A 212,872-nucleotide genomic window follows, 5' to 3' on the forward strand; every position below is an offset into this window, starting at 1 on the left:
ATCCAAACTCAAACAGTGTGGGAGTCACTAATGCTTCATGTAGGCATTGATTATTCTGTGTAATACCCTCCTAGTATATGAGGACAGCCTCCAAGGCTATGGCACTGAGCTGTTCCATCCCTTTAAGACAGGTATAGAGGTTTTTCAGCTCAGTTGCAAGAATAAAATGTTGACATTTTATGCTACTGTAAACAACAGATATGTTCACATTTTTATGTTTCATGCATATCATATAAACATTACAATACACAATATATCAAGGTCAGAGTACATGTATATGAGCTGACTTTTGTTGACATTGTAGCTGGGTGAGACGGCTTCCAAAATGTTCATGTTGGTATTTCAGTAAGTAAGTGAGTAAGTGCTAAACCACTGGATATTTTAAACAGGACATCAGGACATTTTTTATGTTTCAACATATCTATGGTTTTCATAAAACATTCATTTTGGAGATTTCGTTTTTTTTTTACAAACCCCTTCAAATGTTTCACATGGGGACTGATATAACTCAATTTATGACTGTAAATGTTACATGTTTGTCTTGAATTCATCTTGTGGATAGAAGACAAGCTCTATTTACCGAATCGCTATAACTCAACATGTAGATATACCATATTTGTCCATGTTTTTTTAGGTTTGTAGACTGACGCTTTAACTGTTACCCAACCGTGAAGCAGTGTCCAGAGGTGAGTCAACCCTCCTCTCTTTCATGCACACACTCACTAAAGTGCCCCTGTCAGTAGTGCTCCGACGACTTCCCGTGCGCACGCACCTGACAGCTTCTCCCAACCACGTCTGCAATGGAGACGCAACGCACACTCACACCCGAGATGCTGAAACGGAGACCCGAAGAAGGAAGCGGTCTCCTGCGACTCAGAGCGGATCTTGAGCTGATGTCGCTTGACACGGTCAAAACAAAGCTCGGTGTTTCTCCGCCGCTACGTTAAGCATCGAGGCCCGAGTGTCAGGCCTTACCTGCTTCCTGTTTGAAGGCTCGGCGGAAAGCTATTGTGACGATGCCACCTGGTCGGTGTCAGCAGAAGTCAGCATGAGCGCATACATAGGAGAAAGGGAGAATGGGAGAGGGAGACCTGGAAGAAAGACACACTGTATCCTCCTTCTACTGGACGCCGTTGCTTCAGGAAACTGTTGTCCATTCTCACAAATATTGATTATTTTGTTATACAGGAGCAACATGCCGACTGACCTTTGCACTTAATTCAGACAATAATCTTATTGAACTTGCATTTACTGTACATTCATTCTGCATTAGAGCAAATATTTACTTATATAGTGTGACTTTTTTCTGCTGTATAGCAGGAATATGATAATGTGCACCTGGGACACACATTAGAGGTAAAGCCCTGAAAAGACTCATTCAGCCTCTGAGCCGGCTGCCTATTTTTTTGACTGTACTGTTTGTCAGATGGTTGTACATTGAGGCTACATGGAGCCATGTAATGCCTTCAGGGGATTTATTTTTATTTTTTATTTATTGAGCTATACTGGTGCATTTTAAGAAGTTGCAAACATAAAATTTATTCACTTTGTCAGCCCACTATTTATTGATCACCAAAGTTGTGCCACATTTTGTGTAGCATAATAATAGGATTGCAGGCCTTGGGTAGCAGAGGGATGCATCGTAAGCGGCTTAATTTTTGCAACATCTGCCGTAAATCTACATCCATTTTAGCGAAATGAAAATCATGAACAATTTTAGTGTGATAAAAGTAGGCCATAGCAACAGAAGTGCAAAAGAAGAGGAGGAGCAGAATGCTTGTGTGTGTTTTCAGCCTTCCTCCAAATTGAGGCCACACTTTTAAGGTCAGCAGAGTGCGAGGAAGTGCAGCGGGTTGCAGAATGTTGCTGGCACTTAGCTTGGCGCACTTCTGAACCTCGTAGACGTCTGTGGCAAGGTCACCGCAGGAAGCATAAATGGGAGTTGATGGCTCCGTTGTTCCGTGTCATCCGCCGTGCTCTCCACCATACACTATTCGGGGACGGCACTACTGAGCGCAGCTGACATCATGCACATATTTACACAAAGGAGGCAGGCTGTATTAAAAAAGCGTGGCAAAAATAGAGCCCCAGCTCGACATTATTAAGACACAAGCTTCAGTTAGCCCACACAATGTGATGATGGGACGTAATTGATGCATTTCCTGTCTTCAGCCCGAGAGAGCCTTTCATGCTGGCCCACACAAACACACATCCTTGTGTCTGCCTGCATGTTAGTTTTTTGTAAGTAGTTGTTCGCTATTTTCCCTTTTTTTTTTTTTTTAAACAGAAAGGGATAATGGAAATTCAAGATGAGAGGCCAGAGTGGTCCTGATGCTCCGCTCACCCTTTTTCCACTCGAGACTTTTTTTCTGCACCGCGAATGCATTGTTTTACTGCAAATTATAACCATAAAAAAGCCTCTGATCCCCCATTCTGTTAAATTAATAGAATTACGCAAAAAATGTAATGATAGCAATTAAGTCTTGAAAATGCAAATTTTATAGTCAAGGACGATTACCTCATTTATAGCATGTGCTGGAATGATGCCAGACGAAGGTAATTTAGATCCGGGTTGCTCACGGTTACATCATGATGAATATGAGACGAGCGGGGCCTCATCACGCACCTCCAGTCGCATGACGCTCAATCAAACGGAGAGGTGGAGGGGCGGAGTTTAGGGGGAATGAGGAACACGAGTGCTATCAGGGACGACTCCTCCGCAGACATACATCAGGAGCAAATGGGACTGAAGGAGGGTGAGGATAAAAACTGCAGGTGTGCTCTGTAAAAGGACTGTCCTCCTCTGCACTGACCATAAGCTTTAAAGGGTCTGTTCTTGACTTCTGTGACTTTACAAATGTTATGCATTTCCAACATCTTCTGCACAGAGAGAAGTTGTAATGTATTTTACAACGAATGCTGACATTTTAGAGCGAAATGGACCCTAACGCAGGTTTGATGGAAGCCTCTCAGGACGACGCCGCGCCGCTCTCCTCAGCCGTGCCCCGTTAACCTCATAATGTTTATTGCCCGAGATTAAGGATTCACATGAAAACTCCACGCCCAAATGACATTTAAATGCAAGGATTTTCAAAGCGTAACTGCGTTTGGCTGAGTAAAATACTCACATTAGTTAATTATTCGAGAAAGGCAGCTGTAATGGCATGAATCTTTTATGGGGGTCTGCCTGGTGCCATGATCTCTAATAGCTTAACATTTCACTTTAGCACTCCCTCCATGCTAATACACTCTTCTAATCAACAACTGTTTTACATGCTGGAGGATGGTGCAGGGCAGCGTGGCACTGAGGTTCAAATCCAGTACACCTTTTGGTCTAAGGTCCCTGCTTCACGGTCTGTCTGTCATAGAAAAATATCACCACGCTGCAAGAAGTCCTGTGCTTGCCAAGAGTCGAAGATTTGAAAAAAAAAAATGGAATTAATTATCTCGTTTTTAAGTTCTTTACTAGTTTCTACCTTTGAATTGATTGTATTTTTAAATTCAACATAAAAAAATGTCTCTTTTGCCTCAATAAGTCATGAAATCTTAAAATGGAGTAATTTACTGGTAAAACAAGCTACGTTGGAGAAAGAAGCCACAAACGATTCTCTTTCAAGTAGCAGCATAATCATTCTCCACTAGCATTAAATTATTTTTCACTTAAATTAGTGGTTTTAAATCAGTGCGTCTTCACTGTGGCATCCTAGATTGGGCTGCTGCACTTGGTGAGCGGACTGCCATCTTGTTGCGGCTGGTTGCACTCACCAAGCTGCAGATTTTTAAAATGCACTACAGTCTTATCTTTTGTGTCGCATTATTGAACTACAGACTTTCATTTCGTTGATAAATCATGATAAATAAATGAACGTATTTCTTCCTCTTCTTACTTGGCCTTTATTTTTTCAGTGTTAATGCAAATACTCACTCGTATTTCACTCATTGCTGTGCTGTAGGGAGTCTGATCTCGAGTAATTTGCTCTAAAAATCAGCATTTTTCACTTATTTCTAACCTTTGGACACTTCCCAAAGCCTACTCCTTACTAGACTGAACAACTTATTTCAATATTTCCTGTCAGGTAAAATGATCTTGCTACCCAGATCTATAACTTAACTCGTATTAAATCATTTTTTCCACAAATTCAGTGTTTGTTTCTTGTATTTAAGCTCTCCTTTTCCGCAGTGCAGGAAGGGAGACACTTAACTGAAAGCGAGAAAGGATAATTTTGTCATGACAATTCATAGAAACATTTCCAGTGGGGTAACATCCTCACGAGGGCTGGATATTCCCCACCTATCGGTCATATTATGTTTTCAAATATTATTTGATTTAGTTTGATTTCACCTCCAGGGAGATTTAATAGTGGAAAAGGCAGCGAGATAAAATAAAAGAAATAGCACAAGTATCCCTCTTGTTTCTTTAAAAACTGGAAAGCCATTAAACTAACATTTCACCCAGGTCTGGCTATTACACAGTCTATTGACACACATTGCACCCGGGCTGGACTCTTTCTCAACCCCATCCATCGGTCACACAGATTGTCCCCTGGTAGGCAGAGGCCTGCCACGTTAATGGAAATGGGGCGATGCTGGGAGCATAGAGCCTGGAGAAGCCTGGATGATCCCTCAGGCCATGGCTGCCACGGGATGAAATAGAGAGACTATTACAGCGGAGTTGTAAAGCCCCACACGCTCCACGCACTATCATAATAGAATATTGATTCTATCAGATGCCAGGCCCCGGCCTGTCCCCGCAATGAAGAAAAGAGCACTAAAGGTCATTGTGTAAAAGAACAGAGTGGGGGAGAGTGAGACAGAAGAGCAGAGAGGTAGAGAGGAATAGAATAGAGTGGACAGGAAAGAAGGAGTGTGCCGCTGCTGTTGTGATGCTGTGTTTCTGTAATAATGGAATGGATCATGCTGTTGGAGCGCTCCGCAAAACTATTCCAAAAAGTAAAAGGACAAGTAGAAATGAGTTCTGTATGAATAAAGTCCAACCAATCTTAACACATTTCTGCTGCTCAATTACACTATCTTTCTTTTTTTTCATTTTCCTTTTCTTTTTTTTCTTTTTCTTTTTTTTTTTTTTTTGCATTGCCGCATCTGTCTCCACAGCCATAAGTAACAAGGAAGCAATTTCAACCATTAATTGTTGATCAAGGCGGTTGGGAAAAGCGCCAAAGGAAAAGGATGACAAATAAGCGCCCACCACGCGAACAGCAGTACAAATTACACCACAAGCAGGAGACGTTTATGCTTGATTGGAGCAATTTAATGTTTTCTTACAAAAAAAAAGCTCGCAAATCCTGGGAGGACAGTTAAGGAAATGACTTTTTAATCATCCAAGGAGCCGCTGCGCCTTGTCTCTCCTGATGGCCCCATATTGAAGACTTGGAGCCATTAGGAGAAGGAGTTCATTGGTGAAGGCCGTTCTTAGCAACAGTTGGACTGATGTTACTTAAGGAGATGGCTTTTTAGGGTGCAACTTGTCCAAACTGAACAGTAAAAACTTTTTTATTTTTTTTAATTTCATTATTTAGTTTAGACGACTTACAGGTCCTGTATTATGCTCATTTTCAGGTTCATACTTTTATTTTGGGTGTCTCCTTGTAAATGTTTACATGCTTTTGCATGCATTTTAGTGCCTGTCTCTTTAAGCCGCCCCCCCTGAAAAGCCCAGTCTGCTCTGATTGACCAACTCGCACAGGCCTGAGCAGGTAACAGCCACTGCATTTCCGCATCAGCTATGTTAACGTTTCTGCAACCACAGCCATGCTGGGCTATGGGTGTTGACTGTATAAATGTGACATCACAATGTAACGAAAGTCCTGACAGCTTGTTTGAAGGCTCAGTTTCTGAATACTGGCTTCATTTATTGAGCGATTTGATACTTTTACAGTATTAATATATATATTTAGACCTGCTTTATGATAAAAAAAAGATGTAAATCTAACTCATTATGATATGGGACATTTAAAAGACATATATGGATATAACTTTACAAACATCAAGACTGGAAAGAAATTGTACAAAAATTTAGTAAGTGCACCACTGCAAGTGTAAACGTATCGTCATTAACTTTTACAGTGTGCAGTATAGTTTTAATCGTGGCTCTGAATGCTTTTAAAAGAGCCCCAAACTGTACTTTCTTGAAACAACACAAGCCACCTCAGTCTGTCTCAGTCCCAACCATCACTCTGCAAGCAAGTCAGGGGGAGCATATGCTTAACAATGCCAGAGTTACATGCACAATACATTAGGAAATTGACTAATCTTCGCTGTGACATTATGGCCTGTACAAACTTCATGATGAATTCTGTTTTTCCAGGGCTCTCGGAAAATATATTCATGAAATTTCAATGTCCGATGAAACAAGTCATCTTTTAACCAGAGCTTGACTGTGACATACCATTCCTCATTTCTATTCCAAGCAGGGCTTTTTTTTAGTCAAATAAATATCCATTTGTCTTGTTGTATTTCTCCTCTTTTTTTTTTCTTTTTTTTTCAATTCACACACAGCCCCGGTAATTGAACAGTAGTTGTTGTCGAGGGCCCCGGCAAATGAAACTGCCATTGTAGCATCAAAAATAATCAATTTGATGAGTCTTGTATATACTCCCATACTCAAAGTAATGTGATATTGATTTGGCGCTCTGATATAGTACTCCTCTTCTGCACCAGAATGATTATTGGCTTTTGACAAATTCCAGCACAATCTTTTATCCCCCCCCGCCCCACCCCACCCTCGCGCTCTGCCCAGCCACCTCTTTTGTCTCAGAGTAGCGGTGCCAAAGCCCTCAGCTCCAATTCCACTCTGCGGCTCGACTTTGTGCGTGTTAAAAAACACACTCGGACGATAAAAGACTCTTTCTTTTATTGCTAAACAACAGCGGGAATACGATTTGACCCGATCAGTCTGCATCAAACCATTTTACACGCGACTCAATTTGCATCTAAAAGACATGCAATTTCATATAGTATGCTCTCTCTCTCTCTCTCTCTCTCTCTCTCTCTCAATCTTTCACTTCACACACACACACGTGCGTACCTTTAAGTTATTATGTTTCATAGTGTTGTGAGGCATTGTGGATGGTAGCTCTGAAAATCTAATACATTATTTAAATCCAAATCACCCTCCCCTGTCCGGCCATGTTATAGATGACAATAATGCCGCCTCTCTCTCTCTCTCACACACACACACACACACACACACACATACACACACACTCTTTTATCCACTTTCTCTCTCTTTAGCTCTCTCTGAATAAAATAGATGCCTACGACCGAAACAATAACATGAATTAAGTGATGGTTGGAGAGTAAGGTGAAGGGTTTTGGGGTGATGGATGCATGGACAGAAGAGGCAGAAGGGTGGATGGATGAAAGGAAGAGAGGAATGGGATGGATGAATGATGGAAGGAGGGATGAGGAGGGAGAGAAGGAGGCCGCAGAGGAACGATGGAAGGATGGAAGGATGGCAGGCCTCAACAACAGGCCAGTCTGTATTGATTAGTGTGTGTAATAAAGAAAGCGAGACACTTGGCCCCAGAGAGGACATGGTTCAGTTGGTGTCTGCTTTAACAAGGAGTGAATGTGTGTGTGAGTGTGTGTGTGTGAGATCTAAAGCCACTAAATATGCCGATGTGTGCATTTTACACACAGAAATGCCTATGGGTGTCTACGGAAATGAATAAATGAAAATGCATATGTGTGTGTGTTTGTGAGCCTGTGCACCTGCATGTGTGTGTCTGTTTGTTCGTGTCAGCCCATGTACAGTTGCATGCAAGCGTGTATGTTTGTGCACGCTGCAGGCTGCAGCCCCTGTGTGCCGTGCATGAAAACACCTCACACATACAACAGGGGCCTGCTCATGGAAAAATCAATATGCTGGTGATAGAAATATGCTAGAATGTTCTGTAGGTGAGAGATTGATCTGAGCTCCGCAGAGGGTTCGACCCGTCCGAAACCAAATAATGGTCAGGGGCCGGCGACCTCCACATCTCCACAGAAAACAATAATTATAACCACACCGTGTACGCCTTGACTAAGCATAAAGGCCACGGTCAATGAAGGCTAAATGCTAACACTGCAAAGGTGGTGGCTCAGCATAAAGAGGAACTGGAGCTTTAAACAACAATTAGGTCCATAATAAAACTGTAAGGATTGGTGTTTTAAAGCAGGGGTTCCAAATCTTTTTGACAACACAGACCAGACAAGAGCAATCATTTTCCTGATGGACTCAGGGGATGGAATTTTTTCTTCCTTCACTTGCATGACCCACACGTGATGTAACCAGTTAAATGTTTTCATCGTCATATGTTGTGAATAAAATTAGTTTCTTGAACATTTTAATTCAAATAATCTGCCTTTTGATATGTTATAATATGTAATAGAAAAGATGCAGTACATACAGTATATGGCATATACTGTACAACAGCCTCCTTACTTCCTACCTGGTCTGCTCCACAGCCTGGTGGGTGGGAACCTCTGTCTAAAAAGAGTTTTTTTCACCCAAATGACAAAACGAAAAGCAGAATTCCCACACATACTGTATGTCTAATGGCACATACTGTATAAAGTCATGTAGATAGTTTTGGTTTCATTAGCAGGGTTTTGAGATAGTTGAATGGAATTTAAGTTGTAGCGCTCGCAGCATGGAAAAATGAAATCAACAGCAACTTCACGACAATTTCTCCCAGCAAGTCTCACTTGTAGGATTCATTTGTAGGAAGTAAACTGTGCAACAAATTAAACAAAAACTAAGGAAAATGAAAAAAAAAATTCTGTTTCATAATTTAGGCGAATTGACCCTTTAAAACGACCATGAACATAGACAACATTTAGGGCTGTGATGTGAATAATAGGTAGCATACTTTCTGTCTATGTAAAATAGTCACAAATTTAATCTACACAATTCGTGTACATGGGTGAACATTTCCCAGCATGAATTTACTATTCACAAACTGTTTTTTTTATAATCACTTAACCAAATTCATAACCAAATAACCTAACTTAAATCTAAGTAAATCCTTTGTGAAAGTAAAGTTGCTGCTTTAAATGTGATTCATAACCACCATTTAAATGTAAATCCATTCAAAAAAGATATAATCAGTACAAAGACTGCCTCTTTTTTCACTCAGTGTATTCACAGATTAAGAAGAGTTTGTTGATTACTATAATAAACAACCTGCATCATGATAATTGCACACTGCACACTGTGTCTGATAATATAATGAATATTCAGTATGGTTGGATGCATACAGTATAAGCATGGCTGTAGTAGCTTGGCTCTCCAGCACCCTGCACAATGCATGAGCAACAGAGCTGCACACAGTGTTCCCATTCCAAACCAAATAAAGAGCATTCATTCAGATTAGCAGCAGTGTGTGTTCTCTGCCATCCATAAACCAGATTGAAACCCACACAATCTCCAGTGCATGATGCACACCTTAGCTCACAGATCCATAGACTACCTTGGCATCACTGTCGGTGATGCTTGTGTCCAGCTTGGACCTGGCAGGTGCATTAACTCAAGCTGTCTGTGTGGAAGGCAACCAGGCACACAGACTATTAGAGAGAGACAGCCGGGCCGAAGCACCGTGTTGGCGTGAGGAGGTTTAATTGCTCTGTGTGGCACCGAACTAACCCTCATCATCAGGCATAGCCTAATCTAAATAAAGTCTCTCAACTATATTTTGTCATTTTATTCAATTATACTACATGAGGCAAAAAGGGGTTCCATGTCAAAAAATGTTCCCAGGCTGAAGCTATTACAAGTGTTTGGTTGAAAATATGATATGAAAATGCCGTAGTCGAAATTTTAAGTAGTTCTTGATAATCCCAAAGGAAAATATGCTAACGTATAAATTGGTCTTTTTATCCCACAGGCTTGACTGGCCAACAGAACATCCTGATATTACCTAGCCAGCCTATCATCAGCACAGCCACTTTTTGAGTGATGAGTCTCCTACAGGAACCAACAGCTGTATGTGCAAATCATGCATATAAATCAATTACCGGGGCCCTATGTACTTTAAATGCACCCATTAATTAAGCAATGTCAGACACAATGAACCGTGAAGTTCATTACATTTTTAGCATTCAAACCCGGGATTATTTGAAGAGTGCGTGAGAGAGAGGGAGACGGGTTTACCTAATGATTAGCCCCATAGCTCAATGTCGGGCAGACGCCAGCGGAAATTTCAGGAAAAGCTGTGGCGAGGGGAGACAGAACAGCAAGCGAGCTGTCTCAGCAATCCACCAAACACGAAAGGGCTGATCAAAAGGAAGGCGAGGAACGACAACAGCTAGAACGCGATCGGTGCCTGATGCGCCTACTTTTGAACTTTCAACTCAAACAAGCTCTCACACATCCGTCCATGCAAGTTCTACCTGGTGGACTGATGTGAGTCAAATTTGTTTCATAATCACTCTTTGCATCTTCACAGAAGCAGCGTGCACGGCAAGATTTATATGTATGCAAAGTTCTCCTGAAGAGCACATGCAACACAAACTGAAAACATGAGTGTTCTGGTACCAGTGATGTCACATTTTTTATGTATCCAGAAAGTGTCTTAAAAAATCTTTTAATCCTCGAAGTGAGGCGACAAAAATAAAACTCAAGCTCCTTCAACAGCAGCAATAAGCAGGTGTTTTTGTGTATGGATACATGTGTGTCCGTGACCTCTGTTTTGCTTCGTGCCAGGCCGCAGTTTGGTTCAAGTTTCTGTGAGATGACAGGAGAGGTTTGGGTGGGTGGGTGGGGGGGGGGCGCTCGGAGAGAAGAAGCTGGGCCCAGCTGCCTGGCATTAAGCAATGACCTCTGCATAATGAAAGATGGCGACAACATTTCCCACTCATTACAAGGTTCCACACTGTGACAAGATTTGCATATTCATATATTTTTCCCTCCACCTCCCCTCCCCGTTTTTTTTTTCACCGCAAATGATTTTTTTTCCTGTGAGCAGGACATCTGCCTCCCTGACACTGCTCTGGAAGAGGAGAAATAAATAAATATGTGTGCAGAGAGGCACATGATCTATCCAGATGCCACAGAAATATGGCACGATGTTGACATCTCCCGTACACCCCGACCGTGTGTGTTTTCCGCGGTTTAAGCACCAGGAAATCATGTTAGGGGTCAGCGGAGAAGAATACAGCTCGGGCACAAAAACCTGACAGAGGTGTGGAATTTATATCTGTTTTACATATTATTTTTCTGCAACGGTGACATGAATGCCATTGTCACACTGGTGTTGCAGGGTACACATAGTTGGGGACAACTTAAATTCATGGAGGAGAGGATCAGTAGATGTGGCGCTGAGCTGATTCTTTCTAGTCTTTAAGCTGAGGTGAGTTTTCTTTGTATAAATTATTCAAATAAATAATGCAATGAGGAAGAGAGGCTTGGAACATACATTTATTTACAGTCTGAAGTTAGAAAAATATAATAAAGTTTACATTTTCAAATATTATATGCAAAGACAGAGATTGAAAGACAAATGCTACACTTTCATTTAATATTTAAGATGACGCATTTCATAAAAATAAATATTATTCATGTACGAGAAGTCTAGTAAACACACATTCCAGCTTAATGTACCATCAGACTTCCCTGATGGATATTGTACTGTCGGTTTCCTCTGATCACAACACTGAGCTCTCCTCCTTACATTTCAACATCAAACAAGAAGCTGCCATAAATGAAGTTGGGTTAAATAGAAAAATACACACATGTATGCAAAGACAGTAAATGTACAAAGTTCTTCATCAAAAGAAATGCTTTCAAAATGCCTTAAAAAAACAATCAGTAAAGGTTTGAAAAGAGAAAAAAAAACCCACAAAGCAGCAAAAGTGGGAATTTGAATCCCTTTTATTTAGTTGGGTAACTTTAATTCAAATGAATCAGGCTGAGCTGCACCCGCCAACCGTGCCCGAAGAGTCGCCGATCTCTACGTGCAGCATAACGATCACCGCAGCACTTCTGAATACAAACTGTTTTATGTGAATACCTCAAGCTGAGGGCTACATAAATATAGAATTAGACAAAGTGTTATTTTTTTCTTTTTATGTTTTATTTTTCCCCCTCTTTTCTCGCTCTCCAGCAACATCCCCAGGTTGGGTTGGCTCTGAGCAGACGCAGGCACTTACTTCAAAAAGTTGCGGCTCCCTTATGATAGCTCTGCAAAAAGGTTTTCTTTTAACTTAAATCAGCAAATGTGTGGAGCGCAGACCTAGCGGCGTGTTTCTCTCCCCCAGAAATAATTGCTCCCAGGGATCAATTTGAAATTTAAATCGTGGTGAAATGGTGTTTGTCATTAACAATCAAATATTTGAACCATTGAAATACCTTTGCCCCCTCTGCCCCCAGTTGGAAAATATTGCACGGGGTGTTGTTTTGATGATGATGAAGTGAAAGAGCTGGTGGTGCTCTCAGAGAACATCACAAGAGAGAAAGCAGGACGAGAAACAAAAGCCATTCATCAAGAATTATGGATTCATATCAAAGCATTAACATATCAAAACAGGTACATAGACCAGAGGAGTATTTGTGCTTTCTTAGCTGCGTTGATTTTGCCTCTCGTGCTGGCGTCATGTTGTACAGAGACACGTGGAGAAAGAGAAGAGAACTGTAGATTTGAGGAAAAAGGGGAGAGAGGTAGTAAGGTAGGACAAACGGCGAGAGAGAAGAGCTTCCTGTCATCTCTGAGAGGCAGCGTCTCTGCTTAATGTTCATTAGGGGGCTGATTGAATTGGGGGGTGTAGCTCTGTCACTGTTAATGGAGTGATCTCTAATTGGAGCGCATTAGCTCTATAGGTTCTGGCTAGTGTCAAAGGCAGAGAAGGACAGGATGCATCACAAGCGTCTAGCACATCCGGTTAACACTGACGATACACCAAAAATAAACATCGTCATCTGTCGAGCATTGGAGAAAACAATCAATGACCTCCCTGTAGAATTATTCAAAGATGGACTGTTAAATCTGAAAATGCCATCAAATTTCTCTTACATTTTCCGCTTCCTTTTATAGGGACTTTTAGGCTGGAAAAGGCCTGTGGCTCTATCAGAAACAGAGCTGTTAGGTGTGTGTGTGTGAGGGAGCAAATGTGTGTCCATATGCATTGTGCCCCGAGGCTGCGACAGCGATGGTTTAAACATGGAGGTGAGGAGCAACTTCAAGGCCAAAGTAAGGTGTGCTCCTCATAATGACGAGCACGAATGGCCGCTATCGCCCTTCCGACAGGACCCAGAACTTGATCCGTAATGGCTGCCCATAAAGGAGAATCATCATCAATGAAAATGACAGGTTATTAAGATCCGATTTTAGGAGGAAGGAGGGGTAGGGCGGGGGGTATAGGCTTTAGTGTGATAGGTTAGCTATCTATAAAACCTTTAAAGCCCGGCCCTCAACGACATCAGTCCCGATTCCCATCTCCCCGCGCCCTGTGCCAGAGACACATGCTAATAAGCTCACAACCTTTAATTAAGCAATATGTGTAAGTAGGCAGCCATTACGGCCTGATTTGTGAGCCACTTCATTACACTGAGCACCGGCTAGCAGACACATATTCAATACAAATCAAGCTGGCCTGAATATTATCCTGCTTAATGTGAGGCCAATATTGATATTTTATCACTCGTGTTCTGATTAGTGACTTTTAGAATCTTCATTTCTCACTGTGTTGAGGCAGCGCTGAACACCTAACGACCTGCATTCATTAGAAGTGTTGCTGAACATTGTTTATTAGGTTACAAATAGTCACTCAGTTCACATATACTATTTATGTTTACTTGCAGAGGGATGCAAGAGCAATATCATTTACTTTATCCTTCATTGTAATGAGTCAACCTTCCATCTTTTTACCTTTAAGACTATTTTAAAGTCCCCCTTCACTCATAAATGCATTTCTCCTCGTCTCTACAGAGCTTCACTGTGTAGAAGGATGTTTTCACACTCATCTCTTAAAAGTGTAATTTTTTTCTTGCTCATTGAAAATGCGATTTTAAAGGGGCACTATGTAGTTTTGGAGAAGAAATTCAAACTCAGAATTTTAATATTTACAATATTAATGAGGTAATGATACAAACTCAGAAATATTTATTTTTCCATAACTGAATAAACAAGCTGTTCTCAGAGGAAAGTAAGGTCCCCAGAACACTGTTTGAAGCTAGAAAGGTGGCAGGGTCCGCCAAATACAAACAAAGTAAAACCAAAATCACCAATAAAACCAAAAATCAATCAATAAACATCTTCTGATTAAAATTTCTTCCACAAAACTACAAAGTACACCTTCAGGAGGCGGGCCTACGAGCATGATCACAACTTCTTTGGAAGCAGATCCTGGCTCAATATTCAGCAGGTGTGGAGGAATGAAGCCTTCAGTGCACATACTTGAGAACTGACTTTACAGTATGTCAATATAATAATATATCACTGATAAAAATTATGTGCATTTTCCTACATTCTGGAATTTTCATATAGACCTTAATACTGCACGTGTGGAGGGAATCTTTAAGCATTTTTTTTTTCTGACATCTAAAAGTTTAGTTTAGTACCCATGAAAAACTACACAACTACACAGCACACATACTCGTATTTTATACTCCTGAGAAAAAGCTTTTAAAAAGAAGTATTAAGATATTATATTTGGATTATTCAAGAAATGTCCCAACTGACATGGAGACTTAAACGAACAATGTGTAGGAATTTTAGTGGAAAACATTCAAAGATTAACAAAAATTATCAGCAGAATGTGGAGAAATAACAGTCTTGATATTAAGATGTCAATGTATTGTGTTGTGAAGTTAGCATGCTTACCAGCTAGCCACAGCCCGTTTCGGTTTCAACATTCCTGGGCTAGTGGTGTAAACACCAACACAGGCTGGACCACTAGATGCATGGTTAAACAAGCTAACAAGCTAACTAGCTAGCTACAGCTACAGTTAGCGGCAGTTAGCTATTACTCTGGTGATATGCTGCCCCCAGTTTGTTTTGAGTATGAATTCGGCAGTTGGCCAATTCTTACGTATTGCAGCTTTAAGTAAACCAAACGAGTGATCAGGTCCAACGATCTCTTCCTTTGCTTTGATATCATTGGTGGAGGTCTTGCAGTGCAAAACTGGAGCCACACCCACTCCCTCCTACCGGCTCAACACGGTGGGACCCTGAGGGAACGAAACATCGGGATGAAACTGTGTAAATTCTGCTAAACAAACAGCAGGTATGAAGGGTGTGCACAGGTGAGAGGGTCACATGTATGATGAGGTTTACTTTTCTTTGTGTGTTCTGTGAGTAAGCTGATAGAAAAACAAGTTTTTAAGATAGTAATAAAGGTGATGGTAATGTAGAAGCATCACTCACGTCCGAATAGTTTCTTCCGTTTCCGTAGCGGATGTGAAACACTTGCACCACCCTTGTCCTCTCTCTGATTGGCGGAGCCCTGACCCTTGAGGGGCACCATCCTGGCTGCTTCGTCCACCACATCCACGTCACCAATCACCTTCAGAAACACAACCACTGAGTACGAGACTCGGAAAGGAAACTTAACAACAAATGAACAATGTTAAACTTAGCTGTTCCAGGAGGCCCTGAAGCCAAATGTATCAAGCATCTCAAAGTACAGGTTGAACTTGGATGACAGTGACTGAGATTGGCAGGAGAACTGCTATTTTCCTCGAGGCCTGCAAGTAGTGTTGTCATGCATAGTCTCTGCCTCTGTCCCGGTGCTTAGAGTGAACTTGGAGGAGAAGCAGAAATGGAGACTTTATATGACACACTACCTCTGGTCCCAGAGGGGGAAACAGCTCTCACAACTCCGCGTTGGCCTACTTATGTACAGTGATATGAAATACAACTTAAATCTCACTGGTATGAGCCATGATAGAATGACACCATGTCAGCTTCTCTAAAAACAAAAATATATATTTTTTTGCGTAAATAAATGAGGATAACACATTCTGTGAAACTGTGATGCATAAAAAAAAAATAACTGGAAATGTAATAAAATGATAGGTTGAGTCAAAATTGCTCCTGCATTCTTTCCACACGTCTATATTTCATAGCAGCGGCATCAAGTAGTCATGTCAGAAAGGTAGGCTGGCACTTTTCTATGGTTGCAAATTACACAGATAGAGCAGCAATTGAGCAAACTTGAAAAAAATGTGCCACAGAGTGCTTCTTTATCTAAAACTAGTATAAACTTGCCAGATAATTACATGCGGTGTACTTTGGAGAAGTCCTCCTGCTAAGCAGATATGGCTGCCAGGGAGGCATTAATCTCCTCATGCAACATACAGTACGTAGCCAAGGACACCCCCCCCCCTCTCTCTCGCTCTCCCTCTCTCTCTCCTTGTCTGTGTCTCTGGTAGCCACACACACACACACACACCGCATACCGAAAAGATGGCACACACACAGCATACAGAGCACACTCACTTCCTGTATAAATCATATTCATATTTCTGAGGGCTGCCGATGACCTCACGGCAAATGAAGCGTGGGTCCTCAGCTCCGCAGCGGCAATCAAACGTGCGGCAGAGTAATTACAAAAGAGGGGTAGGAGGGAGAATTGATGCGGTTTGTCAATTAATGTTGCTGCAAGGTGTTTTTCTTTTTTTTTTTCTTCGAAAGGTTAACTTCTTCATATTCTCCGCATGCTAAATTAGGTCAATATTTGGTCCGGCGAAGAGTCGTCGTCGTCGTCACACGCAGACGGACGGCGGGCTGAGTCACGGAAAGACGAGACAAAGGCTCCTTGTTAATGAGAGATTTGATGGCATATCATGATGATGAGGTGTCCCTTATGAAAGTTCAATCCTTTGTTGCTCTGCCTTCCATTTCTCATCCTCGGTTCATCATCGTCCCTGTCATTACGACCACTCATCATCACATTTATCAACTTTGTCATCCTTATTATAAAAATCTACGAACTATAAGGGCATACCCTCAAACCATGCATGTAAGATAATTAAATGAATACAGTTAAACCCTCACCATGTGAATAAACTGCATACCTTTTGTTTCTACAAATGGTTAAGCACATCCACCCTCGAAAAAAAAGGGGGGGGGGAGCCGAGCCGAAATTGCAGAGAAAAGTGTTTTTATTTATACAAGTCGCTGGAGATGCTCATCATCAGCGTTTTTTCCGAGCCATAAATAATTTGCGCAGAGAGGTAATATTCAAGCTGGCAGAGCCTTAGTTGTGCATCTTTAATGGAAGTTTTACAGAAGCTGAGCCAGTTCTTGCATATGCTGCTGCCTCCCATATGGAGGAAAGGAGACAAAAGGAGCACAGTTGGCTTGTCCTATCTTTTTATAAGTCCGTCGACACTTAAATGCTAGCCCCGGAGAAAAAAACGGCACAGGGGGACATAAACCCACTGTGGTTTTAGGAGGGAAGATAATGACTTTGCCTGCATTAATTTCTTCATCAGCCATCTTGTTTCTTCAGACAGAGTGGTTATGAGGCCTTCTCTGAAGGTCCTAGGTTATATAGACGCGTTTCCCTGCATAATTTTGGCCCTAACAGTTGTTGTCAGCAGTGCGTTTTGCGAGTCGGCAGCTGGGGAACATCTGTTTATAGGTAATGAGTGTTTGAAAAGCAACACCTCACTTTACCTTTAATGTCTTTTATTGGAGCACACTGATGGGAACGCAGCTTTAACTTTTTGTATTGTTGTGATTCAGCTGGAAGATTCTTTCAACATGGTCAATAGTACAGACATCTGCCTTGGGCAAACAGGCGGAATGAGAGCATATGATGGATCATTAATATTAACTTTCTTTAAACAGAATTCAATATGCAACTCAATAAAGACTTCATTATCGTTATATATTTTACTTCACACCCACAACTCAGAATTTACTCCCTCCATTTCTACTTCTTGCTAACGATGCAGCACGGAAAGCAAGAAAAAAAAGAAAAAAACCTTTCTGGTTCAATAATGGCTGAATAAACAGCAGAAATATTCAGTTTCTCATGACTCTCACTCTCCAGCAAATCAAACAGGACACACCTCGCTGTTCTGTTCCTTCCAAACAGTGTCTATAGCTCAGGGCACTTCTTCCAGGACTTGCTTTTTAAGGTGTTCGTTTAGACAAATTTTGGGTGTAAATTTGAGGGTATTATGCAAAGCTGCCGACCCCCGGAGCTGTGGTCATGTTAGTCTAAGGGAGGAGCAAGACCTCCGGGGCATTGGTGTCCAGGACACTGCCTGAGAAAACAGAGCTCTTTAAAGGAAATGAGCCATCCGTCAATATTTCCTCAGTAAATGGAAACAGACTCCTTAAGTAGCAGGATTAGTCTTTTAACTAACTGGGACAGAGGATAGAGTCACGTTATTGTCACTCTCCTCCTCCTATTTCAAGTGTCATCTACGCTAATTTCAAAACAGAATAAAAATAATTAATGTATGGTAGATACTACGACTACAGCAACTAATAATAATAATAATAATAATGAGAACAAAATGTTTCCTTTGTGCACAGTACATGTCCTGTATTGAAACGTTAAGCCAAAAGTAACCATATGTTGATAAAACGCAAGAAAGCCTGTGTGAAAATAGTGAATACACTTCAGCATATTTGGCTTAAAGTAAAACAAATTAGATTAGTTTTTATTGCTCAAACAGGATTCATGCTACATAATACCGCGTCTGCTAACGTAACAGTGTAACCACATCACCATAAAACATGCTATTATTCGGATAAGTGAATAAAGTAATAAGCCTATACGGGAAAACCCATAAAATTGCTTTAGAATGTCATAAATCTAAGAACTTCTCTGCATTACTGTGGTCACTGCAACTCACAGCACAGCTTTCTATATTTTTCATCTATTTAATTTTTGTAGAAGTGCCGGCACGGCTTTTATTCCTCTCTGAGGAGCTGTCACCTTACATCTGAAGGCCAGTTTGTACACAGCACCCTGTCGCAGTGTGTGCATCGCTGCCAGAATTATATAAAGCACTAATAAAATCAGCTCAAGTGTTCTTGCGAGTGCAGGGGATGCCCTTTGGTGATTCCTGGATCTTGCTCTATACATAAAACCAGTCTATATATTCAGGGGAGGATTAGTTTTGAATATGTAGAGCGGGGGTCCGCGCTGCGAGGCGAAGGGGGGGAATGGCATCGTGCTCTCTCGGCGGTGCTGAGCGTCGGTGTTATCGCTCCCCACTACCAGCGGGTGAAAGAGGACGCCATCGGCATCTCTTGCTACTGGAGGTCCCTGCCTGTTAAGTTGCGAGGAGCAGACAGCAACACCCAAGGGACGCAGTGTGTGTGAGAAAAAAGAGAGCAACAGAGAGATAGAGAGTGTGTGTGTGTTTGTGTGTGTGTGAATGTGTTTCCCAAGGACAGTAACACCTATCTTTCACTTAACGTGGCCTCTATGAAACTCCCCTCACAGTTTGAAGAATGAAGAATCAGCACAGTAGATATGATTTTGCACATTGCAGGAATTCATTCTCTCGTGAGCGTGTCCGGGTTATGAGTGTTGTAAATTTGTGTCGTGAGTGTTTTTCACACTAAGAGAAGATCTGCACGTGTTTGTCCGTGTCAACCAGTGTGTGCTGTTTGCCTCTGAACAATCCCCCCAGATGTCTCATCTGCTATGCACAGGTCTAGAGGCTACACACACACACACACACACAGACGCACACACAGACACCGCGACACCAGTAATAAATATACCACGCTGTGTGTTTACTCACATAAGCTCACCATCACTCAAATTATGACGGAGAACCATTAGAACGCAAAAGAGCCTCAGAGCTAATTGTTAGCGCATACCACCCCCCTCCTCACTCACTCCTCTGACATTCAAACTTCAAAATATTAATTTTGTTGGGACGATCCAGGTTGCTCTTGGGCGACTGACAGAATGATTGAGGAAAGGAATGACTTCTTGCTGCTGCAGCAGTTGTCACAAAGCACTACTTTTAATTAGGCAACAATCTGTGAGCCAGTCTGTTTCTGACCTGCCTGTCTTGCAGGGACTTGGAGGACGAGGAGCTAAATATAAGTTGCGATAATTACAATGCGCCTGCAAAGTTAGGCAGCATTGTGTGCTTCTTCTTTTTTTTTCCCTCGAATCAAATTACATTTCATCATAAGTCATAACACAGTGTTAAACAGGATGGGGGCGCTGGAATTTTTATTATACCACACAGCTTTAAATGGTTGTTACAGGCAGGGGAGGCCAAGAAAAAGGTGAGTTTTGTTGACTTGTAGTCGACATCCACATGATGAACTAAGTCTTGATTCGTTTCTCAGGGCTAGTCCTGTCATTACCTGTTTGAAAAGAAGCAATCATTTGAATGTGGTTTCACCCGAGGAAAAAATAAAAATCTGTCACAGTTATTCACCCTTTCAGACCACAGAGCTGTACTGTTGTCTTCTGATTGTTATGGAAGCACAATAATGAACTAGTTACTGCTTCTGTTTGTGTCCTCTGTTCAGAGAGGGAGGAGAGACAGAGGAGGGGAGAGGAGGGAGTGTTTTGTGAACCTCCAACCGATCTCTCCACCCTTTTCCCTTCTATTTGTCCTCTCCTTCTTATTTCCCTGCCTTGGCGTACATATGTGCTCTCTCTGTATTTTCGGTCAGGCATTTAACTCCATCACCAATATGATAAGGTAGAGTTGACCCTGAATATTGCCAAATACAACCTTGTATTTATTGCAAATTCAAAAATATAATGAAAACACTTTTTTGGAATCTTGTAATACAATAATACACAATTTGTATCCCACCTCACTGATAGCCCCATCTGGTTGGCGGAGGAAGTGCCTGTATCTTTGTTTCATCCCGCTCAGGTACAGGGTGTAGATTGCAACATGGGTGCTGGTCTCTCCCTCTGGTAGCGGTGCACCCTCCGTCTGGGGTTCACAAGGGGCTGCAGAGCCTGCAGAAGGGTTGTCCACTGGGCAGATATAGTCATAGACAGCCACCTAATCAAGCACACACAAAGGGAGATGATGGTATATTTGTAACAGTATGTTCAAGAGCTTGTGGAAAGCTCTGATATCCAAGGCCTCAAAGTGGGATGCTAAATACTATTGTATTAACATAAGAAGACATAAAAAATGCATGCAAAAATGAAGGGAATCATTTAGAAAAGAAAGTTTGTTCAAAAAAAGATTAAAGGTTTCCATCAAACCTGGGATATATTCGATGTAAAACACCCCTCAACCATCGCTATAGCAGTAACTCCTCAAATTACTCAAAAATAAGTGTCAGTATCTTTTAAATCCCATGTGCAACATATTAAAATCAGACAGAACTGTACCTTGTAAACAGCTTAGATGTTTTTTTTAATTAACTGCAGCCACCAGATAAGCACCACTGGCGTACAGTATACCGGCACACTAATTCCTAGCAGTGCATGAGTCCTATGGGGCCTGATCCATGGCAGGTAAAGAGACAGGTTGTGTTTGTGATCATGCATACATATGTATAATCCTGATGGCAGGCTTGTTTATGACTCTTTGTGTTTGTGTGTGTGTGTGTGTGTGTGTGTGTGTGTGTGTGTGTGTTGGGGGCTCACACACACCTGTAATGCGCTGCCCCTCTGTGTTAGGGTGAGAGCAAGCGGAGCGTGTAACACGTTATATAGGTCATGTAACTCGAAGTCATCCATGTGTGAAGATCATGGAAGCTCTGTGCCGTACTGGAGAAGGCTCGAATGTCTGATCACATGCATTATGATAGATCTTACACATCATATTAACTGAAAGACAAAATAGTATATTCACATGCACAGACAGTAAATATAACCCCAACCCTGACCCTAACCCCAAATTGTACCCTAACACTAACCCTAACCCCGATCCCCATCCCTAACCCAATACTGCCAGGTATAGGTAGCCCTTTTGGGAGACTTTTGAAGGGTATTTGCGTGTCTCTGTATGTGTATGGGTGCCATATGGACCACAATCCAAACATTAACTCTCACACCATAGACTTATACCAGGGTGAACCTCATGCACACACACACACCAAGTCACACACACACAAACTTCACAAACACCCACTCAGAGTCACAAAGAGGAGGAAGTTTTTCAAGCAGTTTGTAAAACTCAAGGTGACCCCCTAATTGGCTGCGTAATTATGATTCGTCTAAAATTACGGGAAAAAAAGGAAAAAAAGGCAAACTCATTCAGCGGGCCATGAGTGGCAGGGTCAAGCTGAAGGAGAGGTTTAATTTGGTGGTGTATCGATGTCACCCCACACTTATAAACGGTTAGCCAAACACAACTCTAGGCACTTCACCGAGAAAACAGTGGGAGCCATTACCCCAGCTTGCAATTAGAGACACTGCATCAACTGCAAACCAGACGGCCCCATGAGTAGAAAGGACCTCATTGTCATAATGTCAAAGAGTCACAAGGGCAGAGAGAAAGAAGACTAGTTAGGAACATTTAAAGAAAATGTGTGTGTGCGTGTGAGTCTAAAGAGGAGGTGGGGACGCGGGGATGCATCTCTTCAACGCTAATTAAGACGCTCATTAGTGGAATCGTCTCAACTGCGCCTTGCCTCTAGCTTGGCCTCGGCCCACACTGGGGGAAACTGATTACCTGAATTCCTTAAGTAATCAGCACCTCTGCTAGGCAGCAATCAGTCTGTTTGGATAGTGTGTGTATGTTGATTTGCTGCTTTTTTCCCCTCTTTATGAGGAAAACACAAGTGAGGAGTGTGTAGAAAAACTCCTAGATTTCTTCCTAAGTCGTGGTTTCATTATACAGTAAGAGCTCGCAAACATTTGAAGTCATGAGGGGAAAAACTAAGTGAGAAAACATCCCACTTTCCCACCGTACTGGTCACAGGAAGTGTGCCTATGACCCCGTCGAGGATTTCTTAAACCCAGCTGTACAGCGGTGATAGAAGCACCGTGGATTGAGCCTCTGTACTCTAAGTCACTTTGGTTAAACACACCTGCTTAAATTCCCCTGTGTGGTGTGCATGTGCATGTATTTTGGCTTGCATGAAAATAGATTTTTTTGATGTTAGCCATGCCACCATCCTACGCTAATTAGCACGTGAAATCCAGTTGACAAGACTAGACAAAAGCCTGAAAAGGTGTTTGTGTGTTCGGTTTGGGTGATGCCATTACATGCAATGCACCATGGCTCTCAGGATGTATCACTGCTGAGACACAAAAAGGAAAGAGCATTAGAGGGGCCTGTCTGCTCTACACTACTCTGTTCTGGTCTGTTGTGTTGCGTTATGGTGCTAGCCTGGCTTCTAGCCCTAGCTTGAGTGCTCTCTCCACTCCACCATTGTTCCATTTGATAGCACTAAGTGACTGATTTAGGTTCAATGCCTGCATGGAGCAGACAGGCCAGCTGTGGGTTAAGCAGATAGCATTCAAGTGAGCTAACCCAATTCAAACCCAATCAAGCCGGGATTTATTGTTGGGGTCTGTATTTAGAAATCTGATAGAGTCTGCATCAGTCCCTTGACTTGCATCAGGAGAGACGGGCCTTATTTCTTTTAGCGGAGGACTATAAACGGCAAACCATGTTTTCCAGCAAGGACATAAATTTCAGAATTTGTAGACATTACCGCAAATGCACGCGGAGAATGGGAGGGAGGGACAGGGGCACAGGAAGTGGGGATGGCACAGCTGCAGACGAGGCTCCATGGTTCACAAATATAGTCTGTCTGTCTTTCTGGGAGAAGATGCGATTTCACACCTACCGAATCACACCATACCACATATGAATGCAGAATAAAAGCAATCAGTACTTAAATGCAGGCGCCTGTGGAAGGCTTTTCTTTTTAAGAATCCACTGTGACTTGTAATAAAATTTGACTGACCTGTCAATCATTTTTATTCAAGTGCGTGCAAATATAAAGTCTGTCAGGAGATGGATTTGGAATTCTTTAGCTGTTTTGTTAGTTTGAGGCCAAAAAATAGGCATCACTGCCTCGGAGATAAAAGGATACATACGTCTAAAAGGGATATTCTTTTGTGTTATATTTAAAAAGTGACCCATATTCATACCTAAATTAGGATTTGAACTTGCAACTAACAGCTAAAAAAGAGGGCAGATGGTTTCTGGGAATTAAATAGTAATTTTCCACTGGGTGACAGGCTGGTCTAGTAATAGCTATACAGTGTATTTTATATATTTATCTCACATGTCCTTGACTGTCACAAATATCAGTGTCTGACATTTCCATCCATTTTGTGACATGTCGGATATAAACACAGTGTCTAGAGTTGACCATTATTAGAAAAGGACATTTCTGCTCTGACCCCATCCAGCATGTCCCTGCCGACAACCACAACAGTTCCCAAAACTCGACCCCATGACCTCGCAGAAAACTTTGCTATGTTCGGATGATAATCAAAACACAGTGTCAAAATGGGACCTAATCACAGGCCTAGAGAGTCACTCACAGATAACTAACATGTGCCTTAATCCACCATTTTGAAATGCTTCCATGAGGGGCAGAGGTGGAAGAAGTACTCAGATCTTTTGCAGCAGGAGGCTGCAAGCCAGAGTTCAAATCTGCGTTTAACATTTGTAAATGTTAAACCACTGGATGTTTTTTATGGGGGACCGCAGTGTTCCAACACTTTGAAATGTGACAACACAGGATATTTTTAAGGAGACCTCGGCACTATTTTCAGCCATGTTTATGGCAACAAAACCGGCTGTTTTTAATGAGGCCTGTTTGTGGTGTCCAAAACAGGTATTTTAAGCCAAAACAATATGTTTTCCTAACCCTAACCAGAGCATAGAGGCAGCATTGTGACACAAGAAAAATTGAAAATGTTTAACTTATCTGTGGTTTTGCAGAAATGTACTTACTACCACTACTACTTACTGTACTTACTATGTTTTTTGTTGATCATATATTATATTATTAACTGGTTCTGCAAAATAACTAGTAACTTATTAAACATGTGTAGTGGAGTAAAGAGCACAGTATTTCACATTGAATTGTAGTGTAATACAAGTACAAAGGAGCAGAAAATGGAAATAATCAAGTAAAGTACACTTCAATTCAGAACTTGAGTAAATTTACTTAGATACTTTCCACCACTGATGAGCGGGGACGCATCACTGAATAATAATCAAAAGAATAATAACAAGGCCCTTTTCTTAGGTATTAAATATCAAACTTTTATTGTGAAAAGTTTGAGTATACATGTGGCCACCTAAGTAAATGTTTTGTGAGTGATAGAAATACCTGTGTGTGCTTCTGTGTGCGACCGAACTGAAACGACGAGAGAGGGAAACGTCTCAATGGGCAGGCAGACTGAGCCGGGCTGGCGACTGTCCAGCACAGGAGCCTAAGGCGTGGGCACGAACAGGCCTGTCAGTCCCCCTGATCCTTTAATGATTGATCCAAACTAGATAGCCATCATTACCATTCGTGCACTCTCTCTTCCCCAGGTCTCCCTCCCTCTGTCTAATTTTACCTTCCATTTGCATGTTCCCATGAACTAATTAAATCTTTCCCCTGTCTCTCTCCACCTCTCCCTCTCTCCGTCTCTCGTTCTCTCTCTGTGTCCATTGGTATGAAAAATAATGCGGCACATTTTTGGCACATTATTATGTATGAAATGTGAGGGAATAATGTATTCCAGTTGGTTGAAGTTCTCCAGACCCTGCTTGTAATGAGCGCCACAGAAGTAGACACAGTGAATGTTATACCTCCATTTTCTCCCCCTCTCTTCTCTCTCGCTTTCTTCCCTCTTAAAGACGAAAGTTGCTGACCTTCCCACTGTCTGCCACCCACGCGCTTTCTCCATCCGCTTCCCACCCTTTGCGCAGTCACACATCGGAGGACTGGGCGTTTTCCTCCTGCCACCGCCATGATCATTTTGGTTTGTAGTTCTGTCCCACTTGGCTTTAATTTACAGTGGGAAAATAATTAGAATCTCACTTTTGCGAAGAGTGGAGTGAAAATGTAAACAATGCTTCCCTGCGGGCGGGTGCTTCATCACTTTGACAGGTGCATTTGAATTTGCCTGGGTGGCGGACAGGCTTGGTTATTTATGTGTCAGTCGCACATGGAAGCCCCGGCTGTGGCTGGGACTACGGTTGGGACTGAGACTAGGGTAGAGATTGGAGATCTGTGGTGTGGGGGATATAGGTTTTGATTTGGGAGAAAACTGAGGATGGTTTTGGACCTGGTACTTGGAATTGGGCTGTGGCTGGTTCTGGCACTTAGAAGGGGTGATGTCAGGATTGGGAAGGGAGCTGGATGTGGAGCTTGTGCTATGGCTGAAGACAGATTTATAGCTGTAACGAACTGGAAAGAGTACTAGTCCTAATACCTGGAAGAAGTTGGAATTAGGAAGTGAAGTATAGCTCGGTCTGGCCAAGGGAATTTGGATGTGGATGGTGCTTGAGTAAGTTTGGAAATAAACAGGAAAAACCATATATGGGCTTGGCTGGTAGCGGCATCTTGTAATAAGTCTGGAGTATTTTCAGCACTCACATCCTTTGAAATGTTTATAAGGTGCCAAGTCATCTAGTTATTAGCCAGTTTTCTCTAAATACATTTTGATGTTGTACCAAAGATGAACCAAATCTGAGTCACAGAAGTGTTGGCATCATAACTTACGTAGGAAGCATTTAGAACTACATATTTGAGCAGTTCTGGTTGTTGTTGGTGGGATACTTCATTTGGACCACTGCAGCTGGTTAAGATAGGTCAGTTTGGTAGCACTCAGGGATGTACAGGGTTGTAAAGTTGAGAGCTTGGACTGTCCTGAAGTCTGGTGCTGAAGCAACCGCACAATAATTTCAAATATGCCTGAACATTCAAAGAGAGCTTGTAAACCATCCACTCCATGTTCACATATTCATTCAATATTTATTTGTTTGCTCTGTTTGTATTGTTTACAACTTGTATATAGACTTTATATAGAGTTTTACTTATTTACATTTATTTACTTATTTTCACATAGTAGTGTACAACACAGTCCTGACTATCTTAATTCTCGACCATTCTTCACCTTTATTTGTTCAGTTTTTATTATCCTGTTGTCTATTCCTGTGTAAGCACATGAGAGCAATGAAAAACTGGTGTTAAATTCCTTGTATGTGTACACATTGGCCAAGGTAGCTGATTCTGATGTTCTCTATCACAGTGAATTGATATAAAACAAACTTTTGTCTCTGATTTTATTTAGATAAAACAGAGACATCAGTCAACATTGTATCAAAACCTTTCATTGCCAGTTATCATCCTACAATGTCTGCAATAGACTGAATCACTGTGACATGGTAATAACAACAACTACCTCCAGCTAGAAAACTGGCCGTTTGTTTGCATTGTGGAGATATGTAAACTTATTTGTGTTGCCATTTTAACGGTAACATTAAAGATAAGTAAAACATGGTGGTCGAACCATCTGAAGTTTCGACTGTGTGTATTTTATGTATCATGTTGCTTTGCTAGCGTCTTTAATATCTACCCAACAGCACATCTCGCCGAGCTAATTGCTAGTTTGGGGTAAACTTAAGCTGTCATTTTTTTTTTGCCTGTGGCCCAACAGATTAATTAGGTCTCCAACTCAACGTTTGTGAAAGTTTTGTTATTAATAAGCTACGACAGCATCAAACATCATTTCATATGAATCAGATAAATACACTTTGAAATAGCATCTTTCAAAAAGATGGTTAAATTGTGATGCAGGGGTTTTCTACCAGGAAGTTATCATAAACAAATATTGTGGTTCGGTCTATTGAACCTATGTCATACAACTCCAGGCTGTCTACACTGCTTGCCTTGCACAGACCTAGTCGTGGGAATGGACCAGGCCTACTAGTGCCAATGATGCTTGTCATTAATAATGAATGAAAGATTTAAGGATCATTCTTTTGTATCAAGCAAATATAATATCAGAGCAATAGGAACTGCTTAGGAGGGGAGGTTCAGTACCACTTGGCTGACAATGATAATCTGTCAGCATTCTCCAATGTATGTCTAATAGAAATGGCTAATCTGCTAAACCTGACCCTAACTACTGTATGAAAGCTACTGTTTCTAAAACCGGATGACTATATTGATTTTAATAGCCTTTTTCTTTCAGTCTCTTATTTATATTGTGGCTGTAATGTTGTTAGGTGTTACCATTTGACACAGATTTGTCGCCACATTTCAAAACAAAAGGCAGTGATAACATGAAAAGCACAGAGAGAGCAGAAAGGAGCATCAATGATTATTGCCAAGTGAGAGAAGAGGTAGACATGGTTGCTTCTTTTGTCCACAGATCCTCATCCACACGCACACACACACACACACACACACACACACACACATAGGAACACTCATCTACATGCTAACACATACACACACACGCACACACACAGACACACACACATCCATGCTCACAAACAGACAAAGCCTCACACAGTGAGGCAACGCATGCGTGCATCTCCAGGGCCTGCGGGCGCTTGGGGCTAGGCAGCAGGGAGTGGGGGGTGGGAGGGAGGGAAGGGAGGGTTGTGGGGAGATGGAGAGGAAGGGGGGAGGAGGGGGGAGAGGAGTGTGCACTGTGCAGAGGCTCTCTAAGCTATAGAGGGTCAATCCCTCCACTCCACCACCACCGCCGCCGCTGCTGTCTGTCAGAGCTGGCCCGGGCTCAAGGCCTGTTTGCTGAGCACTGGGTTCACTACCACAGACTGTATGTAGGCACACACACACACACACACACACACACACACACACACACACACACACACACACACACACACACACACACACACACACACACGCCAACACAGGCTCATGGACACTTGCACACATACGGTTCACATGCTCACAATTTGAAATAATAGGCATGGATACAGTAGTACAGATGCAAAAGGTTTATACTTCGGGAGTCACACTGCACAAATGCTCATTCACAGGGATATTAATGCATGCACTGGCTTCATGCAACACACACACACACACACACACACACACACACACAAGGCCAAGACATGCTACAGCACATTGCACATGGCTGGGAACAGACCAAACCACAAAGCATAAAAGACCACCGACATACATGCATGGATAAGCCAAGCAATGTCAGCCATTAGGATGGAAATAGATATGCTATTATTGTAAATTTGGCCAATATGTGGACGGTCGGCAGATATAATTGGAGCAGCTTGAAAATGGCATGGATGCACACTGTCTGCGTTGGGCCTGATTTGGCTGAAGCAAAGGTCTGCGTCTGGTTAAATGCACCACTGGACAAGACAGGCTACCCATTCATATTTGCATGCAGGGACACACACAGAAGCACACACACAGAGTGACAAAATGGCTAGTACGCTACAGTGGCTTTCATCCACCCTCCTCTCATTATATAAAGCAAAGATCACTATATTTCAACCTGAGTAATCATAGTTAAAGTGCAAAAGTAGCACAGACCAAATTGGACTTCGAGAAAAAAAAAAAGATAAACAAGCAACGATGACTATATTTACAGTCAGAATAAACCGAACAACTTTAAAAGAGATTATCCAGTGAGATAGTATCTCTGAGTGCCTGAGATAATCCAGAAAATAAGATATGCATAATTCACTGTTACTAATCTTCTTAGCAGAAAATAAAGCCTACTCCCATGCAGCCTACAGTAAACAACTCGGATAGTAGCCCATCTTTTACTTCCACGCCACGTCTGACTCAGCCAGGGCCCCAAGGAGATCACTTTTCCAGGTTTGTTCTGGAGCACATTAGAGTTTACCTGCAACTTTATTTAACAAAGGAAAATGTGCGCGCTCCGCTCTGTTCACCATGACTGAGAGTTACGTTTAGATCACATTTCTTCAAGTCAAGGGTCACTTACAAAGAGGATGAAAACACTGAGCGCATTAAAGGTGCAGTGTGTAGGATTTGGCAGGATTTTGGAGGATCTATTAGCAGAAATGGAATGTAATATTCATACGAATCATCTGATTGATATTCTGAGTCCACCATGTTTCACCACCGTGTTTTTACAGAAGCCCAAAATGGACAAACCAAACAAAACCAAACACTCTGTTTTTTATGTTTTTAGCTGCCACTGTAGGGGAGGGTGAGGTGAGGGCTATTTTATTGGTCGCAAATTTCAACCACACCGCTAGATGCCACTAAATCCTTCACGCTGGACCTTAAATTATTGACTCCAACTGCAAATACGTATCCCCAAACCTGCAACACCACAAAACATAAGCCAGATGGAAATGTTGCAATAGTACAATGCATTTGTGTAAGTGAAAATATTAGCAAGAAGATGAAATAAAGGAATAATATGAAGAATAACTGTAAATTCACATCTTCAACCAGAGGCCAATCAGCACAACTATTTAGATTTTCATGAAATCTTACACCAAATTAATTCATAGGTGTAGCCTCCTCCTGCTAATCCTTGCAAATGTATTTTACTCACTTAAGATGTACGGAACACGTATTTTAAGACGTTGTGCTCGATTCTCAAAACGTCAGGAGCCCAGGTTTCGTATTAAGATGCTGCAGACAGATGCCAAAGTTGAGTGTTGCCTTTGATATCCAAAATTTGACTTTGGAGTAGCTTCAACCTAATCAGGCCTCGGAGGCTGGAGGTGATAAGTATCCAAGCCAATAACCGAAATGAGAGCTGGGAATCGGTAAGAAGCGCAGACACATGCACGCACATGCACGCACGTGCACACACATGCACACTGTCTCTTTAAGGTTATGAGTGAAACCCTTATGAAAAAAAAAAAAAACCCTCCAAATGTCTATCTCTCCTCGGGATGTCATGTGGGGCTGTTAAGACGCGACACCTGTCACAATCACCAGACCTTCCTCATCCCCTCCGGGCCGCAGGAGGCGGCCAAGGTCAAACTCTTTAAAGGAAAGGAAGGGAGAAAGGGGAAAAGAAGTGACTAACGACGGACAGTCACAAAGAATCAGATCTGTCAAGTGAAAGCTGTAAAAACCTCGGCGGAGTCAGAGGCTGCATATGCATCTCTGTATGTGTGTCTGAGTGAGCATTACATTCTGCATTGTCTCTGTGTGTTCGCAAATTACTGCGTATGTGGTACATTTCTTCTTCTAACATAATTAACTTTCCACTGTGATCACATCCTACACAAGTCACATTAATCAGTGAAGCGTTTTGCTTAAACTATACTCTATATCCACACGACAGATATGAGCCAGGTGCTTTGGTTGCAAAACCTCCAGCGTAAGATGAGCCCTCTTTATTTTTGGCTCCGTGACTGCAGTGCTCACTCTTCAATAGTCCAATTTGTTGCCTTCTGTTGTACATTATGGGATGGCAAGGGAACAGGCTCCGTAGGTCTTGCCCTGATGGAGGAGGAAGGAGGGGAGGTAGGAGGGTGAGGAGAAGAAGGGACGGACGGAGGAGCGTTTCAAAGCAGTGAAAACCTGGCGTCAGTAACTTCTTCCAGCTGGACATGTTTTGACAGCTGACGGGCGAAGCTTCATATTATGAAGAAATTAAAGGAGAAAATCTCTTTCTCATTGATGGAGTCACAAGAGACAAGTGTCCGAAACAATCTGAAGAACACAGTGTTTGGAGATAATCTCAGAGAATCTCAGCCTGATCCTTTTTTGTGACACCGAGGTCGACCATACTGCCGGCTGCTGACTTAAGGCACTTCCTTCTTTTGACTCTCTTTCGCTCCCTCGCTCCCTCCCTCTTCTCCCTCTGACAGAAAAGCCTGCCCAGGCCCGGGCTTTGGTAGATAATGACATCCTCTCCCTGGATTAATTGTGAGGGACACATTAAGCAATGGGGCTGACACTCCCTGTAATTAAACTGTTCACACCGACGAGTTCATACTGGAACACTTTCTCCTTTCTCTCTCAGTCTGCCGCGCTGGAACTGTGGGCCTGTTTAGAATTGGGATGAGACATTAAAGTGGCTGTTTGTGAGGTTAGCCGGATCATCACCTGGTGGAATTTATGCAAAAACAGGAGTAGCCCTTTTCCATACACATGTGCTGGCTTGGCATGACTCGGTTTGGTCGGTGTGTCAAATGGTAGTGGTCTGCATCTCCATTATAACAGCGTTACCTGCATGAGGGTGTGTCTATTACTGATGGCATACGTGTCTTGAGCAATGTTTAAAAGCAGCAGACTCTTAAGCACTATTTATTATTACACTCTGCAGAGGTTGTTGGTTGTTAGCAGTTAACGTTTCTGCAAACCACAGATATGTCCAAGGTTGACATTTGTTGCAAATGTGGCGTATCATGTTCGCATTAGGTGCTTATTAGCTGACTTTCACATCAGGAGGTGGAGGGGATGGTTGTGGCGTTATTAAAGCCAACAAGGCTACCAAACAGCCAACACCTGAGCACCTGGGGACATTTCCAGCTGTTCTTATGGCGAAAAAAACGGGTGTTTCTTCACGAGACCTGAGGGTATTTCGAGCCATTTTAGTGGCGTGAAAAGCAGGTGGTTGTTGAAGGAGACCATCTCCATTTGTGATTGTGGTGACCAAAACAGGTGTTTAGCCAAACCATGATGTTTTCCTAACCCTAACTAGGTGGTTATTGGGCCTAAACCTGAGCAGAGCACATGCACAGTGCTGTGACCTGAGAGAAATAAGAACTTCAACTTGAACAAATGTAAAGTTACAACATAAAGAAATGTTCAGTTTGAATGTATCTGTTATGGATGAGGAAATGGATCTAGAAGAGGAAGAAAAAGCTACAATTCATCCCTAAATGATGACAAAGCCCGCAGAATGTCACGGCAACCTGCTTCGAGCACATTTACGTAAACTGGTAATGGAAACGCAAATCAACATAACATGGTTTGACTTGGACCAGCCAAAAATGCCAATGGAATAGCCCCAGAGGAACCTTAAGGGTATAATTTGTGAAATGGCCATTATTCAAAGGTAGCTCCAAAAACAAAGGGGCACCCTATCACCAGAGTTCCTGACAGCTGCTGCTCCTTTGCAGGTATCCCCGGCTGCTTTTATGATGAGTTGACTAGGCAATTAAGCTCATCTTAGTTCGGTAACTTGAATTCAGATGGTGTACAGTTGTAATTTTATTTTTTGTAAGGACAATAGAATAGAAAGAATATTTCATTTCATGATCTTTTTTTGAGTTTTTTTTTTCATTCTCACACTAATAGCTGCCATTTATCTGTCAGCCAAAACTACGGGGGGCTATCGGTAAAGGTGGTATTACAGACAGGATGGACTGGGGTTGCTGGTTAGCATGCTAACTTCAATAGACATCTCTGCAACACAGTACATAGACGTCTTTGACATAATGTCAACACTGTTGTTTCTTCACATTCTGTCAATTGGCCTGACATGTATCAATACATATATCTGGATATAACAATTATGGAAGATGTAATGTATGTAGCACTGTACAAAGCATACTGCATCTGCTAAAAATGACTTTCATCCGATTTATTTACTGCTAAACAAATACAGTTACCATGACATTACCTCTCCTGGTTGAAAACGAGAGCTAGAAATTGCAACCATTTAAAAGACAGTAAAGGTGTCAGGAGTCGCTCTCCACTCGTGAAGAATATAGTTCCTCTGTGGCTGCAAAACAAGAAACAGTAGCCAGAACCTCCTGGATGCATAAATGTCAAATCCTCAAACATAAGATGACTCCTACTTTTTCAAATGTAATGTCTAGAGAAAGACGTTACATATCTTACATAATCCATAGACACTGTGATCTTTGAGAGAGGCTTTACCCTCTGACTGGGCTCTGTGGGCTTTAGAGATGCAGCCCCTTCTGTGATTAGAATAAACCATAACAGACAGTGTTGCCACTAATACAAAAAAATAGCGTGCAGTCCTAGTGATCGCCTTTTTCACATATTTCCCACCCTTTGTCTGTTTAACAACCAAAATTACCTGTGTCTGCAGACCAACTGAGTAATAGCTCACCTTGTGTCCATGCCCTCACATGCCCAGGTCTCTTGAGAAAGCTATTGTGTATGGTGCTAAACAGAGGTCAGAGAAGAGGCATGTGTGTCACAGAGAACAATGCTGACTGAAAAAGGAGTGCAAGGGACGGAGTAATGGAGAACAGCTCAGCTCCCATAGCTCATTTAAGCTATAGAGGTAAGCTCAGGGAACATGTGCACAAAAGGCCCTGCAAACAGCAAGTATTTGTTCTATTTTAATCTCGCACTACTTCAAATCGGTCAGTCCGCGTGGTTGTGTTTCGCGTCCATAAAATCTTCTATGTGTGAATTGAGAAGGAGGTGAGAGTGTACGCGAGTGTTTGATCTTTATCTGTTTTTACTCGTCTCCTTTTTTAACCACTGTGCCCCGCTTTCACACATTACTGCCCAGCGAAGTCCATGACCTTTTCAGGAACACAGGCACGTAGCTTTTGCAGTCATATCTCATATTGAGCTCCCTAATGCTCCGACTGTGGAAGCTGTGCTTGCTGCTACGTCGCCCCTGTCTCCTTGCCTGCCTGCCTGCCTGCCATCGCCCGGGGCCATTGGGGGCCCACAGCGCTGTCCGCAAAAAAAAAAGAAAGAAGAAAAGCGTTGGCTGTAATTGAAGAAGCCACTCTAATGTGACACGCACATGCAAGCGCGCAAGAGGTTTGCTTATATGTACTCACACGTACATATGTGCACGATAGTCACACAGTGTAACCTTTGGAAGAGGTTATGGGGGGTTGGGAGGACTCCGGTGACCTCACGCTTACACAAATGCACAAACACACCCACACACACACACACCATAGACCAATAGTTGCCCTCTGACTCTACACGACCTCCTGCGCAGCTGAAGCACTCAGCTCCTCCTCTCCTCTCCTGGTGTTCCTGTGTTGCTGTTATGGGTTCCTGTGGAGGAGCTGAGGGTTCTATTGTTGTGTGACAGCGGTTCCTGTGTATCCTGTCACGGCCCGCTGCTCCCTCTGTCCGCCTTCCTCTCCAAAGCTTTTTCTTCCTTTTCTCGAGTTTAGATTTGCATCTCAGGTGGCCTCAAACTTTACTGTACCATTTGCACAGCAAGAGAGAGGGATACACCAGGTGAAGCGCTGCTTGATGAGTACTGCGTGCATTGTTGTCAGTGTTTCACAAGTTTATGATCCGCAATGAACTGAACCAATTATCATATTATTTTGTCTGAAAGGCAAAACAAAATATTTCTCAATTAACTTCTGCAATGAAATTAAAGGTGCAATTTGTCTTTTTTGTCATGTTAATTTACTGGGCAGGCCCTGATGTCTCTTTGGTCAGGTGGTACCGTCATGTCACTGCTGTGGGTTAAGATGGAGAACACATCTTATATGATTAACAGCCAGCCTTCCAGACTCAGGTTATCATTAGCATCCCAATCTGTGTTGTTTGACTCTCAACAGGTTTACTCCCCACCAACCACGCGGCTGTTGCAAAGCACCTTGGGTGTTCCCAAACTCGCCCGCTGGTAACCCATTACCTAGACATACGGAGACAAACGGCACGAAGGTACGCAAATGTTGATGCAATCAGGTTGCGAAAACATCTCCAGGGCCACCTCACGAACCGCCTCCCTCCAACCTCCCCCACTTCTTTTAATCTCTCCCTCTCTCCTTCAATTATCACAATGTCACCACCACCACTGGGAAAGTTTCCTTTTGGTGAATTAACAGGAAAAGAGCTTTGCAGCGGGTAAGCTGGCTCTCTACTCTGTCATTGTCATAGCGGTGGCTCTGACAAAACAGTTTGCGTACCTGCTTAAGTATTACAGAAATTAACACCTCCCTTCCAGGTACAGTAATCAAGGGGGTGACGGGAGACAATTAATTAGGTCCATCTGCATCACTGCCTTTACATAATTAATGGGGCTCATTACCGAGGCACTAGTATGATGTGGAGCATACTAGCACTCTCACTAGCTCAGAGCATGATAGTAGTAAAAGCACCAGGAAAGTAAAGAGTTTTGTTTGTTTGTTTCATTTTGTACAACTTGCCTCTAACTGACTAATCTGCAGTGTCGACTGCAGTTTCCTGTCAAAATCTGTCGAGTTCTGATTGGCTTATCCCGCAGGTTTCTGTTAGCCTCCGTGCTGAGCCATCTTGAAAACAGTGGCCTAATCACAGTTCTCTTTGAGATATTATACGGGACATTTCTGCATTGAAATGTCTAAAACCGACCGACCTTTGTTAAATATTTTTGGTGAATTGTTTACTTCCATTATCCCAAATGTTTCCAACAATGTTCAAACCCAGAGAAATCCTATTTTTATTCAATGTAACGACTCATTTCATTTGGTCACCTGTTGCTGTAACCTGAGAGTGCCGGAGAGAGTCAGAGGGTGAAGAAGGAAGACTAAACATAATGTGAATCAAACTTTAAAGGTGCAACATATAAGAATGTTAGTCCAAAACATTAAAACAACAACTAAAACTATCAATGGTAAAGAAAGAAGTTATGATGTCTATGTATTGTATTACAGAGGTATCTACCTAAGTTAGCATGCTAACCAGATAGCCCTGACCTGCCCGGTCAAAAGCTCTCGTGCTAGCAGAGTAAATACCAATACCCAGTGGCCCGACCTCCCACTTCGAACCACCAGCTGCACGGCTAACTGAGCTAACTCGCTCTAGGCAGCCACCGTTAGCAACAGTTAGTAGTTACTCCAGGTGATACGCTGCTCCATGTTTGTTTTAAACCATGTTTCACTTGCAGTTTGTGGATTGACTTTGGCTGTGATCTGTGGTTTTCTGCATGTTTTTGATTTAAGACAGCAGCAATGATCTGTTGTGCTCATCACTATGTCCGTTTTTTAGCAAACAGAAACACATACTACATACTAAGTATTGTGAATGCAAAAAGACATCTACGTTACTGTGCTCAGTGAAAACCACACTTCACTAGAGGGCTATAAGAAGATTACATTAATTAAAATAAATACCACATCCATAATCTCTAAACAATTTACTCTTGCACACTAAGTGTAAAAGGTGTGACGTCCTTCGCAGATGTAAAAAGCAGCGTAGTACAAAAAGTGAGGTAAGTCTTAAAGAATTTCAATTATGAAAAATGCCATAATTGGTGTGTGAGCTAATGCCCCCTCTCTCAGCTGTTATCCACAACACTTGGGGCTAATGATCTTTAACGGAAACCCATTCTTTCCCTTCCTTCCTGTGATCAAATTAAAGGGCACACAGGTAGATAGGTCCTTGACTCATTCAACCCTCTTTGCTTAGCCAGCGAGCTCTACTGCTGACATCTTAACCCGAGAGTAATATTTAAACCTTGAAGCAACTCAGATGATCATATGGCATGGAGGAATCTATAATATAAAGTTAATTGGTGAGAAAGTAAAAATTAGATTATGTTTTATGACTGCCTTGTGAAAATTACAAGTTTGATAATAATAGGCCATTTGCAGGTTGGTTATTGAATGTGGATTCTTTTTTTATTGTTTCAGCGCTGGAGGGAGATACAGCGTCAGAGAGGTTTTGCTGAGGTCTAAGTTACAGCACAGCACATCCAGAAAAGTAGTTTTCACCTAATTGATTATAATCAGCTCGCATTTTGTTTTGCTGGCATTAACTTTTTCCTTGTCTTGTGTCCCTGCCTAGAATAAACTGTAGTTAAGTCATGATAATACATGTGATATTGGGGAACCTCTGAAGCTCTGCACAATGCAAATATATTTTTACACATTGATACATACACACAATACAAATTTTATGTCTGTTCTCTTATGTATATCTAAAATTAATGTTCAATACTAACCCTAACCCTAATAGAGAATAGTCTGCTTGTCCCGCAAGTGTGTTTTCCCATTACAGTTGATACTGGAGGTGATCTGGCCAGCAGTTCAAGGAGCAAATTTCTAAAAATAAAAAGTCTATGCACTGTGTTGGGGAGATGTCTACTGTAATTAGCATGCTAACCAGTTAGCCTGACCCATCCTTTCTCCTAATACCACTTTGTACAGGCAAGAGTCAATAGTCTGATAGCCTCTGTCATTCCAGCTGGGAGATTACAGATTTACATCTATTATCCAACCCTAAACCTTCTGAATTCAAGTTTCTCACATTAACTAAGACGACGCTTCCAACACAGTCTTGGTTTGTCTTTCCACAATTACCTCTGGTATGGTCAAAATAAATCCTCAATTCACCAAGTAAGATGTGAAAATATTCCGGTTCTACGTGTCGTTTTGGCACACTGTCGATGTCCAACTCTCTAATGCACCGCTCCGCTGCACACCTCTCGTGTCCCCCGCCTGCCGTGTCTTGTCGCTCCTGAAGTCATAGTCCTGGTAAATCACCTCTGTACTGTATCACCTGTTGTCAAACTGACTTAGTCGTTTTTTGAGGTTGTGTTCAGTCCCAGTTCGGTGTCCAGCCATGTTCAGGTTGCCAAATCCAGTTGAGCTGGTGACTATGATCCGAGATCCCGGTCCAGGCAAACCCTAGGGCCACCGGCTCAAATGCTAACTGAACCATGAGCTAATTAGCTAGCTACAGCCAAGGATAGCAAAGAGTAGCAGTTGTTGGTTATTCTGGTGATATGCTGCCCCCGTGTTTTTGGAACTCCCTGTGAATTTGGGCCTTATTTAACAAATTAGACCTTTAAAGTACAAGGGACCTGGAAATCAAAGGTATAATGTGGGTTGGCTGCTCAAGCAAACTGGCTGACAGATTTCTAACTTGTTTCTACTAAAGGTTTCCTGACTGATGCACAGTCAAGCAACAAATTGCTACCTGTGATCCAATGCAGCTTAAACACCTCTATAGGGTGCCACAGAGGAGGTCTTAAAATTGCTGCAGCATGTTAAAACCTAAATTAAGGTAGTAGATTAACCTCTAAAGACTCTCAGTAGTGATCCTCTAAACGATTTTCCATTTTCTGTTTTCCTGTCTGCCAGCTGACATACAGCTGGTACCAAATGAGGCTAAAACAAACAGGAGGTATTTGCAGTTCCTGTTTGCCCCAGATCTGATTTGTAGAAAATGTCATTCTTTATCCTTCTAAGAGTGTACTGTTCAATAACTTTCTAAAATTGGCTCAATATCAGACGGCTGCTGTTCCTGTGAGTGCCTTGTTTTCCTTCTCCTCATCCCTCCTTTCTCTCACTCAGCTAATGAAGGCCTCGTGGCCCACTGTTATTAAAATTACGCCCTTGCCTCTGATATTAATTGGGTCCGTAATAAGGAATGCGTCGGATTCATTATTTAATTGCAAGGGCACATTTGGAATACAGTTTCTGAAATGTATTTTTAATGAAAAACACTACATCCTGACCTAATCATATCAACCTTATTCTATCTAATTAAGGATGCAAAAAATCATTAGAGTTGCAAAATATTAGTTTCGGCTCTGTCGGGCTGCTCCTTTGCTCGCCTTCATGAATATATTTTTTTCCTGTCTGTGATAAATAGTTAATGAGGGAAAAATGACAAAAATTTGCATGTAGGCAAATTAGTCTAACAGGGATATGTCTTTGCTGAGTTAGGAAAGTGACCCTTTTCACAGGAGAAATTGTTCCAATAATTATGAAATAATGGCAAGGCCCATCTTATTTTGATGAAAAATGGCCAGCTTGAATAATGTAAAAATCATAAAATGCAATAACCCTAAATTCTCATCATGCTGTAGAACGTGTTAACGTGTTAGCATTTTATCAGTTTAATAACGGCAAATTAGGGACAATATGAAGTATGCTGTAATTGTTGCTGTGGAGGGAGATATGCAGTAATGCAAGGATGATTTAGCAGTGCCACCACAGCAAGAGGCCATCAGCGGCTAAATGAAGCATTTTCTTAATCACAAACTTTGGGGGTGTAATTTCGTTCAAAGTCTCCAAACATTGGGAGGTTCAATTTTCTCCCAATAAGCAGGTCCATCACCATCCCATTAGCAGTAGTGTAGTCACCTCTCGGAGCCAGGGTTGCAGTTCATTAAGGCTTACAAGACAGGTGTAAAAAAGTAGACTTTAGGCAGTTTCAGGGTCTAACGGTCGTATTTAGGAGGATCTACTGGCAGAAATGTATTTTAATATTCACAATTATGTTTTCATTTGGGTATAATCACCTTAAACTAGGAATTGTTATGTTTCCACTAAATTAGATTGAACCTTTTATATCTACAGAGAGTGCAGGTCCTCTTGCACCGCCATGTTTCCCACAAAGACGAAGCAAACACTGGCCCCAGAGAGAGGGTCTTTCACCTTTTATTGCATTTTTAGGGTTACGCATAACACAAATCATATCTTACGACTTCAATATAACATTGTGAGACCATTTCAAGTGTGTAAAATGTTCCCCTTTCAACTCAACAATATTCATCATCTTCTGCACAAGAAGTGAGGTCACCAGCTGATGCTTTGTCCGGTAAAAATGATAAGATTTCTATGAAGGCACATAGTGCTCAATAAAGCTCGTGGCACAGCAGATCAACACTGTTCAACGCAAACTTGTCAGACACCAACTGATGAACTGCAATCATTATTCCCATTTGTCTGACAAACTCCAGGGGATACAATCTTGTTTTTTTATTAATGGTAATCATGTATTCATCAGTTGAAACTCTGTCAATCACTACTTGAGTTGTTTCTGTGTAACGTCTGCCTTTAATTGTGTTTGTAAAGATGCAGATTGCCTCCGTTCACACTGTGGGGAGTAGACCTTCAAATGTGGAGTTTGACTGAGGAGAAGTTGTTTTTCTAGTGATTAGATTTTCCCAATCCTACAAATGTTAACAGCCTCGTCCCTGAACAAAACATGTTTTGAATTACTTTTTTCCTCCCCAGCAAGACAAAATTGTGCATCATTTCTCAACAACCAGTCCGTCTTACACTAGAAACAGAGTCTACTGGAGTTTCTGGTTCCATTTTACCCCTATGAACTTGTGCAAGCAAAGAGCAAGGGAGTTAATGAACAGCGAGCGATGTGTGCCACTAACAAATCCTAGAGAATAAATTAAAGGGGGCTGCAGTTTGATCGCTGTGTTCCATTTCCCTTATCTGAACAAGTCACATTTTCAATCACTATGCAAAGATTTCTACATCGGGTGTAGGCTCGCTGCTAATACACTGCCCTTCCCAGTGTCATCACCATCGACCTACGCTGGGGCTGTCAGACACGCGACAGCCTCTCCCCAGCAATAGTAATTTCATGGGGACATGCATTTATGCCAACTAGAACCCCGCAATCCCCATGACACCGGGTTGTCCATATGAAGAGAATGCACGGTGTGGCATGTGCATATGCATCCCGGTATGTGTGTTGATTGAGCAGTCTCTCTTTAATGAAATATCTTCGGAAATTGGTTTCCACAGACTAATCAGGCAGCCCGCTAGCCGAGTTTCTGTTTTGGTAATTATCTTGTACTAATTAGAATGAAGCTAAAGACCTCTGAGATGAATTCTCAGCTTTCTGAAATGTAACTAAAGAAAATGTAATGATATAAAATGAGCCTGTTCTATACATCCTCTCGGACCTAATATCTTCGTTTAAATGACCAGATTGAATGTGCTATTGATGAACAGTTTGATAGCAACATGGCTGCCATTAAATGTTCCCTTCAGAATCAAACTCTTTCCTTCAGCGCCGCATCACAGCAGATACCTCCCGGGGTTACAAGTAACCACACAGACCAATCGAGCAAGATTAGTATCAGTGACCTTTTGGCTCATTCTCTCGTTAAGAAAACATCCATTAGCCCAATTAATCTCCAAGGGTTTGAGGAGAGGAGCATTGTCTACTCCAGAGAGACAGGAGAGGCTGCGGTGTGCTGAGATGCTTACCTTGCGCCTCTCCCCGTTGAAGCCTCTCCACTGCTCCGCCTTCTTGACGATGTAGCTCAGCTCCTGGTTGGACAGCTCCAGGTCTTGAGGCAGGAAGTAGGTCCCCTCCTTGGCCGTGAGCCGCTGAAAGACGTCCAGCATGCGGCCATCGTTGTGGAATCTGGGAAGCGTGTTGAGAAGAGAAGAAGTGAGGAGGGGGAAGTGTAGCAGCAGTGACGCCATACTGAATCACTGTCTTTGCCCTGTAAAGGTCACACGGGGTCAAATGTCAAAGTCAGGGAAAAGCGGCATCTTTGCCTCGCGTCAGAGATGATAATTACGGATAACTAGCTCTGCGGTTTCCTCGATGCCGAACAGCACCACGTCTTATTTTTTTACTGTCATATTGGCTGGCTTTTATGGAACAGGTCAAATCACAGTGATCCCAACTTGCTGGAGGAACACATGAACCTTCTATTGATTACACAAAGCGTGTTTGCAGTGTAAGTATAATACATCAATTCCAACACAATGAAAGAGCAAAAGGAATCAAACAAATTGGCCTGTGAGTGGGAAGCACTTTGTTAACACAAGCCGACTGAAGCGATGTCTGCGTTTGTGTGTCTGCGTGGTTGTACATCTGTTAGCGTGTGTGGGAGTCAGATCCTGGGATATTCTTCAGTGTTAATGCTGAGCTTCAAAGATGGCAGATGCAACGGACGTGCTGGTTGCAGATGTGTCTGGAGAGACCGGCCTGAGTCACAAGAAAACGTTCGGCGCAGCAGAAGGCGTATTGATTCATACCTCCAGATGAGCGCGCATCACCAAAGTGTTATTTTTCTTTTGCCACACAAGGGTGCATGCAGCCAACCCCTAAAAAGAATCACCATGTCTGTAAACAAATGCCTTGGCTGACCATCAAAACCAAAAGACCTTGTGCCCTTCCATAGAGATTCTAGTCTGTCAGAGGGTAATCAACTCTCAAATAAAACCAACATCAAGGAGGCCGGGATTTATACAAGAAGCTGGTACGGCGCTTTGAACTCAGCATCATTCCCCAGCGCTCTTGGGAGCGGGATGTTTGTAGAATCTTGACCTCAGACACAGGAATAGCATGCATTCATTTTCATCCTACACTTGAATTGTGCTTCTCATTCATTTATGCGGCCTCTCTCTTGGAGGAATTCACCATCTTTTTTATCTTTGTGCTTCAAAAACTGGCTCATTTCCTTCGTGTTGGAAGTGCCCCAAATATAAGTATGTGTTGCTTATATCTGGACTATGACCTGGATGATGAGGCTCTCATCAGCTCTTCTTCAGCACAGGGGTCACCTTAAGGACGTGTGTTAACTTATGGAATACATTTCAACTGAGCATTCATGACAGCATGACCATGGTGGATAAAAGGGGGACGGTATTTTTGTATTGTAAACCTACTTACATTAAATATATATTCAGGCTTATTTCAACAATTGCGCTCTTATTCAATGCAAAAGTTTCCATGTGTACTGTATATGTACTCACCACCTACAGTTTAAACAGGTACATAGGGTTAATCAGCCAAATCAGTCACTGATCACTGCTTCTTCAAGGAAAAATGAATTGATGGTTGTTTCTCTGCCATTTCTGCCTTCAGTTGTGTCGACAGTGCCAAAAAGGTAATAGTTCTACTTCATGTTGAGGTCACAGTGGGTGCTGGTATTAAAGAGTGCATTAACACTAGAAGTACCAGAACTACTGGAACTGCTGTGAGTCATTTTGACAGCTAGATTTCAAACTCTATAATCCCTCATGATAAATACCCAATATAGAGAGTCATGAATTTGAGTGTGTTAGGATATCTTTTCAAAAGTCAATACAGGTGTGTAAACTAATATCCCCTGCGCAAACACACACACACATCAGCACTCCCCGGTCTCCCCTCCTTCATGCTCCTCAAAGAGCCTGTGCAGGGCAGCAGAGTGGAGCTCACCTGCATCAGCCGTGAATGGATCTGGCTGATCTGTCTCAGATAAAAGTGGTCGTTTTCTGACGACAGACAATGATAGTTGCCAAGCAACCAAGATGCGTCTACCACCGCGAAAAAGTATTATTTTAACCGTGGCAAAATCTGTGTGGGAAACATGAGAGCTTCCAGTTGAAATAGGTAAAATTCACATTCACATTTTCTTTGCCTTTGTGTCATTTATATAAAAAAATGTAAATTAAAATATGGACACTTTTAGGGAAAGTCAGTACCAGCATCACTGTAATGTTCATGTATGTGAATGGCCAAAATGTTACAAACACCCCTCAATATAATAGAGTCCAGTTCAACAACACTGCAAACTACAAGCTCCATAATACACATGTAGTTAAATTAATACCTCACACTGTCAATCAAAGAGTATAATTATCTTTTTAAAGGCAGAGTTTATGGCAGAGTTGCACAATTAAATGAAATCTCAATATCCAAACTGCAGAAGGTAGGTTTAATATGTGACAAAACAGAATTATAATTATAATGAAGCTGCAGAGATGCCCTGGCCTGTAAATCTTTTCAGATATACCATAATTATTGGATCATATTAGATTGTACAAGTGTACCTAATGAAGTGTCCGGCGAGTGTACATTAATTTTACAGTCAGTACATTTTTTTTCTTCAAGAAGCAGTAATTAGTGACTGATTTGGTGGATGTTGGATGTCAACATGCAAACTTGTGCACTGAGTACCCTTCTACACAGAAACCCACAAAAAAATAGTAATTGTGTAAGGGAACGCAGACTAAGTCATTTTTCAGTCTTGAACCTTGTAATCATTTGAATGTAACTGCGCCGCTATCAACCTAACGTCACTCTGTTGGGTGTTTATGAAGTTACAAAGAGGATAGAGGTGTAAAACACATCACTGATGTGTATTTTTTGCAGCCAGTGAATAAAGGCTGCCTAAAATGTAATTAAAAAAGGATAACAGTCCATTCTATCTATACATATAGCCCGAGGCATTTTTTTTAGAAATAGGTCACGCTCTGTGTCAGAGCCCCTTCCTTGCAGCCAATAGGAAACTGTAACCCATAAAATTATCAGCCTTGCTTCAGCCTCGTGGCCTACATTCAATACAAACCCGTGTGGCGGTTGAGTGGCAGAAGTCATTATTCCCGGCTGCTGTTTTAATATTGTCCATTTAGCTGGCGCCCGATAAGCGTCCCGCTTACTGAAATTAGATGGCACCCTCTCCTCGGCCGCCAATCTCAAACTGATTAATTCAATAAGGGTTTTCTTACATTTTGTGCCGTTAATGGAATTTGGTCCTATATGAGGGGTGGAAGAACACACCTTGGATGAATACTGAGTTACATTATTCAGTCATTTATCACCCGCCCTTCCACTGCAAAGATGATGTCCTTCTATTATTCAAAAAGTGCAATAGTCTGGGATTTTGGGACCCCTGTTACTGCAATGTATGTTTAAATCTGCCCTCACATTGCAGTGCAGTGTTAATCTCCTGTGATTTTCCAAAAACTGAGAAAAAGGGAGTGTGTGATTCAGCAGTTCAGGACCAGCCCTCTTAACCTCGCCTGTGAGAGATTCACACTTGCTATGTTTTTTTCCCTGTTTCATTCCCACCTATCAGGAAGCTTCTAACAGCTTTATAGAGGGATGAAGGCTTAGCAGAAAAAAAAAAAACGTGAAAACAGTCTGAGGTGCTAAAACATAATACAAGCCTAGCAAGTAAATGCTTCAGCATGGCTGACCTCAATCTGCAAGACATGAGTGGAACACACAGTGCATTATGATGGAGTATGTGTGTTCACTACCATGTATATGCAGGCCATTTCAGTATGTATGAAACCTGCAGTGATACCAACCATGCAAAACATTCAGCCTAATCGGATAATGTAAGGGGGTTATGTCTTCACGCTATATCAAAACACATCTAACTTTTGAATTAGAAACGCTTTCAATTTTCCAACCAATTGCAGAGTATGGTATGTTAAAAAAAAAGGCAACTGTGCCGTGTGTGTGTGTATTTCTGCTTTTGTGTCCGATAACTCAGTGTGTGTTTGTGTGCAGAAGTGTGAGGTTGATGCATAACTGCATAAGTAATTCCATGCGACTATAAAATCAAAATGGATTAAATCAACATTTGTTTTCATTTTCTGTTGTTTTTTTTGTGCTTTTCTGCGGACAGAGGAGGGGATGGTGGATCTGGTGGATGGGGTGAAACGTAGCACGGGGCTGCGGGGGTGGGAGGTTTGGAGTTATTTCTGAACAGGTGCCTGAGAATAGTAGGCTGGTGAGGGCCAGGGAGTTTCAGAAAGGGTTTTCCTCTTCATTGGCAGAATGTCCCTACAGGCTGCATCAATTCAAAAATACCCAAATGATAATTTAGAGCTTGAGCTGTGTTGTGATGCTCTTTGAGCCACTGGGAAGGTCGGACATGGAGCTCAAAGTCGGGGGGGGGATGAGCGTTGTGGAAATATAAAGGAACTGGATTCACGTCTTGACACTGACATGTTTCTCAGGTTGCACTCAATTGTAAACCCACTGTGACGTCACCCACTGGTCTGTGGTTTGGCGTCACGGCCGTTGAAATCTTGTTTTTCAAGACAAAAGTCACCATATTTGGACAAGAGGGTGGAGGATGGGGAGGATATCCCGACTGGATCTGACTGAGAACCAGAGCACAAGCCGTGTTAGTGACTTGTCAATCACTGGTAAGCCACGCCCAAGAGCATACCCTGCTTTTATTGTCTATTTTACTCAAAATGGTGCCATAATTTATTACATGAACACCGTGCTGTATTGATGAAGACTTGAAACTAGCCATTTAGACCATAAACTCATTATGAGAATGTTTCCTGAGGTAATAAATCATGTGAGAAGTAGGGTCATTTTCTCATAAGCTTACATACAATTAGACATCTTTTTGACACCAGTGAGTCACCTCCTGCTGGACATTAGAAATAATTCAGGTTTAAGCCACTTCTGCATTGGCTTTACTTTCATACCCTGAAGCAACATCCATGTTTCATAGAGTCAGTGGTTGCACTTGAGTGATGCCTGTGGCTCATATATGACATATAATCACAGTTAACGACATAAATGCAAATAGATAAAGCCATTACCTTCCTGCGTGTCTCACCTGAGCAGGTAAATGAAGAGGATGGTGATGGAGAGCAGGAAAAGGACCGCGTAGAGGAAGAAAGTGATGATCACTCCCGCTGCACCTGATTGGTCAGCTCGATAGAAGTGCCAGTAAAGCTTGGCTGCATCACCCACCGGTGTGTCCGGGCTGTAAGCGAGACGCTGAGGAGACAGAGATTGAAAGAAAAAGGAAAGAAAAAAGAAAGACAAATCTGTAAATGTTGGATGTATAAGACTGGACATTTGCAATATGGGGAAGCTCTCACCCAGGACAGAGATCAATCAAAGGAAGATCACATGATGGCTCAGGGACAAAGTTTCACATACTGGTCAGCTGGTGTTGCTCTCACTCAATTATGTTACATTGCTGACTTTTTAAAACCACAAATACAACAAAGACATGAAACCATTTCTTAGAAATTAGTAAAAATATATATATATATGTATATTGCCATTACAATGCCCTTTAACTAGGATTGAGACATCACTGTACTTCTTGTCAAATGATTCACAACTGTGAACAGTCAAAATCCAACCAGCTGCCAAAAAAGACACCCATCTAACCTTGCACATTTCCTTTCTCACCCCCCCCCCCTTTTTTTTGTAATCTAAAGTCACTTTGCCAAGATAAAGTGAACTCCTATTTAAAGTGCACAAGTGTCCAAGTTATTTTTAAGTGACTTACCCCGAGGACGGCGTCCACTGCAAAGACCGCCAGGGGGTCGAGGACTGTCCACACTCCCTGAGCCATGATAAACTTTGACGTGAAGGAAGGGAGTGAGCCAAATATCTGTTGACAGCCCCATCTGATCAGAACCAGCAGGAACGTTACTGCGTTCAAGGTCAGGGGACCCACCACCACCATCGCCAGCTCCTCCCGGGTGTGGAGCAAAGAGCTCTGGTATACGAGGTCCACCGTGTGTGCGTGGAACTGGAATCTGGCGGCAGAGGAAGCGGAGGCGGGTGACGTGCGTGTGGGTAGACTGGAGTGTTAAGTGTGTGCATGTGTCAATATGCATGTAGTAGTGGTTTATGATGCCTCGCAGCTCAAGGGCAACTGGTTCCAGCGGTTCACACACTATGTTATATTATTTGTGGTTGATTCTATCATATTTAATTAGTTCGATGACAACTAACACTATTATTGGCTGTTTTACTAATATGTGCTGCCTTAGTCTTGATATGTTTAAAGATATCTTTTATTGGATTGATAATCTATATGTTTATTTATATATTACATTTAATATTAAAAAGTAAAGTACATCATAAACTTGTGACAGACGGTGTCAACACCTGTGTTCATACCAATCAGATGGAAACTTGCCAGATCTTTTCTCATCCCCCCGTTGTAAGTTAGACTCCCCCATTTACCGCAAGCCTCATGAGTTCCTTAATCTTCCCATCAGTCAGGAGGAGGTAGAGCCAGTGGTGGGAGAGGAGAGGTCCAGTTTTTGCTCATTAATTTCCATCTGATTTGCTCCAAGAGTCAAGCGTCTCTCAGATTCCGTCCATTAATCTGACAGTGGAGGTCCATCGGCATTTTATCTGAGGCACATCTCCTAACACACAGATACAATCCTCCAAAAGTCCTTTCAGAGCACAGAGATTAGCTCGCCAAATGACCAGTACAGACAGAGGAGCTTCATGTTATTTCACTGTAGCCTTCTAGTTTACAGATAAATTGCACTGTTAAATCTCATTCCAGGAATGACAGGGGGATATTTCATTCATAGTGAATCTTGATATGATACGATGAAACTTTCCAATTTAATAAATTTTGACATTGGCAGCATTGTCCCATTTAAAATATTGAGGGTGGCAGCATCATTCCATATTAAATCACATTCGATGTCTCTTCAAATGTGATATTGTATTGAAATATCAAAACTGCAGGTGCTATTTCTAGGCAATGTGGATCTAGATCAATGGTGGAAAGTACCTAAGTACATTTACTCAAGGTATGTATGTAAGTACAATATAGAGGTACATGTTCTTTATGTGAGTATTTTCATGCATTGTATGCATTTTCAGCATACTATTCATTTGAGCGTTACTAGTTATAATCTCTGAACCCATCGGCTGTTGGTGTTGTCAGCAGATATCTGGATATCTGCACTAAGACTCCCTCTTTCATGCTCTTGTCATTGTTTGCAGTCTGATTAGCGACTTAGGGCGCAAGACTGGGGTTTAGAAACAACTCTTTAATTTGTCTGCATATGAATGCAGACAAATCAAATAAAGGTAAAACAAACCTGAATCATCACCTGCGGGCAACCAAAGCCGGCTCAAACAGGACTGGTTAATACTACTTGGACTACAAACAGACTACAAATGAAAAACCAGAACACTTTGGATACCAAAATCTAATCAAAATCTTCATTCATATGCAGATGTACTGTATGTTTATAGAGGTTACTAATCATTTAGCGGATTAGATTTTTTAAAACCTATAATTATAATTAGCATTTAATACATGTGTATTACACATTTTAACACATTTTAACAGACTGCAGCTAATGGAACAATAGTTAATGTTGACCCTAACTGACCCAGCTATAAAAATGCATCCTACACATTGATGCATCAGCAGTAAAAGTTAATACAACATAATATGTATCAGTGGCGGGGGCAATTGTGCATTATGAACTTCTATATTTAATTTTCATTAAGTATAAACTGTATGACTACTTTTACTTGTGTCATTGTATAAAAAAACAGAAAAACACAAGAAAGGAAGACCAGACAGCTCATAGGTGACTGAAGTGACACTGGGGCCGGAGCTTCTGTCGCTCCTGGGCACACTTTGCTGTCTGCTAATGTCCGAGGGTGCATTATGGGGTAGGAGGAGGCAAAAGAGAGAAAGAGTCAGAGAGGAGGAAAAATATAGAGCGAGATAAAAACAAGAAGGGAGGGAGGCCTGTCATCACACTAGCCACTCTGGCTGTCACTCGGCCTCTCTCTCTCTCTCTCTCTCACTGGGCAGCACCAGCTCTGGCCGTCGCATGGAGAGAGAAATGCTCGGAGGGAGAGCAGCAGATTCGGACATGTGGAAGTTGTCATCCGACGTTGACCCCCTCTGTTTTCGCATTTTTGTTTTTTTCACCTCCTATCCACCCCCTCAGTCCATCCTTCTTTTTCTTTTTTTTAATTCAAACACATTTTTTCCCTCCCCTCAGCCTTCTTCTATCACTTTCCATGATTTAACGCGCATGATGTTTGCACCCCCATGTTATTGTAATAAAACCTGCTTGTACGCATGTCTGCGGCCAGCTTGTTTTATTGTGATGAATTAAATCAGCACCATATGCCATTGAGATGTGATTTAACAGTTCTGTGCTATCTTATTGCTGTTTATTATCAATGCCGTGCACCAAAAAATAACAATAAATTCCTTCCAAATAATGTAGTCTTTTGGGACTTAAAGCCGTGTGGTGAAATCAACAAACTCCCCCAGCAATGGTTTGTTAATATTGAGAGAGTCTTGTTAAAATGTTAATGGGGGGATTCCAAACAGATGATTAGGGCGTATCCAGTGTGTGTGCGTGCATGTTTGCCAGCGCACACACTCAGAACTCACTGCACATCTTCTGCTCCTTAGCCTCTCCACATCCCATTCCACCAGAACCGTACTTTGCATGTGTGTGATTGAGCTTGCTTGTTGTGTGCATCTGCAATATGCCTATGCGCTCAGCAGTAATCTATGTATGTATCTGCCCTCCATGTAAAGGGATTTATGTCGGCAGCGATGTGTGTGTTCAGAAAAGTGTCTATGCGGTTCTGCTCTGTGTGTGTATGTGTATCCATACGCTTTCCCCCGCCCATATGTGTGTGTGCGTGTGTGTGTGTGTGTGCGTTCAGGGCGATATCAAAGGAAGCAAACTCACTTGTTGACAGGAACTGCTATGGCCTGGAGGTAGAGCCACTGGCTGCAGTAATGCAGGTAGAGCCTCACAAACCACATCAAAGCCAGCAGCGGCATAATGAGGCCGAGCTGCCTAACAGAGCCACGCCAGCTACTATGCGGCTGTTGTTGCCGTGGTAACGGTAGGCCCAGCTCGGACGGCAGCATGCGGAGGGCCAGGCGGGCTCGGTCGGACAGGCGTGTGGAGCGGGATCCAGATCCAGTCGGTGCTGATCTGCTTTTAGACAAAGGAGAATCAGACTTTTTCCTTTTTCGTCTAACAATAATCATATTTTTTATTTTAAACACAACGATGTATATGAGTGTCATACATAAAATGTTAATTAACCCACATGAAGCGGACCTCAGCAGAGAAATACAAAGGATAGTGACCCCAGATTGAATGACTGATTGGATTCAGTGCAGATACTTTTCTTTGCATCACATAGTATTATAGTATTCAAATGCATGCGTTTGCTCTCATCAGATGCATGCAGCATATCAAAGGTATTTGAATACTACATTTCCCTAATGTTGTATTCAAATCGACACACAATCGCACATGTACACAAATGTACTCACACACGCACACATGCACACACAAACAGATAGGAATCCCTTCCAGCGGTGCTCAGCCTCCCTCAGCACCTCTGCCTCCTCTGTGCCGCCCTTTGTCAGGCCTGCTCAACTATTCCCTTTCATATAGAAGGCACAGATGGAACAGTGGAGGCGAGAGGAGAGGAGAGGAGAGGAGAGGAGAGGAGAGGAGAGGAGAGGAGAGGAGAGGAGAGGAGAGGAGAGGAGAGGAGAGGAGAGAGAAAATATGTTGACTGACAAACTAGCGTCAAAAATATCCTACACATCATATACAACACTGTATAGCATGTCTGTGTGAATAGTAAATTAGTGTGCATAGACATCCATTTATTATAGTTTGAACATGTCAACACAAGCAGACACTGATAACCTCCATCGTCTGGCTGACAGTAATTAGCACAAGGCTAAAGTAGATGTATACAGTAGAGTTATGGTTAGCATCACAGAGTGTGACTTAAGGCCTTCGCCTGTGGACATCCCTGTGTCTCACCACTGTGTCCCAGAGAACAGTTGGAATTCACTTTGTAGTGGGTATCTGGGGAAAACGGTACACTGCCTAAAGAAGAAAACTAGAAAAAAAACAAAAAAAAAAACAGAATCAATTGTAGCGCCCCCCCGCCCCACCACCTCGCCAAATAATTAGGCTCCACTTGCATCAAAATGCAGCATTGTGTTTTCTTCTGCTTGCATTGCCGCAGAAATACGAGCCGACATGCAGTTGCGTTTAAAACAAGAAAAGAGATCATCTTCGCCGTTCCTGTGAGGTGGGCACACTCTCTGAAGTGTTAAATTATTTGAAGTTATCAAGTTCCTCGTGGATGCACACAAGAGCAGTGGTGTAGTGCGCGGTACACGTGGGAGAACTCGACGTTCATTCAGAAAATGCTCAGTCAACAGTTTGAGCTGATAAATATTCATAGCCTGTCTGAAATAAACCGGAGCAGAGAGGATAAACATCTGTCATAGGAGTCAGTTACCGGTCACTTCTGGGGTTGATATTTTAAAAAGCATGTATCCCAAGTGATCCAATGTGTATGTGCTATATATACTGTATATTTCCTGTGTGAGGTCAGTGAGATGCTGTACATAGAAGATAATATATGCATAAGAGAAGGAGGGAGAATTGCACTGCATCTATTGCTTTTTTATTACATGCAAATTAAATCATCAGAAGACACTGTTTACCATTGTTTTTCTACTATTAATGTTACATGAAAAATGCATTAATATGTCTCCATATTGATGAATGACACTCACAATAAAGATAAAAAAACTTTAAAATCACTGCCCTGAATTACGTGAAGCAAAGAATCCATACATGACACTTTAGATTTATGGGAGATATGTTGAAAAATGTGTAATCCCAGTGTCAAGTGTGTGTTTATACATGATTCTGAAGTGTTCCACGAACAGAAAGACGATCATGTACACGCAAATGTGTGTCTCTGCTTCTCTATTATGATTTTGACAAAGGCACGTCCATTCTGTTCCAAGCTTTATCACCACTTGCTCCTCTGTGTGGTATAAAACTGCTTTTCCGCATGTCTGCAAGAGTGGAATTACGGAGTAGACAGAAAAGCAGTGTGTCACAGACACAGGCAAGATGCTACCCTGTCAAGTGACATTAAACGAAAACGGCAAATACAACCTGACGCCCATCTTTCATATAATGAAGATATTGATGATGCATGAAAGAGGAATATTTTTAGACGTCTTCGTGTGGCGGCCTCTTCCAAAGGAAACTGGTAACATGATGTGAAATCTGTTATCACCACTGAATTGATTTCATTATGGCACCTCCAATTACAAAAGTACAATGCAGAAAAAGAGGAGAAGGCAGGGGGTGGAGGTGTGGGCTTTTTATCTTGCAGGAACGAAGGATGTTTCATTCCAATATCACAGCTTGTCCCCTGAACGCCTGATAGCATGTGGCGTAGCGGCCCAGAGATGAAACTAACCATTTCAACAGGCATGCATTGGCACATAATACTATATTTTAATTGTAGTTTATACGATTCTGTGAAATCTGGGCCAGGAGCTGTTCCCTCATTATCTTTTGATATGTTTGTTGTTCATTCCAATGTCATCAAAGCACGTTGCAAAAGGACTCATCATCCTCCTTAAACCTTGCCACAGAGTGCCAAGGCCTGTAAATCACATTTAACTAGCATATATCTGTCAACCACTGGAGCAAGAACCATCTCCTGGACTGGTTTTCCCAGGCTGCGTCCCTCAACATTGTACAGCGTGACAACAAATGGGAGCTGTGCTCTTAAAAATAGCACAAAGTGAATAGCAAGTATGGACAAGTATTAAACCTTTAAGACGTCATGGGTAATGAGAGATAGAGGAGCGGAGGGAGGGGGGGAGTACAGTGGGGTGTTACATTTTAAATAGCAGATTTATGGTGAGATGGCTCCAGGGCCGAGGAGAGTGAAGGTAGCCCTCAGAATCCCTCTGTATTTGCCCTGATGGCTTAAACCCTCCAGTCTAAGGCCACTTAAAGTATTGGACTTATCCCTTTATTTTGAGGATTAAGTTATTTTCTGTCACTTTCTTATTTGGGCCACGGGCATTGTTTATAAATGCACTAAAACCACACATCTCTTCCCACGGAGTCGAAGAACGGCTTGCTGTTGGGGATGTAGAGAAAGCAAAGATACAGTGTGGAAATAGACTTAAAAGATTGACAGATAAGGTGATTGTTTTCTTAGTGGCCCAGATGCACGAGTGTTGTGGTGATTATGGAAGTGTGATTATCTTAGGTGTCAAGAGATAGGACCGAAGATACCACGTCTTTGTTTACATTTCATTTTTGGAGAATGCTGATAATGCATTTGTTTTGGATTGTGACAGTATCTGTCATCTGTCCTCTGTAGGTTACACAATCAGTTCCTTTGTTAGGGGTTATTAAGGCTTTGAATGTAGTTGGGGAAAAAACCCTGTTGAACTCAGTTTGCAACTTGTAAACAGATGTACATACATGCTAATTAGTATTGCATGTGTTCAAAGTTCCAGTCTGACTTGTTTAAAGAAAAAAAAGGAGCAAGCTAAGAGTGACTACTAGTGACTACTAGAAAATGTTTGCATACTTTATTGTTCAGAAAACACATTATTTTGCATACTGTCCATTGGTGCAGCACCTCAATTCACCCTCCGTCTGAATGCTCCATTGTTGTGCCTGTCTCTTTAAGGCCCCTCTCCTGAAAAGCCCAGTCTGCTCTGATTGGTCAGCTCTCACAGGCCTGAGTGGGTACCTCCCACCAACCCGTCCCACCATCTGTCCACATCAGTTCTGCCGTGCCATGCTAAGGGCATGGTTGTGTAGTTGTGACATCACAACATTAAGGAAATTGTGACAGGTTGTTTGAGGGGCACAGTTTCTGTGTACATTTCTTTATGAATTGAGCGTTTTGACACTTTAACATTATTTATATAGCACCTAGACCGGCTTTATAATCATAAAAGATCTGGAAATCTCACTTTCTAGAATTTTATTGTATGAAAAAAATTTAAGCCATATTACTGCTAAAATGCCATATTAGTCAGCAGGGAGACACAGATATTACAAGGATAAATACTTATAGATCAGTCCAACACCAGTCATAAGTTAACCAGTGAAGCACTTTATCATGATGTCTTTGTTAAAGCCATGAGACTCACTGAAAGAATCCAATATACATACAAACATACAAACATACTGTGCACATACACAGACTGAATCACCTTTACAGTGCTGTTTACAATTGCAACATCATTTCTATTGTGTCAGGTCGTTCTCATTTTGATTATTTTTTGTTTGGATAAGAGTATCTATAATTCAAGCTCAGTGCACTGACTGTGTATGTGTATTTACATACATGTACAGATATCAGATGCAGTATACGAGTTCCTTTGTAAGAACAATGTGCATATTGCATGCATGCCAATCCAAGTCGACATCATATCCAGCTGCTACGGCCACTCTCACAGTAGAAACATAAAGCTTTAACTGCCTATTTACTGCATTCATGCAGAAACACATCAGTTTACGTAGTGACTGGCACAGAAGCAGGGCTTTGCGCAGGTGGGGCAAATTTAATGCAGGAAGCCATGAAACCCCACAAAGTGGAAATCACAAAGACAGCCGCTCCCGCAAGATGTATTAAATGATAATCATTGGTTACTAAGCTAGTATCATTTTTGCAAAGCACCTTGAATATGTGTGTGTGTGTGTGTGTGTGTGTGTGTGTGTGTGTGTGTGTGTGTGTGTGTGTGTGTGTGCATGCATAAAAACAAGTTGAACAGAGCAGCATATGCCCGCAAGGCTTTTAGATAATTGAGTCATTTTTATATCATCTTGAGAGAAGTTTTATTTATACTGAAAAAAAAGTACAAAAATTTGCTTCAGATTTAACTTTGTGCTCCCTCTTTCTCTCTCTCTCACTCCCCTCTTTTTTTTATACATTTTATTTGTTCCAAGAACAATTGCCTTACCATTTGGGGGCTTTATAAGCGCTGTTTTTTACAGAGACCCTGGCAAAGCGAGAATACACATAAATGAGTTTCATTGACAAAATGGGAGCACAGTGGCAGGTATTTGGGGTGTAGTTAAAAGAGAATTATGGAATAGTGACTCAGCTGCAGAACTGGAGTCCATCATCGTATAATTAAAATAGTGTAACGATGCACCAGCAAATTATCAGAATTATTTGCAGCTGACAGGGAGTGGAGGAGAGCATAATCAAAAGCAGTGAAAAAAAATATGTTCCACTTAATTAGGAATCCATGTTTGACTAATAGATGGCTGCTCATTTTTACAATGCGAGGGAGGTTCTCACATGCAGGCAAGCATATCAGGGCAACGGAAAAGGCCACAAGTGCTCCATGTTGTTCAGCTAGCAGAGGATGAGATGCAACGCTGGCACAGAATCACATGCTGATAGAAATGTTGTATCAGTGATTATGTCAGATTTAATTTGAAAGCAAGTGAAAAAAATGCACGTCAGCAACATAATGAAGAGCAGGGTGTGGGTTATTATCAGATCAAACTAAAAAATACAAATCTGTGATTATGATCAATGGTTGTGCATACAATTGTTTCACAATCTTTAAAGGAATTGCTGGTGATTTGCTTTTTTCCACGCTTTGAGCTTGGCAACCTCAGGTGAAGACGAGACAGAAGGTACTGTGTTTCACCTAAAAATATACATAAGCTAACCAGCTGCTGGCTGTAGCTTAATATAACTATAAAGCAAGCAATCTCTGTCTGTCTGTCTGTTATTCGCATATCTCGAGAACTGTTCATCTGATCTACATCATACTTGACTGACGTGTAGCCGAGGACCAAAGGAAGTGCAGTGTTGTATTTGGTGCAATTTGGACTAGTGACACTTTGGATGTTCATAATTTTGGATAGACAGCGAACCAAGCTCTGTGCAGCAGCGGGGGTTTGGCTCCAGAGCTCTGGCTTCATGGCTCTGCAGACTGATGTCATGGGGAAGTAGATGTAAACAAAATGGAGATTAGCGTGGTGCAACAACTTGCTCTAGTGACTCGTTGCAGTGAAGGTAAAACGAGTCTGGATGAGTTGGGGGAAGCGGCCAACACAGGTTTTCTATTCTTCAGACAGAACTAGAGGTGTGGTTTTTAAGTTTCTGTCAACAGTGGAATGCTAGCTAACGTTAGCCTCTAGGGTAAGAATGTTTACTGTTGTTTGTCGACTGCTCCTGGATGCCTCTCTCCTTGTTTGATGTGGTTCGGGTTAGGGTCAAACACGTTTGATATTATCGGGGCGGCTGAGTCTGTGAGGCTCGAGAATGGATCTGTAAACCCCTCACATTGCCAGATAATCTGTGTTGAACAGCATGTTATAAACAAGAGCTGCACTAGTATTTACTGATCACATTTTCATCTAACTCTCGGCCCAAGAAAGTGAATGGGTATTTCCCAAAATGTCGACCTATAAACACCTGAACCGGAGGTCAGAGATGATGATGAAACTCAAAGCCAGAATGCTTATTCCGTTTTTTATTATTATTATTATTATTATTATTATTATTATTATTATTATTATTATTATTATAGGCTACAACGGACATGGTTTTGAATGAAATGTCTTTAGTAAACAAATATTCTTAGTTCAATGGAGAACTTCTAAAGCTACTAGCCATTCAAGAAATCTTATTTGATGAGTTATAATCCAGCTTTCCGGTTGACTGGCCAAACAAATCCCTCCTGCAAAAAAGTGTTTTGGCCTCCATGCACACCTTGGAATAGTTTAGAAGTGTACATGAGGTAGCCGTTTCACTGCCATGCAACATGTGGCGTTTTTATGGAGCGCCTGACTTAGCACGAGAGGGGATTAAAACATGGAAATGGCAGGTCCCTCGGTGCGCTATAAACTAGGGTGGAAACATTTCAAATGCAGATGCACCTGGGATCAACAAACAGGGACTTCCCAGGCTCTCGTTACACACTCAGCTACTACAACTACCACCACAGTCCTCCACAATGAAGAACAGGTTGTTTTTCCTCTCTATAAAGTTTTTTCTTAGGGGGGGCAGTGAGAAAATAGTCCAAACACGCTGCCAGTAGATGTGTAATACATTGAGTGATTAATGCAGGACAAATACTAAGTGTTCTAAAGAGATCTATCCATTCATCAATTCGGGTGAGGCGTGCAGGGAGGAGTGCTGCGGAGGCTGAGTATGGGCCTCCGGAGAGTTGCATCAGTATTTAAATGGATTTCACTTCTCTGACCTTGCCTCATAACTGCAGGACATTGTCACCAGAGAGATAGAGACAGAGAGAGAGAACGAGGAAAGGGTGCAGAGAGAGAGATGGAGAAAATGAGAGGCAGAGAAAGCGAGATGAAGACAGAATTAACGGGAGGACGTGAGAAGGAGAGAGGAAATAATTACGAGCCAGGGAGACTAACTATGTGTAATGTGTGTGTACGTAGAGAGCAATTAAGTGGGTGATGGACAAAGAAAAAAGAAAGCAAGACAAAAATAAAGGTTTTCTGTGCCAAGACATGACCTGAAATGACACCCGGCTCCTGAATCACTCTCTTTTTCACTCTATTAGGATGATGTGGGCCTCTAAAAGCTGCTGTTTCTACGTGATATGTATCTCTATTACTTTCTTAAATCAGATTTTTTTTTTTTTTTTTGCATAATAGCATATTCTGAACGTTATTGTTCTGTGTTCTATCAATAAAATGCTGCTTTAACATTTCTTCCAAATGTTGATAAAAACAACAGTGCATTGCAGCTTCCATCACAAGATCAACCCTTGACGCAAAAAGTATCAACAAGAGTATTTCTGATGGGGAAGGTTTATGCACATTTTTATAAATGCCAGTCATATCCCTTATATGTGTGTGCCTTCGAACAAATACAGTGTAAGACAAACGCAAACTGTTAACTGTGGTGTCGGTGCAATTATCAATCAAGCGTGCTCTGGTTCTAAACTGGTGACGGCTACAATAGGTGCTGGTGACATCATGCTCCAAAATACACAAATGTTTCACGGTGAATCAAATGTTGATTACATCAACATCTACAACCTGTCAGTTGTATTATTAGAGCTGCCCGTCAGTGATGTTTTGCTAAAAGTTCATGTTTATTTGCACAGGGTGCTGTGCATTAGTGCATGTTTGTGCTGCGGTGCATTAGCTAACATGTATCTGCATGTTAAAATCCACTTTTGAAGTCTTGGGGAGTTGTTTGTTTACTTTTGCCATCTTTTTCAGATGTTTGTGTCAGACTGGGGAACGAGTGATTACAGATTAAAAAAGAAGAGCGTGAGGGAAGTGTCACCTCTGGCCTAGCTCTCTTTCGCTCTCTCACACACACACACACACACACACACTCTCATGCACAAATCACACGCAATCACTCATACGCTTTCACATATAGTTCCTGTCATTTTTCCTGTATCCGAGCCTCCCCTCCCCTTCCTCTCTCTTACATGTCTGTGGGAAACACGTTCATTTGACCCAGACCACCAATGGGACTGCAGTCAGCTCTGACTGACACCCACATCACTGCAGATTAGCCAATCATATTGCAACACTAGCCTGTCAGGGAGCTGACAGCTCCGATTTCCATAAAGGAAGCGGCACGTTGATTGTGTATGTGTGTGTCTGTGAGATCCGAAGTGACCCAGGGCGCGTCTGGCCACAGAAAACCCTAACATGTGCACTCGGGCTGAGGTAGCCAGGGGCCTCTCTTTCACACACGCATGCATGCACTTGCGCGTGCACGCACGCAGACACATTCCTGCCCCCTCAGCACAGGAAAGAGCCCTGGAAAGCACTAGAGACCCAGGGGTGAACAGCACTGCCATCTCCACCCACCTCTCCTACCAGCATTACATCAGAATTGATTGACCCTTGCACCGAGTTGTGATTCGGAGCTGCAGTATGCAGGGGATTGACAGCCTGGAACTAGCTGTTATTTCAGGTGGTTTTCTCTCTTTCTCCGTCTGTAACTGCAGGCCGATCTCTCTTTCTCTTCTCCTTTAGCGGAGGAATGACTCTGCAGGGTGCATGTTATGAATGTTTTACGCTGTGTAATTAGTCGCATAGACTGATGCAGATGGGCAGCCCTGAACAATATAACTGTACTCTTTAGTGCTAATCTTACACTTGAGCATGTATACACACTCAAACAGATGGAGGGCACAGGAAGATAGAGAGACAGAGACACACAGTGAGTGAGTGCTCTGATAGGCTCGGTTGGGGGAAACGGGCGGAGAGGATTGTTGGTCCCCAACGAGGCGAGCTAACTGGGGGAAATTAGGTCAGTGTGTTCCCTCTGACTCCACAACAAGAACAGGCTGTGCATGTGTGTGTGTGTGCGCGTGTGTTTTGCCGGTGCACCTACAGTGCCATGCTGCAGCACTATTATAACACACTGTGCAGGTCTGCGCGTGTTTGCGTGCACTGCCTGCCACACGTTAGCATTTTAATACAGCCGATAATTATTTCCAGCACAATTCCTTCTGCAGCTTTAATCCAGACACAACAACATCCTAAATGCTGAAACTGTATTTATTTTGACTCATCACTCGTCTAATTGAAACAGAAAACTGGGATGTAACTAATCATAACATCATAACCGGTGACAAAATAGTTCTGGATGTGAAAAAAAAGGAAAAAGGAATAAAGGTTAAGTGACATTTATCCCCAAATGGCGACACAGTCTTTTGGAATAAAAGCTTTGGGGACAGATGGAGTCGGTTCTGCAGTCATTCGGCCTCCGGAGGATGTGGATGCTCTTCTGTTCTACCTCCCACCCAGCTTTGTCTTCACTCTCTCTCTCTCGTTTTCTTCATGTCTCCTGATCAGGACAAGTCACACATACTATAATTGATATGAGATTTAGGGGGTATATTTCAGTGTAATTAGAATCTTGATAATTGGACTAATTAGATCTAATTGCTATGTGAGAATGACTTTGATTAAAACAGGTTTCTCTCCTCAAAACCAGAGTAAGAAAAAAAAAATAGTTGGGTGACATTGATGAGACACAATACTAAAGCTAATTGGCAATAATCACCTATGCATGAAAATCAAAATCTGAGTTTGCGTTACAACAGGTAGGTTTTCCTAAAAACAACAACTGATATTTCTTCACTATTGTTTGGAAGTGTTCTTTTCAGTATAAAATGTGCTGAGGTTTGTTTAGACGCAAGCTAGCAACAGTATCACTGCTTTGAACACACTTAGTGTAAAGTACTGCTAAAGTGCCCTCCGAGGTGTAAAATTAATTCAGTCTGAGTATGTTTACCTTTTCTCGAAGTTGTTGCCGCAACCATCCGAAAGCATTAAATTGGCCCTATCGAATTACAACAGCCGTATTGAATCAGGTGCTTTGATTTTGCTCAGTGCTATTCTGTGAGAAAAAAGGTGGTTGAGATTACACTTGTAGACATCAAATAAGCTGGAAGGTCGGCAGGAGTCTTTCATGCATGTTCAAACAGATAGCAGCAGCATAGGAACTTGGAAAAAAAAAAAAAAAGAAGAAGAAGGAGAAGAAGAATCATTCCTGGCTTGTTTTCATAGTCTTTTCATTTGCCCAGAATTGACTTGCAATTGTCAATACTTGCAGTAAGAGGTGCGCTGTGTTGTCTTTGAAATTGTAATTTATGGTTTACGGTTATTATGATTCCATATATGTAGGCTTTTTTATTTTTTCAAGGGGATAGATGGGCTTTTGAGATTATCAAACACAACTATAAATATTTAGAAAAAAAATGAAAATAATCGAATGACTGAACTCTGAAAAAGCAGAGAGAAGATCCTGAAACAGAAACTGTAAATATATTATTTATATTATAATATATTATAATTATAACTATTTATGCATAAAATCATATATAATGGAAACCTAAACAGCTCCCAGAAAATGTATTTTTGGTATTATTTTTTTTTTGTTAAGTGTTATTGAAACATTAAATACATTGTGCCAACTTTTATAGATGCATTCATATAAACAGTTTGCTGCCATACTGTACATGTAACATTATTACAGTGTCTTCAGACAGTTGAGTTCATAAAGTCAGACTTTGAAGTCACACCTGCAGCCACAGCCTGCAGTGTCCACACATGAGATTTACTCTTGTTATAACTATGTGTGCTGTACATACATGGAGACCTGTAAGACAATGACAATGCTTCATTCCGATACATTGCTTTACATTTATTTTCCTGGATGAATAAAACACCCCTGACTGTGACACTGTGGGAATGAATGCATCGTGTTAAAGATCTTTCTGTGATTCTCAGACCACCCTAACTGAATCTCCCTGTGTCTAAGTGTTTTGCTTAATATTGCATGAGCATCTGATTTGCACATTTGTGCCGGGACGCCCTATAAAAATCTCAATGAGCTCAGTCTCTTGTGGCTCAATAGATGGCAGTAATATCCCTCAATCACTGCAGTGTGAATCCTCACCCCACATAAGACATCCGTGTGCACACATACAGTACTGTACACAGAGAAGAAATGATGTGCATATAACACGTGCACAAATGCATATAAACACACACACACACACGCAACAGATGCCAGAAGAGATGGAGATGACATCATTACGGCAAATAAAATTAAAAAAATTAAAAAATCAGTAAACAATCCCTTTCATCTGTGTCAGTCCTCAGGTGATGTGGAGGAGCCCAGAATAAGTCAAACAGCACAGTGGGAGAGATGGGTGAGGGTACGACTCTGAGGCTGCAGTGTCTTTAACTTCATTGTGAAAGCCAACACTGGCACCGTATCTCTCTAATGCTCTGATTAGGCGAGGGCAAGAAAGCAGCCTTCAGCTCGGAGACACTGTAATGTGTGTGCTTGTAAAGATGAAATCAATAGCAGCAGCACCTTCACAGGGCATCAGGGAACCGCCGGGGCTCCGACTCAATACAATCCGTACCTATAACTGACAGAAACGTCTCATCTCACCGAACCCGGCGACTGCTCAGAGGTAAAAAGCGGCACTATGAATAATCGTGAAAACCATTTAATTGTGTCCCTTTGTGTGCATCCTGCCTGGGCTCTAGTGTTTCGTTTTGTGTTCGCTCTCCCTCAAGATAGTCCCTGTGTCGTCATTTGTTGGCAGGATACGCTGGTAATCATTTGAATTCCCCCAGTATGTTCAGAAGATGTCAGGGAGTAGTCTCTGATCTTGTTTAATATGTGACCAGCAGCTATAAATTACCAACTCCCAGAAATGAGGAAACATGGGTACTTTTAAATCTCCAGGGAGAGCTCTCTCTTTTTCTGCCTCGCTCACACACACACACACACTCACACACACACACACACACACACACACACACACATGGGCTCCCTCTCTCCGTCTCTCTCTCCCCCCTAGTGTAGTAGTATGTGTGGTAATCCCCTCCCCTTAATTTAGTTGACGTTCAAATAAAAACAAATACCTGTGACTTTTTTGTTGAAACAAGCAATTTTGCTTTTAGCCTATTTCGATGCTCCATGGGCACACAGGGCTGCTGCACCTTGTTGCTTTTTACCACATTTGGCCAAGGTGTTTGAAATTCTCTGCTTCCTGCTTTGTTTATATTTCATACATCCCTGTTTTCTCATTAAAATCAAATGCTGTGAGCCACGGTGAGGAGGAAAACATTTTTCCAAACCTTTTTTTGTTGTGCAGAGGAGGAGAAAACAAATAAACCACATAGTGACATAATGGGTAGAGGTTGAGCAATGTTTGGTTTGGCTACTTATGCGATGTTGTTACAAACCAAATTAGTTTGAATACGACTTGTAATTGTATCTTAAAACTGTGGACCAAAAAGTGAAATGTAACTTATAATTCACATTTTTTTGTATTATTTTGGACATTTGAGTCCATATTAAAGCTGCACTATGTAGTTTTGGACAAAAAATTCAGGAACTCAGAAAGGTAATAATTAAAATATTAATAGGGTAATAATATCAACTCAGAAATATTTATGATTTCTATAACTGAATAAGAAAAACAAAGTCCCCTGAACACTGAAGCTAAAACGTTGGCAGTTTCCAGCAAATATAAACTAAGTAAAACAGTATGAAACTGTGCTGTCCTTTAAGGTCAGTTTGTATTTTTAATTATTTAGTGTGTTTAAACATGAAAATCTTTTGCTTCTGATTAAGAAAAACTACATACTGCACCTTTAATAAAAACAAATGCGGAAAAGTTGTGTTTTAATCAAGGCTCGTAGGGGATGCTGGTGTTTCTAAGTATGAAATGGGGAGAAGAATTTTCCTTCTCTCTAACAAAGTTCTCACGCAGTACAACGTTCTCTTTTTCCAGGATAGATGAGGCCACAAGCCTCAGAAAATGACTTTCCTTGTGACTTGTTTATGTTGACAAATTATAATTACGCCACACAAGATTAAAGCTATAGCAGATGCAACTCCATTTAGTCAGGATTTCCCTGGAAATACATGTGACTACTGTATCTATATCTGTACAGGAGGTGTTCTAGGCACATTTTGTTGTCAGCGTCTGTCTGCTTGATGCCTTGCACATCACTGAAACCGGTTGTCACCCACGTTTTTCCTTTTTTTTCCCCACCCGCTTGAATTTCGCAAGACTCAGGCAGGATAATGAGTGGTGAGACTTACTGTAGGGAGAATGTATACTCCTCCATCTCCTCCGTGGAGAGGTTCTCCATTGAAGGCTGCATCTTCTGTTTGTCTGCCTGCCGAGGCGGTGCGCTGCTGCCGCTCATGCTGGGGCCGCAGCTATTTGTCTTCTTGATTGGCTTCTTCTGTGAGGAGCAGGAATCGGGGAGAACACATGCGGATGTCATTTGTAATCAAAGCAGGAAACAGGCCTCTGAATTTATCTTGGGGGATGCACACGGTGACAGTGACAGTGTGCGTGGCACTTTGGAGCCTCTCCTATATCTCAAACCGCGCCTCAATTGACACGAGACAAGAATGACGGCAAAATCGCATACGGCACGCCATCATTCAAGTTGAGTTCATTTGGGAAACATGCATACAGTGACGGTGGTGTTAAATATGTGATATTTGAGCAGCTGGCACTGTTTTTTTCCACACAAGTCGTTTACTGTCATCGTCATAAACACAGTCAAATGGAGTTAGGAAGTGGGGTTTTAAATATTTCACCAAGGTACTTGGGAGCAGATATTATTTGTTAAGCCGCCAACATGTTAACGGCTTGCTTTCCCTGGCCCTGTCAGCCCTGCCTGTGTTGCCCTTGGGTGGGCTTAGTGCCTTTCTGCTTGAAGTTGTGAAATACTCACTGATGTATGTTAATGAGATCCACAGTTTGGAATAAGCAACCTCTCTCTTTCTTCCGCCCCTGTCTCTCATTTCATTTTTTTCATCTTTTGCTCCCCTCCGTCTCCCTCTCTCTGTCTCTCCCTCTGAGATAAACTAGGCCCAGGAAGTAGTAAATGGGCAGGGCCCCATAAAAGCTCCATCCGTTTTCATAGGGCAATCTTTGCCAATGCAAGCTTGGATTCCAGAGTGATGATCACAATAAAAAGGTGGAAAGGAGCGGGAAAGAAAGCAGAGAGAAGAAAAAAAAAATGCAGGAGATATATAAACCGCAATGTTCTCCGGTGTCTCCCCACAATAAATTTAATGCAATACCTTAAGAGCGGATTCCGTATATAGCTGGATTCCTGCCCTGTGGGCAAAGTGGTCGCCTGGAGAAAATTCATTTTAATTAGGCCTGCACTGCAGGTTGAAGGGTTGAAATCTGATCCCTGGCGCTCCCAGGCTGGGGCAGGTTGGAGATCACTCCACTTAATCATTAGACAACTGGGTTCCACACCACGACATTTGACAGAGTTAGCAAGGTTTTAAAGATAGGGCCAAGAGGAGAAGAGGAAAAAAAAACATGGTCTATAGAGGCTGCAGAGAAATAAAACCTCATATCAACAAACTCATTTATTTAACAGGTCATCGCTGATTAATGGTGGTCTGAAGAGCCTCTTGTACATCAGGAGAAGGAGGTTAGTAAGAATAAAAGGGGGTAGACAAGAGAGGCGGGGAGGGGAGGATGTGTATATGTGTGTGACAGACGGAGGCTTGCTCATAGGCTTCTAACTACCTCAACAATAACACCACAACAACAAAAGGCCGCAGCGGAGGCACAATGGCAGGGGCGGACCGGGAGGCAGCAATGCCAGATCAGCACACAGAGTAATTTTGCAATTACCACTTCAAAGTATGGCAGGTAACATGCAGGCTTTGATTAATTTAGCTTAAGTCCTCTGTAGCACAGGAAGAGGCGTGTTTAGAGCGGCTTGAAGAAAAAAAAAAAGGGAGGCCTGGCTGGCTTTGCTGATTTCACAGAATTTGAGCTGCTTTGGCTTGTCAAGCAGATCAAAACTGGCTTTGAAGGCTGAAAAATACCTGTTAGTGTGAAATGTATTTTGACAAATCTCAGATAATAAGCCGAGGAGGTGTGTGTAGGGGCGCAGAGAGAGGGGCGGGAAGGGAAAAGGGGAAAAAGCGGAGAGGGTGCTCATTTCAAGGGTGGGAACACTTTCCCTTAAATCACAGTGTTACCTTGTAGTGAATCCCACCCTCTGCTTTCTCCCTGCATGGATCACTCTTGTCTCCCGTGTTTCCAGAAATGGCTCCCGAGGAGGAATTCTTCCCTGCATCCCCAAAAAAAAGAGGAAAGTAATTTGCAGCAAGTGTGAAAAAGAAAGAAAAAGGCTCGTGTTTGTTTTCTTTTTGCAAACCACATCTGGCAATCATAGTGAGGATCAGGGGTGGCTGAGGAATATTTATACTGCAAATCCAAATGATTGTGAGTTGTTAAAAGTCCTGATGAACTATCCAAAAAAAGAAATATATTATAAACCTTTTAATAAACCACATAAAAATTAAAAGGTTTACATTTAGTAGTGCAAAATTAATTTAAAATTTAGCAACAATGCTAAAAACTGGAGGTTTGTAATGACGTCGAGTAACTTTTGGAAAATCTGTTGTTTGCATTGTACAAGTGAAATACTCTATGCATTGCTACACACACTACAAGTGTTGCTTTTGTCTTGTTTTTCTACTCCTAGGCAGGTAGCGAATGTGTTTTTGGTCTACTATCTGGAGACCTGCAAAAAAGCAACAAAGGCTGATTTTCCTCTGCACAGAGAGAAGTAGGAGTGTTAACTTATGGAGCTCCCACTGCACAGTCATCTCTGTCTCCCACAATCTCAGAGCTGAACCTTCCCAGCCTCAACGCTCTAATGTATGCAATTAGAAGTGATGAAAAATCGAAAAAGAAATTAAGTTTGGTTGTAATACATTTCCCCCATTCTTCTCTTCTTTGGAAAATTACTTTTGAAGTATTTTTTCATCCTAACCCTCTTTTTTTCTTTTCTCTCTCTATCCGTCTCACTCTTCTTTTTTTTTCTTTTTTTTTGCTGTAATTTAAATGGTAAGCCGCCAGATGTGTGTCTCATGCTTGAAGAGTCGGAGATCTGCATTATTTAGCATATTAACATTCACAGAATTTAAAAAAGGGTTCCTGCATTGCCTGGAGGTTGTAATTAAGTAAACCTTAGCTTGATACATGTAAAAATCTCACTATGTGAAACTTTTTTCCCCCGTGGAACCAGTCACATCTATATAATACATATGGAAACCTCTGCGATGATATAATTTTTCTCTTGCTGCGGGATTAAATATATCAGTAATAATAACTTAAATACAGGCAACGCATCAGAAATCCTTCTGACAGCTTAAATGTACTTAAATGGCAGGAAGAGTCTGCTCATTGCTATTTTTGAGGTAGTCTGAAATCAGATTTCATCCTAACGCAGATGTAGTTTTTAATTACCACAGCTTTGCTGGTAAGCATTCGGAGCGCCTACAGTTACAAGGTAATAAGGTTATATTTGTTCTATTCTAGGGATAAAATAATTCATTATTTTTCTACATTTTCATGACATTACATAACTATATACTCAATTTTGTGTCAGCATTAAGATTCCAATAGTCTCACATCAGGCAAATCTCAACGCCTGAACTTTTAAACTCCAAAAATGCATTAAAAAAACGAAGAAATGTCTGCCAAAAATAAAATGTCAAAGATGGAAAAGTGCTTATAAAGTGAGGGGGGGATGGATTGTACCAAGAAGGGCAAAGTCAGAGACCTTTTTTTTGGCCAAATATACAAAATATGAGAACATTTTGTAGTTTTTCAGACTGTATTTACCCAGAAAGATAATAAACTCTGCATTTCTAACTTTTTTATATATCAACAATTTTTCAGTGAAATTGCAGTGCATTGTTTTAATAGTTTATTGCTCAAATTCCGGGTGAAAGTGCACTCGAGCAATTATTACATTTCAGAAAAGTGTGTTTGCTGTGCAGACAGAGCAAAGCAGCCCATGGCCAGCTGCTTTTACGCACACACAACGACACACACTTCAATCCAAACAGCAACCACAGACTTGGACCACCATGGATCAGGATGCTTTCTCAGACTACACACACACAAATGCACACACTCATTACGCCGGGCCCCGCTTGCTAATGCGCAGACGCTGTGGAACCAGAATGAGCGCGGAGGCAGCATCGACAGCTTCGACATCATCGACAGCTGAGGGCTACGTCTGTGAACTCGGAGCGCTGGAGCTGCCACAACTCCAGCCTCTCCGGGCACTCAAGGCCAACAACAAACTCCTTGTTATCCTGCTGCGCTCTGAGCTGTGTTAAGACCAGCGCATACACACACACATACTCATCCGGTGCATACGCTGCATTGACGCACCCACACACAGAAAGGCGTATAAACAAAGATATTAATATGTAGACACTTGCATACATGCTCAAACATTTTCAAGGGTAGCAATAGAAATGAGTGTACCTCACAAACACATAACTCATCACACTTCTTCTCGGTCTTGCTTACACACAAAAACCAAGGAAAAGAGAAAAGCCTGAAGGCCATAACACTGTCGAGACCCCATCAGTGTGCTACCGTCGAGATGCAACTAGGCCGAGATGGCGGCTCTTGCTCACCTAGGCCCCTAATTGCCTGATGACTGGTCCGAAGTTACAGAGGGATCGAAGGTCAGTGACTCACGGATTACCCCTGAGTCCATGTCGGGGTTTGTGTTAAAGTTGCTACGATATGGTGAGGATCTGGTGTCGTTTCCCACAAGAGTTTATCTTCTTGTAATCCATCGCATTTCAATGACAATAACAGACACTTATATGTGCATATTAGTGTGTCGTTTGAAGACTTTTTCACTCTTACTGGTGAAGTCTGTCGCTCTTGAAAGTCGAATCTGTCTGTTCACAAAGGCTGCAATTGTCTTATCACACAGAAACTGGGGGTTCTCAGTGCATTTTGGAGGCAAGGCGATGTCACCTTTGGGTGTGTTTGTCCCATAAACTCTGTATCCGTCCCCCATGTGCAGTCCTCTAGGCTTGTTTTTTGCACACCCACTGTGAGCACTTACATGAGTATCTCTGCAAACAGGCTTCAAAAGGTTGAACCCATTCATTTGGAATCCGGACATTGTTGAATTAATCGGCGAGATGCACAGTGCGACTGATTGAGAGGGTATGATGTAACATTGTGGTTTTTCAAACTCCGATGACTGGGACCGGCCTGGAGCGGAGCACATCCTGAAAGTGCGGGGCAGCGGTCCAAAGAAGGCATTAGATGAGAAATCCTCGAAATCACCATCGGTGCTCAAGGGGATGGATGTTACGATGCATTTGTAAAAGAAAAAAAAAACTGTTGAGAAATGAAGCAGTGATACAGTTGTGGCAGAATCATCTGTGTGCATAGTGATCCACTAAAGGCGATCATGAAACAAGACACTAATCTAATTAGTCATTTGGGTTCAAACAAACCCAACGTAACTGGATCATTCAGCTAATGTGAAAGGTCACTTAACCCAGTGTGCCTCCAGCTAATCTCTACGTTAAAAAGCCAAATACACTTCGTTATGCTTGGACGAGTCAGCTGAGGTAAATTAGAATTATCATCATCCAATAGCAAGTGAATCTGAAACACAAAAACCATCCATGCCCGCACAATGGCACTTACAGTAATCTTGTGATTTCTCGATCAAAACTTGTCAGAGTTATTATCTCGGATTGGGATGTCAGGTTTTGTTCTGTAATAGACACCTCACCGCACACTGTGATTTTTCTACGGGGATTAATTAACTTAAGGCCTCAGGAATACAAACTTCCAGTCTCACTGTCAAGCTCTGCTGTGTGTGTACGTTATCGCCGTGACAAGAGGTCTCCGTATACTTGTCCCGATTCTGAGACAAATGGGTAATGAGGAAAATCCAGGCGCCACATGCGCAGAGAAAGCGATCTGCACACATCAGAAACAGAGAGGCATGAAATGGGAAGGAAACGTCTGAAACCCCCAGACTTGACAGAGGACTGAGGAACAGGGGATAATTTGTTCTTCTTCCCTGCGCTGAATTGGATTTCCATTTTTGGTTAGGTTAAAGTTGTCCGTCCAATCGCTCCCCGCAACCTTGACGTAATCTCCCCCATCTGAACGGCATAATTCGCTCCAGAGGTAATGCAAAATGAACGGATCTGTATGCAAATGCGGCGCAAACGTCAGGTTGGCTTAGCTAACGGCGGATGAGGTGTTGTGCAGGACACCTTTTGATCCACTATTTCACTTACGGATCGGGTTCACTTCCCCAGCAACCTCCTCACCTGGCTGCGAGAGTGTGTGTGTGCCGGAGTATGCAGCCGTGTGTGTTGAAGGGACCGGGTACCTTTTGCCTTGCGTGGCAGAACATAAATCTCCCATAGTGAGTGCCTCCCTCCCTCCCTCCCTGCCTAGCTCTCTCTCCCCTCTCTGGAAAGGCAGTCAGTTCGTTGGGGACACTTCCCTTGTGGGCGTTAGGATCTCTGTGGGGGGTCACAGGTCAGTCGGCGGAGGAAGCGACAAGCTGTGAAATGTAAAAGACCAATTTCTTCCACATGTTTCAGTGCTGGGAGAACACTGCCAAGCTGTCAGCCGGCATCACGTTTAAAATGGGCCAGGGTGCTACCCAGCAGACCTGTCACAACTCATTTGTAATTAAAAAGCCTGTGTGATGTTTAAAGCAGAGCACCCCAGAAACTTTTGAGGACTGTTAAATAAAGATGAGCTGTGCGTGCAAAAAAAAAAAAAGAGAAGGAAAAAAAGGGGGATGTATTAATAACAAAGAAGCTAGCCAGTCGCCTTTGTAGTAGATCAATACCAAATGAGCCTGTATTTGATTCCTGGCAGTGGCTGGGATGTTGGATGACTTCGAACTAGGTGGGAAACGAGAATAGCATGTTTTTAAAATGAGGAAGTGGATTCTAATTACTATTAACAGAAGTCATTAGCCACCCCCAGATGTGGTCACAGTCGTGGCATGACTTGGCCTGGACCACCACATAAGCAGGGCAACCACGTCGGAACGGCTGATGGACACAATTCAGGATCATATCGGAGCGTATGCACTGAAAGAAAAGCAAAGGAGCTCCAGTCCATCACAGGACTAAAACATGGAAACATAATCATATTCACACCTGGGAATCTCAAGTCTCAAATCAACCTGACCTGCATGTCTTCAGACTGTAGGAGGAAACCAGATCACCTGAAGGAAAATTGCACAAATGCGGGGGGAACATATAACCTCCACACAGAAAGACCATTCTTTCTGTAAAGCAGCACTCACCCCTGAGTCACTATGCAGTTGCTACAATAGTTTGTTTGCTATCTCAAATCATTTCATTCTGTATCCCAGTGCCTCTTAAAAAAAATAATGAAAAATGAAGGAAATTCAGATTACATTTAAAATTTGAGTATTCAAGTACTATTTGAAATCTATATTTTTCCGGGACTATTGGGCCTTGATGGAGGTTTTCCTGTCTAATAGGGATCAGTGAGTACGCCATTATCTGTATCTGTTCAACCAACTAAATTTTCTGGATCCATATAACTACTTTGAATGGGCGGTGCTTAAACCAGAAATTGTTAAATTTAACCTGAAATTGATATGTGTTGATCAGAGTTGCTATATTAATTATTTATTAGAAAACTCTTTACACAACAGCATAAAAATTTAGCTTCAGCTCAATGTTTTTGATCAAAAGAGCAAGAGAGCTGTTTACGGAATATGTTTTTACAGCCCATTTTCACTACAGCGCGTCAAATACAGCAGCCTGGTCAGTGGCCCTGCTCTTCTAAGTTTAATGCTGTAGGTTGATCTTTTCCTAACCCTCACCAAGTACTTTTGGAACCAAAGCCTGACCAAGTAGTTTTTGGGCCTAAACCAAACCAAACCGCGGCCGTTTGACAATGTTTATGACATTTCAAAAGTCATAGTACGTGATACAATGTCAACTGTTTGTCAGCACACTTTATTTTGAAAGTATAACCGGACATTGAATATAACATATTGTTGCTAACTAGACCGCATAGCTTAAGGGTACTGACCACTAGAGGGTTGAGAATGAGTTGGTTTTGCAAATCCGAATTAATAAACTTCAGTCGGCCACCCAACGAGGATTTTTCATTCATCACAAGTAAGGATTTTGACACATTTTACACAGGTGATATTCATACTAATAAAAGGAACATTATCTATACCTCAACCATATCTTATAACACATGCAAGCATCTACAAAGTCTACAAAAAGATTTAAAAAGTGTAAGTACTTTAAATCCAGAGCATGATATGTTATATACAACAATAATACAACTGCCGAGTCAAAATGCTTTGTGTAGTTTAGGTTACTTTGGAATATGTAGATTAAACAACAGTCACTACAAGAATGTAAATGTGGCACAGTGCCTGCTGATAATTTCAATTACACTGTCTGAACATTTAAGTGGCAAAATTAAGTTAAGCCAAGTTTAAACATGGCAGCAGGATACACACAAAAGCTTGGTAGCAGTATTAAGTATCAAGCAGTGTGGCACGTGTGTGTGTCGGCTAATCTGTTGATCATGTAAATATGTTCAGTACAATAATGACTGAGTCTTAATTTAGTAACTAAATTCAAAATGCTGTCAAACTTTGTATTAGATTATATAAAGCTTCCCATGGCATCATACTGAAGAGGGTGTGTTTACTTATTTAAGTGGTGGTATTATCCAAAAGTTTTATCTGATTATGTTCAAGGTCTGTCGGTGTTGTACTTGCTACTCAAACATTTGCCTGAACTAACACTAATGCTACAGTGTTTCTGTTGGCTTTTTGCATATAATCTAACTAAGAAAACATCCTGTGTTTGATCTCACTTGTATCTGTCAAGCTTGGCCCGCTGTCTCCACCCAACCCTCCCCTCGAGCACATCCACGTCAGCCAAGAACTGCTGCTAGTGAGGCCTGCCATTCTTCTCATCCCAGCGCTTGTGACATTAGGGTGACATTTTCTCCCCACTGTGGCATAGTCGGGGGTTTTAACATTGAACCCCTACCTGGCAGAGATGAGGAAGAGCAAGCAGAGTCAGCTGACAGGTGGAGAGGGGACCCCCGGTGAGAGTGTACCACAGCGGGCTCTCCTGCTCCTCTGCTGGGGCCTGCGTGTGGCTGCTGGTGGGGATACAACTGGGAATGGGGATGAATGGGCTGAGGACGGAGCTGGGGCTGCGATGGGGGCTGGGGCTGGAGTGGCAGTTGGCCGTGTGTTTGCTCATGATGGACCCCAGGTTGGGGCATGACTGCGGGGTTAGGAGGGAGTATTGATCGGGTGATGCAGCGCTCCGGCCCCCCAGATGTTCCAGAAGGGAGCCTTTTTACCTGAAACACCACAAACAAGAGGGTGTGTTGGAGGTCTACATATGGGTTCAGTGAACATTAATATAACCTCTTCATGTTAATGTCATCAGCAGTTATGTTCATATCGTTCCATTGCATCATCACTGTTTTGGGAAAACAGCATGTGTGTGTAATTACACTACAGGTGTTGGTGATCAAACTGCAGACATAGCTAACTTTTAGTATTTGTCATAGTGTGCCATAATAGCATAATTCAATTAAGAGCGTAATTGTGACTAATATGAGTATTGTACATCATATTGCGCTGTACATCCGCAAACATGCACAAAAATGTGGCTATTTACATCCCTCAGAAATCAAAGCAGCAGTAATGATAATGGAGTAATACAAACAACATGTCACAGTCCAAGGGACAAATAAAGAGACAAACCCAAGACAGAGAGCTTTGTTCTGGCGTTTAATTCAATTAAGATGTTTACTAATCTAATCAATGCATCAGCTCAAATGCATCCGGAATGGCTGGGTAAAGATGTGGTTCTTGTTTGCTCTCTGGGGCCAATTTCCAATTGCTCTCCAAAAGCTTTTTATCATAGAAAAACCAAAAAAATTCAACCCCCATCTACCCAGAACCACCATCCTGCCTCCCAAATAATAGTGGGGGGAAAAATACAAGCACCCGATTTAATCTTAAACACCATAACTCATACCCGCACACAATTATTAATATAAAATAATAATAATAATAAGAGTCTTCATTAGAGAACGTGCATTCACATGTTTCCTAATCGCACACATAAACACACCTGAAAGTACAGGTTGCACAGCCAGTGGTCCAGATCAGAGGAGATGAGGGCTTCAATTGTTTTGAACTGGTCCACTTGCGTGTTTGGCTCCCCCCTGAGCAGAGGGGTTTTAAACCTGGGTCAATGACACATAACCGGTAATAGTCACTGTACAACCAGATGTACAATGAGCAAAGTAGACATGAGCACTCCGCTCAACAAGTTAGATTGCTTTTTTTTTCAAACTTAAAGGTTATGTGTAAATAGTGTATATTAGTGCCTACGAGCCTGCATGTGCGTCACAAACTTTCACACATTACAGCCAAACAGTACACTTACAGTACTATACAGCATTAACAAAAATCTTCAGCCATATTTGATCAGCACTGTATAGTTTGGGAGTTTGATCTGAGTTTTGTGAGCAGCATGCATTTTCTTTTTTTCCAACCTTATTAATAAAACGAAGTGTTTGAGGCATTTGTTTTGTGATGTCTAGTGGCAGTGAATGTCAAATAGACACATAAGTTGTTCGATCTGAACATCAAAACGGGATCATTTTGCTGGGATTCATGGTGGCTTATTGACCTAAAATACTTATATATACAAAAATACAAACTCCTTGAGGTCCGACAGCTATCTTCGATCTGCCTTTGACACACCTGCCCTGGACGTGACCGAGGCTCGGCCCACAAACAGGAAATGCCCCCCAAGCCATCGCAGAGCTGATGTGGCTGCTGTGTCCTGGTAGTGCGATCAGTTTGAACACCAGCACCATGGAGGGGATGACCTCACGGGCGGCAGGTAGGATCTGCAGACACACATAAAGGTGTAAGGTTAGCCACAGCTCCACTCAGGTGAACACACATGCTTGCAGGCCCACACAACGTATGCACACATATGCAGACACATCGACGCAAGCATATTGCTCGCAAACAGACACACAGAGGGTAGCAAACAGGACAGGAGCCCCCAGGGAGCCACTTAATCCACACCCTAGACTTGAATCCTCCTTGAACTTATTTCCATGTTCTTTTCAGAGCCGTTTTAACTGCCATTCTTACCCGTCCGGCTCTGCAAATTGCCTCAAAGGAGATGCTGGAATGATAAAGACTGTCTGCATCAATCGCAGGGTGGAGGAGAAGTTGGGATTTCCGTTGTAGTCTATGAGCTGACAGTTAGTGAATTTGCAACGCGGTGAGGCCACCATCAATCAAACTGATGACATTAAGGGTATCTCGCATGAAGCAAAAAGTGTTAGTGGTTAGCAGTCGATGGCAAACACATACATTCTTATTTACCCGGAGAGCGGTGGGTTTGCTTAAAAAATGAACTGACAGTGAGGTGTGTGCCACTTCATCCATCACTGGGTGGAAATATTTTATCCCTTTATTAGTTGTAATGGAAAACGCAGGGGACTTGTTTTAACACATAAATCATGTGTATCCCTCCCACCCCCCCGATAATCTGCTTTTGGTATGCACCTGCGAAATGATGGGTAGTAGTGTCTGACTCAGGACACAAATTTATGGCATAATATCACGGATTATGGATATTGAGGATATTTCATATTATTCATTTACTGTAAGAAATATGACCCGCATAAATAGTAATTTGTGTGCATGCGCGATTGCATATGTGCGACGTGCCTGCATGCTGACATGTGCGCTCTTTGCCGCATATGTGTACGTGGGAAGTGTTACTGCGAGACTGGATGATGTGCTTCAGAGGTTTTCTCACTTCCTGTGTTTGCAGGAGGAGCCGCTTAAGCCATTAGAAACATCTTCTTTAATTCAAAACAGACTGATGTTTTATAGTTGTTGTTTTTTTTTTTTAAAAAGAGCGCATGTGTGCACAAAAGAAGTGAAGAAAAATAGTGACTATCATTGTGCAGGATGACTCAGTTCTTCCTCAATGACCACCAAAAGATTAAAAAAAAAAAAGTAGAAGAGAAACAAGAACAAATTCATGGATCTCCGTATGCATTTCCTTGGACCTTTCATCTTTTTCCTCTTGTCTTCCTCACTCATTCTTTATCCCCCTTTAATATTAAAATGTGGAATCTTTATACTGCACATTCTCCCATTTGGTGTAAAAACTGCACAAAGACTGTGAGCCTGACTTCTCAGAAGTGTTCCCACTTGCCAGCATATCCAAGACATCTCCAACTGAACTGCACTGTTTCTGTCTAAATCCAAACCCAGACACACAAGACAAAGGGCGAATGAAAAAAAAGAGAAGGAGAGAGAGGGAGGAAAGGAAAGGAAAGGAAAATAAGCTCCTGGCTTCCCCTTACCATCACTAATTCCTCATTTCCTCTTAGAAGGCACTGCAAGCACTCCTGAAATCGCACGCTATAGTGTGGGCAAGGGGAGAGAGAGAAAAACATCCAAGCCAATCCTGATAGTCTCAGACAAATCTGATCAGCGTTTCCACCGCTATCAATGAGGACGACAACAACAGGTTTGTCTATAAAGCGCAGCCGAGGGTTTGGCGAGGAGGAGAGGAGGGAAGGAAGAGTGACATGAGGCATTTAGCATGCCATACTTAAACCTTTTTTACCTCTGAATCAGATCCCAGGTCTGCATTCAGTTTGTGCCAGCTTTTACCCCGTTCTTTATGTTTTGATGGGAGCCGGAGACAATATTATCAGGAGGCTCGAGCTCAATGAATACGCCCACCAGCACATTGACAGTGTCCACATGTGCTAAATGCTCCAGCTAAGGCCTTTAGAGTTGCCATCAGAACACTGTAGAAGCCCTTTCTGAGCCTGTAACAAAACTCTATGGGATCAGGAGGGACACTGGATTTAGTGGCTTCTGTTTTAAGGTTTCTCTTGTGAGTCTTTGGTACTGTGCGCACATCGTCAGTGAATAAACCTAAACAGAGATTTCTAATCCACTGGTCAATATCGGCCGTCTAAAACGACTATGTGGGTTTTTTGAGATTAGCGCAGCTTCTATAGAGGATGTTTTCCCTCATATCAAGAGGTTTAGGAAAGTGGTTGTGAAATGTGTATAGATCTCATCTAATGTAATCTGCTGTGTTGTTTCATCCAAAGGACCAAATGTGAAAACATGTTGAGTCTTTTACTATGCACTGGAAATGGAGGTTGAGATTCTTAATACTCTCCCAAAATATTACATTTTAGTCAATTCTGCCCAAGTTTTCTATGTCCTCTTTTATCCCCGCCGATCCAGCTCAACTCAAAGACATGTAGAACAGACACTAAATTTTTCAATGCATTTGTACTTCATTTTCATTCCAATAAAACATTACTTCCTTATATAAATGAATAATTGATCTTGGGTTTGATTTACATGCATGGATTAAATGTCATGTTTGAAAAAGTTGTTGTTTTATTCATATGGAGATCCCTGGAGCAAAACCTAGGGGCTGTGTGTGGCATATTTTCATATGCCGTCTTTTTACAGCAATATAACTTCTCATAACCCCTTCAATCTAGAAACTGCTCCGTCTTCACTGCAACTGATGAAACCAAAGACAACAGAAAGAGGATGATGAATTTGGAAGTGCTTTGGCAAAAATAAAAGACTCAACATGCAGTATGGTAGGTTCTGTTGTATTAGTACAGCATGTTTTTATTGTTTGCTTTAATCTGGGGGGACTGTTTGTTTTTAAGATCGCGGTTTACTAAAATTTTCCATTGAATTTCGCAACAAAGGGTTTGTCCATTTCATTGGAAGTGAGCGTGTTTTAATAAAGGGTAACTCAGTGTCAAAATTACTTTCAGATAAGACATGTTTTATATTTATTCCCGAAAAAATAAAAGAAATATTCAAAGCAGCATCCCCAAGCATCATATCAATAAAGGGGTTGTTATTAAATAAAATTTCACAGTAACAAATCACAACCTGATTTGGTCCTTTCCTTGTTGAATAAAAACATATTAGTGTCAACTGAGGAAAGGAACATGTTACCAGTATCAGTAAATGCAGATCTCTTTAGTGGCCAGAGTCACTTCTGTTCCCTTTCAAGTCTACAATCTCTATTGTGAATGTGACTGCAAACCAATTACTGGTTGGTTATATATCCATCCATACATACTAGGGGTGTCACGATTCTCCAAATCCTCGATTCGATTTGATTTTCGATTTTAGGGTCATGATTCGATTCGATTCTCGATTTTTTTCTTTTTCTTACAGCACAGACGCCTATGCTATTTTCAGACTAGTCTAGTCTACGATCATTGGTTTTATTCATCAAATTTTGTACAGTAAATCTTATTTCAAAAGTTGGGCTACATGTAAGTGATGCAATTTCCATAATGTATCACATTAGGCACTAATGGTCAAATTTAAATTATTTATTTGCAATATAAAGGTAACAATCTTGTTTTCAACAACAAAAACAAACAACAATGAGACGCTTCCTTTAGCACTTCTGCCAGATTATCACTTGTGTGTGCTTCATAGATGGGGCGAGTTTGAAGGACTGGACTTTCAATCTCCCAATCTTTATTGACGTAGTGCGCTGTGACGGTGATGTAACTCTCAGTTGCTCTTGAGGTCCAGCCATCTGTTGTTAAGGCAACTAACTCTGCATTGCTCAGACCCCTCACAACTTTTTCTTTAACGTCTTCATACATGGAGGGAACCACTTTTGTTGTAAGATGCGACCTGCTGGGCATACTGTAGCGTGGCTCAAGTACGCTAATTAAATGTTTAAATCCCGTGTTTTCCACCACCGAGTAAGGCTGCAGGTCTGCTGCTATAAATAGCCCTATAGCGCTAGTTATAGCTTTTGCGCGAGCTGAGGTCTGTGGAAGTTTTATTGCAAACGAGGATTGAATAGTTGGCTGGACCAGTGATGGTGCTTTCCCAGCTGTCAAATCTACATCTTTGTGATGCCGGCGAATGTGTCCTGCCATGTTCGTAGTGTTTCCCGTGGCCGGGTATGGTACACGCGCATAGCATATCTTACACACTGTGGTCTTCTTGTCAACAACGCGAACGTCGTCGACATAACTCACCGGGAACGCAAAATATTTCCATACATGTGATTTAAGAGAAGCAGGAGCTGCTTCAAGCTCCGGTGCCGCGTCTCCTCCTTTATCTGCACTCGCCATCGTGTCATAACCTGCAGGATAGGTAACTAGCGGCGTCGGCTACAATGTGCTGCGTCATTTGCGTAACTTTGCGTAGTGTGCGTAGCTTTGTACACGGGGAGGGGGGGGATCGTCGATCCTCTCTTTGACTTCGATGCTCGAGATCGTGACGTAATTTCGATCGATTTCGATAAAAAATCGAAATCGTGACACCCCTAATACATACATACATACATACATAATATATATATATAAGTGAGATTTGCATATATTTTTAATTGCAAAGCAGGTGTAGGTGCTATGTAAACACTGTCAATTATAAAAATGCTAAATCCACACAGAAATACACACAGCCCGTATTCTGAAACTTTGTCTTCAAACAAGCTGTCAGGACTTCTGTAAGATTGTGATGTCACAACTATTCAGTCTCCGCCCTTAGCCACGCCCCCAGCACAGCTGTGGTTGTAAAAACACCAGCAGAGCTGATCCGGAAAACCCGGTATGCGGTCCCTGCTCAGGCCTGTGAGAGCCGACGAATCAGAGCAGACTGAGCTTTTCAGGAGGGGGGGACCTTAAAGAGACAGGCACTAAAGATTAAGACAGAGGGTGAATAAAGAAAATAATGTTTTTAAACATTAAAGCTTGTTAACATTTTGTAGTAGACACCCAAAATAAAAGTATGGGCCTGAAAATTAGCATAAGATGGGACCTTTAAAATTAAAGAAATCTATTTGAACTGAAATTGATTGCTAGTTGTTTTTGATGTCTTCTGTATTATCTTCCCAGTATCATAACCATTCATATTTTAGCTTGTAAAATTTTCTGCTTTTGTCCAACATCTCTTTAAAAAACTGCTCACCATGAACAGGCTCTGGTTAATGTGCAGATCAGTGTCGTAGAAGCGGCCGCGATGCTTGATTGGCTGGGTGGACACCACCCATTGTCGCTGCTCTTTCTCGCTGCACCATGCCAGAGCTGGACCCCCGAGACGGCTGTGAAGGGACACACTGACAGTATAGAGGCCCCCGGGTAGTTTGTCTCTGGCGGCTCTTAGGCAACACACACAGACCTCCACAGGCTGGGGAGTGGTGCTGTAGTTCACCTGTAATACACAAATTGAGGAACACGAGATTTGATTGCAATATTCGTAACACTTTATAAAAAGTGTGTAACTCATATATTTAAGTAATGGTTAACTGAATGGCTTTATGTGATTAGTTCACACTTACAAGATCATCAGTTAGCAAATGTTAATCACAGTTTCTACATACATTTATTGATATGCAACAAAATCTATTAAGTGTGAACAAATCTCTTATAATCATGGTGACCTGATAATTTGTTCATGGTAAGCTACAAGAATTCATGATATATCCTGTATTAATTCATGCATTAAATCATCAGGAGTCGTGTATTAGTTAATCAGGACTTAAGTATATGATTCGTACCCTTTTTATAAAATGTATTTTTTACATTGTGTCACACCACATCTGAATTGAAACAGGACAACCTTCTACAAATATTAGTATCTTATCAGAGACACATATCCTGAAAATAATCACAGTAAGACCAAAGTGTCAGTATTTATTTGCGCTCGTCAGCTGTATCAAGCTAATGCTGTTAAGTCTGTTAGCCGGATGTTGCAAGTTACCACTTAAACATCAGCTACAGCAATCACACACCTACCTAAGTAAACAGCTAACCTGCTTCTAAGACAAACAGTTTGTTGACACTACGAGGCTACCATATTGACCACAGTTGTAAATGCTGCCAACAGTTATGTTATCTAATCTGCACTGCCCCTGCACCACTACTTCTGTCAAGCACTTTGTAACTACTGTTTGGAAAAGTGCTATGTAAATAAAGCTTGGTTACTTATCACTTCCCCCATTTTTCACAGTTCTTCTCATCAGCAATCCACTCTCCTTGCCTTGTAGGCACAGAAAAAACTTTCCCCTGTATTATTAGCTGTGATGCACATCTGGAGATAAAACAGCAGAGCCACTGTGTGAGACAAGCACTGATAACCTCTAAATAGTTATTTATTGTTTTCAATCCCCAAAACTACGTATTTGATGACGCAAGTCCACACTTTTGGGTGGAGTCATTTTTTTTGTTTACTTCAGGTGTTTACTGAACAAGGGAGGTGTCTTTGTCCACATGCAGTCAAACAGTCACACATGTAAGACATGCCCAGTACAGCTGCAGGCCTGCATCTACTGATCTCTGTTAAGTACCTTGCTCAAGGGCACATCAGCATTGCTTGTTATCGAAGTTGAGAGTGATATTTGTTTTCCCCCCGCCATATTGCCCATTCAGATAAAAGTTTCAAAACGCCAACCTCCTGGTAGCGAGCTCATCCCACTAACCTTCAGGCTACATCAGCCCACTTGTTGTTTATTTGCTTGTTTGTTTGGGTGACATGTGCCTCTTTTTTAGGGCTTAGGATGAGTAACAGGGTATGCTGGCTAGAACGTTTAGTGTTTTTCTGAAACATAATCAGAGAACAATATAAATGCATATTCAGTCTTTTGTCCCCTATGGCATCTGTTGAACAGCACTGAATGAAAAGTCAATCTGGCTTAAACAGAGTCACTTGGTCTTTATCACCATTTGTATGTTTTTTTAATCTTCAATTAGCAATGTTGGTTGATCCATTATTTGGCTGGTGGGACATTTTGTCCTGCCATTTGTTCATCTAGCAGAGGCCAAGATTACTGGGCAGATTGCCATTTTATATGGACATTAGGGGCCTCAGAATATGGGTCTTGATTATTTTCATGACCTCTTTAGCTGAATTTAACTGTGATCATCAGACCACTTTAGTACAACAAATATCATAATCAAGTTGGCAGATTGCTATCCTTGAGCCCAGCTGATAAATCAGCTGATATTGGCCTATCACAGATATGTTGGTATTGGTGTTAATGTTGACCAATTTCCAATATTTGCCAATATGAAGATTTTGTTTTTCAGAGAAAGATGCTTCAGATATTTATAATTGATACATTTCCGGCAAGTTTACTGTTTTAGTGCACTGGTATCATTTTAGACAATAAAGTCTTCTGTCTAACTGTAAAATATCTTGCCTCTGATACATATCTTTGTTACAAGTGTTAGATAACTACATTTGAATGATCATTGCAAAAGATGTGTGTATATCGGCCTAAATGTCATTATTGGAATTTTTTACTTCCTAATATTGATAACGGCATCGGCCCCAAAAATCAAGTATCGGTCTTGCTCTAATCCTAATTGATCAATTCCCATAATTTCCTTTTGTTTTCCTCTTCTGTTCCATCCTAACATACATATACAACCCATCAGTGTCAGTGGTGTAGTACATTCACTCAACCACTGTATTTATACATGATTTTGAGGTACTTTTTATATCCATTTTTTGCTACTTTATATTTCTACACCACTGATAATAATGTTGTACTTTTTACTCCACAAAAATGCTTGGACAATTTAAGTTACTAGTTACTTTACAATACTGCAGATTAAGATTATACTTTATGATGGGAAATTCATCTGCTAAACTATATAGAGTAGTTAAACCACCAGCTTCAACTTGAAAGTGCTGAATATATTAATACATCAAGAATTCCAAAAACACAATATTCACTATTCAGAATTTTGCATAAAGAGTACTTTTACTTTTGGAACTTTAAGTATATTGTGATGCTAATACATTTATACTTTTACTAGAATAAAAATAAAACTGAAATGCAGAGCTTTTACTTGTGTCTGAGTACTTCTACACTGTGGTCTTGCTACTTTTACTTAAGTACAAGATCTGGGTACTTTTTCCACCTCTGAATCCTATCCTATCCTAACCTATCCTATCCTAACCCACACTATTCCACCCCATCCCATCCCATCCCATCGTATTTCCTTCCAATCCATCATATCCTATCCTGTCCCTCCCTCTTTTAAGTGCACGTATTTATTTTTAGCTGATTATCTAAGCTGCATCTCTTAATGCCCATTTATTTTATGTACTCAAATTTACCCCGTATTGACCAACTCCCTAAGGCAAATTTTGAGTGTCTGGCAATTAAAGCCCTCAATACCAATCGATGGCATAGTAGCATTCAGGGGCTACATGTGCTCACACATACACACTCATACACTGTATCCACTGTTTGTTCTACTGTACAGTATACTGAGAGTGTCCCTATCCCTTTCACATACACCACACACACATTCACCTAGCAGCGGCTGGCGGTGCCCATCGCTCTGCCAGCCTGCAAGGGGGGAAGGTGTGTGCTGAGCCCCGCAGTAATGCCCCTCAATCTCCCCACTGTGAGCATCTTTGCATACCAAAACAACAAAAACAATTTAGGCAGAAGTGAAATTAGTATAATTGGTGGCAAAGCGGTTTAGCCCACACATCTCACATTTGGGAGGAGGTGATGGAGGCCTCCAAACCCCCACACTGGAATGAGATGCATGCACGCAGAATGGAAAGGAAGAGGAGGAGGAGGAGAAAGGAGTAAAAAAGAGGCAAAGAAACAACAAAACAATAAAATCACACTGGTGTCCAATTTGCACTATGTATGTCTTTAAGAGGTATTGTTATTATCTGGCCCACATGCTTGCACAGGCGTCGTAACAGACAGTCAAGACAGCAAGGCGAAGGTAAAAGGTGAAGTGAGCCAATTTTCCATATCAGAGGTGGTTTGTTTGCCCCAAGCCTGAGTTGTGCCTAAAGTGCCATAACATTACAGCACTCCTACAGATGAGATCAAAGGCTCCAGCGAGGGATCCTCCGTGGTTTTGCTGGCAAGCGGCCGTCCTTTCGCTGAAATATCTTTTCAGGGCTTTCCACACATTGACTGATCACAAAATGCACTCTTAATAGAGACAGGAAATGCCACATACAAAAACTTCCTTTCTTTCTAAGTATGGGCTAATATTCAGAGATTAAGCTTTCTCGTTAATTATTTTCATTTTAATTAGTAAATCTTAATTAACAATGAACATTTACCCTTAAAATTTTTTGGCTTCGGAATGAAGGAGGGGGGTGAAGAAAGGAGAGAATAAATATGACAATCTTTTTGGGACCTCCGGGCAGGATTACTGATGCAGGCTGCCTTAGTTATTAAACACGTTCTAAATTAAATGCCTCCATGAATTTTGCACAGAAATATATTTTCATAGTTTTGCATGCCAAATGTGACATTTTATATTTCAGATTCATCTCGCTGCAGTAATTTTAGGGAAATGTCATATAAACAAAGATTTTGTCATTTACCAAAGGAAATTACTATGCGTGGCAGGTTTGGCCATTGCTTTCTCTCTCTCTCTCTCTCTTTCTCTCTTTTCCCTCTCCCTCTTTTGCCCCCTATTCTGCCTGTGCCGGTTGTTTCAAGTCAGCAAGCCATAAAAAATCTTTATCTCAGTGAAACACAGCAATTTGGGAGATAATCGAATGGTGACTGGGGGGCACAAACGCCAGTCTGAGGAATTATACCACAATCTCCCCTGCATTTACAACCTTCCTCAAAGCCAGTTGTCACCCTGGAAGGAAAGCCCCCGACTGAAGATTCATTACATCTTTAAGCCAGCACGGTGGCATGGCAGCCTCATCCCCAGATGCAACACAACAGCACACTCCTCCCACAGCTGGTGATGCTACCGCTAAAGCTGCAGCTTCCTTCTCTCTTTTTCCCCACTTGGTTCTCTTTTCTCTCCTCTCCCTCTGTTCCCCTTTTTTCATCTCCAAAGACTCCTTCTCCCTCCTACTTAGATTCCTAAAACCACAAACACCATTCACACAAGGCGGGGGAAAAAAATCTTTATAGACTGTATAAAAAATATTGTGGCTGGATGGTTAGCATTCCCTATATGAAAGCCTTTAGCTTAGCGCTGTATAGTGCCTGTGCGTGCCTTTGTGTAGGCATGTGCACATACAGTTCCCGTCGGTGTAATGAAAGGAGTGAAGGAATTCGAAAAACTAGAAAAAAAAAGGGATATGATTTTCCAATTCTCTAACAGGTCCCATTCATCACAGGATTTCACATAATTACATCATTTCACTGTTTTTGAACACCCCTGCCTCCTTTTTTTTTTTTTTTTTGGAAGCACTTCTGGATCAATATCTCCTCCTGTGAAACAACCTTCTTTCGGATTAAGGGGTATGTCACTTCCTGTTTGTGTGCTTTCCCACGGATTCGTTTCTCAGTCAACAGCCGCAAACAGATCTCACCTGCCACAGCCGTGACGCCGAAGAGGAGGATTCTGGGAGCTCTGTCATCTGGCCGTATTTGGCCGTCGCTTCCTCTTGGCCTTCCCCCAGTGCTCTGAGTGACGGGCTTTCAATGGTGCCGCTGCTAGACACACAAACATATACAACACACACGAACATGAGGAGCTAACCCTGTTAACAGCCACCTGCATTTTGGACTCTCTGTTGTTCCACTCTGTAGCCAACAGCAGCGCAATCTAATAACACCACAACAAAACACTTTCCACTGGGTCCCTGTTTCTCTCTCTTTCTTCCTCTCTTTCTCCCTCTCTCACTCTCTCTCTGCCTTTCTCGGCCTTTCAATCTTATCAGTGGTAATGTAATAAGCGGTTGCTTCGCTCTGTCTCCTCGCCACCTCTCTTAATTCCTCAAAATAAAGCAATATCACAGGGGCCCTGGCCTGCCTGTGACTGGGGATAAGATGCTTGTAAAAGGAAGGATAATTCAGCAAATAAATGCTCGGCATCAAAGGCAGGCACTGGGTCTTTCTTTCCTTTCTCTCCCTCTCTCCCTCCTCTCTGTTCGCCTATCAAAAGTATTACATGTGCTTTCATCAGTTCACAACAAGGCACAATGCGCTTCCTAATGCAATTACTCGACCTCCATTAAATCAGAAACAGTGGAAACAAATGAATTACACATTTGTTACAAAAACCACAAGTCAGCTCCGCGTCTCTTCTCTTTATTTTTTTATTTTTTTCCCTCGTTCATAGGCGTGGGGAGAGAAAAAGTGAAATCATTTCTCATTAAATTTCAGGCAGATGTAGCCCTAGGTGATGCGTAGAAAGTCTCCCATGTCTAATAGCCACCCACCATTGATATCAGAAGGAATTTACAGGGTTCAAGGCTGTCGAGAGGAGGTCATCTCGCTAAACTCCGAACCACATTCATCTGACAGAGCTGGTGTCCGACTACCACCCACCCATGAAACAACCAAACACGAGAGAAGATACTGATGTGTACAGTAGTTTCTTGATTTTATCATGTCAGCCGGCATGGTAGTCCATAATTACTAAAAACTTAAACATGCTAAGCTGACTGCCCGCGGGGCTCTCGCTGCGAGATTTGATGTGTGATCTCAGACTAAAGTGGATGGACCCAGAATTGATGCGCCTCCGAGCCCAATGACATGGACAGATTTCTGCGCCCTGGAGCCATACTACCCACAATGCAATGCCTGTCGACGGGAGAAGCCATGCAGAGGACATATGAATTACATGACTTCACGAATGTCAGTGGGAATACAAATGCTTTTTCGCACAATTAATGATTACAGTCATGTGACATCAATTGTACATATGGAGAGAAATATGAAATGGGCTGGACTCACCACTGAAGCAGCGTGTTCAGTCTGGGCTGCTGTGGTGCTTCTCTGACTGTCTCGTCTCTTTGTGAATGAGGCTCCTTTGAAAAATTCAAGTGGATGTGTTAACAAACATTGTTAATGTGTTGGCCTTCATTTACATTATCAGCTAATTGACAGTTTAATTTAAACCACATCACACTGAATTATAATGTAAGAAATTATTATTTTCTTTGATTGGCTGTTATGAAACATTTAGAAAAAAATTAGCAGTTAAAGGGACAGTTCACCCCAAAATTTAAAATACATATTTTTACTCTTACCTGTACAAGGCTTGGAGGGTTACTTTAAAAAGGTATTCTGACACAGTTACTAATTACCTCTTAAGAAATGTAGTCAGTAACGTAATCCAAGTATCACAATATCATGTAACAATATTAAGTCATGTAACTCGATTACCTTCCATGACTTTTGGATTACTTCCATACAAAACATTATGCAAATAAAGTGTTTTTCTGTCAGAATACACACTTGTGTATTTGTTTTATTATATGTGCATGGTAATCAGTCTTTATTTTGAAATCGTAATCCTGTTAATAATCCCCTGTTACTGAATGTATCAGTAATCTAATTAAATCTTTTTTCCTGTAACTTTCACAGAATACAGTTACCTTTTTTGGTATCCTGATTACATAATCACATTACATGTATTCTGTTACTACCCAAGCCTGCATATTTCTACTTTTTAGATGATTTTGGTGCGAGTTGCCGAGTTTTGGAGATAATGGCCACAGAGATGTCTGTCTTCTCTCAAATATAATGGAAGTAGATGGCACGCGGCTTGTGTTGAAGAATACATTTGAAAAACTCTTCACTGATGTCTCTTTTCCTGAGATCATGTTCCAGTTAGTCATAATAATCCACAGACTCTATTGTGAGAAGTTTCATGTGAGAACTATTTTCTTTTTTACCGAACTGCACGCACCAGCAAAAACACCGCGCAGATGGAAGTGTGTATCTACTCATCAACAAGGATGTAAACAAAAATGGCGTACTTCTCAGCTAACCTCCAATGTTAGCAAGCTTTTTTTTTTTTTTTTTAGCTTAGTTAGCCTCTCGCCCACATGTAGAGTCTGTTGATTTTCTTGAATAAAATGTATTCCATTAAATTCGAGGAAAGGCAGATATCTCTATGGCTGATATCTACACTCAAACTCAGCACAATAGCCCAAAAAAAAAAAAAAAAAAAATCTAGATGGATAAATAGCACCTCAGGTATGAGAAAAATCTTAATTCTGGTGTGAACTGTCCCTTTAAGCATAAGATTTGGCCTGTAACTAGAAAAAGCAACACATCCTTCACACAGTGTACAGTGCATGTGCCTTTACCTTAACATCCCCAGTGAAGAAGGCCATTAGTCTCTCCTTTCTCTTTGCCCACTCACTCCTCTTCAGTGGTCCCTTCTGAGCCGCTTGCTGAAAATACGTGTAAATACACATGCACACTTTCTTTGGATGCAGCTTTATGAAACAGTGCAGTGCACCATAATGGCAGAATTAAGCACAAGGAGCAACTGTAATGCAATCTGCAGGCAATCGATACTGAGCCAGGCCCTAAAGACATGTAGCGTTTGATGAGTATTTCTGCCGGTTTTACATTCAGTCAGCACATTCACACTCCCCATTCAGACACATTGACACTGCTAAGTGACAGCGTCTCGCCCTGTAGAGGCTTTGTACGGCAGAATAGAGAAAGAAGAAAAACACTATTATTTTTAAAATAGATGTGAAATCTCTGGTGGATAATGTGCTTTCAATGGGAGGTGGGTGTGGAAACAGTAGGAGAGCGCATACATATTATGGCAGAATAAGATAACACCGATCCCAATACTGATACAGTACACAGCAGACGCCACTGATTATCCAGTAGGGGAGGATGAGTCAACTGTTGCTGTGGCTTCCAAGTGATATTGAGACATTGTTGAACCATTTTTTCCCAATTACGTTGACTTTCTATTCATATAATTTGATACTCCTACTCCCTTTTCAAGCGAGATTATAACTAAAAATACAGTGGATAGAAGTTCTGCATTCTGTTTACATATGCGTTAATTTCTGGGTTTCTAGATTTGCCAACACAATGGAAACCCCGTGTATCCTCTCCCATTTCTTTTCTGACTGATGGAATACAAACACTTGTTTTGAAAGGAGCTTCAAATCTCGACGCTAGCTGACAATATCCCTACTCTCGAGTCGGAAAATAAAAAAGTAGTCACGCTCCATTTTTTCCTGAAAAGACCATAAGACGGGTAAAGAATCAGGGAAATTCAGCTTCTGTCAGAAAGAAATATGCATAATAATGCACAACAAAGTTCAAAGACAGAACAAAACAGTTTCCACAAATAAGATAATTGTGTGAGGATATCATATGTAGCATAGATTATATCGTCGAAATCCATCCGCACATTCTGAGCCGAGTGATCTAACCTTGAATGCATGTTCTACAAAAAAAAAAGCTATTTCACATGAATGCATTCAGCTGAGATTCAAACCATCTGCGCTCAAAATCAAATGCAGAACTTTTTATAAAGGTAGCGGCGGGAAAAAGGGTTGGGGACAAAAAAGTGGGGCAAATATGGAAAGAAAGAGAAAAGAAAATTAGAAACACTCACACACATAGACAAAACAACAAATGAACGCACGCGCACATGCATGCGCCCTACGTCCATTAGCCCAAGCCACTGATACACAGCATAATGGACATGGCTGATGTGCTGGTGAATATGGGATGATGACACAGATATTCCTCTTTGTAGCGCTGACCTGCTGCAGTGAAAGGCTGCCAAGCGTGATCATGTCAGGCCGCACACGCTCCCTCAGCTGCTGGGCGTAGTGGGGGATCACCTCCTTAGCTGTCCTCACTGCAAGAAATAGTGAAGAAGTGTCAGAAATCTTATTATATTTATCAAAAATGAAATGTTACCACAGCGTTATGCGTAATTCTTTGTGTGTGTCCTCAGATTTTTTAAAGAATTTTACAAAAATGTGTACAAGTTCCTGGAATCATTCCTTGCTGGCTTTCATAATGGATTTTAGATCATGGATGTGCAAAGAAAATGCATTTTATACCATCATCCTCTACTTAGTGTAACAAAATAACATACTACCTTAATGCCTCTAAACGTAAGAAATTAAATATGAAAACAAATAAAAGCATAGCATTACTTTTTACAGTGCTCTCTCTGCCCATTACCATCCTCCCTGCTTCGAGTCCAGCCTCTCCTCCCAGCCCAGCACCAGCCCCAGCCTGGGTTTTGGCAATGGTATGGGCCTGGGAGGGCCTGGAGCCCGAGGCATCACCACCACCGTGGAGCAGCAGTCGCCGCTGAAGCACCGGATCACCCGCCTTCACCTCCAACACCTCCTCATCCCTGGAGGCTAGCAGCGTACCTGGAGAGTTACGCATCAGTGGGCATGCACACACACACACACACACACACACACACACACACACACAAACCAGACACACACATACTGATGGATGCGCATACTTACCGCATCCAGAAACAGACACACTGAGATGAGTTTGTGTATACAGACATGTATGCAGGTGGACAATGATGTGCTCTGAAAACAGTAACTCATCAAAGTATCATGTTTACACCCAAGCTAATAGGATTTATTATTCCTTGAATCATGATCTTGGCAAATTCATAGTGAAGCAGAGTCTTAGTTAAAAACAGGCACATTAGCTTTCTTTGCTGCTTTTTTTGTGTTGTTTTTTTTTTTTTTTTTGCTAATATGCTAAAATATCTCATAACATTTATCCAAAATCATGCAAAAATTAGACAAATTGCATGACTGGAATTAGATAATGAAATCAACCACAGGATGTTTAACTTAAGAGCAGGTGTAGGTAGGGTACATGCGGTTGAACTGAACTGTTTCTATGCAGTGAAGCAAAGGAAGATGTAGGAAGGGTTTTAACACGACTGTGACTTTAAGCCAATTTGTAAAAACAAATAGGAGAGTGTTGATGTTTTTACTCACCAACCTCCACAACAAATTGACAGAAAAGTTTTCTGTGAACTAGTTTTTATTTAGTAACCCAGAATTCAATACCGAAAGCCGAGAAGCATCATCACCAGCAGCTAACCTGCTAGCTGTGTGCCTTTTCAGTCTGGCTGCACCGCCTCATTGGTAAAAAGTGTGAGGTATTCTTTGAGCATCTGTGTATTCAACGTGTGCAGTCCAATATGTGTAACAGCCAAAGCCGTTATCACTGCCTAATGCTTTTCACATAGAAGCTGATATCAATGCCTCACGCCTTACAGAGAACTAGAATGAATAGAAAGCCAGTTCTGTTCTTTCATCTCCGAGCCAAAGCAATAGAATTTATCGAGATAAAAAGGAGGAACTGAAGATCTTAGACAGACAGAGGGGATTTCTCCAGGAATTTTTTTTTTTCCTGAAAAAAACTGTCTACAGCACTGGCCACTGTCCATTTCATTAATACTTTGTCTCTTTCTTGTGAAATATGTATGGTGCTTTGTAGCAGGCTGTAAAAGCCGAGACAAAAGCCTGAGAAGCAGTCACAAGATGTCAGGATCAGTACTGACATACACTGAGCCGGTTCTGCCGCTGCAAAGAAGACTTGCGGCCTACACCGGTGGGAGGCATCCATACAACAGCATAAGGTGATTGTCTTGAAGTCTATTGTAGCTCGGTGAAGTGCTTACTGGCAGTCGCTGCAGTTGGACTCCAACAGTACAGAAGTAGGAGCTCTCTCTTCCTCTCTCTCTTTCCTTCCCTGTCTCAGCCTATTGCATGGAGGGACTGTTAATCCAAGATCCTCTTTACTTTTCTGTGGGATTTCATGAACATTCCAGGACAATGGATGGGGCTGCTAATCTCGGTGGTACAGCTAAATCCGAGACAATGGCAAATAATACGAGCCGGCTAAATTCTACCGTGTTGAAGCGGGCCTAAACCCATCACTTGTGCGCTGGAATTACAAGGGAGATGTGCGTCATGTCAACAGGATCTGGTGCGACTGTCTTCACCCAGAACAATGCTAAGCTTAAACCACCTCAATGTTGCCTGGTTGGCTACATATTTAAATGAAACTGAGCTAATGAGAAAAGGCACGCCTACTGTGAGACAATGGCTGTGCTTAGAAAGCACTGACTAGTAGTTTGGGTCCGTTTCTAGTCTCATTCTTTGTTCTATGTCAGTGCTGCTTTCAATGTTAGTGGAAAATGTAGCGTCGTATTTATGTCTGGGTTCTTTATAAGCTATTCCTGAAGATACTGCGCCTAAAGATGGTCGTACTCCATTACATCATTTAAAACACTGTGGCCACTGCTTCGAATGGTAATTTGATTTCATAATGTTAAAACGTTTTTATAAATATGTCACCCGGAAAATTAAAAGACACAATTGGTTCTAAAGTGCGAAATTCAACAGACAAGATCCAAACAACCGCAACCAGCAGTTACACTGGCCACCAGAAAAAGTGTTCATTCAAATCAAATACATTTTTTTAGCATATTTACACACACGATCTGTGCAGGAAAATACAATCAGGATATGTCAGCTGAATCCTGATCACAAGGGATTAAATAAACATTATACTGTATGTCCCAAAATTGACCTTCTAATGAGTCTAAATTAAAGTCATTTAATGTGAAAGTAAAGTAATTTACTTACTTACTTAAAAAGTTGAAACTATTATTTTCATTATTGATTATTTCCACGTTTAATCCATTCATCGTTTGGTCTATAAGATGTCAAAAAATGTGAAAAATGCTCATCAGAATTTCCCAAAGTGACGTCCTCAAATTGCTTAATTGGTGCGACCAACAGACCTAAACCCAAAAACTGCATTGACTATTATAAATAACAAAAAATCCTTGCATTCAAGTATTTGGAACCAGCAAAATTTTGATATTTTTGCTTGAAAAATGATTTAAAGGTGCACTATGAAGTTTTGGGGATTATATTTTAATCAGAAGATAAAAAATAATTTTCATTGACTGATCTTTTATGCCTAAACAAACTAAATAAACGAACACTCTTCATTTTCATGACTGAATAAACTGAATAAACAAACTGACTTTAAAGGACAACACAGTTTCATACTGTTTTACTTTGTTTATAGTTGGCAGACCCTGCCACCTTTCTAGTTGACAGTGTTCTGGGGACCTTATTTTTCTCTGAGAACAGCTTGTTTATTCATTTATGGAAAAAAAAGAGAGTGTTTGAATTTCATCTCCAAAACTACATAGTGCCCCTTTAAATGATCAATCAATTATCATCAAAAGAAAATAACTTAAAAAAAAATTTGACTACTGGATTAATCAAGTCATCGTTGCAGCTCTAATTTTGATTTTGGCCAACCAACTGCTTCCAAAATACCAACGTACTGGCACACAATAATACTGGGATACATACCAGGTATATTTATGAAGGTATCGTCCTCATCCAGCAATGCAGCCATTCTCTGATACAGCCTGTTTTCATCAGCATTCAATATTGCTACAAGTCAAAACAATTATAAAATGAGTACACCCTCAAAGGTGCTGAAAAATTACATGCATTTGTGTGCCTCAAAATTACTTTCTACTTATCAGACGAGTCAATCTAAACCACATCTTAACATGCAAACCGAGGATATTAGCCGTGGCTGGAGAGGGGTGAAAATCAAGTGTCTGCAGAGGGGTAATGAAATAGGAGCATTAACATGCCTGTTAGCCGGCCTGTCATCATCTGATGAGATTTGGTTTGGCGAATCCTTTGATATTACACGGCAGTGATATCCAAAAGATACAGGTGAAATGGCTTCTCCATTAATAGCCATGTTTCATTATAACATGCATATTACTTGGCTCCCAAGAGCTCGCTTTTAATAGGCCTACTTTAGGAGGGGGCTGCAAACTATTGATATGGCTCTGCGTGTGTCATCCAGCAGGGGAAGGAAAAAGCCACGGTGAAATGAAAACTGACCAATGATTGGTGACCTTCGTCAATGACAGTGAGTTAGGAAGCCAATCTAGTGATGCCATCACTTGGTGTATTTACATAGACTGTCCTGCCGTCACAAATGGCGGCCTGCTACCAGTGATCTCTCTCACCTCACTTTAATGAACCGGGGAGAACTATTATGACAGAGAATGGCATACTTAATTCCAGCTCATCTTCAGTGCTGACCCCAGCCGTTCTGCGATGCCTTGGGTCTGTCTGCTCTGCCGACAAGGGGTCAAAGTAATTTTGGGCACGTTTATTTCCTGTGGAAAGTGTGAGAGGCGAGAGAATGAGAGAAAGGGGGGGGGTGGGAGTTTGGCGGGGAAGGGGAAGAGGAAGGGAAGAGGGGAGTTGTACAGGTTCAGGTTAGTGGTTATTAGAAGCACATGAAGCGAAATGTTAATTTTGAAACCCACACTGTCGAAGGGCAGGGGCAGCGGCTGCCACCAGATAAGGCAGAGCCAAGATGAGACAGAGAGTACAGAGGCAGAGAGAGAGAAGTGGGAAGGAGACTGCTGGGTTTCTCAGTGCACCTCTCCACGGCCTGCGGTGCTCTGGGGCCTAATTAGCATGCCGCAAAAGGTCACGGCAGGCAATCTCTTAAATACGACTGCCATATGTTTGCCGTGTTCAAAAGGAACTAATGAGAAAGTCTACAAGCTCAAAAGTACCTGGAATTTCAAAGACAATACCTTCTAAATACTCCGAGGTCAGCGGCCCAGAGGACCGGGCAAGTTTGGAGGAGCAGATCCAAAGGAAAATAACCTGAGCCCATGTCTCATTGACTTCTTATTAGCAATCACTGACCTATGGGTATCAAGTCTGCTCCACAGAGTTTATGGGAATCCGATGGCTCCGGGGTCTTTCTATTAAGGGTACACCCCACCAAGCAGCTTTCTTAACCCCAAATCATTCTCATTACAGGCCTTGAATATTTCACTCCAATCTAAATTGCTTTACTTGTATTTCTCAGGTTGTGGGGCAAAAAAAAAAAAAATGCATGGTGCATTAAATCATGTTATATATTCCACACAAGGATCGCCTTTATAGACGTCTGAGGGTATCGACGCTTGGACGCATAAAAATGTGAGTAAGTGTGTTTGCATAGGAGCACCACTGGCTCACCCAAAAAAAGCTCGCCGGGATTCTTCCGTGCTCACATGAAATATGTGTCCTCACTGGAAGTTAAAGAGTCAGACTGAAATACTTATTAAACGAGGAGCAGCCGTATGACTCCTCAACGGAGCCATAAATTGACTGTGAAATTCACATGTTAAATCCCTCTACATCGTTAACAGAGAGTTTGAACAATTTCTCTGCAAATAGCTCTGAGGTTATGAAACCCTTTTTTCAAACACAAATTTGCATAATGGGAGTAGCTTCGTGGATCGCCTTTTGAATCATATCTGTGATTTACCTAAATAGTCTGGCTGTCCTCCAGTTCATCTCTCTAATGAAAATTTCGATTCTCTGTTCTTGCCTGCACAATATCAATAACTAGCACTACTCACCAGCCAGTGAGTAAATGTTAACAGAGAACGAGAGATAATGGAAGTGTTTTTGGTAAAGGCCAAATACAAGTGTCACAAACACAGAACAGAATCTGCTTTTGTGATCTTTCAATGAAGGCACACGAGTCACTGAACCGTTCTGCATATGTGCTGCTTATTTTGTGCTGTGGATTTATGGTTGTTTATCTTTTAATTCAGTCAGTGCAATTACCACAAAGAAAGAAAGTTTTAAACCCATAAAACATACGGCATGTGATACACGTAATGCCCTTCAAGACTTTTCCATTTCCATACTTTTTCAAGACATTTCCCCGCGTTCTAAAATCAAGAAGCTACCATATAGGTTAACTTCATTTTGTATGCTTTAAGGGTTTGGCATGTGGCCTAATTTACATTTCCAATTAACAGAACAAAAAAGGAAAGAAAAAAAAAACTGCAACTTAACTCATCGCTCATCATCAGGACGCCAATATATGTTCAAAAAGGTGTCTATATTGGTGCACAGAGAGATGGTGGATAGAAGAACTTTTTTGAGAGCTGGGGGTAGTTTTGTTTTCCTCATTTGATAAAAATGAGTGGTGGAACATAACAATGGAGAGATGATTGTAGTGTGTAAACCAAACAGACATCATGATAAGGATATGAAGATTGTGATTGAAGACCGAGGTCTAAACCAGTTATTGTTCTGCAAGTAGCCATGTTTTGAATGAAGTCTTTTTTAACCTTATTCAAGCATTTTCATTCCTGCTCCAAGCACGAGTGCCAGAATTTTTTTTCCCCTCTCATCTCATGTGCTGACCCTTTTCTTCAAGAGCACCTGCATTTTACTTGGGTTTGATATTCAGTATATGGTATAAAGACAGTCATTTTTCACAAGACATTATTATTGACTACTATATTTTTTAATAAGAATAGAGCAGTGAAAGTTAGCTAAACATCTCTGGGGTTTTTAATCATCTACTATCAACAAACAATACAATCTAAAACAACACAATACTGTGTTTGAACAACATTTTATGAACTTTTATTATTTATTTTTTGGGCTTAGTCATGTTATGAGTCTCATTCCCAATTCATTGGGAAACCCAAAACATCATGACGAGTTGAGAATGCGACTCAAAAATCAACTCAAAATCGACTTTACCATTTATTTTTACGATAAATGGTTGTCAACTCAAGATCCTATTGTCCAATATACTTACTAAGTGAAATATGTCCCTTCAAACAGAGGAAACCTCATGCTATCAGTCTTAGATGTGATTAAAAGAGAGGGACTTTCACTGTCAGCTATATCTGCACTTTGACCTTAACCTATACAGAGAACAGCATCCATGTTTTCATTGCTCTCAACACTATAATAAAAGTGAAAACAGAAACAAAAAAACTGGTTTGCTAAAGCGAGTTTCAGATCATTATCAGCCAATAAAAAGGTTTTATTAACTACTAGCTTACATTCAGCGTTAGTCTCTCATATTATATACGTTTACGTTCTGACTTTCTCAACATGACAGAAAATTCTTTTTGTCCATATGCTGTCCATTCCCACACACCACAGTAAAGCTTAATCCTACCTCCTGTGCATAAAACATCATGACAATAATTGATAATAATTACTGGCCATGCACAGCAAAAGCAAAATAAACCACATTAAATCAAGAATCTAACATGTGACTCATCCCTGAGAAAACTGGCACGCTCGCAACCTTGAACGCATCCTAATTTACCATCCCATTCCTCAAGAGTTCTCCCTGACATACTGAATTATAAGGGGGCATATTCGTATGCCTGATTGGCCTTAAGCCGTGTTTCGGGGGCGTTGTGAGTACACCACACAGACAGCGGATCGGCTTGGTAGCGTAGTAGCGTATGTAAATGCACTCTCCTATGACTCCAGCCCACCACAAGGCATGTAGCCGAGAGTGGGAGTCAAGGCTGATTGTGTCGAGGGTACTTCTAGATAGAGATAGAACACCCACAACTGTAGCGTTCTCCAGCGGAGGAAGAAGTTATACGAGGGTTGCTTGTTAGGACACGCTCGCTTTGGAATGCAGGGACCAAGGGCCCCCCGAATAGGAGAGAGAGGGAGAGAAAGAAAGAGGGAGTGAGAGAAAGGTTAGATCAGGAACACATCTACTGTCAACAAATTTGAGGCTAATGAAGAATGAAGCTTCACCTCTTTCTTTGGCAGGGGCTTGCAGCTCCATTTTTTTTTGGTGAGCTGCAAGGGTGCTATCTGGCCTGTCACCTCGAATTTCTCTCCCCAGCCAAACTGGAGGAACGGAAAGCTCGGTGCTTCCTCCTCCATCGAAGGCTGGGTTTTCTATTCCTACCAGAGCGGCTCTCTCCTCTCTCCCTGACAAAATAAGTAAAAACATAAATAAAAAATACAAACAATGACATGAATGGGCATTACAACCATTAGGTCAAAGTGACTCGTGTAAAAAAAAAAGCAAAGCATGTTTAATAACAACAATTCTTTTTTTTATTGGTGATTTGTCTGGACCAAAATGTTCAAGCGCATCCTCCTCGAATGACACTAAAACACAATTAGGTTAAAATTAAATCAGAATCTTGCAAAGGAGGAGAAAAAAAAGAGAAGAAGAAGAAATGATTAAAATAATTACAAATTGCGCCCTGACAAGCAAGAGCAAAATTTAGCCCAAAGCCATTTGTCTGTAATTAGTTAATTAATCCTTACACAAATTATGAGCAATAACTCATCAAGCAGGACTCACCCATCAGAAATTCAGCCGACTTGGATTTCTTCTGCTTAGGTTGCTGCAGAGCCTTCTGCTGTAACTTCTGGAGGGAAATTGTTAAATGAATAAATTAGCTGCAGAATGAAGATCATCATTTATGATCCGCAACTAACGCAGTATTTTAAATATGGGACGACACTAAAATGTCATTTAATTTACATCGCCGCTAAAGGGGTCAAGCACTAATTGAACAACAGGAGTGGAAAAGAATTTAATCATAAATAGATAAGAAAAGTTGACATGAATGTGTAATGAAGGTCACATTAAAATACTTCCTCCTTGTTTTAGAAAAATGAATGGGCAACAACACTCTCCTGGAAAATTATGCATTTTTACACGGGCTGCAGGAGAGTACACAGACTCGGTGTGCAAATGAGTATGGAAATCCAGGCACACTTCTCATTACTTCCATTCACATGAACTCAACCTAAAAAATCTTGAAAGGAGAGAGAAAAATAGTCTTTAAATAACACAGTGCCAGGTCCCTTATATTATGGAGGATTTTCAGTGTAGTAATTTTAATGCAGGATTCATGTGTAAAGAAATGACAAATACAAATGTGATAAAAATGCTGTCTATCTATCTATCTATCTATCTATGGATCTATAGTGTTGTAGGTGGTCTACATGGCATGGCATGGAATGGAAAGAAAAAAGCAGGAATGTATGAAAGCAAGTATGGTTTCCTTTGAAATCAAGAGGACGTGGAACAAACTCTGCAGTCCCACATTTCTCTCATTTCTGCGGACAAGCAGAACAATAAGAAAGCCGAGGTAAACGGCAGAAGTAGTTGTTTTCGTTATGGATATGTTTACATAAGAATGCACCATATAAAAGAGCTCCGTTGCTCAAAGCGTATGGAGCTTTTTAAGCATCATTTTATGCAGATTTCAATGATGAACTGTGCTCATGCCCATGAACAGCATGTATTTGTATACAATATTTAATTTCAAAGGCAAAATCAAGGGGCAGAATGAGTGGGGGGGCTTATTTCAACTCTAAATGACAGAGCAATTAAAATAGAGAAGGACTACTTCCAGACCAATCTGGTAAGAGGAGTTTTTGTAAATCTGTTTTTACATTCAACAAGCCCTACAGCAAGACATTCATTTATACCACTGAGATTAATGCTTATCTAATTGTAACTTATTTAAAAACCATTTTCTTTTCGACTGGGTACCAATCAGTTTTTCTGAGTTTTCGCATACTGCGGAGCATGAGGCAGGCAAAATTCGGCATCAGCTGTGATTGTCTCCCTGTGTTTTATTGTGTCTTCTTTTCGGGTTTACACACCTTTCTGCCAGACAAATAGTGTTTGGGTGCACATGCAAATTGAGCAGCTCCCTGAAACAATTACGGGGAAATTAATCAGGTAATTTTACTAATAAAAAAATTGCACACCATCACCATTTGCAGTTGGATTACAGCGGGCCAGTTTCACATTATTGTGTTGTAAACTAAAGCAGCCGTTTAAATAAGCCACACGACATTTGCATTCATTATATGGTATTAAAATTTTGATTGTTATTGGAACCTCACAGCCAATTCTGAGAACCTTAATGAATAAATTGAAAGTAATATAACTCTACAGTAAGTTCAATTCTTTTACTTGATGTTGTGACACCGCTGTTCGGTTATTTAACAACATATTCTGTGAAAGTTATTGTTGGAATTGATGTGTTTTCTTGCTAAAGTAATTAATCGTCATATTAGAATAATGATGGAGGATAAAGCTCTTTATTTTGCAAATTATTGTTTTTGCCCTCAGGGCTAAAGGCACTTTGGAGAGATGAGCAGAAATCAAAGGAGAAATCACATTATGTTTTATCTCCACTCAAACGCATTTTGTTTATCACCCTAATTACTGCCCAGAATAATCTAGAATATCATCAATATAAGAGCCATCATAAAATTTCAAGATTACTTGAGATTTTCTTTTCTTTAAAAGTTTTTTATAGCCATTTTATTCTTTTTCCTTATGCAATTTTCATACCAGTGCTCCTCTGGGCGCCCGTTTTGTTTCTACCAGTGCCAATGTTTCTCACTATGCAAAGTAAATTAGCTCCATGTCCTGCAAATGTCAATAAGTCATCTGATTACTATGAATGTATTCTTGCCTTAAGTTCAGTTAAAGTGAAGAAAAAAACAAGCCTAGTAAACACACAAGGGAAAGTACACAGAAGGAGTACAGTACATACACCCCAGGCCTACAGCTTTGGGTCATTGTCACTAAAAATCTAATCCACACAGCGCCATGTGAGCCGCTCTGTCTAGAGAGCTAAGAAAAATGCCTGGTTCTCATCTCGCTCCCTAGACCCCACTGACATTGACAGCATGCTCCTTGTAATACAAGGACTGTTGTTTAATGTGCCATAACCGGATGGAACATGCAGATGTTGCATTTCTGAAACGATAAACAACAATTCAATCCCAAGGAGAGAAAAAAAGTATCATAGAGGTTCATGAAATAAAGTGGGTTCTTAGATGTAGGAATGGCTGTTCAATAAGAGCAGTGATAGCAGCTGTGTAAGCTGGCCTCATAATCTGCCTTGTCACATTGCACAAAGATATGTTAAATTTGTGGTGCTGCATCAAAATCATGTGCCAAGAAATTTGGGTGGTATTACAACATACATATACAGCAGCACAAAATAAATAGCCCCTGAGTTCATTCTCTTGTCATCTGAAGGCATCCGTACATGCCCCCTGAAACCGTCACATCATTTCCTCATTTCACTGTGCAGCACACAAAACGCTTACTTCGCAGTCAACATGAGAAAAAAATCATTTATAACTGGTGACAAAAAAAAACATCCGTGACTTTTTTTTTCTCTTCCTTTCTTTTTTTAAAATGTGATTGTTGTCAAAAGGAATTGAGCACAACAATGCCTTGTTCAGTTCTTGTTGCATTCAAAGGCATAGCTAGAAGGGCTTGGGGAAGACCGCTCGCTGCTAGGGGCTGGTGGGCACAGACCAGCTAGAAAGTGAATTTTGCATACTGTACGGATCATCGCCCAGTTCAGCCCAGTCACATTGAATCTGCCATCAACCAATTGTGCTTCATGAAACCGTCAACCCTCATTTACGTCTGCCTGTTTTCTTCCCCACGCAGCTGTAAACAAGGCCCCAGCTTTGAGCTGTCTTCCTCTGTCCCTGCGTGTGCGCACTGCTTGCCAGGGGAGCGTAGACAGCACAACCTCGGCTTCACAGAGCTACTTAAAGCTACCATTTCCAGACAAGCACCCTGTGCGCTTGGCATGGGAGTCAAGGACAAGAGTGTTTTCTGGAAATGACAAGAGATCCCTGCGCATGTTTCGTCTCTTTCTTGAGTTTGAATTTGTGCTTAAAAATCCATAATATTAGGTTTGCTCCCAGGCTATTCTGCCAGTGCGGTCCATTGAGTGAGTAAAATCATCTTGTCTTAATGTAAATATATGTGTGAATGTATGTCATAATGGGCTGTGACAAAATTATAAAAGGTATATTAAAGATTAAAATGCCTTACTAAATCAATAAAAACACCAAATTAAATTTGTTTTTATGTTTATAAACTCTCTTTTTATCTCACAGCAGAATAAAAATGGCCATATCAACAACATGTCATAAATATATGATGCATGTAAAATCTACAAACCATCTGTATTTAAATTACCAAAGATAGCATTCTGTTTCAAAGCCACTTCTACCCTTAATTTATAGAGCAGCCTTATATGTGCACGGTAATTGTGACCCACCAAACACTTCCTTATTAAACAACAACCGCGTCAGTTGGTGTAGACAGAAAACATAATTAGTATTCAAGCTTAATTAATCTACGCTGGCCCCCTTTAAGTGAATTAGTCAATTATTTATGCATGTGTGCTCCTTTGATGCTAACAGATTATGTATGTTACTGGAAAAAACCTTGAAAAATGACTTTGAAAACTTTGCAGCAAAAAAATGTCACTGCACGCTGCTGCACTGATTTAGAAATGTCAGCGAGGAGCATGAATAGTGACTGATTGTGAGGAAAATAAACCTTCCTATCGTAAACTGCCAAACTTCTACAAATTCTCATTAATGCCAAATCAGCGTGCCAGATCTTCCAGTGCCAGTCAAGGAAAACATTGCGATTCATTGTCCGAAATCCAGAGCAAAAGGCAAAATAAATCACCCAAATATGTACTTTCTGTGCGCCCTAATCCGTGGAATGGAAATCTAACACAGGTCGGATCAAGGTCTTTCCTAGGATCATGGGAACTGCTTGGGATTTTCAAGAGCCTTTTTGTTATAACCCTTGAGAACCAGGCACTGGCCTCTGCACCCCTCAATCCCCCATTGAGAACCCAGAGGCAGCGCAGAGGAATGCTAAATGTCAATGGTCAGGCTGCACCAGCACCTTCAGAGAGAGAGAGAGAGATGGAGGTACGAGGCCTGACCTCCTTGTGCTCGGCTACGCTGAGGCCAGAAGTGAAACTGTACTCACACTGCTGCTAAAGGTGTCCATCTCCACAAACTGCAAAAGATCATCACTGGCTGACCCTGATCTCTGAGCAACGGCGAGGCCTGCAAAGCAGAATGTGTGAAAATGCGGTGAGAAACGTGTCAAAACAAATAAGATGGATCTAAAGTCGGAGCGCTCGCAGAAATCCGAAGCACACGTGAGAGGAATCAGTTATTGACTTAAAACTTTAAATTTGCCTTATAATTTGAAGTTTGTTGATGCTATTAGAGCTCTTTTAATAGCTTACTCTGCAGCACCAAATCCTTCATTCCACGCAGCGTAACACTATCCCCCTCCTGCTTGTGTGTTTAAAACTGTTATCTCTGCAATGCATCTCAGAGAATAAAGCACTATAAACACCATTTATTATCACAGATAACAAATTATTTTGCCCTGATTATTCAAATAGTTTATTCATTTACATCTGATACAATATCATTTGGTATTTTTATCGTCCTCTCCTATGGTAATTCACATGGCTTGCACAAGTTTCTGCTGAAATAGCAAAACAAACCCCAGGCAAAATGTGAAAGATTATCCCATACCATGCGAGCTAGGATGAAATGCTATACTTTTTCACACTGAACACTGCTCCACTGGGTGTGATTGAAAAACATGTAAAGCTATTGAATCTGTGGTTTGTATATGTGAGGGGAAAATGAGTGTTGTAACAAGTGGGCCAGTGTTTTTGTAATTGTTTCAAATTACACTCTGCGTAATAACTCAGTGAAAGCAGAGCCAGTGTGCGGTCCGTACACATTAACTAGGCAAAGACCACAGGATATCCATGCACCTTATCACGGCCTGCAAAAAGAAAAAAAAAACCTGATTGTGTAAACAACTGTGGTGACTAAAACTCTCTAACCATATTTCCAGCTGTGTCTATTTGTGTCGAATGGCACTTATCAGCAGCTACACAAAAGAAGGATAACACTTTTAGATAAAGAGGTACTTTGCAGCATTTCCTTTACATGTGTATTTTATTGAATTAAAGACATTCCTGTTTTTAATTTGCTCAACTGTTTTTCTGGGTTCCTAATAGAGCTGTGTGTGTGTGTGTGCATGTGTGTGAATGTTTTATACAGGCTGTAAAATTGTGATGCTGTGAGAAGAATAAGTGCATTAGTTGTTAAAACTGCACGCCCCCCTGCCAAATACTGGCTCCCTAACCATTGAGACTGCCAACACCATTGTTAACCACATAAATGACTGACTCACTTTTCTGCTTGAGGTTCAGGCTTCCTGTCAAAAGTCATATGCGAATATTTTACAGTACATGCAACAAAGCCCTCCAATCCTTCAGAGTAAAATGAACTGTACTTGCTGGACTTGAGTTAGTATCAGTCGACTGAACTGCTTACTGAACACTGCACCCATGAAAACAGCAGCCAGCATGCAGCTAAATTATCGATACAGGGTTTTCCTTTGCAAATATATTTGTTTTTGACCTGCAAACCACAGCGCTGTTTCCTGGTTTAATCACAGCAACATGTCAGGCATAAGCAGCTCTGGTCAGAGTTGAACAGCAGAAAGGCAAAACTGCTGTCAATTGGTTGCTGTTTTGAATTTTGGAGCCGAAATATCTCAACTTTTAAAGACGCCTCTCCGTGACTTCTTCCAGACCTTCTTTCTGCACAGACCAGTGTTCTAAGGTTTTCAAAAATTATACAAGATTTTGTCGAACACCTCCTTTAATAAAAGCCTTCCTGGCCTTCTGTCAGACCCCCAAAATCCCCTGACCTTTGTAGTTAAACTTTGTACAGTTTGCATAAATGAAACAATGAGTGTAATGAATAAGGAAGTTGTTATTTATTATCCCTGAAGTCTTAAAATCATGAGTGCAAAACAAAGAAAAAAAAAACTGACCTACAGCTGAAACCGCATATTATTTATACAGAAAGCAAGAATGTATATTGTTCCTCTAAAATGACACGGTGCTATATTTGACCTTTTTCCTCCTGCCCCGAGAATGACCATCTCCTCTGTCATCTAGTCAGCTAAGCTCAATCAACCCTTAATCCAGAATGACAGTGGGGTCTGTGTTGTGCTAGACGAGCCACTTCCCCTTTTCTATGGCATAGTGCGACCTGAAATCTTCGCTTGACATTCTTTTTTCCTCTCCCCGAACGCGGAGAAGGGACGTAATTCAATAGTCACCGAGGGACAGGGCACCATGCACCAAAGAATATTTTATTTGCTCGTGGACAGAGGCCTTTTCTTAGTCTCTGACAACAGCCAGTCTCCCTCAAGACATAGAGTTGACACAACTGACAATAAGGGTAGAAAAGGGCAGGCTGGTTCTTCTTCGCTCGGCAATGGAGATGTTTTGCATGCGTATTTACTCTAAATGTACTCTTTGCACTTTAAAGTGCACTTACAGAGGCATATATCAGCACTGGAGTGGACACCGGTGGAGTATATTGGAGTGAATTCATGCAAGTCTGCTGCAATTTATTTATGGGAATTACACGAAGTTTGGTCAAAGTACTCTTCGCTCTTTGCACTAAAGTCTGTCATTTGATCTCACTGGACTATAAACCAGCTCTAATGCAAATAAACAGCAAATTATATGAGTAACTGTATACATGCATATTGTTTTTATTTTAAAATGAAGAGGTATGTTACCTTGTGAGGCCCCGAAAGCTTCCTCTCCACGGTCAGCTACACCCCAGTCGTCAAGGTGATGATGACGCGGCCCCTGACAGCGCACACACACACACACACACACACACACACACACACACACACAGTCTCAGGTAACCTCCTCATGTTCACTTTCACTCGCTGAAACAAAAAGAGAAAGTCTGAATTAAATGATACACCTCTCAAATGTGTAAAAATACATTCGGTTTCTGGTTTCAGCCCGTTAGTTAAAGCATATGTTATAAATCAAGTCAACAAAAGGAACAATAGTATTTGAATGATAAAAGTAGTACATTTAATACACAGTTTAATACATGCCATTACCAAAACTGTAACCGTTGAGTTGTGCCAAGATAAAGTTTCATCTGCATGACAGCCTCATCTACCAGATGGCCTCACTGTTTGTGTTTTAAACGATGCTTCATTATTAATGGGGAGCTCTCTCAAAGAGATGTTCGCTTATTGTTTCCACCAGAGCCGGAGATATCACAGGCTGCTGCTTTATCACCTTTCTGTGCCGATTACAATGAACTCCCCCAAACTGAAGGTAAAGTACTCACACTGCTTTGTAAACATCCATTATGTATATGACGACAATACACACAAAGGTTTCCCCCCATGTAATATTTAGAGGGAACTGCAGACAGACGTATTCCTCAGCCAAAGACAAGCCGGCGAGCTTTGCAGCTGCTGTGAAGAATAGGTAGAAAACGCCTGGCTCACGTTTGGCACGAGGCATATTAACACTAATGTCCCCCTCAGAACAGATCATGAACTCCAGCTAATGCTTCCCTTAGTCCAAAACAGTCACACTGTGCTTTATTTATGACTGCAAAGCCATCAGGCCATCGGTGGCCTTTTCAGCCGAGGAAGAGAGATTGCTCATATGTATTAGCAATGAATAGTTCTCATTTGTTTTGTAAATACGGAGCCAATGTTTCCTTTTATATAAACCTGATGATTGGTGCTGTGAACTCTCTTCCAACCTCTCCTTGATTATCCCAGAATGCTGAAAACAATCAGAAGCTAACAAGGCAAAATAATACATCATTAATGCGCATTTTGATCAATACAGTGCACGCAAAGGGGATCTTCACAGCACATATAATACAAACCACAGGGATTGCTCATTAAGCTGGTTAAATGTGATCTAAATAAGATGCCCACCGATTTGGACCTCCCATTACCTGGCTAAGCTGTCGTTGATCGTTTGTGCGATTAAATATAGACCTAAATCTCCATTTTATCCAATTAATTCTCTGTGCAGGCATGATGTGGCTAATGATGTTATCTTTCCTAATTAACCTGTATAGGGATTCAACTCCAGGACAGGGGATTGTACATCCTTCATCCAAGTGTTCATTATTATCATTACAATCATTATCATAAAGGGGCTAACTTATGATGTTGGCCATTCCATCACCATTAATCTAGATTGAGTCCTTTTTTTTCTTCTTTCATTTTGGGGAGGGGGATCCTTTGGGGTCATTTTTAATTATCACTAAGGATGGGAATTCTCGCAAAGCCGAATAAGTTCAGTTGTGGTCACAGCAATCACTGGAATCCCGTGAGACCACATCACACGGATGTGATTTGACTACTGATATGACTGAGGGGACATTTTCTGATTTTTCCGTGTTTAGGGCCCTCGCAGTTTTCTGTCAGCTTTCCCATTGAATGTCGGCTTCAACCTATTAACACAGCAGACTTGGAGCAGATCAATGGCCCTCATTGGGCCATGTGTCATTAGTTAATCGGATATTGATGAGGGTATTGACACGCACCTAATTAATCTCAGGCCCAGTGCCGGCTTTCATATGTTTCCTTAATTATGCACTTCATCTTTGTCCTTATACAATCAGCAGGCTGCCGCTTCCTGTTTGACAGTGAGTAAAAGTAAGCTGTCAAGTCTCAATCTCAGTAGTATTGTAAGTTATTTTTTTGTTGTTGTTGTTTCTTTGCTCTTTTTTAAAGTGTTACATACCCCAGCAATGCAGAAAAAAATGATTAATTACTGTGGCAGTGTTATTTTGGTAATTAACAAAACGCACACAATGGGAAACAAATGCACAAAAATACGTAACACAATGGTTACAACACAAAGAACAAACAACCAGCACACAAAAAAAGAACACACTGAATAACAAAATGTGAACAACACAAAGGTTAGACACTATCAGAAGAAAAGAAAAGAAACATTATAAATCTATAAAAAAAATAAAGGAACAGTGACAACATTACTGAAAACATGGGCCTTTTGTTTTAAGATGAGAAATGTAAAACATTTTAAATGAGCTAAATCTTGACACAGAACGGATATTTAAAGGTAACTTATTCTAATCAGAGGGAGCCTGAAACATAAAAGCTTGTAAAAACCAACATATGATGTAAATAGAAAGCTCTTATAATAAGAGTAAGAATTCTTTCAATTCCTGGCACAAACACAAATAAATAAACATTTTAAATAAATAATCAAATAAAATGTGTTTTGCATTTAATACAAATTATATCTCTGTACTATACCCTCGTAAGGTTTAAAGTGCATGTGTGTAAGTGCTTACTAAGTATGCATGCGTGTACCCTTGTGTATGTGTGTATGTGTGTATCTGAGCTCATATCTGTGTGCTTTGTGTGCACCTGTGCATGTGTGTGTGCGTGTGCTGACGCATACAGGCTGATCAATAGAGCTGCGCATTAGCGCGCTGGTGTACAGATGAGAGAGCACCTGAAGGTGACCCTGACTACTGGCATCACCACAGGGCTCCAATAAGCTGCTCCTCTACCGCTGCTCTGCAAACCCACAAATCTCCAACTTTTAGCCTGCTGCTGTTGGTTTGATTATTGTTTATAGATACAGCCGAGAATTAAAGTATGGCCCGCAGGCAGCATAATTATTTACAGCTGAAAACTCATATCATTACCAGCATGCTCCTAATTGCCAGAAGTAATATCAATGTTAGTTGATTAAGTGTATTTTTTTCATCTTCACTCTCCATAATGTGCAGAGATTGTTTTCCCTCAGCATATGGGGTGACGGTTTATCTCAATACAGCTGTTCATCTGGCTTGACTTCTATTTTTTTTTTTTTCCTTCACTGTTCATTCCAAAATACAATATTGCAGTATCTTCAGAGGGTAGCGATCGATTGCTCCACTTTTTGTAGTTTGCTCACAAGGTCAAAGAAAACACAGGAGATTCATCCTTCATTGCTCAAAAAATAATTTATCTCTGTAAAGATTTTCCCTAAATAGACACACATGTGACTTACGGGGGCAACAGCAGACTTTTTGACTCAAGGTGATATCAGAGCTAAAGAGAAAAGGGCCAGTGGGTTGTAAAGCTACCTTTAAGTCACCGTCAAATGATTAATTAAAACAAATGTTTATTTGGCTTGGACCTTCCTCCCTCTGCTATGAGCATGTCAAAATATTTCATCCTGTATTTAAAGCGGCAAGAAAGATGATGCTATTAATAACGCCGCTTGTGAAGGGGGAGAATACATAAACCTTGAAGGCTACTTTATTATTCACATGTAGATTACTCAAACATGAACGTGGCGCTGCAGCATTAGAAACCTGTTTCTTGAACACGAGCATAGAAATCTCAGACTTCTTTCCATGAGTGTTTGTTCAATTTTAAAATTAAATTTCAAAAGGGCAAAGGTCAAATAGTTCTTAGTCAGGAGACATCTACTTTTCATACTTACCTGCGTAACAAAACCCTTCACACTTTTCACGATTGCATACCGCGTATTGCTATTTACACATCATTAAAACTATGAACTAACATCAAATGTGTTGCCTCTGTTTACACAAGCAACAAACTGAAATAGGACCCACCATGCGTGCGTGTATTTTGGTACAGTACAGAACCGTCAGTGCAGTTCTGTCAGAAAACGTTATTTCTGGATTCTGGTTTCCAATCAGGAGTCGGCGTGTCGTTTAGTTAGACTTTCTGGTTCTATATTTCTAAAGTTATTTCCATCGTACTCTGCTTTGCTTTCTCTTTGACCGCAGAGTTCATGCAGCCTCTAAGAGTGGGAGTGAGTGACATTTTTTTTTTTTTTAAAAAAGGCTCGTATGTGAAGCCTCAACTTTGCTTCAGTCAAACTTGGGAGCAGATGCTGCGGAAGTAAGCTCGCCTTGCATGATACAGCATAAGTAATACATAGAGGAGAACTCAGATTTTCCATCGTTTCCTTTGAATGCATCATATCTTGCGAGGAAAAAAAAAAAAAACTGATGTGGCCCCAAAAGATTGTGTCTATAAGGCAGTTAACAATCACAGGAATCCATCTCATGCTTCTACAGTTAAAATTGTGCAGAGGAGTGGAATAATTGTTAAAAGGGCAACGCAAATAGTGATTAAAAGTGGGCCTAGGGTCATCATTAGGGCATGATCTCAGAGAAATGGAGAGCAAGGGGGGGGAGTGTTTGAGAAACATCTTGCTGACCAACAAGGGGCATCTCGCATGCAACTGACTCCTCTATGACAAGGATTTATTATGCGCCTTGTGACAGGCACTGAGACTGCCCTTTGATGAGCACGCTGACTGCGAGTTCGCGCATAAAACGCTTGAGGAAATTAGACATTTGTCGGAATGAAACTTTGTGCTATAAATACATTTTCTTTCTTTCTTTGTCATTCATTCGGAGATGCAGTGATGTCATCGCACAGTGAAGGTCTTGTGATCTCTTTTAAAGATCAAGAGGCCATGGGCGGTGGTGTGTCAGTGGTGCCGAGGGTTGGTATGTATAGGATATGCTACAAAATACAGTCGAAGACGAGCTGCAAGGGCGGAGGGATGAGTTTGAGTCTATCTACTGCAGGAACCGCATTTTGATGACTCACATAATACAATACTTGGTGATATTAATGGGTATACTGGGGATTCTGGTAGTAGTCATTATCTTATTTGGATGGCTAGAACATGAAAGTGCCTCCAACATGCATGTGCAGTGGCTGATAATTATCCCACGATTCATTACATTATGTGAAGTCTCGCATTGAAATTTGCAGCTTGCAGTTACATTAAATAAGGTTTAGTTAAGTTAAGTTAAGTTAAGTTTACAATTAAAGGTGTTTTGCCAGCCAATATAATCCAGTTAGTTTGCAGCTCTGTTCATCATCGTTGACTTGACAATGAACTCTATGTTTCACGCCTGTCATTTGCTGAAAAGCAGGGTGATTATACGCGCCCCTAACTACTTTACAGTTTGAATTCCTTAGAGGTGGTGTAATGACTTGTCTTTGGAGTGGTGTGTTACGACGACCGGTTTTAAGTAATTGAACTTAGATTCTGAAAAAACGCAGGAAGAGGTGTAGCAAATTCAAAAAGTTCTTCATTGCACTTGGGAATGAAAATTTTTTTGAAGAATGTTTCTTTTTTTTAATATAATTGGGAGTGTTTAATGCTCATTCAAAAGCCATAAAAGTGCTCCTACTGTCATTCACATGACATTGTCTACATCAAAAACAAAATGGACTTTTACTTCCCCAACAAGGCAGGTGTATCATGGACGACACAGTCCAACCTGTCAACAAGGTAGCTAATTTTCTAAAGTTCTACGCTAAAATGTAGCTTTCGATACGTGTCAATACATCTTGCCCTCACATTTCCTGTCACTCTCCACTCACTCCTACTGCAAAACATCTGAGACTGCCCAAGGCAAAACATGTGCCTTGACATTTATTTATGTCATTTATTGAGGAGTTGCTATAGAACTAGATTTTTTATCTATTTACTTTTTTTTACTTTTTGGTAAAATTGTTAATATTCTATTGTGAGTTTGTCAAATAATGATGTTGACTTTCAGCTAATGTCGAACAATGGAGGATTTTTTTCAAGGAAATGCTGCGCTTACTTTCAAAAATCTTTACAACTAAACCAGGGAATGCTACAGAGAAGCTTTATAAGCCTGTTTACGGCGCCAAAATGCTAATTTACGGATGACTCACGAGGATGTTGCGAAGCTTGTTTGAATTAACAGACCAGGAAATACTTTGTCCAGGTTGGACTCCTGCTGTAACAGCAGCTGATTGCCTTAAAATGAGATCAACCCTGCTCTCCCAGGTCACTGGCTAACCCACACGTCTGTCTAAATATCTACAAGATTGTTTGAAATGTAAATGTCTTCAATGACCAACTCCACTCAGCTTGTCTTCAATGGACATTCAACGCTGACCCTTAGGGCAAGCTCATTGGACTATTCATAGACCGTGTGTCCTCTGCCTCCTGCCTTTTAAGTTTTTAAAGGGTATAATGTTCACTCTGTGAGTTTAACCCAGATCTCTTTTGAACTTTTAATGATCTATTTCCTACAGTTAATGATTCAACACTAAGTTTACTACTGTGTGTGCACTGACATATTAACACACAGGCAAAGCAAGGACACATAAAGGGAGAAGTTAACTGAGGTAACACTGTAATTGTTTGCCTCATTCTTTAACTCACTGCATATTTTTTGCATTTCAACTTTTACATTTCTCATTTAATTTTCAAATTAACATTTATGCATCAAAGCACTACTGTATGCATCAGTGAGAGCAGTAGCAACTAATGTCCTAACTGGCCTGATGCTAACTCCCACAGATTCACTGGGTGCGTTTGTAAGTAGTCCCTCAAGAGTGTCAAAGCGCACTCTCGCACAAAAAAAGTACTGTAAATTCGTAGTGCTGTTGGAACACACCGTTTGGTTGTTCAGACCACAACAGTCTCGGTGCAGCAGAGCGTAAAGAGCGGTCAGTGTTGCATGCACAGTTAAAATAGCAGTCCCAGCTAAATGTAGCCACTGTAGCCTATATTTGAACACACATGAGCAGAGAGCTGTTTGTGTGTGTAATGTTTGCTAACTGCTAGTTAGTAGTCCAAAACTCACTGTTACATAGTATGTCTCTTCATCTCTTACATGGTCATTGTCCCCACTGTTAACAAGCTCTTACACAAGAGGTGCTACATTTTGCATTAAAATACATATTGATAGTGAAGTTTTCCTTTCAGCCGTTTTCTGACAGTTTGAATAGTCAGGCCCATGTGTTGAACAGCAGGTTTATTGTAGCTTTTTGTAGGCCTATAGTCTTAGCATACTAAACATGAGCGTAAGGTAAACTATTATTGCCTTTAGCATTAGCTAGGCTAAGGTTATACATGTGTTTTAGCCAAAACAGTGGAAACAAAACACATAAGTCACCAAGGCTGGATGAGTTCAAGCTAGCTACTGTAATGTAGGCTAAATATCTACCTGAAGTCACTTCAAAGATTGTTGTCAATGTTCAAGATGCCATACCTTTAAACAGTTGTTGCATTTCAAACACTTTATAGTGTAGAAGGCAGTATAAACGTTATGAGCGACTTGGTTGCTAGCTTGCTAGCTACCTGACTGCCACACTCAGTAAAGTAACTTTGCCATGTAACCTGCTGCAGTACATTTGGTTAGTAACAGTGATTTTAGTCCCCATATTTGTTTTGTTGTTTTTTTAGACAGACAAAAGAACAAGGCTCTGTGAACTCCTCTTGGTATTTTGGAGGCCATCGACCGGCGTGGTTATTGTTTTTTTTATCATATATTGTTCTCCACTCTCAAGCGTATTTTAAAAGTTTACAAAATAATCTGTGATTCCTCATTACATTAACTTTATTAACACTATTTAGTCTTTTTTATATGCTAGCTGAGTAGCCTAGATAATTCACTTCAGTAACAAAAGAGAGTCTGAATGTGATGTGTTGTGATGGACTGATAGTGAAAGTACACATCACAACAACACAAGGTTTAAAATATTAAACTATGTTTAAAAATGTGAGTGTTTAATATTCTTGTATATTGTTTAGCAGTGTTTGTTTTTTATGTGCCCTTTTTGTTATGTGCTTTCTTATTGTACACATAAACTGTTCAAACACAATATCAGTGCGAGCTGGATTTTTAAGAATGCACTTCTTAAATCCATATAATCCACAGACTGTGCTACAGTCTGTTTGCTGTGAGATGAACAGCATTAACGGCTACTGTGTGAAGGTTGTTTAACCACAGATGAAAGTACATATAAGGCAGAAGTCAATGTCAACACAGTTGATGCATGATGTCAGTGTAGCTCAGGCCTGCTAATTCTTCAATTGCTTGCATTTCATTCTACATATCTGCGCAACAATCCTGACCAGACACTTGTTTGTGTAAGGAACTGACACAATGTTAGTTTGTTGGGTTGTAGCAAATCGCACTACAAACAATGGATTTGTTAACATAGTGTAAATCCTGCATATTGCATCAGCTTTTCTGTCTGTCAGATCAGGGATAATACAATAGTAGAGCATTTTAAAGGCAGGTTATGTAACTGTCTCAGAGCACTCATACTTTGTCAGCTGATGCCTGAAAACACAGACAAGAACTAGTTTGATTATTAATTACCCTTGATAACCTGACAGGCACACTTTCTTGATGTGTGTTGTACAATATTGCCCAGATATTAAAGTCTATTGTTTAGATTTGTTCTTATAAAGTTCTTATCCGAGTTTACGTTCCTCTGTCCTTTCTGAATCTCAATAAAACCCACTTAAAATGGAGAGCATGGTGCTCCTTCTGCAGCTTTATCTTTGTGGAGCAACTTAGAGCACTGACTGATGTTCAATTGAGCACTTTCCCTTCGATGTTTTTTTTTTTTTTTTGTCATCTCTATCTTTCCCTTTCTCTGTGAGACAAAAAACTGCATCCAAAGAGAGCGCCGTCAAAGCTGAAGGCAATCACTGCACCATTCTCACATGAGCGAGTGTTAGATGTGCGCCTGTGTGGGGCGAGTCTAAGAGCTCAATATCTCCAGCACATGAAGTTATAAAGAAGACAGAAGCAAAGCATCCTCTGTTGTATAAAAGTCATACATCGCTCGCAGGCACCAAAACACAAAAGAAGTTGAGCCGTGAACGTATTATGAAACAAGATTGGAGAGTGGCAAATTGGTAATTAGCCTCTACGTTGCAAATGAGCATTACAGTCTTGCTTATGACTTTCCTCTCTGGTCCCCAAAGCCTCTTCTATTAATTTAGCTCTGAGGGGCCATCCATAAACAGGCTGAATAAGCTGTTAGCCTTAAAGACGAGTGCAAATGAAGGGCTGGCTAAATATGCTGAAGGTAACACAGATAGCGAAACATTCAATACTCAAATTACAGTGAGTGGAGAGGGAAGAAGGTAGGAATAAATTAACTTTCTCAGGTTTTGCGGGAATTGTGCACATTTCTTGTGTAATTTCAAAGAAAATGTGCCAAATCAGTTTGCTCGTGCCTAATTTGTGACTAGAAGTTCAAAAGTTAAGTCAAGTTAAACACATTAATGAGCAGGAAATGTGTGATACATGTATTTTCCCAATTCTTGATGAAAATACCTTTATTGGGCAACCAAAGCAGCTCGATATAAATTGTAGAATTAATTCATTTGCTGTTCATTACATAAAACCATTTTGTTCTGTTCAACCTACTCCCCCCCCGGTTAATTCCATTACAAATGCACTATGTAAAATTTCATGATCCAGAGGTAGAATTAAAAAATATAATCTATAAAATACAATATCCAGCAGTATAGAAGAAAATTATTATGTCCATGACATGTTGAATTATTTTGTACATGACGGTGAGACAATAAACTCTAATCTATTAGAGAGTTTTCTCTGCTGTACCGGCGTGCCACAATATGCTTGCCTGGCATCATTTGTCACATATCATGTTCTGTCTCCCGGCTTTAATGGAAATTGCTGTGAACTCTTGAAATTCTGTCTCCCTTCCCTCCCTCATGAGGTCAGTTTCCTGCTACAGAATTCATTCAGCCCTCTGGTTGTCTTGCATAAGAACAAGTAGAGCCCATTACTACCAAATGAAAAGGAAGTAAGACAGAAACTTCCAAATTAATTTACAGTAGAACACACCTTACAGGTAACTGACTCGAGTTTGATGTAATTACTCCAGAAGCCATAAATGGCTGTAATTGAGAAAAAGCCTACAGCATACAAGGATAACGAATGGCAAGATAATGGAGGTGGTGAAAGTCTTAGCTATTCAGATTGATGTTAGGGAGAGAAATATGTGGCTTCTTTGAGATGGGCAATTCTCGCAAATACACCTCACCAACACTGGTAGCACTGCTGCCCTGCGCTTGCCCTCCCCTAAGCATGGCGCTTATATTCAGATGAGCCAGCCATTAGCTCTAAGTGGTCTTTACCCCCAAATTCCGCCATTTCACAAATTAGCCAATTTTCAACATTAGATGTTAGCCAGTGGCTAGGGTCAAAAGGTCAGCTGTGGTAAATATGAGGTGCAAACCTGCAGTTAAGGGGATTAATAAGGGCTCGTTCAAAAGCACTTAAACGGAGCGTGCAGCACGTTTACGGCAGAGGAGGATGGATGCTGGCTATTCAGCATGAGTGACATTTCAGCTTTTAAAATATTTCACTGTGCCCGGGCTGTGCACTGCTCTGACCTCAACTATGGATGGCACAGGTTTTAAACCCATCTCTCTCTCTCTCTCTCTCTCTCTTGCTCTGCTGTGGCCTACATAGTGTCCTAAATGGCCACTGCATGGTTTAATGCAATAGACAAAACAGCATTAAGCTTTTGCTCTGCACCAGAGAGGGCAGAAAGGCTTGTCAGCCCTGCAAAATAGACTGGAAATAGAGAGACGAAGAGAAAGGGAGAGAGCACTCTCCCATCCCTGCCCTTCCACTCCATCGAGTATGCACCAGGGCAGACGGACATATGGGTGACGCTACATTCTTTAAAGAGAGTGAAGCGAATTCCTGACCCTCCCCTCCCACCCCCATCCCTCTCTCCCGCCCCGTCGCTCACAAATTGCACGTTCGAATGTCAGACCTCCTCTTTATCAAACAAGTCCATTGTCTGCCAATTCGTGGGGCACTGACAGGAAGAGGCTAGCAAACTGTGGAACCTCTCGTCTGTGAATGAGTGTGTGCGTCTTTAGTTACGCTCGCTAGCTGTCGTATTAGCAGTCAGCCTTTTTAACATGGCGGCACACAGTCAGACACACAGCCAAAAAATCAATACAGCTTTGCATGGCCTGACCCACATACAGTGAGGCCAGTGGCTGCCGAGTTGAGGATGTTTCATTATTTTGAAAGCAATTGTGTGCTTGTGTGTGTACAGAGAAATTTGTCCATGCATGCCAGTGTGTGCATTTGTGAAGTTATGGGCATGCATGTGAGAAAATCTGTGGGTACATACATTCACATGCACACATGTGAGAGGTTGTGTGCTTATTGACTTGGCTCGGGGAGAGTGCAAGTTTGTTTGTGAAAATGCAGATACACAAATGTGTGTGTGTGTGTGTGTGTGTGTGTGTGTGCACGCGCGCGCAAGTCTAAACGTTGGGTCCAAGTGGGTGTTGACTTCACACAAGCCCTTCCTGCTGCCTGACTTCACTGTCACTGATTGCAAGCGACGCAGAGCTAATAAAAGAGCAAAGCTGACTGTCAGCAGCGATTAGGCTGGCTACACAGACAAGACAAAGAGAGGGCAGAGCACAGCGGCATTAGCTATGGTCATTAAACAACTTGAGTCAAGGAGATTTTCAGACTAACCTGGTTTATTAAAGGGGAGGGCGTACAGAGCTGTTTGCTGTAATTTAGCAACCACGTTTCACACCAAGATCTTAACTTAAGTTTGTGCAGTGGAGGTGAATTCAGCTCACAGACTCTGGACATTCATGTAAATATGCCTTCATTTAATGATAACTATGAAAAGTCGGAGAAAGGAAGTTATATGAGTTTAAATAAATAACAATGAATCATAAATAATACTTAAAATACATTAAAACTGTTTATGTATTTACCTTTCTTGTTCTTATCAAGTCTTATTAGGTATCAGTCCTCACCTGTGCAGTCCTCCCATCCTTTTGCTTGCCTGGTAAATATTACATAAGAACATAACGTGACATAACATAGCAGCACATAACATAAATGACCACAACATAGGATAACAAAACATAACATAATAAAACATAACATAACACAACAGGATGTTCATATTTATTCCTTATTTACCTTCCAGTGGAATATTGATGGTTCTTTCACATAATACTTTTGATTGAACTTAATAGCTTTCCCATTTCATGTAACTGCGTCCCACAGTCACAGCGGGGTTTTTGTTCGTTCTTGTGGTTGTTGGACTCAACCCAGTGAATACAATGTGCAGTGTAGTCTGAAAGCAGTGTCCTTCAACAAGTTTCATTGTGGGAGGTGCTGACGATACATAACACATATTTAAAAATCAAAATGTTAAAATGTTCGATTTTTTTCCCTTGTTGTGTTCATTTGTATGCTCTCAAGCACATTTTACAGACTTACAGTACAGGTCTTATTTTTGCAGACATTTCCTAAAATATATATTAAGACAAGCACACATTGTTTCTTTTTTACTCACACCTCATGCAAATGCGAACACACACACACACACACACGAAAAAAAGATATTGACTCAGTTCCAAGATTTCTTCCAGTGGCTGGCTGCCTTAGCAGGTACCTGTAGATCTCCTGACAAGCGGGTGGGGATTAGTAAGTCTCCTCTCTTTGCCTTTCAGCAATGTTAGCTCTCTGGCTGGCTGGTTCACTGGCTGACTGGCTGGCAGGAAGGTTACCTCAATACCCACCCACCCCCATCTTATCATCATGCATACCAATGATATTATCTCCAGACAAATCTAATATTAAAAGCAACCCATCTGCTTTTTTAGGATTAAGGGGCTACAAGTTATGTGTGCAAATGTGCTAGTAATAACGGCAGAGGGTGCGTGTGTGTGTTAGTATTGCAAAGACGGCTAAAGCGGTAGTCAACCAGTTAAGGTGGGCTCCTGGCACATCGGCACTTAGTGAGACATTTATGAGCAAAACTAGCAGCTACGTTTCATCTCCAGTGGCCTCTAGGATGAAATGGAGGCTTAAATCTGAATCTGTTGATGACAGCGAGGATTAGGGGAAAGAGACAAGACATGAAGTTGAAGAGAGAGAGAGAGAGAGAGAGAGAGAGAGAGGTAGAGAGGGGTAGAGTTGAGTAAACAGAAGTGAGGGGGGAAGCAACAAAAATATTTGACAGAAACTGTAAATGATTCTGAAGAGGCAAACATGCTTTCTGCTAAGGATCAGAATCAGGATCCTCTAATTTTTAGCCTGCCCAGGCTTGTGACTCCTCCCTTCATGTCCCACAATTCATAGCATTCTTTCCCTACTTTAACCATATTATTTATGCCCAGTGGTGCCCATAAATGCGTCACATGTCTGGCTTTTTCTCCATGAACCTGAGAATTTATTCTTCATTTGAATTCCTGGGTGGTAAGGTTCAGGAAACGGCAATATGTAACTGTTGTAATCAACATCCTGTCAATCACCATCCCATTGTAATGAGGAAAAAAAACTTAATCTAGTGGTACAATTAAATACAGACCCTGTATGCTTCACGACTTACAGCCACTTTCAGAACAGGCTGAATTATTTCATTAGTCAACCACAGAAAAGAGAAGAAAAATCAGGTTGTTCCAAAAGGCAAAATATAAAGAATGAATAGATGGATGGAGGGAGGCAGGGATGGACAGATGGAGGTAATTAAAGGTAAGAGGTGACCTGAAAGCCCAGACAGGAGGCAGTAAAAACAGCAGTAAGAGGTGCATGTGGGATTTCTGAGGAAAACAGATGTAAACAGCTGTACTTCTTTTAAACTTTGTCTCAGAAATGATATCAGGACCCATGATGACAAATTGAACTATTCTTTTCTATTGTATTTTAGCAAACAGTGCAATGCACCCAAAAGCTGCTAAAATTGAAGACATCATTAGAATAACTTGGATAGAAAATGAAGAATGAAGTGAAGGCAGTGTCTGAGTAACATAACATGAAATGTTAAAGATTTTTTTTGCACCCGAGGCAGTTTAGCCCAAATAAAATGAAAGAATTGAACTCTTTTAAAATTTTGATTCTGCCATTCTGTCATTTATACATTCCCATATAAATCTAAAATTTCTCTTTCACTTTGATTAAAAATGAAGTAACAGCAGAAGAAGTCCTGCAAAAGAACATTTTGAAATCCTTTTGTTGTACGTACAAAAAGTCAATGGGGGTGGATTCATCCGTGCGTGTCATGTCACGGTTTCTTTTCTTTTTCTCCAACTGATTGTTATTTCCTCATATATTTGTCATGTTACTAGGTTAGTTTTCAGTGTCTCTATCTATTTATAGGTCTATTTATGCCTTCAACAATCTGTAAGCAAACGTGCATGCACACGGAGGCATGCAGACACAAGTTATCACACAAACAAAAGCCCATATAAAATGCACATGCCTGAGATGCAAGCACACTCACAAAAATACACTCAGTCGTATAAAAACAAAACACACTCGCATGCAGAATGAGTCAGAAGCACAGATGCACGCGCGCACGCATGCACACACACACACACACACACATACACGCACACAAAACCCAAAGCCTGTTTTTCCAGCTTGTGTTAGAAATGACTGCCAAGAAGCAGGGCTATCCCACAAGCCCTGTAGCCAAGAGACTAAGGCCGATAACCAGATTGATAGTTTCTCTGTGTGTGAGACTGTTTGTTTGTGTGCGTGTGTGTGTGTGTGTGTGTCTCTGTGTGTGCACTGTTGGTGTGAGGGGGTGGACATCAGCATCTTCAATCTAGGTCCTTCCCACATCCGGGATTACTTGACCATGTCATGAGTGTTTTTGACTCCCATCATGTTATTTGATAAAATTCATATCATATACTGTATGCAAGTGTTAACATGTGTGTCTGCCAGTTGATGCACAGAGGAGATACACTGAACGTGCATATTTGTGATTTTGAGACTCTGGAACAGCCTGAGGACCTCAGGTTGGCCGCCGTAGTAGCCACTTATAAATTACTTTCAAAAATATTTTTTTATAAAATGGCTGTTTTAAATTCTTAAGGTAGCTGGTTGGTCTGGGTAAATTTCCTTTTTTACTCTATTTCTCAGCTTGGCTCACCTGCAGATATCTTCAGCGTCTCTCTGCTCAGCAATCAACTCCACAGCCTTCACCCGCTCACCAATGAATCCTGCACCTTTCCTGGAAACCGAGTGAGACCTCTCCACCCTGGCTCTGCCCTCGTCTTTGTCAACTTACCTTGTGTCTCTGCTTCTGGGTCCGCCAGCAACCAAACCTAATAGAACAATTAGGCCAACATGGACCCAGGGGAGAGCGAGTGACTGCGACAGGTTCTCTCCACCCAAGGAGTCATGGTTGGTCAACAAGATCAAGCTCTACAGGAAGTTATTGAGGTCCTGTGGTGACTCACCACCAGCGTCTCTTAGCTTGGCGTCTGCATGGACCAGGTGGCAACTCAACTAACCTCCATATCTCCTTACCTCAGCTCTTCTCCACCTGCCTCTGCCTCCGCTCCCTCTCCTGTGATCCCCCACAGTCTCACCCATGAGCCCTAAATCCCCATCCCTGCCAGATATTCAGGTGAATTAGGTAAATGTGGTCAATTTCTTCCCCAGTGTTTGCTAGTGTTTGATCAGCAGCCTAATACTTATTAGCTAAAGGTGGTAGATGAAGCTTAAATTGCACTCATTGTGAGTCTATTGGTCGATTGAGCCTCCCAGTGGTCAGTAGCCATAACTAAATTGAATTAAGCTGTGTGCCAATCCTACTCCCTGTTTGTAGCTGAATTGCTTAAGGTTTTTCATCACCCTGCAGGGCAAAGAAACAGACAGGGGGGTGTTTCAGTTGCTAACTATGCCACCCATTTAAGGATTTTGGCTGCTGAGAGTGGCTGGGATCATTACAGGGGGTGTTCATTTATGGTCTTTCAGACAGTATTAAAGATGAGCTAGCTGCTACGGATGAGACAACTTCTTTGGAGAGTCTCGTAGCACAGTGGATAGAGTGACAGTCAGTCTAAGGAAACTTGGGATCTTAGTACCATTTTGCATCTTAACAATACAATACAATACAATAGGTGTTTGCTTTTGCCTGTGGCCCACCATTCATTTTCAGTTTTGAAAATAGGAAATAGTTTGGGCACCCCTGCTCTAGAGTGTCAAATCAAATAAATGTAGTGGAGTCAAAAGAGCAATATTTGCTTTCAAGCTGTAGTGGAGTGGAAATATAAAGAAAATGGAAATAAAGTAAAGTACAAGTACCTCAAAATAGTATGTAATTGCAGTACTTGAGTAAATGTACTTAGTTACATTCCATTACTGCCTGGCACCATTTTCTCACGAGTTCCCGATTGGAGATGTGAAGAAAATGAGATGGCTCACTTCTTAACTACTTCCATCATCAGCTCCAGAATAAACAATGTGTTTTATTATTTTACCATTTGCCCAGTTGGGCAAGTCAGTCGTAGATTTACTTGCCTGAGGTAGGCTCAACCCTTAGTGTTGAGCCTTGACCATGGTTTATTAGTCATACTGTAGTCAGGCTATAATCCTGCCTAACTTTAACTATACCATAGTTGCCATGCACAAGGCCTGGGCGATAAAACAATAGCAATGTATCGGCGATAGACATGTCACCAGTAGCAATAACAAAATAGTTCTAAAGTTTCACATGTCTGCATTAAATGCAAACCAACTTAAAAGCACTTAATGAATACGCCAGGGTGGCTTATAAACAGTCAATGATATCCAGTGATTATGGAGCGTGCTACTACATGCCAACATCCAATCATTTAACAGGTGTGTAGTTCAGGTGCACCATCGCCATGTGATTGACAACAACAAAAGAGTGTGTCAGAGGCATTATTATGGATCCAACAGTAGTTTTCATAAGACCAGCTGTGATCCGCCTGTAAAACTATAAACTCACACAGTAGCTCTGGTAATGTTTGCCTATGAGCCGCAGCCGTGCCGGCAAACACACCGACCCATTCAGGCGCTGTCCGGGTCCTATGCCCCTCCTCTTGGTGTCACTCATCCTCTGGATCCACTCTTCGCTGCAGGAGTGTCTCTGGGCCAGTTAGGTAGAGCAGACATGCCGGCTCTGCGCGCCACTGCTCCGCCACCCGGCCTGTTTCCACTACATACCAGTCTAGAGACACTGCAGCCACAGCCAAAGTGGTTGGCGCAACCACCGGGGGAAGCTATGGCTCACAATCCACCACACCAGCTCCGCAGCTGGCCGAGTGTTTTACAAACCAACCACGAGAGAAACACAAGCACATCCATTACCACCAGAGTGAGAGAATGAGTGCTGATGGAGAGGAAATTGTGAATAAAAACAGGACAGGTCAGCACGTCGGTATGGTTTGTGTTTTTCATTGCTGTGTTAACATAATTTAAACCTGTGTGCCATATAAAGAGGTAAAATTTGACCATTTTTGCCTGGTTTTTGAAAATGATAAAAGGACAGGACACTAAAAATCAATAATTATCAATATCGGCCGATATGAAAGCAGGAACTGTACACTGGATGTTTTGCAGAAGGATTTGTCTGGTTAAACATAAGATTGTACCTTCACCAAGGGATGATAGGGTTGTACATTAACAGTGAGGGTTTTACAGTGTGAGGTATGTTCAACTTTGCTTTTATTGTTACCTGGTTACAACATTGACTGCAACCATGAGCATGAGTAAAATACTCACAGCTGCAGCTTTACTTTCCCATGAGCATCTAAGTCCTTGTGTAACAAGGACCATCCTTCCTCTTCGTGTGTGTGTCCGTGTCTGTGTGTGTCCGTGTGTGTTTATGTGTGTATGCAGTTGAAAGATTTTTTGTTTCATATGTGCAGAATGTGAATATAAGTGAGAATCTCTGTCCCATGTGTGTTCAGGTATACACACAGCCTAATGTGCTCTTCTTGATACGTCAGATTTTTATGGCTTGTGTGTTTCCACGTGGTTGTGCAATAAATTGATGTTCATGTGATCAAACACAGCAGGTTTTCTGCTTGTTTTCCTATGCGTGTGGGATTGGCATTAATCTACTGTGGCCGTGAGTCGTCTCTGCACACTGAATCCCTCCCACTAACCTGCCTTTGAAGGCCCAGTCTTATTGCTCCCCTTTCCCTCTGCAGGTCAACCATCCCTGGGAAGAGGTTGGCAGTCTGCCCCGCTTGGCTGGCCTCCCTGGTGGTCTCCTCCAAAAATATTTTATTTCTGTACTTTATTTTGTAGCGATTTCTTCAAAACTTAATGTCACTACAATCTTAAATGATGACTTTAGTGCAATGCAATTTTAAGTGGCATGAACCTGTGTATATGATTAAAGTCAAACACCTTGTTTGACTGGACTAACTTTTTTTAAAAACTTGGCTTATACCAAGGCCAGTAGTAAGTTTAGTAGTAAGGAACATACAGCCGGGTCATACAATTTTTTTTACAGGTGACCATGTAAGGATTGGGTTTTCAATATCTGATTATTAGCTTCCTGCAGATTAAAGCTGGGCTGACATGTGATCCCTCTCAGGTGATCTCATGGGGAAGACAGAGATAAACAAAACAGAGACTAGCATGGTGCAGCAACTTGCTGTAGAAATGCTGTAGAAAAAAAAAAGAGAGAGAGATTTCAGGTTTAGTATGCTAGCTAACGTTAGCCTCAAGGGCTAGAATGTTTACCGTTGTTTGCATCTCTCATGCATTGCATCTTTCATCGGATGTTGAAAACCTATAACATTATAACCTACCTTTTCCTCTCAGAAATTCAGTGACAACTGTGCTCACTGGACACAACTGCTGCATCAAACACTACCTTCCGGGCAAAAGGCAAAGACAGTGAGGGGAAGAGTTTCTCACTTTTCTTGCTCATTTCCTCTTTATATGACTCTTGCATTAACAGACAAATGAGAAGAAAAAAAAAATTCTGGCCTGCAACAGATGGATTTACCTGGTGCCTTTACATATTTATTTGAATTCCATTTAGCTCCAGAGCAACTTCCTCTTCCTGGGGTCCATAGGAAAAAGATAACTACAGCAATTTTTTTGTGATTATGTAAATAAAAGCTTGTGAAGGTAATAATACATGCATATGCACATTCACAATCCATATACTCACGTATAAAAACGGGAAATTTTCAGTTTGTCATACAATTTGCTGTACTGCTGTGTACATACTGCAATTTAATGTCCATGAAAGAGACTGATGCACATGACAAGTATAACCACATGTAAGACTTATTTGTGTGTTTGTGTGAGAGAGAGACAGCGAGAGAGAGAAAGAGAGAGAGAGAGAGAGAGAGTCAAAGAGAATAAACAATATATGGAAAAGAAAGCATAATAACTACTTTGCTCTTTGGTTCTTTTATGGATATTCAAGCTGTTCCAGTCCAGTAGCTGCCTTTATCAATGCACACATCTATCTGATTTAGCATAGCTTCAAGCAACAGAGAGAGCGAGAGTGAGAGAGTAATTGCCTATAGATGAGGAAACATTTCTTTGAGCCATCAGCCATAACTGACATTACCGGTTCCTCTTAGTGACTCTGATTAACTGTTGTCAGTGACTTCACTCAGCTGCAGCCATGAAATGCTGTGGTGAAAGCAACCATGAAAGGCCATTTTATTTCGTATTAAAATACCAGATGCAACCACAGTATGTAGTGCCATTTAAGTAAGTGTGCAGTCATTATTGGAAACCGAGTCACCAGATTAAAATGTTGTCATTTAACGTTCCTGCCAACCAGGCATACTTTCACATTTTTATTTTAATGCGATGTCAAGACATTTCCAGCATTGTTTGTGGCAACAAAACCAGGTATTTTAATCCAAAACATTATCTTTTCCAATCCCTAAACCTAACCAGACCATAATCGCATTATTGTCACAACAAGACATTGAAAAATGGACCTAAAGAAACATAAAGTTGTAACGTGAAGAAATGTTAAGTTTCAACATTTTGCAGAAACAGACATGGCAAACATTTATTCAAACGATTGTGTTGTCATTGGAGTGCATGGAAAGGGCAGAATGTTAATGCTGCATTAACAAGATTAATTGACTGTTTTTGGAGGCCATCCAATGAGCAGACAGACTTTAAGACACACCTACTGACTGAGCTCAAAACCTTTTGCCTGCATCTATATATCTTTCATCTTAGTTTTCATACTCTCAAACTCGGGTCTAAAAACCCAATTTCCCATTTTGTTTTGGATCCCAGCATTGGTTAGACCTCTGTCAATACGACATGTACAAGCTGACGCAATCCGGATAGTGGGCAAATGCACACACGTGCGTGCACAAATAGAAATACACATTCACAATCTCAGAGCTCAAAATATTACTAACAGACCCATTTTGAACTGCTCCACATGCTCAGCAAATCAATACAATTATCTTTTGTTCTTCAGACATGTTTTCTTTCCCCAATAAAAATCGAAATGTATTTTTATATGCCTAACACACAGCAGCAAAATGTTCAATGACAACACAGCGTCTGGGGAGCGAGGGAAGTCTTCGTCCCGGCAAACAAATACGCGCATTGCTATTTTCTGCGCCTCCAAGATCAGATATTTGGGGCAAGGTGTTCGCAGTTTCCTCGTGGGTCTCTCGGGGGAGTCGTGTTTTGTGCTTCGTCTTCGGTCTGAGATAAATGAAAAACCTTTTGACTTTCCCTCCAAGGAGAGAGTGCAAGCAGGGAGGAACTGTGAGCTACGCTGAGGAGAATGCAGGATGCCTCCAATGAAGAGAGAAAAAGAGAGAAGAGGGGAAAACATTAATAAAACAATTTCTTCTCATTATAATGCTGTTCGGCTTTCTATTTTTATTTTGCATTTAGGAACCTGCATGTCACTTTAGTTGGGAATGATTTGACACAGCAGCCTTTGCCACAGTGGCATATTGTTGCATGTTTTTGTCATTACTCAATGTCACTTTTTTATGATATTCCATAATGTCATATATTTGCCTGTTGAAATAGTCATAATAACAGTTGCATATTTTCACCAGTCAGTCGGTTTCAGACTTAAAAGCACACCGTTGTTATTTGGATTATTAACTGTGCTCCTGTCAGCTTGGCAGGCATATTTCCCAAACAGCTCCTTGGGGATGGGGTAACAGCAAAGTGCCTCTTTTAGCATTGTCATCTGCTCTGTTGCTGAACTCTGCTGTATTTGTCTTATCAACTGTCCACCAGTCTGAATGTTGCACAATTAACTTGGCTCTCACCATCCATCCTTCTTGTTATCACCCCTCTGTTTTTTTTTTTGTTTTGTTTTTTTTCCTATCTGCCCGGCTGTCAGCGCCACATCACTCCATCAGTCTGCATCCAACAGTTCTCCTTGATTAAATGAGTAAAGACGTAAGTGAGGTTTGAGTGTGCTGACAAGACTTTGGTGATCCAGGAGAGGTGCCAGCTTGCGCCAGGCAGTTGATGGATGATAATATAGTACCTTGGGGTTACCTTGACACTCCGGATTCGAGTCTGTTTCACAGACACAGTCATCACAATAAGGGGACAAGATGATTGCACTGATTCTGCTCTGGTAGGAAGTTATATAACTAGAAAGAACTGTTGCATGTGGCAAATCATTGTAATTGCACAGAAGAGTTAGTAACTAAACATTAGCTAAATTTAGTTGGCAGTGTCAACGTAGCAGCAATTTGGCCATTTTGCCAGTGAGTGTATTTGCACTACTGAGTAGAGTGAGCAGAGATGACAGAAGCTCAACATATGACGCTAACAGGCTACCTTTGGGTAACATCATCGTAATATAGCTAACGAGCCTGTGCAGAAACAGCGTCTAACACTGTCAGAAACTGTACATCAAAAAGTTGTTGGTAGATAAAATTTTGCGACAATATGACTCGTAACGTTAAACACAAAATGTTTACTTTGTTTGTTAACTTGGGTTTGAACTGCTTTAGCTACAAAAAAACATGGTAGCCCAGTTACCATTTCAGGTCAGTTGACTGACTTTGACTCAACTTATTTCTTAGTTTTGTTTTAAGCTGTCAGCCTCTGGTGGTTAAATGCACCCCAGTCTAAACAAGCTGTGTAAAAACAAAATTTTTCACGTTCAAATTGTATGTAGTGCAAAGGAAAAGTCAGGTCCATGGTCAGGTGACCTTTGTCGTAACATAAAGGGCAACAAAAGTGAACACATAGCGGTCGCAGTTTGGTTAGGTTTAGGCAACAAAGCCACTTGGTTAGGTTTAGGGAAAAAATTACATAAATTTAACCAGTTAACTTTCAGATGTAAGCTAAAACAAGTCAACAGTGACTTTTGCTTTCACACGGGACACAATAACTGTCTCCTGCAGAGAGTCCTGTGCTTGTTAAGGTGGTTGGCTATTGAGAAGTGAGCCAATGTGTTTATTGTTAGCTGGAATTAAAATAAAACCACATCTTAGTAAACTCAAGTTAAGTCAAGTTAAACATGCGATAGTGATAGAAATGTTACAGTTCTCCAATGCACACATACAGTTATCAATACAGGATTTAATATCAGCTGAAAGAATCAAATACGTTTGGTTTCATAGTGTTTCAACGAACCCTCTGCACCAGTGTGTAGTCTGTGTGGTTGTGTGCATGTGTGTGGTTGTGGTTGTGGTTGTGTGTGCGGGGTGCAGGGTGAAGTAAAAAAAGAAAGGGTGTGGCGTCATTAACCGGCTTGTCGCCACCTGCCAGAATCACAGATGGGTAGCGTGGGGCCATACCTGAGTGCGTTTATATGTGTCTGCTGACACTGGGGGTTAAATCAATGAAAAGACTGCCAGTTGACCTTAAATCTTCTTGAGCATTTGTGCATCTTCCCACGGTGTTGGATGACGTACACATACATACACACACGGACACAAAAACTCATCTCAACTTTAAACTTTATTTGCTCTCATTTTCTCTCTCTGTCACTCTATGCGTCACCTTCACCTGTTAGTCATCAGTGTATCAGACATCTGTTCTTTCCATGGCATTGAGTCCGCCATGATTCATATTTGTCTTTACTCTTCGGATAAATAGTTCGTGTTTGGCTTACAGGGTGCATGAGTGTGGCCTGGCTACCAGTTGTGTTGCAGTGTTCCTGTGCCTCACAGTATGGGAATTCTTTAAAAAGCACTGAGTCACCATTATTTCTCTGCATTTCTTACACATGCAAATGTATACCATCATGAACAACAATGCTGGAAAAAGAGTCTGACAACACTGTATGTAATGCTACTAAGAGGAGGTATCAGGCAGCGCTGATCACTCACAGTGGATGAAGACACTTGGCCATTTATTTTCTCCATTGCATAAAGACTGGGAAGAAAGAAGGGCTGAGCAAAAGCCACCTCCATCATCTTCATCAAAGTGTCCCTAACCACATGTTGAGAGGAGAGAAATCCTTTAAACTTGCTCAAGTGGAGGTGTACGTTCAACTTAAGGCAGGGCAAAAACAGCATTAAAAAAGCTCAATGTTCCCCAGTAATCCAATCGCATCACACCAGTCCCTAAATCTTTGTCAAGGAAATGCAATTGTTATAATGTGTTTATTGAAACTTGGGCAAGGTTTTATTTAATCATGCTGCGCTCTAACAGCACTGGCGGTAGATGAGAAAAACACACAATCTTTCATCACACCATCATCCTTGGGAAATCCAATTTGTTGCTGTTCCTCTTGCCCCGGTGCGCACCACACGTGTGATTGCAACATGGTACAGCTTAGAACATGGGGGTAAACTCTGTGTTAATGTGTGTTGCATGTGTTTTTCTTTTTTTTCCTTTTTATGTTGTATTGTGTGTCATAGCAGTTTCATTTTTCTGGTGATTATCAGAGTAATTCAGTGTGTTGGGACGGTGGAGTGTCTGCTGAAGAAGTGTATGTGCATGCTGTTATGTGTGCATGCAGCACAAATTCACACCGTCACAAGATTCAGACTTGTACATTTTAAACAACAACATTTTTTTTATTTATTTACACAGTTTTCCTTTATCAGATTTCACATGGGATCTGTTGGGTTGCTCTACAACACAAAGGAAGGTTGCTTTACTGCACAGCACAAACTGACATGTTGATGTGCGTAGCTCAATACTAAATAAATGCTGAGGAGATATTTATTTTTACAGGTGAAAGCAGATATAAGATGTAAGCTCCTTTTACACAGCCTGTACAAGGCGGGATTGGTTCCTCTTTCTTCCGCCTCACCGTTCTGTATATAAGGTACAAAGATGGGATGGGGGTCATTGTTGTTCTGGAGTTGAAAGCAAAATCCCCACACACTATCTAACTTGCAAAGATACATTTATTTGCAAGGTTTCGGTACTTGACATGCATCAGCCAAACAGTTTGTGAAAAGAAGGGAGGCCATCTTAAATAGGGAGTGACTGCGAGCCTGCAACCAACCACAATCATCTTGTTAGATCTAGATAGATAACAAACGACGACTTCCTAACTGAGATACATGGTATACATGCCATGGTTACATGACAGTAGAGAAGCAAAACACTATTAATTAAAATACATAGATTAATCTTAAGTGGACGCTGAAGGTCCCAAAGGCTTAACTACTACAAGAAAACTAAAAAAGCAACAATAGATAAATACAAGTACAAAATAGTAAATAACAATTTATATTCCTCCTAGTCAAAATAAGTAAATAGATCCCTACAAGTCCGCCCAATCGTCGTTCTGCCTCCGAGCTGGTGGTGGTGTGATAGTGCTAATAGAGCCTGTTGCGGCAAACTCAAAGAAGAACAGCATCCGAAAATGGCTGCAAAATAGAGAGGAAGAGCTCCTTTTATCTCCACGCAGAGGACGGGATCAACCAGCTAAGATGGTAAATGGTTGTTAGAACCATGTTACCATGGCTGCCATACAAACAGTTCTATATCTATGGTGGCTGCCTGATGCGTTAAACATCAAGACGACGACACAGTTGTGTCAGGCGTGAACTCAATGATCCTGCTGGAATTATGATTCACAGCTCATTTCATCAAGCTAGCTCACTGGTTGATCCAACTCCAGTCATATGATGGGTTTGCAACGGAACTGAAAAAAAACCTGTAAACACTGTGTTCTATGAAAACAAACAGTGATCAACAGCTTTGTGTAGTAGTGCGTCAGTCTCCTGCCTCCTGCCTCGGAGAGACTATCCTGTTATTACAATAAATTATTTATTGTGTGCTAATTTCAGTTGTAATTACTGTTGTGCATTCATCCATCGTCTTTGAGTTTTAAGTGAATGGACCTGTGCTGTAGGCCTCCTCTAAGTACCACACACACACACGCGACGCACGCGCGTGCGCACACACAGACACACACACACCTTAACCGTCTGCCTTATTTATTAGACTGAGTTGCTGACAGATCCCAGGTACGGGTCATGGTGTGTTGGGAGTGAAGGCTTGGGTGATGATTGAAAAAAGTCCCGGGCCGTGCTCTTGATCAACTCCGCACAAATGTTTGCGTGTGAGCGCGTGTAACATGCCCCAGAAAGACTATGTTTGTAGCTGTGTTTACATGTGGTAACGGAGACAAGGGCTTGAATGTGTGTTGGTTAACTTTCTTGGCCATAAAATGGCTTCTTCTACAGAGACAAGCTGCTTGGCATTAGCAGCCACCACACCCTGGCAATGGAAAGTCTAGTCACTGCTTGTGTGTGTGTGTTTGTGCGGTTATATAAATGTATTGCAAGAGCTCCTCACTCCTCCACCTGCCAACCTGGCATCGTTTGCTCCCTCTCGTCTCTCTCTCTTATAAAATTTTGCCAGATGTTTCAGATTAGTCAGCATTTCACTTTGGCTCTAGTCTTAAGTCAAATGCCATCACCCCGAGCCACCCCTAGGTAACCATAAAGGCTTGAGGTTAACCAAATGGAGGAGGGCAACAAAATATAGTTGGGCTTTGTTTGCAGATGGGAAACCTTATGGTTGTAAACCTGAGAGGCTCTAATCCAGCTGTGTTTTTAGCCATTACTGCGATGTAGCCTCAGAGAAAAGGAATTTTACTCCGTTTTCATGCACTAAGTGTTCTGCTCAGAGCCTCATGATACGGTTGACAATATGTTGAAGGCAAACAGTGGCAGCTCCGTTCATCAGGGGACCAGCGGCTGAGTGTGACTGACGACTCTGACCTGACACTGTTTGTAAGGTGTTCCCATAACAACATAATTGACATCTGTGTTGACTCTGTAAAACACGTAGTAGGCTTCAATTCTCTGTGTTGTAAACTTTTAGCCTTTGTATTCTGAATGCGTTGGATCTAAAATGCCGTCTTACTCGTTCTGACTTCCACCTTAAATTGAAAAATACATTCAAAAGTGTACAAGGGCAATTTTGGCAACAGTTACAGGAAAACCTTCCAACCCAAACTATTGTATATTTTAAACTCTTGCCAAATGATGTTCATGTTCGCCGGGAATTTATTTAAACTTGACTTAGTGACCCCGACGTTTGATGCTGCAACTTTTGAGCAGCATAATCATTTGACCTTTCTGCCTCCACCATAACATTTACTTGAAGTTACACAAAAGCAGAAGTAGCAGCTTAATAGTAGTCGTGCAGCAGATAGATTACTAATAGAAATAGTAGTGACAGCAGTACCAAGAGTTGCTCTTTCAGTGGCGCTGATGGAGTTTATGGTATGGTATTTTTGCAATATTGATTACATTAACGTAATATGGCAGTATGCATCTCGCATCCTTTCTAGCCTCAAACAGTGTTCTGGAGACCTTATTTCCCTCTGAGAACAGCTTTTATATTCAGTGACGGAAAAAATAAATATTTCTGAGTTTGTATTATTACCTCATTGATACTGTAAATATCAAAATCTTGAGTTTGAATTTCTTCCCCAGAACTACATAGTGCACCTTTAATAATCCACAAATAGATAGATGTGACTTGTTTTTCACAGGATTAGATAAAATGAGCTTGAGTCATCTCGTCATCCATGGCCTTTACTTTGGCGTCTGTATGAAAATACAGATCACATCACATTTGAATGCCTCCTCAGTTTTTGTGTGTGGGGATTCAGACAAAACTCGGCGCGATAACAATCGCACTTTGACGATTGTCCTATGTCCTCCAATGCTTTCTAAATCTGCATGGTGTACAGGTTGCATGGAAAGCTGTCTCACGCAAATGCAGATACTGTATGTAAATAAGTCATTGATACCAGCATTCTTTCTTCTAATAACTTGCATGCACACACACACACACGCAGAAAAGAGAATCAACCGACTTCTCGACCTCATTAATCCCCAACCCATTCATCACCACAGGCATACACACAGAGAGGGCCCTCGCCACACCACTGTATTGATGTTTCATAGTGTTTGTAGTGTGTGAGTGTGTGCGTGTGTGTGTGTGTTTGTGTGTGTGGTTGAGGTTAGATTGCAAAACAGGTTCAGGTCAAAGACAGTGTGTGATGTTCAGTGGATAAAGTGTGTATGTTTGCACAACTGCAGTGATATCACATGCGTGTTCGTGCGTGAGCTGTAGTATTTTGTGCATGTGTGTGTGTGTGCAGCATTAAGGTGCTTCAGATGTTCTGGAAGCTCAGGCCCTCTGGCTTCAGCCAGCTGGAGTTCTCCAAATTAGCCCAGCGCTTCATTATGCAGCTCCTGTCTCCTCCTCCTCCCTCCTCCCTCATCCTCCCCAAATCTCCCCTCTTCCACACTCTCGCCTCCCCTTCTTTCCTCACCCCTTACCCGACACCTATCCTCATCCTCCTCACTGGACCTCTCTCCTCTGCCCCTCATCATCTCCTCATTTTCACCCCTTACTTTTAGCTAGCTCCCCTCATTTAATCTGCAACCTCCCCAGCTCACCCGCGCCTGTGATCTCTTAAAAATTCTTCCTCCCAAGTTAAAACTCAAATAAAAAGAAAGTGATCGAAAAAGAGGATGATCAACAAAACTGAAAAATTCCCCAATCCAACCTCACAATAGTCGTGATTAACCACCTTCTCTACCCTCTCTTGACCTTTCCCCCTTCTTGCCAATCACCCATCTCTCTCTCTCCTCCTCCCCCTTTCCCTCTCTCCTCTCCCACACCTCCCTCTCCTCCCTGACTCCCCTCCGCTTTAGATATTTAGCTCCAGGTGAAACAGCGAGCCGACCCTTATGTTGCCTCTGTCTGTGAAGCTTTTGTCCTCTTCCTCGTAATTGCGCTGAGGCTCAATGCAGAGAGAGTGTGTGTGTGTGTGTGTGTGTGTGTGTGTGTGTGTGTGTGTGTGTGTGTGGCTGTGTGTGGCTGTGTGTGTGTGTACTGTACATGCGTGTGTCAGAGAGAAAGACAAAAAAGAGAGGAGGAGAGGGTTGGGTTTGGTGGGGGTGTGCGCTTGCTTGTTTGTGTGTGTGTGTGTGTGTGTGTGTGTGTGTGTGTGTGTGTGTGTGTGTGTGCGTGCGTGCGTGCGTATGCGCTGGTGTTTGTCCGAGTCCGCCTGCTTTGCTTTTCATCTGTTGCCTATGGTGCAATCCGCAACCCCACTCCCAGCCGGCTTCCTCGTACCCACACACACACTCACACACACACGTAGCCCTGAGTGAGGTTGTTAGCAGGTGTGTACAGTTTATGTTAGCATTAGCCACGTTAGCCTAGCCGCCATGCCCCCCAGTGAGTCTTGTCTCAATGGAAGCCAGGGATTTCTTTTCATTTGAGGGCTGAAGGGAGGGCCTTGGTTGCGCACGCACACACACACACACATACATACACACACACACATTGGGGGGCCTGAGGGAGGGCCAGTAACTGAGCCACCAGCCAAGGGAGCTGGACCAATTACATTGTTAGGATAAATGTAGCGCCGGCTATGCATGGATTGTGGTACTTAACAGCCGGCGCGAAAAAGAAAAACCCTCCCTTCCTCCCTTCCCTTGCCTTCACTTCTCTCCAGTTCGCCTGGGCGTTTTTAAATGGAGGGGAATTTAAAAACAGATTTATGGGTCAGTTAAATATAGTAGGCAAAACTGATTCCCTAACCAACCACCCCTCCTCCGTAACTCCCTCCATCCATCCCTCCGTTGTATCAGTGCCTCCCTTCCATCCCCCCCCAGTTTTTGTCTCCTTTTCCCTCCCTTTGGTCTTTTATAAAATGATATATCTCTTAAAAAGGATGGAACAGTTCCCCCAGTGGAACGCTCAAACACAAATTGACAATCCAGGCCTTGTGGTTTAATAGGCACCCTGTATCTCTCTAGCTTCCCCTCCCTTTCTTCCTTTCGTTTCTATCTCTGTCTCCCTCCCACCTTCCTCTCTCCTGTCTCTTATTCTCCTGACCAACAAGGACTTATTAAATGAAGCCTTAACTAAATCTGAGTTAATGAATTATTCTAACACCTACGATGTGATTATTGTAATTAATGGGCCACCGACGTACCTACCTTCACACCAGGTTTCCTAAATGAACATCGTGCACAGGCCTAATGTCTCTCTTTTTGACACAGATTTAAAGCTTCCCCTGTCTGCCTTCCCTCCTCTTCAACTTACAACCCCAAATGCATTGTGGGATAGAAATCTGGGTCTGATATTCATTTTTCTCCTCTTAGGAGAGAGAAAAAAAATACCCATGAGTATTTATATTATGGTTTTAATAAAATCGAGAGCACTGAAATTAGTGTTTAAAGAATTAGCAGTCTCTCAGTGGGTACATTTTTATGTTATACGCAGGTTTCTGTGGAAACGGTGACCTCACGTGATTTGCTCTCCATTTTGTCGACAGGCTTAAGTCCATGCGATGGTATCAGGGAGTGTTTGCATTTGGATGACAAGCATCATTTGGCAATCCAAAATGTTTGCTTTAGGGGCAAAGACAATCCCTCCTCTATAGCATTTCTATTTTGGACATGTTTTTGCTGCTTTTCCTTTAAAAAATCTTCTGGAGGAAGGGAGGGGGTGGGGGGTGTTCACTAAAAATGTGTTTACCTCACCATACTGAGAGTTGTAAATGCAACGGTTAGCAGGTTTTCAGCAGCGTGCATGGAGGTGCGAATCTCCCTCCTCACCACACGCTAGCCTCCAGCGCCAACACACAGACATGTACACATACTTTATTCACACACACACACACACACACACACACGCTTCCTGCTGCTGCCTTCTGCTAATCCACAGCACCAGCACAATCCACTTTCAGGGCTGCGCTGCTGCAACCGCGCCAAACAGGCCACAAGTTTGGTTCCCTCTCCAAGACACACAGTTCCAGGCCATGTTTGAGATTCTGTTTCAGCAGCAAACACACAGACCAGCACTGTTCAAAGTTCTAGTACTATAAAAGCAGATAATTTGACAAAAAAAAAAAAAAAAAAACCTTCCTGGTGTCGGCGCTAGTTCACGAACCTCGGCCAAGCCTTTCATCCCGAAGCCAATGTGTATGGGGCAAACATTCAGTGCGCTTTGATTTTCTAACCACTTAAGAAGATTCGGTCATGCTTAATCCAGTTTCTCAGCCGAATTTCCCTCCAAGCTGGTAATTATGGCTGAATAAAGTGTATACTTGAAGTACTGCTGTTGTTGCTGTTGTTATAGACCCTGCATCGGTTGTAGTAACCCCCTTGTTAACCCGCAGGTAAATTGAGGAACTTAACACCCAACCGGAGTGAAGCCATCCACACTAGATGTGGATGGGGGGAGTGAATGTTAGGTATTTTTATATTATTATTATTATTTTCTACGTTCTACGAAGACATCATTGCAATATTGATATGGTGCTGCGCGTGGTGTTCCTGGTGTGGTGTGATTATTTCCTCACACAGATTGTGAATTAGAGTGCCATTTTAGCTTTGTGGCCATTTATTTACATTTTGTGTTACTCCTAACTGGGTCACAACTCATTTTCTCAGAATCCGTTTATTTAGGTGGCTGGTATCTTTGAGTGGGTACAATTTGATTTGGATAAAGGGGATTGTTGAGACTTGGCGGAGGTATGCATTCTACTGAGTGCCATTCAAGTTTATCTTGCATCTGGCCTTCCTCTTTTAGACTAAGTTTTGAATTGGGGTGTGCTTTTGGGCTTACATCTGGGGATAGGCAGTCCAACAACAAGTAGTTCTGATATGACTCAGAGCCTTGACCACTTGGTCTGCAGATGTTATGCCTCACTCATCGGGTATCCATGTTTACTCTCACTTCTGGGCTAAAAGGAGGGCTGTATAAATCGCAGACCTCAGTTCATGAAATCCTTCCACCAGATCCATTTCATATGTTCTCTAGAAGCTTGTGCATCTTTATTTCTGTTTTCTGAAATGCATTACTGGTATGATGTATCACCAACAAGCTAGTGTTGTGTCTCCTGAATTTGAATTGGAAAAGATCCTTGCAGGCTTATATTCACTTATTTTATTCAGGTGTTTAGTCATTTCGCAAGCATTTGATTGATATCAATAGGCTACTTTCAGACAAAGAAATTCTACAATTTTCAGCTGCTTCAGTTTGTTTGCACAGCCTTTGTCACTGATCGAATTCTTATCCAACATTTTGTCCTATGTTGCAGAGTAATAACATATTATTTTTACATCTAAGCCCAAAGAGCATAATTTCAGCTCTTTTTTGTCTTTTATAGCAGATCTGCCAACCAGCAGTGCTGCATCTCCCAGGTATGCTCATTGCGTAGAGATGTGAGGGGTACAGGGTTGACCCATGTGGACCCTCGGCTGGTCTGTGTGCTCTGAGCCTGCAGCAAAAAGGCAGCCCAGCACTGATGAGAATCCCTATAATTGGCCCAAACCTGCACACATGGCCTGGAGCTCCTCCACTCTACATTGCCAATGAGAGTGGAGGATACAGATGGAGAAAGTAAAGCAGAGAAAGGCAGCTGACCTGACTGAAGATGCAGCTCCATATTGGTCTCTGTGAAAAGATGTGGTTTGGGTTTAGCAGATTCTGAGTAATGGCTAGAAATGAAGCAGCTCACCTCGCTTGAATAAAGTTTTTTTTTTTGCAGAGTCAATCAGCTCCTAAGCAGACCTCGAAAACTCTCCCTTCCACTCCTCCATCCAGAATCTGCTGGCATTTTTATACCTACAGTGTATTCCATATCTTTTCAGCACAATGTCGGTTATCCATCTTGATCCATGCATTGCTCCATCTCCTCATTGTCACTGTCACTGCATGTGTGTGTATGTTTGTGTGCATGGTGCACCACTGCACGTGGGTCTGCTATCTCCCAGCCACACTTCTGGGGCTGGCAGTGGGACAGAACATCCTGAGGGCCCTAACTTTCCCCAGCTCCCAAACCCATCCCTCCTCTCTCTCTTTCCCCGTCTGTTAGCCATCCAAGAATATGCCAGTCAGGTCCTGGGCAATCTGCATGCTGCCCTCCTGCCATCTTCCACCTACTCTCTCATCCTCTCCTTTGCTCCTTCTCTTCTGGATACCCATTCCCACTTTTTTCCTCTTTCTCTTTTCCACACCTTCTCTTTGCATCCCTCTGTCCCACATTTTCTCTCCACGTAACCCTCCCTCCTCCTCTCTGCTCTGGCCTTTGGCAGCCACCATAAACCCCGCTGCATGAAGTGGTGTCTGTCCATAGCTTAGTAGCGTATGTGTGGTGACGCCCTCTGGACACGTTGGCACGCTCGCTGACAGCTTGATTTGGACCCAGTGTAGCACAGAGGAGAAGACTAGTATTAAAAATTTACATATCAGGGCAATATTAAGAGGATTTTATAGGTTTATTTTGGCGAGTTGAGTTTAAACTGAAGGTGATTGTTTAACGAATCATGCTAATTCTGGGATACAGTTTTGTCAAACTCTTGCGTACATGGTTCCTCCACCTTCAGCTGAAATAAATCAACATTTTCAATTGGGATGATTTTTACTGTCTTATCTCAGTTTGCCACAAATTTAATGATTTTAAAAATGTTTTTAAAAAAACAGTCGAGGAACAGATTTAGCGACTTCTTTCTCTGTTCTCTATCTTTTCTCTACCTTAAACTGTTTAACAATGACCTCAGAAATATTGTTTTAATCTTTAAAAGACACTCAATGTACTCATTTAGTTACGCATTTATTCAGTTACATGTGCTGAAGGCAACACTGGCCACATTCCAATGTCACTGACTACTATGGAACAAAAACCATCTAAAATCCAAATCTGATCTGTAAACATAATACTGAGCTTCCTGCATCTGTTTTCTACCTGTTGCTATGGGAAACGACACCGGCAGAAAACTAAGAACACGACCCAAAATGTTTTTTTATTAACTTTCGGTGGTTACTGCCTCGGTTTTAAGCCTCTAAAGTTGGCTTTTTTATTATTTCAGTTCCTGCAAGAGCATTTCTTGAGAACAATCCATTGTGAGTCTTATTATCCCTGCAGGATGGAGCAAAAATGTTTTTCAGAATAAAACACTGATGTAGGTTTGGTTGATCAGACTTCTATCTATAATTGAAACTGCAAATATAACCCTTTTATGATTAGGCTGTTATTTCCCTATCTGGTATTTATTTTTGAATTGGCCAAGGCAGTGTATAGGCAGTTCTTCTGTTTTTTTGCTGATTTTATCAATCTATATGTTTCTTGTGATATCAGTCCCATAAAATGGCCGATAGATTAATGTTTCATTTTAATTTTTTTTCCTGAGAAGAATAGTAACTTTATAATATTGCAAAAAAGTGCTTTGCTTTTTTTCTTGAGTGCTTACTTTCCCGGTGTAATCTAAAACATATGCATTACACACACAAACTAGAGGCCATCGTCAGTGGGTGGGATGAAAGAGTGGACAGGCCGATGGGCAAATGGCCTGTTGTTATTGAATGTTATTGATTGTCCGTGTAATTTCACTGTATAAGGATTGATGTGACTTCACTGTAGGCCACATCTGCATGGTAACAAATGGGTGAGGAAACACAACAGCTACTGTAGCAGGACCTCCTTCGAAAAAGGACTGATTAATGCAGACTCCTCCGGGGGTACGGATGGAGGGATGGATGGATGCTAAAGAGGAGAGCCTGGCAGCTAGCTCCTAATGCTACAGGGAGAGTGACGAGAGGAAGGGAGGGAGGGAGGGAGGAGAAGGAGAGAGAGAACGTCCGGGGGCAGGCATGCAGGAGCGAATACACACACACACACACACACACCACACACACACGTGGGGAGGATTTTGACTCTTTAATCTTGCCCTGTGTTGCTTTGATAAGAGAAGAAATCCCCCCTTGCAACGAAGATAGAGCTGTTCTCCTTTTGTCTTAAAGTTATGGGCATATTTATGCATGAGCTGTTTATTTGTGTCAGGCTTACAAATTAATTTCTCAGAGTCCTCGAAAAAATAAAGTGAGCGCCCAAGTTAAATGTGACTTTGCAGAGTTTTGAGACAAAGCAAGTCAGTGCTGATGTCTGTGTATCGATTGCATCCGTCTGTAAAGAATAGCTTCCTTGGCTGCAGCTATGAGTATTTACGTACACAAACCCACGCACACTCACAGATTCACATTCCTTTGAGTCTTTCAATCAAGTTTCCCAAGAGCAAGTGCATGCCAAACCTGCTGTAGGTCACTGGATGTCAAGTGCAGCACAGCGCTCATTCTTCCTCCATCTCAATTTTGTTCCAAAATTAAATGCAAAAATTGGGGCAGCAACTTTGCAGAGAAAAAAATGACTGCTCACATGAAGGAAAAAGTCACTACTGAATAGATCCTTCTGCTTCACTAACCAGCCCTCTTACAGTAACAAATGATTATCAAAGTGTTTCACTGTTGACCCATCAACACAGAGTAACAGTTCCTGTTGGCAGGCTTTCATTAAAACACACAATTCAAAGTTTCCCCTTCTCATAACTCACAAACACACTCAGGTAGACACACATTGCACAAACATTATGTAGCTGTCAGAGGTGCGGAGCTCTGTTCTGAGGCGGCTTCCAGGCTTTGAAGTCTGTGACCTTTTGGTCTGGCTCGTCACACACCGACGCAGAACCGGACTGTCAAGTTGCCACTGCCTTCTGCCACATTCCACAGTGACTGCAACCGGGAAGCCATTTTTTTGAATTATTTCTGTGTCACTGGCATAGACAGGCCTTCTGAGAACAAAGTCATGCGCTGGAGCATGCATGCACGCACTCGACTACATAAAGGTCCACAGCACACACAGAAAGACTTTGCATGCGATGAACAGGTGAATAAGGCTGTTGGTTCGAAAGCAAAAAATGATGAAAACTGAGATGGGTGAACGGTGCTTTTAACGAGATACTAGATCCCTAAATGTGTCGTGTCAGAGAAAATTGTGGCCTAAAGTATATACAGAGGCCACAAACTATATGCAATCTGGGTGGTTTTAAAATACAACTGAATAAGTGTATTAACCACATTTTCTAACAACAGAGGCTGGGGACAGAATTTCTTCGTATAAACCTGTACAATGCTACTACTCATTTTTACAGTACAATACATACACACACACATTTTAGCATAAAAACACAACACTGCTGCACAGGTATGCAGGTGTGTTTGTGTGAGGCAGACCTTCAGACATCTGTTTATGAGTGTGTGCTGGCATTTTATGTCTCTTCGGACCGCATTTTTTTCTCTCCTTCTTCTAGACAGTTACTCATGCACTTAATTTATGGCACACCTGCAGAGTGCGGTTGTGTGCGCGTGTGTGTGTGTGTGTGTGTGTGGGTGTGTGTGTTCATGTATGTGGCTCTAACTGTGTGGTAACGCTCAGGCTCACAGTGGAACTGTTGATGAAGGAATGCTGCTCCCTCTGACTCACCTGATGATTTGTCTCTTACTTTGTGATCAGCGCAGCGGGAAGATCCCACACAATAGGGTGGCGATGAGCAACACAGAACAGCAGAGGGTTTTTTTTTAAGGTCAGGGGCTACGATTTAAAGCCGGAAACTGTTCCTGAAATAATTCCGGTGAAAATGCAGTTTTTAAGACATTAGCTAGTTTGTTATTAGAACAAAGACATCACAGTTGCTTCATAACAGGTGGATAAAAGTCAATGATCCTGTCTCAAGATACTGATGAGTTACTGCAAACGGAAGCTGATCAAACACACAAACATGTGAGACAACACACCCACTCACGCTAACCCACACACAGTCCTGAGCTCCTCATGAGACTCTCTGCAGAATGACGTAGTTACGCACTAAGCCAGTTTAATCACATAATCAATGACTACGGAGTTCAGTCCGCTGCCCTTTCTGAAGACAGGCACTGATAGACGGGCAGTGGGAAAGAGCTGGGTGGGTGGGTGGTATTTAAAGTTCACATGTGTAGAAGCTTTGAGCGCGGCCTCGGATGGACGGGCTCGCTCATTTGCATTTCTGCCTCTTTACGCTCGCGTCTGTGTTGTGAAGCGTGGCGTTCAGAGGATCACTCCAAGTGCGCTGCCATCTTTCTCTCTCTCTCTCTCTCTCTCTCTCTTTCTCTCTCTCTCTCTCTCTCTCTCTCACGCACACACACACACACACACACTTGCATGCTGTCTCTCTCTCTCTCTGCATCTGTCTTGCTCTCTCTCTCTCAACTGTCAGATGTGTAAATACAAGCCATGCTTCCAGTAAAGCCTTTAGGCTAGCTGGAGTACACCCTAATTATGTGGAGTATTATTTAGAGGATGCAGTTTTTAGAACGGTTACGGTTACTAGGCTGAGGTAAGGTATACATATCTCCACAGGGACTACATGATCTGGAAGTAAACTAAACAAATGGCATTTGATTACTTTTATTAAAGGGACAGTTCACCCCCAAAATCAAATATAAATATTTACTGTCTCACCTGTAGTGCTATTTATTCATCTAGATTATTTTGGAATGAGTTGCCGAGTTTTGATGTCTGAGATGTCTGCCTTCTCTCGAATATAATGGAACTAGATGGCCCCTCAGCTTGTGTTGCATAAAGCACCAAATAAATACATTTGAAAAAACTCAACAGCATCATCTCTTTCCAGAAATCATGACCCAGATAATCCACAGACCTTGTTGCGGCCAGTCTCATGTAGGAACTATTTTTTTTACTGTATCACCGTGCAGAGGGAGGCGTGCATTTGCTTACGGTCAAGGCTAGCTAATGAAGATAACTAAGCTAGCAACATAACATCTCAGCCGAGGAGTGCACCACCGATGTTTACATACCACATCGTAACGAACGCGAACCTCTCGTCCGTGAGTAGATGCACATTTGCTTCTGCACGGTTATACGGTTCCAAGGTCTGTGGATTATCTTGACTCAGACTCATTTTTTGGTTTTTATATTTTTTTTATATATCAGCGTGAACTGTCCCTTTAATACTCAGTTTTAACCTATGATAGTCCTAGGAAATTAACCTCCTAATATCTGATTAGACTTCTGGGATCAAAACCACATTTAATACTAAAATCTGCCATTTAAGACAATAACTATCATTATACATGGTAAAAGACTTTATCATAAGGTTACATTATTTTTTAAGCTGTTAAAAATCAGCCTTCTTCACAATTGGATCACCACCTTAATAATCTTCATGTGTGTAAAATCATCAGATTTGACCTCTGTAGCCCAATTCTAAAAAAAAGTAGGGACATAGTGGTTCATCTAGTTCCGAACACAAAAAACAAGCGTACCAGTTTGAACATGAAATACTTTGCTCCAATATAGGTCAAAATGGATATGTACATCCCAAGTCAAGTCAGTTTTATTATCATAGCCTAATATCAAAAGTCAGCAAGCTGCCTAAATTGGCTCACAAATCAAAATAACATTCAACAAAAGCTAAACTAGACCACTTCCTGTCCAACAGAGCACCAGGCTTAATATCAGTCTTAGTGCCAGTTTCACTACTTGTCGTGGATTGGTGAACATCTGCAGAGAAAAGTGCTTTGACTATATGATACGTGGTCACTGTAATTATTCCACCTCAGCTCAGGCAATGTGTAAAGTTAGCATGATGGAATCCCTATAAAAGTCCTTGGTGGGAAGTCAGAATGCCTGATATCTTGCGTCATGATTTACCCAAGTCAGACTGTTGTTATTTCTGAGTTCAGATGGTGTGGAGGTATGAGTTGTAACTTTATTTATATTTTTATGTGACAAAATAGCAGTTTTAGGTTTCATACTTTCAAAAATGTGTTAAAGATAAAGGTTTAGATCATAAAAATGGAAGTGTTTGCTGTTATGTCTGCTCACCGTCTGCAGAAATTAAACCATGTGTTTGTGATCAGCAGCAACACATGGCACGAGCGTGGGATCCTGGGAAAGAAAGGGGAAAAGAGACGAGGCCCCTACATCCTGGGTCGGGAAGGAAAAGGAGAAAGGATAGAGATGACAAAACAGATCCCATCTTTATTAGCAGGACTCGGACCACGGGCTTATGTGTCCTTTTGAGCTCAGGTCAGAGATTATTAAGGAAATGCACATTTCTCACTCTCAGATTTAACTTTGCAATGATTTCCACCCCCACTGTCTCACGAGGCGGCAACAACATTAAAATACCTGAAAGGGATCAGCGTTAAAAATGGCTATCGGGTGGTGACAGTCGGGAGTAGCGGCGGAGCTACTACTGCAGGCCCCTGCAGCCATGTGACAGTGATGTGATCTAGTTTAAACAACAGCTGTTTGTGATTCCAGGGGAAATTAGGAGCAAGATTCCCCTTGAGATGACAGCAGCTCACTACTCCAGTTATCTAAATGAGGTGTCTCCACATCTCAGGCGCGCTCACCTTGTAAAAACACACTACCTTCTTCTCACTGGTCTCTGATGTGTGATGCTGTTACATCACTCCGTCTCTCACACTCTCCTTTGTCTTTCTCTCTCTGGTGGATCAGAACACAAACTTACTCTCTTTCTCGCTCTTTGGCTTCTTTCCACCAAGCTCTTCTCTTTTATCTTATATCATGTTCTCACAGTGTCCCTTCAGGTTGCATGAATAACACCTGTTGTCATGCGTGTGTGTGCTTGTGTGCATGAAGCCATCCTCTTGCCTGCCTGCCTTGGTGCTGTATTGAAATGATTAGTGAGCCATTTTTTATGATGCTTGCCTGCTTTCTGGGCATGTGAATACTTGCACAGGACTTATACCACACTCCTCTCCATCCCCCAGCCTTACCCTCTGGCTATCCCTGCCCCTTCCCATAAAAAATGATGCAATAGAACTGAATTAAAGAGGCTGAGATAATCTGTAAATGTAGCAGTATTGTGCCCCCCATAAATTCCTTTAGATTACTAAGTATGTTTAATACAAGTCTGCTGTTTTGTGTCACATTTAACCCTTGTGGAACTGTTTGTACAGCAGGAACCTTGAGATTTTTCTGCACGGAAAGGTAATAATGAACGTCTGAATACTGAAGGTAATGTAAAAGACAAATATTGGCAATATACTGTGCGTTCCCTTGCATTTCAGCAGGTGTTGGCTATCAGCTTTGGCGGGGAAATGTTCATGATCACAAATACAAGTTGCATGATAGCTAAGTGTCAGATAGCATTAAAACTCAGAATTGTGGAGTCTTAAGTTGATTCTTTTCCTTTTAAGTGAAAGGAAAGCTGATAGCCATTGGAGTAACACATGGATTCTAAATAATCTTGGCTGTTTTCAGGAAACCACATAAAGAATCTCTGGATTCCAAATTTGACTAGCATTGACCTTTAAACACTCTCACTGCACCAGTGTTTTCGGGAAACCGGCTAACTCATGAAACCCTAGAGAGGTCCCAGTCTCCCCGCTTCTCCCTCACATGTCTTTTACCAGGTCATATTGTTGCTGTTCTGTGTTAAGTGCTCGTAGCAGTCAACACATGGGTGCGTTTAATTAAAGTTATATAGCTGCCATAAATGGAGTTGCCATTATGGATAAGGAACCTTTATGGGAACTTAAAAAATTAAGCAGCTTCTTTGAAGTAGGAACCACATCATGGCTTAGGAATAGTAAAAGTTGTGGAGTAAAATGCATTGAAATGATATTTACTTTTTTCCATAAAACACCTGGGTTTGATGTCAAACTTTATTGTCCTAGTAGAAGTATTAATTGGTTATTTTAAAAAGATTATATTGGCCAACTTAAGAGTTTTATAAACTAGAGAGCACATTGGCAGCATATGCACATGTCTTGATGTATGGGAGTGGGACAAGGTGCAACACTGCTAAATGGAAACACAGCCTGGAATACTTTGGGTTCAGTCACTTGAGCTTACGGGAAGATGCTGTAAAATCTAAACTCTGTCTGGTTTGGTTTTACTTTCACTTCCTTGTTTAAGGCCTATGTCAACTGTTTGAGCCTCAGCGTTACAGAGCTGAGATTGTGTAATCCAGCAGTGGAACATGAAAGGTTTCTCTTTATGCAGATGATGTCTTAATGTTTAATCAACAGTTAGATTCAAAGATTTGCATGCAAACACATAATACATGAAATATCTAACGCATGCCAAAATGTTAGAGATGCCACACTAAGACACTCTTATCCTCGAGATAAAGACAATGTGAGAAAAATAACATCTGCGCAAGCATTTCACTGAGCTGTGATTCTTGCAGTGTGCGCTTAGAGCTAAAGGCTTTGTTGTCAAGTTCTAGCCACAAAAATAACTCCTCGCACCAGACTGCACATTGGCCACCAGTACTCCCACAAATATGCACTCATTCATCAAATCAATGCATTCCCCTCCCATTCACAGAGATCTCCTCCAGCAGAGAACAGCACAGCACAGCGCAGCAGCAAGCTAGACATGTCTGTTGGAGACTTCACAATGGTTCAGCAAGCAAACATACTTCCCTTAAGGCCCTTGGGACAAACACAGCATCAAGCGGAGGGACTCCAGGAGTGGTTGCTGCTGTCTTTTTTTTTCCTTGTGTGTGCGTATGTGTGTATTTCTCAATGTGCAATGTGTGTTTACAAGTGTGTTACTGCACTGTTGCATCTGTATGTTTCCCGATCAGCGGATCATCGTCCAGATCAAATTTGTAATCATACACTTTGCAGGATTACTCAGTACAATTATTAGCTTGGCTTTGGGTAAAATAAAAAATATTTTTGGGCTTCATTTGTTTTCCATCTCTAGAAAATTTAGTTCATGTCAGTTATGTAATAGACTGCAGCCAAGGCACAGTGAAGGAATGAAACACACGATACTTGTTTTGGAGAAAAGGCGTCACCACGGGGTTGGCTGAATGAAGAGATTCTATCCTAAGGCAATCTTGGATGTATTAATGAGATTGTAGTTGTGAAAAATGAAATAGAACAGATGAGAAGATTTTACATTTTTTTGAAATATTTAACTTTTTTTATAGCCTTTGCTGATCTGTCTTCACTTAAACTACCAACTCCTGTGGGCATCAATTATCTTTTCTTGTTGATAACTAATCATTAATTATGTAATGCACTGTAGCCGTAGCTTATAGAAGGGAAGTGAAGCAGACTTCACTTTGGGCACAGTGATAGTCAGACATATTTTGCAATCAAATCCGAGTTAATTTAATGGGATATCGTTTTGGCAATGTTTTTGGTCCTAAATCTAAAATTGTTCATTCAGTGCAGAGGACATACTATGCTATGTATGGGTTGGCATGAATCACTGAGCAGTGGAGTGGAGGGTGAGAGGTGGGGGGTCTACCCAGGGTTGGTATACCACACTGGGCCTGTCAGAGAAAGTGGGAGGGGTGCACATTCTTCACCTTCCCCAGAATGGCACCTTCCAAAGTGGATCCCCTGTCTACCCGTTCCCCAGGCCCCAGATAAGAAGCTCATCCGTCATCCACTGGGGCCGCATTAAATTTTAACTCTGGTTACCGAGTGTGGCCATTCAAACTTTTATCTCAAACCTTCTTTATCTTCTTTTCATTAAGTTCTCAAGCACTAATAGCCCTGCGAGTCTCCGCCGGGGTAAGGATGATGTTCTGAATAATGAAAGCTCATTATTTCTCCACAGAATGCTTGTTAATTCAAATGATGATATTAAAACTATAGTAGCCCTCAGCAGTCGGGTGATTTCTAGCATACTTTATCATGTATCAATATATACTCTGTTTGTCAAAACTGCCCCGAGCCTGGGCTGACATTCTCCTCCCGAGGAGTGGAGTGCTTCAGCCGGGCCTGCAATACTCTAAGGTGACAACTGGCAGAGTTTGTGCCTTTAGGAAAGTGGGGAGGGGGGAGGAGGGATGAAGGCAGTGATGGGGAGAAGGATGAAACTCAAAGAGCAGTCATTGTGCTCCCATGTCTATTCGACGTTTTTCCATCATGCACACACGACTCCCTCCCCCCTCCTCCCCCTCCCATGCACACCCATGCACGAATACACTCACATCTGTCATCCTCATCTGTCTTGCCTGATGTGTGCACGTCAGCAGACATTTGCACATATTCACTTGAATTCATGCACACATACACAAGAGCACATATGCACATGCACACGAACACCCATGGCCATTAACCTTTAAATATAACACTCTTGTATTTTATCTTCAAGACATGACTTATGCCCAGGGATGTTGGTATAATGATTTTGAATGAATTTTGATATCATTTCTTTTTTTTTCTAGATTCATCATAATTCGTATTTCATGGACAGTATCCAAATCATAAGTGCGGCTCGTACAGTATTTGAGATCCGAATAGCTTGTTGATCTGTCAACACCCCGGTCAGAGAACGCTTCTAATTTTAAATACAGAAATCAAGTGGAAAGAGTTTTTAAAATAAATAGAATTAGAGAAATACTCTACTGTACCTATACTATATAACCGATTTGGCTGTCACATACAACATAAAATTATAAAATGTTGTTGACACTGAGTTCTCTAAAAAGAGTCTCACACAGTGAAGAGTGTGAATCTGACCTTTACTCGAAAAAATGTATTTGCCTCACTCCACTTTTGGTTAAATTAGCCTGTCGCTTTAAAAAAAAAAAAGAACACCTCTCTTTGAAGATGGCCTCTGTTTTAAGGCAACCTCGACACCAAACAGCAGATAACACACATTCAAATTAGATTAAGAAAGGGGAGAAAAAAATGAATGAGTCAAGTGTTAAAATTCCACCGAGGATCTCTCCGCTCTAAATATATCCCTCTTATTCCATTACCTGAAGCGCAGCATTTATGTTTTGGCAACTCCTAAAAAAATGCCTGTGGTTCTTTGCTTGAAATGCATATCTGGGGGGTGAATGTGATGACAATATGTTTGAAATAGTGTGGAGGGCATATTTATTCTGGATTCCTCGAGAGAACAAAACCAGAGGAGAGGAGAGAGGAGAGCGGCGCATTCAAAAGGGCCTTGGGTGCCGTAGATGACACACTTTGATAGGTGTGCTCCTGGACACGTCTTGTTATCACCGGGCCAGATGCGAGCCAAAGAATACATCATGTGTTTGTGTGTGTACACAGTATATTTTCACAGATATATCGGGTGCATATGCATGTGTGAGCTCATTTGTGTTCATGTTTCTTAAGGACGGAAGGGTGGACATACGAGCGTTAGGAGTCCAGGAGCCAGGCAGTCACACAGCAGAACACAACATAACAACAAGCCACACAGGCCCGACTGGTTGGTTCACACCACTGTTGCCTGCCATACGACCCGGGGCTCACCCACCCGACTATCTGTAAGCTTCTGCTCCAGGCGTCAGGTTTCAAAAGGGCGAAGCCTCCAGCACAATGTCACTAAGCCACAGGCCCCCGAAGGCCTCGAGTGGTTCACACATCTGCACAGCATGCATACACTCATTCATATAAATCTGTGCATACGTGGAGCTAAAAGCTACCTGCCGAGCAAATGGATTCCTCAATAATTTTATGTTTGTGTTGTTTATGAGAGAAAGTGGGTGGAGGCGTGTGAATGAAAAGGTCAAAGGTTAGGTGTCAGAGGTGGTTAAATTCAGGTTAGACTTCATGACTGAAAGTTTACTGGTTACATACAGAGGGTGGTGGGGTGGGAGGGTGCATTTATGAGATGTTTTGACTCGATTTACCTGCTGAGACTGCTCTGTAGCAGCTATACTGTATATCAGCTATTGTTAAAGAGAAAAACTGCTTCTCTTACATTTAGAAATACTCCTTTCCACATACATTGCTGAGATAATACACCTGTGTCATATCTTTATTGAAAATAAAAGAATGGTCTTGTGTCTTTTTCTTTCCATCTGTTTTTTTATCTCTCTTTATGCTCCTGTCCTTTTCCTTGAAAGGCTTTTAAAGGAGCGTAGTGAGCACTGAGAGAGTGGCAGGCAGCCAAGGACAGTGGACCTGGGGGGTAGACGGCATTAGCCAGGAATTAGACACACTCGCGCTCAGACTAGCACACTGGCCATCACTACTGCTACATTGGCCCCTTGGTTAGTCCACAGTGTTGCCTGTGTGTGTTTGTGTGTGTGTGTGTGTTTTTGTGTGTGATCTAGTAAACACTGCCAGTTGCCAGTGGTGTTTCAGAGCTCCCAGTATCTGGCCAGTCTCAACAAGCACAACCCATCGCAGCACCACAGCATCAGCCTATGATGCAGTTTTCCACCTGGGTGAAGAGATGTTTCTTGAGATTAGCAGAGGTCTGACTTGTCTTCCCGATACACACACACACACACACACACACCTGGACAGAATACACTTGAGCAATTAAGCCAGGAACTGTTTGTGCAATTGCCTCGTTTCATCCTGATACAACTAGCTGTCGAAGGCTTTCAAAATATGAGCTACGTCCTCTAAAAAAGAGGTGACTCACTTGACATACCTTATGCTTCATCTAATTTTATGTCTGTAGTCACGTAGGTAATTCTTGAAGTTTCTCAGGTGTCAAAATCAATCACTCACCCTTTAAGTAATTTGAACTTATTCAACTTTTGTGCAAGCATGTCTTTATAATATATGACTCTATAGCACACTTGTAATTAACTTAAGCCTGAAAAGGTGTTGAGAACATTGAGGTACAGATAGAGGATGTATGTAAATCCCTGTCGGCTATTTGTGAGCTGTTTCCTTTATGCAGGATCACACTATAGCACATAAAATACACTCTTTTTTAACAGTTGTTTGTGGTGTTTAATTTATATTTCCATTGGCTCATAATCTGGTTAAAAAAGCTATTGCAGACCTCAGCTCCCCCCTCTCTCCTCCCTGCCTTTTCTTCCCTCCCTCCATATAGTATACAGTGCGAGTGAAACAGTGTGGAAACTGTTGTCCTACCTGATAATGGATTTGGTGGCCCCCCTGCAGGCATGCACCATTGGCAGATACTGAATACCACTGTGAGATCAATGGGAGAACGGGAGGACAGAAAAGGAGGGAGTTACAGAGGGAGGGAGCGAAAGAAGATGAAGAAGGGATGGGGCGGATAAAAAACAGAAATCCCGTGGCTTCTCCTGTTTGCGAGCGGGGTAGGGTAAAGCCGTCGCCGTAATCTGTTGTCAAGACACAAGGCCGCTGTAATGTCTTCCATCAGCAAGTGGATTATGTGCAGGGGAATTGTAATTTACACCAGCTTCACTTTTATGTGTCGCTCGGCTTAAAACTTAATAGCATTTAGCTCAACAATAGCCCAGCCACATCGAACCCGGTCTGCGGCGCACCAATCTACAAGTGAGGTGCCATTGAAGTGCAGTTGTCCCAAACCCGAGACAATAGGGTGTTCCCACTGAGCTAATTAGCTGACGCCTGCCTATCTCCACGCCACACATGTCCATTGTTGCTGTCGCTGCACGAATCTCTACCCCACTGTATCTGCACAGACTATTGTCTGCTCAGGTTCTCTTCAATAATCCTATGTAACGCCTGCATGTTTTGTCTTTAGCTCGCTAGGATCTGAGTCCTGAAGTGACATGACCAGACATGGTTTTATACAAGATGTTCGATTTTCCTCCAAATTCCTCCGTTTTGCCTTTTGTCTCAGAGGAATTATAGGCCTTAAGAGGTAAAGCCTCATGTTCACAACTTCAAGTTATTGAGAGTAACCTTCAAGGAATATGCCGAATTATGTTTTAAAATAAGACTGAGGCATATCTCAAAGCCATGTCTGGAAGATTATCTTAAAAGACGCACAAGAAAACCCTGTTTTGATTCGAAACAGCGAGCTATATATACAAAGTGTTTCTATGTGACCCAGACAAGATGTAGGTCACCCTCTTAAATATAGCAACAATTTGGAGGGCAAGTCTGTTATTTTGAACATCCAATACTCCGTGTTCAGACTGTTGGCTGGGAAAATTAGTCGTGAGATCGTTAAAACAGTAGTTTCCAGGATGCTGGGATTCCAAAAACACTTCTAGAGTAGCGGGCTGTGGAGGGAGAGAGTCAAGAGAGAGAAAGTCAAGCCTACCTCAGATATTTTCCCAAGCTATGTTGCCCTTGGGGAAGGCAGGTGTGATGTTGCGAGGTGTCCTCTGTTCTGAGAGGTGGGTGTAGGGAATTAGGAATCGGTTGGAGGTGGGTGTTTAGAAATACAGATAATCTGTAACATGAGTTATGCATTGGGGAGAGAGTGTGAAAACAGCTGCTTCTAGCCAGCTACAGACAAACCCCGTCAATCATTATGAAATCTAATTTCTCCCTGTCATTCATTCATTCATTCATTGCCAAATATACTTCATACTTTGTTTACCTGCTAGAGGAGCCACTTACATGCAAACCATGTACCTCCCAATAGGAAACAGAAACATAAATATAATATTTCTTGCAGCAGTGACATCAGCCACAGACAGCAACTTGGCTGGCCAGTAATAAAGCTGAATCCCCCAAAACTATGATGTAATGAGAAGTAAATTACAGAGACATTCAAACATATCAAAGTCTACTATACACTATGCATATCAGATCTGTGGTTTGGACTTCTTTTTGCTCTGCATGGCTGAGGGAACAGAGGTTTGAGGCCGTCGCTGAGAAATTCTGTTTATTTCATACTCATTTTTTTTAAACCAATTCTGATGTAGGAAGAAACATAATCGCTGTCTGGAATGTTTTCACAGGTAATGTTTTTTTAGAGTAGGAAGTGCTACCACACACTCACTAGTTGAATGGAGGCGGTCAAGGCTTTGACTCGTGGGATCAGAACTTTGTATCAGTCTTCTGTGTGTGGTTAGCTTTGGCAAAGGTAAAGAACAGATCTTGGTTTCAGCTAAATATTAATAAAGTAAACATGTCACATCTCATGCTTCAAGTTACTGCGAACCTTTCCTGTGTAAAGCCAAGACCACAATATTTTCCTATTGCTTACCAAGTGCTACCAACGTGGCCACATACATCGTCACTGAACATTTAACTGTTGACATTTTGTGTCTTGCTAGATTAAAGCTGCTGTAAGTGATATATTTTTATTACGACAGTATTAAATAGCTCTATTTTCTGTCTCAGTAATCACGTCTCTCCTTCCCCTTGTTCATGCAGTGAAAGAGAAAAGACATTTTCTGGTAACCCTGCGCACTTTATCCAATCAGAAGAGGGAACATGCAGGGAGCAGGATCATCCTGTTTGCTGCTATGTCTGGTGTTTACCGCTGTGCATTAATGTGGTGTTGTAGACAGGACAGGAATAACAGGATGTTAGCTAAAACCAAGAGGCTTAAATCAACTTTAAAGGTGCTTTTTTGTAAGAAAAGTTGATTTTTGAGTCTCACTCCCAACTTGTCAAAAAACTGACGCTTTGGGATGGCAATCAGTCGGTTTTTGACAAACTGGGATTGAGACTGAACAGAAAAATCAATTGTTACTTAACATCTCATCATTGTGATGATAAGAGAGGCATTACATACGCCCAACAAAAGTATAACCTCCACATTAAAATCCTTAAAAAGGCATGCACTCCTTCTCCCTCATTGGAAATTCACACCACCCTATCACACCTGTTTATAATGAATATTGGACCAGGATTGGCTTCCAGACTACTTGTGATGTCACAAATCATGCTGGTAGGCCCGCCTCTTTAATTCAGATTTCCAACAAGCACAGAGGAAATTTACACTTTCAGCAGGTGAATGTGAAAACAGCCTTCTTTTGACAAACTGTGCACTTTTATCATTCTACACAGTGAAGCTTAAACATTCAACTGTAGGGACGGGAGGGGGACTTCAAGCATAATTTAACATGGTGACGTAGAATGAAGATTAAAAATGTGATACAATCCAGGAATCAGCACAATACATGCAAAAGATATCAGCTTGTAGATTTTTTTTAAATTGCTAGTAAGCATTGCAGTATATTGTATACACATGATAAAATACAAAGTGCAGTATGTAGTTGGAAGGTTGTCTGTACATGTAACCAGGTAAAGGCTCTATACCATCCCTATTAGCTTCAGACCCCCCCTCCTGCCACACCCAGATCTTAATATACTCTAAAGGTATATGAGGCGAATAAGTGCAGTCTTGAATAAGTAAAACTCCATTCCAGCACTCTGCTCTATTATTAATACCGAGCAGGCTGATCTTTGATTAAGCTACTCAAGTGTTCTTCCTGTGTGGGATTTTGATTAAGACTGAGCTGTGTCTTGGAGCAGGAGAAAATGGCGGCTCTTTCTTCTCTATCCAATCTGCGTTTCTGTCTGTGTCCGTCCCTGCGCTTTCTCATTTTTTCCCCAAAATTTTCAACTCCTTCTCAAACGGCCGTCTCTGTCTTCTTCACTCACAGTGACAGTGAATCAAACAGATAACATGTACGTTGCGTAAGGCACAGCCATTCATCATTTGTCACCTGTCACTTCATCAACTGTGAGTTCCCTTGAATTTTTCTCACAATCCTACCACTACGAGCCGCCTAAAGATAAAAGCATTAACTGCAATAATTCCACACCACACATCAGTCATCTCTGTATATTTCTCAGTCAATTCTGAGCCTTTAGAAGTATGTACAGTGGAACTCATAAACAGGCCCTTTCATCAGTTGCCACTGGATTTGTCAGTTCATTCTGGTATGCATTCAAATTTTAAAGTGACAGGTTAATGAACACGATTGCATAACCAAACTGGTGTGGCATGTTTTAACATCTGTCACATTCAGACAAAGAAATGACCAGTGAGGCTCATTGCGTGCAAGGATCACTTAGCTAAATTCACCTGTCTGTCAGCGTGATGTTTCACAGGAACTGTTGCAAAGTCTGTACTTCAGAAGACGCAGCAGGGTTTTTTTTCCTTTAAAATCCTATGATGATGCATCAGCAAACACTGTATGTCAGTTGTTTAACTGGAAAACAGAAACTCTAAGACAAACAGTTCAGTTTGTGAGCAAGCAGGCTGAAAAAAGATTTTTCTGGAGATAGGGTCAAACCCAAACAACATACAGCATATGTGCCTCAGGAGGAACTGTATACTATAATTAACAAAGCATGTCTTATCTGTATGTAGCAGGAAAGTGAAAACTCAAACAATATGCTTGTTACTTAGCATCTGTATGTCTGCACAGACACATAGGCTATCATGAAATAAGTGAAGTATGCTCCCCCTTCCCGTGGCCAACACTCGGCATTGCTGAAAAAAGAGCATGCATACTTGGTAAATCTTCCCTGTAAAATTAAAAATAAAGAGTTTTATCTAAGCATTCAGCCTGAACAGTAGAAGCTCACTGATCTTTACATGATGGCACAGAGGAAGAGGAAAAGGCTTCTATGTGCATGAGTCTCATATTTGTGCTTAGAAAGCAAGCGTATCAATGTTTCCCTACGAGCGCCGTTTTTTCTTCAGCTGTGATGCCAAGGTCTCTTGACGTTCATCGCTGCATCTGTCGTTAATTTGAACGCCCTGTTTGTCACACTGAACCTCCAGATCAATCCCTCCTTATGCATTACATGCAACGCACATACACACACACACACACACACACACACGATACAGAAGCACAACTGGGGAGAGATGTCACTTGTCTTCCAAAGTCTTTTTCTTTTTCCTCGAGGTGCTTTGAACAACATCTCAGTGTGCTTCTGCTCTCCTTCTATCCTCTCGCACCCCGTTTTTTCCCATGATCCTTTTATGAACACCTCCTCATGCAAAGCTTCCCTCTCCACTTGGGGCTACTTCTGTTCCATTATGCATGGTGGCGGGATTAAAACTGTAGACGCGATGGCTTCCCCCTTTCAGTGTCACATGCAGGCACCAGGCGGCCAATGGCGTGCGAGCATGACACGCAACAGGGCGCCCCGCTTGGCCACCCACACATCTAGGGGAGTGGGGAGTATGTGTGAGGAGCACGGTATCAAACGGGGAACATCTGTGGCCACTGGGCTGTGGAGACCGGGGACAATGGTGGCCCCGGGGCAGCCGCAGAGCCCTGGCCCGTGCCGCAAAGGCTAGACACAGGCTAGGGAGCCAACCGTACACACACGCACACTAAGGGGTGGGTACACACACACATCCAATTTTAACAAGCTGGTGCAAACTAAAGCCTCAAATACACACACAGGACTTGCTTATGGCAAAACCAAAAGGCCCGAAACATGTTTATGGATAATCTGCGGAAAAGGGAAAGATAGAACAAAAATTAATCTGCCAGAAATGACTTTTAATTGGCAAAAATAATACAAAATATGCCACCCTACCCTTTTCAGTGCTGGTGTAAGTGCAATATCTGCCAGTATGTAAAGTAGGCTCTGAGTGTGCAGGTGTCCAGCAGGGACAAATCCAAGATAAGGCCTCAGCCATCCTCACCACCAACACCTTCACATCACCCATCATGTATTTACTATCCGAGGCATAACCATCTTTATTAAACAGCTATGTGATTCCATTTAATGTTTCCTGTCCCGTCCTAATACTATGTAGAAAGATGAACTGAGTCACTCATTCCTACGCTAGTAAGAGCAGAGAGGTAAGTGATTCTCTATAAGCTCCCCGCAGAGACACATCAGTGCCGTTTATTCCTACAAGCAGAGATGATAACGCGCGCACACGCACATATTAATGCTATGATACACACACGCAAACAGTCACACACCATTTGAATAACATATTCCACAGCTGCCGCAGCTCTCAATGGCCTCCCATGTGGCTTTTGTGTGTTGACATGTGTGAAAAGTGTGGGCACGGAAATAGACACAGACGCACATGGACACAGACGCACATACACACACACACACACACACATAACAGATTTCCTTACAGTACAGTAGTGCGGTGATGTCACCTTGTAGAAAAAGCCCACTCCACCTTGTCATGTTGTGATATCCCCTTTCTGCAATCAAATGCCCACTGACATGAAATATGACGTGGGGGCAGTGTGTGTGTGTGTGTGTGTGTGTGTGTGTGTGTGTGTGTGTGTGTGTGTGTGTGTGTGTGTGTGTGTGTGTGTTTATGTGTGTGTGGACCCAGGTGCGTAGAGCTCCCATTGGGGATCTGTAGGCAGGTGGTGCTCCATCTCACTCTACCAGGTCCCCAGTGTGTATACAAACACGTAAACACACCTGCGTAGCACGAGCAGTAGCTGGAGTCGTGCCATGAGTGACAGTATATTGCTTTACAGCGTTTGCGTCATGTGGAAATCCTATGTCCTTAAAACTTTCGGTAGCTGAGGAAATATGGTAGATTTTGACCTTACATTTGATGACGTGGTCAACGTTGCGAAATGATTGCAATTTGGTTAAGGTATAGACAGCAAAACTACTTGGCTGGGTTTAAGCATGAAACCTACCTGGTTGGGTTTTAGAAAAAGATCATGTTTTCCATTAAAATAAGTATATGATATAAGTTAAACGTTAATTTAACTTACAAGCGTAAATCCAAAAAAGTAAATGCTGAGTTTTGGTTTCACATAGGACATGAAAAACAGATTCCTGGGTGAAAGTCCTGTGTTTGTTTGACCCATCCGTCTACCCTACCCTATTTGGACCACCATGGGACCTTATTTCAGAAAAAATATGTTTGGTAGTGAATGACAAAAGACGAATCATTTTTTGGTCCCTTTTAAATTGTGGCATGAATCACACATATGATGTTGACATGAAAGTTGCACTTAAAACCCCTAAAACGGCCTAAAACTAATGAAATATAAGACAACAAAAATATGTAATTAGAAAGACTACACAGCCAACAGTCACAGAAGTGACGTTGTCTCATTAACACTCACCAAAACCCATAACTGAAATTGTATACTGTATATACCTTGTCCTGTAATTTGGTCGCTAACAGAACTGATTAACTTTTATTTCATGTAAGTGACGGCCATGTTGGTGTTGGTGACTTACACTGAGCTAGATGATGCATGTTTTACACAAAACTAAATCGTACTTTACTATCTTTCCAATAAACTGCGACTTTCTTGACTTGCAAAATTATCTTTTTAATAGACTAACATCATATGTGTATTTCACAGCACAATTCAAAAGGGATAAAAGTGTATTTGTCTCTTCTCATTGACTACTGTACAATTTTTTTTCCGAAACAAGTTTCCATGGGGCACATTGGAAGGGACAATGACATTAGTAAATGAAATGACCAACGAATACAGTGCAAGAGGTGGAAGAAAATCATCTCCAGTACTCCCCCCCCATGCGCACATCTTGGTGTGCGGGGGGTGCTGAGGAAGAGGATGCTCAGGGAGCTCATGGGGCGACTACTTCGAGAACCAATGGAGAAAAGCAGGCGGGCAAGAATGCGGAGGTAAGTGTTACGTAGTGCCTCCTTTAGAGCTATTATGAATCGCCCGGAAAACATGATATTGAAAGGCAGAAAAGAGTACCGGCAGCTTGTGAGAAGTTCTGGCATGCAAGTAATTGAACACCGAAGAGTAAAATGCAACCAGCAAACTTAAAGCACTATGCAAAAAAAAATCTGAACTCAAACAGCATTAAATGACGTGCGAAAAGGAAATATGCATTGTGATAACACGCAAGATTACTTGACACTTGGCATGTCATCCATATGCCATTTGGTGATACCAGGCGACATGTTCAGCTTGTTTGATTCACCAGAATAAATTCAAGGGTTTACCAAGATTATTTAAACCTATTTTAAAAATCAGATACAAGGTTACAGGCTATCATTTCTTTGAGTCTATCGCTCAATTGAAAATCGAGAATATGCAGCAAGTAAAATGATTATCTCGGAATATGTCAACCGAAGACATTTGTGCTATCAATCATTCTGCAAGAGAAGATGTCACGCTTTCAGATGGTTGAGACCTTAACTGTGGCATACACTGCTCCCCGAGATATCCTGCGCCGCACTTTCAATGTCTGATTAACTTGTAATTCACCTCCTTATTTTTCCTCCCTTTCTCACGCTTTAAATGACTGAATCGTCTCACCACTCAGAGCTATGTGTTATTATTAGCCGTATACCACCACAGTTTGACAGGGTGATTCATTTCACTCGGAGACAGCAACACTGGCTGCAAATCACGCATCCTGTTTAAGTTTTAGATTTCACACCCCATCCTTAATTACACAGACACATACAAACACACATAATCAGAGATGCACAAATACATTTTCTACACACACACACACCCTTTTCACACACAGCACAGTCATTCAGAGGCTTTTTGACAAGTGATTCCTTCCTGTATCAACTGGCCTCCGGATAGGAATAATCAGCGAGATAACTGTGGGAAGGTAACCACAATGACAGATATGGGAAAGCTTTCGTTGCTGGTCAGAGAAGAAAAAACCTCAAAGTCAATCAGAAGGGGATAACTGCGGGCCATGTTGTGGGTTGATGCAGGGTGTTTGATTTTGTGTCAGTATTAGTTTTCAATTCATGAATGGGGGATTTAGCAAAATTGACAGCCTTGTGAAGCATTCACATGGTGACATCTTGATTGAAACTGTATACTGAGCATCACAAAAACACAATGGTGTTTAAAAGAATGCACCAAAGTGGAGAATTAGTGTTTCTTGTGAACCTGTTGGAACGCAGGCATTGCTTGGAAGAGTCCCCCTTTAGGTGATTCAAGTAAATTAAAGTCAAACAGAAAGTGCGGTTGCCTCACTTATAGTGTGAGGAAATCTAAACTGTAATGATACTGAAGCTATTGTGCACATTTTTCCATCTTTCTAAAGAGGGTAAAACGATTTTTGGACATATCTGTCGAAACAGTTTCTAAGTTTCAGGCCAATAGGTGCAGAACTGACCTTTGTTCCAACAGCCAATTATTCCAAAACCCCAAAAGTCTGAAAATTGTTCCATTGGACCAAAAGCACATTTATCCAACAGTCTGATATCCCAAAAACAGGCCCATTGTTCGAAAAAATATACACTCCCTAAAGTCATCCCTTATTATCTTTAAAAACTCTTTTAGACTGGACAAAAAACCCCACTAACACCCGATAACATCTGGTTTTTGTCTTTAATGTTAATACCTACAAGCAGTGTTCAAAACAACACCCTGGTTGACGCACCCTGTCAGGTGCAATGTTATGACGGGGGTTGAAGTTGGCTTGCTGGATTACTTGTCTCTGCTATTTTTTGTTTCAGTTAATTCTGATTTTGAAAAGCCAGCATAAACGCCAATTTTGGTAGTATTTGCATATTTGGACGTGCAGAAAGGACAAAGTCAGATGACCATCATCATCTCTGTGAAAACATAGTCATGGTACCAATAAAAAACATGTGGTTAACATTGTAAAAGGGTTGCAGGTTAGTTAGGTTTGGCATCAAAAGTATTAGGTTAGGTTTAGGAAAAGTTCATGGTTTCAGCTAAAATAAGTACATTAGTCCCATCAGTTAAATTACATATGTACAACGATGATGATACCAGAATGGGTATTATCGCAACAACGGGCAGACAACGGAGCAATGGGTGTTTGTTTTTGGAATAACGGGCCATTGGAGTAATGGGTTTTCAGTCCTGTGGGGTATTTTTTGGACTGTTAGGGTTTAGGGTTAGGAATAATGGATAAATGACATTTGAGGGCCTAGAAGCACAGAAATGATGTACAGTTTGAAAGCTCAGCTGCCCTTTTAAAACGTTCGATATTTGAGAGGACCAGATGTATGGTCAATATATTCAGAAAGGGAAAGCTACCAAGCTATGGGCTAAGTAGCTTCCCTTAGCCTTTATGTAACAAAATCAAAGCAAACACAAAGGATATTCTAATTTCTTAACAAATTTTGATTTCAGTTCTAAGGTTTTACCCTTTGCAGGTTATTCGCAAAAATCCTATATGATACTCTCCTCTAGATATCTAAGATGCTGCTGCAGCATTTGATTTTGTACATAAATTGCTTTACAGCACAAAGTGAGGATAAATTTATGGCACAATACAAAAAAAGAGACAACTATGCTACGAAAACAACTGGGGAAAAAGTTTTTTAATTTTTTTGTGATGGGATTAGTGAAAGGCTGGGGGAAACATCATTGTAGGCCTATAATTTATTAAGTCATACGCATCAGGATGGAAAATATGGGGCCCCTGAGGAAAAGTTTCTTGCCTCTGAACAGTAAATAACACACTGAATGTGGACCAGAAGTGCCATTTCATTTAACCAAGGCCTACACCTGATTGACATTTGACCAATGCCATGTCTCTTTTGCCTTCTCCCCACATTAATCCCACTTCCTTGAACAAAATGCAATTCTGATCCGTTCATTTATGCTGTCATTCACTGTGCAGCACCAACAGTTCGTAGATTTGAAAAATAACAACAACAAAATGTCATTTTGCGGCTCTTTTTTTGACATCCTATAATACGTGCCCCACCTGGAGAGTGACAGGGCGTGATGGATCGACTTACAGTCGCACATGTGTACTAACATATACACACAAAGGAAAGACACTACAGGAAAGACAAGGAGAGAGGGCAAAAAGGTGTAAATGTAGAGAGAAGAAGGAGAAAGAGAGAGGGAGGTATGGAAAGAGAGATTTGAGTGAGAGGGGTTTGATATTTCTGCGGCCGTACACTTGTAAGCTCAAGCAGTTTCTTCCCTCCGAGGGACAGGGTCCGTTAAGTAGCTCTCCAGTGCCTACAGTTTAGAAAAGGACCGAGGCAATACTGGACTAATTTAATCAAAGGTTACAGGCCCAGCATAGAAACACAATATTATGGCGATTGTACAGGAACAGGAAGGTGGGGGGATATGTCATTTCACCAGGCGAGGCTTAGGCCTGCTACTTTATCTCAACAGTATGAAGGCTAAGTCCCCCAACAGTCTCCAACTGCTGGCACTAACGGACATTTCCATTTTAGCTAGCGGGCCGGCTAGAGAGGTTGATATCGTATGACTGGCTGGCTGGCAAGATGAGTGACTGACTGCCATGGATGTAAGAGAGACAAGTGCAAGGTTGTCTCTCTTTATAAACTGTTTTAAGCCTCTGTTTTAGAAGTTTGCCATCACAAGAAATTTGCAAGCAGTTTGCTTTAAACCACACATGTCGATGCTTTGTTAGTGGGATATAAAGGTGCAGTGTGTAGGATTTATGGGCATTTAGGGGGACCTATTGGAAGAAATGGAATATAATATTCAAAACTATGTTTTCATCATGTATAATGGAGTGAAACTAAGAATTATTGTGTTCTGGTTACCACAAAATGAGGGAGCAGGTCTTTTTCTGCAGTGTCTGCCACGTTACACCGGGCAAACCAAACACTGGCTGGCTCACGTTTTTAGTGTCCAGCATAGGGTAGGGTGAGATGAAGGGTATTTACTTGGTTGCAATCTGTAACCATGCACACTGCTGGATGTCACTTAATCTTACACACTGCACCTTTAAGGATAAAGGTGCAGTGTGTAAGTTTTCTAATAAAATTATCAGCCCAGAACATTTAAAAAATGTGGATTTACAGCTTCAAACACCCCCAAATCATTCAGCATTTACACATACATACTGTTTTGAGTCTTGTTTTTTAAAGTTATAAAACAATAATGTGTTTTTGTTGGTTTTGGCGACCCTTTATTGTTTACTTTTGGATTCCCAGAGAGGGTCTTTAGTAACTGTGTGAATACTGGCAGCATTCAGACAGATTGTAATCTGTTTAGCCCAGCTCACTGGCCGTGTCACTGTATAATAAACTGTCATAAGTGTCGGTGTTCTTCACCCCTAGGGACGTACTGTGTGTGTGTGAGTGTGTGCCTTTCTGTCTGTGTGTGAACGTAACTGTCAGTGACTGTGTGTGTGTGTCGATCTGTGTGCACTAGGGAGGGGTTTCATAGGTATGCCTGAGCTATACCCAAGAGGCAACACAACAACACACAGCTCACAAAAGCTACAGACTACACTGGATTACCAAAATTGAATAAGCTGTACCCACAGACCACACATCCAGACATGATATCCCCAACTTGATTACAACAGTAATCATTTATCCAAAGCTCAGCTTACAGTATCAAATACTAAACAGATCAGCATTAATTCTCAATCATAAATCCTTCAAGAATAGACGTCGCCTGATTAGTTCCATTCACATGCTCATGGACAGCAGCCCAATGCTCACTGGAGTGACTTTTGTTTTGTATTACAGCCAGTGCTAGATCCATAGGCAGAATTAACACAATTGGTCTATTATGAGATTAGGCCTAATGCACAGTCCATCGAAGCACACACGCCGAGCCATAAATACCTCTCGATTAAAACCCAACATGATTTGTTCCTAATCATTCTGCATGCTGGGAATGTAACTGAATAGTAAACAAATGAGGTATATTTAGGCTGAGTTTCGTCATTTCACCCAGTCGCACAGCGGTTTGGCTGTTCTGGCTTCTGGGCAGCTGTGGAGAGAGACAGGAGGAGTGAAAGAGATTATCTTGTGTGTGTGTGTGTGTGTGCAGGAAAGTGTCCGCACAAACTGGTGTGCTTTATGGGAAAGACAGACATGGACAGTGTATGGTCTGTTCAGTTTATGGGTGTGAATGGCGTTACACAAGCAATGTAGAAAATATTACAACTAGCTAACGAATAGATAGCCGAGATGTGAACGACCAGTGCCGTGGCCTTGGTTGATGGTAACGTGGGGGTTGTGGTGGAGGTGGGTGGGGGCGTGAGGGGGGGCTGGTGTCAGGGCTTGAGCCTATCAAAAAGAAATCAGCTCGCCAGCTCTCTGGGTGCAGAAAGGCACATCTCGTCGGCTTTCACGGACCAAGATTGCTTTCACCTGCATTCCCCGGGGCGACGCGCAAAACACAGGCCTCAGCCGGCCTGCCACTCACACACACGCATGCATGGACTCACACACACGTACATTTATACGCAGAAACACACATACACACGCATTCTCTCTATCTTTCATGCCTGACTACAATAGAATCATATTAACTCGCTCCATGCATTCCCAAACATGCAGCATTACGTGGGAACGTTGGACGGTGCAGAAAATCACAATTATAAGCGCATACATTTAGAGTGCCTTTGTTCCTGTTCCTGCTTGCAGTTGTGAGTGTGTGTATGAGTGTGTTTGTCAGCACGGATGTATGTGCTTTCGCATGTGTCTATGTGCAGGAACATGCATGTGCATTTGAGCGTGTGTGTGTTCATTGTGTGTGTGAATGTGTCTGATAGCTAGTCTGAAATAGTCTGAAAGCTGCATTCAGTTGATCTTCCAGGAGGTGGAAAAATGATGTCAAAAAGGCAAATCTGTATTTACCGGCAGACAGGTATCCTTGACTTGACAGCTATACAGTCATTATCTGCCTGTCATGTGTCGCCTCGGGCCACCCTGCCTTCTCCCAAAGCCCACGGTTCCCATGCATCAGACGCAGCCCTATTAGCTTACCTGTTTCCAATTCAAAGGCCATCGCCAACCAAAAAGACGCCAGAAGGACAAAACAAGGTGTCATATTTATGAATGTGTCAGCACGGGCCCTCCTGAAACCCAGGGCGCACCTTGAGCAATGAGCCTGACAACTCAACAGGGGCCTTTTCCAGTCAAGAGAAATGATACCTTCAAAAACCACTGGCGGGATGAAACCAGAATCTGTGCTGCAGCGTCGGCGAAACAAGGGGGGAAAGCGCTCATAAATCGCCTTGGTATTATTCAGGCCCAATTAGGGGAAACTCAACCTGTTACGTCGAATAGAAGAGTGCGAATATCAGATGCAGGATAATGACTGGATGAGTTATAGAAGTCGAACAGAAGACGAGAGAGGTGGAGGGAGGGGGTTCGTGACGGCGGTGATTACCTCAGCGTTGACGGTTCAGGTGTGTTTTCAGGTGTGTGTGTGTGTGCTGGGAAGTTGACATCCTCAACTCTCGAGCATATCCAGGTGCAGGCTCTGTTCTACAATTTCTACATCTGCATTGTGAGTAAATGGTTGGGTAATTGCTGCCAATTAACTTATCCGATTGCAGCTAAAACCCCCGTGTTCTGCCAAGGAGTCATAATTAGACAATGCTATAGTGTACCATTTTAGCTGGTGGTGGGTTCCCATTACCTGCCAATTCAAGTACAACTCAAGTCATACTGTCACATGGGTGGGGTGTTACAGTTTGTGTCTGTGTAAATGCGTGGGAGGGTAATGTTCCCAAACTACACAATGATTGATACATAGAGTGCTAATTTGTCGAGGGGCTAGGGGGACACCAGTTCAGTCTTTTCCTTGAGTGTTTGGCTTATGGAAACATGCAGGGCCAAAACTCCTTCTAGCTAAAACCTTTCCCCTTTTTATTTTGTCCTACATAATGACGCCTAATCCCTTGCAGTCTACCCAAGGGTCCAGTGGATGTTGGCTGGAAGAAGGAGGAAGATCGAGGGGCTAGGTGGTGGAGAAGGACAGAGGAAAATTTGTCACTGTCAAATTGATGGGCCAGAGATACATCCACACACCAGTGAGGGTGCAGTGGTCCAACTTCTTCCTCTCTTGATACTGATTCTGACACCTCCACTTATTTTATCTGCCAAAACAGCGCACCCTTTTTCTATATATATTTAAAAATACTTTACCTGTGTGGAACTCATCGGAGTTACCTGATATAGCATGATGTCAGAGGTTGTTGTAGCACTAAGAAAGTGAGTTGTGCAGCACGTTGTCATGGTAACGACAATCAACATGTAAAGTCATAGTTTGGTTAGGTTAAGGCAACAAACCTACTACTACTACCATTAACTTACAGACGTTAAACAAGTCAACAAACCTTCCATCAACACCAACCTCCACCTTATTCAGACTTTCTTGCTCTTTGTATAACATCACCTAACATTGTCTACCCGTCTCTTTTCTATAGAACTTAATAGGAAGTATTGACGTGTTCTGACACCAGCCCCACACCCACACCCCCACCCACCTGCATGCAAAGTTTGACTCTGGCGTATGTGCTGCATGCCATTTGAAAGCACGATATCATGTTATTTGTACTCAGATAGTGAACAGTACACAAAAAGATTACCTTCCACCCGTAGACATTTGTGGCTGAAATGCACGACAACCTGCAGATGAAAATGTTCAACCATCACTGAATTTGACATGACCTTCAAAAACATCACCATGTTGTGTAATGGGTGTGATTTTCTAGTCGCAAAAAAACTATTAGCATACAATCAATAGAGCTACAAAATGACACAGTAAACGTCATTTTTCTTCTTCCTCTTCCAGTAGCTTCTGTCACACCTGCACCGTGCTTATGAATCATTTTTAAGCACAAACCCCATTTCAGTAAAATTCCTTCCCACCCAAACATTTATCTAATGTTAAAATCTATGACAACTCACAAACTATCTTATCATTTCTCTCTTTAGAAAGGGTCAAACACCTCAGAAGCCCATATTTCCTGCAGCCTTATATATTTGGCTTGAATAGTTCTTTATCAAAACTATAGATGAGTAGGCCTACAACATTAATCTTTATTTTATTTTTTTTCTCTTTCCTCAAGTTCTTTGCAGGCTCCATCTGCCATCCTGAGAGCCAAAAGCATTACAGCCAGATCAATACAAACTAGCAGCTCAGAATTTATATCATCAGCAGTGCCATTGATCTTTATCAGCAGTTAAAAGTTTCTGGGGCGAAAATAGGGCAGCTATTTCTCGTTGCTTCTTCCATTTCTTTGAGCGAAGCAAGCAATGCACAGATAGTTAATGACTGCAGAGGAGCAGAAACTTTCTGCAACACGGTGTTTCATTTGGTCACAAAACTTTATTTTATCTGCCTACATGTTACTTTGTGTAAAACAAAGAGTATTATTTCTTCTTAATACATGTGGGTAGTCTGCAGCATACCCATTCTGCTAAGATGCTGTGTATAGCCGTGTTTTGTTTCATTTTTTAAGATTCGCTCACCAATTTCATTTTGTGTTTTTTGAGGAGACTCACATGTCTAATTTCCAAACCACCTGTCATGTTTTTGCAAAAAAAAAAACAACTAAAACAAACACTTTCACTTTTTGCCTTTTTAATGCACATGCAGCTACATTAGGACTGACACATTTCATGGTGGGGAAGTCAAAGAAGTGGCCTATTAGTACTGGTTTGGTTATCTTTGCAACAAAAGTTTTTTTTGTTTTAGCAACATTTAAAAATGGCTGCTCAGTTTAATTTAACAACATTTGAGAATAAACGTTATGTTTATACGTGAAACAAAACACTAGATAAGTACCTTAAGTGCTATCACTGTAGCCTTTATGTGTTTGTTGTACGTTCACAAGTAGTGTGCATAAATGTTCATTTCACTTCAGTTTGAACCTTCATTAGCATGGATAGCCACAGTATTTGTTGCCAGAGCAAAACATAAGCCTCTCTCTTTCTCCCTCTCTCTCTCTCTCTCACTCACTCTCTCTCTCTGTCCGTCTCCCCCTCTCAGTCGTGGGAGAATGACAGGTGTCCTGGTACAGGACTGTGGCCTCTCTGAAAGACAAAGCAGCTGGTTAGGACCTCGGGCAGTGTGTGTGCATGTGTGTGCGTGTGTGTGGGAGAGAGAGAGAGAGCAGGAGAGAGAGAGACACACACACAGTGACTTTGGTGTTACTTATTTTGCTATAAGATATATGAGGGTCTCTATTGCAGTATAACTACCGGAGTTAAAGCCCTGCAACTCCACATTATGTCATGACTTGGTGGCAGTGACATTAGCATAAAACTGCAGCTGAAGACACTGAGGATGAAGGTGGGAGTGGTCTGGTGATGGAAGACTCATCTAAGCATAAGCATACGGCTTAGTGGTTGGGTTGGACAAATATGAGACTATGAAACTATGACGGCGGCTGGTTTGGGATTAGCAGTCGGATGCAGATCCATTAGGCCTGAGTCTGAGGAATTTATTTATTATTTATTACTTAAGAATTGGCCAGTACATTAGCTTATATATCCATGTATGTAGATGATATTCATTCAAAATATATCTACTTCTTTTTAACTTTTTTTCAACTCTCTGAAATTGGCCATCTTAAATAATAATACTACAACTCTGAATCGGTTCATTCTTACATTTCCATTGGCTTTGTTTGCATTTTGTCTTACCATTCAATGTTGTATCACACTGTACTGTATAAGGTCACACAAATTAAACTGGAAAAGGTTCCCTGTACGATCAGTGTTGTTGTTATTGCTAGCTTTGCTCATTAAAACTAAAGGGTATTGCTAGCCTCGAGCTAATGATCAAGTTTACAGCCTAAAGCATTACACTGCATTAGTGTTAATGGAAAAAAACAAAGCAAAGCAAAGGCTAATTTCTTCATCTGTTAGCATACAAAATGCATTCACATGAACAATACGCGTACGATGATTCCTACAAGCTATGCCTCTATCTTCACATTACTCTGCATGTGTAATACAGACTGAATCCCATACACTTAACGCTGTGTCTTCTTCATTGATTCTCCAATAAAAAAGCTTCACAGTAAGTAATTAGGACTGTTTAGTAAAATGGTAAATTTAATACTCTCAGCGCCACATGTCCATGAATTTTATGTCCTTGCTCCAGCTGCATGATGTTTGGAAATTAAATGTTTGTATAATGTATTGTTTTATGTCATAATCAATATTCATAACAGCGATAATCGCACGGCATCAGAAGCCACAGAGATTTTTACTGTTAAAGTTGCTCTGACATTGTTAAACTCTTAAGGTTGAGTTATGGAGGACGTTACATACATTGACATATGATGACTAAAACAGAACGCCGCTCAAGTTCAGGGATTTGTGCCTCCTGGTCGGCTCCTTGTGTGAGTAACTCTTCTGTCACCAGTGATGAAGGCTGCTGCTTTAGGCCAAGTCCTTTAGAACAAACAAATGTCATTCATTAAGTCATATTTATCTGTCCGTCTGCCTCGCAGCCTGTGTGTCTATCTGCTCTGACTTCTGCCTTTACATCTGTGTACCTGCTTCTAGATAGATAGATAGATAGATAGATAGATAGATAGATAGATAACTGACACCACACAGAGAAAAAGGAGACACTAGCCTGTCACTCTGACAGCTCAGATCTCGCCACAATACCACTCAAGTAACAGATGCAGATTTTCCCAGGCCCTGCATCAATATAGGGACACACACACACACACACACACACACACACACGCACACACACACTGCTGCCTCAATAGGGACAGCCGCTCAACTGTTCTGGAACAGAACACATCACACGCTCTCCGCTCGCTGTCATTTCAACGATAGTCCCAACAGCAGTTCCTCCCCAGACTTGTCAACCAGCCAGCCAGCCAGTCGCTGCTCAGCTACCTCCTGCTACCCACTGTGATGAGGGTGTATGGAAGATCCCAGTTTCCCAACATGCAATTCAACAATGTAATCATGTCTGACTGTTTGCATTTCCTGTCCTGTTTTTTTTTTGCATGATTGTTCAGGGCCCCAAAGGCCGCAGGTTCACCCAGTGTCAATTAGTTTGTGGTTATTTGATTACATGCAAATTTTCATGGGAATATGTAGCACTTAAGCACAATAACACTGAAATGTATAATTATTGCACACTTTGATAACGAAGTTGTGTGTTAAAGACAGATCACATCATTTAACTACCTGGGTCTTATTTTAGAAAATAAGTACGTACAATAAAAACATTATGTCGGGGTCAAACCCATGGAAAGATATACATTTCCTCCTAAAATATAAAGGAGGACAATATGGCCTACAGCTTGAATGGCATCATTAATAAGGACTGTTTCAATGTCAATGGTATAGTTAGCTGTAAAGAACAAAATGCTATAAATAAACAACAGCAATATTATTGGATGCAGTTGTAATAACACTTCCTGCATATGCTCTCTGACAGTCATGCCTTTGATTTATTACAGGAGATTTCTTTTTCTTTTTACTTAAAATCCTGGTGTCAGAACCTCCACAAAACAAAACAAATAAATAACTCAATTTAGCTGTTTGGAGTCGGCAGCTTAGAGAAACAAGGAACAGAACTAATAATGTTCCTTCACAGCAGCAGTCGTGTCTGTATGTGTGTGTAAGTGCGCTTGCACATGCTTGCGACTGCGTAAGTGCAGCTATCTGTGTGACCGCGTGTGTGTTTATGTCTCCCCGTGTCTGTGGCTGTGTGTGTTTCCGTGTTTGTGTTGTGTGTGCTGAGCTTGGCACCTGTTAACAGTGCCAAATAATGTGCTCTGTTGAAATTTTAATCACCTGCAAGTGCAAAACAAGAGCAATGCAATCAGGACCTAATTAGCACAGCAATTAACACCTCTCTCTCACACTTTGTGTGTGCCAGAGCTCACACGTTTAGCTCTTGTGATTGCAGGTTCTCTTTTCATTAGCATTTATGCTTTGATTGAATATGTTTTATTTATCAGCAAACATTTGTTTGTTGTTGTTGTGGTGCCACTGCTAGCTCCCTGGGTCCCTGCTGCCTGTTGCTTTTCAAAGATCAACTAGGCGTTTTATTTTGAACAGAATTTGTGATTATTTCTTCATTATTTTTATGTAAATGTGCAACTGTTCATGTGATATATATTGAAAAAATACAGTGTGCACATATATGCGATTTGGAGCATCATTTTGGATAATTAGAATTTTTATTTGATCGACCATGGGAGGTGTACAATTATTAAAATACTATCAGTGCAACAAATATTTGATCAATGTTTATTCCAGTTTCCACAAACGCAGGTACTGAGTGACAACATTATGGGTGGGTATGCATTCAGAAATAATCTTTACATATATGATCGCCTTAAAATATCCAGCAGTCTCTATCTGAAGTAAATCATATGGAGTCTCTGGTTGACTGAGCAGTCGGTGCGGTGCGTGCCTGCCTGACTGTCCATGCAATAACGGTAAAAATATGAATAATTAGAATTTGATTGGCATATGTGACAATTGATCAGTGACCCAAGCAAACCATTGATTACTGTATTTTGACACCCTGTTAGCTTTGCTGTAAAAATGCATATTAAGCAATACTTGTGATGTGCAAACACACACAAGCGCACACGTTTAATTTCAATAAGATTTCTCAATTAGTCCTGAAAAAGCACAAATGCAACGCCCGTATTTAGATTTTGTTACTCATGTGCATGTATAACTGTCTGTACTGTATACCAAACACACATTCAAAAGGTGCAGAAATGTGCTGTGTGCTGAATTTGTGTCTTACAGTTTCGGTTTAAGTGACGGCCAAGTGGACGAGGTCACTGATGACTATTGATCAGGCTGCTGCTCAGACAGCCGGCCGGTCTGTCATGTGGGGAATGGGGATAGATTTGTGTGTCACTGTCTGTCTGACTGTAGGCCTCCCGGGGAGTGGACGTATGTGTTTGTGTTTGCGTTTGTGTGCTGCTGTTCGCATGTGTGTGTGTGGTGCACGCTGGCCTCATTGGGTTATCCATTACAGCCTGTCCAGGAAACCAATAAGCTTCACTTCAACATGAGAAACATTAACTTTCCCCTGGATGGCAAGCTAATTATGGCTGTGGAGCCCCCCGCACCTATCCAAGGTACACAGTGTCACTGCTGGGATGGCAAGTCAGCCGCAATGACAACGACTGATCAATGCATCAACAGATAGGATTATCGAGGGAGGGATTTGACTTATCTGTCTGATGTCATTGGTTTTTTGTGGATTTGTTACGTGGAACAAGAAGCGTTATTTGTCTGTTCAATCAATGTCAGTGTTTCAGCTGTTATTGCCTCTATTATCTTTCAATGAAAAGATGAGTTTATTTCCCTTCATTTAGAGTAACCAGCACTATCCCTTTCATGAACCGACACAGGAAACAAGTTATTTTAAGCGATATCATCATATCCATGGCATGTACAGCAGTTCAAACCCAGACAATGATGAAGAAAACCGTCTGCTGCTCCCGTTCAGACAGGAAGCCGACTTGCCCGACTCGCTCTCAGTGTAAGACACTTTGTTAGCGCTCCATTTGTTCTTGCAGATGTGAAATCATGGCAGCGTCTTCGGTGGTATTTGGGGTAATTGAATGTGCCAGGGCGCCGTGGATCTAATTTGATTTGAACAGCTACAGTTTTAGTGGGCAGCGGTGACATCACTTCCCTCTCAGAGTGCATACTTTAGCGTCTGTGTCATCAGCCTCGTTTTGGAATTCAACAGATGACTTATTGTAGTGGGATTGTGTGTCTTGAGTTGAGGACGCACGTCTTGGGGTTAATCATAACTTCTGTAACGTGCACCCCAGAAAACAAAATGGTTAATGCAGGACAACAAAGCTTTTAAGCATTTAACCCTTTTTTTCTCAAACGATCTCACATTGTAAGATGCCTTTTTCTTTAAAGGCACATGGTCGCACGCACATCTCAAATGTTATAGCACAAGTTTTTATGCACATGTGCACATACAAAGCGTAATTGTTCGATCACGATTTAAGCACAAAACCACAGGAGGGGATGTAGCGAATACAATTTGGCCTGAGAAAATCGGAAAAGTGTGAAGGCATGAAAACGAGGCAACACGCAAAGTAAATGAGAGATGGAGATGTTTACTTCACCGACAGTCATCTGATCTGATGCCATTATGCAAGAGCCATGCTTATTTTCAAGAAGAAAGGAGAGGGAAGAACAGAAAGACAGAGACTTTCGTATGCCACCAAACCCCCTTGGGGCGTCTGTGTTTTTTTGGCGTTCCAGAGCTATGCAGCGACCAGACCGCGTGTATGACCATGACTCCTCAACGCTGCCGCGCCTACTCGGCCACAGTTCAAGACCAGAGGTTGGGATGCTCACTCGTCTTTGACACGATTTTCTCAATTTTCTGCTTGACTGTGATGGGAAACGTATGAAAGCACGCTCTGTGCGTTTTCAAAACGCTTGGTGCGTGGTTGAATCCCCCTCACAGATGGCTCTGTGTCGAGCAACGACTGCTGCCCCAGACTCCCACAGATGGAGGACGCAGGAGGGAAAATGGCAACGGTGTTTGAGCAAAGAGCCTTAACTGACTCCCAGATTCTGGACTTGAATTGTCACATGTGAGACAGTTGGGAAGACCAGTTCTGTATCCAGCACGTGTGTCATTTTGACGCATCTCATGTTTGTAGTTTGTTTGTGTGCACACTTGTTGTGTTTCTGTTTTCACTTGTTGCCATCCCAACGCTCACCACTTTGTACTCATGTGAAAGAGGACATTAAAAGAGAGAGAGAGCAGAACACTGAGAGGGATGAAACGGGAGCGAGAGTGAAAATATGAGCCATTAAAATGATTATATTAAGATTACTTCAAACACACCCTGTTTTTTGGGATGTGCCATAACTGTTTTTTGATATTAGGCACTTCAGCACATTTGAAAAGCACAATGAAATCTGCTTGTGTTTCAGTGTGATTGATGCTTTGCTGCCTCAAAGGTAAATTCCACGGATGCTTGGATCCTTTTACACTCATGAATCGACAACGTTCAGTGTCAAGTTATTATGTTATCAAGTACCCTGATTTACTTTGACTCATCCATCTCAGTTGGTTATTTCCCAACAAACAACTAAATGTAAGGTACAGTTGTTCTCATTTCCAGTGAGATCTGAATACACATCTTGATTTAAGCCCATATTAATGTAGAACCCAGACCTAATAACATAATATATGATATAACAATATTTTAACCTTTGGAAGGACAAACATTGGGGATCTGTAACTCCCTTTCTTTAGTGAAGTAGCAGGAATGCTAAATATACTGGAGAGTTGGGGAGATTAATGGGTTTTGGTGAAACTAGATCCTACAGCCATCTAATGTGGTTTCACATAAGGTGCTTTGCCATGGTTCCGACAGCCCATTATCCTGAAACCTCAATAGTCGTGAAACTTTCCCACTGGACTAAAATCCCATTTGTCCAACAGCCTGTTTCTCCGAAAATACACACACCCAGTATCACCAAGTTACTACATACATGACTTAACTGACGTAAATGATGTAACCCAAAGCACCATCTTTTCCTAACCTTACTATTTTTTTTCTTATACCTAACCAAACTGCGACCATTTCACAATGTTAACCATGTGTTCATTATTGTTACCAAGATGACGAAGGTCACCTGACGAATGTCACCTGTCTTTGTCCTTTCCTGCACATCAATTACACTAAGATATCAAGGGCAAGAAACTCCAGAGAGAGTGTGTATTCTCGGAACAGCGAGCCTTCGGAGCTTTTGGGATCAGACTGTCGGACAAATGGACTTTCAGTCCAACGAGACGTTTCAAACAACTGGTGTTTCAGAATAATGATTATGTTATGTTATGTTATGTTATGTTATGTTATGTTATGTTATGTTATGTTATGTTATGTTATGTTATGATATGTTCAACTTACAACAACTACCCTATTTTATCTCCAGTATCTTTACTGTCTCAACTTACTAACCAGCAAAGCAGATACAGATCTTTACACAAACATTAACATTACGTTGGTCTTATTACGGCCAACAGTCATACTGAAATCGTTATATTATTATCTGCTCAATGACAAATTCATCTGACTTGCTATCAGATTTAGAGCGAAGGCACTGGGGACCTCTTTTTGGTTTTTAATTTGGAGCATATTTGCACTGGGGAAATCATACCTCTTTATCTCATTCTCACCAGAGACGTTGCTGCTCGCTTTTGAGTTTACTAACATCGTGGTACAACTGGGCCTACAAAGATGGTAGCCTTATTTAGGGAGGTTAATACAAGAAACTAATGGATGACGGCCAGATTATTACATCATTTTACACACATTTTTGTCCTTCTGTGTGTTGGATGGGATTTCTGTGACATTCTGGAACACAAAAAACAACCATAATTTGGATATGAAGGTGTGCGTCAGGAGTTCTAACATGTTGATTTTGATTTCCTAATTTTCCTAATCACAATCTGTTTCTTTCTGTTTCACATCCTCGCTCTCTCTACATTTCTACCACTGTCTCTCATCTACAGAGTCTGCCAGCTTCTCTCACATTTCACCATCAACTTGGTCAGCTTATTTCCTGACCAACAGTTCCCCCCCTCCTTCCTATCTACACCTACAGTTCTGCTCTCCCTATCCTCTCCTACCATTTTCCCCCGACCTAAACCCAATGAAACGCTGCATCAGCTATTATCAAAGCTTGATGAATTTGGATTTAAAAATGGAGTATTGCCCAGAGACAAATTTATCCTATGAGGGGCGAAAAAAAAAAAAAAAGAAAAAATTCTGGCAGAGGAACTTAGTTCGATCATCATGGTTGCCCGACTGCAATTTGCATGAACACACACATCATTAGCATATTCATGATTTACAAATATATACAGGTCTGTAAAAAAAAAATAACGCAGATGCATTTTTTATTCATTAATATGAGTGCAGAAAGTTTAACTTTTAACGTTGCTCGCATGCATGCACAAGCAGCAGCATACTGTACAGTCTCAATTAGTTTACAGAGCAATATGGAGGGAAGGAATGTGTTAAGTTTATTTAGATGCTTCTCCACCTCCATCTCTATCTCTCCCTCTCACCATTGGAGGTGGGTAATTAGGAGTGTGTGGGGGTCTGGGATTCGAGGGGGGGGAGGTGGGAGGTCCTGTAATCTTTTGCTGAGAAGGCACCTTGTCCTCTCCCCTGTTTATAACATCATCAAAGTTGTGCCTCTGGGGGCCCCCAGCTTCGTTAATAATTTAGGTGTGCGCTTGGCCTGCCTGGCTGAGGCAGGAAGCCCTTACTTATTGAGTTTGTAAACCATGTGATGATTTACGAGAACACCTTTGCGTTCGTCACGCTCATTAAATAAAATGCTCTCCGTCTCTCTCTCTCTGTTGCCCGGTTTAATCAAGAACATGGAGGTAAACGGTGCTTCTCTTCATTGCGTACAGTTGTGCTTTGCAGGGCAACAAGGGCTGGTAGGAAACAGATGCAGACAGGTAGGGAGAACAGATGGGTGGAAAGGTTGAGGGTTCAAAGGAAAAGAGCAAAAAGAGAGAAAGATAGATAAGAGCTGTGCAGTGGTAAGACGGCAAAAATGAGGAGGGAAAATAAAATAAAACCAGGAAAAAAATGTGTGTCTCAGGCCAGCAGGGACCTTTTGCCAGATGCTGTAATCAGCTGGTCAAAACAGCACACTTCTGATCTGTTGAGTTTTCCCTCTTGACCACAGCAACATAAAAAGTTTGAAAACCCTGCAATAAAATATAATTTTCTAGTCATTTATTATTCAACAATGTCTTTTGTAAATTAATTCCCCATCTAAAGGCAATAATGTATCCCAGACTTTCCCTTACGATTGAATAAATGGGGTGGGTCACCCTGCCTTAAGCAGCGGCTAACCCACCTAAAATCATTTCATTAGTCTGCCGTGGTGTGAGGCGCTTTCACCCTGATGAATAAAAATTCTGCTGGATCCTGTAATTGTTTGGCACTAAAAAAGGTCAAATTTAATGATACACAAAATAAAAATCAATACATAAATGTATCTGCTTTCAGTATCTGGCATTCAGAGACCTGTGTTGGGTGAACTCTAGGGGAGAGTTACAGTGCTGGAAGGTGGTATATTAAGGTTTCGCTTGGCAGCTAGTTTGGACATGGTGTGGAGGGTAAGTGCTTCACGCTCAGATGGCAGTCAAAGTGGGTTGTCTGACCTTCATACAGCACCTTGCACCCCAGTTTAGCTTATGGAATTGATTGTGATATGGCATGGCAGAGCCCGGGCCAGGGGACGGTACACAGCAAGGGGCTGTAGAAATGGAATATTTCTTCACCCCGGGATTTATGGCTTTTAGAAAGTTGCTCGCTGCATGTGGAGTGGATGATTGGACAGTGTCTGCGTGTGTGCGCGGTGTATGTGTGCGTGTATATTTGTGTGTAAGCTGTAGTGTGTGGTAAAGGTGAGGTGGAGTGCATGTGCGAGTAAGACGGGGGGGGGGGAGAAGGAGGGAAAAAAGTGAAACGAAGAGGTGAAGGAGAAAGGAATAACACGGAGAGGAGGAAGACAAGAAGCTTCGAGTGTCACCTCCCAGCCACCATGTGCAAACTGATGAAACTGCCAGGAAATGTTGTGGACACTCTGTAACATCTCTCTCTCGCAACCATAAAAAACTAGTTAGTGGAATGTGTTAAGATAGCAAAGATAATCACTTAACTAATAAGATTAAAGAAGCAGTTACTCCTAGCCCAAATGCATGGGATGGTGGCAAACGTTTAACAATATTTATTTGAGTTTGAATTATGTTTTGAATCCCCCTAAAGGCAGGGCAGCTAAGGAGATTTGTTTGTTTTACTGGCTTGGCTGTTGTTTTAGAGTCAGTTAGGCCAAATTAACACCATTACATCTCTTCTGTAAACACACATTATGTTGTTTAAACCACCTATAGCATGTTTGCTCAGGAAGCAACCATCCATCTGGCCGATTATTGCGGATATATCCCAGGAAATTTTGAGAGTAAACATGCAATCCTTCTCCTTCCCCGCCGCGTTTATAAATCCACTTGACAGGCGTCTGTCACAATTTTGGAGGCCCCGCAAAAGTTCACTTTCCTGCTCCCTCTCTCTCGCTCTCTCCCTTTTTCTGTGAGGATTTAGATGGTGTCACTCTAATGGGTTTTACAGTTTTTAAAGAGATTATACTTTGGGATTACTACCTGAGCAGGAGGGGCTTGGAAAAGTTCAGCAATGCCTTTGATGTCCCGGAGTGTAAACATAACCTAAGGCTACCTTGAAAGGAGGGGCCCCTGTTTTGTTATTCAGAGCCGTGGCCCTTAATTGTGGTGGTAAGGACAAAAGGGAAAAAAGGTAACATTTTTCTTAAAAGCGACAGGGGTGGGGCTCAGGGAACGGTCAAGAAAGGCCGTCATTTTGCATATTTGTGTAAACAGAGATTCCACACGTAGATCAGTTAAGAGTATCACAAGTTAGTGTAGTGTTAGTGTTCTTGTCAACATTTGTTAATTTTGTAAAATTTTAATTTCTCTCTCTCTCTCTCTCTCTTTCTCTATACATATCTATCTATATATATATATATATATATATATATATATATATACATATATACACACACACACACATACATACATATACATACATATCACCATCAGAGCCTTTCAAGAGAAGAATTACAAAAAAACCCTCATGCAGACGGTTAATATAGTGTCTTAAATCATCCAAAACAAGCTATCATGGGGACTCATTACTTCTTCTGTAAAAGAGTCAGGCAGCTTTCAATGCTCTGCTTCCCTGCAATATTTAAAACTACGGCTCCACTGAGCCTAAGTGCAGAGATGGGCTTCTCTGTTGGCGTTATGGACATGCAAATAGGCCTTAATGTGTCCACAAGGCCCTCTAAAGGCAAATACCTCTACTCTCACTCACAGAGATGAGCTTCCTTCTGGTGCAGCAGGCTGCACGGAGCTCCGCTCTGCTTCAACACTCGGGTGCTTTAGAATGAAAGTTAATGTCTGTAAACATAGACTTGGGTAACATTTAATGTTTATTGATTGTTGTGATAAATTTGCATTAGATCTACTGTAAGACATGCCAGGAAATCAACAGTAGACATTTAGTAGCTGCTACTTTATATAGGTACACTCACTATCATTACACTCTTATTTAAGATTGATAAATTGTTGTTAAACAGAATTTTATTGGCATTTTTCTTTACGTATGACACAGGATATTAAACGGTTTCCTGTCCTTGACATACACTCTTGTCTCGACAAGAATAAATGTGCTATCTAAAATATATCAATCCAAAGACGGAAGAAAAAGCAGATATAGACACAGACATGGAAAAGAGTGATAGACAAAAGGAGGAGAGACAAGAAAACAGCATGTTGTGACAGTTATAGTCACCATTACCTCTGATTCTGAGCCGCTATCCTGCCTGTCAAAACAGAAAAGGCAAATCAATATTGTCATTCACAACTTCAGATTAAACTCTCCTTGCTTTTACTGCTTCCATGTTCTTTTTTGGGCCATTCAATCTGCTGTAACAGTGACAAACGCATCCCAATCGATTGCTGGTGAGATCAGCGAATTAACAAGTGGAATGTTTTTTTCTTCCCTCCCTTTGTTTTTTCCTCCAAAATGGACAGGGAGAGAAGCAATGGAGCAAAACACATAAAAAGACGGCAGTCATCAACAAACACAATAAAACCCTGATCTAGAAACTACTTTCCGAGGCGAGGGAGTATTGCCGTGCAAATGTTTTTGCAATTTAGAGTCAGTTGCCACAAACCACTAAATGCCCTTAAATAGTACTGTGCAGTTAAGGTTTTCAACAGAAAAGTAGTTCCAGTGCTTTATGTGGGGCCAGACATGGGAATCATTAAAAAAAAAAAAAAAAAAAAAAAAATAGATGAGGGGGTAAAAAGCAAACACAAAGTAAGTATTGAAAATATCCTCCCCGATTCATGCCAGACATTCGCATGTATCGACAATGTGGTTTTAATACATCCTCATTGTTCCTCACGGCATCTGCGGAGATGTAAACAAAAGTCAGCGGTGTCTCTGTGCCACATGGACTATCCACATGTGTTTCCGTAACAACATCAAGTGCGCTGGCATCCCTGACTTCTTTCCTAAATCCTCAGTAATGCCGATACAAAGACACAGCCTGCAACGGCAAGGAGAGGCACACTTGGCACGCACATGACCAGAACGGACCGGGACGAGTTTGGTAGGGAGGCGGGTGGGCGATGAGGTAGACACTTTTAAAGCTGTCAACTGAAAAAGATGACAAAGTTGATGACGGGAGGGGTTGAGGGCACAAAACGCTCTTAGACATCGCTGTTGTCTAAGACAGCGCCAAGGTAGATTATGGCACGGCTTTAGCGTGCAAATGTGTCATGGGATAGGCTCGAAAGGGGAGGATGCTGCTTTTGGGTGTGAAAGGTGCAGGTCGAGTTCACATTCTGAGTGGATCAGCATCATCGCACGCTCAAGTGCTGCAGTAATACTCTGGTCCCATCTGCCTTAGTCACGTAGAGAAGAAAGAAACACATAGAGGTGGAGATTCCCCCCACCCCCACCCCCCAACACACACACACACAACAAGCAAATCCTCCTTCTCAGCACTAAGTTAATGTCTCCAAACCCAATCTGCATCTACGTGTCTTAGAGAAGAATAGAAGTATTTAGTTGTTGGATAGACACTGATGACTGCAGCTTTGAAAGAGTCTTGCAGAGGGTTTAGAGGATAATTCCTGTTTTTTTCATGCAGCAGTCGGTTTGACTTTTTGACCTGAAAGAGGTCAGAGAACCAGGTAAAACTGGATTGTAGAGAGAGCCATTAAGACACGAGCAAAACGCAGTTAGAGTTGATTCTAACTGACACAGAGTCAAAGGTGCAGCTGAGGCACTTTTCAGTGAAGGTTTAGCTCATCATCTTTTGGCTGTTAAAAATAAGAGTTTTGCATTTAAATGGTTTGAAGGTGATTTAAACCAGAAGTTGCGTCTCATGCCCTCATTTGACTAACGTTTTGTGAGTGTGATTCAAAACAATTAACAACCCAGATGATTCCCAGGCTGATAAACCATCTGACTAAAGATATAAAAAACAGGATTTATTGTAAAAGAGTATGCCAGGAATAGCCATGTGTGTGTGTGTATACATGTGTGATTACTTACTCATGCATCCATGGGACAGTACAAGCATGCACTTGTATAAATGAGTATATACAGTCAATGAATATTTGCATATATGTGCGTGGATGTGTCTTTTTTGTGCACACAGGGTTTCTGCAGGTTTCAACAAGTTAAATGTTAGACTGTGAAAGTAGTTTAAGACCTGTATCACTAGAAAGAAAAGAATGATGTATATGAGGGAAAAATCTCCCAGAATTGCTTTGTAAATTAGTTTATTCACATTGAACAAGAGATTAATGAGTGTCTGTGTACACAAGAAGAAGCTAGATGTTTGCACTTAAAGACATAATATGTAAGAATTCTGCATTAAAATGTCCAAAAGTGACCTTTGTTATATAATTAGTTGACTTGTGTACTTATTATCTGTCCTACTATATTATCCTAAATGTTTCTATCAATGTTAAAACCAAGAGTTAACAGTGTGTTTCATTTGGTCGCTTGTTGCTATGCTTCCCAGATAGTCAAAGAATAAGGAAGGAAGTCTGCAATTGAAACTAAACGTAACATGAATTAAATTAAACATTACTTCTTCCATGAACATTTGTGCCTGAGTCACGTCAGATAGATTTTCATCAGCAACGTTGGTTGTTCAATGCTGTGTTCACCACCAGCAAAGAGAGTTTGACGCACGATCATTTGTGTTTTTGTACGTGTGACTCGCGTGAGTGTTAATTAACCCCAAACAGCCAGAGTAATTAACTGTACATTAGCCGTAAGCTAACAAGCAATGGTACACACCGAGGGTGTGTGTGTGTGTGTGTGTGTGTGTGTGTGTTTTAAATCATGTCAATCACTGAACTCCAGTCTGTAAAGTTATGTTCATGAAGTAAAGCACTGCAGTGAACTACTGCTGCAGTCAGGTTAATAAACAGGAGTGAAGATTATTCCACTTTTTAACGGTGAACCGCTACGGATCAGAGCAGAATCCAGTGTGACTTCGGGTGTTTCGTCTTCCAGATTTAGTGGCAGAAATGACATATTGTGCATTTAACCATATCAGATGAAAGTCACGTTACAGAAACAATTTAAATGTATTAGTTCTTGAAGTAGCTGTTTTTGATAATGCCATCTTAGCCCACACACCACATCTTGACGCGGGTGTAAGTTCTGACCAGGCTGCACAGTTTGCATTAGTGGTTATTGGCTCCATGTTTATTTTGTAGAAGAGTTACTGCATGATCAATACAATTTTTTATTCCCAAAACACATCTTAAAGCAAGACTGAAGTTATTGATATAAAATTAATGCCATGATCCAATCAGTTTTTAAGATCTGTCAGAATCACATTTAAGACATTTTAAGGCCTACAATTCAGATTATTGGATTTTAAGCTTTTTAAGACTTTTTAAGGATTTACAGAAACCCTGTTATATGTGACACACAGTAAGATTGTCTGATTTCTCCTCTTCCAGCACGAGGAGCAGGGGTCACACATCAAAGCAGCCAATGATGATTGAATGAGAAAGGTCTCTGTCTTAAGAGCCTGCCCGAGCCTGCTCCCCTGGATTTAGACACTTAGCAGGGGATAAACAAAAAGCACTGGATTTGACTTCCCGGACACACAATCAGACTCACATACACACCGTCATGCACACAGCCAGATGTACGTGCATGTGTCTTGCAGGTCTGCAGAAACAGCCTGCACCCATAGTTAAAAAAAATAGAGGAATGAAATACCAGTCTACTTTGTATTGTCAGCAATAAATAGCTTTTTTTATATAAGCTGCAAAACTGACTAAGATTTTTTTATTATTATTTCATTCATAGCAATAGCCTTTGGAAAGATAACACTCCAACTCCCACTGGAGAGCAGCCCAGTATAACCAGTCATGCCCTATTCACCACTGAACAGATCTGCTGGAGCGGTGTGGAGTTGGAAGTGTCTTTGCCAAGGCGGAGAGTTGTTGAAAAAAGAATAATGAACATTTCTCATTCGCTGCCACCTAAATGCAACAAGCCGCTATAGTGCGGTTTCATGCTCGTAACCCTCTGCCACATGTTTGTTTTACTAAGACACCAGGCTCTCCTGCACTCCTCAGTGAAGCACAAAGAGGCTCGAGAAGGGTCACGAAACTTTATCATGGACTATACTTTGTTTCTGTTTTCCAAAAGATATATGCAGAGACATACACAAACATATTAGATAATGTAAGATTTAAGGAATTCAGTCACTCCAGCAGGGCAGATGTTTTGGTGATCTGGTGACCCAGCAAATCTAAAATGCAAAGTGTTATGCAAGCTTGACCGTCAAATGTGAAATAACAGCAAAAATATTATGTCAAAAATAGTATATATACTTTGAATCCAGCCTGTGTCCATGTTCAGTTCGATTAGGATTCAAATAGGGTACAGCAACAGATCTCCAAGTCAATTTATTCCTACGAGAACCTCCGACAATGTTTTTTGCCTCCAGTTCCTCGATGCTCTTGCGGCAGACTTTGGACAGACCGTGTGCACTGTGTGCCAAAGGAAGTTTAATTAACATTAGCACATTAGCAAATAAGCTAACCAATCAATGAATGTTGAGCTCTATATATATTTTTAGACATTTACACATTTATACATTGAGGTGAAAAGTTCAACAGCCTATTTAGCTAACATGTTAGCTAGCATGGTAGCATACTAGCTGTGTGACATAAAGAAGGCATGCGTAACAACGAAGTATCTCACAAAACTGGCTAAACACCTCGCAGGCCAACTTTCACACATATTCATATGCCACCATGCATTATTCATGCTGTTTTTGTCTCAACAATGCTCCATATGAAAACAGAAAAAAAATAGCGTTTGCGTTGGCATTTCTATCCATCAGATATCTAACAGATAGAAACAATGCTAAAAAGCCAATCCAGCAAAGACGTTCCAAACTATATGGTAATGAGGCGTAACTTATATGATAGCAGAGAGATGCTGTGCACACACTGTTTGTAGCAGGTATGCTGTTTATGGGATCGCTGATGAGTATCACCCACTGAACCACGGACGACAGTTAAAGGATAAAGTCAAGTCGCAGTGTGCGCTCAAGAAACATGCATGCATCCAATTTTAGTGCAAAGTGCTACTGACACAGGAAATTATACAGATTAGCACTCATGCACACACACACACAGCAAGGTGTGTCCTCTTTGCAGTGATGTTAAAGTAGCCAGGTATTTACGCTCCTGCTCAGCTTATCAGATTTCAGTATCTCCCCTAAGGCGCTGTAACACAAAAAGATAGATAGCCATCCAGGCATGACCTCAGACATACACAAAGACACACACACACACACACACAAAGTAGATATATGACAACCCAGGCACGGCGTCAGACATCATCAGTGATTACCTTTCTTACAAAAACTGTGATTAAACAGAAGCCCTAACAGAACAACTTCTGCGGTTTTGAAGGATTTTAAAGGTGCTGACGTATTTTGAACGGTGTGTGTGTGAGTTGTTTCAAGCGATTATATGTTTCAGTGTGTGTTTATTCTTTACAGAACGTTTAAATTTCATCTTATAAGTCTACCTGCTTGCAATTGACATGGGAGGACTGCAGTTGCCTTGGCTGTATATTAATGTACCCAAACGTTTGAATGACTCTGCAACCCGTCAGCCTGCGTGGCTTTTGTTGCTCCATTATCAGAAATCTGTGTATCTCTACGGCCAACTGAGCTTGAGAATAATAGAGTTTTGCAGCGGATTGATCATTTTCAATTATGTTAATCCATCCGCATATTGTTTGCAATGATAAGGCGGCTGAAAACTTGATCAGATCAGCGCTGATAGTGTATTTTTTTTCTCTATGTCAGAGTATGTGTGTCGTACTGGGAGGTTAGGCTCTAAGCAAGATGAAAGTAAGTCAAACTGCCTCCTTGTTTTTTCTCATGCTTTCTGCATTGCCCCGTCCCTGTTCCCATTTTTAAGAAGAAATGTATGTAAATCCTGATAATTTAGCAGCGTGCATGGCAGTTATTCATGTTGTTGCTGCGGAGCCAGGTGAGCCGAGCTTCACCTGGCTGATAGCATCTGATTTCACATCAGCTCTGCCTCCAGGCCCTGAGGCCCCGCCACCGTTTATTTAACTCTAATCATTTTAAGGCATCTTCTCTTTACCACCGTCACGAGAAGATAGATAGAAGGAGATTGAGGGAGGGAAAATAGAGCAAAAGAGAAGGCCAGACCGAGAGAGATGAGACACACCGTCAGATCCCAAATTCTGTCCTCTTCCCGTCCTCTCTTTCTTTCATAAAATTTCATTTTCCTCAAAAGCACTTTTTTTTTTAACCAGAAAGTGGTTGAGACATACAACACACCGGGACAATAATATGATGATGGGGTTTGTGGGAGGTGAAAGGTCAAATAATGTAGGTGACAGCTTGGACTTTGAAGTTTCGCAGCAGGTAGCCCTCCACCTCCCCCCTCCTTCCCCATCCACCCTCAGGCTCTCTGTCTCTCTGTCAGTCTGTCTTTTTCAGTCTTACTCTCAACACTTATTTCTCCCTCTGTCTGTCTTTTCTCTCTGAAGTTCTGCTCATCCTGCTTTCGCAACTAGCATGAATTGTTTTACTTTACATTGACGGATGAAAATAAAGTTCACGCCGTTCTGGTGGCTTCTCGGCCACATTCTACACAGCCCTTCATTTTATTTCTGCTGCAAAATTTACCAAAATTTAGAAACTCTTACTAATTTTCTAATCAAATTTCCTTGTTGTAAATTTGATTCAAAGTTAAATGAACTCTGGCCATATGAAGTCAGTTGAAAACTGGCAGGCCCACTTGCCTTTTCTTAAACTCTACCCATGTGTGAGGTGTTAGCTGAGCGTGTGCGCTCCTCTACACTGCAGCTGCTGGCGTGTCAAGGTGTGCCATGATTCAAGCATGTACTACACCCTGTCAGATTTTAGCAGCAGAAAACAACACTTTTTTGGAAGAGTTACAACCTTAGCGAGAAATAGGTTGTTTAGTGAAAACACTCTGGAAAGGACTTCTTTGCCTAAGGGATGGAACTGAGATGTGTGTGCGGCCCCCCACAGTCAGTCCGAGGCACACTAAAGCATGTGTGCACATGCACAAATGTCCAGGTGTGTGCGCGTGTGCACAAACACATACAGTTACATCAACGCACTTGGAGACATCAATCATATGCACGAATGTCTTGCGAACTCACATCTACACACTGCGCTCCCTCAAAGTCTTACAGTCTCACACAACAGTTTTCAGATCAGCTCCTTTTGCTGCACTTTCGCAGTGTCCCTGGAGTGCCAGGACTGCACCGCACAGTGTCATCTAAAGAGCAGACATTTGTACCCGTTACTCCTTCACTCTGATGAGCAGCTCTGAAGCTACCACTTCTAGTACTTCCCTGCGTGTGTGTGACAAAGAAAAAAAGGAGTTACGCAGAGATGTCTGTGGATGGAAAAGAAGAGGAAGGGTACAGACAGAGGGAGACAGAGAAAGGGGAAAAGAAGACTGATAGACCAGTGAGCGAGGTCTGAACATGAGTCCTAACATGGGGAAAAACTGTTAAAACACGATTCTTACATCTGAGATCTGTCACTGAAAGTGTGGGAAATACTGAAAAAGTATGAACCCACTTATACCTGTAAATATATGAATTTATAGGAAAAAATCATTAGATCGCCAACAAAATGATGTGTAACTTTATGTTCTTTAAGTCCTGAAATGTTTAAAATATAGTAATTTCTCATTTCCACACTCAGTCAGTTTGCATTATGCACTCCCACATCACGAGGCCTTTGATCCCAGTCCCTTATAAGAAATGTCTCCATCACAAAGGACAAAGAATCACATGACTGATGGTAATTTCTCTCATTAGACTACAGTGAGACTTATTTGGATGAATCTGGGATTACTGTGATGGAGGATCTTTGATTTTCCATTTGAATGTTAGTTACAGATATGATGGACCCTCTGGGGATATTTTGCTGTGGTGACTCTGGGGTCATCGCCGGAGGCAGACATGGATCGCCCCAGGCAATCTTTGTGTTCACCCCTTTAGCGTAATGTGCCTCAGAGGCCCACAGGGTTGGGATGTTATGAGTTTTTATTTTTGGATGGGTTTGGGGACAATTTTAGGACTAAATTCATGCTGAAACTTAGGAATTAGATTTTGATGAAATTATTTTTATATTGAGACCTTCATGAAGAATGTGACAAATAAAAAACACATTCTAAAATTCCAGTGTTCATGTTTTTATTGTGAATGAACATATGGAGGGATCACAGCTTAAAACATATAATGCTTAAATGGGAAAAAGTTTCTCAGTCTTCATTATCCAACTTGCTTGACCCCTCGCTGAAGAGCTCTCCCATTCATGTGTTTCAAGTTGCCCTCACCATGGACCCACTAATGGGTCCTCTCTCTCTCTCTCTTTCTCTATCTCTCCTCACGCTCTGCTCTCACTAATGGACAGATGGCATCCCATTGTTTACTGGGCCAAGGTACAATGCCTTATCGGCCATAGCAGCGGAAACTGGGCTAGCGTTTCTGCTTGACCCAGCTCAAATCTGCCTCCAAAAAAAAAGGAGGAGGGGAAGGAGGGCGAGAAGAAAAGGGGAGGGAGGGAGAAAGGGTTGGAAGAGTAGCCGTCCAATGGAGGTTGATGCAGTGTGATTTCTGGCCCTCTGTTTACACCTTTTTGACCCTGGATGGTGTGTGCATTTCTGTGTGTTGTGATGGTCAAACCCTCCCCCTCTACTCCCCTCCTCACCCCCCAGTAATCGAGTGAGCTGTGACAGCCCCACATCATACACACACACACACACACACACACACACACACACACACAAGCCTCAGGGCAAGAGTAGATTTCTTGATGATGGGATGCAATCAGCTCAGAGCCAATCAGTAATGACCGTTAATCAGCTGATCGATCGGAGGAGAGGGGCTCTGTGGCCACAATCCTTGCCTCACTGTGAGGTGTTGTGTGTCGGGGTGGATCAGTGAATATATGTATTGAGGATTTTGTTCAAAAGATGAGAATGACAAACATTATTGGTCATAAAGTACGGTCAATGTGTAAATGTGCACCTATCTGTAAATAATACTATCCTTTAATTGGCTTTGTACCTGTTCTCTGCACATGCTGAATCTAATCTAATCTAAATATGAAGCTAACTTGATAATAGACCTGTGAGGTCATGTAATTGTAACACAAAAGAAAAATATACAAAAAGAAAAACAAAGCTTATTGTCCAAATAAAAGAAGCATTCAGATCCAAAACAAAAAATATTTAATTTTCACGTTAGCGCCACAGCCAGATTAACAATATCAGGGTGTAAAAGATAAGTGATACGCACATTAGCCCAAAGCCGGCAAGAACCAGAGGGTTTCAGGTGCAAAACTGATAATCCATGAGATCTGAAATGTTTTGCTTTGTTTGTTCATTTTGTTTTGGGGATATCTTCAATGCGAATATGACTATATTTTGTTTCACTGTGGCTGTGATGTCTTTGTCCTTAAATTTTCTGCACAATTCCCTGCATATCGGACCATTTTTGTCAATGCAAACACAGTGTTCTTTCCTTCTCATGCTAACAATGAAGTTCCTTTTCTAATACATAAACTATAAATACGTAAACTAAACTACAGGGTTTAGTATATTCTCAATAATCAGATTAATTCTCAGATGTGTTGTACTGGTGCAGCTACCCAAAAGAGAGACTTGTGCATCACTACCACTGAGGGCCCCTGTCTCAGCCCCTCAAACCCCCAGTTCCTCCCCTCCTTTTAACCCCTGAGGGTCTGAGACCTGGGGAACTTTTAATTATCCGCAGCCCCAGCTCTCCTCTCCACTGGCCACTGAATGGTCAACAGGCTTTTTACTACTTACTGAGGCATCAGTGCCTGAATAATAATAGAAAACAATGTCAGCGTGCAGGGAGAAGTGTCTAAGGGGGGCCCAGGCTGAGAGAGAGCGGGATAGGCAGAAAGAGAGAGATAGGGGTATCATTAGATAAGCCTGTTGGTTAATTAGCCCTGCATCAGGAGGAGGGGACCCCCCTCCTGATGCCAAGAATGGCCATCAGGCGTTATCCGTGGTCGCCTATTTTTTATGGTCCTTTGCCGACTCCACTGACGAGGTTGTTAAGCAGCATGGAGGGCATATGGTGCCAGGATGGAAACACACTGTTGTCAGTCAGTTGCACATTGACAGAGGGGAAAAATAAAGTTTTACGTTGTTGCAGAGGCGGGACTGAAGATGTTTCGCTCCAGCTGCTTGTTAGCCATGGACTTTAAAACAGGATCCCCTTCAGTGATGGAGGTGTTTGTACTATTCATCAGGTTGGCTGTGTGGGATGTCCTTAGAGCTGACGACACAGCCGGCTCCTACCAACGTCTGTATTCTCACTAGATTTACAGTACTTTAGCTGGGGAAAATGTTTCCCAAAGACAACTGCCAGAAACTGCACTTTGGGAGATGTTGAATATGGCAGGAGGTTTATTTAGATAGGATTATCTCTTATTTAAAGGGTCACTTTAAATTTCAAAAAGCATATTTTCCCACTTACTCACGGTATCTGGCTGTGCGGATAGGTTGAGTTTTATTTGGCGGGATCGTCAGATCTACTTTGGCAGTTGTACTAGAAACTGCCTTCTTCTGATACTTTAGGAAGAAATGTATGTAATGTATACACCGGCCAGGAATGCTTGGCAGTGAGGTCTCAAATGTTAAAACAACATTTTTTCTGTTAAAGATGTAAGGGAGTTTTTCAAATGTCATTTATAGATGCTTTAAACGTACTTCAAAAATCTTTTAATTGGTTATGAAACATTCTCAATTAAATACTGATACTTCTAAATAGCCTACATAAGCAAACGAGAAAATTAGTTATTTCTGTATAATTAAAATAGTTATTCTCAATGCCCGCCGCCAGGTCAGCTTTCGACTTGAATAAGCAATAAAATTAAAGGAGACCTATTATGCTTTTTCCCTGTTTGTCCTTTCCTTCAGTGCTTTATGTAGGTTCACATGTAAGACGTCTTGAAAGTTACCCGACCTGACCTGACGGCACAAGCAGTGTGAGCAGTGTTGGCTCAGGCGTGTGTGAGATGACCAATCAGAGTTGACTGGTTATTCAAAAGGGGGCCTTATAGAGATAGGAGTTAAAACAGAGCGTCTCAGGCAGAGGGGGAATACAGTGCACATTGAAGCATGGACACCTGTTCTAGTAGTTACTCTATAAACTCTATAAATAAATTCACTTTAAAGGTGTTTTAATACACAGCGTTGATGACCAATATTTGTCAGTTTGTAAAAATAAGTTCCTACAAGCCAGAATTTAGTCTTAATTGTTGAACAGAAGCTGACCCACGGACTCCACCATGTTATGCTTTTTATCAACGCACTAGAAAAAAATACAAGACTCCCTCCCAAAGAGGAAAAGAAAGAGCCATACATAATGCATTAATTTGGTTGAATACATATTAAGAGCTTTGAACACTCCTACCTTGTTTTTCACTCCCTTGCCAGCTATTTGCATCGCATTGTGTGGTGCTCATTTAGTATTTATATTACTGTATGCACTGGCTTTTGTGCAGTCAGTTCATAATAGTCCACTTTTTTCCAATTAATCACAAAAGATTTTTGTTTTGCCTGCAGCACATTCAGGGGGACTCACAATAGTAAGCAAGAGCCCATACATCAAACACTACTTCTCCTTTCTGTCTTTCTGTATTTCTTTCTTTCTTTCTCTCTTTCTTTCTTTCTTTCTTTCTTTTATACATCCTTCATGTCCCTATCATTCCTTCTTTCTGTCCCCCAATCCCCACTCACTCCAATCATTCCCTTCTGTACATTTTCCCCTCTTCTACCTCCCACTGTGAGCTTTACAGATTTTTTGGCCCTTAACACCACCTTCTCCCTTGTTCACTCTATCCAGTCCCTCATCCATCCATCCATCCATCCATCCATCCCCCAAACCCTCTCTCATTTTTTTTGCCATCATCCTCTCTTTCACCCTCCCCTCTCTCTCTCTCGCAGTGGTGGCTGGGCAGGCCGAGCCCCGGGGCAAGAGAAACAGCGCCCAGATCTGCTCTGTGTCGTGTGACTAGTTATTTTTATCTCAAGTCACTTTCTGGGCCCAAACAGCTCCCTCTCCATCCCTTTCTCCTCGCTCTCTCTCTCTCTGTGTCTTTCTCTCAATTGCATTTTATTTTCTTCCTCTCTTCCTCTTGATTTTTTTCCCCTCGTTTTTGGCAGGGGTCCTGGTTTACTCACTGTACTGTATTTACTTCTAACAAGCAGTGTAAGATAAGACGAGTGGGCAGCGTTTGTGTGCGCACCAGCCTGTGTGAGCATGTGCGTGAGCATGTGTGTGTGTGGCGAGATGATTCAACTCGCTTTTTTGTCATTGATGTTGACAAGCATAAACACAAACCAGCTCTCTCTGCTGGTAAATGTTCCTGAAAACCACAGAAGAAAAACACAGGTGATAACAACTGATCACTGGAATTGAGAAAATCAGCCCAATATGTTAAAAATAGAGAAATGCCTCATGTGTTGCACCATTTTCCATATGCAGTTACAGTATAAAAAGTATATCAGCATGTTAGTGCAACTTGCACGCTGTAGCAACATTTTCATGAACACCAGAATCAGCCTCTCTGGAAAACACCTTCGAGACTTGTCCTGGAGAGTTCTGGGCATGTTGGTTAGAACAAAATATGTTGTCAGGAAAGAGGACACACACACACTTACGCAAAAAAAACCACACACACACACACACAGTCTGCTCTTCAGGAGGAAGCCCATTGTGCGGAGAGGAGATCGATGGAGGGGTCAGGCCATGTCAGAAGAGGTAAAGCAGAAACAAGCAGAAGATTGTTTTCTGCGTCTCCCGCTCCTCCGCTGTCTAGAGACCCCGCTGGTCAGTGCTTTGCACCAGGGTACAACCTTTCAGCTCCGGGAGAAGACACTGCTCACTTGCAAAGTTCTGTCTGTGCAAATGTAAAAAACATATCAGACTTCTTTAACATAATGCATTTAAAACCAAACTGATGCCTAAATGTACAGTATGTAGTGAGCAAAGTGTGATAGATTTACCTATTGTTGTACAGAATTATCAGCTGTTTTTCTCTCCATTACTATTTTTCTGGTTTTGAATCAAACAGATGTGAAAAATTGTTTTAATCCGGTTCATTAAATAGTCTCATTGCTATGTATTGTACCTGGATTATTTTATGACAGTTCTTTTTATAAATGACCACAACTTCTAAAAAATAAAATCACTTCCAAAAAAAAAGCATATTTTTCAGAATTATTCACCCCTTAAAAATACATTTTTGTGACAAAAAGTACATATTTAAATATTTAAACAAACTACACAGTTGAATATTATGTTACAGCAGATGGAATCATTTGGAAAATAATTAATTATTGAGTTATCATGTAGCCACATGCACTGCCCGTCTCAATTAGGACTTTGAAGTACTGAGCTCAAAAACAAAAAAGAAGTGGCATTTGGTATTATCAAACAGCCCAGTCACCAGAATAAAATGTTGGTAATGTACGTTTCTGCATATGTGTCATATCAACATTTCTACAATATGCTTTCAACAAGGCTGCCAAGGGAGAGACCACTGTTAAAGACGGTGTTTCCAACATTTACAAGTGCAGAACCACTGGATATTTTTAATGAGACAATGGGACAACTTGCAAAAACAAAGCAAAATGTTGGGATATTTTCAAGCCATGTCTGTGGCGACAGAGCCAGCTGAGCCAAAACATGATCTTTTTCTATCCCAAGAGTTTTTTGCGCCTAAAACTAACCACACTATAAACACAGTACTGTCACAACATAAAACTGAAAACTGCACATAAAGAAAAACGCAAATTTGCAACATATCCATGGTTTGAAACTTATAATGTCAACATTTATTCTGCCAATTAGGTTTTTATCAAACATAAAAATAAGCGACTCTATTCACTCCCCCTGATGTGTGATGAGTCTCCGAAAAATGATGAGTCAGTTCAAAAGAATGCATTTAATAGAGCATTTTATTTGAGTAATGTGAGATTTAAATACACAAAACAGTGGCATGCTCTCTTTATCAAAACTGTTCATTCCTGCTGTCTCTTGCTGTTATTATCCATCAGCTGTTATTTTCGGATGCTGGCCCCAACTGATAAGTGTGGGAAAGGAGCATGTGGTTCTCCACACCAGTCCTCCAACCTCACCCACAATGGTCTGCTTTGTCCACCTCACCTCCCTCCTGCCCTGTTTTGGGCGCTACATAGGGTTGGCATTGTGCTTAATAAAGTTACAGTGGCCCTAGGACGTCTGACTTCCCTTGATAGCAATAGCCGGCACATCGGGGGCGTAACAAGCTGGGACAAAAGACCGCAACTGCCACTTTGCTACACCCAGGCCCAGTGTCGCTCAGCAGGACTACGGCCAGAACTGCCTGGTGAGGTTATAGCAAGCCATGAAATGCAATTATCATTTAAAAACCTTGCTGCATGGTGAATTTCCGATGTATTTAAAATAGAGGAGATTCTGTCTGGAGGGCAGATCATTGACGTAGCTAATGAGTTAGCCCTGGCTGGCACCAAACCAAGCTAATGATTCACTTGGGCTTTTCTTATGACCCTACAGCTCTCACGTGCCCTGTGTCACATCTTTTTAGGGTGGGAGTTGAAGGGAAGAGAAGCTGCAGAGATGCTCGCATAGCCCTTGTTGTCAGACTATATAAGGTGATGAAGGTTTGTTTAACTAAACAAGATAATAGAGTCAAAGCACAAAGGGTGCAGGCACATATTATTAAATTATCTGCCAAGAAATTGTCTCATTGATGCTCATGCTTTAGGACAACATGTGGAGCATTGACGATGATGGATAGGATAGGGGTGAGGGTGGACTGATTGTTTCAAGACCAACCTGTGGCTCATTTACCAAAATTTGCTAAAGCCTTTGTCATCAGCATTGCCTTCTTGTTTCACAGATGACCTGCATACGTGAATAGCCATTCTCTAAATCTTGGATTTCAATTTAATTATGTTGATATTGACAATCAATTAAAGGGTTAGTCCACCATTTTACACAGTGTGTTTATAGGTGTTTGGGAGTACTACTGCATACGTGAAAAAAATATTATAAAACCTTTTGTGGCTCCTTGTAATCTGATAAATTGCCGCCAGTGATGTTACTCAGTGGTTAAATTGTGTTATGGTTAATGTAGGCACCAGGTTTTTATTCCACACATTTTTCCTCCCTTTAATTCCTGGTGCATACATTACCCACAATGCAACTTAGCTACTGGGTGACATCACTGTAGGCAATTTATCAGATTACATGCAGCTTCCTCTGTAGACACAAAAGGTTTTACACAGCTTTTTTCACATACGAGTCAAGACATGAAACACACTTTAATATGTGAAGTTGGTGGAGTTACCCTTTAAGTCATAACCAGCCTTTGTTTTTGCAAAAAGGTGACTGATTTTATTAAAATTGTCCCGTTCATATGTTACCATTTCTGTCATCTGTTTATTTCATACATTTTCCGTACATATAATGTTATCAAACAAACCAAACTCTGACAGATATCATATATCACTTAATATGCAACATCTTTATTGCCAGTCATCAGTTGTTTTGCTTAATTAATCATACTTATCACGAACAGATAACCTTATTCAGCTATGTGCAGCTACTGTTAGCCTCTGTTTCTATGTATATTAACTGTAATTTATCTGAAAAAACAACAATTGACTTCGCTTTCTATAAATATCTCCTTGTAGCTCATATTCATTGTTCATTACTGGCAAAGTATTCCCACATGTATCACTCCAAGACATAAATTGTTTGCTATATACAGCTATCTTGCTTGTGTCACAGCCAGCACATGGCCAGCTCCTGACTGATGGCATGCTCTCTTTCCCCAGAGCTGCTGGGTCCCCTGGTAGTTTCATTCCCCCCCCTGCCACAGCACTCCCTCGGGGTGTCACCGCCAGAGTGTGTGCTCATATGTGCGTTAATGTGTGTGTGTGTGTGCTGTATCTCCCCTCTGCAGGTAGCTAACTGTGACAGCTGGGTCCACAGGTAATAGTCAGGTGGCTGAAAGGAGGACCCCCTTGGGAAGATCTCCTCCGTCCACCAGACCCCAAGGGAGAGAGAGAGAGAGAGAGAAAGAGACTAGAAGTGGCGGTGGAAAGGTCAAGCAGCAAGGGATTTCAGAGCTGAGGTGAGTGTTCCCCCGTGACTTGCCCACAACCACCATTTGCTCAACCCTACCCAGGCTCTGTCCCCACCGACATACAGATTTTGTGTGTGCATGTATGCGTGCATGTCTATATACAAACTGGTTGGTGGCTCTGGCTTACTCTGAATGCACAGACAAATAGGGCGTATGAATGCCGGTCAACATCTGCCTGCTAGTGGTAAGGAGGTCAAGATCTGACAAGTGCATGATAAATGGCTGCTTGATCCTCTATTTCCCGCTTCTGGTCGGGCTGTATGAAGCTCTGTGGCTGGGTGGCTGGGACCTCAGCCATGTTTTGCAAGAGTTTAGGAACAGTGACACTTCTTTTCCTCCGATGAAATATTTTCTACAAGCTAATTAATCTTAACATGATATGCAGTGAGACGTACAGCAAACTGTTAGGCGATTTAAAAACCAAGCAACTTGATCAAACTACATAGAAATCCTTATGTGTGCATGCATATGCCCAGGCTCAGATTTTATTTCTGATTGGTTTCAAAAGTCAGTCATTTGATTATACATGTACATCATTATCAGGGATCAGTGTTTTTTTTGTTTTTGTTTTATGTGATTGCTGATTAAATTAATTAATTTAAAATGTATTTATCTGTTTTGGCTCTCAATCTGCAAACTAATAGCCTAAATTATCAAATGAATTGTAGTGGAGTAAAAAGTACAATATTTGCCTCCAAAATGTAGTGGAGCGGAAGTATAAAGCAGCAGAAAATGGTAAAACTCAAGTAAAGTACAAAGTACCTCAAAGCTGTATAAGCACAGTACTTGAGTAAATGTTCTCAGGTTAAAATCGATCACTGCCACACACCCATCCACCGCTCCATATAGGGTGTGCTACTTCCTGCACTGAATGTTAACATTGGATGTAAATAATGATGCTCAGAATAATCCAATATAGATGTCATGCCGAGCATACTGGGCAGACCCAAACTATTATTTAAGAGGTTCAAAGTTTAAAGCACTAAAAAATAATAGACACAGCAACACCAGAAATATCTCTGTGTAATGTGATAATTACATAATGATACTTAATTGGTCCCTGTAGGACAGGATTTTTCCTGACTTACTGGCTTGAACCTAAATGGTAACCTCTTCGTGGTTATCCTGCCACTTAATTACAGATATATAGTACCCTTAAAGACTTTCATGAAACAAGGTCCTGTCTTCTCTGTTACCTGTGCATGGACAGGTGGTGATTTGATAGCCACGTTCCAACTGCACAGCATTACAGCAGGTGTTTTTCAGGACTCTTAATAGCTCCCATGTGCCTGAACATGCCTTGGCCTAACTGACAGTAAGTGTGCGTTCAGGGGACAGATCAAGGTGGATTTGCACGCATGCTCTTCAAAACTTTTTATCTTTCCAGACAGACGTACTTGGTGTGGATGTTGAAGGGAATGGGAGGGGAGGAAACTATTGTGTTGTCAGTTCCTCTAGCCAACCACACATTTTGAGTCAGACAGTTTACTTGGTCATGGAAACATTCCTACTCATGTGTCACGAGATGGCAAGACCTCCCCAATGTTGTGCTGCGTTGCCAACGAACCCCATTAAGAAAACTCTCCGACGAGGCAACACAAACAAGATTCTCTTCCTCTTGACTCTTCTTGTCAGGGCTGCCCTTTATCTCCCTCTCCAGTTTTTATGAAGGGAGGCCTATCTTTGGACTATCATTTGACATCATGTACACATTCCTCCTACCAGATGCTCCCTTGTGATATGCTGTGTGTGTTCTCCCCCTTGCTTTGTGACTCAATGGGCTGCTTTCTTTCTTCGCAGCTTGCCCCCCTCCATCCACACACAAACATATAGACCATGTCAGCCACAGAGTCCATTCAGCTGATGGAGACTGCTGGCTGAGGGGGAAACAGCCACCACATGATAGTGGGTACGGCCCCTCACAGAAAACCACCTTTTCTGTCCAAGGGGGGAAACAGACAATGCTTTGTGGACCATACAGAGGGAGTCTACCCCTTCTATTAAAGGCACTGACGCCCAGCTGCTTAAGCACGTCGGCCAAACTATGGACCATTGTTCCACGCATGCCTGCTTTAGTCACATCCCTTCCTCGATAGGCCCCCAGTGATGATCAATGGCCAGGCCCTGCTGGAGCAGCCGAGGGTCTGTGGCACCCCACAGGTCTCCATACTGGGCCCACTCATCTTGTGACTGATCACCCGTCGCTCTCCACCCTCTCCACACCCCTGGCCTGGAAGAGGCACTCGTCCTGTCCTGTCCTGTCAATTAAAGCCACACAGCAGGTTATAGACTCATTGTTTCTAGTTGCAAGCTTTGTCAGACCACATAGAAACAACAAGCTGCTTGTCTCTCCTCGACGGTGAGACACCGTTTTTATTGGCTGAGTTTGCAGGAGATAGGTGTACCGGTTCTTATGTTTTTCATCCATTTTACGACAGCCTTTAAAAAGCTAATGTCTGTCATCTCATCTGTTTGGTGCAATTAAATTCTTCTTTTAGTGGTATTGAGAGGAGGCCTCAGCTAACACGTCCATCAGGAGAGGAGCCGCGTATAGGAGACATGCTCAGTTAGACCGCATGGTCATAAAGGTTATATTAATGGTTTATGTACCCCACTGCAGCATTGTTAATGGCAAATGGCATTTACTGGGTGCTGCAGAAGAAGGCTATTCAATCCACTGTATGGTTTATCTATCATGTCAAGAGCTCAATAAAAAGCCTTCAGTAATATCAAAGGAGACTCAACACAAAGGCTCTACCCCTGGGCTAGGTTTAAACCTTCTCTTGTGTTCTATGTAACAAAATGAATAGTTTATATTTTCAAAATCCGTCTGAAATTAATCAAATTTAATTCCTCTTTGCGCCGTGCCTAAGTACATGCACACGGACACACACAGACAAACACACACCACGGCATGTCTGTTTGTGCGCACACAAGGCAACAAAGCGATCGGCACACGCTGAAACAAACCCTATTAAAAGAATTTCAGGGGTCGTTTCAAATCTGGCTCTGTGAAAATAGCTCACGCCTGAACCAGCGACTGATTTCATGTGCCTATTTGATTGTTTAGCGTCCCTTTATCGGCGATGATGTCATCAAAGCAAGTCTCCACACTTACAGCAGGACCTCAGTGGCTTTACAGTTAAGCAGTCCCCGCAACGCTGGCTGAATGCTGGAGAGGATAACGATAATGATGATGGAGGTTATCGTGGAGTAATTACTGTGCATGGAGGATTCCGCGCAGTGTGAATGAGTAAAACACCCAAGCGAGAGAGATTGGAAGAGGGAATGAGGAAGAAACATTGAAGGGGAGGGGGGTGTGGGGGAGTTGTATCTCTTAATGTGTCGCTTGATTGAAGTGCGTAAGGTTCTGAGCTAATTACATCCAGAACCGCAGCCTAGGAACAGATGCCACACTTGTGCATCAATAAATGCTTATAAGTAACTTATTTAGGGCTGCCTGCCATGCAAGGAAATGGCATGACTTAAAGCACAAGTGCCCGGGGGCTATTCCCCAGCTCTTTGTCTTGTCATCCTGCATCTTTTAAATCTATTCACCGCTTCAAAACAACACAGGCAGACAGCAGGGCAGGCAGGAAAAAAAGAGAAGAGGAAGAGAAAAAAAAAAGATACAAATATTCACACTTTGCAGACAGTATTATGTTTGCCGTTTGGGTTGTCTGGCATCAAAGAAACGCTGTCTTCTCTTAGATTTGTGAGTGGTAAAGAAGTGGTGAGAGCGCTGTTTTAAGGCCACGCTCCTGTTTGATGGAATGCAGCTGTTCTTTAAAGTTTTAAGATAAATATGTTTTGACTTGAGTGTAGGGAGATGCATTAGCTTGACAAGTCGGCGCTATGTTTTATTTAGCTGTCGGTGTAATAAACAGCATTAGGCCTAAATGTCTGAGAGTTGTGTGTTGTCGGAATTTAAAGGTACCTTCCTGCTTTTACGGTTTTGTTTGGTGTGAACACTAGAATTTTTTTTGTTGTTTTTCCGACGGAGCATACATTGACATGCCGCCGTCTTTGCTGACCGCTGTGAGTGACAGATTCAAACAGACAGGTTGACTGCCTTGACAATTCCACAGTAGAGCACATAAAGAGCAGAGTATGTAATCAAAGCCAGACCTTAGCTTTCTGCAAAGATAGCAGGCAATTAGCGTTGCCAAAGCCATACAGTGTTGTTACTCAGTACATGCGCTTTGATTGACACAATTCATTTCAGCTGCCGCTCTGAATTGTTTCAGGTTGATCCTTGGAACAGCATTGAGTCATTAGACTGGCTCTGAACGTAACTTATTTTTGTGTTTTCTTTAATTGCAGTGTCACCTGTTTTATGTCTCCATACCTGTTCAAACATTTTCAGCTCATACTTTATGCAAATCAGACAGAAAGACACTGACTGCATGCCATGGCGCTCACACCCTCGTAACTTTTATGTGTATGTGTGTGCATGTTCAGGAGATCACAAAGCTATTTAAAGCGGCAAAGCTGGAAAATTAACATGAAGGGCCCCTGCGCATTCCCAAGGATTTGCATACAGAGAGAACGAGCTTCTTCACTCATTGCTGTCTCTGCTGTAAGATGTAAGAGGGCAAAACAATCCCTGGGAATACTGGTTGGTTTCGATCAACCTGCGTGACTGACCAGTTCTGGAGACGCCGCAGTGCTTAAGACAAAAATGCTAATGCACCAGGGAAGCGAGCATTTCCACCTCAACTATTTGTTCTCTCTCTCCACGAATGCGAGAAGCTGTTTTGCAATTGATGATTGTCCCAAAGAATAATTAGACAGGTTTGCATTTTTCATGAGATTAATTCATGGCTTTCTAATGTGCGTTTTGTAACCTCACACTGCATATATTCCGGGCCGTATTAACATATTTGAAATATGTATGATCTTTAAGGAATATGCCATATGTTTGTAGCAGGCTCTGTACCGTGGGTTTAACCATGTGAAAGCAGAATGCAAATGGCCTAGTTTGTATAATATGTAGTATAATCAGCTTGGAAATAAGTTTGCAGTGGAATTCTCACATGGACTTGTCTGCTCATGTTCGTCATACGCAGATCATATTCAAAACAGTATCCACTGCCAAAATGTGCACGCGCATACACAAACACACAGATTGTAAATAAAGATTCTGATTCTGAAGTGAAGCTGATTAACCTTTAAGACTAATATATATGGAAATCTTCATGTTTCCTGTGTGTATGTGCATTTGTTAGCATTACTGTGCATGCATATTTGCACACAAACATATGCTGCATGCAAAAAGTATTACTGAATTGTCATCGCCTGCGTGGACAAACAAGGAGGTGGTGGAGGAGGAGGAGGAGGAGGAGGAGGAGGAGGTGGTAGAAGCTACGAAACACGGCTAACTTTTCCATGACATCACTCATCTGGTATTAGTAGTGTTAACGCGTTGTCCTGCTTTTCCTCTCCTCTCCAGTGCCACCCAAATGAGAGGAATATAGCGGAGAGACGATGCATGTTGCCGTTTTATAGGGGTTCCAAGTGGCCTGCTGCCAGAACCTCTGCTTTGCATTTCCTCCCAGGGCTAATTTATCACATCCTTTTCTCCCTCATTCTTCTCCAGGGGTGCAAGTTCTCCTGGGATAGGCCTCATGTACCAGTGTCCAGTGGGACACTACACCCAAACACAGAAAGCCAAACTCTTTTTTTTTTTTGTTTAATTAAAGGAGACATATTATGCCTACTTTCAGTTTCATAATTTCATGTTGGGTTACTACTAGAATAGGTTTACATGCTTTAATGCTCAAAAAACACATACGTTTTCTCATACAGCAGTTCTGTATTCCACTCCTGTCTGAGACACTCTGTTTTAGCTCCTGTCTCTTTAAGGCCCCCCTCTCGAAAAACCTAGTCTGCTCTGATTGGTCAGCTCACACTCACCTGAGCCAGCATCGCTTGGCGTGTCTCCAGTCAGCTTCCAGTCAGCCTCACTTCTACCGTGAATATAGACATCAACCATGCAAAAGTGTGACATGGTGATGTAGTGTGATGTCAAGAAGTCACGGAATTAGGCCGGACTACTGTCGAGGCATTTCAGGAGTAGTGTTTTCTGTGGGAGAGAGGAGCTCCCTTTGGCGCATATTTTGACCTTATAACTGTAAAGACCTTTAACATGCACAAGAACATATAAATCACTGAAGGAGAGGGAAAAAATGAAAAAGGCAATATAGGTCTCCTTTAACTCAAACACACTGGTATGGAAGTTCACAACAACAACAAATAATAACTACAGGATGCACAGGCTGCAGAAACAGCATCTGTATTTTCATTAACACTCTATTAAGTCAATCTATGAAATGAAAACCCGGTGTATGAAAACCTTTAAACTGTCAAATAATCAGACTTGAGGCGTCGTTAGTACCAAAGCAGCTGGAACACACTTTCTCACAGTGTGCAGTGAGACTTTAAAACCAAGCACAGTGTGTGATGAATATGAAAAAACTGTAATCCAAGGTGTCTGATTTCACCCCCAGGCCAGGAGGTGTGGGGGTGAGCAGCTCTGTAGAGAGGTACAATATTTTAATGCCTCAGAAATTACCGCTCACTATATGTCGAGTTGTTTGGGCAGCGAGCAAATACTCATGGCATATATACCTCCTAGCCCCACCTCTCTCCTGCACCCACAGCTGCAACCACCACCCCCGATCGTTTTGATCTAATTTCCTCTTTTTTTCCTTCTTCCTTTACCTTTCCTGCTGAAATTGATTTCTGCTTGTTTGGTTTGGCAGTAATAAGATCAACAGTAGGATCATGTTTCAATGGCATACTACCTTGAACCCCAGGCAAATGATTTGTCCAAACTTAATAATGGAAATACTTAGGATGTATTGGGAGATGTAAACAGTAGTTGTAATAAAACAGCGCCGGAAGGTAAGGGCTCCTTTAAGTTGCAAAGCCTTTCCACTTATGTTGGCCGTGCACACCTCAGGCTCTCCCCAAACACTACGAATAAAATGTATCCCCATTTAGCCTGGCGAAAAGTCACCCAATAAAAGCTATTTAACTGGAGTGCGGTCTGGAACGTGGCATGTTCAGCACGCTGCAAAGTTTGACCGCCAATGACAGAGCTGTCAACACAACAGGAAACAGCTACACTGGCAGTTAGTTTAAGCCTGTCAAATACACACATAGACAATGTTTAAGTGCCATTCTATACGTACTGTAATGCCAAAGCACTGTTAGAAAATCCCATACTTTCCCATTTGGCTCTAATATTCACAGCTTTAGCAAGAGTCACTAAGAAATAGAGGAAATTTTACTCATAGCAAGCTAATTAAATTCTTTCTCCTCTTTGTGAACTGTTACACCTGTAAAGAATTTTACTATAAGAGCAAGCAAAGACATTTTTTAAGCATGTCTATGGAAAAAAAGTATTCTCCCTTGTGTCACTATAAAGCCAATCAGTCAGCAGGGATTTGAGGACATATTGTATTTTCTAAAACATGTCTTCACCTACATAGACATTACAATGAAACCTCAGCGATTTGCTCAAGTCACTAAGGTAGCAATTACAGGTTATATTTAGCTTTTCAAAAGGTGTATTGTATGTGCGTCGGTTTCTAATTAAGCCCTTCAAGAGTTTTGTTTACAGGCCGTCGCCTCACACCTTGTATGCATTGGCCCACTTGCATTCCTCCAAGTGAATTAGATTAGTTTCACTCCATGCAGGATGGCAGAGTTACTCCCCGTCTTCTGCCGTAACATGAAAATGTATCCACTCGGGAAACGCTTCACATCCTCTCTCTCTCGCTCTCTCCCTTCACACAGATTTGTCCTCCGTTTTTACAAAAAAAAAACTGATACCTTCATAAAAGCATTTAGGTTTAAAATTACATGACCAGGTTAAGGCCATATGGACTCTCCAGTGTTGTGCAAGCTCACAAGTGTGTCTACGTCTTGTCATGAAATGAGTGTAACCGGTCCTTTACATAATGCTGTGAGTTTGACTTGGGTGGAGGGACTTTGCAGCTGTTGGCTTCTGGTCTTACCCTTTCATGATGATGTATTGTCTCATTTACCTGCAGATATTTCCCAAGACTGGTTGGATGCTTCAATTTGATGTGCCATTTCATACGTGCTTCCAGTGTGGCTGACGATCAGACTTGTTTTTTTTAGCCCCGACATGCACAATTTGCATAAAAATGTGAGATTTTTTCAGTTGTAATTTGTACTGATTTGTTTTTATAACTCAGATATTCACATGAACTTGCTTCAGTAGTAGTGGTGTAGTAATGTTTTTTCCCCAGGATGACAAAGGCAGGACCTGCCTTACTCTGCCTTTAATTAGCTTACTCTGATATTCTTACCCTAAAATTCCTTTCAGACACAATGAAATTTTGCACTGTGCATGTGCTAGCCAACTGACGTTACATTGTTTTTGCTGATTTGTGCATGACAGTCCCGCATTTTCACATATTTCAAAGTTGCATCCCCCCATTTGATTGCATATGACAACTGACATTTAACTAAAGTCCAGCAGCAAAGTTGCTCCAGTTGTTACTGCTCCTCTTATATCAGTGCAGACTGTCAGGGTAGGAACACTGGTTGCAAATTTTAGCCTATAAAGCAAAGCTAATATTAGCAGCAGGCAACGAAGCAGTTTCCTTTCTTATATGATGGCTTGGTTAATAGCAAGAAGTTGTGAACGAACTAAGAGCATCCATGCTTTAATATCTCCATCACATAAATGGAAAATGGCAGTGTGATAATACCAGGATTGCCACTGTAACACAAGAGAAACAACCACAGCAGGAGACGCCATGTTGGAATCGTCCGGTTCTAACATAACTGATGACAAATGAGGGTATTGAAGGGTTGTCGCATTTCATAGGGGGAGATTTCAATCACTCCCCCTTGTAACTCTGCTCTAAAGGGCAAGGGGGCATTCGAAAACTTGGGGTAGGGGTAAAACTTAAAACTCTCCATGTTTGAACCGACCCAACCCAGCCAAAAAAGGCAACAACTACCTGCCCATCACAGGCAGAGTGGGGTGGGTTTCATCTAAATTGCCAGTTGCAAACAGGCATGTTCAGCTCATTGTACGCCAAAAACATGAGCGCATTCAATGAACGGTTCTTTTAGCGAATTCATACACAACGCTGCTGTAAACTGTACTTACTATTAACACTCCCTCTCCTCATTATCAGCTGCTTTTGTGTCAAAGATGAGTGCCTGAAATATAAATGTACCTTGAACCTTGAAGTCAATCGTCAGACCAAATGACAATACTCTACAGTGTGCAGCACGTGAGTTGATGTAATAGAGGAGTGTTCAGGGCCCAGAAGGTTCCTTCATGCAGCTGCACTCTGTGGCACTATTGACCCAAAATAGACAGATTCATGGTGTGTTTAGTTCTGTATCACGGCCACTGTTGTTGTCTGCCGCATGGAGTCCTTGTGACCAGGCCACAGAGTCGAGATAAAAAGCTTTACGGCTGTTTAGAGTTTTTAATCAGCTTTCTTGCTCAAAAGCCCAAACTGTTCCACTCGGAGAAAGTTCAAACACAGACGCTTTTGAAATTTTGCAAATTGGAGCACAAATTAGAGGCACAAGCACAAGACTGAGCAAAAAAAAAAACACCAAAATTTGTGCTCAAACAAGCAAAAAATTGCAAATGCTAACACGTGCTCAGTCACAAATCCATTCTCCCAAAAGTTATTCTTCTTCTACAAGTGTCTCTCCTCATACACCAGGGGCCAAAAGTGTCTCACTTTAAACAAATTGAATCTCCATTTTTGTTTTATCGTGATGTTTTTTTTTTATTTTCTTGTTTCTTGCCACAGGTGATGTGATGAATCTGACGTGAACAATACCACAAGAGGAAAAAAGCAAGTCAAGGACATTGGTTGGCTTTGTTGGTGGCATAGCTGGTGTGATGATAATTGTGAGCCTGACATGTTTATACTTAAATCAATTTGTACTCTTGTAATTGAGGCACTGTCATGCCTTTTGATGCCCTTCATGGCAGTTTTAATGTTCTTGCAGCACTAATTCTTCTGCTTCTGTGGTTAGGGCCCAGTAAAAAGAGGCTCAGTCATAACAAGGCAAATATTCATCATCCAGCTGCAAGGGGACCTGTTTCTCAGTCAAGTATAAAACTGAAGCATGTGATTTGAAGCTGTCATCGTCTGAGCTGTTTTAATTTTTTTGACCCTTGCTCGGGAAAAAAAATGGAAACTCCCGAAAGTTGGTGGAAATAAACAGCAGGCGGACTCGTAAAACACCTGTTTGCAGTATGGGGGCCTGAAAGCGGGAGTTGTTAATAGCCAGCCATAAATCGCTCACTCCATTGTTCTGTCACCAAGTTGCAGGCCTGCATTTCTCTGCGGGATTCATGAGGTAAAACTTTGTTGAAAGTATAAGGCCAACCCCTCCGTCCCCCACCCCCCCTGCTCCTTTGCTACTTTGACATCAAACATTTTAAAGCATCAATCGCCGGGCGCACCATGTGCACCTTTGAAACTGCAAAACGAACTTCTGAGCTGTGACACAAACATGCAAATCGCCTTTTGAATTTCGACTTCTTTGCAAGTAATTTGGTTCCCTTCACATCATCTACATAAAAAACCATTTCATTAAATTTGAATGAAAAATTGCTGTCTTCTTTTGTGGCACACAATTTGACTATATTGTAGATTAGTCACAGCCATTTAACAGAGGCTTTTTGGTGGAATGCTGATATTGAGAATAATGTTTGCGCAGAAAAACACGCTGATTTATCAGAATATAGCTGCTGTTGACCTTTTTGTGAGGGCTCTGGAGCACCAGCAGAGAGGGGTCTTTTTCCTAATCAGTCTTTTGACAACAAACACAAGCTGTTTGGGGCCACGGAAAGCAATTGAAGGTGTGTGAATGTGTGTGAAGAGTGCATTCATGGCTGTGTCACCTGGACAGCCAGAGTAAATCCCCCACCCCTTTTATTTTTCAAGTAGACCTTGTGGACGTCTCAGCCGTCTCATCGATACAAACCGCAAGTCTGACGAACAAAGGAGGAGGCAGAGAAATTGCAGGGAGGGGGCGGAAAGAGCAGTCGGAACAGACAAGCCCGGACGGGACGGGAGGGAGACCTCTGGCCTTCCACCCGTCGTCCCTCAGAGTCTGCTCGGACGAGGGGTTTGGCTCACTGTAACAGTCTGCACAAAGACAGCAGGAGGAGCAGAGGGCGGAGGGCTGAACACCTGAGATCAGATCTGCTGATCACTTGCCTGCAGTAAAGGGTCATGTCTGCATTTGTGAGGGGAAAAAACATCAAGGTGGTTAAAGCAAAAAGAGAAAGAAATCTTTTCTCATTTTGATTTTTTTTTTTTTGCATCTTAAAAGCTAGGAACGTCAAATACAGCTGATGTGTTATTGTTCAATTGCTGTTTTTCTTTTTTTCAACAGTTTCCAGTTTATTCAAATGGTAATTTCACTGATTATAAATTAGATTTTAAAAGGCAAAGTGTGAAGCATGTGAAACCACGATGACTCCTGCTAAATGAAGAATGCTAACTTCGGCTTTAAACAGTAGACAGGCGAGAGAAAAGAAAAGGGCCGCAGCTTTTCTACATTCTCTGTCTAGTTAATGTTGGGAGGCTCTAATAAAAAGCCACCATGTGCCAATTGAGCGCCTACAATTAACAGATTAGAGTGATAAAGAGGTTGCATGGCTGCGAGGCACGGGGCCGCCTCCCCGGGCCCTCAGGGCTCCACGATGGGCAGGAGCAGGAGAGGGAGGGAGGAGGGTGGGGGGCTGAACCACTGATGAAGGGCCCAGATAATCTCTTCCTCCCTCCTTCTCTCTCTCTCTCTCTCTCTCTCCCTTTCCCTCCTCCCACCACCCTCCCCTCTCACTTCTCCTCCCCTCTCCACCGCCGCCCCACCCCACCCCAATCCCTCGCACTCCGTGCCCTGGAGCACCTTTCGCAAATACCTGCTCAATATTCCAGTTGGGGGTGCAGCAGTGGTGGTGGTGGCGGTGGTGGTGGTGGTGGGGCATGTGGTGTGTCTGCAGAGGGGAGATACAACACACAAAAAAGCTGCTTGAAACAAAAAGCGGAACATCTGCTAAAGCGATTGCGAGGTAAATATGTTTGACAATTATTGTTTACAGTGACAGTGGTAACAGTTTCAACACCCAAATCAAAACCCCACCATTTCTCTATTTGCAGTGAAACAGATGGGCCTACAGCGATCCATTAGCAACCTGTCAAAAGCTTTACTCTCAACTTACTTTTATGTCTTTGCTTCTTTGCTGTGTGACTGAGGAGAGGCTCTATTTGGGCATAATGATTATTATCTATTTGCCCAGCATAAATCAGATACCTACTGCTCATTGTGTAGATGATCTTTTTTGTCTCGCGCCTTCTTTACTTTCTTCTCCTGCCAGTGTTTACTATTCAAGGAGAGCAGCTTGAATCCACATTTGTTTCTCCCTCTTCACATATTATTGTATTATTGATGGCGATACACTCTATGTTGCACTTGAAAGAACCTGCGTAACGATTTTTCCACCGCTCGTTGTTTTTGTTTGTTTGCTTCGGCAGTAAAAAATCTAATACATTTGGGGCATTTCTTATTATTCAGTAGTGAGCGGGATTATTCAACAATACAAATTATTAACAAGTTGCCTCTTTCATCCTGCCGCCTATATTCTCACGCTACCTTGAGAGATCGGCGCCGGCCATTATGGGCGAGCATGCAAAGCGAGGACTTTGAATACCATGATGTGAGGATCCTAATCAAATCAATTGGCAAACAAGGGAGGAACATCCGTGAGACCTCTTCCTCCATTTTTATACACCAGGCATGAAGCAAAGCACAGAATCAAATTAAGAATCCTGCGTTCTCGGGGAAGAGGAAGAAAGTTATTTCAGCTGCTTAGGAACTGGATTTGGACGCATGCATGTGTGTGTGCACACACATGCACGTCAGCATGCGTGTGTCTGTCACTGTCTGCCAGTGCTCATCAACAAAGACTGAGGCGTTATCTACCGCTACCCCTGTCACCATTTTTCCCCAGCACTGTACTGCTCTAAATACGCTCAATCAAATAATGTGTTGGGAATAATTAACCCCAGAGCCCCCATTGGTTCTAATTGGCACCTATTAGAGGGCTGTATGATTCCTTGATAAACACTGAGGAGAGAGAGCAAATGGCAGCAGTGGTGGGCGGAGGTTTGATTGGTAAGCAAAGTGCGGGAGCGATGCATACCGGGGGTAACCAACATTTAATTATCAATGAGGTTTTCGCAACACTTTAGAGAGGCCCCGGGCATCGTTTCCTTCAGTAGTAGTAATGGGCTCTTTTTAATGGAACTTGTGTTAAACACGGTGCTGCCACTGCAAAGCTTTGGCGTTCAGCCCCAGCCCTTAGTTGTGGCTGCTTTAATTTAGGTGACTACTGAAAGAAGACGGAGCTCATTTGGGTTACACACTTTGAAAGTGTGCACCGGGGCCACGGTGGAAGATAAAGAGGATGCCCATAGTCAATTCACATAGGCTGCATTTACATTTTCTCATTTGTATCTGCTGTGCAGCCCCTTTAAGAGGAAGGGAAATGATTCATCTATTCAGGTTGCATCTAAGAGGTTCAGAGCAGCATGTCTGTTAACTATACTCGTCCTTGTATAAAAGAAAATATTCTAGTTTTTATTCAGCGTTCTATAAATTGTTGTATGATAGCATTTTCAACTTTCAGGCCACAGCAGTGGAGACACGCTGTTTTAAATTATGGGTGCGGTGTCACTCTAATGTCAAACTCCTCCCGCTGTCACCACAGTCACTAATGTGGTTTCCCAATAAGACCAGTGAGAACTTTATATATGCCATTTGATTTTTCAACCAAACAAACTCGCCTCTGTTCTATATTTGACCCATTCATTTACCCTATAGTGTCAAAAAAAAACTGTTTTTTTCTCTTTTCTATTGAATGCTTGGTGTATAAACATCTTGCCGGGTCATGAACTGGTTGCCATGAGGGCTCAACATGTTACCAGACTTTGAACATAGTGAGTTCAAAGGAAATCCTCTGTTACGCTTTATGTCCCTGTTTATTTTTCTCACATTCAGTCATACTCAATCTGGACACAGCCTAATAAGCTATTTTTAATTAAGGATTGGAAGCCAAATCAAGAGTTTTGGGCCTTTATTGTGAAGGCCAATGACTGGGGCTAATGCTAAACTCAAAATTAAAATTGTTTGTTTTTCTGCTCTGTGAACACGTGCAGAATGTCTTTGTTATTATCATCAACATTCCATCTCTTACAGGTGTTTACTCCATCACTGGGACTAGCTATTTCCTGGCTAGTAATGTTAGCTTTAATGTTAGCCTCCTGGCTATCGTTCATCTCTTTAGCCTGTGTGGGAGCAGCTTTCTACACTGACTGATAAAGTTGGCCATAACATCATTGTTTGGGTCAAAAGTCCTTGCCAGCTCTCTCTTCTACTCTCGTTTCTTTGCTGGCATCCTGATTTATGTGCCAATCCTAGCATAGCAGGGAAGTTTACTCCAACATTAGCTAGTATTTAAGTTTAGATCAAAAAATTCTTCAGGTCATGTGACAAAAAATGACTCATACTATTTATTACTATTCAGGAGAGTGGTTGACATTATGAAACAAGTTATTTCACGAAAAAGAAAGAAAGGAATACATTTTATTTTGCTTGTTTAATTAAGTAACGGTGGGTATTCAAGATAAAAATCTGATTATATTTTCTTATATTAGGATGACTATTGCTGGCCTGCATGGGGCCCCCTTTGGACTGGGCCCCAGACAACTTTCCCCTTTTATGGGCAGCCCTGAAATGATCTGCTTTCTGTAATCATAATACTGACAAGATTCAACCAATAAACACACTAACAGCTTATTGTTTCATTTACAGAAAAATCAACAGAAAATTCACATTTGATGAAATAAATGTGAAAAGCATATAAAAAAAACATAGGAAGCCTTAGTCTACACTGAATATCATATGTCAAGCCATTGCCTAAACTGAAAAAGAGACAAAGCAATCACAACTTAAAACCAAGGGTGTTGTGTTATCTTACCTCACTTAAACTTGATGGAAATACTGTATTTATATCTGAGAAGGCTACAAATATGTGAGTCTGGTTTTGGATATGAATACCCTGGGAGGGTTGAGGTACTGGCTTGGCCTACATCCGAGGCCTGAGGCTCGATCCTCCTCTTCCACTAGCACTTGCATTGGGACGAACGTTGGGGCAAAGGGGCTCGGGGCAGAGCCAAGCCCAAATGTGACCCAGTTTTTCCGGGGTTCCTGATAGCAGACAGCTGGGAGTCTCAGGGTAACCCTCCATCAACACCAGCTCCTGTAATCCGGCCTAGCATGTGCCAATCAAGCCGAACGCGATGACAAGCTCGTGATGACATGACCATCGTCCGCTCTCCTCTCTTCGCTGCCTGGACATCTCAAACGCAAGCAAACATCCCAGTGATTATGGCATTTCAGTGTCAACTGGCATGTTGATTTTGGCCCGGAACCTTGAGATTGACAATGGAGAGACAACATGTTTGTGAGCTGTGCAAAGTTTATTGGGAAAGGTTGAGGTTTTTGGCACACAAGTGTTCATTGGTATTAGATGAAAACTTGTTTGTGGAAGCAAACCATCAGATCACATTTACATCCGTGAAGCTTCCAAAAACCATGAACCGTGAGTGAGAAATCTGTTCAAAAAAATCATACACAAGTGAACACACAAGACAACTTGAATGCAAACTTCGTTGAGATTTAAATATTGGCAGAAAATGCATTTCTTGCGAACAAAGCCTCATGAAAGTTCACACTTTTTTTTCATCCATTTTGAAAATGGTCTTTTCCATTTTCCATCTGTCAGGAGGGAATCCTTTTTCTGGACACTCACATATAAGCATACTGGAAAAGGGAGGGAGAGAGTGTGTGAGGGAGAGAGAGAGAGAGGGAGAAAGAGCAGCACATCTGACAATCCACTGGCATGAAAGTGAGCCCCTCAAGCTAACAAATTCAGAGAGAAAATTACAGTTTTGCGCGTTTGTGTCAATATGCATGTCAAAAGGTAATTGGGAAATTGTTCTGCAATGTCAAGTCCTGTTGGCAGTGTTTAGCCTGTGGTGAGATCAAAACCATTTCTTCACAGGCTCCGAGAGGCCAGACCAAGCTCTCCAACTCTCTCAACCAGACAAGACTCTCCTTTAAGCTAATAATGTGGCTGTTTATCGTGACGTTATTACATTATTATCGGCCGCTCATGGGATCGCCTGAAAATGGACAGAAAAACTTTATTGTAGTCCTGCACTGTCATGAACAATTGCAACTTTTATGTGTAAGTAACAAGTCAGGCACACATTCAATAAAGCTGGACACAGTGCAGAGACGGAGACATTTATGAGTGTTTGACTGGTAGCAGAGAGTCAGATGACTTATTCATTAAGTTAGTGAGAAAAACAATAAAGTCTTATGATCAGCCATGTTTGTGTATATTTTGCAAGTTATTCCTAGATAAAGGGTGGCGATGCACAGTGTTTTTGGAGTGCTGTGTTATTATTGACATTGGCTCAACTCAGCATCTTCAGCCACTGAAACAGAACATTTGAAGCAAATCCAATGTTGAAGTGTTTTATCATATATGAAGCTTCAAGTTTTTATATATTTGAGCTTCTGTTTTCTACCAACCGCAACCAAAATACTTCACCCTAACCTTAGGCGAAGTGATTCTAACTAATCTTTATTGTCCAAAATAATGGACTGAAATGTACCCAAGGAGATGGGTGTCATTTTTTACAAGAAAAACGTATTTAAAAAAGAAAGGACTGTTTTTATATTGTTGATAACACCACCACGAATATGTTATTATAGCATATTTTACTCACTCATTTCAATGACCAAATCCTGATTTATTATAACTTAATAAAAGCTTTCCTCTAATGATGAATACTTGCACAGGGGTCACCATGCCTCAAGGTGCCGTTCCATTAGCTTTGGCTTCAATAGAGACTTTTACTTTTAACAATTTAGGGCTAAATTCTGTTTCACAGGGTTTTCCACTCTGTTACGTGTGGAAGTCTTAAACAATGAAAGCTTGTAATTCTTTAGCGTGACAGGAAGATATTGAACACAGCTCTGTAGCAAAATTATGATCAATGCATTAGACAGTTTTGGAAATCTATAAAAAAAAATTGTAGAAAGCGTAAACTCCAAAGTGACTTTTTACATTCCCCTTTTTCATGTGAGGGTTTCAGTACAGTGGCTGCAGGTATATTATCATGATTTACTCCTGATCAGATTGAGTCAAACAAAAAAAAAAAAACTTCCTCATGCATGCACAAATAATTGTTTCTCCTTGTCACACAAATAAGCAGAAAGAGTGTTGGCTTGAAACTGACTCATGACCTTTGTCATATGCCACCTCCGGCCCTCTCTTCCTCCATCTTTCCCTGTCACTCTTCACTGTATACATGACAATCAAGAATGTGACAGAGAAATAAAGCTTAAAAAAATAAATTAATTCATTGAGAGAATTTTTTTTATTTGTCATTGCTCCTTTTTTTTATACATCAGTGATGATGATTCATGATGGTGATGATGGTGATGATGAAGGTTTCAATGGTCATGATTGAAAGACTGGACAGTGAACATTATATCTTCCCCATGTGCACATCAACAGCAGTCTTTGGATTGCCACGGGTCCTTCAGAGTTGGATTCACTTCATTCTCCATTAAGACTGAAGTGGAAATGTGTTTTGTTCCTCTATATGTCCACCTTTTATCAAAATAATTACCAGAACCAACAGCAGAAAACATTTAAAAATAAATAAATAGTAGCATCTGTGGGAATATAGCACCAAACATCAGTCTACTTTCCCCTTTAGACCTTAAAAATAAATATTGCAGTCACTGTTTAAGTGTTTTTTCTTGCTGGATGAAGTTAAAACTGGCTGACCAGAAGGCAGAAGCAAACCCATATGGACGGAATGGGCCCTATCACCTGGGATTGGAGTTTTAGGTCCCCATCAACCTGGAAGCTTCAGGGGAAGAGGTCCGCAGTTTGGCTCCCTGTGTTTTTAATACATTTATTACTTTTTTATTTTTTTGTTTACATTTCGGGAAACAAATAGACACGTTTCAGAAACGAAAAACCGAAAATAAAACAACACGCAAAAGATTTTTTCCACCATAAAAATCTAGTTTTTGAGCAGCTGAATTTAAAAAATAAATAAAGTGAAAGTCCAACAAAATGCTCAGGAGTCAAAAAGTGAGAAACTTTATGAGGGGTAAAAAATCTTTTTCGTTATGAATCAGAACTTCAGGTGAGTTTAAAGTGACCTTAACGCACTTTATGGGGTCTTGTGCTTCCTCTCACAACTCCTTATAAATTAATATAAAGAACTATATCATTTTATTTATTATTATTATTTGTGCTGGATGTGATTCCTGTTTCTATTTCCATCAGTATTGATTATTTGTATTTATATGACACGTTTGCCAGCTATTGTTACAATTAAATAAAAAAGCCCAGCAAAATGTGCAGCGGCTCATAGAAAATAAAGAGCGACAGGAAGGGGGGAACAATTTAAAAATGGGGAAAAGAGAGGGATGGAGAAAGAGAGACAGAGGCGAGGGAGGGAGGTGGGTGGTGGGGGGGGGGGGGGGTGTATACCAATCGTTAAAGGGCCAAGCCAGTGAGTTGATTAGGTTCGGGAGAGAGGGAAGCTGCTGCGGCT

The 212,872-nt window shown here is 41.6% G+C and overlaps 1 protein-coding gene across 1 annotated transcript; it reads right to left on the reverse strand.

Annotated features, from left to right (window-relative positions):
* Positions 1–15,089: 15,089 nt before the first annotated feature.
* ofcc1 (orofacial cleft 1 candidate 1) lies at positions 15,090–209,360 on the reverse strand. Its single transcript, XM_073488057.1, has 25 exons — positions 209,283–209,360; positions 206,007–206,160; positions 205,143–205,306; positions 98,201–98,271; positions 97,643–97,818; positions 94,117–94,221; positions 93,389–93,472; positions 90,161–90,385; positions 89,759–89,856; positions 88,325–88,411; positions 86,964–87,037; positions 85,595–85,718; positions 80,240–80,482; positions 74,975–75,123; positions 74,337–74,451; positions 73,233–73,554; positions 66,348–66,439; positions 64,425–64,570; positions 50,696–50,947; positions 47,497–47,749; positions 46,810–46,973; positions 41,705–41,864; positions 20,750–20,947; positions 15,360–15,498; positions 15,090–15,163 (listed from the first exon to the last, which is right to left on the reverse strand). Exons 1-25 carry the CDS (start codon positions 209,358–209,360, stop codon positions 15,090–15,092), a joined length of 3,747 nt encoding a protein of 1,248 aa, XP_073344158.1.
* Between the last annotated feature and the right edge of the window lie 3,512 nt (positions 209,361–212,872).

This window comes from Pagrus major, chromosome 19 (genome assembly GCF_040436345.1).
Source record: "Pagrus major chromosome 19, Pma_NU_1.0".
In the NCBI taxonomy this organism is placed as follows: domain Eukaryota; kingdom Metazoa; phylum Chordata; class Actinopteri; order Spariformes; family Sparidae; genus Pagrus; species Pagrus major.

Excerpts from the sequence above, each read along its gene's own strand:
- ofcc1 (XM_073488057.1), bottom strand. The coding sequence starts at position 209,360 with ATGCAAGTGCTAGTGGAAGAGGAGGATCGAGCCTCAGGCCTCGGATGT. Across the intron at positions 98,272-205,142 it reads CTTTGTTCGTCAGACTTGCG|AAGTTACAGCAGAAGGCTCT; the intron begins GTTTGTATCGAT and ends ATTTCCCTCCAG. Across the intron at positions 88,412-89,758 it reads GCAGCCTTTCACTGCAGCAG|CAAGCGGCTCAGAAGGGACC; the intron begins GTCAGCGCTACA and ends ACGTATTTTCAG.